Source organism: Lepidochelys kempii, chromosome 10 (genome assembly GCF_965140265.1).
Source record: "Lepidochelys kempii isolate rLepKem1 chromosome 10, rLepKem1.hap2, whole genome shotgun sequence".
Lineage (NCBI taxonomy): Eukaryota > Metazoa > Chordata > Testudines > Cheloniidae > Lepidochelys > Lepidochelys kempii.
In genome coordinates, this window is record NC_133265.1 from 70,034,609 (window position 1) to 70,274,456 (window position 239,848).

General features: G+C 47.9%; 2 protein-coding genes, 2 long non-coding RNA genes and 1 other non-coding gene across 10 annotated transcripts; 1 reads left to right on the forward strand and 4 right to left on the reverse strand.

The window, feature by feature from the left end:
• Positions 1-2,946: 2,946 nt before the first annotated feature.
• Positions 2,947-75,736, reverse strand: LOC140895032 (uncharacterized). The gene is made up of 2 exons (XR_012154045.1): positions 75,489-75,736; positions 2,947-4,177 (listed from the first exon to the last, which is right to left on the reverse strand). It is a non-coding gene; the product is annotated as an uncharacterized lncRNA (long non-coding RNA).
• A 3,625-nt stretch (positions 75,737-79,361) lies between these two features.
• LOC140895033 (uncharacterized) lies at positions 79,362-146,500 on the reverse strand. The gene is made up of 5 exons (XR_012154046.1): positions 146,409-146,500; positions 134,935-135,239; positions 122,674-122,743; positions 116,037-116,382; positions 79,362-80,229 (listed from the first exon to the last, which is right to left on the reverse strand). It is a non-coding gene; the product is annotated as an uncharacterized lncRNA (long non-coding RNA).
• A 23,425-nt stretch (positions 146,501-169,925) lies between these two features.
• Positions 169,926-169,998, reverse strand: TRNAR-UCG (transfer RNA arginine (anticodon UCG)). The gene has a single exon. It is a non-coding gene; the product is annotated as a tRNA-Arg (tRNA).
• Positions 169,999-170,157: 159 nt separating this feature from the next.
• Positions 170,158-192,950, forward strand: POLG (DNA polymerase gamma, catalytic subunit). Its single transcript, XM_073304155.1, has 23 exons — positions 170,158-170,355; positions 171,564-172,218; positions 172,662-172,857; positions 174,113-174,280; positions 175,243-175,389; positions 175,932-176,011; positions 176,644-176,826; positions 177,421-177,572; positions 177,904-178,027; positions 179,097-179,321; positions 179,866-179,986; positions 181,186-181,263; positions 181,577-181,696; positions 182,338-182,498; positions 183,997-184,050; positions 184,458-184,575; positions 185,184-185,319; positions 185,477-185,723; positions 186,194-186,316; positions 187,059-187,227; positions 188,721-188,929; positions 190,701-190,861; positions 192,341-192,950. Exons 2-23 carry the CDS (start codon positions 171,626-171,628, stop codon positions 192,403-192,405), a joined length of 3,630 nt encoding a protein of 1,209 aa, XP_073160256.1. The 5' UTR covers positions 170,158-170,355; positions 171,564-171,625; the 3' UTR covers positions 192,406-192,950.
• FANCI (FA complementation group I) lies at positions 188,264-232,790 on the reverse strand. 6 transcript variants are annotated; one of them, XM_073304151.1, is made up of 41 exons: positions 232,637-232,790; positions 232,086-232,246; positions 230,747-230,895; positions 229,842-229,898; positions 224,702-224,835; positions 223,246-223,318; positions 222,715-222,845; positions 222,095-222,251; positions 219,647-219,704; positions 219,009-219,050; positions 217,675-217,798; positions 216,614-216,699; positions 216,317-216,449; positions 215,910-216,002; positions 215,128-215,264; positions 214,257-214,434; positions 213,774-213,861; positions 212,883-213,013; positions 212,135-212,205; positions 210,960-211,074; positions 210,628-210,750; positions 209,321-209,389; positions 208,010-208,111; positions 206,731-206,916; positions 206,511-206,632; positions 205,891-206,055; positions 204,934-205,113; positions 203,357-203,520; positions 202,854-202,933; positions 202,160-202,276; positions 200,979-201,030; positions 200,027-200,154; positions 199,793-199,861; positions 199,555-199,645; positions 198,772-198,956; positions 197,414-197,470; positions 197,273-197,332; positions 196,376-196,459; positions 194,791-194,886; positions 193,940-194,065; positions 191,849-192,905 (listed from the first exon to the last, which is right to left on the reverse strand). In XM_073304151.1, exons 5-41 carry the CDS (start codon positions 224,783-224,785, stop codon positions 192,840-192,842), a joined length of 4,023 nt encoding a protein of 1,340 aa, XP_073160252.1. In that variant the 5' UTR covers positions 224,786-224,835; positions 229,842-229,898; positions 230,747-230,895; positions 232,086-232,246; positions 232,637-232,790; the 3' UTR covers positions 191,849-192,839. The 6 variants fall into 6 exon arrangements, with proteins under 6 accessions (XP_073160253.1, XP_073160252.1, XP_073160251.1 ...); XM_073304150.1 differs by lacking the exons at positions 229,842-229,898; positions 230,747-230,895; positions 232,086-232,246; positions 232,637-232,790 and adding exons at positions 225,666-225,715; positions 226,428-226,486; XM_073304152.1 differs by lacking the exons at positions 191,849-192,905; positions 229,842-229,898; positions 230,747-230,895; positions 232,086-232,246; positions 232,637-232,790 and adding exons at positions 188,264-188,349; positions 226,428-226,505.
• Between the last annotated feature and the right edge of the window lie 7,058 nt (positions 232,791-239,848).

The following is a 239,848-nucleotide window of genomic DNA, read 5'->3' on the forward strand; positions in this document are numbered from 1 at the left end:
TGAATCTTGCTAAATTCTTAGAGAGAGAAACCTGTGTAATTTCTTCAGTGCCAGCTCTGCTACGTCCTTATTATCTGGCCAGCTTACATAGGTGTCTCTGGCCCCTTCAGAATAGTCTGTGAATTCTCCTCTGAGCGCTCCTCTCCCTTTTCAATGTGTTTGTCTTCAGAAAGCTACTCCTGGGTATATACAGATTTTCTCTGACATTGAGTCGTTGAGATCCTCCTCTCGCTATTGTTCTGGCTACTTCTGCTTCTCCTTTCCGATAATATCCCTGTTACGAGGAGGTGACCCGCTCTGTGCACACAATTCTAGGTGTGGCCCAGGGCCATTTCCTCTGAACTGGCTCCCGGGCTGCGCTGATCAGACTGCCCTCGCTCTGCCCAACTTGCCTGAAAGTGTTTGTTCGGTTGTCTCTGTGTGTTCTGGGGTTCAGTCCTCTCTAACTGTACTCGGTGTTCTCTCCCCAGCGGAGCCCAAATTCCTCTTCTCCTGCTCAGGGGCCATACGCCACAAAACACTGAAGATATTTCCCACTCTCTTTGGTTCTGAGTCTTATTTCTTTCTCTCTCTCCTCACTGACTCGTGTAGTTCATCTGTCTGTCCCGTGCTCTGCCTCTGTCCGGATAATACAGAATTGCATCTCCTATTCCATTTCTGTGTCATATGTAAACTTCATGATGGAGCCAATGAATTTCTGCTTTTTCTAGGTCACTGGTATAGAGGGTGGACAACATTTGTTCTAGCTTTGATCTCTGTGGCAGTGTCCCAGCTCCCTCCCTCCATCCCCCCAGCTTTCATTCTCCAGTTACCTCTGCCTTGGTGCTAATAGCAGCGGTAAATATTTATATTATGGTGGAACCCAAAAACCCCAAATGGGGTTGGTGCCCCATTGTACTGGATGCAAAATACTGTAAACAGGGACAGTCCCTGCCCAGGGCAAATTACAATCCAAAGCCTACAATCACCAGTCTCTATCACTTCAGGTACAATAGTTCTTCCCCTGTCCCCTAGTTGTGGGTCCTGTTCCTTGCCTGGTGTTTATATCAAAAACTTCAACTAAACTTAAGGTAGAAGTTTTCTCCAGCAGCACGTCCTTGACACCCTTATATAACTCTTGGGGGCGGGGAGAGGGCCTCCTCTGTTCTGACTAGTACTTCCTGTACCTTCCCCTCTGCTGATGTCATGCTTACAGGTCTGGAGGGCTCCTAAATCTCCTCTACGGCCCATAAGTCTGGTTGTGTCATTAAGTGCTCTCAGCTGATCGGTGTCTCCTTTTCACTCGATGTACTGATGGCTCTTTGTTTTTCTGTCTCATCTGTCAGAATTCTAGGGCAGATCCCGCCTGGGCCTGCAGCAGCTCTGATTTCCTGGTCCAGGGCAATCCCAATTTCCTTTGTCCTCTCCGGGGAAATGTGTGCTTGGGTTTGATATCTCTTCCCTGCCCTCCTTTGCAAATACTAACTGAGGAAGGAATGTATTGAATTTTTAGCAGCGTGCTCCTTGTGTCAATAATTCCCCCCTCTTGCCTTCTCAAAGGCAGCACCGCTATCTGCTTTGCTGATCTCCTGTTCCTTATTTATTGTTATACAGTTTTCCTTTCATTCTCGTCTCTTCTCTCTTTTATCATTCCCTTTCCTGCTTCTCTCCTGCACCTGAAATTTTTCATCTCTCAGAAGCTGCTTTCTTCTCTGCAGTTACTTTCTGGATGTTGGCCTCTTGCTAGCTTGTGATGTTACTCATAGTACAGCTCTCACTGAAGAGACATTCATTTTATTCTTGGACCCTTTCCATTTTTCCTTTCAGTTCTTTTCCCATCCATTGTTTTAATCAACTCCATTTTCACCCAGCTTTTTGTGTCCTCTTCCAAAAGGCTCCCCTCCTGTCAACTGAAATCCAGATTTGCCCCACTTGGGTTTACAGAGGGTCCATTTACAAATATTAGTCTCTCATGGTCAGCGTTACTGTACTAGCAGCTCCCCAGTTCTGTCTCCCCAGTTTCTGTGCCATCCGCAGTTCTCTAGCTCAGTCCTAGATTGTTCTCGTTCCAACTCCCTCCCGCCACACGATCTTTAGACTCTCCTCCCGCCATGAGCTGCTTTCTCCCTGGCATTGTTAGGGTTGCTGAAATGGCTTCTCTTCAGGCTCTGGGCTCCAGGTTTCTTCTGAATTTCTCAGATTCAGCTGCAGGCCAGGCTTACGTCTGCGTATGTCTGTGCTTCCAATGTGGACTCAGGGCTTATCTCCACTTACCAGGCAATCGATGTGCAGCGATTGATCCACCAGGGTCGATTTAGCGGGTCTAGTGAAGACCCGCTAAATCGACTGCCGATCACTCTCCCATTGAGTCCGGTACTCCACCGGAACGAGAAGCATAAGGTAAGTTGATGGGGGAGTGTCTCCCGTCAACCCAGCACAGTGTAGGCACCGCAATAAGTCAACTTAAGCTACGTCAACTCCAACTACGTTATGCATGTAGCTGGAGTTGAGTAACTTCGGTCAATTTAGCCCCGTAGTGTAAACCTGCCCCCAGATTACTGACTTCTGTTGTCTTCAACCCTAGCACCCGGGCGACAGTAAACCAGATGTGTCTGTCAAGCTGTCTCAGGTGACTCAAGAGTGTGAGTACCAACCTCAGAGCAGACTGTTCAGAAGAAGGGCACAAGCCCAAATTGGTTGTGAGTTATATGCTTAGATTTCACCAACCAATTATCAAGTGTAAACTCCTCAGGCACTGTAACAGCCTTCACATGGAGTCACAGACAGACCCTTTGGGTACTCTGTTCTATCTTGCCCCCCAGGTGAGCCTGCCTTTATGATAGATGATTCCTTACACCAAAAATCACAACAGTATTCAAGTTACTCCTAGTCCCAAAGGACCATTCACTTACCCCAGGTCAATTGTACCTTAGATCTCACACCAAACACAACACTTGTAGCCAGTCCTATAATAAACTATCTAAAGATTTATTAAGTAGGAAAAGGAAATGGGAGTTATTTACAGGGTTAAAGCAGGTAAACATATATACACACAAATGAGTTCCAATCTTAAGTTTCAAAAAGTAATAGAAGCTTCTATGATAAGCAAGCTCTCTGTGTCCTTTAGGGCTAACTCAGGGGGATCTTTTGGTTATGCTTAGTAATCTTTGCCCCTCAGACTCCAAGCAGCATAAAACTACAGTTCCTCCTTGTGAAGGGTTTTTATTCCTTCCCCCCCTTCTGCTTCGAGTTGCAAACTCTGCTAATGGGAGGCATTCACTTGCACCTTTCCTCTTCCTGAGGTGTGGGGGAAAGCAACCAACAAACCCTTTTGTCCACTGATGTTCTGCAATAGTTCGTCTGCTGTTGATGGGCCTTTTTTGTCAGGCAGGACATAACACCTGTTGGAGACTAGTATTTTACACTAGATAATGCTTCGCTCCTGTCTGGTGATTTCCACAGTCACAGAGGCTTGCAATGCAAACACTCAAATATTACCGGGAGACAGATGTTATAAGTGAGATTAATGCAAGCAGCAATTTACAAGCATTCCATGAAGTCTATACCCTCAGGACATTTTTTTTATCATTCTAATCCCTGTTTTAACAGTAAGCCAGGCTGATTCCAGCTCTGTGTTTGTCAGGATCCAAGTGAGGCATGGGGACCTTGGTATAGGCTGGCACCTGGTTTGCCAGCATCACAGAGTCTCGGACATGTGACTGCACACCAGACTCTAACACTTCTGCCTAGTGTGCCCCCCCACTCTCATGTGACTAATTCTCTTTCCGTGGCTAGGGTGAGGGGTGTGCTACAGGGCTTCTCGGTGCAGGCTCCACACACTACATGCTTGTCCCACATCCTCACAGACAGTCTGGCTGCTAGGTTTGCCTTCTCTCTTAGATGGCTGCATTTACAACAGCTTCTGTTGGTTGCTCCCTCTTCCGTCCCATGCACTGGGGTAGTGGTCATCTCTCTAAAAGTGTCCAATCTTCTACATGCTCTGCCTGGCACTTCTGAAGGTCAGCGCTGTGCTTAGTGTGGTGCTTGACCCATCATCAGCACCTATGGCAGGTGCCACTGGGTATCTTTCTTTAGGTAGTATCTGATCCTGGACTAGTTCTCTGTTCCAGGGTTCCCCTCCACATTGCAGGTCTTGTCCCTCTAGCATGTGGCTCCTTAGAAACTGGAGAGAACAGAGCTGAAAGGGAAGAAGAGAGAACGGATAAGAGTCACTGTAATGTCTCCTGTAACTTGCCTCAGATAGTCCACGTCGGATGCCGATGCCACCAGTAGGTGCTTCCCTTTGGGGATCTCAGCATACACACCCACCACCAGCAGAAAGGCAAACTGTGAATAACCTGGTGCACAATCCATACCACCACTGAAGTTCAACATTCTGGCCCAGCCCTTGGTGTGAATCCCCAAACCAGCACAGATGGAGAGCTGCTGGTTCTAAAGTCTGATTCCTTGCCTTGACTCTGGGCCCTAAAAAACCATTGCCCTTGGCCCAGTCTCCATTAGTTCGACTCTATCATCCCACAAGGGGCAGAGTGCCTCCTTCTCCCACTGGAGTGGGATGATCACCGAGGTCCAATCCTGGGTACCTGGGCCCTGCAGCCAGGATCATTCTGATGTGCCGCACTCAAGCATTTCTAAGAATGAATTCTAAGTGCCTGAATCCCTACCGGACTGAGCCAGGGAGCCCTTCTCTGCTGGCTCCCTCTCTATGCTAGAAGCCCCATTTTCTGTTGCCTCTAGAAGATCATCGCATGGAAGGCTTGTGGTCTGTTAGAGCTGAGCTGCAGCAACATGAAAGGAAGGCTCTGGCATGCCTGTTTGTGAGAAACATGCCACACCCTGTTCATTTTGTGGGGGGGTTGTTGTGTTGTTTATTTATCCGTTGCATTAAGGAGAGGTTCTGAAAAGGGATACAGCAAGCTCTGCATATTGCACCACAAGCCTGATCATCAGGCACATTAAAATTCCAAGACAGCTCCTGACAAAGTCTCTCTGTGCTGTGAAAGGTGGCTTGGAAATGCTGGGGAGCTGTGACAGGCAGGCGCACAGGCAGACAAAGAACTCACTGTGTCAGTCTCTGTCTGCTCCAGGAGGAGAAAAAACACATGCTCCCCCACACCGATGCACATCCCACTAACCGTCACGCGCACACACGCAGGCCTTCGCACGCGCACACCCGCACAACATCATGAGAAGAGCTTGCTAACACAGCCTGGAAATGTAAGGCCCCAGGAGAAAGGGAGAACAGGCACACACCGCAGTAAACATTGTCATGCAAGTATGCATGCGCACACTCATGCACACACAACTTGGAGCCCAGCCGGCTTTCTTTTCATGGGAAGGAGCACAGCCAATGACCACTGAAAAAGCAAATTCCTCTCCAACCATGTGTAGGAGAGCAGTGTGTGTGTTCTAAGAAGGATTCTCTGTCTGGGCTTTACCACTAGGACTGAATCAAAGCCCGCTGCACGCCTGCAGGGTGGGTAGTCTAATCACCATTTTACCAATGGGGAGGCTGAGGCCTTAGGGCCCCATCGAAGGTCACCTGGTGAGTCAAGTGCAGAATCAGGAATGGAACCCCAGCGTCTCATTCTAACCAATGGATGGACTTCCTCTCGAGTGACTGTCTGACTCAAAGTTAGGGGTGTGGGTGTGTGCGGAAGGGTGGGATCTACGGGAATATGCCATCAGGCTAATGCAAAGCCAAATGCTGATATTCCCTTCCATTCCTACAGGGCCCTTCATCCCAGACACCTGCGTTAGCAGGTGAATTACAGAGCTCTCTTGCCCTGCTGCTCTGTGGGGGCGGGGAAGCAGCTATCCTGCACCAATGAGCCACACAGGAGCAGGGTTTTTTTAGAAGGGCAGGGGAAGTCTCCAATTCAGACTCTGGGGGATTTTGTGGTAGGAAAAGAAAGCTCAGTAGAACAGGAATGTGATCATTTCTCCATAGTTGTGCGGAGCTGGTGGATCCACATTTGCCCGTATAATGGGGCTACATACTGTGTGTGGCCCTATAATGGGGCCACATGCTGTCCCCTCTCAGGGTTATACAGTCCTCAAAGGCCTCCTTTTTTCCCTTCTGAAGCCTAAAGAAGCTGCAGTTATGGTGTTTCACCACTAGGTGCCGCTGTGGCAAAGCCGTAAAAAGCAGGTCAGGCCTGTTCTGACCTGTTTGGCGGCTGCTAACATTGCAGGTGTCTCCTTGTACGTTTTATTTATTTCTATTTTTCTTATTTTGTCTGAAATCCTCCCAAACTGAAAAAGCTGGTCTGAATATTAAACTGTGCTCCGAGATTAGACTGTGCATGCGGTGGGGTGGGCATGTCACACGAGATCAAGTGGGGGCTTGAGCCTGGGCAGACAAGGGGATGGCTGGGCGGGTTGGGGGAGGGAATCACACATGCTTCCCCTTCCAGCACAGGGCTCAGAGAATCCAACCTGGCTTCTTATTCTTCTCCCCTATCCCCAAAGGAAATGGATTAGAGTTCTCTAGACTGGGGTCTGTGCGCCCCTGTAATTGAAAGGCAGGTAGATGCCCTTCAGCAAATGTGTCCCCTACCAGAGATCCCAGCCACCCAGTCACTGGCTGCCCTGCAGGAAGGGGCAAGGATGAGAGGCTAACATGCTGATGATGCTTAGCTCTGGGTCTCCTTTCCTTTGGGGCTGGTGCTGTTTCCTTGCTCCCCTAATGTCTGGCACAAGGTGGATGGGTCCTGGTGAAGGCCAGCAGTTTTAGATGCCATCAAGAGAAGGCGGAGGAGTTGCTGATTGCCATGGGGAGGCATTCGGAGGGCCTGGCAAAGTCTGTATCTGCTCTCTTGGTCGAGGGAGGCTGTGGTTCAGGATCTCGCCCACAGCTGCGATGGCTAGAAATTCCCCCATCAACGGATGACTGGCCAAGAGAGCCTCCCTTCCTCTCGAAAGTAGGCCTTAGGCCTGTCACTCACCTCTTGTGCTGCAGCGTACTCCATCCGTCCTCAAAGGCCACTCGGAAGCCTTTGAGGAGGGAAGACTGGTGTGAGCAAAGGATCAGGCAGACACTACCGTGCATGGGTCTTTTGTAAATACCTACATAGACATGAGCTGGTCTCCATTCTCTGCACCATCTGCCTGTTCAGTGCTCAGTTGAATTCCGTGGTGAGTAGCTCTGGTTGACAATGCCCTTAAGTGGACTTGTCCTCTCTGCCCTGCCTGCTGCGTTTCCCTTTGTGTTGCCTTAAGGATACTGTTCATGGAAGACAAGGCTGGAACCAACAGGCCCCAAGTACAGCCATCAGTGCTTGTGGACAGGGATGGACTTAGGGACAAGTGACTGCCAGGGGTGCTTTGGGTTTTTTGGGAGGGTGCCGGGCTTAGGGTGCTGTTTTTGTTGTTTGCAACATTTGAAGTAAAATGTTTCAGGTATTCTGTATTGTGGATTCATTTCTCACTAAGAGAATTTAAAAGTTTCTGTAAGCATAGAGGAAGCTAATTTTTTGTATTTGCTTATATACGGCATGAATAAATACAGATTTACAGATCCTAGTGTGCAAATTTATCATCTTATAGAACAGGGATAAATCATGCATGCAAATCGTGCATCCAAGTCGTGAAGTGAGCTACAAATGCAATAAAAAATAAGATATTCTAAAGTTCAGTGGCACCATTTGGTCTAGGGCCAGCCCTGCCTCTGGATCCCTGAGAGATAGGACTCTAGGGGATTTACTAGGGTGCCAGGGCCATCCACAGAGAAGCTAATGGTGCTGCATAGTGCATCTGTCTGATGGGGCTTTGGTGGGTCCAGGGTAGGGTGGGATTCTGCTGTGGAGGTGAGCAATTCCCCTATATACTAGGTAGCATGCCGGGGAATAAACCCTTCCTTCCTACCCTCCCCCAAGTAGTGACTTCATGATTTGACCCAGATGGCATTTTGCTTTTCCATTGTGTAAATTGGATGTTGCTCTGATTGTTAGTTTGGAAAAATGGGCGATTTCCTGGTATTTGCAGAGTAAAATTGACCCCTTCTGGGTCTGCCTGAGTCCTCATAGAGGACAGGCTGTGGTCTGGAGATTAACGCTGTTGCTGGCCCAGGTTCCATGATCCAGTCTAATCCTAAAGCAGTCTGACCCATGTCCAGCACTCCCTGCTGCCTTCATGGCTCAGCTCCATCCCCAGCAAACAGCTCGTTCTCTCTCTAGGCTAGATCCTGCTCACTATACTGCGTGTGCAGCAGGGGTGGCAGGCCTGTCGCTGGGAGCAGAATCGTCTTCCCGGTCTCGGTGTCACTTTGTCTCTACACACTGGTGAGGGGAGGACACCAACTCAGCCCACTCTTGCATCCCTGAGGCCTTTCCCCCCCCCCATATTGTATGCCTCTTCCTGTCCCCTCAGCCTCCTATTTACCTGCCAAATCCTCAGCACAGATCCTCAGCACAAACGCCAAAGGAGGCCCTCAGCTCCTAAAAGAGTCACATAGCCGAGCCCTGTGGAGACTGTGCTCTCCAGCTCAGGAAGGCTTCACTTCTGCCCTTTCCTCAGTGCCACACCAAGCAACAGCAACGCTGCCTCGCCTGCATTGCTGAAGGGAAACCACCACATCTCCTTCCGTATGCACGTCCCTTTGGCTCTTGCCCCCTACGTCAAACTGACAGCAGTCACAACGCACCCAAATCATCCCCCCACTTCACCTCTTCTGCAGAACTGAGCCCACTAAAAGCCCCATTCCAGATTGATGCTCACTACGTCCAGTCCCTGATTCTGCACACACCCGTGTGGCATTACTCACGTGCGTAGCTCTATTAAACTCAGAAGAGGAAAGTTGCACCCATGTTGGAAGGATCAGGTCCTAAATCTGGGATCCTTTGGGATGACAAGCATTCTAAAACTGTAGGGCAACAGGATTCTTTTGAAACCCCTCAGTACTAAGTTCTTGGCGGGCTAAGATAAAAGAGGAAGATTCTCGTCTTTCCTTGCTAATAAAGTCTGGCTGGAATGACACAGTATAATCAGTGTTTACCTGGGAGTTTACATACAGTTTATTGTAATTATAGTTTCAATTCCTGCTTTTGCTTTTTTTTAAAACCTCTATTTTTCAATCAGTAAAAGTAAATACTATTTTCAGCCCAATGCAATTCTTCCACTCCCGTGGCCACACACAGCAAGGAGAGAGATTCCATTTGTGAGCTGTGCAATTGAGCATAGACAGAGCCTGATGACTGCAGGGTGTTAGCAAAGTGAGAGCAGCCTCAGAAAGCTGAGGGCCTGATTCTCCCCTGGCATGTCTCAATGTAAATCGTGAGGGATTGCACTGGAAGCAGCGAGGCTACCGGTGTAAGTGAAATGAGCATCAGCCTCAGAAACTGCTTTCCCATCATGCCTGCTTCTTTTAAAAAACATTGGGCTTTTTCATTGGAGACATTAGGGAACAGAGAAAAGCCTTTGAGGTCTCACATAGACTCTTTCCTGGATGGTAAAGGATTGTTCCTTACTGTATGTTAACTTGGGACCAAAAAACAGGTTTGTGGTTCAAAAGACTGAATTTTTTCCTTCTCCTAAAGGTGTATTTTATTTGGAATAAAGGGTCTTCGGCCTGTCATCCCTTCTCCCCACTGGAGCTCTGTGTCACATACATACTCCGTCAGTCATTTTTATAGGACAAACTATGCCCGTTAATTCACACTGACCCAGATGCATATCCAAAATGTTGGGGTCACTTTTAAGCCAAACTTGGCTACTAAACTGACATGCTGAATTTCCTGTTTTATGTCTTATTATTAGTGCACAGATCCTTCCAAAGGGGATGGGAACTCTGACCTGAGAATGAAACTGATCAGCATGCCACAGGGAGGTACAAAACACCTTCATGCCTAAAACACAAAGAATAACATTTGGAAGTTTTGTGTGTAGCCCAGGGCAAGGGAGGGAGGTACAAAAAGCAAACTCTTCTTCCTTACAGGCCTTAAAAGCCTTCCTCCACTCCACAGAAATATTATCTATCTGAGGGTTTTCTATACTGCTGATCACCATCGTATCTAAGCACTAAGCATTTAATTACTCAGGCAAAGATTCAAGAAAACCAAAACCATTACAAAAAACAACCCTGTACAGCAATGCTTTACTCAGCTCAGTGCTGCTTACCTTCCCCAGCCTTTGCTATATATTACCTGTTTAGGATCGCAATCCCGCACACATTACTTCTGTGAGTACACCTTGTGTGCGAGTAGTCTCATGGACTTCAACGAGGCAACTCGTCCAAAACAGGGCTTGTGGAATATGTCCGTAGGAAGTAAGTTGTTGTCCTCTTTGGTTGCAACCTTTGATTGCTCACTGTCAGTGCTATAGAAATCATAAATCTATAGTTTTACTTCTACATGTTTGGCTGTTTTTCACTATACCAGAAAAAAGGCAACTTTCCTAGCAGGTGAAAATAGGCAAAATTTTGCCAGGGCAGAAATGTCTGAAAAAAATAGATGATTTATTCAGAGTTTAAAAACAAAAACAAAAACGATGTGTGTCAGGGAGGAAAAAAATATATACCCATTGCCCAAACTTGCAAATTCTTGTGACAAATCTTAGAGCAAAACCAGATCAGGCTGTTCTCAGTTTTAGCAGGTAATATCGCACCTTTCCGGTGTCCCTCATTTCAAAAGACAGCAGTTGTTTTAGTCCCAGAATTTCCTGTGTTCCATACAGATTTGATGCCCCGATTCTTATTGTTGAAAATGTATTGACATCAGAAATAAAGAATCATGACGTGGAGTTCAGAAAGGAGAGTAACTTACACTAAAGGCTCTCTGAGCTTTTTAAGTTTCCTGCATGAATAATGTTTTGTGTGTGTCCTCCTTATTTGGATCTTTTTCACTCATTGTGTTCCATATGCGGCTTTTGCCAGGCTGAAAGGTATGGACGATATAGTCCTGTGATTTTCAGTACAGCAGAAAACAGGAAGAGGAGGATATCAATGATAGATGATCCTTTTCACAATGTCTTCTGATTCCATATAGATTTCTGACCATACCAAGGAGAAAGAAAATTGCAGCTCCTCTCTTTAAGCATTTTAAAAATATGCTATTTCCTTTTTTTCTTTTCTTGGACAACTATGCTCTTCTTATTGTCCTTGTGTGTCTTAACAGACCCTCTCAAAAGAGCCTATCCAGCTCAGCTTGTTTCCCCTTTTTTAAGAATTAGATGTTTAAAACAATCACACAAAATATTTATCATTTGGAACAAAGACATTATTTTTTTTTTTCAGTTTGGTTTAAATTCTGTTTTCCAGGCTTTTATCTTTTCACTCCAAATTTCAGTGACAATAATCAGATTTTGATTGACATTAAAATTTATTGTCACACTGTAGCTGTTTAATAAATCATGTCTGCTTTTTAGTTGTATAAATGCTCCATCGTTAGCTACCCTGTTGCTTATTTCAAGGGAAAGAGTCCTTTGTGAAGGCCAACTTCAACATGCTTAGCATGAGACAGGACCGTCTTTTGTGCAGAGAGAGGGCTGAGAGCTAGTTGCATGTTTGTACTGATTTACACAAATTGACAAGATCCGATTTGTTTTAAAATTTACCCTATCTTATTTGAAGGCATATAAAGTACTTGTGAGCGCCTACAAGAGAGAGAGGTTAGTCTCTATTCAGCCATCAGAGAACCACTTGCTTGCCAGATTTACTATTTTATTTTTTTAAATCGGGAAAGCAGTTTGGGTTAACTTTGTTTCATCATTCAGGCCAAACCCACTTGAAAGGGGCAGAATGGGGGAATGCCTCAAATGTGGATCACAAAGTCTGGAGAGGTTAATTTGAGGGGTTGTTTTTAATTTTGCTTGCATTAAATTTGAATTAATTTTGCTCCTTCTTTATCTTAGACTCCTGGAAAATGAAAGAAATATCGACTTATTTTACTGAGCTTTAAAAAACACCTCCCTCCTCAAAATAAATATTAACAAACTGGCCAGAGTGGATTTCCGAATCTCTTACGGCAACGTGTGTGTGTTCTCGTCATTGTCTGATTGGAATGCGGTTTCATCGGCGTCCTTACTCCTTTGGAGCTGGGGTTGGAAGCAGTGCGTTATTTAGTGACATGGTGCTGTGGCCAAAATTCTGAAGAGCCCAGCATCCTCAGCCAGGCCCCGATCTTCCAAAGAGCTCTGCCCATTTGGGCGCTTGGCCCTTTTGAAAAATGTATCTCAGTGAGAGCTGCTGAGTATGGGGCACGGTGTCTCATTATGGGCCTGATCCAAAGTCTTTTCAAGTCAATAGAAAGACTCCCATTGACCGCAGTGGACCTTCCATCAGGCCCTGTGAGCACAAGTGGAGAGAATTCGAACCGACCAGAGAGATGAGGCTGCTGCAGGCACAGTACTGGGCCGTGCGTCGTTCACAGGAGGGCGGTACTGCTCATGCCATTCAAAGAAGGGCTGATCTTGCTCCTGTTGAAGTCAGTGGTTTAAGTGAAGGTAGAATTTGGCCTGTGCTGCTCAAACCCGGGGAAGAGTGATTTCTTCTGGGGGATGTGAATTCTCCAGATAACGGAGAGTACAATGAGTACCTGAACCTGGAGAGTACAATGCTCCACAGCATGGCCCTGCTGTCCCATCACCTGGGCTGTGCTCAAGGGGGTTGTACATTGGGGAGCAGGATCGGGCCCCTCAGCTCTGCCATTCTGCTCTCCCTATGTGCATGAAGTGTCTGGCATGTACAACAAGAGTGGAATATTGGCGTGGATAATGGAGCTAGACGACACAATGGGCCCTCTGTGCAGCCGGTCCCTCTCTTCCTTACAGCAGGAAGGCTGGAGGAAAGGACAAAGTAAAATAAAAACAATGTACTATACCTGCTCCCCGCTCTCTGGGGCAGGAGGCATTTCAAGCTACTTCCCCTACTCTTGCACCACAAGATCAGCCGTGATTTTGTCTGGGAGGGTGGAATTTCACTATATTGGAGGCAAAGAAAATGCACTCACCCAGGGGAGAAATAAATTTACAAACCTACTTCAGACTCGTGCCTATTTCATTGAGAATTTGCTCTGCTCAAACTATGCCAGCTTTAGAGACCCATGAGTTATCTGGGCCAACACACCACTCCCAGCCTGGCCCTAGGTAAGTAGGCATTTGGGCCATGGCAAGAAAACATCTTTGCCCCTCCCGTAAGATAGCTGTCTGATTCCCATGGTCTGGTTCTGATGCACAATCCAAAGAGACACCTGACTTAGAGTGGACAGTATCCACTGGAGCTTAGGACACTGTGCAGCAAATAATTTATCTGAATATAGTGCTTTATTTTTCTTATTTAAAAACCACCTGCAAACAGATGTCTTTTGACTATCATTATATGTCCTTGTTCAGACTTGTTTCAGCTACTAGCTTGGACCATCTGTAGCTATCTGATGTTATCAGGGGCATATGATCTTGTTTCAGCTCCGGAATTGGAGGTCTGGAACTTTATACATTGGGCAAGCATTTCCAGCATGCAGAGCAAATAGCCCATAGTGACGCCCAGTTCCCTTTGTTCGTGGTTAGAGGTGTTGCACAGACAGCAGCTGTTCCCCCAACATTTGTGTGAACAAAGATCCATTTGCATGGGTGTTCAGAGAAAAAAGTGAAACATGCGTGTGAATGTGGACAAGATGGAAGAGCGATTGAGAGTTGATGCAATGTGTTTGAATAATTTCCCCTGCTATTCACCCATCACCCGAGGCCTCCTGGGCTAGAAATAGCTACAATTCACTCCTTGGAAAATCCATCCCTCGCCATACTAGATAAGATTATCTGCTGCTTCTCCGAGTGCCAGGCAGCAGCAAAGGCTATGGTGGCAGGATTTGTTTACAGGCAGCACTTGTATTAAAATGGTTCATTATTTTCCTGACTGGCAGGTTTCCAGAGTCCGTGCTGGTTAATAATTGCAGCCAATTAAATGTTCCCAAAATATGCATCAGGAGGGGGAAAAAGAATTTCTTACAAGGCATCACCAGGCTCAAGTCAGGTAGCTAATGACTCTGGGCCTGGCTTATGCTGGGTCAGGTAAGAAGGAGAAGACGTGGAGGGAGGGGTTCTTCCCCCTGCTCCAAGCCCTGTGTGCTGCTCTGGCAGGGTATACGAGCTGTAAACAGTCAGCCAGGGGCTGGGGGAGAATGCCCCCGAAACAGGCCCTGTGTTGCCCCCCTCCCACATGTAGAGTGTGTGCCGGGGACGGGAGGGGGTGGTACAATAGCACACACTGTCGTGTGCATTCTGGCTTGTGTCTCAATCCATAGGCAGCACTAGGGAAACTGTTACAATCTCCCCACACTGCCTAAATTACAGCAGGGCCATTTACGCCCTTGCAGCAATCCGCAATCAGGAGGCTGCAAAGGTGGCTTAAAGCTACCTTAGCCCTACATAGCACCGAATTTGATCCAGAGGCTTGGGGCTTGTCTTCATTGGTTTTGCCTGGTGTCGCTGCCCTAGCGTGAACCACTACTGATGTGCTGCACTGGTATAAAAAGAACAACTTGCACTCGTGTGGTTTACCCCAATCTCAAGCCCTTGTGGGGGAAATCAGAGGCAGTATGCACCATGGTGAGCAGAGGGGCAGAAAGGCAGCTTTGCAGGGAGTCTGGGCTCAGGATTTACCCTTTGAAAATAAGGACCTATTGTAGAAGTGGGTGGAGTCTTGTGGGAATCCAGATCTGCAAGACTGACCCATTTGAAAGCTGTGGATAAATATTGTGTGGGTGTTGGGGGGGGGGGAAAGGGGGAGGTAACAGCACTATGTAATCTTGACTCTCTCTCTTTCTGCTCCACCAAAATCTCCTCATAAAATAATGACGATTATGAATTATACTAGCAGTGATTTTTAAGAGTCAATTTTTGCTGACTAGGTTTTTTTTATTAACTGCAGTATGATGTCCCTCCAATACCCCAGTACTGGGCTTCCTACAGTACCCCAACCCCAAACAGCAGCTGCCCCTGCAATTCCAGTCCTGGGGCTAACCTGAGTAGAAAACACTTCATTGTGCCAAAATTAAATCGGACTCTGGGGTGGGTCAAAAAAAAAAGTTTTTTTCAGTAATATGGACAAACATCATTAGGCTGATATCCCCACCCCCAGCCCCACGCTCATTTCACATGTGGCCTCAGGTACTTTGTTAGGCCATACATACCATTTATTTACAGTATCTTGAAAACCAGCCAAAGGGAATGAATAAAGATGCATTATTTAGTTAACGTTTGTACGGTTCTTTGAAGATGTAAAGCTCCATAGAAACAGTAAGTGTTAATGCTTAGTGTTGGGCTATTGGAGAGTTTTATAGATATATATAGAGAGAAAGATGATGAAATCCCTGTAAGAAGAGGGGGGTGGGAGGATGGGGGTATCTGCCTCTGCTAATGGGGAAATGCTGCCTTTTGGAAAGGCAAATAAGCGCAGTCTAGGTTAGGTCTTCTGTCGAGAGAATAATTGTGCTTCTAAAGGGCCTGATATGCAGAGCAGTGCTGCTTTGAAATAGAAATAAATACATAAATAAATCAGGGACCTTGCACTGATGAAGGCGAGTGCTTCCCTTGCTTTCTCATTCCCCATTGGGGCCTGGTTCCCAGAGCCAATTACATATTTAAAAAGTTTCTCTCTGAAAAGGACTCCAACTCTCAAATAAAGTTTCTTTTGTGGTTGCCTAATGAACTGTGAGGGCTGGGGCAGTTTACAGCTTGCTGACTGGTTTTCAATTGCTCTGGCTCCTGCTTGTAACATCTTTATGGAGTGACCACAATGACAGTGACCTCGCAGCCGCTGGGTGCGGGGTCACAGTGTGACCGGGTGGCGACTGGTCAAGGGCTCATTGTGTGAGGGGTGAGCTGCTCAGCCCTCCTCCCTTGTCGTCTGCCCCTCCTAGTCCTGCCCGGCCGGTCAGCTCCTGAAAGGGACCCCTGTTGCTTTGGCATGCTGCGGCTAAGTGGACTCTCATTCAGGCTGAAGCAGAGCCGTAACCCTAGAGTGTGTCTCCATCAAGGGCCGAGAAACGTTCTGGGTAGGAAAGTACCCAGGAGAGAGAAGTGGCCTTTTCTGTCCCCCTGCCCTCTCCCCAAACCTGGGGAGAAGCTGAAGGAATCCAGTCCCCCACTTAGCTCTTGTGCTGCTGTGTGGTGATGTTGTTCACTGAGTCTCAGGCTAACTGCTCCTTGGTGCTCCAGCTCCTTGTGAGTGAGAATCCCCCAGGCTGGAGGAGGTCTGGGTCTGGCTCGCCACCCGTGCGGCTCTCTTCCCATTGGGCTCATTGTGAAAAGCCCCCCTGTGCACTACTCGTAACCCTGACCTGTTGCAGCTTCAGCACTGGGAAAACTGGGAACTACGACATGCAAGGCGCTGCCCCTACCACCGGCATAACCATGTGTGTGTAACCGGTCTGGGACACTATCACCTGACCCGGTTACACCACCCACAGCAGCTTCCCTCAGAACCCAGCTGTGTTTTGTGTGTCTCGGCCAAGGATTTCTGCCTGCCCGTGTGTATCTGTGTTCTGGGGAAATCTAGGCAGCTCTCCCATATTTATAGACTGCCATAAATGTTGAGGACACCCTATACACAAATAAAAGCCACCAGGCCCTGTCCCAAAGACCTTATAACCTAAGGGTCTGATTAGGCAAGCAATGCCATCAAAATCAATGGGTATCTCATGCGAAAGAAATATTTGTGTGAGTAAAGCATTGCAGGATCAGACCCAAAAGATAGGGCATGTCTGAATCGGTGACCGATAAACACAGGGCAGGGAGGGGATTTGGAGGACAAAGAGTAACAGTGGTTAGAAGCCATGCTAGCTTTAACTGACGGTGCCTGAATCAGAGAGATGCAGAGTATTTTCCCCTTAAATAATCACAACATTTTACCACATTGATGTCTTACTGACAGATTTCCAAATGAAACTGACAACCAAGGAAAAAAGGGTTCCGATGTTAAGGGCCATATTTGTAACTTAATCGGTGGACAGATGCCTCTGCATGCCTCATATCCTACATTTGTTTCAATGTCCCCTCTCTGTAAATTTGGATGATTAGCAATGGAAATTATTTTGATTGGGTTTTGGGTGCAGTGCGGTCAGAAATGGATGATTGTTGACAGTTATCAATTAAAATTGGATCCTTCCAAGCCCCAGACTCTTCTTAGGTTTAAAGAATGTGTAATTATATATATATATATATATATATATATATATATATTGTGTGTGTGTGTGTGTGTGTGTACATGGTAATGAGAGGAAAACAAGCAAGTAACCCTACATCCCAGAGCTAAATTTAAATCTCATGGAAAGCTAGAAATGGATATCCAATCCACAAATGACACAAGCCGTTATCTGCACCAATAACGTTTCACTCTCTCTGTCTATAACAAAGTGGAATGTTAAGAATTGTGCAGTCTGGATTAATGTTTACTGACTTCTCCTTGCCCATAGATAAATATGCCCCACTGGATGGGTGTGTGTGTGTATTTAGATACCCATATAGATACACAGAGACCCAATGTCAAACTTTATGTAGTACTTTAAACATCATATTAGTTTTACAGCTCACTAAATTATTCAACACAAGTAATTTATTTGATGCAGTTTTGCTATTTTTCATTTAATAAATTATTTGTGAATTTGTCACTATTATCTGATCATCTCTACTAGTTTTACAGAGTACTAGGGAACAAACTTACCCTGGCAGGGAGATGACCTAATGGGATCTTTCTCCATCTGACTTCTATGATTCTATGAATATTTTAATAGATTTTAGATTTCAGCCCATGTGTCGTGAATGTCTGTACGACAGAAAAACAAAGTAAAGATCTATAGGAAATTGAGGTGATTTGTCAGAGCTGCGTGGGGATCGAGGACTGAAAAAGTTGGGAGGTTGTGGGTGAGGATCGAGGGCTATTGGCAGAGCTGCGTATGGCAAACCCAGTACTATAATAGCCGAGGATTCTGTGGTCCAGGACTGACGAGCATTGGCAGAGCTGTATGTAGGTGGATGGGGTGATGCAATTCAGCACTGAAATAACAGGGGGTGCTGCAGGCCCAGATTGGAGGGCATTGGCATTGCCATGGGAGAAGCTCGCACATTGCCTCTCAGCTCTAGCCAGTACTATCAGTCCATCACTTCCTTGAGCAAGAAACAGCAAGAGTCCATGGACTGGCACTAAACTCAGCAATGAGAGCATTGACCCTCAGAGCTCTTCGGACCATGGCTTCATTCTCTCCACTGGAAACACAACTCAGGCATTGGATGGGGTTTAAGATAGAGTTTAGGAGATTGCAGTCCTGCTTTAGTTCCCATCGCCTGGGAATTGCCTGGCCTTTTTATTACCACAGGAGGCTGGGTGGGGGGATGGACGCATGTGGGACTTCTGTTGTCCTGTGTGCCTTAGTAACTCCTCTGTGTCTCTTGCCATAACTCCCTAGTTAAGTAAGCAAATATAGCTTACAGCTCTGGGACAGGTGTCCCTGTGAAATAAAACTTTCCTGGGGGAGCTGGAATCATTAACTCTAAGCTACCTGCAGGAACCTTCCTGATGTGGCTGGTAACTTCTGGGCAACCTCGCCTCCTCTTGTAATGTCCCCTCCCCTATTGGGGGTGGGGGCGGGGAACGACCCAATCACCAGAGTTCCACCTGAGCCAGTGAATGGCAGGAGGGAAAGCCCATGGTTCTCTGAGTGAGGGAGGAGAGACTGGGGACGGTGCCCACAGACCAGGGTTATAGACCACTGGACCTTTAGTCCTTCAGAACTTCAGTTCAGCTTGCTGTGGCCTACACAGGGCCTGGAATATACAATATGTGCTTTGGGGCAAGCGCTACCTTTCTATGCTGTGCTTGTGCGCCACCTATCACAATGGGGTTCTGCTTTGTCATGGAGCTCCTGGCCAGTACCCCATACAAATAATACTATATGAAGTCAGAGTGATGGCGGAGGAGGAAACCCAGTCAATCCATTCAGCACCCAGAGGGTTGTTTATTTACTGGGCTTGCAAAATCCCCACTCCCCCATCCCCCTCTCTCCCACTTCCTTCCCTTTTCGCCATCACTTTCTTCTTCCCTCGCTCTGAACAGCCTAAACCAGAAGGGGCAGAGCCCCCGCCGGTGGGTCAGATCTCACCCACTCAACATCCCGAGAGGCCCCACCTGATCACAGCTGCCAGGGTATCTGTTGGGGAAATCAAAATGATGGTACTTCTCTGAGCACCTCCCCTGGAGCACAGGAAGGGAGAGAGCACATTGTGCCTCTTTATTACATCTGAGTTACTCGCACTAGTGCCCGGTAAATGGCTGAATTTCCTCCGAGAAAGGGATATTCCATCTGTCAAGTTGTCCTTTGCTGTCAGGAGAAGAATTACAGCTGGAGCTGCTCTTGGGGCAGGGTGGGGGAGGGGCACAGAGTGGGGGGAGCCTGGAGCAGGTAGGAGTTGGAGGGAGACCGCATCCTACTCCAGCACAGGGTCGGGCAGACCAGCTTCCAGAACATTACAGTGATGGTTCCACCATTAATTGATCAGTCACTGGATGACAGTTAATTAAGTAGAAAATAAAGCTGCTCGGCCCAGCCTGGTGTTAGCAGGCAGCGATGTTAAAATTTCTGGATTAAAACAACAAAAAAAGCCACAACTGTTGGACTTAAATAGCGCCAGACATCCCCTAAGCCTCTGCCTCAGAGCCCAGGGAGAGAAATGCTGCATGCCATCAGATCACAAGCCCAGGGTCCCTTTAACCAAACTGAAGGTGGATTTTCTGGCTCTAAGGACCGAGGTAAATTTTATTAAGATGATGTTGAAGTAAAAAGAAAACAGTACAGAGTTTAAGCATAGAAGTTTCTAGTTATCAGGGAATAAGGTACAGATTATCAAGGGGTGCGAAATTCGGTTTAGGAACGGGTGGCATAAGGAATACATAATCTGCAATCTTCCCGATTGGGGATAAAAGTTTAATGGCTCAAAGTACAGACATTGAGATATGGGGGTATGTTGTTCATGTAATGGCTATGTTCAGGTGTGGAGTATAGCCCCTTTCCCTGTAGGTTCCTTCCCCACTCTGAAGTCTAGGGTATAGATGTGGGGACCTGCATGAAAACCTCCTAAGCTTACTTTTACCAGCCTAGGTTAAAACTTCCCCAAGGTACAAACTATTTTACCTTTTGCCCTTGTACTTTATTGCTGCCACCACCAAACGTCTAACAGGTATATAATGGGGAAAGAGCCCATTTGGGAACGTCTTTCCCCCCAAAATCCTCCCAAACCTTACACCCCCTTTCCTGGGGAAGGTTTGATAAAAATCCTCACCAATTTGCATAGATGAACACAGACCCAAACCCTTGGATCTTAAGAACAATGAAAAAGCATTCAGATTCTTAAAAGAAGAATTTTAAAAGAAGAAAAAGTAAAAAGCATCATCTCTGTAAAATCAGGATGGTAAATACCTTACAGGGTAATCAGATTCAAAACATAGAGAATCCCTCTAGGCAAAACCTTAAGCTACAAAAAAGACACAAAAACAGGAATCTACATTCCATTCAGCACAGCTTATTTTCTCAGCCATTTATAGAAATCAGAATCTAATGCATATCTAGCTAGATTACTTACTAAGTTCTAAGACTCCATTCCTGTTCTGTCCCCGGCAAAAGCATCACACAGACAGAGAGAGCGCCTTTGTTTCTCCCGCCTTCCAGCTTTTGAAAGTATCTTGTCTCCTCATTGGTTATTTTGGTCAGGTGCCAGCGAGGTTATCCTAGCTTCTTAACCCTTTACAGGTGAAAGGGTTTTTCCTCTGGCCAGGAGGGATTTTAAAGGTGCTTACCCTTCCCTTTATATTTATGACACGTGTTTTGTCCTTTTGAAGGGGGGAAAAGTGAATCTCACTGTCTGCTTCGGCTCTTCATTTCCTCTCCTCTCCTATCTGCTCCATTTCTCACAGCTGGAAACCCGTAGGGGGTGGTAAACCTTGTGGGGCCGGGACTGTCTTTGTTATAGGGAGGCACAATGCCAGCTGCAGTGGGGCCCTGGCCTTTAGGTGCTAGTACAATACAAAACTCATTAGTGATCAGCATCCTGGGCCCAGCCAATTTTCCGTGGGCCACCAGAAAATGCTGCACAGCTCACCATGGCCCATGAATCCCAACTTAGTAGGGAGTTCCCTTACACACCTCTCCATGCACCCACAAACACACATGCTTGTTTGCTCCAGCTCGAACCTTTGGGCTGCCCTGGTTAGGCCTGCCCCTTGCTGCCTCTCCCACATTGGAGAATGTTGCGCTTGCCTTGTCCCACCCTAGAAATGCTTCCCTGCCACACCTCCCGATCACAACAGCCACTGTGCAGCAGCGTCAGTCATGACCGAGGTCCAGTCTGAAGGACCCAAAGCCAAACCTGGCCTGGACCTGAGGAATGTTCTTTCCTTTCATTTCCACTTTCCCTCTTTCTTTCAGCACCCCCATGAAATGCCCATGAAACCCCCATGAAATTTCAGGTTGGTGTGTTTACCATGGGGTGGCAAACCAAGTGAGGGGGAGAAAAAGAGAATGTTTATAAAAATGTGCCAGGAATTGTCTTGATTTAAAAAAAATAATGTTTTTTTGTTAACACTATTCCTAATGAGGCGTCCTTCCGATCCTTAAGTGTTGCCAAGGCGATGACCCCAGCCAGCCATCTTTAATTAACTTAGAATAGATCTCTTGAAATGAGTTCCTCTGGTAAATTGTTCACCAAGCCTCTTGGGCACGAAGCAGTGTTTGCCAAGCCCACTCACTCCAGCATTCGCTGACTGTTATTGTAAAAGGTCTGGAGATGGCTGGCTACCTCCTCTCCATCTTCTCCATCCTCTGTGCTCTCACGGGTGCTACAGCGCCTGAAAAACAAGCCATTAGGCCTCTGGCATGGGAAGTTGGTGAGCTTTGTGCAGTGATCTCCCTGATGCAGCAGTGCCTGAAAAATAAGCCTTTTTTTTTTTTTTTTTTTTGCTGGTTTTGGATTGGGATAATTGAGGGAAAAATGGGTGAGACTCAGACATTCAAAGCCCTGGAGAATATTATGGGGATCAATCCAGGAATATGACTGAATGGGGCTTTCCCATGTCCAGAGTCCATGTTTCATTTGGAATATCTGTTTCTCCAGAATGAGGGAGGCTGGCTTTGCAGCAGCAAGGTATATTCTGGACCCATTCTGCTCTGACGCTCACATTGGGTAGCGTGCGGGTGACACCAGCCGATGTGATACAAGGCACTCCGCAGCTGGGCTATTCTCCAAATAAGCGGGGAGAAAATCACATTTCCTGTATGATAGATAATGGCGGTCAAGAGAATGCCAGGACAATTCTGGAAAATGCCATAATTGTCTTAATCTGATCGCAGATAAAAGATAATGATGCTAACAATATTTAAACGTAATTATAGTTTCCTGCTGCTATTGGTCTCTCTGAATGCTCTCCATTCAAAGGGCTTTGTTTATAAGGAGCCTCGATCTAATTCAGGATGCTCTATGACTGGTGCATTTTGTATCTTTATTACAATTTCCACCAGCATCATCATCAAATCAATAGGGATGGGAGGTCTGCAGTGAGGCCCTGTCCTCCCAGATTAGGGGATGCCAGTGCTAACATCACAGCAGTAAACACTTTGGTGTCTGGGATGGTACCTTATGTGGTTGAATTTCTTTTTGTTAAGATGAATGACCATGTGGTGCTTTGCTACCCCTCCAGCTTTCCCACTTTTGGATAGCTTGTTTTTTGATTTCTTCCTCTTGCAATTTGATGCATGTTTTGTGAAACTTTCCAAGAATGCAAAAGGTGACTAGAGGAGAATAAAACTAACCATAATTCATATTGCTTCAACACCTGTAAAGCAGGGCTTCATTTTCCAAGACACTGTACAAACATATAGTCAGAGACAATCCCTGTCCTGAAGAGCTTACAGTCCAAGTAGACAAGACGAGGGATAAGGAAAAAAGAGGTGCAGAGAGATTAAGTGACTTGCCCAAGCTCGTATAGTTGGGCAGAGGCAGGAATAGACCGCACAGTCTCCTGAGTCCTAATCCAGTGCCCTAGACCATGCTGCTTTCTCGAATAGAAGAGAAATGACTGCTCAAGATGAGGGACAGCTGCATGTATCCATAAAGGAAGGAAGTAAATGACAAGAGCAAAGGGAGGAACTGGTCCACATGAGCAGGTTGTAAACATTGGGCTCTGTTTCCAGATATAAGGTCCTTACTAAACTGTCTGAATCCTCCGCTGGAGGCTCAGGTCGGCCCTTAGGAATATAGTGTGGCCATTTATGTGCTTAAAAGCTGATCTGCATTTCCCCATATGACATTCCTGACTCCTGTTAAGGTTCCCAGCCAAATTCTTCACTGACCAAAGTGGGTGAAACCCAATTAACTTCAGTGGCATTGGAAATTGGGTTTCCTTTCTCTCCAGATGAGTTGGACCAAATTCTCTTGTTTAAACTGCTGCAACAATATTAATGTCCGTGAAGTAGCCTGGGTGCAAGTGAGGGTAGGTTATGAGGGGGTAGGTCATGCTCTTGGTCCATGGACACTTACTCAATAGATATCTTAAGGCTTATTGGCCTTGGCTCTCTTGCAAGGGGGTTATTTGCACATTGCTAAATGGCTCTCATATCATTTCTGCAATGACAGGCCCAAGCAAGATAGTTTTTGCGTCATCCCACAATCGGATCTTGTCTTTCCCTCTTTCTTACCCTCACATACCCAGTTGCATATGACCTATGTGCTGTACCTCAGCGTGATAATGTGGACAGAATATAATGCTACATTTCCACCCCTTTGGGGCTCCACAGCCAAAGAAGAACTAGTAGTGATTATTGATCGTCCCCACATCTAGACCCATGGCATTTGCCATACTCCCTGCCTTTGGCCTCTCTGCGTCTGGCTCAGAGCTAAGCCCTGCCTGGAGCTAGGAATTACGGCCTCACCCCCATCACCAGCACATCACTCCCCAGGATCAGTCTGGAGCCTGGCCACCTCCACTGAATTCCCTAGAGCCATTCCCCCAGCTGCCCCTCCCCCAGCTCCATCACTTCTTCTAGGTGCGCCCTGCCATCCACCTCCTGGCACCTCTGCTCCCCTCCAGGAGAAAGCACCAGCATGATGCTAGCTCTGCAGGCCAATGTACTTGAGCACATACAAAGTTACTGGCCCTTCTCTAGGCCCTGCCAAAGCGCCTTGTGGACATTCATACCAGGAGCCCCACCGCCCCCTATGGGACTGGTGAGTGTCACTCTGACGTACCAGGCCCACGTGGCGGACTGAGTGTGTGTAAAACAGGCCAAAGCCAACCAGAGAATGTCTTGCCTACAGAGAAGGAAAGAAGGGGCATCCTGGCCTTCTTGTGCTCAGTCCATCTGTCCAGATGGAATTCAGTGTCAGATCAAACATAGGACAAGCACCTGCCAGAAGGGGAATGGAGAGCTCAGCGGAGAGGCTATGTTGGCAAATGTAGCCAGTGGCAGAACTGTCCCAGGGCCAAATGATATGCCTTCAAGTGAACAAGGCGGTGTCAGGGCGAGTGGGGGAAAGCCTCTCTCCTGCCATTCCACCTAGTTAGTTTGCCAGAGGGCTACTTGCTAAAGCTAGGGGAGTCACAGTCCTTCTGCCCTTCTGGTTCCTAGTTGGTGATTTGAGCCTTCCCACCCTGTCTGCTTCCCCAGGTCAAGCACCTGCTCCTTGTACCCAGAGAGCTGACCAGATTCCTCTTTGGAGTGTCCTACAATAAATATTTGTGGTACCATCACTATTTACATTCAAAATAAAGAACATTAAAGTCAGCTGGAGTGGGGCTTTAAGCAGGACCCAATGGCTCAGGTCTTCCCCCATTATCCGCAGCATAACATTAATATCCCTGGCTTTCTCCAATGCAAACAGGCACTCCACCACTTGTATCTTCTCCATAAGCCATAGGTGTTCCCACCACTCCTAAACACACTGAGCCAAAGCAAGACCAGAATGGCTCTAGCGCACAAGTTCGGTAGATCCGACTGCGCCACTCAGTTCTCCAGGGTTTTCTACCAACCAGTTTAAAACGGAAACAAACCAAAGAAAGAAGCAGCTGCATGACCTGGTATAACCCCGATCCTTGAGAGAAGCGAACAGTAATCAAGTATCTGCTCAGGTTCTTCCCAGCTCTTTTTAAATTCAAAGAAAGCCTAGTTTTTCTTCAGACATACTTCTCAGCAATCACACCGGGCTTCCTCCCACCCAAAGCGATGTTGACCAAGTTTTGAGCATATGAAATGAGTGTCTGGAAACTGACCTTAACTTTCTCAGGGCTGGAGGAAAGAGATTCTCTATCGAGCATTTGGGTTCTGGTGTTTCTTGCCATTTCAGCACCAAATGATCGGACAGCGACCTTTTCACCTTCAGGGAAATGCAAACAAGGAAAGTTCCTTCCATCGACCTCCTAGCCAGTAAAGCCTCGATATTGAGTGGGGGGAGGTAACTTCATTATCTAACGTGTTTATATGGTAGACAAACACACTGATATTGCATCAGTTAGTATGTTTCTAAACGGACCTAACTGGCTGTATAGATATAGTTTAATTACCATATGGTAACACCTTTCCCCCCTATTTCTGAACGTCACTTTTTAACAGAGTTAACCTTCCTTTCTTTTAATCGGAGAGTCTTTCGTTCCCTTTCAATGAGATATATTGCCCCAATGCCACACGCAAGATTTAATAACTATTCGATTTCATTTTAAACGCGAATTTGTATGTTGCTCGTTCTAGTGGGTTTTTTTAAAAAACATGTTACATTAATTATTTTTGGTTAGTGTATTTAACTTATTTTTAAGTGAAAGGTGCATCAGAAAACCCCCTACCTTTACTATGAATCGAAATCTCTGCCTTACACATGAGTCATTTCTTATATTCTTTTTCACTAAGTTGTTCTATGTTTAAAAATGGTTTATTACGGCTGTGCTAATTTTTCCGGTCGGTCTTTTTAATAGAAATCCGGTTGTAGTTTATGAGCGGGTCTTTTCCTGAATGTTTAGGACCGAATTCAAAGCTTTTAAAAATATTCCTCCAGCAATATTAAAATATCTCACGATTTTCCCCTCACTTAGAAGTGACTCTTTGACACACAATATTGGAAAAATAAACGGAGGGTGCGATTTTTGCGCAATATACAGCGACTCGAGTGGTGAGAGACAATCCGAGCAGTCAGTTCGGCCATCCGTTTTCTTTGCTTATCCTAGGAACTCTTGATGGGGATTTGGTTAAAATTCATCTACCTTTGAAAACTTTACTCCTGTCCCAATTAAATGATTTCATGTTACGTTTATTAAAATAACTACCGGGACTATCCTAAAGATCTTTGTTTCTCGGAGGAAAGGGAATGCGTCGCAATAATGAAGCGGGGACCCTACGAAATAAATTAAAGTACAGCCCAGAAGTGTGTGTCTAGCTCTTAGTTTGTAACAAATATGCAGCCTCGGTTGGGTCCTTTCTGGATTCAGGGATCCATTTTTGCAGAGGAATTCAACCTAGGAACACGAACTCCTTTCAGGGGGTGGCATTTCGGATTTGGGCATCCGGCTCTGCCGCCTAATTTCCGCCTGGAACGAATTTAACATCTTCTCGAGACGCTGCTGCCTATTGCGGATCTGGGCTGCGAGCCTCTGGGCAGAGGAAGGACAGTTGAATAAAGGCTCATCCCCTGGGTCCTGCCCACAGCCGGGGAAGGGATAGAATTTGGGGGCGGGGGGTCGGGGTCAGACGGATAGGTCTTTAATGTGGGTGCCGGCACGGCGCTTTTAGGAAATAATTATACCTTTTGGAACGGCTGGGAGACTGGGGGCTGGGGGGGGGGTATATTAGGATCATTATTTATCATGGCGCCTTTGCTGCAGATCAGCACAGCTGAGCTTTGCTTTCTTATCCAACTCCGGAGGAAATCTATTTTGAAGCTCTAGAGAATGAATCTTTTCTAGCCCTCCTTTCTCACTCAACATAATTCTCCCCAGTGCATGGAGCTCGCGTTGCCCCTGTTTCTCAGAGGAAAGAGGAGCAAGCCGGGAACAACTGTGTAGACAGGAAAAATAAAACGAGCTCCGGGAGTAATTTATCCCGTGCAAAGTCCTTTGCTACCTTTGGGGCAGCTGGAAAGAAAGTTTAGGAGGAAGACAGTGGCTCGTGGATCTCTTTGGGTTTGGCTTTCCTCTGTCACTGGTGTCTCTTGCTTGTGACTAACGTTTTTGTGGCGCACCTGTGTGCTGTGTACCTGGATACCCTACACAGCCTCCATCATTGTTACTTGATAATTATAGTATTGCTAGCAGGATAAGCAATGCAATTCCGAACGTGTATTTTATTGGTGCCCAGGTCAGTTTGCCCGTTTATAAACAGGAAGAAGGCAGGAAATGCCAACGCTCGCTCCAAGCGCCCTTAATCCAGCCACCGCGCGCGGCGGGCATGCCCGGGAATGCCCTTCACTTCGGATCAGTCCTCAAAACGCCCCCAGATGTATCACCTGGGCCAGGGGCGGCTGCGGCGCGTCCCCTCGGGCCCTTCTGCGACCTTTGCCACTGCAGCCCCGTGGAGCAGTAAAGGCAGAAAGGGGAGAGAAAAGCCACGCTGTGGGGTGGTGGGTTTGCACAACTCAGCCTTGGCTCTCCCCTCCGGAGTCTGAAATTGCTCCACTCCGTAGAGATGGCAGAGACGAACCCGGGTAATTGCTCATTTCCCTGGACGGCGGGCAGTAAAGGGACTGAATAACCCTAATCGGAACGGCTTACGGGGGTGACATTTTAATGGTGCCGTTACTTCGTTTCCCCAAGAAGTGATCGGGCCAGTGTCTCCTCGCGGGACAGCTCAGCTTGGCCCAGTTGGAGCCGGGTAGATTGGAGTTATTTGCGCCTCTGAGAGCCCTTCTTTGGTTTGAAAAAGCCTGCGGCCAAAGAGAGATGTCCCTGCTCCCCTACCAAAGTGAAATGACTTAGAAATTGAAGGGGGTTTGCTGGCACTGCGCGTCTGGGGCACGGACAGTCTGGACACAAAGCAGGGTGTGAGGGGGAAGCTAATTCCGGGGATGGAACTGAGAAAGCGAAGTTGTTAGATACAAAATCTTTTGCTCAGCAAGTTGCCATTCACCGGCGGAGCATCGCTCCCCTCGCGGCTGCATTAGTCAAGCATCTCCCTCTTGCTATCTTCTGAAGTGTCGCCAGTCCCCGGGGTGCACCTCTTCCCCTCTTCAGGGAGATGAGGGCTGGGCTCCTCTATCTTTTCTTGGGAGCCTGCTGACAGTGTTCACTGGACCCGCATTTTGCTCACACTGTCTCTCTCTCATAGACTTCAAAGCTCCTTCTTCGCTCTGCCAGCTCCGGTCTGCGCTCCAGAGGCGAAGCAGAAGCCAGCGTGGGCGGTGGATGTATTTTCATACAGTGGGAGACTGACTAGCCCCGACGAGATGGGGAAATAGTACCCCTGTAGATCCCCTGGCGAGCATGACAGAGGGGTGGGAGATGCGCCTTCTTTCTAAAAATGTCCCACGAGGCGGTCCTGCCGCAAAGATCCCACCGCTAAGACCAGATCCTGCAACGATTTCCGCGCTGTGCTTAATGCGGCGCGCCCGGCCATCGTTGAACTGGGTCGAATTACGCCGGGTAGTGAAGCTGAGCACGTCTGTGCAGGACCGGGGCCTCAGCAAAGGCTGGAACGATTGAATTGTAATAAGCAGCTCTCTGCCCTGTGCCTGGCCCCAGCCCCGGCTCGGAGGCATCAGGCTCGGAGCTGGGCTGGAGCGGGGAGGACGGGGAGGCAGGAGAAGCCAGCGGGGGTCCTTAGACAGCAGCCCATTCCCGGGCAGGTCAAGCCCGCCCTGCCCGGTGTGTCATTCCCGAGCTGTCCCGCCTCTCCCGCCAGGCACCTGCGGATAGTGCGGGCACCTGCGGATCACAGAGTGGCGGGGAGACTTTTTTCATAATTACGAGGAACAAACTTTGTAGCTGCCTCTGGCTGTGATTAAATCCCGGGCCCCCTGAGGCGTGTCCCGTCCCCCCCCGCGCCCACCCCCAGGCGGGGCCTGGTCATTAGCCCTTGTCCCCGCTGGGAACAGGCCCCCGTTGCAGGGGGAGCGCTGCCAGCAAAGGCTGCCCGCGGCCACCGCGCCAAAGTAGCCAGCGCACTGGGCGGCCTTGGGAGCGCAGGTGCTGAGCCAGGGCCTCCAGCCTCCCTGCTGCGCTCCACCCTGGCACAGCAAAACAGGGCTCTGCGCTGTTCTGAGAGCGCAAGCGGAGGAAGGGGCGGAGATGGGGGGCGAGCAGAGCAGGGGAAGAGCAGGAACAAGAGAGGCCCAGAGAGAACCCCAGGCGCCAGGGAACCCCAGGCGGGAGCGGCTGGCAGCAGGCGTCTCTCCCCACCCCAGCCGCAGAGCTGCGCATTCCCGGAGCGCTCTTGGTGACCAGGGAGCCTCTCTCCTTTCCGGGGAGTCTGTCAAGAGCCGCCTGCCCTGGTGCCAAACGCTGCAGCAAAGCCCAGGCTGGGAAAGGCGGGGAAGGGGGCAGGGGAAGGTCCTGACACTCGTTAGCAGGAATCACTGGGCTCCCTGCAGCAGGCCTTGCCCCCCAGCAGGGTGATAAAACGCGTCGCGGATTTTGACCTTCAAACCACAAAAGGGGGAAGCTTTGGAAGGCGGACGGCAGGGATCGGCTTTAGCTAATCCACCGTGTAAACCCGGCTCCTTTGTGCGCGTTACAGGAGCTGCCAGCGCTGCCGCTTTCTGCCTCCCGCTCCGCTTCCCGGGTCCTGCCCACACAACATTCACCTGCTTAGGTAGCTCCCGCAGTGACACCGTCAGCCGGGGCCCGCACAGGCACAGCGCACACGCACGCACCGCGCCATGCATGTCTACACGCGCAGACACGCCCGTGTGCGGACACGTCGGTCGGGCGAGGTTCCTGCCCCACTCACTCAGACCTCTCCAGTACGCCAACATATGTAGCCTCTCGCACGCCCAGGTGTGGAGTCATCGACACCTGGAGCAGGCTGGCGCCCCCGGGCTCTCACACGGGCGCGCGCCCTTTTGCAGGCGTTGCGGGGCTGCTTGCCCAGCTCTGATGGGGACTCTCCCTGGAGAGCGAGGGTCAGATCCCTGGCAGCAGTTGGCAGGGGGGAGAGCGGGCAGGGCTGGACGTGTCTGATTCCAGAGGCTGGATTAGCTCACCCCAGAGCCTGAAATCCGGCTTTGATCCGTTTTAAAGCGCCTTCCCCACACACCTGGTTGTCCACTTGTCCATCTAATTCCTCACCCTCCCCGACTCTGCGAAGCACCAAAGCCCCCTCTTCACCTTTTTGACCTTCCCGTTGAAATAGCAACGGCCAGCTAACCCCAGCCCTCTGCAGAGTCTCCTCGCCCCTGCCCACGGGGCGCCATGGCTGCAGGACCCCTGCATGGAGCGGAGCTTTTATTAGAGAGCCAAGTGCGTTCCAGCCCCACCGCGGCTCGGGGAAGTAGCCTTCCTGACTAAAGCTGCCTCGACAAATGGGCAGCCCCGCACCCGTGTGTACCGGGGCCACACCTTGAAAATAACCTCCCCGAGCCCCATGTAAGCTCCGGTCTATACAAAGTGCAATGACATATATAAACAAAATGCTAATTTCAAGAAAGGCAGGGCTGCCCGTCCACGCAGAAAATTAAAGCTGACATCGAGTTTAATTAAACAAAACAACCAGACTCAGAGTTGAATCTGAAAGTTAGATTATAGCAGTTGGGAGAGCAGGAATCAGCAAAGCCTTGGGTACTATCTGATCATAAATCTTCAGTGCCCGCTCCCTTATCTGCAGGAACAATCAGCTGGAACAGGGCGGCCTTCTGGCCAGCCTTGCCCTCTGTAGTAAGTGCCGCGGCCAGCCAATGGCTTCAGATAGTCACGGTGCCCGTATGACAATATGTTGGTGTGAATTCCAAACAGCAACAGCCTCTGACTAAATAAACCGTGAGTAAAACCCCAGCTCTGGCCCTTTTGAAACAGAACAACGCCAGTAGGTTGTCTTCAGGTGAGACTCCCGACGCACCGTGTCCACACTCCCGCAGCCGGTCGAAGGCGAAGTGGGGGGCTCTGTATTTACATAGACCGATATAAGGTTGGTGTGCAATTAGCGAGGTATTCGGATTATAGGGAATTGCTGAATTCCATCTATTTTGCATGATGGGTGAAAAAGAATTCGGCTGAATAACCCTCAAGAAGTAAGCCACACACACTCGTGTTTGTGTGAACACTGTCACACACGCGGGGACACGCGCGCGCACGCACACACATATGCGCGCGCGTGTGTATTTTTGCATGTTACAAATAATTCGACTGAATATCCCATGGAAAATAAACTACAGATTTCTGTGTTTGCTAGGGCTCTGCGTCTGTGTGTATGCACACCGCTAGATGATATGCCTGTGACAGTGTACACAGACACAAAGTCCTGGCACATACGCTATGTTGCGACTCACTTGCCAGGGCATATGCAGGTGAATTCTTTTTAACATATCATACAAAAATGTCCATACAAGCACGCACACACATTATACCTCTCTCACACTAGGATTAACGAATACAAAATTAGGTAGTTTACATTCCAGGGATTATTCGGCTGCTTTCTTTTAAATCGATCATGCAAAATATCTCTCTGCACTTACCAATATTTTGTAAGCGCATATTTTGCATGACCTTTCAAAGAATTCAACTCCCCGACATCTCCTGGGTACACAGAGACACCCTAATAATTCCTGCATTGGAGGAATGGTGGATAAGAAACTCTCGTAGTTTTCTCTCCCTCTCTTTCTCTGAACACAAAGCATGAAGCACCAAACAGACTGGAGTGAAGAGCCCGGCATTTCCCTGACTCTTCTTCGCTGTGTCAAAGTGAGAGTGAGAGGTAGGAAAGGGGCAGCCCTTTTCCCCCCGCATCGCTATGTGCGTTTTCCTTTCCTATTTCTGCTCACAGAGCTGGGAGTACTACAGAGGACTGGAAAGCCTTTCTGCGTCACAGCCACCTACCACGGGGCATCGGTTTTCCCGCTACAAGGACTAAACGTTATTTTTAAATGCCCTGCCCTCTTTGCAAGGCCTGTGAAGGGAAGCAGAGACCAAGTCCGGCCGTCACTGGCTTCCTTGGGATTTCTTTCACCCTTCCTCAAAAAAGAGATGGGACAATGGGCTCGATCTTGCACTGTCCACGTGTCCCAGTGAAGCCCGTAGCACTTCTCTGGCTCACGAGCAGAGAAATCTGATTCGGTGGAAGGGGGCAGGCGAAAGGATCAGGAGCCCCAGCTGATTTCTGTAGGAGTGTTGCCTGATGAAAGGAGGACAGGTCTGAGCCCTTTAACCTGCCGGGACTTCCCAGCGGCAGCGACTTGCTTTTTAACGGGGGCTAATCCAGGGTGAGCCTCGAGTTTCCTTCATTTTACTCCTTTGGAAACTCCCCCGGGGCTGTCAAATTGCCCGGGTTACCTATGAAGCGAATTCGAGGGGGGGCATGGTCAGATTTCTAAGGGGTGTGTGTGTTCAGTGTGTACTCCAGTGTCCTCTACTTTCTTGCACTCAGGCATACCCGTCTGCGCCCTCGGATCAGTACGAACTCGCTCTGAACCGCGTTTGGAGCATGCCGAGAGGAGCAAGCCAGCAGTACAGGAGGAAATGTCCCTTCTCCCGGTGTTCTCCCGCGCACGATGTAGGGAGCCCGGCGCAGGGCTGAGGGCGGGCTGGCTTGTTTGGAGTAAGTCCCTCCCTGTTGCTCCTTTCAGGGCAACTTGATCTCTCTACCTGCCGCCAACAGCGATCCGGACTCACTCCGAATGCTCCTGCTCGCCCGAAGATTTAAACCAGCCGTTGAATATAATAGTCCCTGCATGGCTGCCAAAACAAAAACCTAAGAGGGTTCCTGCCCACTTTTGTTGGGAACCCAATTCCCAGGGAGACTCTAAAAGAACAGGATTTCAATTTTTAAAAATCAAGGGGATTTAAAAACACTGCCACGCTGAGTTGCCAGGGAGTCATTTGCAGTCCAGCTTTCTGGGGCTTTATCCCTGACATTTAAATAACCGAATCACTAAGGTCTCATCAGCAGTAAGGATATTTGGATATTTCAGGTCTCATCAGCAGTTTGGATATTTAAGGTTTCACTCCGGTCTGCACTTGGATGAGAATAAACGTGAGGGTGGAAGTCAGGGACTGGGGTATCCCAAAGATGCAGCCCCTCGGAGCTGTGAGCCCCTCGGAATCCTCCCCCAGTTCCTTTCTCGAAGGGATCAAAATAACCAGGAACTGCGAGGTTGCCAAAATGTGCGAAAGTCAAAGCAGAGTTCCCCACTTCCAGCATCTGGAAGCCATAAGTGAAAGTGGGTTGGAGCGAATGTTTTCAACTCACATGTAAGATGCTGCCCCCTCCCCTCAAAGGGCAGGGGAGCGAATTTCTTATTTCACCTGTTAATGATTTGTCACGTAGAAATGGATAGAGACTCTGCAGAGAGGCTGCAATTGCTGAATTGGGAGTTTTATCCACCAGTTGGATGAACGTGTATTGTCCGCTGTGTGTTTATTTTATCCTGAGTGGTCAGATCCTGTCAAACTTCTGGAAGCGCCTCTAAATGTTATTCCTCAATAATCCACAACAGCCGCTTTATCCCTCCCTGCTTTCAGATCAGAGAACAGCACTCCTCGGATGAGGCAAAAACAATACCCGCTCCAGGAACAAAAACAAACACACACACAGAAACAAAACCCAGGAAAAAACAAAGGAACACAAGACGGTGTGAGGATGTAAACAGAAGAGAGAGATTTTTTTGTCCAGAGACGCAACGATTTGTCAGATGTTGGTGGACAGAGAAAACAATCATTGCACGTATTAAAGAAAATAAGAAATATTATCCTGATCCTTCCATCCTCAGTGGTGTGAAGTAATCCTTGCTGGGGTGATTCGTCCCATTGATTTAAACAGAAATATTAGCGTGCGTAAGGACTGCGCACAGGAAAGGTGCAAGTTCAAGTGTTAAATGGTTCACATGATGGCATTTTAATAGAGATTTGGGGCATGGAAGGGTATCGTTTTTGCATCGAGCTGGCTTTAGGGCCCTGCACAGAGCTTGTGTGTGCCGGCGCATTCTGCATCGCAGGGGTTCTATCTTATTCTCTTGGAAATTCTATATACACTTTTCTAAAATAATACCATGCATCAAACCGCGAGAGATGAAATTCTTAAGATGATAAGAGGGTTTCCATTTGTACATTTCGGGGGCACACAACACATTCGAATATGAGAAACCAAATGGTGATCATACAAAAATGATATTGACAGGGCAGCCAACAGAAATCCAAGCTGTAGCTTGCTTAATATTAAATCTTGGGTGACATTGATTTACCTTCCCCCCCTCCCCCCAACGGCAGATCGCAAACCGTGATTTAGACTTTTTTCTTCTTCTGAGTGTTTATATAGATACATAAAGTTGCACTGAGGTTTGATGTGGCAGAGATCGCTTCTATCGCCCACTTTATCCACTGCAGCAGGCTGTAAATCTCACCGGGCCTTAGAATGGCAGGGGGAATGTTAGTAGAAGGGGGGTTTCCCCTTCATGCTTTTCTGTCGTTTGATTTGGGGTGCAGTCTTTTTGGCCAGCGGTCCGCAGAGGTGTGACTCCTTTCCACACTGACAGGTAGATAGGGTGTCGGCTGATCGGGGGAGGAAAGTGAGACAGTGAGCTCATGAAACGTCGTCTTTGAAGGATATTTGTAATAACATAACCAGCAAAATGAATGTCATATTTTTGCTCCAATGAATTGGATTTCCTGAAATATTGTCTCGGTAATGATGCCTCTAGGCTCCTCTGGATGAGATAGCTCTCCAACCACATCAAGAAGGCTAATTATCCCCAAACCACTTTCCCACATTTTCGCATCTTTTTATTTTATGCTTCTGAAATCTTTGCCCAGCGCTCGCTCGCTCTCCCCGCCCCCCGCCCCTTAGATGGTTTCCCTGCTTTTCAGGCTGTTTTTAGTAGCAGGCTCCGACTGTTCTGTGAACCACACGGCGCAGGTGTGAGGGTGCGGCGGGGAGGCTGGACGCTGGGCCCCAATCTCTAGGAAAACCTCCGAGACCTTAGGGCAAATGGGTCGGGAAGTAAGGGAGCGCTCCTGCAATGCTGACAAGGGGGGATTCGACACCCGGGGTGTTGTGTTGTGTAGTGACGGGGCCTCTCTCACAGTGCCTTACCCCTTGCGGGGTTGCCCGGTTTGGGTATCAAAAGCTGGCTCCTCCTCAGCCTCCGTCTGAGCTTTGCTCATCAGCAGATTCCCCTGGTGCTACAGTCAGAGATGCCCTGACCCCGCTGGCGAGGCGTGGTCACCCATCACCGTGGTATCTGAGCGCCATTCCTACAACGGGGCAGAAACCCGAGCTGTCTCAGTCTAGTTTCCTTCCCCGTGGGCTGGAAGGTGAGCCAGGCACGTTACCCTGGCTGGGGCCTAATCCCTCTGCTATCCAACGGGTCCCTCCCGTTTCGCCGAGAGCTGGTCCGCGCAGGGCTCTCCCTGCAGTTCTCCTAGTGTGTTCCTGGCCGGGCAGGAGCCAGGTTTGAAAGGACCCCAGAGAGGAGGCCTTCTCTGGAGCCCTGGGGTTGCCTCGTGTAAACTGAAGGTGCAGGAGGAGCACCGGGGAACGTAGTGCTGGTGAAAAGAGCCAGAAGGAGAGTCCTGAAGTTCCCAGTTCAGAGCAGATGGGACCCGCCAAGCTCCCTCCACCCCTACCAATGTGCTACGCGGCGCATTTGGGCCCGGATCCGGATCACTGGTTCACCGCTTGGCTTTATTCTCCTGACTAGTCCGTTTGACTTCAATGGGACTAGTGGTGTAGGGTAGAGCTGAACGCGGAAGTAAGTGTTTGCAGGACTGGGACCTAGACAGGACCCCCTTCTAGGGCTCAGAGGGGAGGTCAGTCTCCATCGCCGCTTCTTAGCCCCTAAACTCCGATTGCCCAGGAGGGTGCCAGCTGTGGGACTGGTTTTGTAACATGAACACCTCCCTAGTTTATATCCCCTTTTCAGGTGGTCTGTGATAGCCCTTTCGGTCTGTAGGTTCCGCCTCAGACAACTCCTATTCTGAGGGTGAGGACACCCCAACCGCAGAGCTACTGCATTAGCGCCTTCGAAAGACCCCTGTATAATGCAACTCCGATAAGATGATTTTTCCTGTAACCCACCTGAGGTTCGTCACATCTCCCGCAAGCGCCCTGCAAGAAATATCAAACAGGGACGGGGAAACCACGCTTTTCCAACCCTGAAACAGGTCCGAACTGCAAAGTAAGGGATAAGGACCTGTCGAGGTTTACACTGGACTGCTAAAAGCGTGTAACTGTGCAGGCCAATGCAAGGGATTCAGCCCGCCATGCCCCTCACAGCCCGGCAAACGACTGATGAATCTGACGGTTGAGTTTGGTTCCCCTGCACTGTTCTTTTGCCTGCTAGTTACCACGTGTGTGGTTCTGCTAAGGGACCTATGGGGCGCCATAGGGAACTATTTCATTGGCATCTTAGCATGACAGGAGGCCGTAGAGGGAGTCCAGGCTAACGCAGTAGTGACTAGCCCCGACAGAGGGTGTCATGGAGAGCGCCTGGCTCCCCTGCAGTTGCGTTGCCCGTGTTGGGACTTGCTAGCCAGGCTGGTTCCTGCTTTGTGACCCCAGCTCCCTGGCACCCGCGCGGGCGCAAGCCCGTGCCGAGTACCTGGGGGGTCGGGGAGCAGAGCACCTAGGCCGGGTCTCGCCGATCGCACGCTGCCGGCGCGCTCTCGACAGGAACATGAGCCCCGACGGGCGCTGCTTTCCCAGGATCGGGGCCCGCTGGAGCCGGAGCCACGCGCCTCTCCTACTGGGCTCCCCGCCGCCCCCTGCCCCTGCCCGTGGGACTCGCTGGCAGGCTCTCAGCAATGCCAACTCCCCCGGCCAAGCGGCTCTAGGGCAGGCGCGCAGAGCCCCTCCTCCTGCCAGCCTGGGAGCCAGGCCGGGCTTGTCTGCTCGCTCCTGGGCGAGGGCGAGATCCAGCCTCGCCTGTGCGCTCAGCCAGCGCCCCGGCCGGCCCCGGCTGCCTCGGGCGTCCGCTGGCCCATCCACTGCGGCACGGACGGGGCAGGGCCCTGGCTGGGGAGTGGGCGAAGGGGGGTCTGCTCGCCCTCCCGGGTCAGCTCCCTTTGGGCCTCTAGAGGGCGGTGTACGGACAGTTATGGAGAAATGCCGGGTTTACGCTGTCCCCAGCGCGGCGCGCAGCCTGGGGCAGCTCCTCTGTGCGGAGCTCGGCCCCGGGTGCTACCTGAGAGCCCTGAAAGCTCCCAAACCGGGGAGGTGGGACCGTGACAGGTCCCCGCCAGGATAGCACGTGCCCTCGTCCTCCCCCCACCGCTGTGGGCCGGCCCCCAGGGAACGGCGAAGGCCCTGAAAAACCAGAGCAGAGCTGGCTCCGCTGGGGGTATGGCCGGGCAAGGAGGGCACCTAATGGGGAGGGAGCAGCAGTGCTGGGACGGAGCCTGGCATCTTAGCCAGCCCTTCCCCCTCCCCCTCCCCTGCCAGGCCTCCACCGCTGCCCTCTGTGATCTGATCCGGGGAGGGCTGGTTTTACCGCCGAGGGAGGGGAGGAATCCAGGCACTCCCCTCCTTCAGTCACTAGGTTCCCCCTTCCCTCCTCCGGGCCTGCGAGCAGCTTAGCAGAGAGTGGGGGTGGGTGGAGAGAGTCTCCTTCTACCAGCCGACACAGAGGCCAGGGCACCCTCCCCGCCACGGTGCAGCACACACGGGGCCCTGTATTGCCTCTCAGGCTGTTCTAGTGGAACAGGCCTTGAGCCGGGGCAGGAAGCTGGCGGGGGGGGGGGGGGCTGATTCTGTAGCCCGGTGGTCAGGGCGACTCCCTGGGAGTGGGGAGACCCACGGCCTGACACCAACCACTTTTTCTGTGTTTCGCTGCAGCAGAACCGCTTCAGCTGGAGAGAGGGAGGGAGCCCCCCAGCAGAACTTCCAATCAAGGCTCCAAAGCGGTGGGAGACCCCCGTTCAGATCCTCCCTTCCCCTCTGGCTGAAGGGGGAATTGAACCTCTCTATCCTTGCTCTAACCAAGGGGGGTGCTTGGGTGCAGTAAGGCAGCCTAACTCATTCCCGCAAGAACCGCCTTAGGCCCCTAAACTGCCTGACTGCGGGCAACAGGTTGGGGCTGGAGATCGCCAGCAGAGATCGGTGCCTCCCTGCAGGCTGCAGCTTGGCCTTGGGTGCTGTTCCTGAGAGAGGGGAGGGGCCCAGCACCCACGTCTCCCGCTGGCTAGCTTAGGGGGCTGCTGGCTTTGTGCACCACGTTCTTAAGCACCTCTCTCCCCATTCATTGTCTAGGCGCCTAACTCTCTGCATCCCAGTGTAGTTCCGGTGATTTTGCTAGGCGCCTAAAAGTTAGGCCTTGTTGACTCTCAGCAGCATGGCCATGCCTATGTAACTTCATGGATCCCACGCAAGGTCTTGTGCTTTCCCGGGCCTGAGAGGCCCACACCCAGATACGAGGCGCTGAAAAGTAAAGGAGCATTCCCTTCGGAGAGGCTGTGTGGCCTAACAGGCAGGGCACTAGAGTAGGATTCAAGTCACCTGAGTCCTCTCTCCCCCACCTCCACCACTGACCTGCTTCCTGCTCTTGGGCAAGTCACTTTATCTCTGGTTCGCTATCCCTGTGTTAAAGGTGGGGATACTTACCACATCCACGGAAAGGAGCTTTGAGATCTAGGGCGGATAAGAGCGATGGACGATTGTTGGCTGAGCAACTCCTAAAAGTTCTGAGCTCCCTTGACTTGAATGGGAAATTAGGGTGCTCAGCACTGTTTAAAATACATGGTGTGTGTGTGTGGGGGGGAGCTTTGGGACAACACTCCAAGGAAAAGTGTTGTACAGAACCAAGGCATCTTTCTGACTGTTTTTCAAGGCTTCATCTGCAGCAGGGAGCAGAGCCATTAGCTTGTGACGTTACAAAGCCCAGAATGATTTTGTGAAGGGGGCACCGGATCTTCCTTAGGAGGTAACCAAGAAAGGCAGCATCAAAACGGAGCACATGCCAGTCAATTGGCAGGGCAGAGAATCCTGCTGTCTCCCCGCACTATCTGCTCCGACCAGGCAGCTGCCGTTCTGCTGCCAGCTGGAGATCATACAAACCCCCACGGTCCTGCCAAGGGGTTCGCGAAACTCTGTCATCAGAGGTGTGAATGGGAACCTCCCCAGAGGCCCTCCAGCCCCCTCAACCCTTGCTGCTATTCCGGATCTGCTGCCATCTATCCGAGGTGCCAAGCCTGGGGAATCCAGGGGCCGACCCAAACCCCCTTGAGGTCTTTCCTTGGACTTCAGTGGGGTTTGGAGAAAAGAATCCTAAGGCTAGCCGCTCATCAGCAGCACCCCGGTCATTGCTGAGCCCCGTTGCTCCTTGGGTCTAAACGGCTTTGGGGAGCGTTTTAAAAACGCTCGGTGCGTCGATCGTTGTTGTTTCGCCTATTTAGAGAGACGCGCTGGCTCGCTCGCTCTCTTCTTGTCTACATTACAAAAGTCGTGAGGCGTGAGAGCGCCGCCCGCTTTGTCTGCAGCTGGGCTTTGTGGCTCTTGGCCAGCCTGCGCTCTTCTTTTCCCCTTTTGCAGGCTGCCCTGAAAGGTCCCTTTATGCAGATGCATTAAAGAAAAAGAAAAAAAAAAAAGAGAGGAGAGAATCCGTCTAGGCCTGTCTGTGGGGATGCACCGCGCATACTAGTTTGTTGGCCAGTGTCTTTCACGCCCCAGCAGAACATAAATCACGGCAGCCAAGCCGCTGCAGCTGGCAACCGCAGCCTTCCCCCGGCGACTTTCAGCGGCAGCTTCCCACGTGCGAGGAAACCCCCCACGAGGGCCCTATTAGTAACTCACAAACTGAAGGCCCTGTTTGGGAGTGCACGTAGGCGGGATGCTCCCGGTAGGAATAATGACATGGGAGCCCAAGGGGAGGCGCCGGAGAATTCCCACGTTGTCCGCCCGCCTCGGCCTGTGAAACGCAGGACCGCGCGGAAGAACGGGAAGGATACAGTGCAGTGGGGAGCCGCCTTGATGCTCCTTGGCCGCAGCCCCTGAACCAGCGCTCGGGTCTGGGGTGGGGCGGGGGCCAGGTCGTGTTGCTGGAGCACGGTGCTGGAAGGCAATTCTCAGCTCGTGTGCTCTTATGGGGTTACCAATCCCATACCGCCGCGTCTCCAGTGCAGTAGAAGGCAGTAACGGAGCCCGCCTCCGCTACTCCGAGGAACCTACGCACTGGTAGCCAGTTCCTCCTTCCCCACTAACCCCCTTCTCCTCCCAAGACCAGTAAAGGACTCTCGGTTGGTGGGCTCTTGGGGCAGGGGCTGTTTTACAGGATGCGTCTGTAGAGAGTTTAGCAGCGAGGCCCCATTTTAGCTACGCTATTTAGGCCCTCCTGTAATCGAAATCAGTCTTAATAATAACAAACTAATACTAGCAACAGTGTTTGTGGAAGCCGGATTTGAAATGGGCTGTCACCCTCCTCCAATCCGGAGACTGAAACCAATATGATCGGCGGTACCTGTCCAATGAGGACTAAACGGCACCGCTCTAATCTGGAATACCGGCAGCCAATCCTTGGAATAAAAACATAAAAGGACAATATATTTGTCAAATAAACCCGCATAAAATTAAATCCAAGCGAACTGCTTCCTGCGGGCCGATATTTCGTAAAGAGACTAGAGGAGACGCATTAATTGTATCTACTAATTGTGAATTATTCACTCAGTTATACAGAGAGCCAGGTCTGGGGGGCACTTCACTGCGGACTGTCCATGTAAACTAGAGTCAAAAATCTGCCGCAGCTCTGCCGTCAGCGGGGATGTAATGGGGGGGGGGGCTGAATTTGACCGTGGAAATTATTAATGGAATTGGAAGTTTCCGTCCTAATCCTGCAGCTTCTTCACAGAACAGAAATGTCCATTTGGTCTTTTAAAGCTCATTTTAGAAGATGATAATCTTGGAATTAAGGTTAATAGAGAATTAGTATTAATATAAATAATATGCGTGTGTATTTGCGCACCCCCAGACTCGCTTACTATTCCTAAACTCTCTAACATAGCTATAGGTTCCCCTGCACGTAGAGAAATGTACACTTATATCCCACATACATACACTGCCTCTTTTGCTCAAACACACACTCCGTCCGCTTGTGCTGTATTACTTAGCTTTTGCAAACTACATCTAATCGATCCATTTGTCTGTCATCAGTACATGTCACACTAGAGGTGTGGAGAGATGGGAATGGACCTGTTAAATGTTAGTCTGACAGCACATGTCCAGGTTAACCGTTGGAGCTGAACAGATACTTGCGGTGAAATCTCTGAATATTCGTTTGAACTTCGAAAGAGAATTTTGATCCAACGGTGTTTGTGATCCTTTTGCGTTCACTTTCTGGAACTATTGCCGTGCTGGAGTTTAGTAGCAGGATTCCTCTAGGAAAGCGGGTTTTAAATGTGAATGGGCAAATTATTGCAGAAGGCGATTTTTAAATGGTGGATTCGATTGTGACATTTGAAATTCACCCTGTGCTGGTTAATTACATGGGTCACCCAATCCCCGAACTGAATCCATACATTTGACTAGGCAACTGACCGACATAGACACAGTGTGGAAGTTTGATTTCTGAATATGCGCAATGAATGAGCTATGAATGCACTATTCACAGCAGAAACCCTTTTACAGAAATATTCACAAGCGATGAATAAATCTGAGACTTTCACTGACATTTTGGAAACAGAAAAATAAATAAAAGTTTACAGATCAGTTATTTGCTCGGTTCTAGTTAAACTCATTACTTTCTCCTTGCGGATTCTGCTCAATGGGGCAGGATATTTGAGGGTTTTATTTTCGATTTTTTTGTCTTTGCCATAAATCTTTAAATTCTGCTAGTCTGTGAGGAAATTTGATCTCTCCATGTGATATGTGTTGCCAGCGAATAGCAATTTTCTCGCATGGTACCACTTACAGACAGAGGGGTAAAGAAAAGAGGATCTGGAAAAAGGAGGGGGAAAAAACCCAGGTCGGAACAAATGGGATAGGGGCTGGAACAGACTTGAAAAGATAAAAATGACTCCGAGCTAATTGCAAGTCGGAGTCAATTTTTGCAATAAGTATTCTTTATTAAAAACCTGACTGGGTTAAAAGTGGGTCTATTCCACTTTTAATTAATAGGCACACAGACCCGATTCAGCCATACAAACCTGTCTCTGACACACCAGGTCCTACGGTGATGAGCAATATAGATATTGTAACACAGTAAATCATATTACTACACAGTAAAATAATACACATAAGATTCAATTAACGGTTTGCTAGGGACAGGTCTGTGTGCCTAGCTAAGGTCTGTGTTTCTGCCTGTCTAATCTGCCTCTGAGAACTGAGAAATCCCAACTAGATCACCCGCCCCCCTGCAAATACTAGGGGCCTATTCCCCAAAGCACAGTGCCATCACATCTGAGTGCTGCTTAGTCAAAGTGAAAAGTTCGTACAACCTCCTCAGGCCTCATATAATCCACATTCAGAGTTTGCGCCTTTTTAGTTGTTTTGTTATGCGATTTTCTCCCTATTTTCAAAAATAAATTCCCTGCGCTGGTGGGGAGGGGGCGGGGGAAAGTGCGCACTCCCCCCCCCACCCCAGCCAGGGCTGCCTAGAGGTCCATCTCTGCAGGGGAGTGGGGAGGTCACTTACTCCATCAATGTAAAGGGATCCTCCTTTTGTGCCACCTTCTGACTAGAATCATCTCCAGTAGCCCAAGCGCTCTTCCTCGCAGTTTAGCTAGGCTAGGGTCAAATGTAATTTTTCATTGCGTGAGTGTGTGTGAAATGGACAGACCTGTACCGCTTTAAATCCGAATAAAGCCATTTGCCTTCTAAAATATTTTCTCCCCCTTCCATTTAGTCAAACATCGACGAGCATTTTTGAAAAATGCCATCCGATCCCCATGCCCCCTCAAAATACGAGTTTGGGGCGATCCGGTTGGAATGATGTCTTTTAATAAACAATAGCATATGGGGGGGGGGGTTGTGCATGTTAAAATATATAATAATAAATCAAGTGTGCAGGAGTTATGGGAAGGCAGGCGTATGGAGCAAGTTACAGCTTTAGTAGGGGTTAATGTGGTGGATTTTTAAAAAAACCCACATATTCGCATGTGCCTATTAGCCCCCCAAGTCTATCCGATCTCCTCTCCTAGGGGCAAGGGGAACTGGTCCTCCCACTTTTTGCCGAGGCTGAGAAGGTTCCTGAAGTCAGTGAATCGCTGAGGGTCACAGTTTGAGAGGAAGAATTTGCCCTTCGAGTAACAGGCTAATTAACCCCCCACAGTTGCCGGACTCCTGGTGGGTTGGTCAATCCCAAAGTACCCGAGGACCCTAGTTAGAAAGCTGGGGGCGGTGCAGGTGCTGGATCTCCCAACCTAGGTGTGTGTCGAGTAGCGTCCGCACCTAGGCCTTCACCCAGCCTGGCATGGGCAGCCTGGATCCCTGACTCTGTGCCCTAATTGTTTGGCTTGTGTTTCTGTATTTACCTTCCTGCGTGTCCCTCTCTGTGCCAGGCCCCTTCAACTACATGCTACAGATCCTCCCTGGGCTGAGCCGCGCAGGGGGGCTGGCCTTTCTCCCTCTCCTCTCCCACTTAGGCGTTTGAAAATAGATCACACCCCGGTGGGCAGCTTTCACTTTAAGGCTTCTCTGAGGAGGCGGCACCCGTCAGTTCCTGCTAAAGTGGAACCGCAGCACATGGGGGGGGGGGGGCTCAGGGACTCGCTGTTGGAAGGGCTTAATGCCATGCTGCCCACATGGCCTCTTTAGTTGTGAAGCCTCCTTCACAGCTGGGGCAGTAGCTCGTTTACCAGGCTCAGCCTTTGCTGTGCTAAGCAACCTTCCACCTTGCCTTCACTCCTCACAGCTGCAGACCCCAGTTCTCTGGTGCAAACCTAGACCGAGGTGAATATAAAGACCAGACCAGGCGGCCTAGCAGCACCGGTTTGGGACCTAGGCGTTGGGAACTGATCCAACCCAAACCCTCTGACCAAAAGGCACATTTAGCTCCGCTGTTAGTTAAATAGATTTGCCCATGGGCACTGCAGTGAAGAAAATCGGGATAGATTCGTGTGTGCAGGTGCTGGGTGCATCCTCTATGAGGATTCGAATTGCAAACGGCCCAAGAGCTACCAATGGGACTAGCCCGTGGCTGGTAAGTGCTGTGTACTTGTCAATATAGTATCCGGGGATTGGAGTGAAATGTTCTTAAAGCACCCCACCCTCTACCACCATCTATGTTGCTTGCAAAAATCCCCCCAAGTCCTGTGGTCTCTTCTTAGCAGTAAGTCTTTCAGCTAGAAACAGTATTGGAATCTACATCATCCTGTTTCCCAATAGCCCTCTGCTGTCTCTTTAGGAGCTATGTACCTCTCTGCCCTGCAATGTGTGAGTTGTGTCCCCCTTTAGTCCACACGGAGAGGGCTTGGCCATAGAGAGGGTAGCAGCCCACTAGTATGATTGATTATGCATTTAGCTCAGGTGGTAAAGAGAGCTCAGAGCTGTGGATCCTGCAGTCCAGTGTGTGTGTGTAATTTGATAGACCTATAATGCTGATCTCTGGGGATAGGGGTCAGTATAGTTGCACATGATGCAATTTACTTTTTTCTGCTTTCTTTTTAAAAACCCAAGGAAGTGACATACCGAAGGAAGTTAAAGTTGCAAAGTCATGCACTCAAAAGATAAGAAAGGAGGCCCATGACCTTAACATGGTGCATATTTGCATTATGTGTCCATTTTTAACTACATGATCATACACTATTTGTTCTTTATGCCCCTGCTTCACTCAGTGCATGGGATGGTTTGTGCAGAGGGTAGAGGCCTGTAAGAAGAAAAAGGATGCAAATCACAGACTTCCTACATGATGTCAGGCAAGACTCTATCCTAATGCATCCTTACAAGGAAGGTGAATTAAGGTTGCATGGACAATTTTAATCCTGGCATTTCCTAACCTTTCAGTGCTTGATTTTGCTGTAATAGTGTTTTTTTAACCTAGTGTTTTGGCTGTGATTATATTAATTTTGTGAAAATGTGAGTTGCAGATGACCACAACTGTTCTAAGGATAGGCGACTACATGGACCACATATAAAGGGCCAAAGAGAGGGCACTCAGATACTAAGGAGGCCACTCACTTATAGGTGACCTCTCCTGTTTCTCCAGAATTGGTCAAACGCTGCTAAATATGAAAATGTTCCTGATTTCTGTTCGATATGCACCAACTCATCTCTATAGGCACTCAGGGAAGCTATGCTAAGCAGTTGTTTCCTGTGTGTGTGTTTTGTAGACAGATCCAAATGTCCACCAATTCGCTCACACATGCACATGTGCACACATGACTCTGTATGGGCCCTACTCTCAGTGGTGCTGGAACACTTTTAATAGTTGGGGTGCTGAAAGCCAGCCCTCTTACCCTGTCTGCTCCCCCCACACCCCAAGCTAGGGCTGGGAGCAGAGCTGTGTCTCCGGGAGGGGTAAGGGGACCGAGGCTGGGGCCACAGCTGGGGATGAGTGTGGGGGCAGGAGCGGAGCCCCCGGGAGCGGGGGAGTCAGCTGGGACCCCACTTGGGGGGGCCAGAAGCAGAGCCACAGGCATGGGGGCCAGCAGCGGAGTCCTATGTAAAACCTGGGGGTGCTGCAGCACGCCCCAGATCCCTAGTCCCCATGCCTATGCCTACTCTGACACACAGGCACTGCAGAGGCCTTGCTCTCACAGAGCTCTGCTCTGACACACAAACACACAGCTAAAACTCTAGTCCAGGCTCCATTATCTCACATCTGGATAACTACAATATCCTTTTCTCTGGATGTGGCAAATATTATCTTCCGTTGCTCCTAACCACTCAGAATGCTGATGCAAAGATGTTTTCCTAGCCTGTCGCGTTGACCCTCTCTGTGCCTGCCTCCACTGGCTCCCATGCTCTGTCATAGCAAATATAAGCTACTTGTCTTCACTTTCAAGGGCCTTTATAACTTATCATCGCCCTACCTATCATCCCTCATTCACTATCAAGATGTTGACTCCTGCCTCTGATTGGCCTATGATGCCAGCCTCCGTCACCCACTCATTAAATTTTCACACAAGCAGCTTTGTGCTTTCCCCCATGCTTCCCCTCAAATTTGGCAGGTGCTCCCTGTAAGCAGCCACAAGTCAACTGCCTCTTCCTCCTCCAAATCCCACCCTGAAACTCTCCTTTGCCATGATGCCCACAAAAATACATGACAGTGATTAGGCTGCTGGTGTGCAGAGACCACTGCCTATCATGCTGACAGTATCATCTCATTGTTTCCTTTACTCCCCCTGGGCCTGTCTATCTGCATCTATCTGTTGTCTTTTGGTCTTATTCTTAGATTGGGACAGAGACTGTCATCTGATTCTGTTTGTACAGCACCTAGCACAATGGGGCCTAGTGCAAGACTAGGGCTCCTAGGCTCTACAGTAATATCAATAATGAATAACCAGAATAGTCAAGCTCTCTGAGGTGACTCAAGAGCATGAGTACCAATCTCAGGGCAGACTGTTAAGATCCAGGGCACACACCCCACATTGGTTGTGAGTTCTGTACTTAGATTTCACCAACCAATTATCAAGTATAAGCTCCTCAGATACTATAACAGCCTGAACATGGAGTCACAGACAGTTCCCTTGGGTACTCCAGTCTGTCTTGACACCCAACTAAGCCTAACTTTGTGAGAAATGGTCCCTTACACCACAAATCACAGCAATGTTCAGGTTATTTCCAGTCCCGAAGGACCAGTCACTTACCCCAGGTCAGTTGCACCTTAGATCTCACAACAAAGACAATGCTTGTAGCCAATCTTATAATAAACTATATACAGATTTATTAACAGGAAAAGGAAATAAGAGAGTTATTTACAAGTTTATAGCAGGTAAACATATAAGCACACAAATGAGTTCCAATCTTAAAGTAAAAAAAGTTCCTATAGTAAGCAATCTCTGTATGTCCTTTCTGGCTAACCCACTCTAAGCACTGGGGATCTTTTGCTTATGCCTCGTAATCCTTTCCCCTCAGAGTCCAAGGAGTATAAAGATACTGTTCCTCCTTGTTTTTATTCCCTTCCCCCACTCTGCTTGGAACTACAAACTCCGTTGATTGGAGGAATCCACTTGCAAGATTCCTCTTCATGGTGTGGGTAGAGTAAACAAGTTATTTTTAACTTTCCACTTTAGTCTGTCTTGTGTGGATGGGCCTTCCTCATTGGCCAGCAAGTGACACCTTCTTTTGGAGATCAACACTTTACGTTAGTTAATGTCCCTTTCCTGTCTGGTGATTTACTCAGTTACAGAAGCTTACAATGCAAACACTCAAATATTACCTTATAAGATGGGATACAAATGCGGAACTGAGATTAATGCAGGCAGAAACGTACAACCATTCTATATAGTCTAAACACTAAACACATTCTTATAATTCTAATCCCTATTTTACCAACACTAACACAGGTGAGCCAGCCTGATTCCAGCCATGTATTTGTCAGTGTTCCATTGAGGCCTGGAGATCTTGGCATGAGCTGGCCCATCACAACCCAATGGAAAAATGGTGTAGGAAGGAGTGTCACCAGTGCTCCTGAATATGCCCCAGAGCACCGTATTCTTAACAAAACATCTGCCACTACAGTTCCTTTTTCCTTGATATGGACTATTTCCATGTCATACTCCTGTAGAGCTAGGCCCCAATGTAAGAGTCTCAAATTGTCCCTTTGGCCTTGTGCAGCCATATTATCGGGGAGTGGTCCATTAGAACCTTGCATTTTTTATTATATAGATAAAGTTTAAGTTGCTTAATAGCCCAGTGACAGCTTACTTCTGTTCAGCAGCGGTTAGTTTTTCACTCAAGAAGGCAACGGATGCCTCTTGTCCCCTACCCCAGCTTGCATTATCACTGCGCCTAGCCCAGTACTAGAAGCCTCCATGCACAGCACAAAGGGTTTGCCCGAATCAGGGCTAGTTAAAACTGGCTCTTTAGACAAAGCTTCTTTTATGATCTTGAAGCCTTCCTCACAGGTCTCAGTCCATCTCCCCCAGTCTGGCTTTCCCTTTTTAGTAAGGTCTGTTATGGGGGCCACAACGTTGCTAAACCCCTTCACAAACCTCCAGTAATAATTGGCCAGACCAATAAGGATTGAACCTGCTTCTTGGTCTGTGGGGCAGGCCAATTCTGAATGGCTTCTATTTTTAAAGGAGCAGGGCAAACAAAGCCCCTGACCACCCTGTGTCATAAATAAGGCAACACTATGGCTACCATCTTGCATTTGGACACTTTGACAGTGAGGTTGGCTGCTCCAGGCCTCTGCAATACAATTCCCACAAGGTTCAAGTGGCCTTGCGAGGAGTCACTGAACATAGCCAAGTCACCTACATAGGTCCTGGCAAAGGTCTGTAAACTTTGCAGCACCTCATTGACAAGCCTCTGAAATGTAGGCCTTGCATAAATTAATCCAAAATCCTTAAACTCATATAGGCCACATTCCACTATGAAAGCTGACTTTTCCTGGGCATCAGCATCTGAGGGAATTTGCCAATATCCAGGAGTACATATGAATTTTGCACCCCTCTCAACAGATCCAATAGGTTCTGTATCTGGAGTGTGGGGTAAGGATGAGGTTAGGTGATGGTGTTTACCCTTCTGAAATCCACACTAAAGCTCATGGTTTTATCCCTCTTTGGTACCATCACAATAAGAGACACCCAGGGGCTTTTTGATTTAGTAATCACCCCCATTCCCAGCATGCTTTCCATCTCATCCCGAATCTGTCTTTGCATTTCTCTGCTGTGCTCTGCTATGGGCAGGGCATGTCTCTGTTCCTGGCAGGTTGGAAAATACCTGCCTGTAGTATTTGAAGACTGCCAGCATCGAGTCCTGCTTTTGGGTTGCAATCAAATCCTCCCAAACCTCAATGCTCTCTAGAGAAGTCTGTTCCTTACTTTTCCTGACCAAATGAATTCCAGGGGCCATAAATGTTTCCTCATTGCACATCATATTCACCACCATCTCTCTGTCGTGGTAAGCTTGCAATATATTGACATGTAATTTTTGCACTGCTCCCCTGCCATGGGGTTTCCTTACATCAGAAGTGACCTAATTCATTCTATCACTTCAAAAGGTTCCTCCCAACAATACTGCATCTGGTTCTTCCTCACTGGAATACACAATAACACCAAGTCACTTATATCACAAAATCTTTCTCCAGCAGGCCTGTCATACCAAGCTTTCCGAGATGCCTGACTCCTTTCAAGGTTCTGGTGCACTAAGTCCACCATGCCCTTTAAATTATCTTTAAAACAAGTGATATATTCCCCTACAGGCTGTCTTGACTCTTCTATACTACCCTCCGAAGAGCCTTACATTAAATCTAGGGGTCCCCTCCCTTGTCTCCTGTAAAGGAGATCAAAGGGGGCAAACCCCTAGATGCTTGGGGCATACTCTTGTCAGTGAATAACAAATTGTTACTTTCTGCTGACAGAGGACTGAGGTCATTTCTCTCCCCCTCGCAACCCTCTCTGCTGTCCACAGACAAGTCAGGCAGGGTAGAGCTATCCTCTTCCTGGCTGTGAGTTATGATATTAACCTGCGTAGACATGGCTAAAATATCATTACCTATTAGATTCCTCATGCCCACAATAATATCTCCTTTAAAATCTTCAAACACATGGCAGACCTGGGCCAGTGGTACATTTACAGGGAATTCAGCCAAAGCTAATATAGTTAAACTCTTACCAGGAAGTCTGCCTTCCTCTCGCCAAACTTTCCTTCACCGAAGTGACTTGGGACACAGTGTCCCTCCAGCCCTATGCCTCTTACCTTAGCATACGTTCTTCACTACCCTCTCTTGGCTCACTCCTAATATAGTTCACTACAATTTCCTCCTGCTTTACTGCTGCTTCTGGGGTAATGGTCGTGGCATTCACTGTGGCAGGTTGGGGTGTGGATTGTGGGTTTACCTTACATTTTGGGCAATTTGGTTTCATAAAGCTGGGAGCCCCACAATGATGGCAGGCTGCTTGCCTTCCCTTTTGGTAGGGGGATTTAAACCTGGGCTCCTGTGAGCTTTTTTTAAAATCAAAGTTGGGGTTAGGTTTGTTTCCAATTCCCTTTTAACCTGGGTGACATGGGGATTTTCCTTCCCCTGGGATTTGTACCCCATGGACCCTTTATTCAACATGTTCATCAGCAATTTCTGCAGTCTCTCAAACTGGGGCTGTTTTTTTGTCACAGATGGCTGTCTTCACCTCATCCATAACTACCCATAACAATTGCTCCTGGGCCATCAGATCAAACAGTTTCCCATAATCACCTTCAGCCCCCACCCCCATTATCCATTTTCTTATAAAATTACACATTTTATGCATGAGTGCTATTGTCAAACATTTTGAGGTTTCCATCCTTCAGTGGATAGGTCTCAGCAATAATCTTAACTCTTTCCAATACATTTTCTTTAAGTTTTTTGATAGGTTTCAGAGTAGCAGCCGTGTTAGTCTGTATTCACAAAAAGAAAAGGAGGACTTGTGGCACCTTAGAGACTAACCAATTTATTTGAGCATAAGCTTTCGTGAGCTACAGCTCACTTCATCGGATGGACTGAATGCATCTGATGAAGTGAGCTGTAGCTCACGAAAGCTTATGCTCAAATAAATTTGTTAGTCTCTAAGGTGTCACAAGTACTCCTGTTCTTTTTAAGTTTTTTATACACCTTAGCATCCTCCTCCTCCTCTATATCATTAAAAACTTACCCAGCTTTCCCAGTTAAGCTGGTTAAGAGGATTGGCAACTGTTTATCGCTGGGATATTGTGCATCCCACATAGTCTCTCAAACGTGGACAGGAACTCTTCTGTACAGTTTCTTCATAAACTGTGCAGACATTCTCCCACTCCCTTGTGTTGTCTGTGTGTGTGGGGACGGGGGGGGGGAGGGGACTGTGGGGAAGCCCCTTTTGCTGCTCCAGTAATTTGAGCTGCCATGTTTGAACATCCATCTGCCTCCAGTGTGCCCTCTCCTCAGCATGTTCGTTGTCTTTGACTACTGGTTTGTTCCATGCACCTTTGGTGGGATTTCTCCCCAGCTGCCTAAGTCACTTCAGTCTCCCTGAGCTGCAATTCTCAGTCTCTTGTACTTGCAGCCCTTGTACTTGTACTCTGTCTCTTGTCCTTGCAGCACCGGAGAGCCTCTCAGGTGCTGCAATCAGGCCAGTTCCACTGTAATGTTCTCCTCTGCGGTGACTGGAGGGTTCTTTGGCTTCACCACCTCTTCTTTACCTGCCCCCTGGTTAAAAATTATGGGCAATGCTCAGCTCCTGAACTTGGACTTTCTTTGGGTAGCATATTTCCCTCTGCAAACATAACTGTTCAAGTTCTTTTCTCACAAGACCCTCATATGACTGTGGTTCTCATTGCGTCTATTCTTTAAACTTTAAAACTCTCACTATCAAGTTTAAAATCTTAACAGCGCTGGGATTCTGATCTATAACCTTAACTGACCTGTGGTATGTGAATCCTGCCAGCTGCACCAGTGTCAAGCTGTCCTGCAGTGACTCAAGAGCATGAGTACCAACCTCAGGGCAGACTGTTAAGATCCAGGGCACACACCCCACATTGGTTGTGGGCTCTGTCCTTAGATTTCACCAACCAATTATCAACTCCTCAATTATCAACTAACAGTCTGAACAGGGAATCAAAAAAAGTCCCATTGGGTACTCCAATCCTTCTTGCCGCCCAGGTATGCCTGTCTTTGTGATAGATGGTCCCTTCACCATGAATCACAGCATTATTCAGGTTTCAGAGTAACAGCTGTGTTAGTCTGTATTCGCAAAAAGAAAAGGAGGACTTGTGGCACCTTAGAGACTAACAAATGTATTTGAGCGTAAGCTTTCGTGAGCTACAGCTCACTTCATCGGATGCATGCAGTGGAAAATACAGTGGGGAGATTTATATACATAGAGAACATGAAACAATGGGTGTTACCATTCAGACTGTAAGGAGAGTGATCACTTAAGGTGAGCTATTACCAGCAGGAGAGTGGTGGGGGGGGAGGGGAAAAACCTTTTGTAGTGATAATCAAGGTGGGCCACTTCCAGCAGTTGACAAGAACGTCTGAGGAACAGCGCGGGTGGGGGAAATAAATATAGGGAAATAAAAAGAAAAGGAGTACTTGTGGCACCTTAGAGACTAACATATTTATGTGAGCATAAGCTTTCGTGAGCTACAGCTCACTTCATTGGATGCATCCGATGAAGTGAGCTGTAGCTCAAGAAAGCTTATGCTCAAATAAATTGGTTAGTCTCTAAGTTGACACAAGTCCTCCTTTTCTTTTTGCGAATACAGACTAACACGGCTGCTACTCTGAAACATGGGGAAATAGTTTTATTTTGTGTAATGACCCATCCACTCCCGGTCTTTATTCAAGCCTAAGTTAATTGTATCCAGTTTGCAAATTAATTCCAATTCAGCAGTCTCTCGTTGGAGTCCATTTTTGAAGTTTTTTTCTTGAAGAATTGCAACTTTTAGGTCTGTAATCGAGTGACCAAAGAGATTTAAGTGTTCTCCAACTGGTTTTTGGATGTTATAATTCTTGACTTCTGATTTGTGTCCATTTATTCTTTTGCGTAGAGACTGTTTGGTTTGGCCAATGTACATGGCAGAGGGGCATTGCTGGCACATGATGGCATATATCACATTGGTGGATGTGCAGGTGAATGAGTCTCTGATAGTGTGGCTGATGTGATTAGGCCATATGATGGTGTCCCCTGAATAGATATGTGGACACAGCTGGCAACGGGCTTTGTTGCAAGGATAGGTTCCTGGGTTAGTGGTTCTGTTGTGTGGTGTGTGGTTGCTGGTCAGTATTTGCTTCAGGTTGCGGGGTTGTCTGTAAGCAAGGACTGGCCTGTCTCCCAAGATTTGTGAGAGTGATGGGTTGTCCTTCAGGATAGGTTGTAGATCCTTCATGATGCGTTGGAGAGGTTTTAGTTGGGGGCTGAAGGTGATGGTTAGTGGTGTTCTGTTATTTTCTTTGTTGGTCCTGTCCTGTAGTAGGTGACTTCTGGGTACTCTTCTGGCTCTGTCAATCTGTTTCTTCACTTCAGCAGGTGGGTATTGTAGATGTAAGAATGCTTGAGATCTTGTAGTTACTTCCAGTGCCAAAGGACCAGTCACTTACCCCAGATCAATTGCATCTTAGATCTCACACCAAAGATAATGCTTGTAAGCTAATCTTATAATAAACTATATACAGATTTAATAGGAAAAGGAAATAAGAGAGTTATTTACAAGTTTATAGCAGGTAAACATATATACACACAAATGAGTTCCAATCTTAAGAATCAAAAAGTAAAAAAGCTCCTATAGTAAGCAAGTCCTATATGTCCTTTAGGGCTAACCCTGGCTAAGCACTGGGGATCTTTTGCTTATGCTTAGTAATCCTTGCCCCTCACTGAGTCCAATCAGCACAAAGATACTGTTCCTCCTTGTTTTTATTCCCTTCCCCCGCTCTGCTTGGAGCTGCAAACTCCGTTGATGGGAGGAATTAACTTCCAAGATTCCTCCTCATGGTTTGGGGAGAGTATACAACAAAGTATTTTGTCCTCTTTAATGTTCCATTCTAGTCCATCTGGTGTTGATGGGCCTTCCTCATTGGCCAGGACATATCAACTTCTGTCAGAGATCAGCACTTTTCACTAGTTAATGTCCCTTTCCTGTCTGGTGATTTACACAGTCACAGAGGCTTACAATGCAAACACTCAAATATTACCTTATAAGATGGGATACGGATGTTATAAGTGAGATCAATGCATGTAGCAACTTACAAGCATTCCATAAAGTCTTAACACAATCTTATAATTTAAATGCCTATTTTAACAATACTAACCCACAGGTGAGCCAGCCTAATTTCAGCTGTGTATTTGTCAGTTTTCCACTGAGGCCTGGGGACCTTGGCATGAGCTGGCACCTGGTCTGCCAGTGTCACAATAATTGCCCAAAGGACTGTACAATGGTTTCAATGGCTCCTGCACATGAGGGCTTACAGGATTGGCTCTCGATGTAATTTGCTTAGGAAATATAAGAGGGTGGGTAGAAGTGGCAAAATAGTCTAACTGGCATGTGGATTGGTTGCAAAATGAGTGTGATTGAAGTGACTCCTGTTATCCAGAGGAAAGAAATGGACTTCAGGTACATTGGGGTGGGGTTAAAGCAGGGAGTGCTGCTTTGTATTGCACCTATCTATTCATTGATTTTTCTGGTAGACCCCTTTCACCCTGTGGTGGCTCAGTTTTTTCCCCACTTCTTTCTCATAGTCTAGGGATATGCTGAGGAACTTCAGGTGGACTTTTAGTTATCCTGCAGGGGAAAATAGGGTTGTTATTATTAACACATAAACTGCGCTTATTTGGCCAAATCCTGTCAATGGGGGTTTAATATTCCCATCACAGGATACCAATACCTCAATGAGAGTTCAATGGGATTGTTCCCCCTCCACAGGATACAAACAGGGTTGCAGAAATTTTGCCTTTGACTTCAATGGCGCAAAGATTGGCACAAGTCTCACAGGCACACAACACCAGATCACTGCAAGATAGGAACATAGGAAATGCCATATTGGATCAGACCCAAGGTCCACTTAGTCCAGTATTTTGTCTCTGGCATTGGCTAGCACCAGATGCTGTAGAGGAAGAGGTAAGAACTCTGAAGTACGGAGAGGTGGAAAAATCTGTCCTCTTCATCCTGATGCCTAAACATTAGAGATTGACTTTAGCCTGAAGCATGAGGTTTAATAGACTTGAGCCTCATGCAGGAAGTTCCAAAAGTTGTCATCATTCATTATGAAAAACTCTCGATAGTCTTGATATCCAGGTAAATATCCAATTCCTTTTTGAGTCTTGTTAAGTTATTGGCCTCAACAACTTCCTGTGGTAATGAGTTCCGCAGCTTAATCACATGTTGTTTGAAAAAACATTTCCTTAGATGGTTCTGAATGTCCCACCTTTTAGTTTAACTGATTATCCCATTGTGCTTGTGTTATGAGACAGGGAGAATGGAAGTTCTTGATCTACCTTCTCTATACCACTCGTTACTTTATATATTTGTGTCATGTTCCATCTTATTCATCTCCTTTATAAGGTAAACAAGCCCAATCTTTGCAATCTCTCTTCATATCAGAGTTTTTCTAGGCCCTTGATCATTCCCATTAGCCTTTTCTTAACCCCTGCTAGTTCTTCACTATATTTTTGAAGTGGGGTGACCACTAGTGCACCCACTATTCCAGAGGAGGGTGCACCATTGATTTATATAAAGGCATTGTAATATTCTTTGTATTATTCACATCCCATTCCTTCTGCATTCAAGTTACTCTGCCTTACTGCTTACACCTGTTTCCTGACCAACTTCCATTCATCCTACCACTTACATTGACATGGCTGCTGAATTTCTCCTGGAGAACTGCCATGAGGAGTTGCACCCGCTTTCTCCGGGCCCTGAGTCTGGGAGCTCTGCACATGCAGGGAGAATGGGGTCTCAGTGTTGAGATATACAAGGGGCGCCTGGGAGTAAAACATTGATCTTTGTGTGCAAAAGAGCGCGTATAATTCAGAAGGGCCGCACTTTTGCTCGTTTGAGCCAGGTCATTAGAATGAACATAACACTGAGTTATAAAATGCAATGCCTTTTCTCCCCTACAGTAGTGGTTAAAGTGGAAAGAGGAAAACAGTCAGGATTTTTTTTTAAATGCAGAATGCCCATTACTAACCCCAGTGCATAAGGCCCCATAAAAAGGTCTCCTGGACCATCTAGTCTGACACCCTATATTGTGCAGGACATTTCCTTACATTCATCCCTCTAGTGCTTTATCTGATCTCTTCTCCAGCCTCCTTGTCGTGAGGTTCCTTGACTTCTTCCCTGGGGACCCTATTTCAAGGCCTAATTGCTCTTGCAGTTAAGAAATATCTTTCTTGTCTAGTCAGAACATTTCCATTTTTAGCTTCAGGCCAATACCCTGTGTCTTATGATTTCCAGACCATGTGAATAATTCCTTCCTTTCCTAAAAGGAATTCAGATGGTGCAGTGCTACCCTCTTCCAACCAGACCCCTCCTCCCCATCTGCTTTATTCCAGTCTCCCCTCTTTCTGCCTGCCCTTGGGAGGACGCCTATCTAATCATGCAGAAAAGGGTGCAGAGCAGGGGCTGCAGAGACAGGGGATGAGGAATGGTCCCCTCCCCCTCTCCGTCTGCCTTCCTTGGTGCCCTTTGACTGCAGGCCCTCTGCTGCAAGGGCCTGTTATCTGGTGCTGATCTGTCCCTGTACAGCACAGGGTACACACAGAGCTATCTACATCATTTATCAGTATCCCTCTCCCATTGGAAGGATCCCAGGGCACAGCTGCAGCCAAGGAGCCAGCGGCAGCCCATGCTGCAGTGGTGGAAGGAGTCGAGGGCAGTCGGAGGAAGTGAGTGCAGTGTGGTATATCCCAGCCATTTCTGCTCTTTTGGCCTCGCCCCTAGAGCCTACATGGCACCACGACCAGGAGGCAGGGTCTGCAGAGGAGAATGCAGCCCACAGGTGGCTTCAGGGGGCTTTCTGATCAATGAGTCCCTTTTCATGTTTGACACACGGCCAGAGGTCAGTGTCCCATATAAACAGGGCCCCGGCTGACCAAACTCTGCAGAGTAGTTATTGAGTGGGCCTTGGGTGATACCAGGGCACCTTTTTTAGCTGGCATCTGCCATGTTGCCAGAATTCGTCATCACCATAACTTGTTTTTATGAGCTTGGGCTAGGTGCTTTTTATGAGATAGATACAAATGGAGGGAAAGAAAATAAACACGACTCATAATGGCAAAAATGCCAGTAAATGGGAAATCTCTTGTCAGTGTCCAAGAGCCTGAAGATTCCTGGGACTTAGGGTCATGGAGAGCACATGCAGCCCTGTGAGAGGAGTATTGCTATAGAGGTGTCGGTACTTTCACTCTTCCTGAAGTCAGTGGAGTTTGATATCTATTTTGTATAATGCCTATAATGTACCGGTTGTTGTTATTGTAACTTATTAATCTGTTGAGTCCAGTGTGCTTGGCGCTGCACAGAACAAGGAGACAGCTTTGGTATTTAGACAGTGCCCACCACCACGGGTCCCTGAGTGGGACCTCTAGGCGCTACTGGTCCAAATGTGTAAGCGTTCTTGGGAGAAGTGCCTCAGACTCAGCTCTTTCTCTGGCTGTCTCCTGTGAAGCCTGGCAGATTCGTGTGTTGTCCCGTATTTCAGGAGATACTCGGTTACGTCTTTTTAACTGTCATTCATTATCAAGTTATTCCTCCCCAATTTTTGATCTATCTTAAAAAGTTGCTATGGTCTATTTGAAAGAGTCCCCGGCTCTGAACCTCTGTATTCTGTCCAAACTGAGTGACTAATCAACCCCTCCTAGGCTCCAGCGACAAGAAAGAGACTAGCTAAATATGCCAAAAGTTTTTGCAGGACCTACCACAATACAATATTTTGTGCTCCCCCTGCTGGATGCTCAGCAGAAGCACACACCCAGACCCCATTCCCGAAGCCGCAGATATGAAACACTGCTGAGGTGGATGCACAAACCACACTGGCTGTGGCAGGACAAGACCTATTGTAAAGTGAAGTTGTCTGACAAAGAATCTTCAGCATTTCATAGTAGGGGAGAGAAAAGGGCAGAACTTGAAAGGAAAGAAATGGGATTTTCCAGCTTCCATTAAGTTTCACAAACAATAGATATTATAAAAATACTTATTTAAATATTGCTGGAGAATCTCCTTTTAATTTTTAATCTCCGCACATAGAACTCTCACTGGCCGAGTGGATTAAATGGCTATTCTCTAAGTAAAAATTTAAGTCTTGTGCAGTTGAAAGATAGGACGTATTCCTCTCTTTCTCTTTCTAGTGTATGTGTGTGTGCGTGTAAGAGAGAGAGAGAGAGACCGTGTATTATGTGTGCGTGCGTGTGAGAGAGCTTGTGTTTGTTTCAGACATGAGCACCGAGGGTGTGTGTGTGTAATTTATATGACTGTGTGAGGAGGAATCTGTATGTTTCAGTGTGCATATAATATGCGAGTTTGTATAATAGATGTCTTTGTGGATGTGTGTGTAGATGTCTGTGTACATGATGTGTGAGTGTGTATTATAGATGTATCTGTGTGTGTGATCTGTGTGCATGTGTGTATACCTCTGTGTGCATGATTTGTGTATATGCGTCCGTGAGTATGATGTGAGTATCTCTGTGTGAGTGTGTATATGTCTGTGTGTATGATGTGAGGGTGTGTATAATATATGTGTGTATGGTGTCTGTGTGTGTAATAATATAGGTGTGTATGATGTGTATATATGTATATGATATGTGTGTGTATATGTGTCTGTATACGATGTGAGTGTATGTGAGGTGTGTATGATGTGTGTGTGTGTGTATAATGTGTGTATGTGTGTGTGTATATGTCTGTGTGTATGATGTGTGTATACGTCTGTGTGTGAGATGTGTATATGTGTCTGTGTGTACGATGTGTGAGTGTGTGTACAGTATGTCTCTGATGTGTGAGTCTCTCTCGCTCTCTTTGTATATTTTAAACAAGCCCAGTGCAAAGCCAGTTCCTTTTTAGCCCCTCAGTCTGGGTTTTGCAGCTTGCTAGCCCAGCACTGCCAAGGCCTCCTTTAAACTCCAGGCTATTTGCTTTGGATGTGGAGTTTATAGTTTGGGATTATTCGTCCCCTGCAAGTTTTTTGTTAAGCAGCCCTGAAAGGACTCAATGGCTGGGAATACCATTCTAATTACAGGGAAGCACAGCTTATTTAGAAGATAAAAAGAGACTTGTAGTCTCATAGCAGCTCCTTACATCCCTCAAATAAGGAGCTCTAATGATGGGGTGAGAGCCAGTGAATGCCTAAAACAAACTAAAAAAGGAGCGAAAATAAAGCAGCTAGGGGCTTAAGATATATTAAATTACCCTGGTTAGGAATTTAGGCATGGCTCAAGTCTGCTGGAGAGGCTGGGGGGGACGGAAAGTGCTGCTATTCATTTCTGTGGAGAAGGGTCAGGAGGTCGGAGGAGTTCACAGGGCCTGGCTCTATTCTTATGCTAACAGAGAATACAAGCGCTGGCCTGGAAAATAGAAATGAATTTGCAATAATCCGAGCCCCTCTGTTTGCAAGGCGAGCGGCTCTATAGCTAATTGCCGTCCTGCCCCCCTACTCCTCAATGAGTGCAGTTATAACGATGCCCGGGAGATTAGACCCGCGGAGTCGCGCCCCCCCCCAGCCCCGCCCCTCCTAGTGAAATATTCTGAGACAGACGCTGCTGTTTGGGCTGGGCTGGGCTGCAAGGATCAGGCCAGCCAACTTCTTGAACTTTTCCAAAGTTAGCAGGGGATGGTCGGAAACTTTTTTTTTTTTTTTTGTAGGCCACCACTTTGCCATTGCCCACACAGCATCTCTAGCCCATCTCACACCCAGGGAGCGCCCCAGCCCGGTGCCCAGGGACGGGGGACAGGACACACCCTGCCGCAATACGGATACAGCTGAAACAAACGACACGGGGGGGGGGGGAAGCTCATACACGGCTCAGAGAGCAAACACAACAGGGGGACACAGACAGCAGCACACAGGCCCCAGCACACACACACACACACACACACACACACACACAGCACAAGAGTCACATCACCAACACACCGGTGGGACGCGCACACAGACCCCGCTCCTTGTCCGGCTCTCGGTTCATTCTCCGCTGGGAGTCAGCGCCGGGGTGAGGAAGCGGCCTAAGGAGCGCTGCCAAACCACGCGTACACACTGCTGCGCCCAGCTCCCGCTCCGGAGCGTTTCCTCCGCCCAGAGCTCGTTTAAACCACCCCATCCCTTGACACATATTTCCTGCCATGGCTCCCTCCCCCACGCGCCTCGATCTAGGCATTTACTGTTGGGGGTTTTTTTGCTCTTGTGGAGGGGGGGGGGGTTTGTTGGCGGGGAATGTGACTGCTCCCGCACGGCCCCAGCCGCTTTCAAAACAAAGAGCCCCCCGCCCCCAGCCCCAGCGCTGCAGGCGAAGTCCCACCTTCCTGAGAAAGCAGTCCGGCTAAGGCCTGCTGGAGGTGGCGGAAGCGGGGGGAGGTGGGGGAAGAGACTAGTGTAGACAGACAACCATTTCTGCAGAGCCGGGGCCAGGCAGAAAACCAGGGCAGAACACGCGCGTTCAAACAAGCCATCCACTCGGCTCACGTGCCCCGACACGGGCAATCAGGGGCCGGCAGCCACAGCCGGCCTGTTTACACGAGCTGCTCGCTCCCACCGCCCGGAGCCTCCGTCCCCTCCTCCCGCGCTCTCTCCCTCGCATCCCTGCAGAAAGGAAGGGCCGATGCCCGGGCCCCATCCTCGCTTCGCTCCCTCCTCTGCGGAGGGACGGGCTGAGCTGCTCGGACCGCCGGACGTTTGGGGCCGTTGGCTGTAAATAGCCCTTGGACGCCAGTGAGAGAGCGGATTCGAGCTAGTCAATGGCTTAGTTATTGGCGTGGCCATAATATAGTGCGCAAGGGTGGTCTCCCCTCTCCCCCCGCGCGCTATGAGCATGCAAAGGAGCTGGTAGAATCGATGTCTGCAGGCTGTCCCAGGGCTAGCATGCCTTGTGGGCTTTAAGGATCTACTCTGGGACAGCAGACCTGGAAAATGATCTGACACACCAGTCCTGGAAATCATCTTACATCCACGGGCAGGTCAGGGGCAGAATCACCCTTTCTCTCGAGTTACATGGTGTTGTCAGGAGAATTTGGGGGTGCCGAAAAGAACCCGGCTGCCCGGGACGCGAACAGCTCTGTCTAGAAATGCTAGTTTAGAAGGGGTTGCAAGAAGGACGTCATTGAAGCTGCAGGGGGGTAGCTGGTTCAAGTGCAGGGCCAAACGAAAACCATATAAAAGGCAGATACAGGTGAGGTTAGAAGGTCATCCACTGAGGTCTCCGTGCACATAAAATGACATATGGAGGGTGTGCGGGACAGAGGCAGAAGGCGCAATAGCTACAGTGATGTTATCTGTGTTGGGAAGCACTCTTACATATCACGATCCCTAGCTTCTTACCCTGAGCTTTTATTTAATTCCCATGTTAATTCATTACTTGAATCTACATGTGAGTCATCCCATCCAGCAGGACTCAGTGCCTATGATTACGTATAGAAGGGTCATAGTTTTGGTTACCATTGCACACTATTGTATCTCAGAGGCCAGTGGTCCTCTTTCAAAATCCCTCCTCGAGGCTCCATTTGGCTGAAAGATGACTGCGGACGTCCTAGTCTCTCAGCTAATTTTTGAGGGAATATTTGGTGCCTTTTTTGTAGTTTGAGGGTGAGAGAACGCGAAGTCTGTGCGAGGATCTGGCACCTCCCTAAAGATAGTTGAGCTCCTCGGATGCTAGTGGATGGATGATAGTTAAAAGCTGTTAAAACACCGACTGTCAAACCTACACATTAGGAACATTGTAATAAAGTGGGTAGAATTGCAATTAGCTTCCCCAGTTAGTTAAGAACCCTGGTAGATGGGAAATCGTGTAGCTGTATTCAAGCCACTTGAATGATTTTGGTTAATTTAATGTATATTCCGGTTTGAAAATTATATCTAACCCAGCCGGTCAGTTAGGAGAACCTGCGAATGATCTGAACTATGAATTCAAGGGCAATAAGGAGTAAAAAAGATTCCCAGCGGTGGCCCTGATATCTAAATAACTCTGATATAGTTGGCGTGCTCCCGAAACTTACAAGAGCAACTTTTGAGGGTAACCTTAGTGTTGCTGGACTGTGTGTCGCTGTGTCCATTTGCTCCTTGCACCAGCGCTAGCCTGAGATAGCTAGGAAGCGAAGGACACATGGGCTGAGAATAATCGTGGCATTTCCCCTGACGCCTTTTGAAACCCTCCTTCCCCTTGTTTCGTCTCTGATGGTGATTCCGCTCGCCCTTCTGGTTTTGACAAGACACACGAAAGGTGCGAGGTGCCCCGTTCCCGCCAGTAATTCTACCTGCCTAAGAAGCACACACCTCAAACCGTCTCTCCCCCGACCACTGAAATATCCTTTGGTGGGGGGGGGACCTCCCTTTCAGGAAATGCACATGTTTCTGGGAAGGTGTGAAAGCGACCGGTTTCGGTGCAAACAGGCCCCAAGCCGGCTGCAGAGCAATAGATGTAAAAGAGCCACCCCCTGAAACTGTGCTCCTTCCCCTGCCCTCAGCTAGTTCTGTTGTTCAGCACATGCAAGTCTCCTTGCCAAGCTGACCTCCTCCGCCCTACAAGTCTAATGTTGAATTCCCTGACAATGACCTTTATATATATCAAAATCTGGGGGAATCTCCTCTGCCGGCTTGCAGCCTTCCCAAATTCTCTCGTGTGCAGTTATTAGCACTGATAATATTTTAGACTTCAACAAACCCAGTCTTTAAAACAAAAGCTACCCAGCAGAGCCAGGCCCTGCTTTCCCAGGCAGTGTGGAGAAAGGAAAGCGCTCTTACAAAGAAGCCTGAAGAAGGATTTTGTCCCCTGACCTTACAGTGTTACTGAGACATCAGTGTGAGTACCAGGCTTGTCTGGTGTGTCTTAATTAAATCAATCTTCTTCTTGTACAGCCTTGTCACTCAATCGCCTCCTTTATGAAGGACAAGGTATGAATTCTGGGCCTCTTAGAACACTAGACACCCACGGAGACGGGCAGAGGGACAGTTCGCGTGTGCGCGCGCAGAGACCCCTATTTCAGCACCCTGGACAGGAAGGGAAGCAGCTCCTTCCTTTCAGAGAATCATCGACTATCAGGGTTGGAAGGGACCTCAGGAGGTCATCTAGTCCAACCCCCTGCTCAGAGCAGGACCCATCCCCAACTAAATCACTTTCCCCAGTGTTAGAGTGGGATCCCCTCTCTGTACGTTAAAACTCAGTACACAAGGAAGGGGAAGAGCGGGGATCCGGTGGGGTTATCGTCTTCGCTCCCGCACTGGGGTAGCACCCCCACCCCGAGAGGGAAACAGGGCCGAGGGAGGTTCCAGGCAGAGACGCCCAGCGGTGTCTGCGCAGGGGCTGGGGCCGCTGCCAGGGCTGACTGGGCACAGGGGAGCTGGGTGGATCACACCCTCTCGTCGCCCCTCCAGACTTCCTCTGCTCAGCTGCAGCCACTGAGAAGCCGAAGATTCCCACCCTCCGCGGGGAGCTGCAGAGCCCGGGCTGAAGGGAGAAGGCAGCAACATTAGCATTCAGGTCCCGTTCCCCGAGGCTGGACCCTCCTGGCTTGACATAGCTCTGGCAGGAGGGAGCTAGAGTCGGGGAGGACAGAGAACCCTTGGAGCGGCAGAGACACCAAAGGCAAAGGCTGGAGCTTGGCCAGGCAGAGCTAAGGGCCTGGCAGTATTTCCGGCTCCCAGCCACGGGCCCGACAGGGTGCAGCAAGGGAAGGAGCCGGGGGAAGGTTATGTTGTGGGGGCTACTCTGGCAGCAAAGGGCAGGCTAGTAGCGTGAAGTCTATTGCCCCGTTTTCCTGGGGATGTTTTCTTCCTTAGAAACACACATCTGAGATTCAAGTCAGGACCATCAATTGGTTATTTAGCCTCACTTCTCACAGCTAGGAGCCTGGTCCTCACTCAGATACAAACTTTCTTTCTTTCTTTCTTTCTTTCTTTCTTTCTTTCTTTCTTTCTTTCTTTCTTTCTTTCTTTCTTTCTTTCTTTCTCTCTTTCTTTCTTTCTTTCCCTCCCATAACTCCATGCAATTTACTATCGTGCCCTGCTGTTTTCCTCAAGGTTACTTCACTCCTAAAAGCCCACCCAGCCCAGCGCGCTGGGCAGCCCGTCCACTTCCATCACAGGCCTCCATTTTCCTCTCTCCCTACGGGGACTTGCAGAAGAGACAAAAACTTCCCAGCAAGTGACACGAGCAGCTGTTTTAATGGGCTGTTTAGGAGACCCTCTGTATTTGTCTTCACTGCTTTCCCCGGCTACAAAACTCTCTGCTGAGGAGCAAATCAAAATATTGTGTTTGGGGAGGGAGGGGGGGAGAAGAAAAGGCGCTTGTATTCGGCGCGGGTGAATGGTAGAGGCACAATGTGCTGTGTATCCCGGAGTGGGGGGATGCGGAGCCGTAGCCCGCTCCTTACGCCCTCCAGTTAGACAGTGAAGGGACGGGTAGCGGTTTTTCCCTGTTCATCACAGCCAGGTATGCAGGCAGGCGGCATAGGGAGGGGACTCATGTTCTGCCTTTACAACAGGTGGGGGGACCCTGATCCCTGGCCCTTGAGCCTGGTGCTGGCTAGAGCAAGCGAAACCCACAGGCTTTTCGGGAGAGAGACTTCCTAATCTCCAATATTTCCAGTAGACTGGTAATCAAATGCCTGTCCAGTACACAGCATTACAAAGACATGATTTTTTTTAACTAGAGCTCTAATAAAAGAAAGAAAGAAAGAAAGAAAGAAAGACTTCGACTTTTAATTACATCTCACTCAGACTATATATTTCTGCATCTCGCTTGAGCCGGATCTGCTTGAGAAATACTTACGAGCGCTGCGTTAACCTTCCTACCTGCCCTTTAGTCTGTAACCTAACTCAGGAACAAAACTTCAGTACTTTACCCCAAGGCATTTTGATAGCCGATTGCTCCGAAAAGTGCCGAGGGGATTGGTCCCTGAGATCCTTTTCGTTAAAATCCTAGTAGAGGCTTTTCGGATCAGAGGCTCTTAGGAATGGCTGGAGAGATGGATTTGGGGGAGTTGGGGTTTGAGGACTTTCGTCTTGCAGTGTAATGCAGATAGATGGACAGTGTGTATGGAAACATGATGTCTGCAGAATTACAGGCGTGGTATTTCCAGTAATAAATGCAAAACTCTTAAAACGCAGGTAGTAGGCAGTCAGCCCGAAGGAATTTTACTCTAGAAAAATCCGGTCTCAAGTTATATTAGGGGTGTATTTATAAATCGTTTATAAAGGGTTAACATGTGATTAGCAGGTGTTGTAGTAAATGGTTAAGCACTTGCTGTAGTGTCCACGAGATCGCTTTAAACCATCTATAACAGATTCGACCGGTCTGCATACAACCATCTGTAACGTGCCACTGGTGTAGGCATGTAATTGTTATCAGCTATTTATAAACGGGCATTTAATGTAAAGTGCTACCAACCCCCTCCCCGAATATTACACATCATGAGACGATTATATCTTATCAATAAGATCTGGATTATTTTTTGAAAGAAGGGTTGCTGCAGATACAAGCTGATGTTCTCTATAAATCCGTGACTGGTGTGAACTCTCAGCCATGACAAAGTAGTAACGTCCTGGTTTGGGGGAACTGAAAGCATCTTGGGATGGGTCTGAGACTCTGTGAATCTGGATCCTTTAAAGATACCCTGCTTTCTCATTACTCTCTACTGCGTCCTGTCCCGGCCCGCCTACTCGAGAACTGTGTCTCTGTTATCTCTATAATCATTGTGTCTCTATTGTTAACCTGATAAGAAAGTTTAGTGGGCGACAGGAATAGGTTAGTGGGCTACAAAGACTAGGCTACCTGCCTAAGCAGAAACCTTAGTGAGGCAGGAGCTATCCAACACTTCAATCAATCATTCAGTTCAGTTAATAAAGAGCATCCTCGCTTTATTAATTCGGAGGCGACTGGGTATCTGAACCTCGCAAAATTAGGAGGAAAGCGAGTCCGATGAGAACAGCTGATGGGAATGAAGGAAAATCGATAGCACCGAATTGTGGTCTCAGAGTTGAACCAAAATCCCAAATAAGCAGGGCTTTGAAAGAGATCGGGCGCCAGCTTAATGAACTGAATCTTATTACTACACGTATACCCCCCACACTCCCTTCTTTGTAATATTGTTTTAATAACAATTGTTTGAGACCTTGAAAATTTAGTTTATCCCCAAATCCAGGGATGTGTTTCCCTGTGGATATTGGTCCCGATCTTGGTTTCATTGCAGCTGAATCAGTCAAATGCAGAAATCAGTGGGAGTTTTGCATGAATAAGGAGAGCAGGATCTGTCCTATTGTGTGTCTGGAGGCGGACTGCGCCGTTCACACGTGTGTCTCTTTTGCTGTGTGTTTGTTTGTGTCTAACTCTCTATCCATGTGTTACTGTGCATTTGTCTACAGGTCGGTGTGTCCGGATCCCTTTTGCTGCCTGTCTGGTATTTACCGAATTTTCTCACAGGATTTAATTTTTAAAAAAATAAACAATCTTATTCCCATAACCTGCATATTACTGAACGTTTCCACACTGAAACTCTGCATTGTCCCTTAATGGATGCTTCGTTTGGAGGTTTAACCTAATAGTTTGTCTGTTACAAAGACAGAAGCCCGGGTTATTACGCAGCTGGCTGTTCTGAAGCGCTTTCTGATCGTCTGAAAATTATATTTCAGTTACATTTAAAAATCCATGTGCCTATTTTCCAGTTGTCTGTTGATTTGCTGAGGAGGAGATCCTATTCTTACTAGTTATAATAGTAATAATAATCTATTCACTCTTTCTGGAAAGTATTTTCGGTTGCAAGAATTCATTATGGAAGTTGCTTCATGTATTTCAGACACCTGGACAAAATACGGAAAAGGATGTGGACACGGGAGGGTTGGTTTTTTTAAAAAATTGTTTTAAAAACACAAATAATTCGCCTACTGAATCTTTTCTTTTCTGGAACGCATAAAAGGGCTTGTACAATTGTATTTCTTAGTGGAAGCCAGGACAGACTGTATTTTCAGTGGAAACACGTGACACCCAAACTAAATATGTTTCTAAAGGAAAGCTACAAAAGTCTAGGGGAAAGAAATGCAAGGATAAATATATATTTCGGTATATTGTATACACCTAATATACTATATATCCTTCTCACCTTATTAAGGACAGTACGTCTATTGACTACGTGTGTGTATACTGCCCATAATAGTCTATGTATAATAACAACATCATCTTACACAACAAAGGGTTGACATTTACATGCAATATATAATTGTCAATTGCAAATCCATCCTCAGAAAAGTATAAAGTCCCCGGTTTATAACGTCCTGCAGATCTCTACATACTGTTGTTCCTTGTTTACAGAACTCCTGCTTTTACGTTTTACGTTACGCTTTCACCCCCACTGTACTTTTGAAGCCCACTCTTCCAGCCGGCAAAGCAAGAGAAATTGGGAATTAAAGGCTCCGTCGAAAGCCTCGGTGATTCAGAAACCGAATCTGAGGCTGAAGGGGGCAGCTGAATTATTGCAAACGAGCGAGGCTGCCCAGTGTAACTGGGACCGGGTAACAGGACTGGACCACTTTGTGTGGGAACCTGCAAAGTTTCCAGCTAAAGCGGGAGATAAAGATACACAGGTACACATGCTTCTGCCAGGCAGAGAGCAGGAGCAGACAGACGGGTATATAGGAAAAGCCACGGACAAGCTCTGGACAGACAGCGAGAAGAGGGGATCTTTTTGTTGCAGACCTTATAACGTAGGGTGGCTGCTTTAATAACATTCCGATAAATAAATAGCCACCATTGAACTGCTGCCCTTTATGCCTCTCCTATTACAGCAGTTAAAGACGCCACTACATGAAGAAAAACGGGTTTATTTTACAACAAGCCTCTACAGTGTGTGTGTACACGGAGACCTGCTGCTTTTTTGATATCTGGAACAGGGGAATCTTGTGGATTGGTTCGGAGGGACTTTAAGAAAAGGGCCAGTTTCCCAGCACAATGGGCGCTAAGTACCGTCTAAATGGAGGCTGGTGTTTATTCATGAGCAGGTACTTCGGCGATTGCTGTTAAAATAGCCTGTGTCCTCTGCCTGCAAAGGTACTTAAGCCTGAGCCGGTGCAGCCGAGAGGGAGCACAAAGAATGCAGCCGTGTAGAAGGGAGAGTGTTGATGGAAGGTTAGGGCTGGGAACACACAGAGGCATCAGCGCTTTGTTCTTCCTTAGGGGCCACTTCCCCTTAACTGGAGGTCTTAGCCCAGAAAAGCGGTTCCTGTTCATTAGGAAGAAATTCGAAACGCCCCACGCCCAATCGGCACCTATTCACAATGTGGCGGAGAAAGCCCCGAGTGGGCAAGGGAGTTAAAGACCCTTTTCTCCATTTTCGAGGAGAACTGGGATTGGAGAAAACGGTGGGGAGAAAAAAGAGGGCCTATGGGCGTTTGGGTAGATTTCCAGTGGGGTGAGATTTCCAGTGGGCTTTTGCCGCCGGACCCTTTAAGGAACTTTCTTTTGCCTCTCCCTTCCCCGTGTTGCGTTCTTTATATGTATGTGTAGGGGTCCCCCATGTAAGCCACAATATCTGACTGCATTTGAGGGGGATCCTCCACCCCCAACCCACTGCACGGGAGGCGTTGGAAGACAGGAGCTCGTGCTCTAAGCACCTGAGGCAGGGGGACCTTCCCCTTCCAGGCACAAATTGTATTTTCTGCTCTAGCTCCCCGCGTACTTGTGGGTTCGTGTGCGCCGCACACCTATAGGTCGCGTGTGCACGCGTCATTTTGTGGGTCCAGCGTTTGTGCTGCGAGGGCGGCGCGCTTGCGTGTCGGCGCCCTAGTTGCGAGGTGAGTGTGTGACCTGGGGTTGAGGGCGCTTAGTGTACAACACCTGAGTGTGCTTGTGTACCGAACGTGTGCTCCAGTTGTGTGTGCAATGGAGCCGCGCGTGCATCCTTCCTGCAGGGTGACGTGGACTGAACAGTGCCCAGTGTTCTGCTAATAAGGGGGTTTAATCAATTAGTAGTCCTGCCTCTGAACCAGAAGATGACTTTTAAACCTTCACCCGTGCTCTCTCCCTATCATCTTAGCAGGGCTTCTCGGCTTCCTGTTCCCCACGGCTGCTTTCCCACGTTTTAATCCCTTTGAACTCCCTGCATGCGGTTATTGTCACCTCCAGAAGAGCCTGAACTAGGGGGGTTATGGTAGGACAAGCGAGATTACAAATCGTGGTGAATGAACGCTTCTCTCCAATAATTCCCCGGGAAGGAGTCGTGTCAATTAGAAGCTTTCTTCCCGTGATTGACATCGGAGCCAGGGTGTTTAAATGGCCTATCAAGCTAAATCTTTAATTGTGCAATTAATGCACATTACGGCTTATTACTGAAAGATGCAGCACTTCAATCAATAACACAAATAAGGGTGAGAATGAAAGGAAACCCCTCGTTGTGTTTACGGAGTGAAGCAAGGTCCCTCTGAGTGCCCTGGCTGGGAAAAGCTACAGCTACCCTGCAGCCAGTGGCAAGTAAAGGGAAGCCTGGCCTGAAAAACAGTGTGACACTCTTTAAGAACGGCCATCCTGAGTCAGACCAAAGGTCCGTCTAGCCCAGTGGCCTGTCTTCCGACAGTGGCCAAGGCCAGGTGCCCCGGAGGGAATGAACAGAACAGGAAAATCATCCAGTGATCCATCCCCTGACATCCACTCCCAGTTTCTGGCAAACAATGGCTTTAAAAGCCAGTGCCTCGCTAAAGGGTCGTTAGGAAGGCGCAGATCGCAGGGTGCTGGTGAACTGGGTGGCTTTGGGGTGTGTAGAGGCGTGGTTGGCTGTCTAAGGGGTGCTATGTACATGCTCGTTAGGGAGGATTTAATCCTCTGCAGATCCAATTGTGCCTGCGTGTGTGGATGGACGGATGGATGGAGAAGGATTTGAACCAGTTTCCCCAGCCTGGAGTTTCCCAGCACTGGGTTCTGGCCTTGTCTGCAGGGTGCAGGACCTGAGTACTAGGGTCTCGCGGTAATGTCATGTCAGTCACGTTTGCCTCCAACTAAGCTTTGAAAGGAAGGGATTTTTTTACAAGAAATATGGATCTAAATACATAGGAAAATAGGAAAGCGATGCAGGAACTTGTAGGCGCCGCTTGCAATCTCCTTTAGCAATGGCTGGTGTTTGTGTTTTGCATTAACACATGCTGCACTGCGCACCCAGGCAACCCCCTCCCCCCATCTGCCTGTATGTTAATAGCATGCAAATCGCCTCATTTGCATGTTTATCTCTGTCAATGGGAGAGGGAAGCGGGCGAGGTAATATATTTCCCACCGAAAGGAGCCCCCCACTGTAAGCGACTGGGAAGGAGGCAAGGCTCGAACAGCTGGATGGAGGTGGGGGGACGGACGACAGAGCTGCCTTGCGCGTGTTCTGATTCGGCAGCCCCTCCTGAGCAGCCCTGTGCCTGGCATAGCAGCAGGCACCTGCTACAAAATGGCTGCCTGGGAGGGGAAAGGGCTCTGCTCGCCCCTGGACAGGATGCGATTGGGGGGCATCGCACAGCTGAAGGAGAGGGGAGGCGTGTGCACGTCCCCACGGGAAGGGAGCATCCCATCGCCGAGCCTCGGCCTTCGTCTGCTAAGAGAAATCCCTGATCTGACTGGAAGGAGCTGGTTGTCTACAAGGTGCAGCTCCCTCCCACGAAAACCCAGCACAGGATTTTGTATGAAAGCAGCCAATCAGGGCTTCTCTCCGTCCCCCCCCCCCCCCCCCACGAATCCCTGCCAGAGAAGGGAGTTCAGGCTGATTTGTAGTTGCTACTGGAGTCTCTCCCACCCTCACCCCACCTTGGGCATGGGGCAGATGGGGGAGCGCTGAGAACGGAGGAATTCGTGACCAGTGTTTCCCTGAGTTGGATGAAGTTCAGTCTTTTCTCCTTTTCCATCGTGGTGGTCTCAAAGTGGCGCATTCCTTTATTTTCGAAACCGTTTGTTTCAAGTGTTTGGCGTCTAGATTCTCTGTATTTTGACGACTGTTTTAAATGCAGGCGTGCCAGGAAAATAAATAAACCTTAGAAACTCCTAATTCCTTTCTCCTGCGGTGGTCACCATGGAAAAGACCTGCGATCGCATAAGTAAATTACAGGCCTGTCCTTAACATCCCTGAATAAAGAGGTCAGAAGTTTGGGGACGCTTCTACCGGGGATTTGTTTGTTTTTAAAGAGCAAAATAGATGCTGAACTTTTAGAAGGAAACCCTTCGAAAATAGCCCCATCACTTTGATCATTCAATACTTAAGAGGGTGTCAGGAGGAAGTAAAGATCCCAGGAATGCCATCGCTTGTTGTTTTTCAGGATGAGGGTTTTATAAAGACAGAAGGGGGGGGGGGGGGGAGATGCTCTTTGCTATGTTTAGGAAGCGCCAACACTACAGTGCCCTTCTGCTGAGATTTCAATCCTTAGTCACAGCTCAGAGTGCAACAAAAGACGACTGCGTTTGAAATGTATAGACCACAACAGCCATGCCTCTGGGAATACAGAGGAATGGATCCATCTATCTAGGGAGAGGGCTAATAAACGCACCGGAGCTGTAAATGGCACCTCGTTTAATCGATTGGGTTGAGACATTACACTGAATTCCTGTCTCTCCATTTCAAGTGACCCGTCCCTATGGCACGAAGACGGGAAAGGACTTTTCCGGTAGAGCTGGGGGAGAGGGAGGAATTCTGGTGCGGTGGCCGACAGTCCAGCCCCCCACTGTAATTGGAACAGGCTGTAATTAATATCCCAGGCTCTGGGCGCTAGAGGACGGGTGCCATGCTGACCTACGCGCGCCCCACTCATTCATCGCTTCGGGAACATTTTTAAAAAAACAGTCACCGCTAAAGAGGAACATGCATAGACAACACATGCCAAGCCCTTCGCTTACAGCAGATGTGTGCCGAGTCCGTCATATATAACACTCCCCCCGAAGCGTTGGTATAAGTATACAACCCCACCCCCAGAAATGGGGATGTATTCTACCCATCAACCCCTCCCCCCATTTCCCTCTCTGAAGTGTGTGAATAGGGTACCTGAAACCTCTGTCCAGAACTGCAGGGCTGGCTGTCCAATCTCTACAGACCGATCCTTCTAGAAATGTGGGCACACTCTACAGAATAACCCATACACCTAGAAATGTGCGACTCGTGCATTTAGAAATCCCGAGAATTGTGGCTAGTTGGCACAGACTACTCCACTCCAGAAATATGGGACTACAACCCGTGTACCTTCCCCCGCCCCCCAGAAATGTGGGAACATTGTACAATAGAATTCCTGAAATATGAATGGACTGTGCAGATGAATTCCCACTGCAAAGGTGGGAATACTGTCCATAATAATATCCCAGAAATGTGGGGACATCGTACAACATAATTCCGCAGAAATGTGAGTGTACTCCAGTATAATGCCTCTCCTGAAATAGTCCACCTAAAAAGGTCACTATATTGCACACACAATGCCACGGAAATATGCGGATATCTGTTTAAATCGCCCAGAACTCGTGTTATACTTGTTTTAACAACATACTGCCATCCAGAGGTCATCGATACACCCCAGATGAGTGACTAGGGTACTGTAAAGCTTGATCGCCCCCGGAAATGTGGCTGTAACCTCCTACTCTAGGTGTGGGTATTTCTCCATGGCCCCCAGAAGGGCGAACAGCTCCACTTTTCTTCCATTGTGGGGTTTGCTCTTAGCAAATGGATACAAATTACCCCAACTTTAATTTTTTAGGTTCGGTATTTAAGGAAACAGACCACTTTTAAAACAGATTACAATTGATTTTTATTCCCAGTCTGGGGTTATTTTGCAGTCTGTAATTCTCTGGAAGCCAGTAATTCAAGTCCTGCAGCTTCCTCATGATCTGGCTCCTCTTCCTCGGCCCCACGCAGTTCTTTTTGCTTTATTTTTAACAGCTGCTCCTATTTACTGGTTTATCTTTATTTACAGTGTTTTTGTGACTTCCTTTCCTTTTCTCCATTTTGATGGCTCGGGCTATGAGCCAGGACGATACAATGTCCTGGTCCTTTCCTGAAGCGTCTCTCTCTTTTTTTTTAAGCTCCTAGAATATTAGGGAGGCGAATGGGGGGAAAATCCAGCTGTATTGATCGGTCTGTAGGATTTTTACTGATCAGGTTGTTTTAGTGCTCACCAGACATCATCCGTGCCAGCCAATCAAATGCCACCTCTCATAAAGCCCACCTTAGGTTGTTTTTGTGTTGAAGGTGCTCATTGGGATTTTCAAAACAAATACATGACAGGAAGGAAAGGAGCTAGAAAGAAACTAGAGCCGCAGAGCCGAAGTGTAAGGTTCGATGGAGGTAACCGGGGGTAGCATTGCAGAAGGCTGCGGTTCCGTTCCTGCAGGGTTTCTAGTAGCTTTAGCCACCCACCAGAACCCCATCTTGCCTGTTTGCTATTTAGCATGAGAATTAGTGGGTTTGCAAATGCACCTGTTCTTTCTCCCTATTCCATGGACCCCCCCCCCCCGCCCCAAAGTCCATTCTAGTAGCAAATAGTCTCATCTCAAGAGAGAGAAGCTCTTGGTGAGTGTTCAAGGGTCTCTGGACAGCGGGGCGGCTGTTAGTCCGGTGTACCCTGATAGACTGGAGTAGCGAAATGTCATCTCTAGCTCGATGTCAGCGTGTTGGTGTCCGCGTCTGTGTCTATGTAAGTGTAGCTGCGAGTGTGTATTTGCCTGGGTAGATGTCTCTGGTGTGTCTGTGGGTATATGTTTGTGTGTACGTGTATAGGCGTTTCCCTCCCCAGTGCTATGGCCCGAGCTTATGCAGGGCGCTCTTTACATTAACCCTGCTGTGCTGTGCCCGCCAGCCGCAGCAGCCGCAAGCCGAAGCCAGCTTTTGCAGGGCGTTTTCAGCAACGCCACGGCAAGGTCCAGGTTTACTTCCCAGCTCTCAGCAGCCCGGCTGATCTCACGGGCATCGCCACCAGGCACCAATACAGAACGAGCAGGGCCCTGGCGTTTCTTCTTGTCAGCAGGAAGGGGTGGGGGGACTCCAGAGGAGGGGAGGGCAAAACATTGGGCTGATCGGGGGGGGGCCCTCTGCTCCCCAGTGTTTGCAGGTGACAGTCACATGACTACTGCGCACCCCTTACTGCGCTGGACCCAGCTGGACTCCCGGCGGTCAGAGCTTCTGTCCCATGCGGGTGTCAGCAGGAATCTCACAGCCCTGAACTGTCTCCTCCGTCCGGGAGCAGCCATCTGACTTCCGTGGGACAGGGGAAGGGGGCTGCCGCACAGACAGGGGGCTAAAGAGCCACAGGAGCGGCCCTGCCTTTAGCTTCCAATATTCGGCCTGGGGTTGGTCTGCTTCTGACATGCTGCTGCTGTCTTGTGGGCAACCATTGCATGAAAAGGACGTCTCCGCTCTAGAGCAATAAGCAAACCGTCTACGGTGTGTGCGCCGCGGTGTCACGCACCGACAACGATCTACCATCACTCGCCAGGACTGTCTAGCCCTCCAAACAACCATGTGCAAACATTTAACCCAAACAAGCAGCTTCTGGCTGCAGAGGCGCTGCTTGCACAGAAAAGGCAAGTGCGCTTTGACCTCTAGTGCGCTCCGGGGTCCTGCCCCCCGATGTGTGTCACGGTTCGGTTCTCTGGTCGGTCTGGAGGCCCCCTGCGCGGCTGCGGTTGAAACTGAAGCCCGTTTATTCCGCTCCCGACTTTGACAAGGGTCTGCAAAGCCACCCGCTTGTTTGCGGTGGAGGCGGAGGAGGGCGCGCGGAACCTCCGCAGATCGCCTTATCCCTGCATCTCTCCCCGGCTCGGGTGGCTCAGCAAAGGGGTTTTAGAGAACGCCACTCGCTAACACGCCCAGTGGGGCTTGTACCAAGGCTAAGGCTGCGCTGCCCCCCCCCCGCCTCCCCCGGGTAACCCCGCCGCCTTGCAGCGGGCACCGGTCTTTGCTTTAAGGAGCTCAGTTCTCTCTCTCCCCTCACTGGCTGCGCGTATCTGTCCCCGGGACAGTCCTGACCGCTGTGACTGCTGCAGGGGGTGGTCACCTCCTAACCAGGGGGGCTTCTGAAGGGGAGGCAGAAGTAGCCGCAAGTCTCTGTTTGAGCTCCCAGCTTTAAGTAGCAGGGGGAGGGCGGAGAGCCGGAGAGCACCAAGCGCCCTGGGAACCTGGGATCGCCACGTGTACTTACTACCGAGCGCTCCGAATTGCAACCACCCGGCTACAGTTTGCAGCCAGAGGCTTCGTGCGCCCTAACTTGTGTCCCGCCTGCTCCCCTGTCCCGCTCCCCCTTCCCCTGGAAGCAGCCAGAGGAAGTGGCTAGCTGACCCGGACCCGTCAGGAGTGGCGCGGTGACACCAGCCCCTTGTAAGGCGACTGGCTGAACCCAAGGGGTGAGAACTTTTTTTGTAGACGCGGCCATTGTGTCACCAAGACACTTCATTATTAGAGCATCAGCTCGCGAGCCCCGGCTCCGTGAGTTGGTCCCGGGTCAAAGTGTGACACTTAACCAAATAGCAACCGCCAGTGACTTTTGATTTATGCAAAACGGGTGTATTGCCTGCCGCTTAAGGGGGGAGGGGAACCCCCAGAAATAGGCCTGAGACCGTAAAGTGCAAACCTGTCATCGCTAAGCCAGTCTGCAGCTCAGAAAGTGTGGCATCAAAGAAAAAAAGAAAAAGAAAAAGAAAAAAACACGACAAGTAAATGCAAAGTTCTTCTTACCTGAGCGCAGTCCCGCGTCTGCCTTGGCTTTGGGAAGCCCCAGAGAGAAGAGCTGCTGAATCTTTCAGGCTTATTCTCTCCTCCTGCTAGCACAGTGTCTTACAGACTTTAGCAGCAAGTTGTCTCTAGGGGCTTTGGAAGCTTAACTTTGAGAGCAAGCCCCTGAGTTCCCGTGTAAAGGGACTCTGGGTCATGCACTAGGGGACTGGCATGACACCCCTGAGCCCTTGTAGCAGGGAGACGCGCACTCCCCGGGAAATGTATATATGTAGAAAGAAGGGTAATTTGAGTGCTTTTACCAAGAACCAGGGTTGTTAAGTTTGCAGTCAGGCTGCTAAACGGTGCCAAGTACAGAAGGGAGGGAGGGCGGGCGGGGGCGAGGGGGGGAATAAAGAGCAATTGTCAGAGGCGAACAAAAGGCGGGGATGGAAAGGAGCTGAGAATCCCATGGCAAAGCCCGTCAGCGCGGACTTGAACTTGGGACTTTGTCTGAGAAGCCGGGGAAGCGCTCTGAGCCTGAGAACCTGGCTGGGATCAGGGCACCTGGGGGTGCTCTGTCTGCCTGTGCTGGAGGTCGGGGGCGAGGGTCATGCTGGGTCACAGCCCCGTGGCAGCGTGTAAGGCTAAAGCATTGAGAGACACTCACCCCAAAGTCAGGGTGTGGGGAACACGGACCCTTCTCCCACAGCAGGTTCTACTGGGGGGCTGGGGGGGGGGAGAGACCTCCACCACCACCCGGGACGATTTCCACACTCTTCTCTCCCCACCCCTCCCATCTCCACCTGATTCATCTACTGGCTGCTGTGAAAAGTGGGGTGAACTCAGCAGGGCCGAGCCCTCCAGCGCAGCTAGACCCATTGCCTCTCTCCAAGGCGCCTCTCCCGGGGAGTGGGGGCACTCTGGCCCCCTCTCAGGCTCACACCCAGCCTTGGGGTGCTGGCTTCTGAACCTGGGCAGAAGCGATTGTTTGGAGGTGTCACAGGACACAGAATTTTAGCCCATAGGTTTGCTAAGACAGCCAGGCATATGCCTGGCCTCTGGGGGGCTAAGGCCAGGCGAGACTTGGTTCTTGGGGGGGGGGGGGAGCTGTAAAAAGCTGCCGGGGCTGAGCTGGCCTCTGGTTCTCACAGGCTGGGTCCCAGGCTGGATTCTCTTCACGTCCCAGTCTGCTCACCCATTGCCGCTATTCAGCCCCTAATTGAACGTTAATGGCAGCTGCGGATGAGGTCATTGGAGCCGGCTTTTCTCACACATTTTTCATGCAAATCCGCGAAACTCTAAACAAATTTGAATAAAACCCCCCTTTGTGCGGGCCCTGTATGGGCCGCGCCGCGTGTTTTTCCCTGGGCCCGTCGCGCCGGTCTCAACAGAGCCCGGCCAACTTTATCTGGGGAGCCGGAGCAGGTCACCGCGGAGTGTTGCGTATCCTCTTTCTTTCCCCGGAGAAAAGGGATGTCTGGAGCCGGCTGCAAACGGCCCTTCGCGAGGAGCCGCACAATGGGGCTAGCGGGGGGTTGTTCCGTTTGGGCTATAAATAGTGGAAGGGGCTTGAATCCCTGCCATGGGCCTCGTTAGGATCCTTCAGAGGAAACAAGCCACCGAGCAGGAAACACGTCCAACCGCGGCGGGGTTTGTTTGGCAGCTGGGTGATGCGTGTGATGGGAGGCGCGGGGCTGTCTGAGTGTCAGGGGTTCATAGATCATAGGATATCAGGGTTGGAAGGAAGGGACCTCACGAGGTCATCTAATCCAACCCCCTGCTCAAAGCAGGACCAATCCCCAATTTCTGCCCCAGAGCCCCTAAATGGCCCCCTCAAGGATTGAACTCACAACCCTGGGTTTAGCACTGAGCTATCCCTCCCCCTCTCTTGACGCCCCCGAAGCCTAAACTCCACGTGGGAACCTCAGGCGGGCTCCACCCGCCCTGGCCCTGGGCGAGCCTTCGGCTCAGCCTCCGAAATATCCGCTCAGCAATACAGCCAGACGCGGGCCAGATTCCCCAAGCCCCCGTGAGCCGGCCCTGCGGGACTGAAAGAGGGGAGAACATTCGCCAGGGCTGGCCCTGACTCTCCCTGTCCCCTAGGCACCCCGCGCCCGTCTCCTGCTGGGGACACGGCGTGTTTCTGGTGGTCTTATCGCGGGGATGAAACACCTCTGGGGCCGGATCCTGCAGCCAGGCCCGGAATGGGGGTGTTAACCACGGCCTGCCCTAGCCGGACCAGCAAGCCTGTAGCAGGGAACTGAGACCTGCCGTGTTTATCAGGCCCCCGCACAGCCCTCCCCAGAGAAGCGGGCCCCAGCGTGAGTTGGCAGCGGGCGCTGATGTTAAAGGCACTGGGGGGGGGGGGCATTCCTTCCCCCCCCATGCATTGCCACTGCCCAAGAGTAGGGGGACGCCAGAGCGGTGCCCTGGCCGGTTTGCCCGAGCAAAGACTGCAGGGCTTGGTCTCTGCTGAGCGCCCTGTTCGCGCAGCCCGGGGAGCTGCCCAGGTGAGATGCTCGGTTCTGCCCGCCCTCGTTCACCCCAGTTGAGTCCCGGACAAACCGACCAGGTGACTGCGCTGGGGAGCCCCGGCAGACCTGGGGAAAGGCTCGGTAAAAAGCAAGGCAAATGGAGCCATGTGCCAGGTACCAAGGCGGGGGGACTCCCGCCCTTAGGGCCCCCTTGGGTCAACTCCCATGTGGCCACATCTTCATCGCCTCCCTGAGCGGCCTCTGACCGCTACCCCCATACCCCCTCCCCCGCCATGCCAGGCCCAGTGCCAAGGACCCCTGGTGAGGCTCTGCACCCCAGCGTGGAGGCCTTCAGGGGTGGCGCAGGCCCTGCACAATCCGGCTTTCCAAGGGGCAGCGCTGCCGCCAAAGGGCTCAATTCGGGTCTGGCGATTCCTAGATCCCCAAGTGCACTTGAGGGCCGCTCTCCCCGGCCTCTAGGGCCACTGAAGGCAGGGGTGGGGGGGGCGGGTAGCACGCCCGACCCTCCTCCCTGCAGGCAGGCTTCATCCTCCTCCGTATTTGGCTTGGTCTTTCGCTTCAGAAGCCAGGCTCAGGACCCACCCCGGCTCACAAGCGTGCGTGGCTGCAGGGCACCCCCCGCCCCCCGCCGGGAGAAGGCCAGGAGTGACCAACGGGGGGTTAAAAATACAGAGAAACCGTGTTAGCTAGAAATCACCTTCCTCCTGAAAGGGGGAGGGATAAGAAGCCCCCTGGATGCGGGTCATCTCCCCCCCCCCCCCAGTTCCTCTTCCACGTGCTGTTCGGGAAACACAGTTGAGGGGCTGCTGGGATCGTGCAGAATAATCCCAGGAGTGTTTTGCAGGCTCGGCTCCTCCGCCAGGCCCCAGCACAACGCAGATTAGCCTGTCTTCGACCCCCGCCCCCAACCCAGCCTTGAACTTGGCCTTGCTGGGCTCTGCGCCCCTTCTGCGTGTGCTGGCTGGAGGCAACGCGGGTGTGGGCCCGACGTTTTGGTTTTGGGGTTTCATCTGGGAAATCTGTCACCCCGGGCAGGGCGGAGAGAACGTGCCTGGAATCGGCACCACTGGGGAAACCCGCCTCTGTAGGCAGAAGGGCTTCAAATCATTTTAAAGACATATTCATTATAGTCTTTCCTGGGGACTGTTTGCACTGGGTTTAACAGCTGTTTCCCAGCCATCTAAAAGGGGTCCAGACCAAACACTGATCATTTAGCAGCCAGGAATTCGTTCGTTCTTGGGGACGGGGTTACTTTTGTGTGTGGGATCGTGTGGGGGTTGGGGGGAGGGCTTGGAGTCGGATAGTGCATTCACTGCGCTTCTGTGGCTGGATTTATTTTTTTGGGGGGAACCCAAGTTATATTCTTCCCGTTGCTAGACTGGATGAAAACACACGAATCATCTTAACAAGTGAATTGTTTATTTTAACCATCTTTGTTTAAACAAGTGAGGGAGGGAGCGGATGTGTCTTTTACAAGAATAAAGACATCTGAAACACATCCAAGGGATCTGTACAGCCACAGTTGGGCATGTTTGCACCGTAAGAATAAGTCTGCGTTGAAGAATCAGTATCTATTCAAAAACAAACAAAAAGAGGGATAAAATAAGCTGGGGAGGGGCACGCGTCCCCCAGGCCACAGTGAAAATACAGCCCTACATGTCCAGTTTATTCTGTAATGACAGGGAATCTGTCAAGGTTTCAAAAACACAGAGGAGGTACAGTTGTCTCGGGCATTCACTAACAATGCAGTGCCGTTCTCAGTGCAACAAAGCAAAATCAATCAGCCCAAACTTTTCCACACTGAGTCCAGGGGTGCTTTCTCAGGACTTCACACGCCTACAGTCAGACATGCAAGAGATCTGGTCTTTTCCCCAGTCCAGGCATTTGCTTCCCGGGCTCTCCCTGGATAGGCAAGGCAGTTTGAACAGGAGAGCGAAGAGGTCTGCGATATCTGGGGGTCACAGAGCAGCAAAGGTGACCACAAAATATTCACCAGTGATGCATTCATTGTACACGGTACAGCAAATCAAAGTTTCCGCCTGCTCCACACACCTCACCCTCTTCAGCTGCAACCCTGAAAGCCCTCGAGGTCCAGCGGCCAAAGCAGCCTCTTCGCTGGGCCAGTTGCGAACAGCTGGCCGGGACACGGGTCGATGGGTAGTTAGTTGTATGTGACGCGAAAAGTCCCCGGCGGTTTTCATCTGTGGTGAAGTTTGACGAAGAACCCAAAGGCGTCCAGCCGCTTGCCATTCGCCGGTCACAGGAATCTACAACAAAGCAAACACCAGCCCCAAACATTAGGTCCCAGGCCAATAAAACAATCACACCCGCAAGGCAGTAATTCCGGGAGCCTCTCAGCCATGGATGGAGCCAATGCCAACGCACACTCCCCCGTGCCAAGGAACACCTTTGACACCCACTCCCCAGTAATGTTTGCCATGGCCAGAGGTTACACTTTCAGCCCAGTTCTGCTGCTTCAAGCCTTTTGCTTTATAGACTGTAGGGCGAGCGACAAGGCCCCTGTGCTGCTGAAATGCTGGCATCCCCTCACTCCCTATGGCTGTCTCTTTCTCACTGGTAATACTTTCCTGGGAAATCTCCCCACCCCTCTCGGTGAGGGGCTGAGGAGTTCTGAGCTCAGAGGTCCTGCATGTGGCCAGTCAGTGGGAGGGGTCACTGTATGTCCTACCTCCTAAGGCTTTGGGGCATGGGATTACTCTGCATGTCAGAGCCTCTAAAGAACCACCCTCTGTTGTTTTAATCCTCATGTTCACTTTCCAGGGTCTCAAAGCCCTTGTCTTTGGCAGGCCCTTCTGTAAAGCGATATAGAACGATTTAGGCTGGATCAAAAGCCATTATGGTCAGGAAACAGCTAATCTGAGCTATTTTTCCTGTTCTTTCTTATTCGTCTCAGTACTTCTTTCCCCTTGTTTTCTCCTGGTTGTTGTTAGTTTCTGCCACTGGCAAGCCCCTACCTACTGGGACTGCATGCAGATCCAGTTCCTTTCCTTTGCCAATTTCTCTTGCTAGGCCACATCCACTGGTGATGTAACCGGTGGTAGTCAACCCAGGTTAGGAACAACGCTGCGTCAATAATTAACAAAGAACCATCATTCAGCTAGTTTCAGCTCATTTTTTCACCAGCTCACAATTTCCTAAAATATTCAGAATTGCCCACAAACTAATTTTTGTGAATAATTCTTGCTATGTGTCTCTTTTGTGAGTTACCTGAGAGAATTCAATGTTTGATTGGACATCTAGAGAACATTTTTGTTCCTTGATTGGATGAGTGAGTGTAATTGTTTGAATCATGTGAATACCCAACATTTATGAAGCCAGAGTCTGATTTCCAGGGACCTTCACTTGAAAATCACTCTCTCCAGGAACATCCCTGCTCCTAAACATCTTTGCTAGAATATTCATTATGAACGAGAACCAAAGCTCATTGACATCAATGGAAAGACTCCTCTTTGCTTTAATGGGCTTTGGGTCAGGCCCATAAAACAAAGCGGAAAGGGATACATCCAATTCTAGGTGAATCCATTCTATATTAAAACCTGAAGGTCTTCCTACTGGTGGAAAGTCTTCTGTACTGGCCTAACTCTGCTCAGAAGTAGAGTGGTCATAAAACAGGTGCAAGCAATGCAGTGTAACTCACACCCATCTGACATGCAAATCCCCTTGAAGTCACTGGACAGAACCTACTTACTTCATTCTGCACTGGACCCACTGTCTCTCACTCCAAGTCCAAATAGGGGCTTGATTCAGAGCCCACTAAAATCAATGGGAGTCTTTTCACTGACTGCAAAGGACTATGGATGGGGTCCTAGGTCTCAGTTCAGCTGGTGGTCCCTGATCCCCTTCCTTGCTCCTCCCAGTGGGCATCTGTGTGTGGACATGACTTCATACTGATTTAAGTTTGGATTGTGCTCCATTTCCCATCTAGTTTCATTAAGCTCTTAGTAAGCAGAGAAAGCAGCCTCGTTTACTCTCCCACCTGTTTAAAATTCCACGCTTGCTGCACACCCAGGGCAGCTGGGGATTTCCACTGAAACTGAATAACTCACTAAAGAGGTCACTATCAAAAGAAAAAGAAGAGAAGTCTGCACATTAGTGGCCAGCTGGGAAGAATTTAGGCAGGCCAGCCTGAAGATTCCACTCTCCACCATCACTCTGCTCCCCCTGCAGTTGAAGCAGGCGGGAGCAAACACAGGACTGATGTTCCATGCTCCCTTGCCCCTCCACCCTGGCAGTCTGTCTCAGTCTGCTGCAGCCTGAGGGGCTCCTCTATTGTGCAAATAGAGGAGGCACTTACTGGTAGGGGATAGAAACCAACTCCTGAAAGCAGCAATGCCGTCTGCTGCTATCTGCCATCCTGAGAAATGTGTACCTTTGTGCATCTAATATGTGTGTGTGTGGGCGGGGAGATTGGACAGACTCCTCTGATTTCAACACCCACCTCTGCCAGGGGGCTTTAGAAAAGCTGAGGTCTATTGCAAATACGCTGTCCCTACACATTGTTCAGTGCCATGAACCTTTGTCTATCTGTATCAAGAAAACACGCAGAAAAACTCTGTGGTATATTTCCAGTACAGGCCTGGGACCATTACTAACCAGCGCTGGGAAACACAAAACCTCAATAGGGACCTGATCCCAAGCCAGCCAGGTTTTTCCACTCACTTCGGTGGGTTTTGGATCAGGCAGTAGGTGAGGGTTGAAAAATAGCTTTGTTTTCCCATAAAAATTCACAATTACTGTTCCACTCCCTGTGTTAGCCTGGGCCTGTGGGAGACAGCCAGGGACCTTCTTCTGTTACTTTCTATTGTTGTTATAAATCAGCTGAATGTTCTGCTAAGGTTTGCGGTTCTTTTCTTTTTTTTCTTTTTTAAAAAGCACCTTCTCCACTGATGAGGCCCCCTGCAGAAACAGCATTGCTGGAAACATTGCAGGGCACAAACCCCAAACTAACAACAACTAAAATGCAGGGCTTACCTGCCTAATCAGGTTTTTTTTTCCTTTGCCAATTTCCTACTCATGCCCTTTGGAAGGATGGACTCTGCCCCTCCCCTTCGCCTCACCCCATCGCCCAATTCATAGACTCACAGGGAGAAACTTTCTGGACAATTTAATCTCGCCGGGGTGTTACTTAGCAAAACCCTTTTCACTGTCAATTTTTTTCACTCTACTCCCCCTTCCCCTTATTTTCCTTCCAACCTCGATTGAATTTTGAAAGCCCCTGATATCTTTCTTTTTGTACAGACACATGCTGCGTATGCAAATAAGAGTCTTTCATACTGGCTCCCTGGCTCAAGACCTCTGACTTGAATGTGACCAAAAGCTGTGTTCTCCCCTGCTAACTCCTTAGCACAATTACACCTCCATTCTGCTCCGGGGGCTTGGGGAGGGAGAAACCATTTGAAACTAATAACACGTGCTGTTTGCCTTGGATAATTACAAGGGAGCTTCAGCTTCTAAGAGCTAGGAAATATTCCATTCAATGGGGTAAGAAGGGAGGCTGCGAGTGTTATGGCTACACAGCTTGTTTTATCTTGTGCACTAAAGACGTGTGTGTGCAAAAAGACATTCCCTGGCTTGCTAACTTGTCCTGTGCTCACGCGCCTAGGCAATCATTTATATTTTATAAGAAGGAACTTTTCTGCACTTTGTTTGCGCTGTTTGAGTCAGAGAAATGCAGCTGACATTTTCTTATCTCAAATTACAATTTCCTGCAAATATCAAGATAATAAGAGTATCAGTGCTCTGAAATCCAAGCCAAATGAGAGCAGGGTGTCTCTCTCTCTCTCTCTCTCAAACACACACACGGACCAGGGAACAGAGTCTGGGCTAGCTAGAAATGTTGGGGAAGAAGGACCCAGCAAGGGACCCAGCCAGCAAACACCAAGTGATCCAGCCAGTCTGACTGGGCCTCTGGTTTGAATAGACATCCTGCAGTCATTGTTCCTCTCCCTGCCTGGTCTCCTGGGGAAGTTTATGCAGAGGCAAGGAGGCGGAGGGGAGCTTTCACCAAAGGCACCCAGGAATGTGTCAAAAGAGGGATAGAAAAAAGAAGAAGAAGAAGGGAGACAGAGAGTGGGAACGTCAAGGACCCCTGACTAATGAATAGCAAGTTTGCCCTTGAACCTCACTGGGCTTTGCCATTCCCAGGCTCCAAACAAGGGCTGAGGCATGCCTGAGCCCAGCTGCAGGGGGACTGGGCTATGGTTCATCTCAGACACTTTGACAGGCCAGGCCTTTTCCCTGCATAGCTCAGACTTGTCTAACTGCTCCCCTGGCAACAGCTCAGTGCAGGAACCTAGGCAGAGGCCCTGTCTGCTGCATACAGAAGCAAAGAAGAGGAGGGGAGCTGGCTTGCAGAAATTAACTGGGGATCGTGTTAACCCATCACATGCTGGGCACCCTTCATCATAAACCTAAGTGTCCTCCCTCTCGATATGAGAGTATATTTATTTCCGCCACACAAGGCTTAGTGGCTGCGCTTTATTGGAATCAGGGCTGCCAGTTTAGCAGGGTACTAGGAAAGGAAGGAGATGGGCTCGCTGATAACAGGAGACCATGGCATTAACCCAGACCTGTGGGGAGAAGGATTGCCCCTACTGCTTAATGGCTTGGTGCTAGCTGAAAGCACGTTAGCTATTTGGGTGTCAAGTAGATCAGTCTAAAGTTGAATCTTCTCACACTGTTGTAGCCACAGTTCTACAAAGCAGCCAGTGGCCACTCTCCCCTTAACTAGTGATGTAGGGACGTAGAGGCGATAGATGCCATGTGCTGCTCCACAAGCCAGACTACTTAAGTCAAAATGACACTTGGCGGTCTGGATCTGGGCACCTGTGCAGGCCACCCCTTCATATTAGAGACAGGAGCAGCTGAGAAGTGCTTCCTGCCGTGCAGACTAGATGCATCCCTCAGATTCCTGGCCAAGCTCTTGGTTGGTCAAAATTTGGGTGCCTGCCTCTGCCCTTACCCTAGTTCGGATGCACAGCAGATACTTAGCTCTGGTATCTGCCACGTGGCGCTGAGAGAGGGAGTTCTTTCACTAGTAGAAAGGAAGAATCAAGCTGGGTAAGAGACGTTTTGACTTGCCAAGACCATAAATTCAGGAAAAGAGACTTAGATCAAAGAAAGGGAAAGTGGAAATGTTCGCCTCAGAGATCCGAACTCAATCTCAGAGCGCGAGCAGTGGTAAATGTCCAAAGACTCCAAAGTAGAACCTCAACAACCACTCTAGTAATCATCCCATTCAGGCCACTGGTAAGTCAATGACATGGGGGGAAAAGGCTTGGTAATGTTCCATATTTTATGGAGTGTCTTTCCTATGCAGACCCAGAGCAATGCTTTGCAGAGTTAGTTACAGAGACTGATACAGGCAGAAAGGGTGAAGGACTGCATGAGGTGGAGAAAAAAGGAAGAGGATGCTGAAAATGGGAAACTATGCAAATAAGTATCAAACAGAGTAGTTCCAGGGGTGCGATGGGAGGAGACAGCAAAGAGAGGGAGGGAAAAGGCAGTGCTGGGGAAGGTGAGTGTGGGCGAGTGTCACAGAGAGGAGGGATGCAAGGAGGCCAAACACAATGGGATTCCAGTCTCAGCTGTGGCCTCTAGGCACTACTCAGATATTAATAGTAAAGAAAGAGAAAGGTTTTAAGTTGAGAGGATTCATACTTTAGCACTCAGGTGACTAAGATCCATGGCCTCTCCCCTCAGTGACTCTCATTACTGCTTCTTCAGTTTGGTTAGGCAGGGTCTCCCTTTCCTGTATCCAGGTGAACTTCTCCATCTGATCCTGCTTTGCAGCCCTGCTTAGCATTTCCTATCTAAGCCCACTAATGAAGTCACGTTTGCCTATGGCTAGTATGAGGATGCATCCGTTCCTCTCAGATTAGCTGCTTGTTGCCTCTATGGTTGAGGAACAGGCTTTTCCTGGGGCTAACCCTGCAAACCCCGCTGAAGTTTCATGTCGCACAGAATGCAGGATCCCAGAACAAAAGTAGGCCGTCGAGAGCATGTCACACCTCGGCTAAACTCTGGGGGCTGGTTAACCCCTGGGTGAAATTCCAGGTGATGGTGACTATCTACAAAGCCCTAAATGGCTTCGGGACCAGCTATTTTAAAGTCCAGCTCTTCCTGTCTGATCCGCAGCATCTGTGCTGGTCCAGAACATTTAATCCACCTGCCCCAAGGCTGAACCTCAAGGGAGATGGGTGAGGCCTTTCTTGGGAGAAGGCCCTTCTGTATGAAATTTATTCCCACTAGAAATAATTTGGACCCTGAGCCGGGCTCTATTAGAAAGCATTGCAAGAGGCAGCTATTTGTCCAGGATTTTTGTGACGTGTGACAGAATCTGCAGCAGCCGGAGTATTGAGTATGTCTCCTCCAGTTCTGTGGTGTGTTTGAAAAGAAGGATGGTCTTGGGGCTAAGACGCTGGAGTGGGATTCAGGAGGTGTGCTCACTTCTCAGCTTTGCTACAGACCATTTGTGTTATCTTTGTGCCTCAGTCCCTTTTCTGTGAAATGGGGACAATGGCACTTTGCTACTTCACAGGGAACTCAGATCCTATGGTGATAAGGGTCAGATAAACAGACATGTTTTTGTCAAGGTTTTTGCTTTTAATCAATGAAAAATGGACTCGCATACCGTGGAGAAGGGGGCCTTATAATAAATGTTTGTAATAACAATTGCTAGTCTTCTGAATGATCTCGAAATCCCTTCAATATGAATGGTACATCAGCCTTCCCTAGTCCATCAGTACGGCTTTGGTCCACAGCCATCCTTCCTTGGGCTGTGACTTGAAACTGAGCAGAATCAGTACGTGTATGAGCCCCAAAGTAAAACTCAGGGTGCTGCAGGAACAGGCAGGATTGACTGAGTAGGTGTTCCAGCTGAGTCAGAACTGACCTCATACCCAAGTACAGTGTGGGGTGCTAGGCTGGCTTTCAGCAATGGATCATGAAGGCTGTAGTCACTTGTGGTGATTAAATGGGTGTTAATCCCTGGCCACATTCCAGTCTGGGAGATTACATTCTACCCACTTAAACTCCATCCTGTTGTTTCAACTGGAGATGTCAGTTTTCACTTTTCATCCTGAGAAGCTGCTGTGTCATGCTGCTGGTGGAGAATGGCTGCTGCTTCCACTCCAGAGCTGGCTGCATTTCCACAATGGGTGATCAACCCTCCACACTGAAATGTGTGGAAGTGAGCTGTAGCTCACGAAAGCTCATGCTCAAATAAATTGGTTAGTCTCTAAGGTGCCACAAGTACTCCTGTTCTATATATGCAGAGTTATTTTCCAAGAGGTTTTGAATACATCTTCTATAAACTCTTCATATCTTTGCCTCTTCCTTCATAATCTTGGGTGGATCCTATCTGGACCTGCTCTTTCTTCTGCTGTGATCCTGATTCCTTCAGGGTGTCTTCTTCTTCCACTAAAAAATCTTGCATCAGTTCCTGGCCTGAGGACTCTACGCACCTCCTGAAACCGAGCTAACCATTTCATTGATTTAGGCATTGCCTTCCCCTCCATCTCTGAAAGTCTTCCCTTCACTCTTTCTAGGAAAACATTCACCAATTTCTTGTTTATGTATCAATCAATAATACATATTGATTATCTTCCTTGCTCATTCAATTTTCCCTTTCAGATCCCTTCTCTGTCTGATGGATTGGACCTCATCTATAACTCTACCTGTCCCCTGAATTCCCTTCGGCAATCATCCATTTATCTTTTGAAGAATTCGAGTGTTCAGTGCTTCTTGCTGGATGGCCTTCAGGACCCTCACTGGAGAGATGATTGTTCATCTTTGTCCTCTCTGTCCTCTCACTCAGTTGTTTTAACCAACTCAGTTTCACCCAGCCCTCTCTGCAGTCTTCCAAAATACCCTTGCCTGAAATGCAGCATCTTTATTTCACCCTTATTTGGTGTCATCCAAGTCCCAAATACAAACATTGTTCTGGTTGGCCATGCCTGAGCTGCTTCCCCATGTCTGTGCCTTTGGAGAACATGTCCTCTCAGCACTCTCCAAACTGAAGCAGCTCAGTTACCCTTCTAGCTCCCCCTTCTGTATGTCATGTCAGGAAACCATCCTCTACCAGGTCACCAAATGGATCACTCAGTTAATCCCTTCCCCTCCATTTTCCTGTCTTTACTATAACCCAGGGAGGTGAGAAGAAGCTTTCCATATAGTTAGAATCTCATAGTCATTGCTTCGCATGCTCATTCTGATCAGGCATGGCAGAGTAAACCACCATCTACACCCTGACTTTTAGTGATAATTTCAAACCATGAGCCGGAGCCTCTTGTCTCTCCAGTTAATTCCACCAGAGTCTCTTTCCTCAGGTAATGTGGACAATAAAACCCTTTGCACTGATGTAATGACTTTAATACAAGAAATTTAAGGCACTTTACAAAGGGCAGGTTTATGTCACACGTGGAGAAACTGAGTCCCAGAGCACTGCGAGGGATTGGCCCAAGGTCACAGGTCGGCGCAAATGAGCCAAATGCTAGTCACCTTCATAAAGTTGCAGCCACTTACATTAGGGCTGAATTTGGCCCAATGTATCATAGAATATCAGAGTTGGAAGGGACCTCAGGAGCTCATCTAGTCCAACCCCCTGCTCAAAGCAGGATCAATCCCCAGTTTTTTCCCCAGATCCCTAACTGGCCCCCTCAAGGATTGAACTTACAACCCTGGGTTTAGCAGGCCAATGCTCAAACCACTGGGCTATCAGTGGAAGAGGTAAGACTAGAATGCAGCAGCTCTAACTCCTTGTCCCCTGGTCTAACTAGGAGTACTCACTGACTTCCTCTTTACTTTAATTTACCACAAAAACTCCTGCTACATGCCCTGAAATTAATAGGAACAACATCTTTTACTTGCAACTCAAACTTTAACCCTTTCTCTAGGAGCTCACACCAGTTTTAAGAGATTTCTAAGAACAGACAGGTTTCAGAGTAGCAGCCGTGTATCCGCAAAAAGACACACCCCCCCACACTGTTCCTCACACGTTCTTGTCAACTGCTGGAAATGGCCCACCTTGATTATCACTACAAAAGGTTTCCCCTCCCCCCCGCCCCTGCTCTCCTGCTGGTAATAGCTCACCTTAGTGTGTATGGTAACACCCATTGTTTTATGTTCTCTGTGTATATAAAATCTCCCCACTGTATTTTCCACTACATGCATCCGATGAAGTGGGCTGTAGCTCACGAAAGCTTATGCTCAAATAAATTTGTTAGTCTGTAAGGTGCCACGAGTCCTCCTTTTCTTCTTTCTAAGAACAGACAATGACCTCTCCTACCCGTTTCCTCCACTCCCCCGCCCATGTTCATATACAGAGATTAATACATCCACACCAATGCATGAATACACACAGTGATGTTTAACTATGTAGGCAAATATACATACACGACCATTACACACATACACAAATACAAATACACACATGGCTATGTCTGCATTCTCTTTCTCATGGATCCAGGATTGCACAAGTCTCCAGAGAAATATATCGTTGTCCCCTGTTGCATTTTGTGGCTCAGTTCCTTCAGAACATGTAACATGGCTAGATCAGCCTTAATTGTAGATCAATAATAGAGTTTAATGTTTTGCAAGTCACTTGCCCATTGGCTAGGCTTCAAGGATATATACAAATCTTTCAGACTTGGCACAGGCAATCTAAATAAGGGAGGAATAGCAGCTTAGCTCAGCAATTTGGCTGACCTAGCAGATAAAGAGTGGGTAACATTTCATAGAAGGGGGACCTCAGACAAATTTGAAAAGATTTTTAGTAACCTTTGATTAATTCTCAGGGGATGTAAACAGACATGTCACGGTCTTTTTCCCTCTCTGCACCTCTTCCTTCCCTTCCCTTCTCATCCCTGTTCTTTACTTTTTGCTCTTTTGTCTTTTTTTCCAGTCTCCACTTATTTTTTGTTAAAAAAAATCAATAATATTATATTTATATGGGCAGATCATTTTATATATAAAGAACATGCAGCATGGCAGCTGCACTGAATCCAAAACTTTTGTCCAGAATTTCAGAGTCACTAGGAGAAAATGTGGTCCTGTGTCTACCTTATTGTTCCTCATGCAATACACTGGAGCAAGGCTACACATTGTGGCCACGTCCTCACCAAAGCAGTGTAGCGTGCCATAGGCATGAAAAGGAGGGCTCAGGCAAGCAATTTACCAATTTAGCTAGCAAGATAGAAACACTCTGGGGTGCAGTGGGGAAAACAGACCTTTCATCCCTATAAGGACTGGTTGCATGCCACTCCATAAACATGCAAAGGCAGTGTGGGTAATAATTAAGAGCTTGCTTTTCAGAATTACGCATTTGCAACTCCATACCTAATTTGCTTATTTAGTCCCCAGGATTATATGCACCAACTGGATACTCATCCATGCAAATAATATATGTGCCCAAACATGGGAGTCGCGTGCAAAAATCAGGCATACAATTGCACACGCAAACATTCATATGCAGTTGCAAACACACAGTTTGAAAACAGCTCCTAGCAGTCTCTACTGGTGGAAGCCAGTTGAGCTGACGCTATAGATCATGGGGCAAAACCCTCATGAGGGGACCCACATTCCAATTCTCCCACCTCTTCCCTGGCCATCTGACATATGAATTGCCTCTGATGCACAGAAGGTTGATTTAAGGATGCACAACAGCCTTGCCAGCCTGAGGTGTTTCTGCGGTGTAGAGGAAAGGAAATGTCACCGGATCACCATGCTGGGAAACCAATGCATCTCTACAAGCTGTCCCAGCTGAGTGACCTGCTGAGTTTTCACTGCAAATTTCCATCAGATAAAACTAGAGATAGGCCAAAAGTAGATCCCTGAATCCAACCTTCTTTGAATTCTGGCTGGGTTCAGGTTCAACTTCCCAGACTGGAAACTGCCCCAACAATTTTCATTCCAGGTTGGGTCCCAAACTGGGAAGGGCTATTTCCCATTTCAGTGAGGATACAGCCAGAATTTCATGAGAACTGCTAACAAGGTGGCAGCTATCAAAGCTGCTCCCTAGTTCTGATCTGATCTGAACCCAAACTCCAGTCCCTGTCTTGACCCTAATCCTGATCCATTCACCTTCTCCTTGGCCCATCTCTCTCAAAAAACCACCGTAAACCCAACAAAAGCAAAGGAATCCCCATTGCAGAGATAAACCTTTCAAGTAAAGGCCTCTCTGTGTGGCCGTCTGACTTTGTGGAAGAAGATCTTCTATGACCACCCCCACATATTTAATAGAAGTGCTAAGTCCCCCAGCTACATAAGACACCAGTATGCTATTGTATTATCCATCCTATATAAATACTAAGTATTACTACATTTCCACCATTACTTCCTATCCTCACTTGCCCCACTTCCAGCAACCCATCCTCTGGACAGGGATGAATGGATGTGGCTCCTTTAGAAGCCAGTCAGAACTGCCCTGAGCACTGGAGAGTGATGTGCTTCCTCTCCCCCAGGGGCTGAATGTGCTGCTCCTACAGTGTTTGCCCAGGGAGCAAGCTTGAAACTTGAACTTGTGCCACAAGTTTGCCTAGAACGTTTTATTGGGAATTGGTTCCACAGAGGCCAATCATCTAGTTGTCCCAACACCGTGACCCATGGGAGGGGGCGTGCAGAGCACGTGCACAAAGCCCAGAAATGGAAATCTACCAACCCCAATTTTGTGGCTACCCAATCTTATTTCTAATGCACTGCCACCACTATTGCTAATGCGCCAGATCCCATCATTCTGGCCACGCCAGGAGTCTGTCTAGTAACTCGGCAGCTCACTCGGTCACCCTAATGTTTGGCCCGTCTCACTCCTAATAATGCCACGTGATAATGCCGCTGGTTGCGGCCCAGGCTCGACAAGTATTGAACTGCATCAACCTGGCATCATCACCGGTCAGAGGAGAGGATTCAAGATTTCAGGTCCTGATCTGGAGTGGTGCTCGGGCAGAGAGAGGTGCTCTGCAGAATCAGCTGACAAAGAAAAATCTTTTTTGGATTTGTATTTCAGAGCCCCCTCTGAGTCTTTAGTCCAGTTATGGATACTTCAAATTAAAACACATTCCTGCTGGAGTTACCAGAGACAAGCATGGCCATGGCCCATCTTAACCAAATGTTTCCCATGTGGATGGGTTAAGCTGGATAATTGTTTGGCCGCCCTGTAGAAGTCAGGTACAGAGAGCACCTACCACTGTGTCTGCAGCCCTTTCTCATCATTACAGTGTGCTAGGCACTGTGCAAACATAAACAAAAGCATGGCCCTGGCCTCTCCCTACTCCTTGCTCAGTGACCTGTACATCATACCCACAATCTATCGGGTGAGACCTGCGGGTGCAGTACCCCAGGAGAGGGCAGGTCATTTTCAATTATTCTATTGGAAGGAGGAAACTTTGGCATCAGCTCATTAGCTCTTTACTCAGCCAGGCACTGTGCTGCCCTAGCAGTTCACTCAGAATGAAATGCTGGCCTCACTGAAGTCAACAGCAAAACTCCCCTTGACTTCAATGGAACCAAGAGTTCAACCTCAATCTTATAATGCAGGGACAAAGTAGAAACATTTCTAGCAGGAGCACGCCATAGAAGCTTGTTTGTTCAGGGATGTCACTGGTTTCCTTGGATATGGGAAAGGGGCCTTGTAGTGGGGCAGCTGCCCCACTCCCATAGAACGGGGGTTAAAAACAGCCCTGGAGAGGGCTGCGGCTGGGAAATGGAGTGAGAACCGCTGGGGGAAGCCGTGGGGAAGCAGCCACAGCTGTGGCCAGCTCAATTAGGGCCCAGCTGGCCCTTATAAGAGGGCTGTGGGCCAGAAGCTGAGGAGTCCCACTCTAGCCCTGGAGTGGGAAGGGTGAGCTGCCTGGGAACAGGGTGCCTGAGCAGAGCAGTGTTGGGGAAGGGAAAAGGGAGCTGGGGAGCTCCAGCCTGATAAACCCTCAGGCTGCAGGCCTTGGTGAAGGCCTACAGAGGCCCTGGGGCTGCAGAGGGGCAGCCTGAGGATAGGCAAAGGCAGCAGATCCTAACCCCTTGCCAATAATGAGTGACCATTACACTGCAGTCTGCCCCAGTGAACAGGGGCTAGATGATAGCTGGCAGTAGCCACTGAGGCAAGGTGGGCTTAGAGGGTTGGGATTCCCCTGGGAGGGGAGACCCAGAGTGGGGGTCCCACTGGGGCAGAACCCCAGGCAAAAAGGCACCGGGGTCCGGGAGGGACATGGGGCCAGTGGCAGGTGAGACACCAGTGAGCAGAGGGCGCTCCAGTGCTGGTGAAGAGCTAATTCCCTGGACGACCAGCAGGAGGCGCTGCACCAGTGAGTCTCGACCCCGCTACAGGCATTCTTTGAAAAGGGAAACATGTGCCTAGATTCTCCAGCACCCCTCTCTGAAGTGCACCCTCCGCCCTGGGTTAGCACGCCATCGGGGACATGTCTTTTTTCTGGGAGACTGGTGGAATTACTGGCATCACTTCACTGCTCCCCCACAACACATCTAATGACCCCTTCACCCCATCAAGCCAGCAGACCACGTTCACACGAAGCGGAAATAGAGGACCTGAGCCTTCACTCCATCTTAGCTGCCCACCTGTTGAAAGACATCATCTGACGGCCTGATCCTGCAGCCCCAGTGATTTCATTGCAGGACCAGGCCTAAAAGGCAGCCCTGGCATTATGCAGCTCTCACAATGGGGGAGCAGCGGGGACATTCAGGCTGAACGAATGAGTCTCAGAAGTGCAAGGAAAAGCCCCATTGCCACTTGTAAAGACAGATCAAATGAAAAGGAAGTGGGGCTCCATCTTAGCGACTGAACCACCCTCCTGCCAATGATCAAGTCCCATTGGCTGTGGCATGGATCATTCCACCCGAGACAGGTAGCAATAACGGCAGCCTAGCCCCAAACCAATCCTTAAGGCCCTACAGCCTGCAGAGTTTGGCTCCCAATTTTTTAAGGGCACTCTCTGCTTCCAGTGAAGCATGCTGGCTTCCCCACCCTGGAGGCTGAAGGCCTCTCTCCACAGACGTACAACATGGGCAATGGCAGTGCAAGCTTCCCGAATGCACTGCCCTCTACCACTGTGCCACGGTCCAACGCTGGCCTCCGACTTTGGCCTCTCCATTGAGCCTTTCAGTAGGGTCAGTTAGTACGAGAGGCAGCAGTGGTGGGTTTTGCAACGTGGATACTTGGCCTGCTAAGAGCCTGGCCTGCATAAGATGAGTCCAGTGCTCAGACGCTTGGCCTAACAGATGTCACCAATAACAGCACTGAGTCGCTACTAACTTGGGCTGCATTCAGGCTAATGATCCAGAAGGGGAAAGTTCCAGATCTCCCTGTCAATCGCCTTCCAGAACAATAACTTTGCCTTCACGTGGTTTCCGGGCAATGGGTTTCATTTTGTTGGAAGACAGAGGAATTGCGGCCTCTAAACAACTCATTTGCAATGAAGTGAAATATCAGCAGAGCTGGCGAGATGCAAGGAACCAAATTCAGCCACAGTGTGAGCATAGGGAAGTCAATGAGAGTCTGAGCCCCTTAGATCAGGGCTCACACCTCTTTATTCAATGCCACTGTCTGCAACTCCGCTGTGGGTTGTGAAATGGGCTAGTGAATCTGGATTTTTTTTCCCCCTCCTTTTCCGCACCATAAGCAAAGTCCTAATAAAGCTCCCATCCCTGCACCATGCTTCCAGCAGAAAAGAGATGCAAAGCCACGCTTGGAATCTGATTCCCCGGCTTTAAACGCTGCTCTGCCAGCAAAGTGCGACTTGAAAGCTCCCCTGTCACAGTTACAAAGCTCAGAACAGCCCTTCTTCGGATAATCACGCTTATCTCCAGATTAAGAAAGAGAGAGCTGCAGCTGAGGCTGGTCACATGGGCTGGGATGTAGGCAAATCTCTTTTAAACAATCCCCATATAGCTGTGACCTCCACCACAGCCAAAATATACAGCCCCACATTCCCACTTGAATATCCAGCTCTGGAGACATGAAAGAGTGAGTGTGAGGGAGGCGTGTGCAGGGCAATGGGATGGGGGGAGGGGACAACACAGGGGAGCAGGGGAGAGACAGAGAGCGAGAGAGGAAGGAGAATAAGAGGGTAAAGAAAGAGATGGAGAACCAGACTAAGTAAGGGGAATATTGGGGTTAGGGGGAGGCAGAGAGAGAGGGGTGGAGAAATGGATAGAAGGGGATGAGGAAGATGCAAAAAGGTGTCTGTGTGTGCCTGGGCCGGGGGGCTAGATGAGAATGAAGGGAAAGAGAGAGAACTGTGTTATGCTTCGTGCACATGGATTAGTGGCCCCCAGTTTAACTCTTCCTGCGCTGTCCCTTGCTGGCACACTAGTCCGGTTACGTGACTTGAGCTGTGCCAAGCAGCCTTGGCAAGGAGAGCGTGTTACCCACTTTGCTGCCACGGATTCATTAAGAGGCTTTGCTCGGATAGCAATATTTCTCCCAACAGACCCACTCTTCTGCAGATCAACCCGGCAAAGAATTTTGACAAAGCAAATTTGTGTTTCGCTGTGAGGGAGCGAGGGGCTGGAATTAACCAGAGACTGGATGGGTGAGCGAGGCAGCAAAAGAGGAAAGGTGGGGCAGGCAGGAGGAGAGGGCTTTGTTGGGACAGGTCTCCAGAGGGGTATCTGCTCTGAGGCTAGGCACAGGCAGCGGAAGGAGGTTACCAGGTCTTTGCAGGACACTTTTCCACTATCAGTCCAAGTTCTTCCATGCAATCAGAGCTGAAGCATTAATGGGTAAATTCAGCCCCTGGCCATTCCAGAGGGCAAGGCAAACACTATAGCCACCATTTTAAGTCAGATACAGCTTGGTCTTTAGCTGCACCCTGGCTCTGAGAACAACACAGAGTATCAGTTTTTCCTACTCACTATTAGGTGTCACCAGACTCTACTGGAGCTTGGAATTAGGGGTCTCTTCACCTTGGGCATTAAAAAGACCAAGTGTCAAGGCATCCAAAACCCATCAGCAGCTGGTGCAGAGTTCCTGTATAGGGGGTACCAGGGCTAAGTGTGACTGGACCCAAAAGCCACGTTCCTGCAGCAGGTACCCCTCACCATATTTGAGCTTTTCATTATGAATTTTTGTGTTGGCCACCTGAGAGGAAGAACTGAGTAGGCTTAATTGGTATTTCTCTGGCTTGGCTGTGGACCACAGCCACCGGAAAGAGCTTGCCTGGCTTCCAAAGGCATAGCAATCTGCTGCTGAGCGGTGGACACAGCCAGTGAGAATGGAAGCCAGGCTGGGGCCAAGTTCCTTTCTCTGTGCCCAGGGATGAAACTGAAGTACAGAGACATTCACAGAATCCTTTGTTGGACTCATGTAACCCAGCACCCTCCTCTCCTGCCCTGGCCTTGACTTCTTCTCCCTGAGACAGCATGGGCATCTGATCCAAATTCTACCTTAGCTCAGTCATGGCCCACATTAATGGTGCCTTAGCATGTGCTGCTGATCATTATCATGGCTGTATTCTGATACTCCCAAGAAACAGCTGGCTTTTTTGTAGCTCTGAGTTTCAGCTCTGACCTGAGAACTGGCCAAGATCATGCAAGTCAATGGCAAGCTAGGCATGACCCTGCTGGCATGGGTCAATGCTAGCTGGTTGCTGGAGAAGGCAGAACCTGGGAATGCGGGGTGGGTGGGTATCACTGTTCTGTTTGCTGAGACAGTTCTCGTTGGAAGATTCCCTGAGGCCACTGCTTGCAGGCATTGGGGCAGCTTGTGTCTGCATGGCCCTCAGTAAAGTTCAGAAGCCAATTTCTTTGAGTTCTGCTCTCACATGTTGCCCTCAGCTTGCCAGGATGACCTAGGCAGCTGGGCTGGAGGTGGGGAAAAGGTTCTGACCTAAAAGAAAAGATATACTCAATATGCCAGTTTAGAATAAGATACGAATCGGTCCTTTAAATCACATTGCCTGTCACCTGGAAATAAAGAGTAATAATAACCTGTCCCTTCCCTAGCACCTTGCATCCAAAGACCTCAAGGCAATTGACAAACACCAGACCAAGGCCTTGACTCCCTCCTCAGGCAAAGCTCTCACTGACTTTGTCTGGGAAAGGGGGGAGTTAAGACTGACAGCCTGATTCACCCCTTGTATAAGCTAGCTGAACTTGGCAAGGGGTTAGTTTGAGTCAGGGCAGAATGCGGCCTGGGTGAGGACATCTGGATTTGTCTTATGAGTGAATTAAGATTCACAACTAGGGCTAGGTGAATGAGTCACTTGGAACCATGTAGCTGATTGATTTTAACTTTTTTCGTTCCATTTGCAAATTATCTTCAAACAGCTTGTAACTTGCAAATTTGGTCAGTATCCCAGTGTTGCCATTGCTTAAGATTTTATCACAAGCCTTGTGATATTTGGTGTCTTCCTTTAAGCCCCAGATCCTGGAATCCTGTGATTAAAGGAGAATCTTAGCTTTCACTTTATAAGGTGGTTGTGGAGAAAGGATTGAAAACGTGACCCAAGTGCCTCTAAAGGCACAGAAGACCAAAGACAAACAAAAAGAATACCACAGTTAGTATTTTTTTTAAAAAATCTCATGATTTTTAGCCAATCTCATATCTTTTGGGGCCTGACTCATGATTTTTGAGCCCTTGGGATTGAAGTACTGATATTCACCAGACAGTTTGCTTGCACATGTGCTAGACTATGCTGGTTCATTATTCATACCATATGATTGGTCACCTACCAGTAAGTCACATGGTATTGGCCTAACTGGCTAAGCGGCAGCGCTGCAGAAAAGGACCTGGGGATTACAGTGGACAAGAAGCTGGATATGAGTCAGCCGTGTGCCCTTGTTGCCAAGAAGTCTAACGGCATATTGGGCTGCATTCGTAGGAGCACTGCCAGCAGATTGAGGGAAGTGATTATTCCCCTCTATTCGGCACTGGTGAGGCCCCGTCTGGAGTACTGCGTCCACTTTTGGGGCCCTCACTACAGAAGGGATGTGGACAAATTGGAGAGAATCCAGCAGAGGACAACGAAAATGATTAGGGGCTGGGGCACATGACTTATGAGGAGAGGCTGAGGGAACTGGGGTTATTTAGTCTGCAGAGAAGAAGAGTGAGGAGGGATTTGATAGCAGCCTTCAACTACCTGAAGGGGGGTTCCAAAGAGGATGGAGCTAGGCTGTTCTCAATGGTGGCAGATGACAGAACAAGGAGGAATGGTCTCAAGTTGCAGTGGGGGAGGTCTACGTTGGACAAATTAGGAAAAACTATTTCACTAGGAGGGTGGTGAAGCACTGGAATGCGTTACCTAGGGAGGTGATGGAATCTCCTTCCTTAGAGGTTTTTAAGGGCTGGCTTGACAAAGCCCTGGCTGGGATGATTTAGTTGGGATTGGTCCTGCTTTGAGCAGGGGGGGTGGACTAGATGACCTCCTGAGGTCCCTTCCAACCCTAATCTTCTATGATTCCGTGATTGCTTTTGTCCTCTGATTGGATGACCCATGCTTTCTAAACAGGAGGCATCCCCTTTTCTGATCACAAATTATCCACAGACTTTCATGGTTGTGCAGTGAGTCTAGTGAGCACACAGCGGAGAGAGTTTTGAAAAGAACTTTTCACAATGACCATGAGAGAGAAAATGTGCACATGCTCTATGCATTCACATGCAGAGATGCAGCTAGTGGCTCATACACACCTGCTACCAAACTGCCACTGGCTCACACACTCATGACCGCGTGCACTCACAACCACTCTCAGTGACTTTTCTAAATGCACAATAAAGCTCCCAATCCCTGCAGTCATTGCCTGCATTGCTAGGAATAGCTCAGCTCTCTTTCTCCCATCCCCTTGCATTACAGGTGACTGTGCTGCCTGGAGGATTTCCCTGATTGCCTGGTTGCTCTAATAGAGTCTCATTATTTCATGGGAGGCACAACTTCCAACCAAAACTCTGAGACCCTTGTTACAATAGAAGGGGACAAATAAAATCACCGGCTAAACACAAAAGCATTCATGTAAAAAGATTATTTGAGTATCCGAGGTGACTTAGAAACATACGCTATCAAGTACAGCCCCACAGTATAGAAGAGGCTGCCCTTTGATTCTTAGCAATCTAAATGCCTGGACCCAGGGTACTACAAGGGTTAAACATAGGAGGAGGGAAGCTGCTGTTTGTGTATAGGCAATAAAGAATTCAAAGGAACTCCCAGAGAACTTTGCATGGAGTGCAGAGGAGAGGCTAGAGAAAAGCCCCCACGGGTGGGCCTGTGTGTTTAGGTGGCTCTGTCTTTAACTCTATTCTTGGCTGGTAGTCCAAGATGTCTGCCTGCTGCTGCTGAACGATCTGTGAGTTTCAGAGAGGGATGGGACAGGTGAGTGACAGAGGAACCAGGTTCTGGCAAATACAGGACAAATTCCCTTTGCATGTAAACACACGCACTGCATACACAGGCTCATGCTACATGCCAGCACAGAGAGTGAGATCCTTGCGGGCCTGCTATACAGAGGTGCTGGAACAATTCTTATAGTGGGGGTGTTGGAAGCAGAAACCAGGGATTTGGTTGTTATTACTACTTCTAGCTGGGGGGTGCTGCCGCATGTCCAGCACCCCTAGTTCGAGCACCCCTGCTTCGTTACACATCCGTTGCTGCTACACCTGGCAGCAGGGATACAGGAAACACCATTCGGAGCACAGCACACACAGAGCGATAAAGTCAGCTCAGTCTTAGCCTGCCAACCTCCTCTGGACAAGCACACAATATTTCAGTGGAAATTGACCTCAGTGGGCTTTGGATCAGCCCCTCAGTCCAGCACTGCCTCTCCTTCTGTATTACCAAAATCCACCTTTCCTCTTTCCCCACTGCTGAAACCTGGGCCATCTCTTGCCTTGATCACTGCAACCTTCTCCCGTCATCTACCTCAGACTGATGAAAGGAGTCACCTCCCTCTCTTGCCACTGTAGTCACATCACTCACCCGCCTCCAACCCCATCATCGTCTTTCTGTCCATCACTGCACCAAGCTTCCCATCTTCACCCTAAAGGGTCTGCAGCATCTTAGCCCCGCTTCTCCACCGCCCCTTCTTGTCCCCTGCCTTGCTGATCCATTCATCTCCTTCTCCATCTCTCAGCTTTATCCTTTCTATCATGCTGCTCCCTTACCTGGAACAATCTCCGAGTCAGAGCCAGGATTCAGTGAGTGCGAAGAGATTTAGAGAGAAAGAGGCAAAACACCCAGGAACAAGAGCTGAAATCCTGGCCCCATTGAACAAAACTCCCATCAACTTCCAGAGGGTCAGGGTTTCAGCTCAGGAGTCTAACCTATGCTGCAGCAGGACATCTCAGGAACACCTTCAGCTCCACACCTGACATTTGATCAGTCATTGTCCAGCCATGCAAGTCCCTTCTCTCTAGATCATTAAAGAGGGGGAGTCTTTTAAATGTACTCATTAAAGAAGTTTGTACAGTTGTACTCAGGGTGCTAAGGGTGCTTGACACTATAGGTGGAGGGATGCAAAAGTTAGATTATGAGCAATAAACATATGTATATAACTCTCCAACAGTTCCTAAAGTGCTAAATATTATTAAGTCTGTGTCATATACAGCCTAAATGCTTGGGCGGCAGAAAGGGCACTGGTGCTTAATGAGACTATCCCAAACAAATGCCAATAAAACCTTTTGACCACACCAACTATTCTCTCTATTTTCCTGCTTCTCTATTTTCTCTGCTACCCTCTCCCCCAGCCACATGGCTCATCGCCTGTAAACTATGCTCATTATTGCCAGTGGATTTTTCACACCTCTCTTCCGTGTATTAGGCTGGGTGTTTGTTGCTGTTAAGGCTTTGTGTGTGTATAAAAGTGTGTTAAAATCCACTGGAAATAAACAGCTTTTAAAGGAGTTGTGGGATATATGTGGGGCAGCGAGGAAGAAAGACTGCCAGACAAGCAGGCCGAGAAACAGAAAAGATGTAGAGCGAAGGAGACCTAGCAAATAAAAATGGCTGCAATTTTTTTTAACCCCTCCTGAATTAGCAACTCATATGTCAGATCACATTTCCACAAATCATAAGTCCTAAGATGCAACCTACATGCCCCCTCTGAGAGCTAAGGAGTCACCTTAAACCTCACCCCTTCTTTTTGTGGCTGCTAATTATCCAAGTCTGCCAGGCTGCATCCAGCACACAGCCACGCTCCACCTCCAACGTTCCCCTCCCCCTCCCCCACCATTAAAACAGCTTTTGCCAGTGGAAGGAGGACAAACGTAGTCACTGGCACCTTATCAGACATGCATGCAAAACTAATTACCATAGGGAGACATGCAAGCTGCCACCCAGCCACACAAGGCCATGCCCGCGCGCACACACAAGGCAGGCCTTGTCTGCCGGGGACATTCAAAAGGCTTTGTCGCTAATTTAGGCATCTGTCTCAGTCTGGTCTGGTCCTCCTGCCTGGGCAAGGGTTGTGGGGGTTTTTTTCCCACCCTCCCCACCCCCCCGTTTGACAATGCTGGGAACATGCCCAGAGACCCCCCTCATTCAAATCGTCCCTTGACAATGGTCTCATTGTGTGAGCATCTAGACAAGGGAGAGGATGGGGCGGGGGGGGGAGAAGACAGGGATGTGGAGGGGGAATTAAAATGTGAACCCAAGAGAGTGTTTACTAACACAACCCTGCAGCTGCCCCATCTCTCTCCCTCCCCGCAGTCTTAACAGACAGAGAATCAGAGAGAGGGGCTGGGGAGGTGGGGTGATCAGAGGCTCATGACGATGTGGAGATTACATGCTTGTGGGGGTTGAGACAGGGTGTTGATAAGCACAGAGGTGTTATAGGCTCCAGAAGGGAGGATGGAGGTTAGGGGCCTATGGGAGGTGGGGAACTTGGTGCTCCAGAGGAGAGAACTAGAGCGATCTGATGGGCTCAGAAAGGATGGGCTGAGGGTGGTTATAAGTTCGGAGAGGAGAGTACAGCGTTGAGGAAGCAATAGGCGCAGCCAAGCTGGTATTCTGCAGATAAAATAACATTTGCTTAAACCTGGCCTTGTGGATCAATGTCACAGCAACAAATCAGACACTCAGCGTTGGGATTTTTTGTAATCACTGCTTCTGGTTAATGCAGAGTGGGAGCAGGCAGGAAGGGAAAATCAGAGAAGGCCTCTGTGGCTCTTGTAGGGCTGCGCTAGGGAACAGGCTTCAGAGGTTTGTTTTCTTCCTCTTTTCAGCTAATCAGGTATGGGAGAAATTGTTAGAAAAATGCCCCATTTCCCTATGGAGGAGCCACATCCGTGACTGTTGAGTAGACAGGGCTTAGCAAGGCGACCTTATTACACCTGGCTGGAAGGGCAGCGTGTGCAGATACTGTTCACTGGAAAATACCCAGAGCTCTGCAGAGCCAAGGAAAAAGGTGGGGAGGGGAGGGCGTAAAGTTTTCCGAATATGCAAATACGCACAGAGAGAACCAGAAAAAGAGACCTCCATGGAGGGAAGGCGCCAGACAGACACACACCCACCCACCCACATGGGCTGTGCATTCTAGTTCTCCTAGAACCCACACAGAGCCAAATATCTCATGACTTGTAAGTATGTTTACACTTTTAATTGCTCCAGGGAACTACTTATGAAGCCTGCATAGCACAAGATTTGGACCTTTGAACTTCCGCCATCCAGAACTTGAAATACCATCAGCCTAGATCTTGCATGATATTAGCCCAACAGGGATATTAAACAAATCCAGCAAAACCCGTAAACACAAACATCCATACACAAACAAAAATACCCCTACTACATAAGTGTGCTCACATTAGAAGTGAGCAAGCTATTCTTGTAGAGTGCTTTTTCCAATTAATCAGTCCCTGTTTTTCAATTCTCCATGAAGAGACCTTGATTGGTTATTCATGGCATGTGATTGGGCACTTGTATCACATGATATTATTTCTGCACCTGGATCCTGAAACTTTTATAAAGAGGAGGTAAATCAAAGAGCTTTCAAGATGGCTACTTGAATAGGCCAGGGGCAAATCTTCACACAAATGAATGAATGTGCATGAGAATTTGTGAGACTTGTTTCCCATGAACAAAAAAGGGGAGGAAAAATCACATGCACAAAATGTTTGTGGAATACAAATTAAAAGGGAAGCTAATGCCAAGGAAGCATGTCTGTAATATTCATGAATGGGTTTATTGACATATTTCCTCAGTTCTAACCCAGAGATAAACACACAGACATACACTGACAGACACACACACGGGAACAAAGCTAGATTAGTAATTAATGCAACACAGGCACGGCATTAAACCTATAGAGATCAGCTCAGGATAACAACACAAGGACCCAAGAAAAATAAAATAATTCAATACTAAAGCAAGACAATTACAGCCATAATTATATAGGACAACATTCTGCTCCCATTTCCATGGGTGTACATTACAACAAGTCTATTGAGGTCAATAGAGTGATATAGGATTTAAACTGGAGCAGGTGAGAACAGAATTTGGTCCATTTGGGTCCCAATCCTGAACTCCTCCTCACGTGAGTAGTCCTACTGAGCCGAGCGGGAGCCGGGCAGACATGAAACGCAGCATACTTTTATTTAGCTGCCTGACTATGGTTTTAGGTGCCTAAATTTAGGCATGCAGGTTTGAAAATGTTAGTCACAGTATCCGCAGCCCAGATTCTCAAAGGTATTGAAAAGCCTAATGCCTATTGAGTTCAATGGGAATTAGGTGCCTAACTACCTTTAAGGGCCTGGGTCTACAAATATAGACTGACAGGCAGAGAAAGCCCAGATCTCCCAGCAATTTACACTGCAGTAATTTACAATTTACCGGTGCAATTGCAAATTGCAATTTACCGGTGCAGCTTCCACCGGCTTCATCGAGAGAAGAATTGGGCCCTGTGTTACTAAAATGATCTCACTCCTAAGCAGACATGGCCATTTCAGAGTCCTTTCCATTCAGTTTTCTGTTATTCTCTCCTGAGACAGAAGATTCACTGTCCGGCCTCCTCCTTCCCCCAGACCCTCGGTTACCCAGGAAAGTCAGTGCCAATCTTTCTGTGAGCCAGTCACGGTTTAACATGCCTATTGCAAGCATGGAGCAGGCACGCCATTTCTCCCAAACACCAAAAGAATCACAGTTCTAAAGCTGAGTTTATGCACTCCTGAAATACTTGAAAAAAAAAATTAGTTACTCTTTTCAAAATGCTGTTTAGGATCCCACCTTAGTCGTATACCATTTAGACAATTTTAAAGCTGCACCTGATTTTAAGGCAAAGTTTTTGAAAGTCTATTTTAATGATCAGCAAAGAACCAAGTTCAGATTCTAGGTTTCCGAGGCAACACATAGGAAAATCCTAGCTTACTTGCGCCATTTTAGGCAAGAGTGAGGTCATCAGCTGCTGCAGGAAACAAATGGAGAATCCTGAATTCAGGCCTAGCAAGCTCAAAGCTCTTCTGGTCCCCTTAAAAAGTAATATATATTTCTGTCCTTCTAAGACCTTGCCCTATAGAAATCTCAACATCTGCATTATTCTAGCCCTTCAAATCATGTAAAATAAATGTGCATTATAGAATAAAATTTCCAATGGCTTCTATAATTGAGCATACGATTTTGTGTTTGGGCATGACTTGCGTTTATTTCTAGACAGTTAGATGTCTCGCTTCCTTACTGGAGCATACAAATGTTGTTTAGCTGCACAAACGCAGGAAAAATTTTAAAGGATGGGTTCAGACTATTTGGATAAGGCATCACTAAGTGTATATCTGTACATGCTAATACAGGGATCGGCAATCTTTGGCCCGCAGCCCACCAGGGAAAGCTCCTGGCAGGCCAGGCCGGTTTGTTTACCTGCAGGGTCCTCAGGTTCAGCCGATTGTAGCTCCCACTGGCCGCGGTTCACTACCCCAGGCCAATGGGGGCTGCAGGAAAGGCAGCCAGCACATCCCTTTGCCCATGCCGCTTCCCACAGCCCTCATTGGCCTGGAACGGCAAACTGCAGCCAGTGGGAACTGCGATCGGCCGAACCTGCGGATGCGGCAGGTAAACAAACCGGCCTGGGCCACCAGGGGCTTTCCCTGACTGGCTGCGTGCCAAAGGTTGCTGATCCCTGTGCTAATAAATAGACTCCGTAGACTGTAAACTCTTCAGGGCAGAACTAAGTTTTGCTGTGTTGGAACAGTGCTTAATACATTGTGTGTTAGCACCTGTTTGTGTGTATACACATGCTTGAGAGTACACTTCATTCACCACTCTGAGTACAGTTTAACACCATTCTGATTCCACTGATTTTAGTGTAATTCAGCGGTTCTCAAACTGTGGGTGGGGAGATGGAATTATGGAGAAATCAATCCATTTCCCCCCCCCCCCCGGCTGCTATGGTAGTTGCTGTCTAAGAACTTGGAAGTGGATGTGCTTTCCCATCCTCAGACATGAGCTATGGACTCTCTCGGAGTGAGTGTGAAAAGTAAAGCCTAGCAGCTGTTCATTGCCCCAGACCTGCCATCAGACTGGTGCCATTAATCCAGTGCAAACCCATTAGGTGCCACAAGTACTCCTGTTCTTTTTGCTGATACAGACTAACATGGCTGCTACTCTGAAACCAGCCAAAATAAGTGTCAATCCAGCAGCAACGTTTTCAGCAACAAGGCTCAGCCCTGGCTGTCAGGCCTTCAGGACCTGGCTTTTGCTTTAGGCATGCAGCGTAAACAGAAGCCCACATTTACCAGGGAATTACCACTGGCAGGTCTTTCATGTTCTCTAGTAATCAAGGCAGCTGCTTTCCTCACTGCCCACTGCCATGGTTTGGTTTGGCATCTGATCACATCTGACATGACTAGAAGCCCATGTGGATTCTCCTTTTGATCCCTGACAGAAATGTGTCACCAACAGCAAAAGAAGAAAACAGTAAAGGCTACAGGCCAGATCCTCGGGTGCGGGCAAGATGCAGAAAGCGTAAGTTAGGCTGTCATGCAGCCTCTGTCTTCTCCTGACTAGAGTGGCAATGTGAATGTTCATCAATGGAGACTTCCCTTCTCCCTGTCCTGAGAGGCCTCACGAACCATTGCCCAGTGTCTAAACCCCCTTTTCGAAGCAAAGCTGATGAAAAAGTGGCAATAAAGAGGTTCTAGTCCCACCTGCCAGTATCCTGGATCCCTCCCCCAGCTTCAAGACAGAGACAGCACTTGTTGCTCTGGTCAACAACCTGTTCCTCTCCATAGATAATGGGAGTATGTCCGTCCTTATGCCACTGGGCCGGTCTGTGGCATTTAATGCTGTTGATCAGGTCCCACCTCCAGAGACTGCTGGTGTTAGCAATAATGTCAGCTCCTTTCTCTCAGATTGAGCTCAGGGAGTTATCATGGGCAACAGCTCCTCTGCTTCCAAAATCCTTCACCTCTCCAGTCCCACAAGGCTCCGTTCTCCCATATCTATGTGAAGCCATTGGGAGAGCTACTGAAATGACACAGGCTTAAACATCAGCAGTGTACAGACACCACACCGCTCCCTGACCCCTTGGCATGGAACACAAACCGCACCATCGCCCATTCTTCTCTAGGAGTTGGCCAAAATCAGCAGCTGGGTGGAGAGCAACTGGCTCACACTGAACCCAGGCAAGACTGGGGTGATGCTGGCAGGAAAAGATTCACACTTTGAGGAATTTGCCTTCTCTATAACACCACCTCCCCCGCCATCGAATTAAATCTGTCTAGGGCTTGTGGGGTTCCTCCAACTTCCTCAGTGCTGTTGGGAGCCCGAAGGGCGGTGGTGGCAAAAATCCCACTTGCATCTCTGATGACCAGATGATCGCATCCCATCCTATCAGACACAGAAGCAGCCAGCTTGGGGACGGACTCTCATGTTCCATTCTGTCCAGGAATGAACCCTCTCACGCCTTGAAAGCTCCAGCTACTACAAAATGCACAGTCGCCCAGGACACACATCACCCCAGTGCTCCGCTCCCTGCACTTGCTCCCCACTGAGTACAGAGCCTTAGTCAAGGTCTCTATCCTGATACTCAAAGCCCACCATGGACCTGGCTCCTGTTAGGCATAATCGCCTTACCCTCCATGACTGTGACCTTCTGCAACAACTAAATTGCACTGGATTAATGTGGACCAGAATGGGGAGGCTTGTAAGTTCAGGGATGGAACTAGACCTTGGAACTCACTCCCACAAGAAAGAAGAATGAGCACAAACCTCCCCACATTCAGAACTGAAAGCAAAACTCCTTTCTTCATCTTAGCTCTAGCTCAACAAGTCATTGACACATGGGCTTTGAGGGCACAACAGATCCATGACCACGGGTCCATCTGGAGAAACAAAGAATTTAAAGGAGAATCTCAGCTTTCATTTTTTAAGAAAGCAAACTTCCGTCCCTTTTCCTTGCAAAGATGGCCTTGAAAATGCAAGCCAGTCCTGGAGTTCAAAAGCTTGTCCCTGATTTTCCTTAAAAACACAAGTTACTGATAGCGCATTACAACCACTTAAGACTGACCTTTGAGAGCTCTTGCTAGATATAGGCCCACTGAGCTGGGATCTTCCCAAACAGCAATCTTCCCAAACAGCAATGCCACCCGGGGGCTGTCGATGAGCTAGTACCTTCCCTGTCGACTGCCTGTGGCCAGACCTGCATCTCTGCTAAGCAGCTAATGTGACCCTTGACCACAAGGATGGGTGGCTCGATAGGATGGTCTCAATGAGAGGCAGCATGGTCTGGTGGACAGAGAAAGAGACTAATCCCAGTTTCAACTCCGACTCCCTTTGCTTGGCCACATAGACAAAAGTACCCCAAGTTAGAGATCTAAGGCTTGAGGTGCAGATTCAGGTAATTAACAGTATATACCCATGTTTTTAAATTGGAGCCTCTGTGCCAGTTTCCACTTCTATAAACTGGGGCTACCAATGCTTCCCTACCTCTCAGAGTCATTGTGACAATTAGGGAATTGAGCTGTGTCACATGTATAGGGTCCCAAAATTCACGTGAATGTCCATAAAGCCTTCCAGTGGCTGGGGACCCTAGCAGCTCCCAGCTTATGTGGACAACTATCCCTGGCGCATTTTCTCTAAATGTTGGCAGCTACCCACGGACCCCAAAACAAGCAGCTGGACTGGGAGGCTCTTGGAGGAGCTCGGGAAGTGGAGGGGGGAAAGACCTCAAGAGCCCATGACACACAATGTGCATCAGTTATAAATGATGTTGGAGAAATATTACAGTAGTACCTGCAATATGCTAAGCACTGCCCAGGCATAAAATAAAACGTCACCTCCCTTGTCTAACAACAAGCATTAAATGGGGTTGAGGAGAGGGAGGAAACATACGGTCAGCATTTTTTGTTTCTGTTTTTCCCGATCACTATCAGCTCCCTCCAACTTGGTTAATTTCTTGCAGGTAACAAGACAGAAATGGATCTTGAGGATGTGTTCGAAGAAGGGGAGGGCAGAGACTGTAGATCAGCTCAGGGAGGGTGCTCCACATGGGAAAGGTGATGTGAAAGAAAGCACAGACAGCAGTGTGAGAAGAGCACAAACAAGGGGTCCAGGCTGGCAGCACTGAGGAGTGGAAGGGTGTGGGTGCGAATGCAGTAAGATCCAAGAATGGATAAGCAGGGAGGGCAGGATTAAATTTGGGCTCTATGCCAGAGAGTGATGGGGCCCAACTCTTCCCCATCTCCTCTGGCCAGCCCTGCCCGTAGGGGTGCAGGTATAGTGGGCAAGTGTCCTTTACACTTGGAGGAGGATGCGGGGCGTGGAAACTGTTTCACATACTGATTTAAAAAATGCTGAGGCTGGCTCTGGTGTGGGTAGATCAAGAAATACTTACAGATAAAATAAATGGCCCTTCTGGTTTTGACGACTAGAAAAACCAGCTCCTCAAACTTACACTTGGTTGCCTATGGCCAAGGCTGTTCTGGGAGCCAGGGATAGCCAGAGCATAGAGATGATCTAGTCACCTCCCTTTCCTCCAGCCATGCATCTCATACCGTCTGCTACGTGGGGGGATGAAGTCCCTTCACCTGCTCTAGTCCAGTTTCCCACAATGCCAGCTCTGTTCACACACCCATAAAGTAACACAAAAGCAAAAGGCCTTTTGAATTATCAAGTTATTTCTCCTGCCAGCGAGCAGGGAAAGAGATGGTTCATTCTATTTTCAAATGCTTGGGGGGTGCTCAGATGCCATGTGATGGGGGTTATATAGGTGCCTACACAGACAGTTACTTTATTCCCCAGTCACATTGTATGCTGCAGAATAGTGAACACTGACCAGCCATTTCCCATAGCTTTCCAAGTCCAGGCAGCTAAACAAAGCTAAATAAAGCTGCATTGTAACATTTGAGAATGGAAGGAGGCTCAGGCAATCCACCTAGTTCTGAAAGCCAGATGTAACCTACAGATACACAGGGAAGGGTACTGAGGTACAGGGAGACTTATTTCCCCTTTCTCTTCTTTGCAAACAGACTGGAAAAGGGCATTTTTGGAAGATATTCCCACCCCAACCACATGAAATATCAGTCTCCTCCCAATATATTTAGCTTTCTATGCATGGGCACCCAATCAATTTGATCACAAGTGAGATGAGTTTGATGGGTCTCAGCCTAGTACCTAGTCGATAGCTGTCCATCTCACATGACGTACAAACACGGCTTGGGGAAGGCACAGGACTGGACTAGCTGGGGCTGCTTGGAGTGAAGACAGAGATTCACTGGCAGAGCTGTGTGGGATAGAGCAGCTCTGGATTGGAACAGCCAGGGGTGCTGCCAGTCAGGATTGGGATGCAATGGCAGAGATGGGGGAGGGATGAAGTTTGCACAAGGCCTGACTCTAGTGTGTGCTATTAGCCCTTCATTTTCATGAGATACAAATTCACTTCACTACAAATGATTTAAAAACACAGTAAAAGCAGTGGCCAATAGGGGCAATGGTAAGCCGCACACAATGGATCAAGGAGATGCAGACAGGGAACAGATAAAAGAACCCTCAGGTAGCGTATTGGGGATTTGGGGGGTGAAAGAGCCCAACAGACATGCCAGCCTGACACACAGTTGTATTAGCTGAGGAGAATTCCTCCCCAATACCTTGAGGGTAACACTGTCTTTGTTCAGCGATTGCGTCTCCGCACCTGTCTCTCACACAGATCCTACTCCTAGCTCTGCACAGGCTATCCTCATCCACTGCTCTGAGCATAACACCTCACAGCCAAAGCAGGGCCCATGTAAAACAAGAAAGCAGAGGTCTGTCTTCTGGGTCCTGGCAATAGGGCACCTGGCCCCATGCTCGGGTGCCATGACCTTGCAGGGCCTCTACTGCCCCAGCTCAGGAGACTGCGAAGAGTGGTGGCAAAAGCTGATCCAAAAACAGGCCAGCGTGAAAGATGAGTGCACATGTGGAAGTGCTCGGAGACACGTGTGCACTCACACCCCCGTGAATTCATGCATGCACCCGCACCCGCACATTCCCCCCTGCTTGTTCTCTTACAAAGGGGAGTCCCAGCAACCAACAGCAAGAACCACTCTGCTAAAAAAAGAAAGTGAACACAAAAGCCACCCCACTCCCCACAACCCTTTGCCTGCAAGTTTCAGAGGAATACCCCCAGAGAAGCTGAAACTTTCAAGCAAAGGGTTGTGGAGAGGGGGTGGCTTTTGTGTTAATAATTTAGAGAGTGTGTGTGTGTGTACAGGGGTGGGGTGGGGGTATAATAAGCAGCACTTCTTGTGAGTAAATACAGCAATTCCTTCCCTTAGGGGCCAACCCATGCCACTTGCCCTAAGCTCCTATTTACCCAGAGAACTATCTATGGTATTGGCCTTCCCAAGAACACAACCCTGGGCTTCTCCCCCACTGTGCTGGGAAGTGGGTTGCTGGGAGTGGCGGGTTCAGGGACTAGTAAAAACACAAGGTGCAGCATCGTGGCATCAGTTGGCTGCCATAGTCTCCTTCCCTCTCTGCTAAAGAAAGGGAAGGGAGCCCTGGCTTCTAATTCTTCTGTCCCCTCTCTACTGCCTCCTATCTCCCCAAAAAACTACAAGGACAGCTCCAAGGGGTGTTTGCCACAGAGTTCCTGGTGCTGGTGATTTCTTTTGCACCAGATCATGCAGCTAGTAAAATCTCAGCCTCTCCCCAAACTCCCCTGAAGCCAGTAAGCTAGACACACACACATGCATACACTGTAATTTGGGGAGGCCTCCCACCCAACACAGGCCAAGTTACCTAGTAACCACCTTGTGATTGTATCACAGCAGATATTCACAACCCTCCACTTCATCTCTGTAGACAGCTGCACGAGATGCTCATGGGAATCATGAGCATGTCTGAGTGACAGGGAGAGGAGACATGTGCGCCCACCACCTCCTGCCCCACATATATTTGGACACTCACTTGACTTGAACATGTTCTGCACATCCATTGTATAACCGAAAGCCAACCCACTGCTGTTACTTCTCAGGAGCAAAGAGGCTGCATGAATGGCTGGCATTGACTATTGTTAACTTCTTTGTCTTGGCCACATTCGGAGTTGGATACATTTGATTCTACCTCCCTAAACTCCAGGTGTGGTTTGATTGGCTGCAGGATTCTCCTTTCCTCCCTGTTCCAAACAGTTACACAGCGTTCAATGTGGCCAACCTCAAGCTTTCAAAAATCAGAAGTCAGGCCACAAAAAATTATGAGATTTTTTTTAAATGATATATTTGGGTTTTGTTTTTGTTTTAAAATTTTCTTCCTAGTGCCTGAGGCTTTATTGTACGTTCACTTTGTGTTTGCAAGCTTTTCTCTGCAACTGTGGTGGCTGGACCCTTAAAAAAAAGGATGCAATTGCTTGTTTCCAGGGGCTGGGGCTTGAAGAAATACACCTAAAATGACGACACTTGTGATAAAAAAAAACGAGGGTTGCCTGCATGGAGCATTGCCGGGTGCTTGGGAGCTCCTGCGTTTCATCCTAAAGGTGTCTGCAGATCAGTGTTGGCTGGAGGGATGCCTGTTTGTGCGTGTCCCATCTAGAGATGTATATACCCAGAATGGAAGGTGATCTGCACGTGCGGGTGTGAACAGGAGAACAAAGTGTTTCCAGAATTTACGAACAGCCACCCCGCTGTGGAACAGCCAACGAGTGGTGAAATTTCATCTAAGCACATCTGTCTCTCTCCTGATTGGGCCAGGTATTCCTCACTCATTCACCTAATGTGATCTGCCTATAATTAGCAACACAGCCTCTAAAAGAGATAACGGATATGCCCCTGCTGTGTAAGCTATACCAAGTGGAGGTTTTACACTAAGCAGGGGTGGACAGGACTATACTACATAGTTCCCATGGGGAAGCACTTTGACTTGGCCCTGAGTGGAGAACTGACAGGGGCTAAAGAAAATGATGAGCATTGTCTTAGGCCTGACTCTCCCAAGTCCCGCTTCCATTCCCCTCTCTCCCAAAGGAAAGTCCCTGGCAGGCAAATATCCCTAGTAAGTGAGTTTAGGTCCAGAGACAGGTTCTGACAGACAGCTGTGGAGAGGACAGTCCTTAATTTAACCCAGAATTAGCAAGCAGTGCAAGCTGCTCCCCGCAAACACACGAATCAATGTGCCGCCACCGAAGGGCATGAGGGGAGTTCTGTGACTATGGTTCATTCAATCCTGAAAATGATTGTCCATAAGGGAGGCCCAGCCAGTTGTGATGGTATTCGTCATGACCTGGACATCTGCCCACTAGAAATGGGACTTTGGACACCCATCTCTTTGGTGCAGTTTTGCTGTACAAACTCCCTGGCTCTTTAAAAAGGCACCATCCTTAGCAGACCCCAAGGGAAGGTTCCCTCCGTTCCGCAGTCCCCAACAATGACAGCAAGCAGGAAATATTAGACACAGAGCAAAGTGAACACCAATGCCTGCAACATGTGAGCAAACTCAGGTTGAGATGCACTGGCACCTGTCATATGTATGTTCCCACATGCACAGCCCTCGCACATGAACCTGCTCGGGGTGCACACCCAACACTTATCACAAAACACGACACACATGCACGTTCACATGCATGCAACAGAGCTACCCACAAAATCCATGCCAAATGATTCCAAGAAAAATACTCTCCTTTAAAACTATAACCTAAATCCTAAATAATGGATTGCTGGGCATGCATTAGAAATATTAGACAATGAAGACTGTGAAGCTGGGCCTGGCAGCAAGCCAGCTAGGCTCCTGCCCCTGGGAGCCTAGTATGTTTCCTATTTAGTTCGTTTTCACCCTGCTAGAGAGACAGCCAAAGCCTTCGTAACCCAGAACCTAGGCACACATGCTCGCCCATATGATTCGAGTATCCGGGAACCACCATGACACAGACTGTGGATGTATAGGGAGGAATGAAGGGGGTGATTATTATTCATCATACACAGAGCCTCATCTCTCTCACAAGAGCATTACTCGCTCTTTAATTGGTTCCATTCATGGCAGTCCTTCAATGCCTTCCATAAGTGTAATTATGCCAGGTTCTCTCCATCTGGCTGGAATCAGGAATAGCAGTTGTTTCTAGTGTTTATATTTTGAATCGGTATTTCTGTAGCTAGATTTATTATTAATTATTATTATTATTATTATTATTGCTGGACTGTTTTGAGCTCTCAGGCATGAATTCTCCCCTCACTGATACCCACTGCAACTCCCATTGACTTTAATGGGAGCTGAATTCCCATAATGAGAGTAGGATTTGGCCTTGTCTCTCTCCTGTCAGGGATCTCCCTGGCATTGTTCATAGGAAGAGCCCAATACTTTATCAGTCACTCTTGACAGCTGCCTCCACCAAACTCACTGACACCTGTGTAGGCAGGTTTCTTCACAGGCATATGAGAGACATCTGAGAGGACAGAAAATAGAGAGGTGCTTCAAACCCCCCCTCCACCCTGCAAATTGCAAAACCAAGGTAACATCAGAATCATCTTTAAAAGCACAGGCTTTTGAATTGCACCCAGATGGAGTCTCTATGGTGGGGGAATGCAAGTTCAGATGGGTTGAGGCCCAGCTTCATGTGAGGGCACAATTTGTACCTACAAAACTCAGGCCCAAAGTTGTGTACCCGCAGACTAGGGTGACCAGATGTCCCGATTTTATCGGCTCCTATTACCCCCCACCCCCATCCCGATTTTTCACACTTACTATCTGGTCACCCTACCACAAACATAAATTGAGGGAACAAATCTAAGTCCATGCATCAACAGATCTGAACCCTCCGTTGGGCAACCAGAGGCCCAGACACTTATGTCTGCATCTCACATTGCCACAGTGAAGTCCTGCCTTCTGAAAATGTTTCCCTTGCACAGTAAGTTATCTGAGTTCACTATGTTTTTCTTAGAGAGATGAGGTAGATCTTGGTGAACCCTAACACTAAGGTGTTTGCTGGCTTTCAGAGAGGAGGAACCCACAAACAGGAATGCTGGGCAACTAAGCACCATCTGGTCAATGACGGCTCCTGACACAATGGCTCGTGTTGGCATGTTTATGATGCAGACCAGAGGCATATTCTCATTATCCCCATTAAATACTGTTATGTGGGATTCAGCACAAGGCACCACAAGAAGCAGATGGGGAGGCAGGGAAGAAAAGAAAACGGGTGAGACAGACTGACAGATTTATCTGAAGCTTAAGTCTATACCCATAAACATGGGCTGATAAGTAAATAGCCACGTAAGTATGAAACTAAATGGTGGGAGCCCACAGTATCCAATAATCATTCTTGTACATTTTCTGCTCCTTTACGGTTCATCATCAGCATTTTTAAATGAAATATTTCTACCAATACGTTACACATCTGTATATTGTAATTCTAGCAATCCTGGTTAAAATCTGAATGACTTGCCCAAATGATTTGTTTTTATCGTTATCTTTTGGATTCCTAGCTTTTGTGGAATGCTGATTCTCTGTATTGGGTAGTATGTGCCTGAGATGTATTTACAATGCATAGCATTTGTATTCTGCGTTACATACTTAGGTCATGGCTTTCAGTTTTCCTCCATATAAAAAATAGCACAATATTTGGAAGCCCCAAACTCTAGAACCCATAATAACATTATTGCTGCATTTTCAGTGTATTACGGCAAAATACTGTCGCATTTTTTAACATAAAGCACAGAAAAGCCATCATCATGGATATGTGGCCCCATTAAGTAGGAAAGGCGGGGGGGGGGGGGAAATGTACTTTGTATGACAGCAAATGAAAAAAAAATTGTTTTCTAAAATAGTAAATACAAATATAATGTGGTTTAAACAAAGAGAGAAGATGAGGAGGGCGGTTCTCTTCCTGGTTTGATTGCTCTTTAGCAAATGGACAAATATTTTTAGAAATAAAAAGCGTGGCCTACTTTCCGGGTGCAGAGCTCAGCGCTTTCGATTTAATGATATGTATTTAAGTTCCTTTTAGGGGAAAGCCTTCTGAAATCACTGGGGGGGGGGGGGGGAGAAGAAGAAATAAACAATAAATTGGTTTTAAAGGCTTTTGTCCTTGTTGCGTGTGAGTCTAATGGAGGGGCTCTCTCTGTCACCGAGGCGCTGGCTGGGCTGTCGGAGACAACTTAGACAGTGAAAAATCACATGCGGCCTGTTAAGAGGAGCACAAAACTGCAGAATATTGGTGGGTCTCGCCCCCTCCCTCAGCCCAAAAATAAATAACTAAATAAGTGAACACAAGGAAAATGGATATTTTAATCTGCCAATAAAACAGCAGCAGAGACGGTTTATCTCAGTGTATTGCAAGGTCTGTGTGCCAAATCCCTGATGGGTTGTTGTTCCACCCACCCCACCCCTTTTATGTGTCATTAAGGATTTTTCGCATGCAGCCGAATGGGCAAATGGAAATAAAGCGTTTGTTCCTGTCCTACCAGCTGGATGAGCACAACAAGGAGGATGGGAGCAGGCACACAAAAAACACAGGGCAAATTAGGAAGTATGTTAATTCAATTAATATCGCAGAGGGGCTGGAGGGAGGGTGTACGTGCAGATTTTCCGCCTGAGGAAGGAGGTGGCAGAGAAAGAACTGGGGCATGCCAGCTCGAGTTATTGTTCTGCCTTCATTGGAAATTAGCAAGATAACAAGGAGACGGGCGTGAGGAAGGTAGCATGGTAAAGATTTAGGCAGCTCTGCAACCTACCTCGTGCCAATGCGGCCATCTTACAAACAGCACTTGATTCCATCAAAATGGCTTCCGGGCACCTAGCAGCCTACAAACTGCAGCAAAAATGGCCCGGTGTGGCAGAGTATGTCTTCACAGAGGCTGCCCTTCTCCCTCTCGCTGCCTCTTTTTTTGTCCTCCTCCTCCAGCTCTTGCTTGTCGAGGGCCCCACGCGGAGTTGATGGTCTCAGGGAGAGGGGAGAATACCAGAGGGGACTGGGAAGGGGAGGTTAACCGGGGAGGAGCGACTTTCCACCTTTCTCTCCTGTGCTGCTTGTGCCGAATGGGAAGTTTCTTATCTTTGCTGCAGAACGTTGCACAGGCTCTATGCAGGAGAGAATAAGGCACAGCCATTACTCACCGAGACCTGTACATGGGCATAATGCCATGGTTACACACAGAAAGGAGAAAACAGATAATCCCGGTTAACTGATTGATCACTGTATTGCACCCCATGGCTGCAGCCCTTCAGCATATGAGACTGGGGCAAAAGCGTAGCCCATTTGTGACCGGCTCGTCCTTCCCCCCAATGCTCTTCTCTAAGGCAGAAATGCAGGGCGTTTCCCTTGTTTTACTTAGACTCAAGGATGAATGAGACTCCTAAGCACCTGTTTATCCAGCTGTTTATCTCCGGGCACATGACTCCACCAAAGACCTGGCACTTGGGGTATTTACAACTAGACTGGACAAAGCATGAAGAAATGTCCTGTATGGAACAATCCTGCCGTGGCCATTGAGGAGGGAATACGTAACCTGGGCGCCTCCCATTGCTAAGGCCTCGGCGACAGCCTACTGAAGGTCTAGAGATGCAGACGTCTCTTGCGACATGCAATACATTGAAGTGCTTGTTGAGCCTGAAGACCCAGGCAGGCCCCGTGGGAAGTACCACACGCTATGCCCTTACTGCAAGAATTAGTGTTGGGCTCTGTCCCTCTGACATACAAAAAGAAAGTTTAAAATAGAGACATAGGACCTGAACTTGCAGTTCTTGTGCAGTCAAAACTCCCACTGCAGTCCATGCATAAAGAATGCAGGATAAGGCCTATACTGCATGTGTGTGGCATAAACACTGTAACATAGACCCAGACATGCCTAATGCTATTCTGCACAGTACCATCTCCCTAAATACAGTACTTTTATACAGTAGGAAGTCCGACTATAGGGGAAAGAGGTAGAGCTGAGAGCTGTCCAGCAGGTCATTACAATATTTCCTGGGCAAGGTTGTGGTCAGAAGAAAGAGGAGTTCACATTTCTATTATTTTTGGAATGTAAAACTCTGGCCCCTATGATTTCAAGGCTAGGCTTACAGAAATGATGGCTCATTATGTCAGCGTAACTCTCTTCTAGGGTCAAATCCCATAATCCTTTGTTTTGACTCAGTCCTTACCCAGGTACAACTCCTGCTGACACCCAAAGATTTAGCTCACAGTGAAATTAGGTTTTTCAATGCACACTTTCACTCTGAGTAAAATTCACCCCACTGCCAAGGGTCCTTAAACCCCATGTAAGTTCTTAGCATGTCTTGGAGGTGGTGTGAAATGCCTTGCACAAACTCTTTGATACGCAATGAATTTTACCCTCTCCCTAAAATTTTCACTGCATCTGGAGTCACAGTTCAGTATAAGTGGGAGCAGGATGAGCTCCCTACTTATGCATATGGGTCAGCATTTTCAGCATGCTGTAGAATTTGTGAAGACATTTAGCATGGGTAATGACAAGTCCCACATCCTGCTTGTGCATGCATTTACTGGTTTTACAATCTCAGGTGTGGGATTTTCACATATAGAAGGATGCACCTACACATTTACAAATTTAGCTGATCCATGTTTAGAGACCAGAAAAGAATATGAGCACTGCTCTGTGGATGGATTTAATATTATTAAGTATATGCAAATTCTCTCTCTCTCTTTTCCTTTAAAAACCAAGCAAATTAAATAAAATCCACCCCCAGACCTATGTTATTGCAATGCTAGAGTCAAAACAAAATAAGTCAGCAAATGCAAACATTAAGGTTACACCAGCAACACTGACTCAGCCACCTTGCACTTTCTGGAGATTTGATGATGCAGTCAGGTGTTCCTAAACTTTGAGGGGGGGGGCGGGTGGCGCGCGGGAGGGCAGGTTTTAAATAACACAGACTTTATTTAAAGAAAGAGTGTCTCTTAAACACCTCCCCTCCCATTCAAGATTGTATACCATCCCTGAGACAATTTACAACAATCGCTTACATGAAAGGCGACATTAGAGAAGTGTTTAATGTATTTTTAGCTTCAGCAGGACATCTGATGTGTGGATAGTTAGGCACATGCTTATGCATCTTCCTGAATTAGGGTCTTAATATGTGCACAGCTGATAGTTCTGTAAGGGGGTGGGGATAGACACACAGACATAGGGAGTTCTGTGCTGTATACACACCTTTGTTAGGCAGTTAAACAAAAGGGACAGATGGCTAGCTCCTAAACCCTCTCGCCTACACAGGAGTTTAAACTGCTATAATTATACCAATATAGTTAAACTGCTAGAACTCTGGGTGGACACTCTTATTCCAGAATAAGAATAGCTTTTTCTGGTTTAGCTTAAACCGCTTCTAAAAGCAACATGAGCTAAACCAGAAATAGGCCCTCATCTACTGGAATAAGTGTCCACATGGGGAGTCCTATCAGTGTAACTATAACCTTTTAAATTCATATCTGACCTTATACCCGTGGAACTGCCCATGTAGGCTTGCTTTCTGAGTCACCTTCCTATACTTAATATAACTCTGGCCCTTTCACTGTGCCGAGAAACACTGACACCCTCTGCTTTCTCTTGATGCTAGTCAGAGAGGGTCTACCAACCAAAAGGAGTATGTAGACAATGGCTTGGCATTTTGATTACACAATGATCTGTTTGAACCTTCTTTTAAAAACTGGTTTGCTGTGTGTGCAAATTTTGTGGGGATGTGGGGGAATCTTCATATTTCAGAATGAAAATGTAGGCTAAAATGTTGAAATATTCCTAATGTTGTAATTGATCTCTAAATGTAGACAGGGGAGGGGACATACTGCACCTCCTAGAAGAGTCATAACAGGCCTGCTGAACTAAGGACAAGTATGTCACTGAACTGGGAATGCAATGGTGGCTCCATGTCTCTCCAAATTTGTGTGAGCATGTGTTCGCACATGTATTTGTGTATATGCATGCTCACATACATAAGTGGCATATACCTCACATTTATGCAAACATCAGCATTCATATGCAAATGAAAATACAGCCCTTTTCCGTTCCAGGCTGTCCCAGCCCCTGACATTTGGAGATTTCTGAGTAGTACAACTAGACCTCAGATCAAACATTAGCCCTAAGGGGTTGCCTTTCGGGGAAGGAGCAGCTGCATGACAGGTCTCTTTCCCCTGTTCCACCCGTGTATCCAAGCCCAGCATCACACTGGTTTTGTGATCAAGCAGACAAAGCACACACACAAACACAAAAATCTTCTTCCCAGGCAGCTTTGGGAACGGAGCTCAATTTCTTTCCCATTCTAAATCAATTGTCATACAATATATTTGATTTTTAACAAAGCAAGAGAAGACAAATCTGCTCACAGCCCTTCCCTCTCTCTTGGCCCCCTTCCTTTATCAATACCAAGCTGTCATGTGTCTTCAGATGCTTGGAGTATGGGGTGAGGACAGCAGGGGTTTGGAGAAGTAGGTCCTGAGAATGTTACTTCCTAATGCTGCTGCCCTTCTCGTATCTTTCTGGCATGGCCTGTCACTGGTCCATCTTCCCGAGCACTTTTGCAATCCTCTTTCCTACTTTTTCTTTTTATTAAGCTGTTATTTTTTGGGAACAGAAATACAATGGGATGAATGGCATTGCTGGTTGGTAGGGAGCTCTAGGCTCCAGCATGCTGTAGTCACCTTGCTCAGGGCACCCCAGGACAGTGCGAGCTCCCCAGTCCCCCCCAGCAACCATACCCCTCAACTGTCCCTCATAGCATACACCCACATTTTGCCTCCAGAAACACAACCCTGGGCTTCTCTCACTAACAGAGACAGAGGATATAGACAGAGAGGGTATCAGAAATGCAGTACCAGAAAGCTGAAGGCCAGTGTGACTCATGTTACAGATATTAAGCCATGTTATTGAAACTGTTCCTGCTGCTGAAGTTGTGTTCACCCGTTTTTTGGGCCATCCAGACGACTAGGCACATTCATGCCCTTCAGATGAAATGGTCTCTTCCCCTCCCTGGCCCAGCCATGCAGTGACACTCAGTGGTGCCACACTGGTGAAGGACTCGAATGATCATGAGGAATTTATGTATGAAGCCCAAAAGCGGGTCACTGGAAGAAGAGCAGGTACAGAGCGAGACACTGGGTCAGACGGCAGGCAAAGGAGGATGAAGAAGGTGGAAAAAATGGGCCTCAAGATGAAGGCTCGCAAAGGGCTGGTTTCATTAATAAAGCATTCCCACCCTGTCTCCTTCTTATTTTGGTGACAGAGTTAAACCTGTGTGGGCAATGTTCTTTTCTGAAGAGGGCAACTGTATCCATCTTTGCTCCGTCACTGTGCATGTCTTGCACACTTTGATCAGCTCTCTTAAACCCTTTCCAAAGCATTCTCTCAACTTCCCAGCATCTGCCTGAATTCTGCTCAGATGAGGAGATCCATCCCACCCCCACCTGCTACAAGAAAGATCAGACTGAGCGAAAGCAGACTTAGTGAAAAGGCTCTTTCAATATAGATCACCCCCCCCCCAACACACACACACACACCCTGAAAGATTAAAAAAAAACCACAACAAACTCTGATAACCTCCAAGGCTCACTGACTTATACCCTAAATTTTCCATTCTAGGCCTCCCACTTAGAGAGAGATCATCCGGGTAGCAAGATGTATTTTTTCCTCAATTCCTTATCTAAAGGTTTAAGAAACACTAAATTCTGTGACCTATTTGAATCGACAGCCCCTTACTCCTTCCAGAGGTGCGTTTTATTGAGGGAAATCTCTTCCAAAAAGGAGGAGGGAAATACTACACACAAATGAACTACCTAGAGGGTTGCCATGGGCTGGAGTAGTCGTTTGCACACATAAGAGGACGTAACTCAAAAACACTCCAGGTTTTGCCTCCTGTGAGTTATAGCTCTACCCTTCAAGAGCAGAAAAATGCTTTATCCCATTGCTCCCTGCAGTGTATTCCAGATGCCCTTCAAGAGCAGAAAAAATGCTTTATCCCATTGCTCCCTGCAGTGTATTCTACCTAGATGGACTGATTCCACCTATTGTTCTTAATAAATCCTGGTGCATGAAAAAACCCATTGCATGGTCATCTTTCCTTTCCTGTTCTACCTTGCAGAAGTCATAACAATGATTAGAACTGTGGGGGAAGGGCAATACAGAATGTGGTGCTTTCCTGGATTTAGTGAGCATCGAATAGGATTGAGAGTCATGGTCTGGCTGGATCCCAATCAATTTATCCTCTCAGGCTATGTCTAAACTGGTGAAAATGGGACCCATCTTTTGCTACAAAAGCCACTGTGTATTTCCACCCAGTAGCAGCAGTAGTATAGACAGGGCTCAGGTATTTTTATCATGTCGCCTAACTCTGCTCTAAACAGGCGCAAAGAACACCTGAGTCCTATCTACACCTCAGCTGCCATCGTTGCTACCACATGTGGAGCTGTCCCAAAAGAACCAGTGGTCCTTCTTTTGACAGGGCAGACAGGGCCTCGCTCGCTACAAAATCATAGAATATCAGGGTTGGAAGGGACCTCAGGAGGCCACCTGGTCCAAGCCCCTGCTCAAAGCAGGACCGATCCCCAATTTTTGCCCCAAATGGCCCTCTTAAGGATTGAGCTCACAACCCTGGGTTTAGCAGGCCAATGCTCAAACCAGTGAGCTATCCCTCCCCCAAATGGCTGGTCCCATCTGACATCTGCCCAGTGGCCTATGGGAAATGAGTTGGTGATCTCTGCCCACTGCTTAGCAGGCAGATGCCGAAATTTCAAAAACTAGCATTAAGCAGCCCCTTTGTCTTTTCTGCTGAGCACGTCCACAGAGATCAGCTGGACCTGCCGTTCCCTCTCCTGGTTGGGAGTGCTGACTCCAGGTCAGAGGCGAGGCATGTTGCTGGGGAGATATGAGAAAACTTGCTCTGCAGATGCCCATATCACACAAACCAGTGAATAAACAGAGCAATTCAGACTCCACGGCTTGGAATAACTCAATAAAAACAACAACATTTCAAATCTTCAGGTTTTGTTAATCAGAATTTAAAAGGAGGGTCTGCCTCCCCACGTGCGTTTTCTTTGTGTGCAGATTACAATCATTTTCTTTTAGAAAATACAAAAATTCTACAAGCTTCTTTTCTTCCCAGTTCACAAGAAAGTAAGAGATGCACGGCTATGCTTCAGAAGGCAGATGACTGCATTCTGACCTGCCTTGGATTCCCACCTCCCATTCTACTTAGGGTATTGGAATTACTGCTTCCTGTCTTACATAGCAGCAGCAAACATCAGCTGGCCCAATTTCAAAAGACTAGCCAGGGAGGTTTGGCTGGCTGGGGTGTGTGTACGTGTGTGAGGATCTGGCCTCCAGAGCTAAGTTCAATTTAGTCCTCTAACTAGATTCATTGACTCACCTCTCCTTGCTCACCCAGAGATGTCCTGTCTCTTCCCATTGCATCCCACTCCATGAACTTTCAGTCACGTCTGATTAAAGAAGAGAGAATTCATCTCAATTAGAAGGATGCTCCCACACACTTATGGACGGATGTCAAGTAATTACTGAATGTCGTCCCCCCCCCCAGAGAAATGGCTGTAAAACAGCTCTCATATTTGGGACCACACACAAACACACATTTATATTATATATACCTACATGTGCACACACATAATTGTGTGTATATTACATGCATGCTTCATAGCACACCTCATGCAAATGTTTTTGGATACCGGTCCCTAGTTGAAACACATGCAGCCATGTACAAGACAGCAAGACACTATCATTTTCACTAATAAGGAAATAAAGCAAAGTGGATCTGTGTAGCCAGAGCCCAGAAAGCAACACTGTCTCTTTAATTTTCTCTCTGGCTAGCTCATCCTTTGCACGAATCCTTTCCTCCCCATGGCTTCTTCCAGCCTGGTGGGCAAAGTGGAAAAACATCATTAGGGAGGAAAAATAATTTAGTTTGTTAATCAGTATCCAATGGTGGGAAACTAGAGGCAGAGAGCAGGGCTGGCAGTTGGAGCTCAGGAAAGGCCAGCACAAAGCCACCATTCATGACGTGCGGGGCTGGGGTTCTCATTGAATTAAACAGACACAAAGAGCAGAGGCATTTCATGCTCTCTCCACAAGAATTATCATATCTTCCTGGCACTAAGAAACCTTCAGCATGAGAGAGAGAGAGAGAGAATCAGGCAGGCTGGATAGAAAGATGGTCCAAGGTACAAAATACTTTGTTCTAGGGTTGGATTTATGGATGGGGTGCAGCAGAGGGCTTTGCTGGGGGTGACTGGCCTTTGTGCACCGGATTTAATAAGACTCAGCTAATGTGAAACAGGGGGCCCAGTGTACCACGTAGCAGGGAAACCCCGCTCTGAAAACAAACAGCATAACTTTGCATTTCACAGCTGTGGAAGGGTTCTGAGGCCAGTGCAAAATGTGTCCTCTCTGTGTGTACACCTGCACACATGTCCACATGTGTGTTTTGGGGGAAGAAAAGGGAGGGTGCAGAAAAAAGACGAGGCAACATAGTTCAGTCATGAAAGTTAATCAGCTAATGTGCAAACCCCGGCTGCCTCTGCCTGCTGCCCTGCAAGTGTCCCAACCAAGCTACACTGTCTATGGACTGGAACTGCAAATAGCAGGAGCAAATTAAGACAGGCTCCTTGGGATCCAGGCCTGGCAATGTGAAGGGGCATGGCACAGCAGTGAGAAACCAAGAGTCCATGCATAAGGCATGAGAAGGTAAGATCAAAGATATGGGTCAGGGAGGAGTCCAGGGTACAGGCTATGAGGAAGTCTCTATCCAGAAGTGTGCAGGGAAGGGGTGTATATTTATTGCAAGCCCAGATGTTTTGCTGGGTCTCAGCCCTGTCTAGTTTTAATCAGCTTCCAGTGGGCAGTGACAGACATACAGAGAACCAGGAAGCCTACACTTTTTTACACAGTAAGCTCTCTGGGGCAGGAGCTGTCATTCCCCAGATGTTTGCACAGCACCTTGCAGGGTAGAGGCCTGACCTAGTTGGCCTCTAGGTGCTATCAGAATAAGAATGTTCAATAACCGTTCAGTAACTGAGAACCATGGTCTGGGCAGGTGTCTTCCTCATGCCAACACTGTCCACACCACACTGAGCCCTCACTCCCACGCCCTGCTTATAAAACAATACCACAGCATCAGTGTTACTGCGGGGTTGCTACTGCAGAACACAGCAGTGTTTGATGCAAGAGGGTTATACCCTCTCCACTGCAGGCTGCAAGAAGCTCCTGGGTCTCAAATACCTTTGCTCCAGGGATAACTGCTCTCTGGAAGACCCTCAAACAATGTGATGCTGGGGGCCATATAAGCATCTAGAAAACAGACACGAAGGGGAACGAGCAAAAGGAGGAAACAAGCAGGTGCATTGGTGTCTCTGGAACCATTCAATCTAGACGTGCCCTGTTGACCAGAAATGAATGTTTGCTAACATTGATCATGGATAGGAGACTGTCTCTGCCCTTATAAGGTACCTATCACCATGGTATCTGATCTTGCTATAGTACCCAGCAGAGGGAGGTCACTTTTGCTATGGGTGGCCTTGTGAGACATAGGATCAGTACAGAAATTACTGAGAGTGTGAAGATGGTGAGAAGAGAGAAGTGATACCTGAAGAACACTGTATGAACCCAACGGGAGGGGAGGAATGACTTGGGAAATAAATGATGCCTTTACTTATTCACTAATGGATTTACCTGTGTGAAGAGAAACATACTGAAAACAAAGGGAGCTGGGTTGGAGATCTTGGTGCACATGTAGGTAAAAGTTGAAAAGGAAGCACTAATTAGCGCTAGGTCCATCATGTTCCATTAATAGCTTGTCACTGTTTCCTTGATGTTGCCGAAGGCAGAAAAGTTGGTATGTGTGATGCTTACCTGTCTCTATCTCATTAACAGAAGGCTGGGTGAGAACAGACGTTTTTTTGCCTGCATCACAGATAGAGACAGGTTCCTTTTGCTCAGTCTAATTATTGGATCGACTTTTGTGGAGGTAAAGAGGGGGGAGATATTTAAAACATGCACAACATGTATACACATACACAATGGACACACAAACATTCTGTACACACACACACCATGAGACACTGATGTCAGGGTTTAGAAATCCCTTGGGGGAAAATATGGTTTCAACAGACCACAGATATTTTTATCCACACCAAATACACTGCAGGCCATAGAAAACTCTTTTGGATCAGAAAAGCACATGCAACAGGGGCCAGAATTGAGGGGTGGGGGAGAAGGTAAAAAAATTGTATTGTCCAATGAGTAACAGAAATATCAGCTACTTCCCTTCACATTAACACAAACAAAAACTAACTAAATAAAAAAAATTGCTCAACCAGAGTCCAGTTGGGGATAATCTGATTATCGGTTCACTGACATCAGAACCCAAAGTATGGAACTTCCCCGTAAAGAAAGAAAGAAAAAAGCCATTCCAAGCACAGATAAATCTGCATTGTGTCTTATCATTTCCAAAAAAAAAAAAGATATGGGCAATTCTTCCAGCAGTTAAAAAAGATTAGATCTCCTGTTTAATATACAAAGGCCTCCCTTCTCCTCTCAACACGTGGAACAGCCTCCATTAGTGACAGTGGAAAGAACAAGCATGCAAATCAAGGAAAGAATGCAAGGGCAGCAAATATTTGTGAGTGTGCAATGAGTATCTGTATGGCATGATTAGAGGTGAGTGTGTGTGTGTGGGCTGTGCATGCACACAGCACATGCATCCCCATGGGCATCTATTTCTTCATGAGTGTGCGCAGTCAATAAACAAGCTGAAGATTCCTCAAGATAAGAAGCCAAAATGTCCATCTGAAACAAGAACTGTGCAGAACTGAAGGCAAAGAAAACAATAAGCTTATTTCTCTGGGAACAAAGAAATTTCCCCTTCAGCATGCCTATGACTTCTTGCTTTTTGGCTAAGATCAAGTGTAGCATCAGTTTAAATTCGGGATATTTACTGAGGGGCAACCTATCCTAAATCTCAATTACTGAGGGACAATCTATACTCATTGCTATATTTGCTTTCCACAACCTACTCCTAGTATAACCTTTTCTGAGTGATGTACCCGGAAAATTTGGATGTTAATATTTTAACTGTATCGCTGAATTTACTAACTTTAATTTGGGATATTGCAGATTATGTACTATATGCATTTTATGAATTTTTAACCAAACTTTGTACTTTTGGACAATGTAAGCATTATACCCAGATGTATAGATACTCTTTCCTTAACACATGTATAAGATAGTTTTAACATTAGCTTTAATAACAAAAATTTAAATCTGTTCTTATCATTTTATTCTCCCCATCTGGACAATTGCTGGTTTGTATTTTTTTCTCTTCTTTTGTTATTCTTTTTTGGTGTACATGAACCAATATGTCTTGGGTATTTGTAATATGCATTCAACAATTTATGTGTTTTATAATTTTAAATATTTTCTAATACAAGTTTTAATCAATTTACTCTTCCCATCCATCCAAGGAAACACATTCAATAATCTAGTAAGTCATTTTCTACCTCTAGCTTCTATGTTCCTATATTTGCTACTACCTGACAATGTAGATTATATTCCATGCAAAAATACTGCATTAAAAGAACATTTTTAGATTGCAAAATCAAGCACTTGCAAGCTAGGAAATGCAAGATTTAAGGCTGCCCATGCAACCTGAATTCAGCGCCTTGTATGTCCATCCTTTGCTCTGAACCAAGCTTAGAATATGTGATCATGTCATTAAAGACTGGATCATAATGCATATGCACAACAAGGCCGACATAAGATTACACAGACAATCTTAGACCTGGCATTTCCTAACTTTGAATGCTTGATTTTGCAACCTAAATAATGTATATTATATCTCTCTCTCTATATATATATATATATATTATTTCCTATATTTTTAAAAAGAAGGTTAAAACAAATTATATTTTGTGCAATTGTAACAACCCCGCTTCCCCTTACCCCCCACCCCCCCACACATCCTACATTGCGAGCAGAGTTTCAAACCTGAAACTTCAGCACAGACTTCTACCTCTTGAACTATGGGATTAACATTAGCTGACAGCAGGAGAAGGCTGATATCCTGGGGAATGTGCATGCAGAGGGGAAGAGAAATTGGCCACAGGGTCCACATGCTGAGGAGGGGTGGGGGGAAGTAGCCAGAATCTACCCTCACAGTTCCCTCACCTGCTACAACTCTTCCAGGAGCTCCCAGGCATTCCCAGTGCAATGTCTGATAATGATATAAACCCAGCTCTTTGGAATGTTTGTGGTTAGTTATTATTTTGGCAGGATGTCAGATTTTTCCTGAGGTATACAAGCAACAGAAGGGTGATTTGTAATGCTTTATAACTCAGCTAAACCTGAATGGAATTTCACGGGACAAAGGAAAGGCATTTTTCTAGCCCCGGAGCTTCCCTCTACTGAATTTCAAGGGCCTGTACAAACAATGGCAGTGTCAGAGTATCTCCAAAAAAAAACATAAAAAGAGGTTACAAGACTCTTATTATAAAAAGGTGTTAGGCAACCCACACAGAGTGGTCACTACCCGCTCTTCTACAATAAATGATACGAATAAATTTCTCTATTAGGCATTTAATGCAGTATCTAGGCTCAGTGCTAACTACACTTCTCTCCCATATTCTGAACATAAGAAAAACCTGTAATCTGTTAATTATAACAGAGATGTGGAGTGTAAAGAGACCCTGGATAAGTAATTCCTTTATTTCTCATACCCTACAGGCTGTGTTCATTTCTGTCAAGGTCTCCAAAAATGTGTCCTAAAAGGGATAGTATCAAGAAACTATGCTCCCATAAGTTGTCCATGCTTCCAGGCCATGCTTTGCAGCTCCGCAATGAAGTAACTTTTACTGATACAGGAGAGAAAAAGGTCACAGAGCTATTGGACACAATTCCATCAAAATTCAACATAGAAAAGAAAAGAAAAGAAAAGAAAAGAAAAGAAAAGAAAAGAATTCAGAGTTATTGGGCCCAGTTCTGCTTTCACACCAGTTGTACAGCAGTGTAATTCTGGTCTCTCCTGATTTGCACTCGTATCTTCAAGATATCTTGTGTGGAAAAATAAATAAATAAATGAATAAATGAATAAATAAATAAAAATACAGTTGTGCTAATCAGGTAAGGCCTTTCCTCACAGCCTGTGGAGGCAGAACATCTGGGAATTAAGCTTTTAAAGGCTGTGGTCAGACACTAACTCAGCCCAAAGCAGGTGGGTTTCTGTGTCATTACTTGGGTTCACCTACTAAGCCATCTTGTTCCACTCTTCCCCACCCTGTACCCCCCACCATTCCCTTGAAGAGCCAGGATCTGGCGTGGGAAAGACATCTTTGGGCTTTTCACAAATCCAGTATCCCCTTGAACCAAAACCAATTAGCCCAGCCCAAGGTCCTGCCATTGAAGGACTGTCCCTGCTTTTCAAACCCCCGCAGTCTCAATTGCTCTAAGAAGCCTGGATGTGAATGAGCAGAGCCCACTTAAAGTGGTGCTTAAGCCAGGACCAGGGTGAAGGGAAAGAGAAAATCTCTATAGGAACAGCAATCGGGGTTTCTAAGAGACAACTGACCAAGACTGTGTTCAAATCTTTTTTTTTTCTCCCCTTGAGTTTTGAGACAGACGCCCCTAACAAAACCTGAACTAGTGAATAAACACAGCCAGCAACACCTGGAATTGTGATTCCTCTTAAAGAGATCTAGAGCCAGATCCTCAGCTGTTGTAAACTGCTCTAGCTTCATTGAAATCAGTGGCACTATGCAGATTTACACCACCACAGGATCTGGTCCATAATATTCAAATTAGGGTCACAGGCCCAGCTACAGCTAACATTGTGCTAAACAGTTTGAATAAACATTTCTGCTGCCTAGATCCTTGGACAGCAAATACTCTCAAGGTAATTTGTCTCAGAAAAGCATATAAGAGAAGACAAGGACAAGAAATACCCAAAGCTACAAACAAGCCTGTAAACAGTGACTCCATTAAGCCACATGGTGCAGAGAGAGCCAGCAAAGGCAGCCATCTTACATATTCTATACACAGCAACCACACACCTGCATGGACCTCATGGAGGTTCAGGGCAATAAAAAGGACATTTTACCGGAATTTTGTGAGGCCCCCAGAAGATGAAAATAGGGTACTGGGGCCCAGTCTCTACTCAGCTCCCATTTATGCATCTGCTGAGCTATACATACGTACCCGCACCATCACTTGGTGCAAACACGTGAGCTCACACTTTAATCATTCTCACACTCGCATGTGTGCAAGGCTTACAACCTGCAACCACAGAGGCACTGTTCCCAGGGGGATCTAGAAAGGCAAATTCTAACATGCGCACACACAAAGGTGTGTTTGCACTTGTGGAGGCCAGAGGCTGAAGATTTACCCCATTATGTCAAACAATGCCTCGTTGCTTGAGCATTTAAAACTACATTAGACAAATTACTGGAAAATGCAAGATAGAGAACACTCCTGCACTGGCCACCAACAGGTGGGTGAGTGGGACCCAACAGCCCTTTTCCCATCTCTAATGTCTATGATTTTATGGACAAAGCTAGACAAGAGAGGTAATAGTACGGAGGGCAAACTAGGTCACGTGGCATCATGAGCCCAGGAAGGGGACAAATAAAAGTAAAACAAATCCTGGGCACTGCTAACAATCTTGATTCCCATCAGCTTTCGGACCAAAGCTTACAGTGATTTCACAGAAGTGCCCAATGGTGGAATTTCACTCGCTCATAACACAATGTTAGGGCTCAGGCAGCTTGTTTAAATACGTCCAGTTATGGGTACATATAGCTTGTTTAAACAGCAGGAAGCAAACAAACAATCTCTGATCCACCCTGGGGGGGCCTCTGTGTTTTGGCTAGCCCTACAGCCTGAAGCAAGCCTTGATCTAGACTGAATGGAGGATGGAAAGGTCAGAATATCAGGAAGAAAGAAAAGAGATTGGGACCAGAGCATGGCAGTACAAGCACTCCAGCTGCGGGTGAAGGTATGAGTGATGGTTCGCTCTCCTTCCCACCCACCCCCACCATAAATTTTTTTTCCAGATCATCTTTTCTGCACGTTTTCAGCTAGTATATGCCTCCCTGCCTTTACCTGCCCACTCCAAGCACTGCCTGAAGGGCAAAGACATAGAAGCCTTGGCTAGAGCTTTATGGAAAATCTCATATCCCAATTGCCTATGCTGAATATTAAAGAAGATCCACCAGGTGTGGAAAGGAACTAAAGCATCCCACAGAGGAGAGAAAACAAAGGGATAATCTAGTAAATGCCCAGCCTATTGTCTTGTTCTGATCTATTCTTTTCAGCTTCCTATATCACTTCCATCACTGTGGTATCTGATCACTATGCCGGCATCCAACCCATATAGGACAAGGAGCACTCACAGATTTTAAAAGACTAGGACATGCCCTTCCTTGTAGGTTTTAGCCCAGATGTGCCACACAGGATCTCATTGAAGCCAACAAGAATTTGGTAAAAATAAAGAGCTGAGGACTGGACCTTGGATGGACTTTTGTGGGCCTGGGAATTCTCGCAAACACGTTGCAGCTTGCCACACTCTGTGTCCTGATCGAGGACAGATCCTACAAGATGCTGATGCAGGCATCTCATTTTAGGAAATGTCGCAAGAAGCGATGCAGTGAATACAACTGACCTACAGCTTTTGGATAAGCTGAATGGTAACCCTGTGATGGGGATGTCACTTCTGTGAATTGTGCAAACAACCAGCAACAGCTGCAGAGGGAGAGAAGAGTGAAGAGCTAGAGGACTTTGAGCATTATTTCTCTCTCCGCCAAATGGAGTGTCATTCCATCTGTGGAGAGATTTTGACAAATAGCATTGCAGAGAAAAGCCTCTCCTTTTGTTTTCTTCTGGGAAATGACAAATTAACAAAAGATTTGTAAAATATGTCCCACAAGGCATGAAAATTGGGAGCTATGTGGTGAAGTGTTTAGCCCCTTTGTCCAGATTTGCATCTCCAATTTTGCATGTGAAACTGACCACACCTATCCACTTGGGCAGGCATCCGTTTTGGGGATGCAAACAAACACTTGCATGCAAAAACCAGATAGCTGAGCATCCACCCACTTGATCAAAATGTGTACAGAATTTTCCATGTGCATCTGCCAAGCTGCCTGTACAAATGCAGAGTCCAGTTGAAAACATGGCTCCAAATATTAGATCTGGACAAAAGCCTTATGAACCTAGAAATTTTAAAAACTGGCCGGATATCAATATGAAAATACTTTATGTGCATTAGATTCTTTCTACGAGTTTCACATGTGGACACCAATTTCTGCACTCTATTTTTTATTCAGTAATGTTATAAATTTGATTTTGTGTGTGTGTTTGTCCACACACACACACACACACACACACACAGAGAGTTCATCTCTTTAAACTGCCACCTTCATCCAATTATAGAAGTTAGAGATGGAAGAGATCAGCTAGCTAATCTCCCTGGCAGTGCAGAATTGTTCCCAACAGAATACATATTCTCCAGCTCAGCTGGTAGAATAATTCTTTGTGAATAATATTTGTTGTGAATTTTGGCATTTTCAATCAAATGAATCCAGTGTTTGTTAGCAGTGCAGTTCTGTTCTCCATTGCTTTGTTCAGTCCTGTTTTAAAGCATCTCATATTATGTAGTTTCCATCAGGATCGATTTTATTATTTAAAAAAGTGCCATTGTCCATTAGCATGGACTCAGCACTGGAAAATTATTTCTTAATAATAAAATAAAAAAAGGAGGGAAACTGCTAAATTCTATTCTCCCTACCTCCACTCTCTTCCAAATTTTCTGGGATTGCATCAAGAACACGTATTTCAGATGGCTTGGAGAGAAGAAAGTTGGACTCTTAACAACACTTTTTTTGCTGTGTTTGAAATGAACGATTCATCCTGACCTTGGCCAGACTTTGTGCCACCGTTGAGTTCCATTTCTAGAAAATCCGTTTCTTTAATTCTGGCTCTGCGTGTGGGACCCAGCAAATCATGGAATTACTGCTGTAACTTCGGATTAGTAACGCTTTCTAAATGATAGTCTAATTCCAGGCCTTCATGCTTTTCAGCGTTCAAACTCACACAGCCTTTTCCCTGGGAGGCCTCCTGTGGAATTAGTGCAGGCATCTTCTTCTTCCTCTGCCCTTTTTAATTTCTCCAGTGACTTCTCATTAGAATATAAAATAATGAGAACTCCTCCAAACTTTTTTCTTGCTGTATAGTCACAGATTTACTCTAGTTCCTCCTCCCCTTATTATTAATTATTATTATTACAGGTTTTTTCACCCTCAGTTGCTAGATTGGGGCGCACGTTGCTATAGCTTGGGAAATATGTGGCTTCTGCCACAAATGTAAGGTGGAATGGAAGTTCAAAATGGCCACAACAAAAGATCTCCAGGGTTTCCCAACTCTCCCTGTCCTTTTCAGCCTGTTGATGTAAACTAAAAGCTCACACCAAGCAAAGCCCTTCTCTCTTGGGACTTTGGCATAGCATGAGTTTGCCCACACACACACACACATACGTGCATGCTCTAAAGAAGATTTGGGGTGGAAGAACTGTCAGTGAAGAGGTTGGCGCTGTCTGAGAAATAAAGAAGAGTTCTTGCTCCCAGAGTGATCTACTTACTTAATATTCAGGCCAAGAGTTTTAAATTACTAGTGTAGCCAGACACAGAAAACAATGCCTCTCCTAGAGTTAAAGCCAACACTTCTCCACACTGAACTACCCGCAGCAGAATCTGCAGAGCCCACATTGCCCAGGCAAGCAGAGCATTATATAATCAAGAAAGGTACAGGAGCTAGAGGCAAGGAGGGCAGAGAAAGGAAGTTTGAAGAACAGCAAAGGCCCCACGAAAGCTAATAAACACACTGGGCCAAATCTCCACAGTCCTTACTCAAGCCAAACTGCTATTGAAGTCAATGGGAGAGTTTGCATTGGGCAAGGAACAAAGAAAGGCCCCATGATGGGGCACCAAACCAAACACCCCAGAGAAAGAGAAGACAAGAACAGCCTGTTGCATCCTGAGCCCTAATGCGCTCCAGGGAGCTGGTAACATGCTATGCTTCCCCAAGAGCAAACAAACACACACACACACACACACACAAAAATTAAAAAAAAATCCGGCTGTAAAATTGGGAAAGGGAACAAGAAGACAAAGACTGCTCTTGTAAACCTTATTGGAGCTCTCAGTGTCAGGTGCCTTCAGAGAACTTCCAGCAGCATGGGTAAAATCTCCATAGTACTGCAGGTAAGGATGGCAAGAAGGCCATCTGGGATGAGATACCCTGCTGTGTAGGGCCTGGGATCTGGGCACAGTGGGTTGCTAATTGTTCATACCCCCCACACAGCTACATTCAAAGTACACCACGCTGGAGCTGTCCGATGAAGAACTGTGTGTGTCACAGAAACAGCCCTGTCTGGGCAGGAGGGAGGGCCCCTGTTTGCAGCTACAGCCGGCCATCGCTTTCCAGCTCTCAGGCAAGCCCCAGAGCCAGCAGGGTGCACCCGCTAGGCTGCTGGCATCGAGCTGAACCACAAGGATATTCCTGCTGCTCAGGAAAACGAATCTAACCGAAGCCTTCTCCCCTTTTAAGGAAACGCAGCACAGTACAACACTGCCCCGCCCCCAAATGGAAGCCCTTCCACTCCCTGCTGAGCACCCACAGGCACCCGGGGAAATGGGTGTAATTTTGCAGCTGGGAGCGGAGCCCCTCAGATTGGCATCCTCGCCCTTCATTCCTGCTCGCTGGTTGGGGTTGGCTTCAGCCAAGTAAGGCAAAGAAGCCGGTTTGCCTCAAATCGGCTGCCAAAATGTGCCAGAAGAGACTTAGCCGGGTGCACGGTGCTTTGTGTTACCATGGGAACGGAATGCAGATTTCCCAATTGCTTTTTTATTTGCTAGACAGTGTAATATATATTATCTTTCAACTTCTCGGGTTTGCGGTGGAGGTAAAGAATCCTTTCTGAATGTTAACCATTCAGGCGACTTGGCGAGAGAAAGTCCCAACAGTTAAAGCAGGTAGTTTGTATGCAGGCAGAGTCTCAATGTTAAGGTCTGCCCCTAGGATCCAGCCCCCTTCCTATTGAGAATACCTCCCTCTTCATTTCTGCTCCAGTTCACTCTGCACAGAGACCCCCAACTACACACAAAAGCAGCTGCCAAGGCGCATGAAAAGTGATCAAATTATCAAGAACTTGACCTCTCGGAGGGGCAAAGCTTGGGAGACTTGAATCAAACCCAGACCAAAAAAATCCGAATGCTAATGCGCGCTTCGGGGTTTGACTCGCCGAATAAATTTGATCAAGGGCCATTGTTCCAAGGAGTTGAGTCTAAGGCACCCCATCCCCTCCTCCCCTTTCGACTGTCTCACACGAGAGCCGATTTCCATCCCCTAATCCAGGAGCGAATTCCATGGCACGTTTACCAGATTGGGGCGAAACGATGCATTGGGCAGTAAAAACATTGGTTTCGCAGCTCACCTTTCCTGACCGCTTCCTGCCCCCTCTCATCCTGCTCCCTAGGCTGGGGCAATACTCCTGCCACTCAGCTGCCCGGAAGGAAAAAGGCAAAACATCCCCTAGGGCGTTTCTGAGAGCTCCACAACAGAGACTGCAGAAACTTACCTGGCTCTGGAAGGACTCCGGCGAATCCTTGGCAGAAGGTCGGAGATGATCTGGGATTAACCTTGCTCTGCTCCAAGGTCCATGGCGCGTCTGGCTCCACGTCCCTCCTTGCCCATTGGCTTCCCAGCTCCAGGAAGGGTTGGAAGTCATTTCTACTTTCGGTTATCTAGCTTTATGATGGCTTAATAACACTCATACAGCTAGATAACCAAAGACAGAAACAGCCCTCCTTCTCAAGGGCCGCCAAAGGCTGGAGAGCTCTCGGGGTGGGTAAGGACCGGGGCCCGGCTGCGGCGTTCTTCTGTCTGCCACCAGAGGAGAAGAAGGGGAGAGAGAAAGAGAGAGAGAAACCTATGAACGCAATTCATTCAATGGAAAGACAGGGGCATGCTCTGCTCTGCTCTGCAGGCTCTCGCTGGGATGGAGCTGCTGCTGCAGGGGCCCTCAGCACCTCTGGAGCCCATCCATCGCTTCGTAGAGGTGAGACACGCTAGGGGAAGTAGCTGGATTGCATGGCAGTCATGCACTGAGGGCTGAGATGCCGGACAAGGAGAGAGCTTCTCTCTCACTCACTGCTGACCAACTTCGACTCTTTTCTAATGTTAATCACCCCTCTGGGAAGTGACATCACCACGGGCAGAGCCAATGAGAGGCCTTGCATTCAAATCAGAGCTCCTTCCCGCTCTTTTTTCCCTCCCAACAATTAAACCCCAACAATATTTCAGCTAAACTTTTTTAAACTGCAAGTTCTCAGCCACATCAACAAACCTTTCCACCCTTCCCACCAAAGAGATGCTCAGCGTCTAGACCAGTGCATCCGTTCCGGACTGGGAGGTTAGGTCCCTCTCAAGGAAGTGGGGAAAGTCGTAGGAGAAACTACAAGTAATATCCCTGCACCAGTTTGGCACAGGGAATGGGGAAAGTTCAGGGCATTCCCCACCTCCCTAGCTATGGCCTGGATTTGGCCAGCCTTGTCTAGTAATGTATATCATTGTGATGAGGGTGGCGGGTGGGACTGGAAGGTAGCGGAAATTTAGTGCGAAGATCTCAACGTGACCTGTCCATTTGTCTTTGCTGGAGGGAGCCCTTGCAAAGCCCGGTACAAGGGGAAAACAGCGACTGGTTCAGGTGGACTAGAATGGGTTGTGGCTATAAGGTTTTTTTTTTTTTAGTTTGGGATCTAATCAAGTCATTCTTTTCCAATCTTGCCATTTCACCCAGAGCGCCGATTTATGTAGTGTGAAGGCGGGGGTGTTACTGGCCACGGAACATTTTCAGTGGGGGGGAAATAACATCACCCACGCGTATCCTGCGAGGCACCCAACACACTCACACGTGCACGCGCTCCCTTCCCCCCCCCCAAAAAAAGAACGGGCAATCGGACGGAGGAACTTAGCTTCACGAGCCCCACCGCCCAGTGTGAATCGCATCCCAGGACTAACTGGGACTCTGCTACACCACTTCTAATAGAACTATCATCCGACATGGAAAATGACTCTAAAGCGACGTCTTTACCAACATGCAATTCCCTTTCTTCTCTGCTACTTCACATCCTCATCTCTCTGCGTTCCGAACACGGGCTTTTAACGCGGCATGTATGTAGCGGCATGTAATGCACATGTGAGGAATACACGAGGTAAATGTGATTATCTTGGGTCATCTGACCTAAACGCAACATCAACAACAAATACGTAATCTCCCTCCATTTCTAGCGAGTGCTTCCTTAGATCTGATGGGGAGGGGAAATGTGACCTTCTGCAAAACAGAGAATATGTAAAATGCGCAGATTAGAGAGATAAAAGGCACCGGCTAAGCACAAACATCCAGATTCCCTGCAATTCTAGGCTGATAGTTTCATTCTCTCTCTCTCTCTCTCTCTCTCTCTCTCTCTCTCTCTCTCTCTCTCCCTCCCTCCCTCCCAACGCTTCAGAAATTAACTGGAAACTCAATCAGGTTAAAAGCTAAAAGATCAACTCTATCAGCTCATATTTAGAGACAACTGTATAAAACCCTGGAATAATGAAAGCTCCGCGCTGGGTTTTGGCACTTCCCCAATGAATGAATTCGGTGTCTTTAAGCACGCGTTTTACAATACGCCAGTTATTTCTCTCTTTCTTGTGCAATAGTCAATCAGATTTTCCCTCGTTCAAATTTCTAAAGGGAGCACATTTCTATTACCTGTTAATTCAGTCCGTATACAGCTATGTATTTTAAAGCCGTCTTTGTTTATTCTCCCGTCTCTGGGCTCCTTCGCACAGCCCCGAAGAGACCAAATGTTTTTAATCTTCCTGAGCAATGAAATCTGCATCAACCCAAACCCCTCACATGTTTTCTTTTCATATTTCTAGCCCGAGATTTTTAGCTGCAAGCCTGAGAGGCATTTGGTGACAGACAGCTTTGACGAGTCTCTTCACCTGGACGCATACGGCACAAGCCGGCACATTGGGACTAAAGAATATAGATTTAGGGCTAGCACCTCCCTCGCTTTCTTGATATGTTCTGTGCAATCCAGCCACTCAGTGATATAGGCACGCCAAAGAAAAACTCTCCCACTATCTGCATTTGTGTACCCAGGCATTCTGTGTGTCATTGTGTGCATTTGGTAGCACGCAAGCAGCAGTTGCCTAGTTCACTACACATAGGACTAGGAACTGCCTTAGAGCTAATTCCACCCTGCCACCGACTCGTTGTGTAGCCTGGGGCAAATCCCTTAACTCCCTTGCCTCAGTTTTCCTACCTGGAATTTTGGGGTTACACTATTTACTTACCTTAATGCTCATTCTGTACTCAAAAAGTCGGGTGCTAATGACGGGCTATTAGCTAATAACACCTGAACGAAATATACAATCATTTAAAAAAATACATTTTCTTGGCCTCATTGCACCGAGGAAGAACATTTGGATTGTAGCACACCGTTAAATACTAAAAGCCAAAACCCAAAAAACAGGCAGGACTAGACAGTGCGAGGGCGCTTGGTCTCACTTTGACCGGGTAACGAATAAAGCTTTCGATTGCTCTCTCTAATGTAGACATTACATAGAACAATGAGGAGAGCGGGCCTCTTTCTAACTCTCCTACCCGGGGTGTCTATTCTGCATGAGGGATAGGAATTGTTTTTGGGATGACCAGATACATTGAGGGGGGATCCTCATGGCCTCTGTTATTTCACCTCCGGCAAGAAAAGCGGATCATATTTCCAAGTAATTTTTACTGCATTGTGTTTGGTTTTTTAGTAAAATACCCAGCTCTTCTGTACAGTGGCAGGATGTGTATTACCAGGGCACACCTCCATCCTACTGCTATGGACAGGGGGAGGCATCCTACCTGAGAGAAAGTGGCTCTTTTGGTGCAATTTAAGCAGGATGCTCACAAAATGGCTTCTTGGTATACTGCAAATAACTAACAAGCAGGCTGGGGGACGCAGCCAGGCCAATGGCAGGGTTCGATTGCTCTGTTTGTCAAGGATTTCACTGTGGGCAAAGGAAGGGGAAACCCCCCAGTATGAGCGTAGCTCTCTGGGACTCGCCTCCCACAGGCCGCTATTCCTGGGTGGAAGGCAAGTCAAAGCCTTTGTAGATCCGGTCCCCGGGGCAGCTAAAAGAGGCATCTGAAGAAACCAGATCAAGTTGGAACACTGGACTCAAACTCATTCCTGCTTGTAGCTGACATTACAAAACCAGCCCAGCCGCCGGCTCGCTCGGCCTCCGCTCATCCCAGCGCCTGGCGCCGGGGAACCCAGGGACCGGATTCGACCCCCACATCAGGGAGCAGGCCTTTCCCGAGACCGATGGAAATGTTGGGAAACGGGATTTAGGAGGTTAATCCCTGTTTGCGGCTTTCTTCTCTATATTTAAATGCTCATTAAATTAATCCGGCGGGGATGTCCCAGAGTTGGAACGACACCGGGATACATTTTTTACTTATCGGCGCCTTTGTTTCTCTTTCCCTTTTCTCGCCGAGAGATGTCAGAGCCTCAATGGGGCTATTTTAATCGCCCCAAACAATATTGTATTTATATGTAAATATAGAGAGATAGCCATAGATTTTAAACATATATACACAGAGAGAGCTAGAGACATACCCATAACTATGATAGATAGATAGATAGATAGATAGATAGATAGATAGATAGATAGATAGATAGATAGATAGATAGATAGATAGATAGATAGATAGATAGATAGATAGATAGATAGATAGATAGATAGATCAGATGCAGAGGGAGAATTCACTTTTAAAATCTGAATAACTAGAACATCAACTATTAAAACAACCCTCGCACAGCTCTCCCATCACTTCCTGCAGAGCCACCGTTAGTCATTGGTCACGTACGAATAAAATGGACCCATACAAACACCACTTTTGCCTGATTTAAAAAAAAATGACCCCTATTTTAAAACAAGCCGTATCCATCTCAGCTGCCCCCCGAGTTCCCAAACTTGGCAGCTGGCAGTTTCTCAATAGGCAGCAATGCCTCTGCCCACAGAAGAGGGCATCTCACTCCGAGACCTGGTTACACGGCTGCCGTTGGTTTAATCCAGTTCATGGTGGAATGAATCCACGGACGGAATGTGGACGCGGGGACATTCTAGAATTAACCCTCGGGCAGGAAAAGGAGCCGAGGCGCCTGTGAATGAAGCGACCCGGGGCCCCTTTTCATTTGTGTGCCATCAGGCCAGCTGCCTCGCCCCAGCCCTCTATTCCGAGAGGATGCGGAGCGAGCCGCCCCGGCGCTGACATACATCGCGTGGCTCCATTCTGTCAGGCTGCCTTGGAGCCAGGAAACAAGCCCAGACTCCTTCCGCCCGGGCCGGGCACAGAGCTACCGCCGCCGAGCAGTGGCCCTGACCATGGTGCTGCAAGCCTGCTGCCAGCCCCCCGGCGCCGCTGTTCCCTAGCAGGGCTTCGAGTAGCCCCCTCCAGCGCCAGCTCCATCCCGAGCCTGCAACAAAACCCGCCGCGGACTGTCCCCCGATCCAGATATTCTCCAGAGATCCCAGCCCAAGCCAGGCCCCCTCCGGCGCACCGGAGGGGTTCTCTCCCGGGGGTGGGCTGGGGAGACACTGCAGCCCGGCAAGCCTTAGGCAATGGGGGTTGAACCCACCTGATCAGGGGGCTCCTGCTACCTAACTAATCCATCAGGCCTGAATGAAATCCAGTGCCGCGCAGCAGAGGCCAGATAGACCGCGCGGCTCGGCCACACGCTCCCCATTCCTGTGTGTTGGATGTGGGAGAGGCCCTGCTACAAGGGCACGCGTCTGTGGTTCCTCCAGGTTCCAATCAAGCAGGCTCTCTGCTCCGGATAATGCGCTCCACAGCCCCATCTCCCTGACGGCCCGGTCCGATCCAGCAGAAATACCGGTTTGCTGTGGCTGGGTGTGCAGAGACGTAACTGGAAATGAACGAGCAGCTTTCACTGGCAAACACATAGCCATCGCCAGGGCGCTGTGCGTGCCGGTCTCTGGGTATCTATATTTAGAGATGTAGAGGGAGCTATGGATAAAGGGGATGCATGTCTGTGTGTGTGTGTGTGTGTGTGTGTGTGTGTGTGTGTGTGTGTGTGTGCAGAAATATGTTCCTGCCTGCATAACAACAGCGCCCCGTCTCCGTGTGCTCGGGAGCATGTATACGTGCCCGCGGGCGGCACATATACACTGCCCTGTGAAATTAACAAATCTGTGTATGTTGCGACTCTGGGGGTGCAGAGAGCTGGCGAAAGATACAGATGCTCAGTGTGTTCTAGTGTGTATTTCGCACCCAGGAATCAATGGAGCATCACATGCCCACAATCCGAGCCTCTGAAATGTCCCCCGTGCCAGCCTAGTTGTGAAGCAGCCAGCATAAAGAAACGCTGCTTCTCCACTCCTTGAAATCCTCGTGTAATAATCAGGCCGCTCCTGAATCATTTAATTTGATATCCTGTAAAGAGCCCCCTGCCTTTCCCCTTTCTACGTCCTGCACGTCTGACGTCACTTTTCTTTAATTAGGAGAAGTTATTTTTAGCCAACCTAGAGTAACCCCAGTTCCTTGAAGTCTCGAGTGCATCTCGTCTTAATTGTTTTTCTTTGCCTCTCTCAATCGGGGCTTTGCCAACTTTATACTGAAGCTGCAGCTCCCGGTGGGCATTTAGGAAACGTGTTGCTTTATTTAGTAATTAAGAGCCATATCAATGCAAGCCATGCACTTGAGAAACAGAGCAACAATGGCACAAGGGGTATCGCTCTCTTCATATCGTCAGGGATTTGAAATCGATACATAAACTATGAAATTTTCCCTGGGGTGACCTGCTCTTTTGCGGGCTGTCTGAGTATACAAAATCCATACAGTTGTGAGTGTGTGTGATTTTAGGCCGCAGCCTATAATGTGTATACCCATACACACATTCTGCTACATACAACCGTATGCATGCTTGAGGCTGTGGCCTAAAATGGTTCTATTTGTTCCATTCATTTGAAACCCGAGCTTAAGAAGTTAAAACAAAAAAAATTGGAGAATGGGGTAATATGAACCATCCCGAAAAGCTGTAGGAAAAAAATAAAGAAAAGAAAAAGGGAAAAGAGGGAGGAAAGTGAGGAGAGATTTCTAGCAAAAGAAGTGCATTCAATGGTCACTTTGGTTTCCAATATAACCATTCATTGGGATTCAGTCCCTAAATGGAACAACTCAAAGGGCAGTATACATGTGACAGTGAATATCTGGGAAGTTAAACACTGTCCTCGACATTTTTTCTAATGCAAAATTGCAGGGATCCACTTTAATAATTTCTGAAATTCAGCGACTGTAATCATTCAAGCAAAGTGCATGTAACCGCAAACCTCTCTTCTGTCTGACACCCAGTTCGCAAGACAGGCCACTTCGCAGAAGGTGAAACTTCCCTTTTTGTTATTTTATTTAACTCTAGGCCCGGAAGATGGAATCACGGGCCCTCAGTACTAAATTTTTTTCCCCTTTCCGTTTATTTTAAAGGTTCGGTAAAATTTTAATTCACCTTAATATTAACCCGTCTCTAAAAATATCTATTGAGATCTATTGATATTTCAGAGCCATAGCCAATCCTTTTCTATTCTGTATTACACACAGAGAGAGAAACACACACACACACTTAGATATGGGTCAGTATAAGCTTAGAACCCGCTTTGTTTGTTCTGAACACTGTAATAAAATGGACACTACATAACAGACACACATTCGCACCACGCCTGTTAAGATTGTTTAAATCACAGCTGGATTAGTCTAGAGTTTAATGGAGACACCTTCCAAAAGCCGATGACAAAAGCTCTGATTGTAAATTACCAACTTCTCGGGCATCCGATCAGCTGAAAACCTTGGAAGCAGACTCTGACCCCAGCTCATCCAATGGGTCTCAGAGAAACAAAAATTCCAAAAGGAATAGGAGTTGATCTATTTCCCAAATTACATATTCTAAGGCATCCCTACAAATTATCCCTTTTACAACAAAGGTCCCTTTTCTCGCCCTGGGTTGTTTCCTATGACCTTTCCCTGGGGGAAGAGGGAGCGAGAGATGCTACCCCAATAGATACACAGTCGCCTACTGGAATTATATTTTTGCCCTCAATTTCTGCTTAGCCTCCTTCTCTAAAGCATCCATAATCGTGCATTGGACCCAGAGCCGCCCGATTCCTGTTTGGCCCCGGATCATGCCTCTTCTCCCCCCCCCCCCCCAACACACAGCGTATGGACTTGGCCGTGGGATTGAAGAAGGAAGAAGAAAGAGTTTCCATTGACCACGGCCTTGTCACGCTTCACTGTGCCAACCGGTCAAGCCTACAGCCCCGTCCCCAAACACACACCTCGCCTGGCACACAGAGCGACAGCTCCATCCCTCTGCCCTTCGCTTGTTTAAACGGCACGTCCAAGAGCAGGGCGGAATCGCCCCTTCCCAAGTGAGTCCCCCAAGAGCCGAGCTCCCCCGGCCTCAAGCCAGCCCCACTGGAAGCCGGGGGGGGTCATTGTACCAAATCCCCTCACGCTGCCCCCCTGCTGCCCCCAAAGTAAGTCTCCCTTCCTCCTCCGAGGAGCGACCCCACGCCAGCCGCGCCGGGGAGGCGGAGAGGCAGCGGCCAGGGGCGAGCGCACACTTACACTCCGCGGCCAGGCGTGGACGAAGGGGAGGGAAGGAAGGAAGCAGGCGGCAGCGATCCCTGGGAAGGCGAGCGAGGCGGAGGCCGTGGCAATCCCCAGCCAGGCGGGCGCTGATCCCCGCTAGCGGCTCCTCCTGCCGGGGCTCGGCCTCTACCCGGACCTCTCTGGCGGCGAGGCGCGGGCAAGAGAGGAAGGAGCCCTGGCTGGGCTCCGTGCGTCTTCCCAGCTTCTCTTAGCTCCAGGCTCTGGTTCCTCTCCACGAGCCTCCGCTGCTGGCAGGCTGAGCCCGCAGTGACGTCAGCCCAGCAGCGTTTTACTCACTCCAACCATGGCAGAGGGGAGGAGGGAAGCTGGGGGGGGGGAGAAGAAAGGCTGTGGGGGGGGGCGCCTGCAGTCTCCACCAAACGGGAAGCGCAGCCCCCTGATCTTACCCTTTAATTAAGGCTCCGAAGGCGTTCCAATTAAACCCTGGCAATTCTTAATCTGATAGGCTGCTCGGGAAGCCTTTTAAAAGTCCAGCTCTCCAGTGAACCCCTCAAACCTCCCTGGTTAGCCGCTAAACTGAAAGGCAGAGATTTGATTTCTGGGAAGGTAAATGCTTCGCTCTAGTTTTCTTGGGGTGGGGAGTCGGAGGGGTGGAGTTAGGGGAGTGCATGCCAGCCCCAAACCCACCCGAGCTAACTGGGGTTTGGATTGCGATTGCATTTCTCCTAGATTTCAGCATATCTCATGACCAGGCTTGGGTCATAAATGCCTCTCGGAATAGCTTATTGTATAGGGTTTGCATTTGATTCTGCATTTCAATCCTAATAATATTATTAGGATCCCAATATCTATAGCTCCTGAAGGGTATTTACATCCCATTGTACATGTGCCTCTCTGCATGTTCACAGTAATATCGTCAGCCACATCACACAGAAAATACCGAGAGGGAGATGGGCGAGATAGCAAGACACCCGCCTCCCTCTCTACCTCACCCCCCTGCCATAGGCAGTGAGAAAACAATGCTCCTCTCTCTGCGTTTAGGAGCAAGAAATTCTAATCACCCCAACTGCAACATCGCCTTCCCCAGTCAACCAGATCGCCGCTTCTCCCCTGCCCCTTCCAGCCGATTGGGGTGTTTTGTTAATTCCCCCCTTCAGAACATTGCCACTAATTCTACTCCATTGTGACAACACAAGACAATTTCCCTGGGTCAATGTCATTTCTTCCCTGGAAATGTTGCGGCTCCCCCGGTTCGCTTTCCTATCCGCTGTCCAAATGCTGAAAATTAACTCAGATTAACAAAGTACAAAGCTCTCGGGCCAGCCTGGAAGCTCTGCAATGGCCCGACGCACAGTGGCTGTGGCATGAGGCTATTATAGTCCCAGCCTTCCTCAACAGCAGGTGGATCGGCGGGATTTTCAGGGCTGCATAAAGCGCAGGGATGGGGAACTTTTGGGGGGGGGGGTAAGGGCGCCGCTTTCCCATTCGGCAGCATGCAGAGAGCAAAAGTGGGTGCTGGGTGTCAGGGCGCAGGGCTGCAGCTCTGAGCCGCTTTCCTGGCTTTCCAGTCCGCTGGAGCAGCAGGGGAGGTCCCGCCGGCTGAACTTGTCAGCGGGGTCTACCCATCCATCAAAATCCAGACAGACAGACAGGCCAAGTTCATGAGCAATCAAGTTAACCCATTGCAGTCCGCTTCCCTGCCATCCAATGGCAGACACGTATAATTAGAAATGTCCAGGCTTCCACTAGCTTTTTATTCTTGGGGCATAGAAAAAGGAGCTTTAATTTCTCCTTCGCTGTTTCCCTCTTCATTTCCCTTTCTCCCTCCTCTTTTCCTTTTCTTCTCTTCCTTCTCTCCTATTTCTCTTTCTTTCATTCTCTCCCTCCTTTAATTTTGTCATGCAACCTTCTTTTTTAAAAAAAAACCCGCTATCCTTTAAAAACCTTTCCCTCTCTGCATTTTCTTGCCTTCTTTCTCTAGATTTCCTGCATTACAGATTGCTTTAATTTTTATTTAAAAATCTTTCCAGCCCAGTTTCCCATTCCCTATTTGTGTTGCCTCCTAGCTCTTTCCTAGCCTTGAAACAATTATTTTAAACCCCGTGGAGATACCATACGCTGTATTATTTTGTTTGATATCATATTAAATAAACAGGCTATCTAAAGCAACATAACTCCTCACCCGGATTGCTTTTAGATTTTTGCATCTGAAAGTTGCCATAAGAAATCAGGCAAAAGACGTGGCGAATAGAAATCAAAGCTCTCTGGATTTGACAGTATTTTATTCTAAATCAGTTGTTCGATTATTTATCCATACATCTTTCCTGGAATCGCCAGAAATCCCTTTGCTCGGTCTAGGTCGAAATCGCATTGCATTGTCATTAAACATTAAAATAACAATAAATCGCACCCCTTTATGCTAAAGCCGCCCCCCCTTCAAAGTTTATTTGCCCTAATAATTAATTCACAAGAGCTTAACTTTGTTGTAACCCTGGCGGTCTTTTCATTAAAAAATCCCCCCGTTTCCTATTGAATTAGCTCTGCTCCATTGCCGCTGAAATGAAGACGCCAAACCAACTTTTACCCTGAGCATTTTCTCACCAGCCCAAAGAAAAGTCTCCCTCCTTTCCTTTTCTCCTTTTAAAAAAAAAATTCAAGCACCCAGGCAGCGGACGTGTCCTGCAATTTAACTACTTTCAAATTCTTTGTTCAGGTCACACTGGGGCTCTATTGTCCCCCTATTGAGAGAGCTTATTGCCAAGCCAAGCTTGAATGAATTTAGGCAGGCACACACCGAAATTAGTGCTAGGCTGGGGAGCAGGGCTTATTTGCTGCGTATCCCAGTTCTTTCTGGAGGGAATGAACAGTTACTACCCACGGCATATGTAACATAGATTATATATACACGCGCCCGCAGAGCTTCGATTTCCAGTGCACCAGGAGAAACAGATCCCGGACCAAAACAAACATGGACAAAGGTGTCTGCAGAGTGTGAGCGCCTTTGCAAAAGGAGAGCGGGGATAACCCGAACTTCATCACCAGGGGAAAGACAATCAGCAGCCTTAAAAGACTTTAAACACACGCACGCGCTTCTGGGTTTTTGTTTGTTTGCTTGTTTTTAGCTGGCAAACAAACCCATCCTAAACCCAGGACCTGCCGCGGAAGGAAGGGTTCTAGGGGGGCTGCGGTACTTAATTTCAGGACCCGGAGGAACCAGTGGGGCTGTTGGGCATTTCCCCTCCCTCCTTCCCTTTTAATCCAACTCAGTTAAAGAGCCGTGCACACGGTGTCACAGAAGGCACCGAGTTTGCAGGGCATTAGCCGAGGACATTAATAGCTGCCGCCTCCGCTTTAAAAAACGCATCCAAATGTGAGGGGTGACTTACCTTGGGGAGTCCACCTGCTGTCCAGCCTCTCGCCTCGCCGTCTGGCTTGCTCGGCTAGCCCTGAGCCCCAAAAGGGAGGGTCCCCCCCCACACATCTAGTCTGAGCTTCCTCCCCTCCCGCTCTCTCTCCACTTCTGGAGCTCTGGGGCTTGTCTCCTGAGCAGAAGAAGGGGGCTGCTTTTTCAGACTGAAGGGCGGGGGGGGAGGTGAGAACTTCAGGGAGATGTCATTTCAGGAGAAAAAGCCTATAAGATGTGGCACTTGGGCACAGGCTTCCCACGTAGGCCCATACGTCACCTATAAAATACGTTGGCAGCTCCAGCTCTCCTATGCCTCTGCCCCTGAAAAAAAGGGAGAGAAAGAAAGAAAAGAAATTCTATAAACTCTTCCCCTTGGCTCCTCCTGTGATGGGGAGAGACAGGCGGGCGGGGGGGGGCGTGTGAAATTATTTTTAAAAGGCGGGGGGAGAAGCGAATGGCTGCGGTGCCCACCTGGTTTAAAGTTTGCTCTTGGAAAGAGAGGAAGATGGGGGCGAACCGCACGCAGGAGAGAGCCATTGGCAGCCCGGGCAGAGCGAGCTGGGTGCCTGGCGTGCGGGCTCTCTCTCGCCTAGGAAACTTTCCCCGAGCCTAGTGGTTCTTTTCTGAGGCACATTGAATGAAAGGCAGAGATGGGACAGGGCCGGGGGGAGAGGACGAAAACTGGTAGCCGGGCTGAATTCTATGGGCGCTCTGTGGTGAGATCCAGGGGACAACCTGGAAATCCCACCCTGTTACTAACAGCCCGGCCTGTGGCTCTGGACTCGGCTGGGAACCGGTGCCAGTTCGCGGGAGATGGAAAGGGGAAGGGGACGCGGATGTACCCGGACAAGCAGCATTTGCAGAACCTAGAAAGACCGATCGCCAGGCGGAATTGCCTCCTCCAGGGTTTGTTTCCAAACAAGCCGCTGTCCCTTCAGCCAGGGAGTTGTGGGAGCCTGCCCGGCCATCAGCCCTGCTAAGCGATGGACCAGCCCGGGCTCAGGACTCTGCCCAGCGCTGCGACGGGAGCACGGCGGATTGCTGGGGCTAAGGGATCCACACTCTCTCTGCTAGTGGCGGAGCCACAAACGCCTGGGCAGCTGGGCGACAAACGGGGGATCCCTCGGGTCCAACCCCCCGTTGTCCGATGCGGCATTTTTCAGTTTCTCGGCCCTCCAGTAAGAGGCACGGCTCAGGACGCTGCTCGGCCCCGCATCCCCTGGACACCCAGGCACCTGCTCACGCCGTTCTGACTTCCCCGGGCGCTGCCGCTTCCCTCCCTGAGCTCCGATTCCCAGGGCACTTTCCCTTGCAGAGGCGGCGAATATTCTCCAGGCGCCGGCCCTGGAAAGCCTCTTCTTGCCTGGCGTTTATTCCCTTTCGCTGGGCAGCAGCAGGCTCGAGGCAGTGTCATTTCCTTAGCCTGGTAAGCAAAGGAGAGCTGGGGAGGACACAGACATTTCTATGGCCCTGGTCAGAGTTTAGGCCGTGCCGAGAATCTTTCTACAACACGTCTCTCTTTCCCGGGTGTGTGACACACACACTGTGTTACCAGGTTCTCCCCCTACGGCTGTCTAGTTACACACCCGTTAATCTGCATGCCCGCGGTTAATATATCTAGCCGTTCAGGGTGTAACTATATTACCCACCAGTCCATCCATTTTGCAAATGCCCGTATGGTGCTTATTTAATAAAGGATTTGCTCGGTGTATTCATATCTTACAGTCCACATTGAAGGGATCCCTACAATATTTCCTTTCAAAATGGTATGTTGGATACTACACAGCCGCCTGCGGGATAAATAAAACAACCCGATAAACCAACAAAAAGATTCCCATTATGTGGTGCCATCAGCCCCAGGAAAAGTACATTTTAAAATGTCCCCCCCCTCCCCATCCATTTTACAGGTAATTCTCTCCTAGACAGATTCCGTTTTCTATCGCTAACCCATTCAATACATGTGGGTATTTTTGCTTACCCTTACAAGTATACTAGAAGGAGACAAGTTGAAATTCAAACCTTGCCCACCCTTTATAATAGTACGGGGGCCTTCCTCAGCCTTCCTCCTTTGTTTTGAAATCAAAAGGCTCCGTGGCATGATCAGTTGCCCTTTGACGTGCAGTAGGCATGGTGATATTCGAGCACATGTATACACAGAGAAAATGCATAATGTTACCATGCTGTTATAGAGCGGGGTGCAAGCTGCGTGTGGCTCTGTCGAGCTCTGGGTATCTAGCTTCGGATCCAGCGAGAGATCGGATGTATTTGCTCACAGGCACCCTTATTTCAAGTAAAGGAATCCACGGGAGCCCTTCTGTGCCACCAGGCGACCTCTTTATGATCCCCTGAGTGAAAAGGGCAGAGAAATAAACGAAAGAAGAATGGGAAAGTCCTTGACCCCTGACCTTTAGATTTTGTTCTTTTCCCTCTGAAGCACGATGCTAACAATGCGGGTCTGGTCTATCTCAATGAAGAAGGACATGCGAGGTTAAGCAAAGTCCCCGTGTCCCCATTGTCTGGCTTGTTTATTGCGATCATGTTAAGGTAACATGCTTGTTTACTTCTTCCAAAAAGAGGGGAGAAAAGGAAGAGCTTGGACAGTTGTTGACAGCACTAGGGGTTATGGCTTCAAACGGCAGCTGCTGTGGAGAGGCACAGACCCGATGAATCCCCCCTTCCTTTAAAAATATGTTTAGATTTCAAAGGGGCATTTAATTTGGGGAATAAACCGTTGTGGGGGTTTTTTTTCGTTCCCGGTGTAACACTGAATGTGATGTTCTGGAAGGGCTGGCATTAGAATGGCTTTAATTTTGACTTGACAAAAAGCCCAGTTTTGATTTTCGAACTGAGTTGTGCTCGAGACAGTTTTTTTTTAAAACATTCAATGATACTGTAATATGCTCTGTGGTAAATTAAAGACAACAGTTTAATCCAAAATCGTGCGCATTGATATTGTATAAGGAATGCGTTATTTTTAATGGACAAACTCCGCCAAGTAGAATGGCTCACGTTTTGCAATGTTCAGATGGATTTTGCAATGAACAAATAAATCTGTCTCCCTTTCTTTCAACGCACGATAATTTCCATTAACGAACAAAATGGAGGGGGGAAGAATACATTGACCCCCCCCCCTGCATGTAAAAATATCAGAAAAGAAAAAAATAATTATGTAAATTTCAATTTCCGGGAATATCAAAACAAAGACCACATTATTAAAAAGAAAATAAAAGAAACCAGCCAACGATAAAAAAGTTGTTTTATGTAACTGTAGAGCTGAGAATTTGACACACTTTGGGACTATGCTAAAAGTGCTGAAGAAGAAAAACGTCTTTTTTGTTTGTTTAACTAATCTATCAAGTTCACGCTCCACTTCTTATATAAAATGTATTACACCAGTCTACAGATATAGAACTAAACGTGAAAAACATTACACACGACATCTTTGTGTTTGTATCATACACAATACCCACTAGAGATTTATATACCGGGTGTGAGACATGATGGAAAATATTTATATCTATATTACATACACAAACACGTGTCAAATATAGGAGACTTTGTCACTGCTAGGATGTTTATGACACAAAATTCATTTGTTTCCCTTTTATACTTTAAATCGGTCTCCGATGAGAGTCTGATGCTATTGGAAAATTAAAACATCAAGCCCTGATAAAAAAAAAATAAAACGTGAAGAAATATTACAGAGTTTGTTAAATGTGTGTGTCGCAAATAGAAGTAAATATCTGGATAATGTGACGATTATTTTTGTGTTGTTTTTTAAAGAGTGGGAGCGAGGGCTGCATTTGACGCTGAAGCCCAATTGAAACCTATTTCGCGTTGAGTGGAGCTGGCAGAGCTGCTGTGGACAACAGCGACACTTAGTGACTCATTTTGGAGCTGAACTGTATGTGCGACCAGGAGTAAGAGCTGCAATGTGCAGAACTGTTTAATTCCAATCTTATTTTTCAAATCTATCGTGTTAACATTCCCTCTTTGAGATGGTTCGAGCTTGTTACATTAAAACTTATTGTCATAATTAATAATAAATAATAATAATAATAATATTGTTACTGAAAACACAGGTTTGGAGTCTGGGCTTGTCTGCTGTTTAGCATTTGCTGCTTTTGGTTTAAACCGCAGACAGCTTGTCAATGAATTAAATGTTTCCTCCTCACCATGAATTAACACATAAATTAAATGCTGCTGCCCTTGTATCATCGGGATGATTTTATTTGTTGCTATAGGGTTTGACTGAAGGAATGTTCATTGGACTGAGGTTGGGGGATGTTTTTACCAATTTAATGACACTAACAAAATATTTTTTGTGTGTGTGTATAGTTATATAGATATATATTAATGTGCAGGTATTTTACAGTTGTGAATTTCTTTTTTTCTTTAATCCCAGCACTAGAAATAGGAAGAACTTGATTCTCAGATGGACAGAGGATAGAGATGCTCCTGAAAACATCTTACAAATTAATTTAAGATGAAAATGGACATCATTTCTCTTTAGTGCAAGTTTTACATTTTTATCTGCTTAATTCGTTCAGTTTTAGTGTAGGAGACCGGATACTGGAAAAAATTATTTCATCCTACCTGACACAACTTTTCCAAGTTCTCAGATAATCGAAATCTTGGAGTCTATAAGGTTTATACCAGTCTAGAGGTAGCTTAGAGGTGAAGCACATTTATGGGAGGGCCTCTGGTTCCTATCTCACATACAGAACAGAGAATATTGCCAGGTATGTTAATTAAAATGTATCGTTTTTAATTAAGTAGAAATGGCAGACAGTTGGGTGATTTAAGGGGATATATGGAGTAGGAAGTATAAACAAAATATGACTACTGCTTGCTGTTAAAATGTAATTTAAGATCAAATATTGTCCACAAAAATCGATTGTTGCCAGTTTGCTGCTAGCAAAACAGTACATGACATTAAAAAAACCAAACAGGAAATATTACAGAAAAGTTTCTGATCAATCTAACCATCACAAAGGATCTGGATTGTGTCTTTAATCCTCAATGAGAGAGTTGATAGACCTCGGGAGCGCCCTTCCCCTGCCTGAAGAAAACACAATCCCAATACATGTTGTAGCACCGGATAGGTAGAAAATCTGTATTTTCTCAGGCACCGTGAGAATTCACAGCAGGCTTTGTATGTTCATCTTGCACCTGCTATAGGAAACCTAGTATAAACTAAATGGCGGGGGGGGGGGGGAGAGGGGACCTCAGCAAAGCCCTGATGCTCTGCGATTTAATTCCAAGTTCTTTGGGAACACACGCAAAATTAAAACAAGGAAGAAGTCAAATCCCACAGGCGCACAATCACAGCCTCTCCATATTGTGCCTGAGAGGGGACTGGCTGATAGGGGTCACTTTTACTGGGAGAGATGCGGTGGGGGTGACAGGGAATCCTCTGAACTTCAAGGCCTCATTGGAGGGCTGAGCCAGGACTAGAGCTACCTTCGCTCCTCCATCTGCGAGGGAAGGAGGAAAACCACCTGCACAACGTGGCTGGAACAAGATCTACCCCCGTGCAAAGGCCGAAACGTTCCAGGCAAGTTAGATCTGCCCCAAGTGCTCTTCTGTGAAGACAGGCACAAATCCCGCCTAGTTTCCTCCGCCCCAGAGATTCACTCTCCAGAGCTGGCTCACCGCTTGGCTTTTGGGGTCTATAACTCCCCGAGAGCAGCCTCCTGGCCCCGAGATTGAGCAGCCCTGGTGGATGCCTAGCAAAGCCTGCCTCTGACCCGGGAGCAGCAGCCCCTCTCCCAGCCCCTTGCACAGCCCTCAGAGGAAGAAGGCGGCGTGAGCTCCCCTAGCGATTCAGCATGGCCAGCTTGTTGCTGATCTCCCCAGCCTCTTCCAGCAGGAACCAGCCCAGGGATCGCTATTCCCGTCCGGGTTGAGTGTGCGAGTGACCCCAGCCCTTTGGCAACGCTCCTAGGTCATCGCCGGGCCCTTTCCAGCGAGTGCAACGAAGCTCAGCTGCCGAGGAAGGGCGGGGAAGCGTACAGAGCACGGGCTAGAGAAAAGGCCGAGTAGGGACCAGCCTGGACTTAGTCCCTGATACCGACGCCAACTGCATCTCCCCGACCCCATCCATACACACAAGGTCCGGCTTCCCCTCCCCAATGCTTCAGTGATGGCCCACAGGCAGCAATCTGGATCCTAAGGGGCGCAGGGGCTCACGCTCTGGCCTCCGGGGCTGGAGCCCTGCCCTTCCCGTTCACAGATGCACTGAGCGGGGAAGGGCTCCGCCGCAGCTAGCCGAGGCCCCCGCGGGAGCGATGGAAGAGAAGTTGGCCGCAGAGGGAGCTCAGAGCAGAGGCTGCCCCCAGCTGTCCCACAAGCAGGCGGACACTGCAGTGGGAGCTGCCAAAGGGGGCTACCCCGTCTCCTGCTGCTGACCCTGACCAGGGCTCCAAGGGGCATGGGGTGGAGGAGGTCATGGGGCGCAGGGCAGCTGCCCTGGGGCGAGGCATCTGGAGCAGAGCGCACGAGAGCAAAGCGCACGGAGCAGAGCCGGCAAACAGGCGGCGCCAGTCTGGCCCTGGCTCCGACGCCGCCGGGCCCGGGCGCACCGCGGGGCTACAGGGCCGCTTGGAAGCAGCTGGGCAGGAAGGAGCCAAGGGAAGGGGGCTGCACGGCCTGGCCCCTAGGCGCCCTTGCCAGCCGCACCCCCGGCCCTGAAATCTCCAGCCCCCCTCGGCTTCTCCAGCAGAGACCCCCGGCGTGAGCAACCCCCGCCGCGGGCTGGCGGGGCAATCAAGGGGGACCCAGACCATTGCGCTCCGTTCCCAGTTGGCGCTGCCCGCCAGGGCCCCTCGCCCATGCATTGGCTAAGCAGTCCGCGCCTTGTGCGCCTCGGAACCGGAGCGGGACGCGCCAGGACTGGCCAGCCCAGGGCAGGCGGTGGAGAGAGCGGGACAGAGACTTGACCTGCCTGTTCCTCCAGCGCCCGAGCCCTGGGGCTTGTGGCCGCAGACGCTGTACCTCGGGGTTTCTAGCCAGCGGCCCCAAGGGAGACCAGCTCACCCTTCCCCGCTCCCTGCAGCGCCTCACGCCCCACCCAGCCCTTCCCAGCCAGGGTCCCTGCCCAGCTGTGACACAGCGCGCTGGATGGGGCATCACATGTGTAAACGCTGGCGGAGACGCCCATGCCCCGCAGCGCGGTTTGCCCGGAATATCAGCACCTCCTGTAAGGAAGGCAAGAGCCCCCGACTCGAAGAACCTGCCCTTCCCCGAGCTCTGCACCATCGAGTTAAGGAAACCCATCCCGGCCGGTGCGACGCTGCAGCCCTTGCTTGCTAGCCCAGAGCCACGCTGGGCATTGCCGGGGGCAGCTGAAGGGTATTTCCAGGCCCAGAGTTGTTGCTGGAATACAGAGCCCGGTCTATTGTTTGAGGTGTTTGCGTCTTGCCTGGGGAACCGTTATCTCCCTCGGGCGGGCGAATGCCAGCATAGGACGTGTGGCAATAAGAGACCTACAAGGTAGAGCTGCCTCGCAGAGTCAGTATCTCGGGCAGCGGGAGTCAGGCCTCTTCTCGCTGTTACTTATTCTTAAAACACCCCAGACGACAGAATACCACGTGCATCGTCCAGTAGCCGCCTTTCTTCCAACAGACTGTCTCCAGCGTGCAACGCCCAGCCACCACTGCCCGGCAGGGAGCTACAGCGCCCCCCAAGAAACATACCGCTCCTAGACCCACGCCCTCCCACTTACATCGTAGGAGGGGTGGGGATGAGGAGGTCGGGTAGCACAGGGGAAAGGGAGAACTTCCGCCAGGAATTTTAGAAACATCAGTTATATCCACCCTTAGGCCAGCCAGAGCCACCTCCCCCCCCCCCCCCATTGCTTTCTCTCTCTCTCTCCTAGACACACATTTAAGGTATGTATGGTCATCTAGTTCAATAAAGAATCAGCACAGGCAAACTGGTGTGTTTTAAGCACAGAAAGGGCTTGCAGTATTACACATGGCAAGACTGCCACAGCAGCTTCGAAACCAGCCCTGAAGCAGCGCTCAGAGTAGCTCCAACACTTGTCTCTCCCGCCAGCAGAAGTTGGGGCAATAGAAGCTATGACCTCGCCCACCTTGTCTCTCTAATATCCTGGGGCCAACAAGGCTACAACAACACCGCATAACACTCGGCGTTGTCATCAGGCTCCTTGCAGACAAGACTCAGCTTCCCCACCTATGTCTCCCCAGAGCGTAGTTTTTCCCTGGCTGTCTCTACCCAATAGCCAGGTGATTCCTCTCTGCCCCCCTTAAAACCTAATCAAAGTCTTCAGTTGTTTCTGAGTTTGGAGAGAAATCTACCTCCCAGCGCCGCCAGGGGGCGCACCGTGGCAAACGCAGGCCTGCCTGGAAGAAAGTTAGCCGGAGTGTTTCCTGTTTAAGCTCTTTAGGAAGCAGTATGTGTTTCTAGGGAGATTTCAGAGTAGCAGCCCTGTTAATCTGTAGCCGCAAAAAGAAAAGGAGTATTTGTGGCACCTTAGAGACTAACAAATTTATAGGCTTTGAACCCGTTTCTTTTTGCTCTGTGTTTCTATCCCCCCTCCCCCCGCTGTTCTTCTGTCCCTCCAGATACTTCCCCCATGGCCAGTGATTCTCCAGGGCCTGCTTTTCTTCTCCCCTTGGCAGGCTACTCTACTTTATTCACTTCTCCACTTTCACATCCCACACCATTGCCTCTTTCCCTGGGCATTCCTCTCCTGGCTGCAACTGGCAGCTCCTGGGGAACTGGGGAGGTCCTCCCTCTCCCCGCCCCCCACCAATTTGTAATGGAGACTCAACCCTCCCCTGTGCTCCCAGGCTCCCAGCGTATCCCCAGGCCCTTTCAGTCCAGTCTGAGGCTGTTCTTTTAAAGAGCTTCTAGCCTCATTCATGTAAGAGAGAGTTAGTGATTGCTGCTTAGCTTGTGAGCTCCTTTCCCCAGCCACTGCATACAGCAAGCCCACAGGGCAGAAGAGAAGGGCAAAGTATACCGGGACAAGCCAGATGACTCCACTGTGGGGTGTGCTAGGCCTTGCCTCCAACTTATTTTGAGTGGCCCATTTGGGGAGGAGGGAGAAAGAGTGAATTGGACTTGAAAACCTATGCATTGAGTTCAGTACCACGTATTGGGGCTCCATTTCTCCAGCCTGAGAAGGCTGGTGGCAGGACAGAACTGAAAGTATTACTTAGTTTTTTGGGTGGGGGGAAATATACCCATTGCCCTCCTCTCCTCAACCCTCCTTCCCCACACTTCAGGCTGGTTGCAGAGAGATTATAGGAAGTGCCAGAAGGGAAGCTTTCAAGTCCAATCATGAAAAATTTCACACAAGTACTAATTATTTTTAAAAAATCAATCTGACTCCATTTTCATTGATAGGGACAATACAAGTTAAGATATAATACAGAAGTGCGCAACTTAAAGGACACGAGCATAGATCTTGGAGGTGCTGGTCTATATACAGATTTAAACACCCAGAAGCCAAAGTCAGGAGATAAATATACAGTTAGTCATTGTTTGCTCCCAGTAAACGGGTTAGATGTTGGAGATTCTGACCCTTAGTTCTTGCATTCTGCAAACTGCCTGTGTGCCTCTGAGAAAACAATCCAAGCCAGTGTTCCAGCTGTCTTTTCCATATATAGCAGGAATGTCTTACAAACATTGGCCAAAGGACCCCATCACATTTGATATTCAGGGGATTCCCCTCCACACACACAGCAACATTGTGTTCTATGTTAACGCCGGGATCTTTCCTGCTCTCCAACACATCATGGAGTCATGCCTAAGAATCATGTTTTCCAAGATCATTGACAAGACCACGTTGGCAAAGAGGAGAAAGTAGTTTGTGCCACACTGATTGATGCCAAATCATGCACTTAATGTTTCTATGGAGAAATTGTGTCTGGCATAATCTGTGGCTTCACTGGAACTCTAGAGCACCAAGCTCTACCATCAGTGCTTCAGGGCATTTATTGGTCCCCACGGTGACACTGGTGTTATTTCTGTAAATACTGAAGTGCAATTCAGAACTCCGGCACTGAAAGAGAAAGGCAAGAGTCAAAGTTCACTTGTTGACAACTCAGGAGTCTGAGACTTCCCCCGGTAGCTTTGCTTTGGTGAAGTTGGCTTTGGCTTGAGAGCCAGCTGTTTAAGCTGTCTAGAGCACCAAATTTACAGTCAGTATCCAAAGAACAGCCTCCCATCCCAACAATATTTCACTGGCAGATTTGAGAGCAGCTTTTACTCCTTGACACCAAGGCAGAGCATCACATGTCAGAGTCTGCCTGGTGGGGACACCTCTGCCATCTCATTGGCAGGAATAAGTGATGATTAGTGTAGAAACATCGTAGGCATTCAGTGTTACACACATCTCAAGACTGGACCTTTTGGGTTAAGGATGGTAGCTTTCATGGTGCTTAATGTTATGTAGTTAAGGTTACAGCTTCACTTCAAGGAATCGCCCAGTTTCCCTTTTGCAAAGTTTGGGGAAGCCCATTCAGCAGTCTCCGTAGTGGAAGTGAAGTGTCACATTTTCAGGAGTACCATGGATAGTCAACAGGACAGATGCTTTTGCAGATCTCATATTCCATTGCTTAGTAATCAACACTACAGTTAAAAATAACCCTGAACTCGGCATGTGGCTAATCCTCAACAAGGAGAAGTTTATATTATATTAGTGCATGTAAGTATTTAAGACTCGCTATTGAGCTTGCTCACATCGCCGTAACACAATGTGGATAAAAGCCTGCTCAGTAGGGAGCTTCTAGAGATTTTAGTATTCTAGATAGTCCACTCCATCCCCATGGTGGCAACATGTCCTTCACTCCACACAGGGCTGCTGGGAAGAACCATTCATAACCCTGCCCAGCTTGAAGGTTATGGGCTTGGATGTCAGAGGGGCTTAATTCCTGCCTCCCCTCTGGAACAAGCTGGTGCTCCATTCCAGCCATTCAAGGGCCCTTTCTCCTGCTGATGCCATTTCATGACACCCTACCCCACCCATGTGTTGCTTATAGAGAAGTGAGATCCCAGCCTGTCCTACTCAGACATGGGTTACATAGACACCCAACACCCCCAAACAAACCAAAGGGGAACATTTTGCAATTGTGATGAATCTGAATGGATGGAGAAGATGAGAAGAGCTAAGTTTACATGTTTAAAAGCCAGAATCAACACTACTAGATATTTATTGCAATGCTTAACTCACAGCGGGGCCAGACATGTTGGCTGAATCAGTGTTGTTAAGAATATTTCAACTTTTGCTTGACTTGCCAGCAATGCATTTGTGACCAACGCTGCAGTAGCAGAGGCACTTGGTGGCATTCCATGGTTCACAGCCATGGAATTTAGGTCAAGTTTACAAGTTACAAGGTTATTTTTCCTTGTTGCCAACCCTGTAGACTCAGCCTGGAATTTGGGAAGCGAAGTCCGCTTCTTTCTGGCTTGGGCATCAGCATCAGTAAGACTCGGAAAGCCAGCTTCTGCCAGCAGCTCCACCACCTCTGTAAACCCATCTCACAGCCCCAGCCTAGGGTCAAATTTGCTTCCACAACTGGCATTTAACAATTGATGGTACATGAACCAGAATGAACTCCAGGTCCGTTTAGGAGGGCAGTGTTTGTTGTGAGAGTCTGACAGAAGTAATTATTTGTTACTGAAGTCTGAACTATGATGAGCCCAGCCCCACCGGGATTCAGCCTGGTGACTGAAGTGGTACAATATGTAGTCACTTTTTGACTCCAGCAGCTCTTTAATGTTGAATTAACATAGGGTTTGTAGCCACTTATTTTACCTACATTGGCCATGACAGAGGAGCCATCTCGATCACATGTTATGTGTGTTTTCAGTACAGTTTCCCTGGTCACAGATTTAACACACCCCCACCAAAACCCACCCCAATATTCTCAAGTGCCAGAGGTCACAGACACAGAGCCTGCCCTTCAGTACTTATTTTAAAAACTAAAGAGTAGTCTAGACTGCCACCTGGTGGGTAGCAGGCAAAGTAGTTCAGTTTTGCGCTGAGGAAGAGTTTTGGTGAATGCATCTGTGAAGCTACTTGGAAAGCACACTGGAATTCTGTAGGGGTGTTCCATTGCTCTGCAGTGCGCACACATCCACTATGTCTTTGCCACTAACGCAAATGCCAGGCATCTGTGGGAAATAAGCATGCAAAAATGGAGGGCAGTCTTGCCGAATGTGTATGGGCATTGCAACCAAGGAATCCATTGCATACATTTAAGACAAGTTAGATGGCACAATGGTTGTTTTCTCATTCTACAATCACTTTGCTGGCCACTCAGTCACCTGAAGACTAAATTAGGTAAAAGAGTTAAGATCCCACGGCTCAAGCCTCTTGCAAGAGTCGAGCTCAGAAGGCAGAGACTGAGAGGCAATAGTTTGGTCTGTCCCATCACCCTAAGGATAGCTGGAAATGTTTCCTTTCACTTTTGCTGCAAGAGAAAATTCAAGTGACTTTTTGCTAAGTGGCAAATCACCCTGTTGGGAATCTATTTCCGAAACGCTACAAGAGCCAGGATGTGGAACCAGATGAAGCAGGTTGTGATGTGAAGGGGGAGGCCAAAGATAGTTAGTCTGTTCCTCATTCTACTTTTTCCACAAAGTGCCCTCCTCCCATACATAGGCTGGAGTCTGGCCACACCACCTAGCTATGCACAAGGTGCAGCTGAGTCTAACACAACCTTAGCCATTTTCAATTCAACATGCAGATTTATGTAGTCTGTTCCTGTATTTTAGCCCTAGGAAATCTCCAGGGTCTATGTCCAGCACCAGCACTGCATTCCCCAAAACGGGACAGGGATCATGCTCCTTTTCTAAGGAGTTTATACAAAGGTTAGGGGAGTTAAAATATATATAAAAAATGCATACGTTGTACACTTAACTAGGGCATGTAGATTATGCTAGAATTACTACTAACTCAGTACTTGCACAAACCTCTGATCAGTTTTCATTGGTCCTTGTCTCAGACTCCAGTGGCCAGGTGATCCTATGATCTAGCTTGTAACCTGATTCTGACCTAACCCAACAGACAGGACAAGCAGCTATTTAGCCAGGTAGCCAGAGGGGTCACCTTACTGTTCCACACTGTCACTTGCTTTCTCAGCCCTGGTCTACACTATGAGTTTAGGTCGAATTTAGCAGCATTAGACTGATTTAACCCTGCACCTATCCACACAACAAAGCCATTTTTGTCAACTTAATGGGTTCTGAAAATCAATTTCTGTACTCCTCCCCGACGAGGGGATTAGTGCTGAAATCGACATTGCTGGGTTGAATTTGGGTAGTGTGGACGCAATTCAACAGTATTGGCCTCTGGGAGCAATCCCACAGTGCTCCACTGTGACCGCTCTGGACAACATTCTCAACTCGGATGCACTGGCCAGGTACACAGGAAAAGCCCCGCAAACTTTTGAATTTCATTTCCTGTTTGGCCACCGTGGCGTGACCACGCAGAGCTCATCAGCAGAGATGACCATGGAGTCCCAGAATCGCAAAAGAACTCCAGCATGGACTGAACGGGAGGTACTGGATCTGATCGCTATATGGCGAGATGAATCCGTGCTATCAGAACTCCATTTCAAAAGACAAAATGCCAAAATATTTGAAAAAATCCCCAAGGGCATGAAGGACAGAGGCTATCACAGGGACCTGTAGCAGTGCTGCCTGAAACTTAAGGAGCTCAGGCAAGCCTACCAAAAAGCCCAAGAGGCAAACACCCGCTCAGGGTCAGAGCCCCAGACATGCCGCTTCTATGATGAGCTGCATGCAATTCTAGGGAGTGCTCCTACAACTACCCCACACCTGTACGTGGACTCCTGCAAAGGAGTCTCACGCAACAGGGATGAGGATTTTGGGGATGAGGAAGATGATGAGCAGGGGGAGGTTGAAGATAGCACACACCAGGCAAGTGGAGAAACTGTTCTCCCCGATAGCCAGGAACTGTTTATCACCCTGGAGCCAATATCCTTCCAACCCAGGCTCCCGGACCTTGAAGGCAGAAAAGGTGAAATATACCTTTGTAAATATAATACACGGTTTAAAATCAAGCCTGTTTAATGATTAATTTGCCCTGAAGACTTGGGATGCATTCATGGCCAGTACAGCTACTGGAAAAGTCTGTTAACGTGTCTACGGATGGGACAGAAATCCTCCAGGGACATCTCAATGAAGCTGTCCTGGAGGTACTCCCAAAGCCTTTGCAAAAGGTTTCTGGGGAGGGCAGCCTTATTGCGTCCTCCATGGTAGGACACTTTACCACGGCAGGCCAGTAGCACATAGTCTGGACTCACTGCATAAGAAAGCATGGCAGCGTGTGGTCCTGGTGTTTGCTGGCATTCAAGCAACATCCGTTTTTTATCTCTGTGTTATCCTCAGGAGAGTGATATCGTTCATGGTCACCTGGTTGAAATAGGAGAATTTTATTAAGAGGACATCAGAGGTGGCCATTCCTGCTGGGCTGTTTACCTGTGGCTGAAAAGAAATCATCCTTGCTGTTAACAATGCAGTGGGGGGAGGGGTTAAGCGATCATCCCAGAGAATTGGGTGTGTGGAGGGGTTTAGTTGGGTTTATGCTGCACATTAACCCAAAACATCAGCCCCTCCTTTTAAATGGCTAATGTGTCTTTTTCCATTTTAATCTCCCTTTTTTCCCTCCCACAGCTGCAAATTTTTCAACACTGCGACTAGCATCTCCGTCCCAGAGGCTAGCGCAGATAAGAAGGTGAAAAAAAAGCATTTGTGATTAAATGTGCTCTGAGCTCATGCAGTCCACCCAAACTGAAAGAGTCCAGCAGAATGCATGGAGGCAGACAATGGAAGACTCCAGGAAAGCACAAAATGAATGTGAGGACAGGAGGGATGCACGAGAGGATAGATGGCTGGAGCAACAGGAGAGGTGGCGGGATCAAGAGGAAAGATGGGGGCAGCATGATGAAAGGAGGCAGGATGCAATGCTGAGGCTACTGGAGGATCAAACTGATATGCTCCAGCGTATGGTTGAGGTGCAGGAAAGGCAGAGACTGCCACTGCAGCCCCTGTGTCACCAACTGTCCTCCTCCCCAAGTTCCATAGCCTCCTCACCCAGACGCCCAAGAACGTCGGGGGCGGGGCCTCCGGGCACCCAACCACTCCACCCCAGAGGACTGCCTGAGCAACAGAAGGCTGGCATTCAATAAGTTTTGAAGTGCAGTGTGGCCTTTTCCTTCCCTCCTCCCCTCATCGGGTGATTCCCTCTTCCCCCACCCCTCCCGGGCTACCGTGGCAGTTATCCCCCTATTTGTGTGACGAATTAATAAAGAATGCATGAATTTGAAACAACAATGACTTTATTGCCTCTGCAAGTGGTGATCAAAGTGGGGAGGGGAGGGCGGTTGGCTTACAAGGAAGTAGAGGGAACCAAGGGGGCGGGTTTTCATCAAGGAGAAACAAACAGAACTGTCACACCGTAGCCTGGTCAGCCATGAAACTGGTTTTCAAAGTTTCTCTGATGTGCAGTGCACCCTGCTGTGCTCTTATAACTGCCCTGGTGTCTGGCTGCGCGTAATCAGTGGCCAGGCGATTTGCCTCAACTTCCCACTCTGCCATAAACGTCTCCCCCTTACTCTCACAGAGATTGTGGAGCACACAGCAAGCAGTAATAACAATGGGAATATTGGTTTCGCTGAGGTCTAACTGAGTCAGTAAACTGCACCAGCATGCTTTTAAACGTCCAAATGCACATTCTACCACCATTCTGCACTTGCTCAGCCTATAGTTGAACAGCTCCTGACTACTGTCCAGGGTGCCTCTGTATGGCTTCATAAGTCATGGCATTAAGGGGTAGGCTGGGTCCCCAAGGATAACTATAGGCATTTCAACATCCCCAATGGTTATTTTCTGGTCTGGAAAGTAAGTTCCTTGCTGCAGCTGTTCATACAGACCAGAGTTCCTGAAGATGCGAGCGTCATGTACCTTTCCCAGCCATCCCACGTTGATGCTGGTGAAATGTCTCTTGTGATCCACCAGTGCTTGCAGCACCATTGAAAAGTACCCCTTGCGGTTTATTTACTGGCTGCCTTGGTAGTCCCGTCCCAAGACTGGGTTATGCGTTCCGTCTATAGCCCCACCACAGTTAGGGAATCCCATTGCAGCAAAGCCATCCACTAGGACCTACACGTTTCCCAGAGTCACTACCCTTGATAGCAGCAGCTCAGTGATCGCACTGGCTACTTGGATCACAGCAGCCCCCACAGTAGATTTGCCCACTCCAAATTGATTCCTGGCTGACCGGTAGCTGTCTGGCGTTGCAAGCTTCCAGAGGGCTATCGCCACTTGCTTGTAAACTGTGAAGGCTGCTCTCATCTTGGTATTCTTGTGCTTCAGGGCAGGGGAAAGCAAGTCACAAAGTTCCATGAAAGTGCCCTTATGCATGCGAAAGTCTCGCAGCCATTGGTAATCATCCCAGACCTGCAACACTATGCGGTCCCACCAGTCTGTGCTTGTTTCCCAGGCCCAGAATCAGCATTCCACAGCATGAGCCTGCCCCATTGCCACCAGGATGGCCAAATTGCCAGGGCCCATGCTTTGAGAGAAATCTGTGTCCATGTCCTCATCACTCTTGTCACCGCGCTGCCATCGCCTCCTCGCCTGTTTTTGCAGGTTCTGGTTCTGCACTTACTGCATGATAATGTGCAAGGTGTTTACAAAGCTCATAACTGCTGTGGTGATCTGAGTGGGCTCCATGCTTGCTGTGGTATGGCGTCTGCAGGAGAGCAGAGTGGCAGCAGAAGCAATCGTTCAGTGACGACAATGGTTTGCAGACCTACTGCACCGTCTGCTGCCAGGACACAACAGCTGAGCAGGCTGCATGCTTGCCGTGGTAAGGCAAGACAAGAGCAGCCGAGCAGACCTGCGAGACCACCAGGAGAGCAGAGTGCCAGCGGAAGCAGTGGATGACGATGACGACGGTTAGCAGTCCTCCTGCACTGTCTGCTGAAAGCAGCATGGCGCCCACACGGAAAAAAGGAGCGAAAAGATTGTCTGCCATTGCTTTCACGGAGGGAGGGGCGACTGACGACATGTACCCAAAACCACCTGCGACAATGATTTTGCCCCATCAGGCATTGGGAGCTGAACCCAGAATTCCAATGGGCGGCAGAGGCGGCGGGAACTGTGGGATAGCTACCCACAATGCACTGCTCCAAAAGTCGATGCTAGCCCTGGTACTGTGGACGCACTCCACCGACTTAATGCACTTCGTGCATTAGTGTGGGGACACACACAATAGACTGTATAAAATCGCTTTCTAAAAAATCAACTTCTATAAATTCGACCTAATTTCATAGTGTAGACCTCAGTGGCTGAAACCAGCCAATGTGCCCACTTTGCATGGCTGCAGTGGAAACTGGTGTGACGCTGGCAGACCAGGTGCCGACTCATGCCAAGACACACGCACCCCCCACATCTCAAACGAACATGGACAAATACATAGCTGGAGCCAGTCTGACTACTCTGTGTTAGTATGGTTAGAATTTGAATCCCTATTTTGGGAATGTGCTCAGTGTTTAGATTTTATTTAATGCTTGTACATTTCTGCATGCATTAGTCTCCCTTATATCATCTGTATCCCATCTTATAAGGTAATATTTGAGCATTTGCATTGTATGCTTCTGTAACTGTAAGTCACCAGACAGGGGAGAGACATTAGTGTGAAATGGTGGCCTCCAACAGAAAGTGTTATATTCTGCCCCACCACGAAGGTCCATCAACATCAGATCAATTAGTGTGGAACATCAAAAAAGATGAAAGACTTCACCGATTGCTTCCCCCCACCCCCATTGAGAAGAGACATACAAGTGAATTCCTCTCAACAGCTGAGTTTCCAACTAGAAGCAGGGGAGAGGAGGGAGGGTAAAATTCCTTGACTCTGAGGGGAAAGGATTACTTAGCAAAAGATCCCCAGTGCTTAGCCTGGGTTAGCCCTAAAAGGACATACAAAGCTTGATTATAGAAGCTTTTATTATTTTTTTTAAAACTTAAGACTGGAAGTAATTTGTGTGTATATGCTTACCTTCTTTAACCTTGTAAATAACTCTCTGGTTTCCTTTTCCTATATAAGGAATCTTCAGATAATTTATTATAGGGTCGGCTACAAGGATAGTCTTTGGTGTGAGATCTAAGATGAAATTGACCTAGAGTAAGCAACCGGAATATTGCTGTGATCTTTGGTGTAAGGGACCATCTATCAAAACAGCAGGCTCACCTGTGTAGCAAGACAGATCAGAGTACCCCATGGGACTATCTGTGACTCCATGTTTAGGCTGTTACAGTGCCTGAGGAGGGTACACTTGATAACTGGTTGGTGAAATCTAAGTGTAGCGCTAAGTATAGAACCAATCTGGGGTTTGTGGCCTGTTCCTAACAGTCTTCCCTGCGGTTGGTACCCACATTCTTGAGCCACTGCAAGAACATGTGACAAGTTGATCAATCCGTTTATTAAGTGTAGTGCCAGAGTCTAAGAAAAAAGAAAAGGAGGACTTGTGGCACCTTAGAGATTAACACATTTATTTGAGCATAAGCTTTTGTGAGCTACAGCTCACTTCACGAAAGTTTATGCTCAAATAAATTTGTTAGTCTCTAAGGTGCCACAAGTTCTCCTTTTTTTTTGCGAATACAGACTAACACGCCTGCTACTCTAGAGTCTGGGAAGTAAGCCAAGATGTGCCACCCAGGAGCATGACCCAGCAATGCAGCAGCATCAGGAGCCTTTGAAATGTAAAAGGGAACAATTCATGCAGACTTGCAGCTACTGCAGACTCCAGAGCACATAAACCAGACATTGGAGACACAGGAAGGCCCAGAACCTCCTGCAGATCACTAGCAGAGTTTCCTCACTGGTTGAGTACCTTGCTGGAGATTTCTTTGTTCTAGATTTGCATGTGCCCTCCTTTTGATACAGGAAAAGTAGGAAGCTTTAAGTAAAAGGCAGAGAGAAAGGATTTGTTCCCCAGAAGAATTCATATACCACAAAGCCACCTATCTCCTGCTAGAGGACTCCAGACCTATTTTCATTAACTGTACAGATTTTGGTGGTAAAGGGAAGGGCCACTTTAAACATATTTTAATCACTACCTTCATTCCTGTGCTAGCACATGGTTATCAAACCCAAGACTGTGTCAGAGGTCAGGTCTCACTTGTTTCCACCATTACAAGCTTCCCTTTTGCTTGGCCAGCCTAGTCAGTTTCTGGCTCTGATGCCCTCGCACAGGGTGTCCTGCGTACCATTGAAGGGGATGTTTAATACCAATTTTATGCAAGACTGGCTGAGTTTAGAGAGACATTAGCAAAATCAGCCCCATTTAAGCCCAAATTACTTGATCCTGTCCCTTTGTGAGTTTATTTAACTCAGAGGTGGCAGTCACATACTGGAGCCTGACAGGTGAATTGTCAATAATTAATAATACACCCTTCAGGGGATGTGAACTGATTATTTTCACAAATAACAGTCGGGCAGCCTATGTCAACACAGTCTATGCTAAACCTGCCTGGGAAGTGGGGAGTTTTAAGATGTGTTTCATAAGGTTTCCCCATTGTAGTCTGAATGCAATAGAAACCTTGTTTAGACAGCTGCATAGTTCAAACCTTGTTCATAGTACAGCCCAAGTGCACCAAGTTCGTTGTTGGCCAGGTGAGGGGAGATCTAACACTCTGTTGGTCTGTAACACACTAACTTTGGAACACTGCCGCAAGTCTAGAGAGGGAAGGGGATGAATTGGGGAGTGAAAGAACGCAAGGAGTCCCTGGGGGTGGGGGTGCAATGTGCTCCACCGACAGAAGCCACAAAGCATATGACCCATTAGTGTAAGCTACACTTTGTGTGGCTACACTTTCACCTCAGCAAAGTGAATGTTGACATTTCCTAATGGCAGTCCTGTTGGGTCACCCCATGTGCTGGCTAGATAAATAAGCAACATGTTGACCAGTTACTATCTACTCCAGTACCCTTCAGTTTCCTCCTGAGAGCTAGATTCTAGAGACTAGATAATCAAGAGAGCTCAAGGCTTTTACTTCTGGGTGCTCAGCACTGGGGCCAACCCTGACCCCACACTTACCTAACTGCACAACTAGGGCTAACTAAATAAAGACCAGGCTGTCAAGAGCATTCAGCAGCTCCCACTGTGACACTTATGGCCAGATTTTAAACCTAAAAAGAAGCCAGGCTCTTTTGGTACTTACAGTCAAATTAGGGAGAGCTATTACTCTGAGGCATCTCACCCCCCACCCCTCCTCCAGCAACTTCCAGGGGGGTTGGTTGTGCTTCAGAACCATGATTTGTTTTAAAGGGAGTCCGAACAAGAGACACAGCTCTCACCTGATTTTTATTGCCAGCCATCCCCCTTTTCACACTCAGGAAATATACATCCAGCCTGCACAAGCCTCATAATCTCTACTTCTAGCTTTGGAAAAGGTTTGTGGCATGAGTACTGACTCGTCTATGTTCAAGCACCACCACATTGCGCAATAGATGCACTAATATTCAGGTACCTCTTGTTTGGCTCATGTAAGCAGCACCACTCCATAAACACTCAGACCCCCAGATACTATATTATCTAAGCAAACAGGATCATGTCTCTCTTGTGAAAAATTCTCTCTGGTATTTTAATAATACTTGTTACCTTAATACAGGGGTTCTCAAACTTCATTGCACCACGACCCCCTTCTGACAACAAAAATTACTACATGACCCCAGAAGGGGGGACCGAAACCTGAGCCCCACCGCCCCAGGCAAGCGGAAGGGGTGCCAAAGCCCAAGGTCTTCAGCCCCAGGCAGTGGGCCTGTAACACAGCCCTGCTGCCCAGGGTTAAATCCCTTAGGCTTTTGCCCCAGGAGGTTGGGCTCAGGCTTCAGCTTTGACTCTAGGCCCCAGCAACTCTAAGTTAGTCCTAGCAACCCTATTAAAATGGGGTCATGACCCCTTTGGGGTCCCAATCCCCTCTTTGAGAACCACTGCCTTAATAGATAAGCACCATAACATTTAAGACTACTCTGTGTACATATTTGCTTTCACAGGCAGCACAAGTGAAATTAGCATTAAAGTGATTTACCACTTCTCTAAAACACTGCTTTTCATAGGCTAGGCCAGCCCTGCTCACATCATTTCCCTTGCCAGGCTTCCTGAGGATAGCATGCACCTCTTCCCCCGCAATGTAGCCTTTATAAGGGAACAAACTGACCTAAGGGGCAGGAAAGAGCTGGCAGGCTAGGAGCAGTATTACTCTGTTAGTCAATTAGTTGCTCTATTTCCCCCTTATAGAAACTGTTAGTTTCCACTGCTTCTGTGTTTTACTATGTGGGTGATTAATTCAGGCTAATTGCATGCCGGTGTGTGGTTCTTACTTTATGAGCTAGGCATTAGGTGATGCTTGAGTCAGGCTATAATCTGAGAGAATTTAGGCTCCAGTCCTGAAAGCTACTCCACAAAGGTGGTCCTGTGCATGTTTAGTGTTTCCCTCAACATCAGTGGAGTTCTGAGTGGGCACGAGGGTCTGTCTGTACAGAACAGCTTGCAGGATCAGGGCATCAGGCCTAAAATCTCAAACATGTTTAGGTTTCTAGTTTATGGGAGTTAGGTGCCTAGATACTTTTGAGGACCTGACCCTTAGTGTGTGAGATTTCTGGGGGCAGGAATGCTGATCTTTGTTGAACACCTTGGCCATGCTGTAAATATTTGTACACATGATTAAGAATAACAACACATAATGAAAGCCCAAGATTTCAACCGGTAAATATCAGGGTTCCATAGGAGAGCAGATGTTTGAGGACAGCCTGAAGAGAGTGGGTTAAAGTAGAGTGCCTAATATCTGGAATGGTTTTTTAGCACCAGGAGCAGCCATCATTTTAGATTTTCCCAACTATTACTTTGTAATTGCCTGTTAACAAGTTATGTGTTTTAAAAATCTGCATCCTGGAGTCTAGTGATTTACATGTGAGCCTCCACTATCTCTACTGTCAGGGTCTTTGTCCCATATTTTTGGGCTTTAGCAGGTTGAGATGTATGTGTTTAAAAATACTGTCCTATGGTTGGACGTGATGGATAAGGAGCAGCTGGACTGGTTTATAATTTTTTCCTTGATACTGGATCATTTTGCATCCAAGCTGGAGACAAGTAACTGTCTGTAGATCTTTAGATAATCAAATATGATCATCCTCAAACATCTCCTCTTCAAAAGACTACTAAGAAAAAATAATGCATGCACTGGCAAATACCTAGACATGCTTGAGGTGGTTGCAGGACACAGGATGGAGAATGAAAAACCAAGAATGTTGTATTCAGCGTGGGTGTGAGTGAAATACTGTACCCTGATAGAAATGGGTGAAGAATGAATTGCAAAGAGGGTGGACAAGAATGGAACATGTGGTGATACTGTGTTTCTCCTGAATATTCACACATACATTTAACAATGATATACAATATTTTATATGCATTCATGCATTGCAGTAGGGGGTATCTGGAATACCCAGTATGGTGGTGTTGACTTTGGAACAGATGCTCATACATCCCCATTCGGCATGGTCTGGAATGTACAGTCATAAACCCAGACCTGCAACACTTTCAAGCATGGTTAATTTTATTACTGTGAGTAATCTCATTGAAATCAATGGGGCTTCTCTGGGCAGTAAAGTTAAGTATATGAATAACTGTTTGCAGGATCAAAGCCCTATATTTTCAACAGGCCTTGTTCTGGGATATTCTCCCACTCATGCATGGAGTCAGGATCTGCTGTGGCATCACTCTGGGATATTCTTCTGTGTTTTGGGATACACTCTCCAGGATCTTATTAGCTACAATTATTAATTCATTATTACTATTATTGCAATTTCACCCAGATGGTTCAAAAATAATCTGAAACTTTTTGAAAACAAATACATATACAATTACAGCTCTTTAATATGAAATAAAAATAAATATAAACATTCATTAAATTATTTCAGCTGTTGCATCAGGACTGAGTTCGTGCTTGCTTCTCCATTCTGGGATTTGCCCTATGGCCATTGCTCTGGGATTCTTTCCTTTTTCTGAGTAGCAGCCCTGTGAGTCTGTATCCGCAAAAAGAAAAGGAGGACTTGTGGCACCTTAGAGACTAACACATTTATTTGAGCATAAGCTTTTGTGAGCTACAGCTCACTTCATTGGATGCATGCAGTGGAAAATACAGTAGGGAGATTTTATATACACAGAGAACATGAAACAATGGGTGTTACCATACAGACTGTAACAAGAGTGATCAGATAAGGTGAGACCTAATCACTCTTGTTACAGTTTGTATGGTAACACCCATTGCTTCATGTTCTCTGTGTACATAAAATCTCCCCTTATGCTCAAATAAATGTGTTAGTCTCTAAGGTGCCACAAGTCCTCCTTTTCTTTTTCCCTTTTCAGCTATTTTAAAATCGATGTTTTATAAATAAAGTTTTTAAAAAGCTACTTTTTCAAGCCAATTCCTGCGACCGCGGCAGGACTCGAACCTGCAATCTTCTGATCCGAAGTCAGACGCCTTATCCATTAGGCCACGCGGCCGCTCTGCATTAGAGCACTAACGACAGCCATAGGAAGCTGAGAATGCGGCCTGGTCGCTGTGGATGATTCCATCCACGCCGAGGACAGGGGGAAGAGAGAGAGCCGGACACCCGGAAAGAGCGCCCGGCGGTCTGGGTTGGTCCATTCGGGCACCGCCCCCTGCTTGGCCAGGCTGATCTGAGCTCGGTTGCAGCCTCGAGACCTGGCTCGCAACGCGGCCAGCGGCAACTGCCCCGCCGCTGCGCCACCCCTGCGGGCCGGGCCGAGCAGCCCCGAGCGGCGGAGCCAGCGGGTGGGGGGAGCCACCCCCGCAGGCTGAGAACTATGCGGGGTCCGGGGGAGGGTGGCTGAGACCCGGTGAGGGGAATGGGGGGGATGAGACCCAGGGGGAGGCGGTGAGGGGGATGGGGGGGAGGCTGAGACCCATGGGGGGGTGAGACCAATGGGGGAGTGAGGGGAATGGGGGGGATGAGACCCAGGGGGAGGCGGTAAGCGGAATGGGGGGGGGAGGCTGAGACCCATAGGGGGGGTGAGACCCATAGGGGGGGTGAGGGGAATGCAGGGGATGAGACCCAGAGGGAGGCGGTGACGGGAATGGGGGGGGGAGGCTGAGACCCATAGGGGGGGTGAGACCCATAGGGGGAGTGAGGGGAATGGGGGGGATGAGACCCAGAGGGAGGCGGTGAGGGGAATGGGGGGGAGGCTGAGACCCATGGGGGGGTGAGACCAATGGGGGAGTGAGGGGAATGGGGGGGATGAGACCCAGGGGGAGGCGGTAAGGGGAATGGGGGGGGGAGGCTGAGACCCATAGGGGGGGTGAGACCCATAGGGGGGGTGAGGGGAATGCAGGGGATGAGACCCAGAGGGAGGCGGTGAGGGGAATGGGCGGGGAGGCTGAGACCCATGGGGGGGATGAGGGGAATGGGGGGGATGAGGGGAATGGGGGGGGAGGCTGAGACCCATGGGGGGGGTGAGACCAATGGGGGAGTGAGGGGAATGGGGGGGGATGAGACCCGGGGGGGGAGGCTGAGACCCATGGGGGGGGTGAGACCCATAGGGAGGCTGGGTGAGGGGAATAGCAGGAGGCTGGGGGGGGGTGAGGCTGAGACTATAGGGAATTGGGGGGGGAGACCCTGGGGGATGAAGGGAGTTCCCCTTTGCAGAAGGGGAGGCTGAGACATGTAAGGGCAGGTTTGAGGGGAAGCTGAGACCCGTTGTGGTTCTGGGAGAGGAGATTGGCAGAGAGATCCCTGCAGGGTAGGGACGGTCCCATGGATGGTAGGGAAAAGCCAAAGGGGAGGAGCTTTGTGATGAGATACATGGGGTTTCATTGACTCAGGGTAGGGTGGAGTGAGCTTCTGGAATGGGATAAGCCAGGTAGTTGCAGTATCACGTTATAGCCTTGTCTACACTGGAGGGTTTTTTCTTAAACGGCCCGTGCTGGTTCTGCTCCAGTGTCGCTCGTGGTGGCTCCAAGTGCTCAGGTTCTTTGGGAGGGAGAGGAGAGGGGAGCCTCAAATGAATTCTGCTAAATTTCAGTCCTTCTGTTGGGCTTCTCTTTGCAGACCTATCCCACCAAAAAGGGCAGACTCTTGCCCGTTCTCCATGTTACTAAAGTTTTTTGAAGATGACACATTTGCTCTGGAGGAAGTCAATAGCACGTCTGTTTCCATCACTGAGAGCCAGGCAGCGGAGATGTGCCTCAGGTTCTTCTGCCAGTCGCCCGGTGCAAGAGGAGGTTATGCAAGATTCTGGTACCAGTCAACGGCGAATGAACCCACTAAACATCCAGATGCTGTCCAAGGTTCTTCATGAGCAGATTTTTCGGGGTGCTCAGGTGCAGTACTCAGATGCTGACATCAAGAGGAGTGTGGAACATCTGCAGAAGCATGACCTGTGGGGCAAAGAGACAGCCACGCTCCCTGATGTAGAGCTGCAGCTGCCCCGCATGTATGGGAGCGATCTTGATGAGCACTTCCGAATTCTGGCGCAGAAGCAGAGCCTTCCTTATTTGGAAACTGCTAATCAGCTGCTCCACTGTGAGGTGCCCCCCATGCCCTCACAGTGGGCTTGGGAAGTTGGTTGGACACAGTATGGACCCAATGGTGAGAGGAAGGCTGTAGACTTCCCTGAAGAACGAGCCTTGGTGTTTGATGTTGAAGTGTGCATGGCAGAAGGCCGTTGCCCAACACTGGCAGTTGCTGTTTCTCCAAGTGCCTGGTAAGATGTGATAACTGTAATATACAAGAGAAGCCACAATACTAACTGTTACCACAGTGGACATGGATGGAGGAGCAGCAGAGCTGAGCTTCTCCGTTGTGCTAAATACTTGGTTTGATAGGGAGTAAATGGTCCCATGGAGCTGTAGCTATTGGACATAGGCCAGTTCTAAAGCCTATGTGAAATTCCAGTTCGATTTAGTTAGTGAATTCAGTGCTGGTTTCACAGCCTTGGTGCATGAACAGGTAAAACTTGGGCAGCAGCTGTGCAAACTTCCCTACGCTGCTTCCTGCCAGTGTAGCTCAGCCCTGCTTGAAAAGTCAAATTCTGGGGCGGAAGAGGAATTTGGCTCATCCCTCCTTAGTCCTTCTACTAAGACTAGCAGAGGGGAATCAGTCTTCACAATTTGAAGTAATCCAGAATATAATGTGGTTCCTTTCCAGGTACTCCTGGTGCAGTAAGCGGCTGCTAGAAGAACGCTATACCTGGTCCAGCCAACTGACTCTGGCTGACTTTATCCCACTAGAAACTGCTCTGAACTCAAGCTGTCTCACCAAACAGGACTGGACAGAGAGATTGGTGGTGGGTCACAACGTCGCCTTTGATCGAGCACACATTAAAGAGCAATACTTGATCCAAGTAAGTACTTTCCTAATTTATGTCCATTTCATCCACCTGCTTTCTCCTTGGCTCTGTGCATGGGTTTGAGGAAAGCCACTTAGGACCTGATTTTCAAAATTGAGTGTATACAATAAATTAGTTAAATGTATAATTTATTTTACAAAGTTAATTTGCTAGGGCAGTTACTGCTAGCTACATTTAACCAGCCACTTGCATGTACGCTCACCTGATCTGCATCTGCAGTTGTAATTATACACAAATTACGCATGCTTTTGTAAGTATAATTGCACTCACCTAATTTTGAAGGTCAGGTTTTGTGCCTTAGTTAACTGTAAGATAGGAATAACATCACTTCCACACCTCATGGGAGGGATTGTGAGCTTTGTTCCATTAAGGGTTGTGAATTGCTTTGAGATTCTCAACTGTAAAGTGTTACAGAGGCAGCAGTCTGCCTCTTGGTGCTTTTCAGTTTCCTTTTCCTGTGAGCCAAAGTATAAGACATTGTGCTTAGCATCAGGAAAGTCATGAAGACCAGAGCTGGCAGATGACATGGACTTCAGTAGTCCAAGATCTGCGACAAAAATAGCTTGTAAGTAGTGGAACAAAGCAAGACATTTTGGTAGCATCTTGGTTTACTGCCATAGTACAGGCCTGGATTCTTTCATTTCTGACCCGAGGAGCCTTTAGAACACAGAAGGAACAAGCACTCCCATTGCTGCCAGAGTTGTACAAGGGCTTGGATCTGTGTGATTGATTTCAGGGCAAGATGTCCAATCTGGGTGTCAGATTTTGTCAGTTCAGCATGAAGAAGAGCAAGATGTTGAGTCTTAAAGTCAAGTTCCAGTTGATTGCCTGTGTGCACAGAACACTAGCAGCTCAGTCACTGGACTGCCTCCCCACCATCCACCTAGCTCCATTCTTGAGAAGCCTGAGTCCATGAATTGTGAAAAAGGCAGTGGCTCCTTGACTGCCTGTTCTCAAACCCAGCAGTTCTCAAACTGTGGGCCAGCCAGAGCTGAAGCCAAAGCCCCAGCGCCCAGGGCCAAAGCCCCAGGGCCAAAGCTGAAGCCCAAAGGCTTCAACCCTGTGTGGCAGGGCTCAGGTTACGCCTGGGGCTGAAGCCCTTGGGCTTTGGTTTTGGCCCCTCCCCACCCAGGGCAGTGGGGCTCAGGCTTTGGTCCCCTCCTCCTCGGGTTGTGTAGTAACTTTTGTTGTCAGAAGTGGGTCACAGTGAAAAGAACTTTGAGAACCCCTAACTTGCTGTGCATTTTAGGGCTCCCGAATGCGTTTCCTGGACACCATGAGCATGCACATGGCCATCTCAGGGCTGACGGGATTTCAGCGTAGCCTCTGGATGGCTGCTAAGCATGGCAAGAGGAAGGGATTGCAGCAGGTCAAACAGCACATGAAGAAAACGCGCAGCAAAACTGAAGGGCCTGCTGTGAGTAGGAGAATCACTGAGGAAATTTGTGCATCGCTAACTAGTGCTATAGAGCTTAACTCTTCACTTTGTTTTCTTCACTAACATAGAGCCTTCACTTTGTTTCCTTAGCATTTAAAAGCCTCCCCCTTCCTTCCCCTCCACAATGGACCTAGCTCTGGCCTTCCCAAAGGAATGGTTTAATGGATGGCTCCATTACATTGTCTGAAGGAAAAGAGTCTGTAATAAATGTTTTATATTGTGCTGTTACTGGCCATCTCTGTAAACTCCAGTTGGGGTCTAAAAACTGAGCTAGGCTCTTTATTACATGTGATGATATAGGAGGTAGAAAGGGACTGCAGTCAGAACTCTGCTGGTGACCTAGTGCATAAGGCACAGTGGAGCCATCTTACACTCCTGTAGCTTCAAAGGAGTAGGAAGTGGTTGGTGACAATAAAGCCAGTAGCTCTGACTTGCAAACACAGGAGGAGCAAGTCTGTGGAATAAGGGAGTGTCCTTTTACCTTGACAAAAACAATCTTGCTCCACTGATATATGTTCGGAATACTGCTGCAAAGATTATTGTCCTCGCCTGTCACTGTGACCATATTATCCCTCCATTGGATCCCCCTTCTCTATTGCCTTTGTGTCTTCTCCCATGCTACCCCTTATTGCTCAGAAGGAGCTACCTGTAAACATTTGCAAAGCTACCTCATTATCCTCCTCCAAATCCCCTTCCAAAACTCTCCTTTGCCATGATGCCTACAAAAACCTTAGATTATACAGAGACTATCTGTTGTGAGTTTGCACAGTGCCTAGCACTGTGAGATCCTGGTACATGACTAGGGTTCCTAGACACTATAGTAATACAAATAATAATTTGTATATAGTCTGTTTTCTTATCATAACTGTACTTTAGATATATTATTTAGCTGCCAGTTCTTTTCCTGCCCTGAGCTGGCCTGCTGGCTTGTCTCTTTACAGATTGGCTCATGGGACTGGGTGAACATCAGCAGTATTAACAACCTTGCAGACGTGCATGACCTGTACGTTGGGGGTGAGCCGCTGGAGAAAGAGGCCCGTGAGCTGTTTGTCAAGGGGAGCATGAGTGACATCAGACAGAACTTCCAGGTAAGGGTGAGCAGCTTCTGGGAGAGGCCAGGGGAGGAGCCAGGCCTGGGGGATTTCTTTAATTATAAAAACAAAACTCTCAGCAGGAATAACATTTGCTAGCAGCATGTTTTCCATTTCCTTGTAGTGGCTTTTGGATACATACAAAGCATCCCCAGGAAAGATGGAGCACTTTGTGCTACTGTTAGTATGGAGATGCTGCCTGTGGAGACTACTAATGATCAGGGCAGTTACAATTGGGTCCTTTTTCTTGCTAAGTTGGTGCACGTTTCTGTCTCCCAGCACATTGCCAATATGGCCATTGGTTGACTAAGATTTGCATGCCTCTGACCCAGACTACTGAGATTTCTTTCCCAGGGAGAGACCTGAGGGGAAGTTTGTGAGGAAGGGGTAGAAAACTGTGTTGTGGAGGTATTTAGTATAACTGGATGACAGTCACAATGACACTAAGTTATTGCACCCCTGGGCTCGACCAGTTCATTGCACTATGCTCTATACACACAGTCTAATCTTCCTACTTGTTGCCTGTTTCTGCCCCAAAGGAACTGATGAAGTACTGTGCCCTTGATGTCCAAGCCACTCATGAAGTGTTCCAGAAGCAGCTGCCACTCTTCATGGAGAGGTGAGGAGGAGTTTGACCTCAGCCAACACAAAAATTAACTGTTGCAAGGAGCCATGAAAATCTGGCCACAGATACAGGGAATTTGGCACAGTTGCTGCAGTCTTATGCAGTCATGCTGAGGACCTGAGTTTGATCCTCTTGGAGATGTGGGGTAAACTCATTTCCAGCTTGGCGATCAGCATCCAAGTTCTTTATGTTGTGGAAAGTTGCAATGGCAGATGGGTGCCAAAACTCTGGGGCTGCACAGAGCCCCATTGCGTGGGGACCCTGATCCCTCTCTCCTGGCTAGAAGGAATAAGCATCATAATTTCACACTCAGATAAAATGGGCAGCTCTTAATGAGAGGGATCCTGTAATGAAGCTCTCGTGGATGGGACTGAGGGATCTTGTTGGTGAAATCGACTTTCTTTGCTTACCCTACATACATATTCATATTAAGGCCTTCAGTAATTGCCGGTGTTGGAGGGCAAAAGCCATAGACCGTTCCGGGCAGTAGCGTGAGGTTGGGAAACTCCTAAGTGGAAATAGAGCTGAAGTTACAGATTTTGTATCTTTAGTTGTAGAATAGCCTAGTGCTTACAGGCCAAATGCCTTCTGGGTTGTGCTTAATACCATATGTATTTGTGCTGTAGATGCCCACATCCTGTGACCTTTGCAGGGATGCTGGAAATGGGCGTTTCTTACCTGCCTGTCAATCAGAACTGGGAGAGGTACTTGGATGAGACTCAGGACACCTATGAGGAGCTGCAGAAAGAGATGAAGAAATCCCTGATGAACCTGGCCAATGATGCCTGTCAGCTGCTTTATGAAGAGAGGTACCAGCTGGGTCAGCATCATGGCAGGGGGAAATGCAAAGGAGGAAAGGGCTTAGATCCTGGCACTTAGTGCAGGGAGAGAAAGCATTTTTCATTTTAAAACAGCAAAGGAATTTACTTAGCATTGATACGACAATAGTGTGTTTAGATGGCTAAGGAGATTGTTGATCACCAAATCTGTCCCCATATTCATAAGGGCTGGCCCTCAATCCAATCCCTAGCAGACAAGTGTTCACAGCTCAGAAACTATCTTTAGAATTGGCACCAGCTTGTTAGCAGCCTCTGTAGAGGCTGAAGATTCAATGGAGACTGGATTTCTGAGTGTTCAGTCTGGGCGAGGCATGTTGGCAAAGGGTAGTATGCGGGAAGCTGGCATTGCTGTGGTCCACTGCTTTTATTCTGTTCATAACTCTCAAGTTAATGCTTCATAGGGAAAATAGTCAAAAATTAGGTCTGTGTGTATCCCTCCTCGTCCCTGGTAAAGTAAACTGGAACCAGGTGTCAGAATTCAGGACGTCGGCGGAGTCTAGATCAGGCAGAATGTAGAAACGCAAAGCCAAAACAAGTTACATGTAATGTTGTTCTGCCATGCAGATATAAGGATGACCCGTGGCTATGGGACCTGGAGTGGGACCTACAGGAATTTAAGCAGAAGAAGAAGAAAACAGTAAGGAAGAAAAATGAAGATGTAAACAGCGAGCCAGCCAAAGTGGTGGAAAAACCGTCTGCCCTAGAGTGGCAGGAAGGTAGTGCTCTTGGTGCATGCACATGGTGGGGAGGTGAGGGTGGAAAATGGGTTTAATACCAACTATCTCTAAGCTCTAATGAGGTTGCAGGAAAGACATGTAGCACAGAGTCTAAGCAGTGGCAAATCTGAACCATGGGAAAGTCCAGCTGTCAAGTAGAGGCATAGTCAGTGTAACTTTCTAGAAAAGGAGGAACAGAAACAACTGAGCAAACATTGAATCATGTATTAGAGTGCGCTGTCGGAAAGGGCACTGTTTCTCATCATGCTGCATTCTCAAGTGGGTGCAGAGAGAACATCTCTTGCTGAGGTTATGTTTATTACAAAATCAGATCCTGGTCCCCCCAGTGAAGAGGAAGAGCTGAGAGTCCCTGAGAGATGGGCCTTCCTGGAGCATCTGAAGGAGACTATCAGTTTGCTACCAAAGAGAACCCAGCACCTGCCAGGCCACCCGGGGTGAGTCATTCAAAAGGGATTTGCATAACTCACCACCTAATGGTGACTTCGGTTTGTAGATGGAAACATTTCCAGCTGCTATTACAAATCTATGGATGTGTTATCTGAGCTCCTCTTCCTGCCCATGGGGCCAGGGTATTCCAGCTGTCCAGTCCTTTCTAAATGCCTTTGTTGTTGAGCATTAAATGTCTAACAGGTGGTAGAAGGGTAGATGAAGTGGAGAGCCTGGAAACTGAGTGGATGAAGTATGTACCTTTTGCTTCAGAGGCCAGGGTTACACTCTGGCTGTTGTGAGATTAGTGGGTCCCAGTTTAGCTTTCCGTAGACAGGAGATCATCTCTGGAAGCCGCCACTAAGAATTGGGCACATTTAAGTGTTCCACTCAAAGTGGCCTGTGCTGAGCCAATGTGGAAATTTAAATTGCCTTCCACTTCTAGAGAAGATGGACCCTCCTGCATGTTGGAAGCATTGCAGCTACCCCACGGCCCTGCTATCTGGGGTTGAAGGTATACTCAACATATACATTGTTCTATGCCCAAAGAAAATCTGAAACTGCCTCTCAAGGCTGGCAGTTCTTGAGAATGGGTTCCTGAGCTGGAGCATGTGCTCTTCCCAGAAGAGAAAGAGAAATCCCCATACTCCCAAGATTTCTCATACTCCACTTCAATCCTTTGTCCCAAAGAGACACAAAATATTCAAGCTTCTCCAGACAAATGGCAAAATCATTCCCCTGTCCCTTAGACATGCAGCACTTGGAAAGTGTGTGCTTGAACATGTAGGTAGGAGACAGCCACTTAATGTTTCCTTTTGATGGGAGAGTTCCACTCAGATGGTCTCGCATTTGCTGATGGTCCCATTGATCATTCACTGGATGTTGATCAACTAAGTGAGCCCGACAGATGTGCTGTCCTAGGCTAAAAGATGAAATAGGATGGACCACCTCGAAACATTAATAGTGAAGGGAATTTCTCATGTTGTCTTGTTAACCAGGAAATAAATGGGGAGGAAACTTTGAACTGCTCTTGAAGCTTTTCTCCCCAACCTAATTGTTACTGTCTTGGGTCTCTAGATGGTACCGTAAACTCTGCCCACGCCTGAATGATCCAGATTGGGTGCCAGGTCCCAGTCTCATGAGCCTTCAGATGAGAGTGACACCAAAGCTAATGAGACTAACCTGGGATGGTTTCCCACTGCATTACTCTGAGAAGCATGGCTGGGGCTATTTGGTGCCAGGGAGGAAGGACAATTTGCCAAAGAATCTCTCAGAGACAGAAGAGCCATCCTGCCCACACAGGTAGGAGAGAGAGAGATGGGATGCGCTATCTAAGGAGATGTCAGCAGTAAAGCTACTGTATTCACCAAGCTGGAAGAGAGTCCCATGTTGCTAAGACTTCTGATCTTTAGTGGTTATTTGCTGAACAGGTTTGGGGAGTGAGGTTCTGGGAAGAAGGTCAGCAAATTAATCCAGAGCTCCAAAGTCTCAAACTGCTTGTCAATCAAACAGGGCAGTAACCTGAGGGCATTAAAGATGCATCTATTCCTCCCTGAACAGAAGCCTGTGCTTTTCTCCCTTCCTATTAGAGAAAAAACCTTGCTGGCTAAGCAGTGTTTGGCTGGGAATCTTGGCCTCTCCTTCTGAGGGATGCTGGGGGGTACGTTGCCCTTATTTTCATCTTTTTATCTGAACAAATGTCCTTGTGGAGCCTGGTAACTGTCCTAGGGCGCTGCTTGTGGCGGTAATAAATTCCACTTCAGATGCTCAATATGAAACCTGTCTCTGCTCCCAAAGACACAGGTTCCTGAGTACCATTCATCTCTCGTTTGCCTTCTCCCTCTAGGGTTATTGAGGATCTGTATAAGGAGCATTGTAAGGAGAGAGGGAATGAGCAGCCTGGCTCACTGAACACCTGCCTTGAAGAGGAGCTCATGTTAACAGATAACAGCACTATCTGGCAACAGGTAAAGCTGGGTTTGCTGGAACTGAGGGACGAAGGGAGTAGAGGCTCAGAAAACTTGTCCAAGGCACCTGTTCCCCCTGGAAAAGCGTGACGGACGTCCACCTGTTTGAGTGAGAAGAGAGGGCCCAACTGCCTTTGGCTCCTGCCCTGCAAATGAACCGGCACCTTCAAACAAACCAATTATCCCCCTGGGTTCCTCAATCATTTTCCCTGTGGCTGGCTTTCTCGATTAGCCTTGACTGATTCACACGGGGGTTGCTTTCAATGGTCATTTCCCTGAAAGGAATCTTGATTTTTATTATTTTTTCTAATATATGAACAGAACATTAAAAAATACCGAGTTCAGTTCAACTCCACTGAACCAACATCTGACCTCTTCACTCCCATAGTCCCTCTGGTTTTCAGCTACTAAAAGTCTGGCCAGGTGGCTACCCTTCTCAGAGATTTGTTAATGCCAAATCTTAGCAGCCTGTGACTTGGAGCAACTGAGAAGTCATTTCAGAGAGGGTTGAGGGAAAGAAGGGAGGGTCTGAAGTAGTGAGAAGCAAGAGAATTTCTTGTAGCCTGGAACAGAGAATCCCATTTTGGAGCCCAGAGGCCCTCTTCTCACAGACATTCACTAAACCCCCATCCTGTTCTGCACAGCTGCTTTCTTGCTGGTTAAACACTTTTTTGTGCTTATATCCAATTAAAGTGATGTAAGAAAGGGGACTGGCCGGCTTGGATGGGAATGGGGTAGAGAGCCTCTTTCATCCCTGCTGCTGATTCAAATCCAGCACAGTGATAAGTGACAGAGTTCTTGTCCTCTGATGGCTCTTCAGCAGCCTGTGTGAAAAGAACTGGCCTCCTTGCTGAGAGTCTCGGCAGAGAGGCCAGAGACTAATAGCTATGGAGCCTGAATTCCCCATTTGCCCCAGGGTGGTCTCTCCAGGTCATTACTGCACATTATTGCCCTGCTGCTTCCTAGTCTGTACCTGTTTCAAGGATAAACAGATGCCTAAAGTCTTCTTAGATATCAAGCTGACACCTTTCACCAACACACAACTCACTTTAAAAATGAGGAAGCTGGAGAGCTGTGGGCGCAACAATGGTGCTGGAGAACAGCAGCCCCATACTATAAGAGGTTCCTGGAAGAGCTGTCTGGGAAGCCAAAGAACATACTAAGAAGCTCTCTGATCCTTTTGTCCCCTTTGTTTCCAGGTGGAGGTGCTGAGCCAGGTGGAGATGGATACTGATCTGGAAGCTGAATCAGACAGAACAGCTAAAGGGCCCAGACAGGTAAGTGGAACGTGGGAGTGTGTCAGTTAACTGGGATTCACTGAACAGGTGCTTCTCCAGGCAGAACAAGAGGACCCAAGCTCCTGCATGGCTGACGAGGAGCAGTTACCTCCATAGCAAGGTCCCTTTAGGATGCTGCTCTCAGGAGTCCAATGGATGTCTCCATTGTAGTGTGTGAGGAGTCAGGCTTTTATTTCCCGGTGCTTGTGTAGTTGAGTTGGCACTATCATTAACTAGGTGCTTCCCCCACCCCTGAGGCTTTTCCTTCTTCTGGCTCTAAGTTTAGCAAGTGTCTCATTCTGGATGGTTTCAGGGAGAGACTGCTTACCTGGAACTGGAGTGTGCGGAGAGCCAGCCTATATATCACCATGGCAATGGCCCTTACAATGATATCAACATCCCTGGCTGCTGGTTCTTCAGGCTGCCTCATAAGGTGAGTGGAGTCCATAGAATGCTTCTTGTTTGTTGCTGAGCCCTCCGTGGAGTGCAGGGCCTGGCGTTTGAGACCCATGGCTGGCTCCAAAGGGGGAGCGAGTGACATATCTGGAGACCATTCCCCCTGCACTGACCCAGCTATGCTCTTGCTGTCCTCACTGGGGTGTACTGAACAGTTCCCCACTGAAATGCACATCAAGTACATACCTCACGTTTCAGATGAGACTGTACTCAGCCTCCCTAAAGCCCTTTACTGGCCTAACTGGACCAAGTCCCAGCTCCTCACTTTCTCCTTCAAGGCTTTGCACGGTCTCTTCTTCTTCATCCTCTCTGCTCTCCTCTCCCCTCCTCCCTCTATGGCTCCTCACTTTCCCTCCTCCCACTCAGGATTGTGTACCTTCAGCTGGATTAGCCTCCCAGTTCCTGTCTGCTGAATGCACTTGCGCTCCTTCTTCAGCCTCCACTTCTTTGATGTAGCCACCTGCCCTGGTCAGCAGCTCATGGCAGGGCTGGTGTTAAGGACGTGCTTGTACAGATGTGGAATGGGGCAGGGAAGTGACCAGGTCTTCATTTCTAGTTAATAATAATAACTGCCCAATGCACGGAGCCAAGCCAACTTCCTTTCTTTTGCTGTTAAAGGATGGGAATGACAACAATGTTGGAAGCCCTTTTGCCAAGGATTTTTTGCCCAGGATGGAGGATGGCACCCTACGGGCCGGCACTGGGGGCACTGATGGGACGAGGGCCCTTGAAATTAACAAAATGATCTCGTTCTGGAGGAATGCTCACAAGCGAATCAGGTGAGATAGACACTAATTCCTCTCCTCCCCCAGTTAAACTGCGAAGTCCCCACCCATGGGGGATCTGCTGCGGAGTGACCAATGATAGCGGGATTTGCACAGGAACTGTGGCGTAGTGCACCTCTGTACGCTGAGGCATTGGAGGAGCATTAGAGCTGATAAGGGAAAGAGCCCTGAAGGCCTCTAAAGAGGCTGATCCATGGCACAAACTTTGCATGCCTAAGAAAAAAAGGGATTAGGCAAAGAGCCCAAATGAAACTCTAATGGGTGAGACCAGGAAGGGAGCTTAAACAATGAGCAAGCAGACTGGGTCAAGAATCCTAGTGCTGTGGATCTGGGGCTGGAGGGGCAAGTGTCTTCAACTCCCAAGAAATGCAATGGCAGTTCAACAGGTGCTCCTATGGGTAAGGGTCAGGGGAATGTCAAGGCCCAGCTATATCTAATATGGACAAACTCTCCACTAGGATTCCTAGGGACTGGGGTGGGAGGATTAGACATTTAGTGCTGCAGAAGGACTGTAGATTTGTAATAGTCTGAGAGTACATTTGCCCCCACTGTTAGCACTTCCTGACAGGAGTCAGGCAGGTAAATGCACACGTTGGGGGGTCTGGTAGATTTGCTACTAACTCCTCGTAGCAGAGTACAGTAACTTCAAAATTGTAACATGCCCCTTGACCACTGCTGTTTTTTAGACAGGGCGCTCCTCCCATGTTAAATATCACTGTCTGTTTCCTTACAGTTTGCTGTGTGGGGTTGTATCTGCCTGACCACATTACAGGGGGCTAATCTGAACTGTGGTACTGGAGATGCAGGATCTGAGGGAGGAAAGCAGGTCCGAGGGATGAAGCCCCATCTCTTATCACAGCCTCAATGTCCTATCCTGTGAATGAATGATTTTGCCCCATGGTCTGGATTAAGCTGAAGTTTTCATCCCTCCGTTTAAAGCATTTTTTCCATGTAGCATTCAGTTAGAGGTGGGAAAACAGCAAATGTCTGAGTGGCTCCTGATCACTCTGCCCATTGGTGACACCTTTTTACTCCTCCATAGTGAGCAGCAGCCATTGTTAATGGGAATGGGTACTAACTGGGCTGTAGGAGTGTGGGCAGTGCCAGAATGTGCTGCTTCAACCCAAGCAAGAGGACAGATCTCCCACAAACTAAATCTTTTGGCAGTCAAAAGTACCCAAAACCCGCTTAACTGATCATTAAAATTGCCTTGCCCTCGGCACATGCTGGCATGGCAAGGGCTAGAAGCACCGTGGAGACAGTATGCTCAGCTCTAGTGTGTGGGCCTTGAGCAGCTGAAGGAAAGAACCTGAGAAAGGGGATGCAAACTTGGGGGTGGGGGAGAGAGACTGGGTTCCCCAAATAGAATTGAAGATCCAGGGTGAGATCTTCCCTTGAGGGGTTTTCCTGGCTCAGCTGCTGCTGTTCATGGCCTTTCTCTTCACAGTCTGTCTCACTGGGGCCCTGCCCTCATGTGTTCTTGTTTCGACAGCTCCCAAATGGTTGTGTGGCTGAAGAAAGGGGAGCTGCCTCGATCAGTAACTAGGTATGTGAGGAAATGCCATACAGGTCAGTGGCCTCTGTTCAGTTAAATCTGACCTTTGACTACTGGACCTTTCTTTTTCTGAGGCTATGGGAACCTGAATCCTTAAGGGGGTCAGAATTGGGGCAGTACAAAGGGAATAGTCTCTTTCCTAGTTCCCCTACTTCCTCCCATCAGTCTCAACTCTCTGGCCTGTGTTGACCCTGGAACTAGCTCAGCAATCAGACTCCAAGAGGGGATTATAAAAGGACTTTAGAAATGCAGTCCCATGTGATGGATCTTTCTTGGCTACAGCCACTGGGAAGTCCCTTTCAGTTACTGATTCTCAGTGTGGGAAAAGCCAGAGCCAGGCCGCCTTCATTCCTGCTGCTCTCCAGCGGGCAGGCAGTGACACTCCGCTTCTATTCCAGACATCCGGACTATGACGAGGAGAGTAATTATGGAGCCATCCTGCCGCAGGTGATAACAGCAGGGACCATCACTCGTCGGGCTGTGGAACCCACCTGGCTGACTGCCAGCAATGCCCGGGTACAAAACTAGCTCTTTTTGTGTTCTGGAGAGGGATTATTTGTGGAGCACAGTGGTGTGGGATTTCTCCTGCCATACAGGGCAGGATATCTCAAGCTAGCGACAATTGTCCTGGATTAGAAATCAGACTTGGGGGAGCGGGGGTATGTCTTGGGTTGGGTGTGAACTTTGTAGATCTCAGAGGCTGGTTCTATAATTCTTTGCCCTCTTGCCTCGCTGACATGAGTTGGCCTAGTAACCTAGGGCTGATGAGATCCAGAAGCTCAAGGGCTGAGAGCAAGACCTCAATGAAAAGGGAGTTAGAATCAGTGGAGACCTTCTAGACTCCATCTGGGATGCAGAGGCCCTTGCAAAGGAATGCGGGTAAGAGTGGAGCAAGGCAGTAGCTGGTCTCCTTGCCTGGATTCCCCTTGTCAGGAGTGTCTCTGGCTGACATTTCTGTACTGGAAGAGCTGTGTGCTGTTAACACCACATGATACGATCTTCCAGGAAAGCAGGATGCAAAGGCCAGACAGCCACTGGAGAAAAGTTGTGTTTAGCCTGGCAATGGTATGGGGAAGGGAGGTGTAGGAGGACGTGCTCAAAGTGGCATCAATCTATGTCCGCAGGCTGACCGGGTAGGCAGCGAGCTTAAAGCCATGGTCCAGGTCCCTCCGGGCTACTACCTTGTTGGAGCAGATGTGGATTCCCAGGAGCTCTGGATAGCTGCTGTCCTCGGGGAGGCTCATTTTGCTGGCATGCATGGTGAGAGGTTCAGCTGGAGCAGCACCGCCCTGCGATCATGTGATGTGGACTGCAGTTAAGATGCTGGGCCAGGATGTAGCATTGCCATGGTGATGCTGTGAGGTCTGACTCAGACCCCTTTCCTGTTTGCATTAACCTCCTCTCTCCTGCACCCCAGGCTGTACTGCATTTGGCTGGATGACTCTGCAGGGGAAGAAGAGCAACGCCACAGACCTGCACAGCAAGACGGCCTCTACGGTGGGGATCAGCCGGGAGCATGCCAAAGTCTTCAACTACGGGCGCATCTATGGGGCAGGCCAGCCCTTCGCAGAGCGCCTGCTTATGCAGTTTAACCACCGGCTGACGCAGCAGCAGGCAGCTGAGAAGGCTCGGCAGATGTATGCAGTCACCAAGGGGATCCGGCGGTGAGTGCTGCCTTGTGGTTTAACTTAGCAAAGCTTTGATGTAGAAAGCTGTGGGGAGTGTGATCTGTCAGTGGCATTGTTGCGTCCACTGTTGAAGGAGTTGGCCAGAAACTTGCCACGCTGTTAGCTCAGTCTGTCTCCAGCTGGGTCATTCCTCCTGGGATCTGGACCAGAAGAGTCCTTTGGTAGGTTGGCTGCCCCTATGGAGCTGCCTGAGATGAAACTGTCTGTCTCTGACATAGACAAATCCCTCGTAATGAGGTGAAGGTAGAGCACATTGCAGGCTGCTGGGCTCTCTTAGAGTCCTGGCCTAAGTGTCCTGAATCTGGAGCTCATGCTTTTTGCCAATCAAGAGTTAATTAATTTGAAGCCTCTGAGCTGGCTTGCTCAGTTCTATAACCATGAATCTTGTTCCTGAAACTCCAGGATATCTCAGATGCCGTTTATCCCTACTGGTTCCTATTTTCCAGGTATCACCTTTCTGAGGAAGGGGAGTGGCTAGTGAGAGAGCTGGGCTTACCAGTGGAGAGGGCAGAGGACGGTTCTGTGTCTTGGCAGGACGTGCGAAGGATACGGAGAGAAACCACGAAGAGGTGAGGGAGCAAAGCTCGAGAAGAGCCTCCGTTTGTGTGAAAGGGAGTGGGGGTGGGAAATGGGATGCGCAAGCCCTCGGATGTGTGCTGTGCCAGTAACAAGGGGAAAGGAGAGCTGGTATACACAGGAGTCCTATGTCCAGAAAGAGGATGCTGGTGAAAGAGGCAAGTCAACAGCAAAGGCGGTAAACCATTTTCATCAGTAATGTCTAGAGAATCGGGCAAGTCAGTAGCTCTCTCAATCAAATGAAATTGGAGGCCAAGGGCAATTTTAGCTTTTGTGCAAGGAAAGAGACAGCCATGAAATAGTCAGGCTTTGGTCAGATTTCCCCACCAGCCTCCGCCAATGCACTTTAAGCCTAATCTGCAACATTCCCTGCTATTGCAATCCTGATCTTTCCTCCTCCCGTCTGTCCCCACAACTCAGCAATGCACCTTGTCCTGACCTGCAGCATCCCTGGTTTTCCAGCTCAGAACCTCCATGTAGCTCTGCTGACACGTTTCTTCCACAGAATCTCCTGCTCCTTTAGTTAGCGGCTTCCCTTCCTGCCAGTCTGCTGATGTGAAAAGCTAACCTAAGTCATAACCCTAAGTCTGCAGAAGTGAAAAGCTAGTGCAGCTGAGCCCCTTATTATCCATAGTGACTTTCATGACAGCTCTGACCTCAATGCCTCTGCAGAGACTGTTCTGTGACAGGTTCCTGGGGGAAGATGTAGTGACACTTCTATTCCCCACACCGCAGGTCGCACAGGAAAAAGTGGGATGTGGTATGCCAGCGTGTGTGGGCTGGAGGGACTGAGTCAGAAATGTTCAACAAGCTGGAAAGCATTGCTATGTCTGCCTCACCGAGAACCCCTGTGCTGGGCTGCTGCATCAGCAGAGCCCTGGAGCCACCTGCGGTCAAGGGTGAGGTAAGAGCAAACCCTAGCCTGACCCCCAGCTCTGACTTGGCCCTGCAGAACTCTTGCTTTCGGTGATTGTCAGTTTGAATGAGATGGCCTTGGCACTCCCAGCTAGCCACACTCCATGTTGCCGTGCTGGGAACTGGAGTCCGGACAGGCTAACTTTGTAGGAGTTAAGTCACTGCATCCTGCTCTATTCTGTTCAAAGTACGAGTGGCCATGGGACTGCTGGCTGGTTACCAATACTGCCCTGGATTGGGAACAGTTTGGATCATCCTGTGGAACCACAAGTTTATTGGTGCTCAACCCGTATACGTTTTGGTGCTGCTGTAGTTCTCAGTAGTGCTGCCCTGGGGCAGACAGTGATGCACAGCAGCTTTGCTTGAAAGTTTTGTGCTACAGCAAAGAAAACATTTAACTTTTAGGACACACACGCACCACTCCCCACCCCCCGTACTCAGCATATGCTCTTGAATCAATGGTCAGAAGCTGAGTTACAGACTGAATCAAAGCTAGGTTCTTACAGTGCCTGTCATACCCCAGGTGTCTCTGCAGCTATGGGGTAGACAAGGGGGTCTAACCTGCCTTCACTTGCACCACTGATGTCAAGGAAGTCACACAGGTGTGTAGGCAGAATTGGGCCCTAGTAATTTAGGGCCTCTGTAGTCAAATGCAACAGCGGCAGATCACAGAGTCTGCAACATTGCAGCCACTTCCCTTGCGGGAAGGAATATGGTCAAGACAATGGGATTAGCCCCAGTGCTTTCTAGAAACGGCCACAGGCATTTTCATTTCCCCCCAGAACAGCCTGTAAAGGGGTAGGTTTAAGTCTCATGTGAAGGATGGCATCTTCAAAAGTGCAACGTGCACCCAGTCCTGGTGAAACAACTAAACCCCAGGGCCTTGTGAGTGGGAGTAGTGCCTGCTGAACCCATTGACACCATAGAGGCCTGTGAGAATGTGTCATATCCTCAGGAATAAGAGAGAACATAACAGGAGTTCAGCATACTCACCAGCAAGTAGATAGCTGCAGTAACTAGTTGTAAATGGCTCCTTCAGGGGTGAGGCTGCTTGCTTCTGCTAGATTTAAAGGGTCAACGCCCCCACGAAAAGCATGCTGGGAACATGCTCCTATAAAAGGGTAATTGTATAATGAGGGTTGGTTAGTGTCTAGGAAATAACAAAAGTTGTTGCTGTTGTATCCTATCATTCTATTACAGTGCCCTTCTGTAATTATGTTCAACTGGTATATAGATATCTTGCACAGATTCTGCCAGCAAAGTTCTGTTTCTCTCCAGTGGGTGTGCTTGGGGTTTTGGGTTTGTTTTTTTAATGGGATTTTGTATAGTCAAACACTGCCCCAGCAACACAACCCTTTCAGTCTTGTTATCACCAACTGTTCCTATCGTGTGACCCCACGAGAACAGACTTCCCCAGGGAATGTGCCTGCTCTAGGAATCTGTTTTGGAACCCTTCTAGCTTCTGGTTTGTGTTTCCTCCAGTTTGTAACCAGCAGAGTGAATTGGGTGGTGCAGAGCTCAGCTGTAGATTACTTGCACCTAATGCTGGTGTCCATGAAATGGCTCTTTGAAGAATTCAACATTGATGGGCGCTTTTGCATCAGCATTCATGATGAGGTGCGCTACCTGGTCCAGGGTGAAGATCGCTACCGGGCAGCCCTAGCCCTGCAGATCACCAATCTCCTAACACGGTAAAGTCTCTAAAAAACTCAGCAGCATTCCAACCATGCTGTTTCATAGGGGCAAAACTGCAGGGCATGTGCTTCCTGATGGGACAGAATAGGCGGAAAGCGGTGGTATGGTAGGAAAGTTAAGAGATGTTTTGTTAGTGAATGTGGAGTTGGCCGAAAGAGTCAAGTTAGCAGCACCAGAGACTGAGTTCCTTTTCATTCACCATCCAGGCTACCACAGGCAATTACAGATAAAGCTTCCCCCTTCTTGTGGGCCTCACTCCTGATCTAAACAGAGATCTATAAAGTGCATCCGATGAAGTGAGCTGTAGCTCACGAAAGCTTATGCTCAAATAAATTGGTTAGTCTCTAAGGTGCCACAAGTCCTCCTTTTCTTTTTGTGAATACAGACTAACACGGCTGCTACTCTGAAACCTGTTATAAAGTGAGAGGGGCAATCAGGCTCTGTAGCAGTCAGTCCTTAACCACTCTGCTAACAGAGGCAAATTGGGGTACTAGAGTTTGATGTGAATACCCCCCCCCACACACACCCCAATTTCACACAGGCCCAACAGCCCTTGGGTGGGAATTGAACTAGAACCTAATTGCTTTTAAAGTTCCAAATCTTGAAGGCTTGTGTGTGTCAAAAATCTTCCCTTATATAACTGAATGCAGAGCAGTTCAGCTTCATGGCTCTCCTAGCAGGGGCAGGAATGTATGTCAGTACCTGCAACACTGCTGTGCCAGAAAATGCTCCTATGCTGCTCCTGGCACGCGTGCACGTTAAAGCCCTGTACTGCCACAGCAGAAGTGACTCCTTCCTGGTACCTGGGTCCTGCTACTAGTAGCTTTCCATTATGTGGCTGCACCGTGGTCACAGCAGTGAGGCAGCTCTAGTGATTCAAACCCACATGGTTTTTAATTTGTAGTTTAAAAATTAGTTTTGAGATAACTTTACATGAGTCCCCTTATCAGCACATCCCAGCACTGTTACAGTGAAATAGACTAAAGCAGAGCTGCTTGCTCTTGCATCTAGTTAAGTATGCCAGTAAACAGAGCATCTCTGTGCCCATGTGGTGCTCATGCCTTGGCAGCAGTGGACTTCACACTGGGAAAATTTCACACACACACACACACTCTCTCTCTCTCTCTCTCGCGGAGGATTAACTGGAGTTAAGTGTCTGGATTCTTCCTTTCTTAGAAGGGAAACTGAACATACCTTAGCTCTCTTCCTCCCACCTCCTCTTCAGCAATACCAAAATCCTGTTACTGTGTAGTTATAAAGCACTTTACATCTTCAAAGTGCTGTGCAAATAGGATGCAAAATAATCTTTAACAACCCACTAACGTTCTTTGAAGCTATTATTACTGCAGGCAGGGCTAGGCTTGATTAAAGCAGAAGTTCTCCTCCCTCTGTTAGAGGGTAACAAGCTTGTTGCTAACTGTGAAGTCAAGGTCCTTACTACCTTTTAAAGCCTGATAGAACCAGCTCTACAGCCACTGGGAGTGTCAGCACTGAAGGAAAGCTCTTGGCAAACCAGCTGTACCACCCAGCAGTTGCCTTATGGTGGTTGCTAGTAGAATAAGTCTGCCTTGATGAGTCTCCCACCTGCCAGAGCAATCTGAGGATCTCAGAGTAGTGGTGGATATAGTGAAGAGCTGTGACAAAGCACTAATTGGCCCACTTGCAGGTCTGAGGGTAGCTCCTGCAACAGAGCTCGAATCAGCTGCCCACCATGAGAAGGGAAAGACTCTCCTAAGTATTTACATGCAGTGACTCTTACTCTTTCAGGTGCATGTTTGCCTACAAGCTAGGCCTACAGGATCTGCCCCAGTCAGTGGCTTTTTTCAGCGCTGTGGATATTGACCTGTGTTTAAGGAAGGAGGTGACCATGGATTGTGTAACTCCATCAAATCCAAGTGGTCTGGAGAGGAGATATGGCATCCCACTAGGTAAGTATCATCTCACACAAGCTAGGCATGAGAAGCAGATTATAGCTTATTGAAGCATGAACAGCTAATCTCCCATATGTAAGTAGCAGCACTTGCTTCTAAATGCTGTCACAGAGCTGTGTTCAGCTAGGAGCTTTGGTTGAGCATTGCTCTGTCACAGTCACCTGATAGGTACAAACTACTTACTGTAAAAACAAAGCACAAATTCCCATAAGGCAGTTGCCTGGCTCTGTACAAAGACCATGCACGCTGAAAATGACCACATATTTTCTTGTACCATCTGTTAGAACGTTCCTTTCTCAGCACCAAGGCCAGCCTGCATTTCCAATCCAATGGCACGATGTGGAATTCCCAGCTAAAGCCTGTTCTGTGTGTAAATTCTGGGGCAAGTCCTAGAGGACTGCCACCTCCCTGCTGGGTGATCAGTTTGCACACGTTACTGCAAACCCCTCTCGCTTGCTGTCCCTTTGTCACCCCTACATGTATGTCCACATTGGAGCTGGAGATGTAGATTCTAGGTTGAGTAGACATACCCATGCTATCTCTGATCAAGCTAGCATGCTAGAAATGGAGCCACGGCACCATAAGAGGCTAGCCAATCAAGTACATACCTTTGGTCTCATGACTATATTCAGTGTGACTAGCTCATCCTGCTACCTGCACCCTCATTTCTATTTTTAGTGCTCTAGCTTGTGAGCTAGTGTGGGGGGGTATGTACACTTGACCTGAAAATTACACCTCCAGCTCCAGTGTAAACACCTCCTAAGACTCTAGTGCTTCCGTCTCTCTCCCATTGACTGTTCTTAGCACAGCACAGCCTTGTTGAGAAAGCTGCAGACAATTCAAGCTGAAGTCATACTAGTACCCACCAATTCAGGATAAAGTGATGATTACTCATCACTTGACAAACATCTTAATTGATGCAAATAACTTAAGTAGCAGCTATTTAAATACCTCCTGAAATGTGAGACTGTTCTTTCAGGAACCAACTGCCTAACTCTAGAAGCATAGATGAGCAGGCAATTAGAAAAGTGAATGGTTCAATGCATTGCTTTTAAATAAGCCATGCAATACCTCTTTAAACAACCTTTATTGGTAAAGCTTAAGCCAAAGTGCATTTTAGGAAAGACGCAACAAGTGACAAGTCCTAGTGGTAGGAACCTCTGACTTCTCTCCAGGACCATGGACCAAAGCAGCCAAGTGTATTACAGCTAAAGTCAGCAGAAACAAGAGAACACTATAGTCCAACCACAGGAATATTAATAAACTTCTCCTTTTTTTTCACTGTACCACCATAGTTGGCTTCTCTTTACATCCTACAGCTGCAGGGATCTTGTATTCACAGAGGGAGCATTAGGGCCTTTAAAGCAACAAAACAGTGGAAAACATGGTGTTGGCAGGGGTCTCTCACTTTTATGCTGTGGGCTTTCAGAAAGTGCCCAAGTGGAAATAATTTAACAGCTTACAACTGTCTTTCAGGTGAAGCTCTGGATATATATCAGCTTATTGAAATAACCAAAGGCTCACTGGAGAAAAGAAAATAGAGCTGGAGATAACCAGACTGTAAGACTCTCAAACAATTAACTTATTGGCAGGGAGTGCCAATGCTTGTGGTCCTTGCAAGGACAGGGCTCCTGGTAGTAAACCAGCCCAGTTGACAAATCCTTGTCTTGCTCTAAGAAGAAGGGACTTGGCTGAGGGAGAGGACTCCATTGAAGCAGCACATTCTAATGGCAAAGGCAGCTCCCAGAACAGTGTCCAAACAGCCTACCCAAAGCTGAACTTTTAGCTATAAAATACAAGGTCTTGCACAGATTGTGCATCATGGGCCAGCATAGCTCAGGCAGCCGAGGGAGAGTACTTGTTTTCCATTGCCAGAACAATTTCTTTATAGGTACAGTTGTCCAGGGAATTGCTGACAGTCTGCAACAGAAAAGCTGTGCTGGGTGAGTGTTACTCTGACAAGAAGGCAGAAGCTCTATTTTTTTCGTCGTCTTTTCTTTTTGGGTTCCTGGCTCTCAGCTGGCTGTTCTGCTGCAACAGTCTGGGGGGGGATATCAATAAAAGCATGAGTTATGCTACTGAAAAACAGGCTTATGTGGTTCTAACTTAACAGTTTATCTACTTCAAGAAACCACTCACACGGAATGAGAACTAGCTCTGTTCTTTCCACATCATGGCCAGTGTTCCTCACACAGATACTGCTAGCAGCCCCATTAATGCACGCTTGTTTTATCTGGAAATCAGACTGAGTATAAGACCTGAGGCAGGAGCCTCCTTATTTTGTTTGTAGTGTCTACCCCAAAAGGGCCCTGACCACTGTTGTGTTACAGTAGATCCCTAAGGGAACAAACCGATTAAGCCTCTCGGAGGCAGGACATTCTAGCACTCTCACAAATGCATCAGTCAGAGGGGAACAGATTCCTTTCCTGTGGAATTTAAAGAAGGCTAATATGCTACTCTGCCTTCAGCACTGGAAAGCAAGATAAGGCAGTGCTTCTCTTGAGGTTTTTGTTATAAGTTTATTTTATCCTAGACACACACTCCCCCATCTTGGATACAAGTCTGTTAGGCCAAGAGCAGTCTGTAAAATGCAGCATGAGTGCCATTGAGTTAAGAGACATCTGTAAACACTGATAGTCCTAGAGCCAAGAAGCACTAAGAGTTTAAAAGCACAAGTCATACCGTGCAAACCTGATTTTTTTTCCACCCACCCTAGAAAATCAATAGTTAAGGGGAACACAGCAGAATTAAACTGTGGGCTTTTCTAAAGTACTGCTATAATGTCTCTGTTTTATTTTAAACTGATTCATTTGAATTGGTACTGGCATATTGAGTGAAAACTAGCTCAGGGCAAAGTGTTGGGCTAAGCAACACAGTGTCACGTTACAGGGATGGCAGAGTTGGGTCTCTACCATTTCACTCATTAAATGGGCAGATAGTAAATTAGGGATTCCCCTTTAAAGATGGAACTAGGGCAGGCTCATTTTACACTGATTTCACACACATGGAAAGCCCAGCCTCAGCTGGATCTCAGAGAGAGTGAGCCCTGGCACTTGCTCTTGTGAGAGTTCTGACCTGGTCATTGTCTGGTTCGTTCTCAGCATCTTCAGTGTTCTTCTCCTGCAGCGCACTCTCTAGTGTGGATGCATTGATGCGGAAGTCCCGGGAGGTGCTCAGCTTCATGTACTGCATCAAGTTCACCTACCGTAACCAAAAGACAATGAGTATTTCAAGGCTGATCGCTAGGAGAGAATGCTACAGCATTAATACCTGTTGTAGTGCAGCTTTCTACCACTGCCTGCTCCTCCCGCCTAGTGCCAGGGCAGAGTCCCTGGTCACCTTCCCGCCAATAACAGTGTGTGACTGTGGCAGTCCAGGTGATGTTTTCACACTCCCTTTCTTCCATCCTGGGTGTGTTCAACATCCCCTGCCTCCACTTTCAAATGGGCAAAGCCACCTACCTTATGGGTTTTTTAAGGGGGTGGGAGTAGGCAGGAACCCTAAATGTGTATATTACCCTGATGTCATCTCAGCTGAGAGCCTTGGCTAGGGATGTTTCTTTCACTGCAGTTGAGATGAATGAGCAGAGCAATGGCATTAACCTTTTCAGTTTCTACTCAACAAGAAAATACAAAATGGCTAAGTCCTCAGAAAGCGTATGCTTCTCCAAGTGCCTGCATTGATGCCAGCTGCCTGAATGTAACATCAATTTAGAATAGAAAGTCAGGCCAGGATTTGTGAGAAAGTTGCCATGATGGTGAATTCCTTCTGTGACCAGTTGCATTGATAACAGCTGTAGTAACATTCATTTAGAAAACCAAGAAGAGGTACAGCAGCCTTTCACAGTGATGTTGCTTTGCTGTATGTATGTCATCTGTCCTTCAGCCACGCAGAGCCACAGACTGCTGCAGAGGAGGGCAGATTACCTTTGACTTTTTGGAGAGGTGGATAAGAAATTTCTCATACTGCTCTATAGCAAAAATCAGGTTTGGGATTGGCTTGGTCTCCCGAAGCACCTTGGCCTGTAATACAAAAAAAAAAAAAAAAAAAGAGGTTGGACATGAACACTGAAGGCTCCCATAGTAAACTTAATGCAGTGTGAGCAGCCCAGGTATGTAACAATGCACACATTCATCTGATCTTCATCAATCCATCAGTCTGGATTTCCATAACCAAATGGAAGAGATTTTAAAACCTATTTACCACAGTTGCCAATTGCTTAAAGGCATTATACAGAACTCCACTTTCTCATGTCAAGGGACATAGTCATAGAAATGGAAGGGACCTCGAGAGATCATCAAATCCAGCTCCTTAGGCTGAGGCAGGGCCAAGTAAACCTAGACCATCCCTGACAAGGGTTTGTCCACCTCCCCTGGAATTAGAAAGTTCTTCCTAATAGCTAATCTAAATTTCCCTTCCTGCAGATTACATCCATTACTTCTCATCCTGCCTTCAGTGAACATGATGCATCATTACTGTAATTCTAGCCCATCTCTGGTTCAGACAACCCCAGATTGTCAGTGAACGACTTCAGTACTACACCACTGACACCATCCCTTCCTCTGTACCAAGTATCAACTCCATACCAAACCTTGCCAGTTTAGGTTCAGGATTGTTTTTAAACCAACTGGATCAGTACCACCTTTGGAGCAGGTATTCCATGGTACTTCTCCATGGCTTTGAACTCTTCTGACCATTCCCGAGCTGGGTTTTTCCGTTTGACAGCACCCATTTCCAACTCACTGCATTTCTGCTCCATTTATTTTCTGTTATGACCTTCACTTCTAATAATCAACCAGGAGGCAGCATCCAGCTCCAGGTAAATCTGCTGTCCTTAGCAGCATCACTTTACCTTCAGGGAGCAGTGAGGAAGTCATTGTCTTTGCTGTCCTCACTACTTTTTACCAGCAAAGCACTGGTTCACTTGAATGGCACAGGAGTGTCTGACATTTGACCAGCTGGTAAACATAACAGTGGATAGCAAAATGCTTTGATGAATATGAAGGGTCACACACCTTTAACCAGTGTAACTAACCCTCCAGTTCCCATTCACACTTTTCCAACTCAGTCACTTGCAATTGCAATTATTGACCTCATTTAGTCAAACGAAGTGCTCCATCTTTCTCAGGAAACTCCAGCAGCACAGAGAGCCCATCAGCACATTGAAACGGAAATGTGCCGGTATTGCCAACCCCAAATGTTCAAAGAAAGAGTCAAGCACCAAAAAGTCATGAGATTAAAAAGCTGCTTTTGTTGTTTGCCTTGTTTTTTGAGCCTTTAGGGTGGCACTGGGGTCATATTTTCCAACTTTTCTCCACAGCCAGGAGGGCTACAAACTTTGTTTTTACTTAAATGAAAGGTGAGTTTGTGGTGTATTTACCTGCCTTCCAGAGACAGAGCTTTAAGAAAACACCAATCATCACAAGCTCCATGATAAAATCTTAAGAATCGACAACATTGCTATTTCCGCTGCATGCAACCAGATTCTAACAGGGAGTGAATCAAGCTCACCATGACTGTAGCAATTGCAGCAGTTTCATCCTCTCTCTTCTTTTTCTTCTCCCCTGCAAAGCTCAGGCTTTCACTGTGGATGTTCTGAAGGAAGAAAGCACAGGGCACAGCATCACAGGGCTAGCAAGAACAGCCCGTAGCCAAATCATGGCAGACAAATGTCTTCTCCACGTGGCTAGTTCAATGTTTACAGCTCACTGAGGGATTTGGAAGTTTACAGAAGTGAGAAGCTAACAATACTGCCAGAGCCAGGGATAGGTGTTTATGCCAGCTTCCCCCCATTCCTCCCCCAGCTCTGCCAACATAGCTTAACCCCGAGCTCCAGCTCCCCCTGTAATTCCAGCTCTGGTCTCCCCTACATGGCTCTGGCAATGCCCCTTGGTCCTGACCTGAAGCGCCCCTTGCTCAACCATACATAGACGTATCTGTCAAAGTACCTTAATCCTGACCCATGCCATCACCTTGAGCAGAGATTGCCAATTATATTAATGTATATGGTGTGTGGCTGTGTTGTATTTGGAGTCTCTCTTCCATTTGCTGTTAATACTAATACCAAACTTACCCAAAGAAGCCACATGTCAGTATCCACACGTGCATAGAGATAGAAAGTGATCTAATACATGGCTTAAAGACCAGCACACAGCCACTTCCCTCCCTTTCCCAAGCTGAAATCAATATTCTTGCTCTGTCTGCGCAGAAGTTTAATCCCTTCATTACTGAAGAAGAATGTGTCTCTTGCCATGCTTATATGGCATAAGCTGAAGCTTGGAATGATCGCAGCCTCAAGCCACACCATGGAGGGTTCAGAAATACAGGCAGTGCTGATCTTCTCATTGTTCCTGCTACTCCCCTTTAGTGCTGAAGCATGTGTTTCCACAGGAAACTTAGCCCACTTACCTGTACATATGTGATGAAGGCGTAACACTGTGGAGTCAAATGGGAACCGGAGAGCTTCACCTATGAAGGAGCAGAGATACCAGTGTTATTCCTGAAACAAGTCAGTGCGCTTATCCCTCAGCATAATAAGGTGGCACTCACCAGCTTTTCCAGCCTCCCTGAAATTGTGCCCAGGCCACTGCGGCAAACTTGGAGATACTGCAAGAAATACACGAGAGTGAGCTTCCTTCAGACACCTCCATTCATCCCCTGAAGCTTGTCTTTCCAGGCAAGGGCTGGAAGCAATTCACTCTGTGATATTCCTTGTCCCACTGAGCACATGGGAGAGGGAATTCAGATGAAAGCAACATGAAAGGCTCCCTCTACTCAGAGGACTAATTGCTTCCCCACTTAGGGGGCAAGGGGTTATCCTTCTCTGATGCAGTCACACCTTACTTGGACTTGGCAAAGTGAAGTTCCTGTCCTGTACAAATGTTAGGCGGCAAAGGAGGGACTGTGAGCAAGGGGAATGTTCACTGCAGTGCAGGCTAGATCAGTGTTTCTCAACCTTTCCAGACTACTGTGTCCCTTTCAGGAATCTGATTTGTCTTGTGTACACCCAAGTTTCACCTCACTTAAAAACTACTTGCTTACAAAAATCAGACAAATATACAAAAGCGTCACAAGCACACTATTACTGAAAAATTGCTGACTCTCTCATTTTGTCTGTATGAAATTTTAGTTTGTGCTAACTTTACTAGTGCTTTTTATGTAGCCTGTTGTAAAACTAGGCAAATATCTAGATGAGTTTATGTACCTTCTGGAAGACCTCTGCGTACCCCCAAGCGTACAGGTACTCCTGGTTGAGAACCACTGGGCTAGATGTTTCTGAGGTTGCCTTTGGAACAACCAAACTGCACTGCATGAGTGCTTATAGGAAGAAGCTCTGCAGCCCACACTAGTTAGGATGGAAGTTACAGGAACTATCAGGGTGTAAGCTGGTCACCGGTGGGACAGAGGAAGCATTCCCCACACATCATGCACGTCACTACTGCTTAGGGGCATAGGGAATTCTTTGCCTTCCTCCAAAGCATCATCTCAGACTAAATAGGCCATTGGTCAGTCCTTATGTGCTAATTTCTACATCGTAGGTGTCAAGCCATGGATGGGATGTGGGAGGCGGGGAAGTTGCATAGTGTGAATGACACATGGTTCTCCAGTGAGGGGCCTGAAAGATTACAAAGCATGCAAGAGCCGCTCCCAGCCAAGGGCAGCATAGCTCTGCCCTTACCTACTAAGCAGGAGAGAGGCACCCTTTGTCTTTGCTAGAGGCCGCCACCACCTAGAGGCTAGGAAACTCATATGCATGTTGCCACTGGAGGAGGGTGAGGACTGGCATGACTACACATCACGTTGACAGTCCCAAGCTGCAGATGAGCTGCTGCCACTGTTAGCTTGTTGTGGGGAAAGGGCAGAGATGTTTAAATCTCATCCTGCCAGTTCAGCACAAGAGCACTCACGTGTTTGATGAGGGAGGTGAGAATAGTGTAAGTCTTGCTCAGGCTTCTCAGCAGAGTATCCACACAGCTCCCAGCAGGAAGGGCTGTTTGCACCAGCTCATGGTAAGCTGTCAGCAGCGTTCCCAGCTGCAGGATTATAGCCTTCTCCAGAGACTGGATCTGGCTTGATGCCTGAGAGGAGTCTTCTAAAAAGAGAAGAGATAGGTACATCCACAGCACATACACACTGATGCTTTGGGGGAAGTGAAGTAAAAACCAGCACAAATTTTGCTAAAAGTGGTGCTAAAAAAGCCCCCACTTCTGCCCTTCTCAGAACTAAAATGTAATCTGCTCTGGTCAGTGAGCTAGCAGTAGCCCCTTGTGCCCTACCATTGGACATATAGGTTCAGTCCAGTGACCCTTCCTGCTCCTCCCCACCACAATTAGACAAGCAGCTTTCTCCTGAAGTCACATGCAGCCTGCAAATATTTATCCCAAAACCCAGTTCCCAGCAATCAACACAATACTAAGATGGCAAAATACAAATGTCCATCTTCATGTGAGAGGAGGGCGGGGGGAGAGAGGGAGGGAGAGTATGTGTGTGGGATGAATCCGTGTAACGATTGACAACTCTTACATTTCCCTCCTGGGACCAGCACAAGGGAGGCGCCTTCACCATCTATGTCAAGAAGCCATCTTAGTAAGTTGGCTGTTCAAAACTGTGAGGTGTTTCCTTGATATCTATCTCTGTCTTTCTTTTGTGGAGCTCTAAGGCCATTGCAGAGCAGAGGGCCATCTCATTACCTGGTGTCTCCAATACCAAGTGGTTCTTAAGCTTCTTGATCAGCCAATCAACCTCATCAAGGACCTTCTCTGCTTGAGCCAGGACCAGCAGCTAAGGAAAAAAGAGAAAGCAAAACAGGTTTTTGAACATAGTTTAGCACATTAGGAGTTCTGCAACCCACATGTACCAAGGTGAGTCTTGGCACCAGCTGCATAGTAGTAGCAGAGACTAGGTCTTACATATACTGTTCCAACTCACACAGGCAGTAGGGGCTGCTGTCTTGATGTTCACGATAGCAAAATGTGATGGATTCTCCACCTCCATATCCTGTGGGGAAAGAGACTCTCTGATAATCAAATCTTTGGATTCAGTCACATGCTGCATGTATTTGGGGCTTCTTCCAGGGATGGAGTGCTCAGACACACTCCACCTCGGCCTTCGCAGCACAGGCGATGCTAAGCTTACACAGAGAGCTGGGGTTCTGGCCCGCACCTGATCTATGTCTCCAAGGTGAGCGTGGATATCCTGGGCGAGCTCACGCAGCAGGCCGACAGGGCTTTTGTAGAGAACATGGAGATTGAAGAGCAGGGTCAGCAAACCCTTACAGCAAGGGGAATCCTCTGCAAGAAAGGAGAGGAAATGACAGTCACCAGCCATGACACTCCACTGGCTTTTCAACGACTGTCAGTCATCCTGCTAGGATGAGATCAAGCATGCATTTTACTATAGCCTACATTTCAGGAGAGAGAGACACAGACAGCTTAGGCGGTACAGAGACATACTGCATTCAACCCTTGTTAAAACACTGTAGTTACAAAAGAGGAGCTTGGAAGTCAGGCAATTTAAAGTTAAGGTTCCACAAACAGCCTTAGCTCTGACCCTACATCCCTGCCCAGTACCCTTAGCTTATGATTAGATCAGGAAGTTAGAGACATGAGGTATTTCAAATAATATATACTTCAAGGGGGAATGAGGTAGATTGGACCCTTCAGCTCATAGGGGAATGGTGACTAGGAAGCAAATGCTATTGCACTGCAAGTTAAAGGGGGAGATGTTGGAATTTCTAGTCATCAGCAAGCAGTTGAGTGACCATAAGCTGGGACACCAAGTCCGAGAACAGTGGCTATCTTTACAAAACAAAATCCAGTCCTAGACAGCTGAAGAGGGGAGGGAGGTGAAATGAAAGATACCCACCCAACATTCAGCCGGCTAGCGCCACAGAAGACAACTCTGAAGTGGCCCTAGCACATCCCGTACTATTATCTGCAAATCCATTGCATTTGTCAGTAAAACAAGGCTTTGAGCTTGAACCCATCAAAAGGATGAATGGAAGAGGAACTCGGAGCACAGTATCAGAGGCCCAAATTCAGATCTAGTGTGAGCAGATGCAACTCCATTGACATTAGTACCTCAAGTCTGAATTTACTCCAAAAATCTTACTCACCCAGACTGGTTTCCTTGCAAATCTTGACTGTCCAAGAGAACAGCTGTATGAACTACACAAGGGAAAAAGGGTTTTACATGAATGCAGTCACAAAGACAATGCTAAACTGAAGAAAATCAGTTTGATTTCAAGAAATACGCTCAGCACAACAGTAACCAACCATCCATGGAAACCAACAGAGGCACCTCTAGCAGAAAGATGCCCAGACAGGGTCTGTGGAGTTCTACACCTAGTGAAGAGTGGTAGATGCTTGTTTCAAGACAATGCATTGCACGTGAGGGTCTGTGGTCTCCCCTGGACACAGCCTCTTACTGAAGAGAAGAGTAACTACAGTCTACTCCATTTACTCCAAAGTAGGCAAGGCCTTCATGTTCCTGGCAAATTTTCAATTTCGCCGTTGGCTGGGTAAAATTTGGTCTCCCTTACTATAGCCCTTTAAATGTTGTATGTATGTGTAAGAGGGGTTAAGCCCTCAACCATTCTTCCTTGAAGAGATGGGGCTAGAGGGGCCCCCCAGTGGATCTGTACCCATATAGAAGAAACACCACAGTTTGGCATGATTAGTAGCTACTAGTCAGGAGGCCAGGTAGCAGGGATACTGTAGTCCAGGCTTGAGGTGTGTGTAGGAAGGGGCCAGGACTTCTGCAGAAAGGCAGGGATTGCTGCAGGTCAGGATCAAGGTGCACTGTCAGAGCTGCGCAAGGGGTCTGGACTGGCATAGCAGGAGGATGGCGATCAGGATGGGGGGGAGGGGGCTGTCTCTCTGTCACAACTGGATAGCACCCAGCACAATAGGGGTAGGGGCTCTAGGTGGTAGCGCAATACAAATAATAAAGGACAATTAGTAGAGGTATCACAGGGAAGCATGTACAGCATCTGCCCACATTATGGCTCCAGCCAGTGCTACTGCTCCCTCATTAATTTAGCCTTCCTAAAACGTGTCATTCCTGAAGACATTCAGTATTGTAGGCTAAAGTTTGGCTGCCAGTTATCCTGGCAGCGTTTGGTCTGCTTGCAAGCACACAGGGGAATGAACATTTCAAAAAACTTCCCGTCACCATCTGGGGGTCTGCAATCAAACCAAGCTGACTACCTTTTCCCCGTGTATCATGGATGTTCAGACCCCACTGCTGCCAGCACCACACACATTCTCACCAATCATTAACAGCTCTGCTAAGTACCTGTGAAGAGGAGGGCTCCAGTAGCTTGGACAAAGTGGAGATAATGGTCACAAGTGATAGGGCTTCCTTGCTGTTGAAGTCATCGCCAGCACTGCTGAGCTGGTTCACCAGAGACCTCTGATCATGGGGAGGAAGGACAGAATCCAGTACATATGCATGCCTGGGCCATTTTAGGAGGCAAGTAACCAAAAGCCTCTGAGACTGGGGCATGTAAAGAAATCAGCAGCCCGCCCCAGCATAGGCAGCACCAACACTGAAGGAAAGCAAAATTTCTTACAGAGATAATCCAGATGCTTTTAGAACATATCCGTGAGCATCTGATTTTGTTACAAGCTGTTAAACAACAGCTAATTTCTACTTTAGTAAGGCTCTTACAATATTCACTGAGGTGTGGATTGTACCTTTGGTCCGTAGAGTTGCTTTCTTATGCACTGTACAGACCACATTAAGGGAGGGATGCAGCTCCTTATACGCACCCCGCTCAGTCCCTATATGCACTAAGTCTTACTGAGCTTCCTAACAGGTGTGAAACTCTTCTGAAGGTGCCAGTGAATCACTCAGTGGGTCAGTCACAGGACATTTTCTTTTCAGTTGGTAGCAGGCTAATAGCCTAGGCAAAACATCCAAAGGTACCCCCAAATTAGCTCATGCTTTGAGACCACTCGCTACCCACAGTGACATTTCTGTTATTTACCTGAAACTGTCGGATCTGAAAGGCAGCTTTCTCGGTGACGTTAGTATCTTCCTCTTCCTCTGCATCATCATTAGCCATATCTGAGAGAGAGAGGTGATGAGTTAAGTGCTGAGTCCAGCATACAGGATTTAGTACAGACACAAGCATGCACGCACATTCTCCTTTGCGGTGGTGGTAAAGGCCACAAGTCTGAGGAAAACATACTGGAGAATTGTGGAGGGCAAAAAGGATGGTTCAAGGCAGGATTTCAAACAGGAAGACCTCCAGTCATGCTCTGCCAACAGAGACTATTTGCTTGCTTCTATTGAGCCCTCACATCTCTGGGACTGGCCTGAGGCAAGGAAAGCCAGCTGGAGCTCAGTGACCAGCATCACTTCTGAATGACATGAGGTCAACTTTCTCCTTATCCAGGGGTCCTGTGCAAAGCCTCCACAGCACATCTAGCCCCATTAGTGAGAGTCTAGGACTGAGCAGACCTGTTCTGTCACAGCCAAAGTGCCTACCCAATGCCCGTAGAAACTGTGGGGTCTTGGACTTGTAGAGCTGTTGCACTGTGTTAAATATCTTCAGCAAGCCCTCCAAGCACAGCAGTGAGATGCTCTTGCCCTTCTTCTTCCCAGACTCTTCGACTGCAGTTGGAATTGAAGTGTATCTCCATAACAGGACCCTGTAAGAGGTGGGTGGGGAGTTAGTTCACATGTTCTAGCATAGTTGGTTGCACAGCACAAGAACTGGAATAGAATCAGTTCTGGACTCTACAGGCTGGATCTTCTTTCAGTACAATTGAATGGGAAGAGAGTCATTTTAAAGGCAAAATTAGTTTTGATACAAGCTTCACAGCCATTGTTTTCTATGCATTCTTCCTGTTTGACCCATCTGATAATTTTATTCTTCCTTCCCCCCATGTGCCTATTGACTTCCTGCTCCTACTTCAAATCCCTCTTTAAAAACTCACTCCCTTTCACATGGCCTTCCCTCCCTCACTGGCTCAGTGTGCCCCCTCCCCATGTCTGAACCTTTATCACTGGTGTCATATTTGTCAATTAGACTTACGCAACTTACCACAAGGACTTTGTCTCCCTACAGTTTGTGTTTTTGATGGGCCAGATATCTGTATTGGGCTCTATGTAAATAAGATGGTGAATGTACAGAAAAGAGAAACTAAATAGAGAAGTCTTGAAGAATGAGAAGTGTTTGGTCTGAGGGGGACCTGTAATGTAAAAGTCTTCCTGTTCTCAACCACCAAGAATCTTCTTTCCCCTTCTTCCAGCCATTTCTCTCTCCACACAATCCTTTACCTGCCATGATGACCCTTCTCTGGTTTATCTTACAGCCTGATCATGAAAACTCCTTTATTCAGATGGATAGTTCTTAGCTAACATGTGTAATTCCATTGGCTTCAATACAACTATTGACATGGGTAAGGATTATTTGCACAAGGAGGAGTTTGCACGATCAGACAGAGACTATAGGTTCTTTAGAACTGAATGCGTTTCTTTCTTGATGTTTGTGTAGCATGTAAATTTATATTACACAAAAGTGACTTCTAATCAGAGTGGTACTATATTGTCATCTACTTTCTACCACCATCAGAGGAATGAGGAAGATACAGGACTAAGGCTTTAAACTCAAAGGGAAACAGCCAATGTTTGGCTAAAAGTGAACTCCTCTTTCACATATAACTATTTCAAACTGTAACTGGAGCGGGGTTCAAACTAAATGAATGGAGGCCCCTCCCAAAGGCCTGAGAAGCCTGGTCTATAGCCATTCTAGTTTCCTACTGTGAGTAACAAATTAACTACCAGAAGTTAGCTCGGTTTTACAGAGAATGGCTCTTCCATCTCTCTCATTATCTCACTTGGTTTATCACTCACTTTGATGGAGAAATCAAGGTGTCTGCTGCTCAGATGTCTCAGGAACACAGGAGGCAATTTTGTTATAATTTGGTGCTAATTACAGTTTCAAACAATTGCCACTGACTATTGCCCTTTCAGACTTTTACATGAGAGTTTCAGGTGTTCAAAAAAACCAACATATTTGCAGTCCAGCATTCAAGTCTCCAAGCTACATAGAAACTCACCGAGTAATTTTGCAGAGGGTTTGGAATATCTTCTCTGGATTCTGGCCATCAGGTCCATCTGTTTGACCCGTCTCCTCCAGCTGTTGCACCTTCTGCAGTGCTACACTGACAGCGTAACGCATGAATTCACTGCTGGAGCGCAGAACAGCCAAGCTCTCCTCATGGCTTTGGGCACTATCCCTGAAGAGTCATATGAACATTTTAAAAACACCTCTGAGTCTAGGGACACACCTTAATGTAATGCAGAGGGCTAGCCTATAAGCATTTCATCTTGGCACACCAGAGCGCACCGTTGGTGGGTCACACAGGGCCCTGTGTGGAATGTAACTGTGTATCTACGTAACTGTTGTTTTTTAATTTGCCACATAAATGTGCTTCAGAATCTGAACTTTCATTTAAAAGAAATAAATTGAGTCTCCAGCCCAACAGCAAAATCCTCTCCAGGGAGGAAGCAACATAGTCCCGTTCTTCATTTAAGCCACTTGGAGCAAATATCCAAAACCAGAATTTTAACAGCCTCTTCAACCTCACTCATATCCCCAGTTGAGTACAAGTGGCAGTCTGCTCAGTAGAGGCCAAGAGCCAGAACAGCATGGGACGCTGCATGTCAGGACTGAGGGTCACTGGTTTTCTGAGGGTAGGGGATGGCCTAGGACTGGAACATCAGAGGCCCTCCAGGGCAGCATTAAGGGGCACTGATACAGCTGAAGTGTGACCCAGGAAAGGAGTAGCAGGAGGAACTACAGATCAGGACTGAGGGTCATGAGGCGGCCACTCTGCACAGCTCCAGGCTGGTCGGGAGAGTGCTCCAAGTGTACTGTGTGCAGAAGTGACATGCTGCACCCCCTGTGTGTGTGCAGTATGTACTGCTCAAAAAGGTAGGCAACCTACAAACACCACAGAAGTGAGTTTAAGGTAATATACAAGTCAGAGATAAACAGGCTGTGACAGTTTCACCTGAACAAAGCTGTGAGTAGAGTGGATATGAAGCTCATGGAAAGGAAGCTTCGGGCTGTTTTATTGGCCAAGGATAACTTGTTCTTCCCAGCTTTTTCCTTCAGGATCTCAGAGAGTTTGCTGTAACACTTAAACAGGCCTAGAACATCCTCAAACTTGTTCTTGCTGCAACATCACAAGAAGGTGGTAAAAAACACTGATAATAGAGACCAAAATGCTACAATTTCTTCATGGGAACTTTTATTAATCCAGTTAGAGAAGATACTTTCCAGATGACGTATGAAGCTCCCTATCCTTCCAATACACAGTTCAGGTCCCACCCAGTCCATACTGGCTTGGCCACTTCCCTTGTTTCAAAATCCTAGTGAACTGTGATAATGACAAGTACAGTGATGTTCAAAACAAAAACTCTCCATAAGGTTAGGTGTAGATTTGCACCACGATGTGCAGGGAATGAGCTATGAGAAGTCATTCACTGTTCCCCTGTTACAGTTGGTGGCGCTGTGCTATACTTGCAAGGTACACTGAAGACATTGTCCCAGACATACTGAATAGCTAATGAATTCCTCTTAACTTCACCAGTGGGTGAGTGTTCTGAAGGATAGGACTTGACACCTTACCTGAAATTCCCTATGTTAAAGTTATACTCAATCAGGACCTCACAAACTCCCATTACCAAGATGGCATAGATATTGTTCTTCACGCCAACGCCAGAAGACAGAGAAAAGTCTGCTGATTTATCCTAAGAGGCAAAATGAAGAAGTGAAAAACCCTTCTAAAACCCCATAAGAATCAAGAATCTCCCTGTTCACCTGGCCTTGCTGAGAAAATCTGAATTACCAGTTCAAAGTCCTCCAGTTCACTCTTGATCATTCGCCGTGTGATAGAGTCCAGCATCTCTTCAAGGTCTTGTTGGAATCCCACATAGTCGTCATCCTCGTCCTCTTCTTCCTCAGCTTCGTGGCGCAGCTGCATGGTGCTCTTGTACCAGGCTAGGCAGTGCTGGATACAGCTGAGCAGATGGGCCTGAAGAAAGCAGTCACACAGGATATTACAATTCACTGTGCTAACAAGGGCTTAGCCAGTGGGATCATTCCAAACCTTCTAGCTGGACAGAGGGAGACTGGTGCAATGGAACAGGATTCTCCACAGCAGCAGGCTGGACCACTATAGCCAGAGGTGGAAAAGCCACAACAACGTGCTTCAGAAGTTCATAACCTATGGGAACGAGCATTTCTTACTCACAGCTGAGGTTTTAAAACAGAAGTGCTGTGGTCCTGTAACCTCACATATGAACTTCAAACAATGCAATATACTCTGAATTCCAACAGAGGATCCCTCAGTGCATGTTTTCAGCTCACCTACCTCATTACCTGAAGTCCTACATCATAGCTGCCACCCACTGTCACGTGGCTTGCTGTTCAACCTATATCTGAATTATTTAAGGAATATTAGATAAGAGTGTGGACAATAGATTTCAAAGGGGTTTCTTCACCATTTCTGAGGCTTCTGGTCTCTTTCCAGTCACACCTCCCTCAGCATGGAATGGAAGATTCTTCAGGAAAAAAAGCTAAGGGCTGGATTTGAATTTGGCCCCTTTGAAACCCTGTGAATTTTTGAAGATCTCCAGTCTGTCCTCAGATTAGGAAGGGAGGGAAATGCATGCTGAGGGAGCGAGATCAGAAGAGAAGAGACAGACTCCTTTCCTGTGCTTCTGTACTAGTTGGTGCTAAGCTGCAGGAGACAAGAATGGGACTGGCTCAGTAGAGGATAACAGCAGCAAAACCACATTATTGCTATGGCTCCTTCCATCCAGGGCTATCAAAGCACTTTAGAAACAGTAATGAAGTAAGCACCATAACATCATGGATATTATTTCCATTTTATTGATGGGAAAGCTTTGGCAGAAGAAGTGACGTCACCTGCCCAAGTTCACTGCAGAAGAACTGGATTCAGTTTCCAGTCCTGGTCTCCAACTCTCCAAGCCTGCAGGGGCTGAGCTTAATGAGAAAGAGGGAGTGATGAGAAAGAGGGAGTGACTTGAGTCAGTCAACTGCAAACCTAAAAGCCAATGGAATGAGTGAGCTTTAAAGAGTGGAATACCCTGTATATCTCTTACCAGTGGTTCCTGCAGAAATATTTGGTCTCCTTGAGCCACGATACATCCCTCAAGTTTCAGTGGGGGAAGCAGGTCTGGTTCGGGCTCATAGTATCGCTTGATCTGCCACAAAAAACAAGGAATAAAAAAAAATAGCTAGTCACTTAGTCTCTGTGCCTCTCAGTTCCCCATCTGTAAAATTAAGTACAAATATTTCCATACCTCACATTAAAGACTGTGAGGGACTGAAGACCATGTAAGTAATTGAGCCATTAGCATAACATGCACCTGCCATACCATTCATTAGAGTGAATGAACCCTCCTCGGCAGCTCATACATCCCTGAACTAGAAGCGAACTTTAATCCTCTAAGAGCAAGGACCACAAATGGGGTTGATCTATGTAGTCTTGTTGCAGCTATGTTTAAGGGCGCTCACTGTTCCCTTGGTTACCTACATGCAGCAACACTAGCATTTTACCTCTTCAAAGCTGACAGTTAATGACTAGAGAGGTTTGCAACATCACCCCCCACTCCTGCATCAGTGGATGTAAATAATTGCCCCTGTAATTCTGCACCTACAGTGAACTACAGGCACAGTCAATCACACATCTGGGGTGGTGCACAAGGGTAGTTAGTTATTTAAGTGCTAACGGTAGTGTCCACAATTAATTACAAGTGAGATATTGAGCCTGAAAAATGAGAGGCCATAGCTGAAAATCCAGCCTAATAAGTTTAGATTGCTTTGCACACTGCAAGGGAACAGGCAAGCTAGGAGCAGTGCTGAAGTCAGAGGGGAGAGGGACAGAGGTGTGCCCCTGGGAGGCGATACACCAGGGCAAAAGAAAAGTCTGTAGCATCAGGCTCCCATTGACAGGCCCCTACTGCCTTGCAGCTGCCCAGCTTCAATTCTGGGTCTAGTCTCAAATCGGTGTACTGGCAGGGTTGGGAGTGGTGGAAATAGTCAGCCGTGGCCTCTCCAGATCATGAAAGAGAAGACATGTTGACATGTCTCAGAGAAACCACCACCTGCCCAATTGGTGGGGAAGATGTGACCATGACATGTGTGACAGAGTTGAGAAGAGTTAATCCATCCTACAATGGCACGGAGAGCCCTCCTCCAAGGGAGGACAGCAATGACTATTATTATGTAAGTAGGTCTCTGTGGACAGTTATTGGAGAGCAATCATTGTGCAGTCCATAGGATCAGGACCAGGCAAGATACATTTTCCTGAGGAATTTGCATCTCACACTTTGCTACGTACAGTCTTGGAATTCCTGGAGCCCACATTTCCTCCCCTGCCATCTTTCTATTGCTCTGTGAATGTACTTTACCTGAGACAGCAGTGTTTCCATTATGGAGTTACTCAGCTGAGAGTTCCTGCGGAGGACATCATAAAAACCCTGAAGGTAGGGGAGAGAGACAAATTTGCCAAGATTATCAAGAGGAGGAAACAATCCACAAACATAATTTTGAGCTGCAAGGCAACAGTGAACTTAACCCTTTCGCACTGGAAGTAATCGGGAGCTAATAAAGTTGTGTTGGGAATGCTGGAAATACTGGCAAAGTGAGACAGCACAGGAAGAAGATACAGATGTTTTACATGGAGTCCACACCCAGATGGTATCCCCTTAGTACGGGTAGCATCAAGCCCCAAGTCTGACTTTCAGTGTTGGAGCATTAAGTGGCACGATCTTAAAATTTCAACCTGTCTCTGGAGCAGATTTCACAAATACAACATATTCCAGAGGGCAATCCATAGGAGCAGTAATTCTTTAGACCTTGAAACCTCAATGGAAGAGCAAAGTATCTGCATGTCCTGTAGCATACAAACACATTCCAATACGCACACCAACTCGCCAAAAATCAGTCGGCCCAAACCCAGGGAAGAGAAGCAAGAATGCTCATTCTGATCTAGAGACAGTTTCCCAGGAGCCCCTTTCCCCAAACCCGATACATCATAGGTGCCTCTGAAGTCAGACTTGCACCTGAAAACAGCTCTTCATACTAGACCCATCACACACACAGCTTGGTCAGCCCCAAAAGGGCTACAAGGCAGAGACAAATAAATGGTTGCCTCTCACCCAGAGAAAGCACAGACATAGAGGGAACGGATGGTAGAATCCTCAGGACCCCTGAGGAGATTCCCCATACACCCTCCTGCCAAGGCTCTCATTAGAGCCTGTCAAAGTTGCTGCGTAATCAGATCAAGGCATCATTGTGAGGCCCCACCAGGAGCCAAGCAAGCCGTCCCTTCAGTTTACCAAGCCCTCCTCAGAGCGAGAGAGACTGGAAATCTAACCCAGGTCCCCGACATGGCAAGCAGAGCACTGGCCAGGCCAGCCACATTACATTTTACCACCAAGATATACATCAAGGACAGGTGATAATCAAAAGCCTTTGGGAGGCTTATATAGATTTAAAATAATGAGAAACAAAAGGGTTAAAACAAATTAGAGTCCCTAGAATGTCAACATCCCAGGAGGAACTCAGCTAGAACCTGGAATCCATTTCCCACAGGCGCCCAAAGATCCAGCTGGTGGCGACAACATTCAGTCATCATTGACCTGGGCTGGATTAGAACCAGCTACTTAGCAGCAAAACTGGTGATTTATGAAGACATTGCAGAAAGCCAGTTTACCTCGTATAGCATAAGTCGGACGTCAGCCTGCTGACTCAAGCATCGCCTCAGGCTGCCCAGGATTTCAAGGCAAAAGGCCTCATTAGCTGCAGAGTTGTAGCAGGCGTGAATGTCTGCCTGGACCTGAAAGAGAGCACATTAGTGAAGGCACATGGGTTATGCTTCCCATTTATCACTATGCAAGAACTGGATCAAAAAGGGAGACAAACCTGTCCTTTCAGCCAAGAAAATTCAGACCAAACATTTAACATCCAGCCTCACTCCCAAACAGAAAATCATCCACATATTATTGGGTTTTCTGTACCATTTTCAAGGGGGTAACCCACACTCACCTGACTAGCACCGATGGCCTGGCTGCACTGGGAAAAAGTCAAGCTGCCCAGAACCTTAAAATTCTTTAACAGCAGCAAAAAGCCAGCAACTGCAGCTTTCCGAGCATCTAGCTGCCTATGAGTTGGGGAAAGAATAGAGAAGCATGAAGAGGGGTAGAAGGAGTTAAGAAATTCAGAGACCAGCTCAGCTACAAGATTGTTCTGAGCAGTTCATGCAATTTTCTGACACACACCGAGGGCCTAAAAGTGGTAAAAAAGAAAAAGCAATGCCGCATTCCCCAAAGGAACATCTGATGCCCCAAGGAATTAACAGCTTGGCAATTCAGTTAGTTTCTCCTACGTTCTCCAGTCTTACGACACTGACTTCTCCTTTCTGTCCCACTGATGTATATAGCAAGGGAGAATGCTGGGCTCAGACCTGCTACTTAAACGGCTGTGGAAACTGGAATGAGAGCAAGGCAGCAAAGAAAGCTGCATGTTTGCAGTGGAGATAGAGGGGAGGTTTTCTCACATCTCTCACCTCTTCTCTTTCCCTCTGGCAGGGCTGTAGTTTTCTATGCTGGGTGAGTCCCATGGAAAGCAGGATCTTTGCTCTACACAAATCTAGGTGATACCCCAGGTCTTTCATCAGCATCAGGCTGCTTGCTTTAAACAACAAGTGGACTTTTGCATCTGTAACTAAACAGACACTACCAAGCGACTCCACAGAGACTCCTAATGTACTGGAGACAGCAAGGCAAATCATCCAGAACTTTGCACTGAGCAGATCTTTCTACAATCTCAAAAAAGGACCAGCCATACTATGGCAGCTTGAAGTTTCTAGTAATCCGTTCACTTTGCGCTCCCCATGGCAAAGGTGTGCTCAGGTGTGTGGTTATGCAGACACCTAATAGTGGAGTTTCTTTTAATTTGATGTCCTTACCTTGAGTTTCCATCTGGTTTTCTGAATTTACAGGCTCAGGGTCAAGGCTCCTCTAGATAGAACTGTGGAGTTCTCAATCCAGAGGATGGTGGTGTGACTGTATTACAGTACTGGGGCCAGGGTGGGGATGGGATGGTGGGGTCTCCATAAGTAAAAGGTGATTGTTAAACCAAGAAGAAAAAGAACCCACTTCCAATCCAGAGCTCAACAATAACTTAAACACCTTTTCAAAAGAACACTGATCCCATCTTACCTGGAAAAGATGGCTTTTCGGAGAACAAGTATGAGGGAGTCCCTCACTGACATGCTGACTTTGAGCAGCGGCTGGAAGGGAAGGGATCTATTAGGCAGAGCAATAATAAGGCAAACCAAGCTGTGTGTGAGAGCACACAGGCACGTGCGCTCCTATCTTATGCTAGGTTTCCACACTTTCATCATTACAAAAGGACACCCAATGAGAGTTTTGAAACAGGAAAGAAAAGAGATGGACCGGCAACAGCAAGACATCTTGGCCTGCTGTTGAGAATGGAGCATGAGGACTGGGGGAGAAATCTGTGGCCCTCAGAATGGAGTACTGGCGGCTAAGCCGGTGACAGTTCTACCACTAAGACAATACCCCAGCACAGAAAAACATAATATTAGAATAGAATTGGGAAGAAGGTAACTCTATGGGCCATTCACAGCTGTTTCTATTCTGTTCTGGTATCTGGGCACCTTCCATCTTCCAGATGAAAGGTCCTAGCAGGGAGAGTCCTTGACTGTGCTTTCAACTAAGGGGCACTAACGTTCAAGAGGGGAGCTTTCAACTAAGGGGCACTAACGTTCAAGAGAGGCACCATGCTACCCTGAATAGCCTGCCAGCTATAGCAGAGGACTAGAGACACTTTAACAAATATATGTGCAGATGAGGAAGGTTACTGGGTCCCCCCTATAATTGTGGCATGAAGCTATGGCTGGAGCCAAGCTCTAACATTCATTCGTAGGGAAATGCAAAGCTTTACCTGTACGGCCTTGAGTAGCCCTTGCACCATATCAAGAGGCAGAAAGGACAAATTGTCAAAGGCCTCAGTGACTTTGGAGGACGAATTCTGAAGGATGAGTGGAGCAGACACAACGATATTAGACAGCAAATCTGAAAAACAAGATTGTAAGAGGAGCAGCTGCTGCCAAGGGCAAAAGCAGGGGCCACATTAAAGAGTAGGGTATGGGAGAGAGGGATTCTGTTTCTTTCTATGGGGTCAATGAGTCAAAGAGAAAATCCACAGCCTCCTCATTACCTGGAAAGGTTCCATTTGGGATGATCATATTGTTAATCCAGTCTCCTATCAGGATACAGGGTGCCATATGCACACAGCCCAGGTACAGGGGCCAACTTATCAGGGTGTACCCAGGAGCGCCTTCTCAGTAGTAAGCCCAGGGCTCCGGGGCATCTTCCCAATGGAGATCAGATGAAAACTAATTATTGCCAGTTTCAGGTCACACTGCAAGACTCGCCTATTCACTAAAGCATTCCCCAAAGAATCAAAGCAGAAGAAAACCTGACAGTGTGTCCAAAGACAGATACCAATAATGAAATCAAAGAGGAAGGCAGAGAACTAATGGTCCCTTCTGGACTGGTCCCTACATAGTGGTTAGGTACTATAGCGATAGGGGATTAACGTACATGCTGTATAGGATATTTGCATTTCTATAAGGATGGACAACCACGGCTCTGGGATGAACTATCCCATTACAGTGTTCTTCCTCTGTAGTGAGGTGTGTGTTGAATTGCATGGACTTAAGACACCTAATACTGTTGACCCTCAGGTCACCTGATCAGGAATTTCCTCTATAAAAAAAAATTAATATGACTTCTGAGAGCCACATACACTTCTCTCTCTCATTTTTATTACCTATGAAGTGGTTGATGGGAGAAAAGGCCTTTGTGATTACTCTATTCAAGACCTGCTCCAGAATTGCACTTCTGATTGGCTCATGGACCTAAAAGGGGAAAGGACAAAAGAAAAAACATAAAATTGAGATTTTCATGTGATTTCAGGTGCTTGGTCATTGTCCATTAATGTCCAGGTTTGAAGGGTAATATTTGACCAGTCCCTAGAAGTTACCTTTGGCTAGCTGAATAGAGACTGAACCAGGATGGAATCTGGATCAATTAAAAGAAAATGTAGGAGTTGAGGTTAAAGGCTAGAGGTTAAAGCAAAGATCTGAGAGGCTTAGGTTCTATTCCCATCTCTGTCATTGATTTTCCCCATCTTCCCTTCAGTTCCCCTGATAATGGAGACGAACAAAATCTCATAAAAAGTTGACAAGAGAGCAGGGGCATGAACAGAGTTTCCCCAGGAGAACATATGATGTTATCCTAAACCTCATCCTACCTTAAAGGTTTCCAGCAGGATATTAGCTCCCAGCCTGCATGCCTGCTGGGCTGGCATCTTGGAAAGGCCATAACTGGTTTCAGCAGCTTTTCCTAAGGCCTTTTTTGGCTCGTATGATTCCATTAAGGTGAAACCAAGATCCACCAGCCCTTGAGTAACATGGTCCCAGCCAAAAGCACTGGAAGAAAATGTTAAACAGAGCAGGAAAAAAAGCAACTTAATAAAGGGAAAGGCTCAAGCTGCAACATTCAGATTAATAAACTCTTCCATGGTCACTCAGGGGCCCAATGCAGGTTGGCAGTTGTGTGAAACACGCATGCTCAGCTCTCAGGGTAGGGAATGCCCGCACAAGACTCTTCAGTCCCAGGTCCCCCAACCAGCAAAGGAGAGACAGAAAAGCTATAATTCCTGCGGGAACTTTCAGTATTTTAAACAATGCTGTCCATACCAGATTCAGAAATGGTGCTGACTGATGGCCGGTTTTGGAGTCATATATGAGATGTTTAAAGCGGTAATGGGGGTGGGGTGGGAGGCTAACAGAGGATCCATCCCTCATTCACTAACCAGAAAGCATTCACACTACAGCAGATAGCATTACTGTAAATGGTCAGCTACCATTCCCAGCAGGAAGTTGGTGGTTAGCGGTTTATAATTCAGCTACTCTGCATCACACAGATGGCTGAAACTTAGGAGACATCTGTGCAACTGTATATTTTTTCAAAGGTCTCTTATATAAAGCTATGAAATAAAGTTTGAGGTTTGAAATCAGTTTTCAGTAATAGTTAGCATCCCATCACATTTCTATCTAGGCCAAGACCCCGCTCTCTCCCAAAAGCTCTTGAGCCCTGGGTAGTGTACTCCAAAAGCAAACCTGTTTTCCACCACTTCCAGGATTATGGACGCTATATCATACTGCTGAGGAAACAAATCCTGCAGGAATTTTGAGCCCTGGAGGAACTGCAGGTCCTTGCAGCTTCTCACAATGGACATTTTCAGAAAGTCAAACACCTGAAACATAAAAATGGTCTGAGTGAGGAGGAGTCTGTCCAGAGCCATTTCCACGGGTAACCACCAAGTCAGAGAACCATCTAGAGCAGGCAGTGTCGGAAGCATCAGTGCCAGCTGCTCACACAGCTCCCCCGACGTATCTCAATACATTCCTTCTCCAGGATGGTTGTTCCCCACCTTACTCACAGATGCAGCCAAGATGCATGAGCCAGGAGGGTAGCATACAGTCGCCCAGCACCTACATTTGGACATATTCATTTTGGTTTTCGGAAGGCTAAGTTGCTGTCATCCTCACTCCATTGCACTCCTTTCATGTCATGTAGTAACTATATTATTAGGTGAGAGGTCTCTCTGGAGGCTGTGTCATAACAGGTTTCAATGGTCTACAGGCGAGGCACAAGAATAGGAGGATAAACCCCGCTCATTGATGACAAGGATGCTCCCATGCTCAGGAGCCAGGAAGCATGACTCCCAATCCATTCAACAGTATTTGTTTCTTTTGTTATTACCCAGAGTTCATTTCTGAACCTATACTGAAAAGGGAGCATAATATGAACATCCCCTCTCCCCCGCCATGAGCACAACGCACGGACAAGGAAGCTTTATGCAAAAAGAATCCTTAGGTTACACATAAGTAAAACATACCTGCTCTTCAAATCTGTGTTTTATTGCCACTGAGAGCACAAGAGCCACACTGAAAGGACACAGGGTCTTGCCAGGGTCCCTTTGCTGTTCAGCCTAGGAAACATCAAGAGACAGGACAATCAAAGAGCTTGTTATTTATGATTTAATTAAGCTTCTTGCAACACCAAGGAAGCCATCATTGCTAATTTAGGCCAGATTGGTGTTATGCTACCGCAGAATTGACCTAGGTTGTGGGGGAATGTCTTACCCCAAACACACTGAATCACTATAGATGTTTTTGATGGCCATAGTGGTATTAACAATTTCAAATCCTGCATAAAGATAACCTGCTAAACCTACCCTCTAGTTTAAAGACCCCTCTCTCGTTCCCCAAAAAGCCCTAACGGTGTGCTCTACATTTGCTGTACCTTTAGTAGTTTGATTAGTTCCCTGCCAAGACCCTGGTCCAGGTTGATAACAGAGATAATATGAAGAATGATCGTGCCTTCCACATGACGGAGTTGGTCTAGGGGCACCGTGGCAGCTTCAAGGTCCACTGACCTGGAAGACATAGTAGAAAACCCTAGGTTTCAATTCCTGTTGTAATTGATGCACACCATCTCAAAAGCACCGAACAGGACTCATACAAAAGGAGTGTCAGGTAAGGCAGGGAGGGTTACAAATACCCAGGCAACAAAGGAAGACAATTATAGGAAAGGACTTACTCTGGAATCCTCTGCTCTTCTTTTTGCCTTTTATCTAACTGGTTGAAAAAAGTGATGATTCCTTCCAAAACAGTCTTCTTACTGCCCTGAAAGGCAGGACATAGCAAAGCAGCATAAACTATATTAATCTATTGCACATTCTGTAATACCACAGCCCCCAGGGAATTGCAGTCTGCTTCCCTGATTTCCCCTTGCAATGCTAGTTTCATAATATTTTTAATTTCCCATGTTAAGTCATTGTGTGGGGCTCCTGGGGTAGAGTAATTGATCACTGTATTGTTTGTATATTCCTTTGTACAGCACTTATAAATAAAAGGTTTTTCATTAGAATGGTTTCTTTAAGTGACAAGTCCATTCAAAGCGGCTAGAAAGCCCTAAAACAGTAACTGAGGCTCTAGACTTGAGCTAGTGAATCAAAACAGCCTCCCACAATACAGGTAGAGACTATCTCTGGATGGATCATTCTTTTATTGAGTCATTCATGGAATAATAGTAACAAATGTGGGAGTGGAACAGCCACCCCGTCCCAACTAAATGGCAGGTACCTCACTGGCAGCAGCTGCTTGGAACAGGGGCACAGAAATGAGACCTTTAAGATTGATCCAGACCACAACCCAGAGGCAGGTCACACTATGTGAGCCATGAACATACTAGAACAGGCAACCCCCTGAGCAGAGAGATGGATTCCATGTCTAGGAAGACTAATAGGGACCTTGCCTATTATCTTTTGGAACTGTACCCACTGCTTTCTTCTCCAAAGACGCCATGTCACAGCCATCCTCCTTTTAGTTGAGGAGGAGTGGGCATAACTCTCTTAGTGAGACGCATATAAGGCTTTCCACCATCTCCCTATCCCCCACGGCAGAGCCTGCTCCCACCTTCCATCAGCCATGGGAGTGAGCTGTCCAGCTGCGAGCTGAATTTTGATCCCCTGCATGATCCAATCCATAGCTCACTCTGTGTATTTTCTCTCTCATATGTACATGCAGCACACATCTCCTATAGTGGTTAGGTGCAAGTTCTGTCTTGGAGAGCTTCAGCAGCTCTCTTTGTGGTTTTACCTTTGCAGAGAGTAGCAGCAGCTGATAAACCAGAGGAGGAATTTCTTGGAGGTCTAACTTGGAGAATATCCTCAGGACCTTTTCCACGACAAACTGCAGCTCTTCTGCACTTAGTGGGATGTCCCTGAAGAATCAAAGGTGCAGACCAGTCAATGCCATTCAGTTCCCAACCCTGCTTCCTTTAGAATACCATAGCAGGTTCAGTCTTTGAACTAGCCAGTAGTACTCTAGCATTCCCAAAGGCCCACCAGAGGGACCAAAAAAAAAAGCTACTTGAAGTCCTGGATAGACGTTATTGCCATAGACCCCTCAGCTCCCTACAACTGTCTCAGAAATTCAGGTTCACATTCTGAACTCCAACACAAATTGCATATCACAAAGCCTCCCTCACATTGTGCTTGCCCATGAATGGACAGTGCCAACTTTTCAAGATACACAGAATCAGAGCCATGACCCAGCCCAGAGTCCCCCGCACTCAAGGAGAGAGGGCTGAATAGCCAGGCATATACATGGAATTGGCAAAATACACATTATGAATAAGGCTAAGATTTTGTCATGCATATTTTTAGTAAAAATCATGGACAGGTCACGGGCAATAAAGAGAAAATTCACGGAAGCCCGTGACCTATCCATGACTTTTACTAAAAATATGCATGTCAAAATGGGGCCCCGCAGTTCCCAGCCACCACAGGCAATGGAGGGACCCTGCAGCTCCCAGGCACTGTGGGCTCAAGTCACGGAGGTCTCTGGAAGTCACAGATTCCGTGACAGAACCATAGCCCTCACTACTAACACAATTGATGTTCCCTGTTAAATGATGAATTTAACTACCCACTTGGTGTGCCCTAAGATACTAACTAAGGAAGTAAGAGTGGTGGGTGGGGAAAAGAATCCTATCTATTTTCCAAATGGCTCCTCCATAACCCACATTGAGCATTAGAGTCTCTAACCTTCCCTTGAAGCACATGCCTAACTCCCCCTAAGGCCAAGGAAAGGTATCTGCAAACACCAAGGGGGGACAGACCCTGGTTTCGCACATATTTATACTTGTGATGTGAACAAAGGAAGACATATCAAGGGTCCCTATTCCTCAACAGCAAGCAGCAGATATCGAGCCAAGCGAGACTCTGGGAGAAATGGCACAGCCAGTGCTGTCCCTGGGGCATTTTTAGCAAGCTGCGTGCAGTCCCCAAACACACCCAATGGATATACTCAGCACCCACGTGATACCGAGGGTATAACTGCCAGGTTATTAACGCAGTCCCCAAGCTGCTTGTGAAACAGGAGGCAGAAATAGATGCAAAATAAGAAAACACTGAGGTGGGGGAATTTACCTGAACATGTTGGTGAGATGAATGACACACTGATGATCCCACCTGGTCAAACAAAAGAACAGAGAGCCTGAGAAAGGGCAGAATTGCTGCTTGTTCTCCTCGCACCCCCAAATTTAGTTAATGTCTACAGTTCTTCTGTTGCTCTCTCAAAGTAAGAACAGAAGCCTGATTTGCACTAAAATTCACCACTGTTACCAGCTACTCATCGATAATTGGAATGGCTCTGTTTGGCTGCTCTTCTCCTAGTGACAACAAACAGGAAAACCAAAGGAAAAGACCTAAGCACCCTGTGAGGCCAATTCATGCAGCAGTGTTGCAGGTGGCTCACCTGCCCTCCCAGCTGGAGAAATTGCCACACTGCCAGCTCTCAGAGGAGGTAAGATTTAAAGGAAGTAGAACAGGGCAAAGTGGAGGAGATTCTCCAACCCAGGGAACTCTGCAAAGCACAACGTAAAGGGCATTATTTGGCTGCAGACTCTTCCTAGAATTGCAGAAGCAGCTGGGGTTTTAGACTGAGGCTAGTGTGTCATTTTATAGCAGATGGGTATTAGATAGATTTTTTGTAAAGAGCCCAGATGCTGATAGGTGTGTAACAATTCTTAAATTAACAAATAGAAATGAAGAGGAGATGTACACACCTGCTGGAGCAGAGGGTATTGATCAACTGCTTCTTAAACTCTTCTCCACTCAGCTCACCTGGAGAAGCAAGAGGTATTTAGGAGCAGATTCCAGTGAAACGAAAGTATAGGAGAGAGACCTTAATATTGATGCAAAAATTATATTAATACAATTATAACTATTTTATTAGGTCATTACAAGCTTGTTTGCTTCTTTACTGAATATTAAGGTATAGCTACAAGTATGTTACAGCCAGAATGCTTGGAAATACCACAATACATGTATTTAGCTAGTTAAGTTACAAAATGTTAAAGCTAATCAAAGACGTTCCAGAAGGTTTCTACTTCTATCTCCCATGGATAACAAACATCAAGAGAAACTGCGTAAAACATCTATGTTTTAGGCAAAGGCCTAATTGTAAAAAGGAATGTAGAGCCATAAGTCTAAGGAAGTGTCCATACCAACCCCTTTTATTTAAAAAGAAAAATCTCTGCTTGTATTTTTGAAACTCCAGGAAAAACATGTACAGTTGGAAATGTGTTCAAATTTTGGTTATATCTTAAAAGTTGAAATAACAAACCCTTTGTGAAAGGCATACATTTACAAATATGTTAGCTAAATGCAAAGCTCCTAATATCACTACTATGTAAATAGTAAAATGCTTTATGTACCAACATGGAATCGAATTACCTTGCTAGACAAGTGTAACAAGCCATTTAAATATAGAATATTTATATTAATAGGGAATTAATTAATTGCTGGCAGTGCACAAGCAAACCCTCACCCAACTCAAAAAGGCAAGAAAAATCATCCTCCAAAAATTGTCATGTAGAATTAATAACTTAAGCTAAAGAATTTCTAAAAGTTATTTAACTTTAAAAGGCTGTTTTGAGAACAAAACCTTTTTATAGAAAGAACAGGTTTGCACTTTTGAAAACAGAATTTCAATTTCCTGTCAAACTCTAATAAAACTGAAAGAATATCTCAGAGAACGGACTGAATAAAAAGAAAAAGTTAAAGCTAGCTTTGAAAGTTATCTGATGCTTTCCTGACAGAAAAACAGAGACAATTAAAGAAATGTTGCATATTCATTAATAAACTGCATATTCATAAAATGAAGGGGCTCCTAAGGATTACCCAGGAAGGCATGGAGCCAATGAAAGAGTGACAGCAACCCACTTGAAGCTAAACAAGCCCAAAATGGGTGTGTTTTCCTATAGTGTCATGAAAATAGGAAGGAGAAGGGTATAAAAGTCTCTGAAGTGAGCACACCATACACATACCCTGGGCTAGTTTGTTTAGACAGAAAGCACTCCACAAGTCATAGACAGCTAAGAAAAACAGAGAAAACTCAAGAATAAACCAACCCCTGGGGAAAACATCCCCAAAAACTTCATCAAAGATTGATGAGAGAAAGTTAACTAAAATACTGTCAAGGGGTTAGATTTAAACTCTTGTACTGACATTTTTGGGATAGGAAAATGCTGCTGTCACTTAAATGACTAACGGTTTCTCTGTTAATCACCAGATGGTTAGACCATGTATTCGTGGAGAGGAGATGGGGGCTAATCCCTGGTAAACGGAAAAATAGTGGAACTTAGTTGGATTTAAGATTCTTTGGGCAGGTCTTCACTACCCGCCGGATCAGGTAGTGATCCCCGAACGCACTCCCCATCGACTCCGGAACTCCAGCTCGTGAGAGGCAGCTGAAGTCAGCATATCTTAGGTTGACACCCCCTTCCCCCCCAGTGTAGACCAGAGCTTAATATTAATAATTGACCTGTTTTAAGACAGCCCCTTAAAAGGCTTCTTCTACCTAACTAGTTTAAATATTTTGTTTTATTTCAAAAGATTTAGTTAAGATTGCTTTCTTTGTCTAATTATAAACTGTTAAGGTTATTATTAACAACACAGGCTTCTTACCAGACCTTAAATTATTTTGCCCTACATAAACAGTTGTAAATATCTAATAAGATATAAAACTGAATTCACAATAGTTTGGGGAAATAATATACTTTGGTGATACATTACCAACAGAAGAGTGACCCACCAAAGGAGGGGTTCACTCTCAAAGGTGTAATCTGTTAAAAGCTCTCTCCAGAGACATACAGAAAAGATTATAACAAAAATAACCAGATTATCATTTGTGTTGTTTTGTTTAATATTTTTTCTTTTTCTAATAAAAAAATAGCCCTGGTTAATAATTTTTGTGATTATTTTGCTTAGTCTTGATCATGGTATCCGCTAAGGTATGCAAAAGAATCCCTATGACTAAAAGTAGTGGGAGTCACATCCCTGCGCTGGCAGTAAGAGAAACAATTAGTAAGAGCTGGCCTACCATTTCATGTTTCTTTAAATATTTATAGTAATTTTTAAAATGAAATTACTTAGAATCCAACAATTTAAAACTACCCCTCCCTTTCCACCACACAAAGGATTGGGCAGTGAGTGGGAAGTGAAGGGATTACCTTTCCCATAAACCAGGCTTTCTTTAGAGGTAGCCAGTGCAGTAAGAACTGTAGAAAACAACTCTAAGGACTTCCCATTAGACAGGCTTCCTCCTTTAATAACATCAACAAACAGAGTGGCCAGTTCAGCCAATGCAGCGCCTGGTAATCGACGAGCCTGATAAAAGATTTTTTTTAAAAAAGAGTATGAGGAGATGCACTAGAAGACTCCAGACATAAATACAAGTGATTAAAAGAAAGCAAGTATACTCTCAAGAAGCCAATGAGAACCACATTAGAGACTGCTGGTGCAGCCCAATATTGTTTAGTAGAGGAAGTCACCCTGAAACACAGTATGCACACTGGCCGTTAGAAATGGAGATAAGTCATGTTGACTAAGTCAAGGGATTGGACAGTCTGAACTACTTCCAGGTACAAACATCCAACTATGATAATCACACAGATAACACTTTCCAAACATTAACTAACCTCATCTTAGGTGAGACTCATGCAGGTGACCCACTCATTTTTCCTAGTGGCCTAATTAATAATTGGAATCCACATCTCACAGGTAAAAGGGCACTTCCCCTCCCACCTAGATCCAATAGGCCCCATATAAGCCACTCCAAATGAGCACCTACCTCCAGCATCAGCAGCCCTATGATCTCTGACACGATGTCCAACTGCAGGTCCCCCGACTCCACCAGCTGGATACAATGTTTGTAAACCTGGAGTCTCCTGAGAACACCATTCTGCTGAGAGCAAGGGGAACCTTATTGTCGGGGGGGGGGGAGCGGGGGAGACAAAGGGGAAAGGAAAAAAAATACTCTTAAAGAACTTAGCTAATTCCTGAGTGCATCTGTGGTATCTGAGAAAAGTTAGGTTAGACCTATTTCCCCTTCCCCAATACATGTGTAACATTGCCACATTCAATTGATCCCAAGGTCAGGAAGCCTGACCGCTTGTATTTAGATAGAATCACAGAGAGAGATGATCAACATTTTACCTGAAAACCTACTTCTTCCACGATATCTACAAGACCTAGTTCAGTTGCCCACTTACCTACTTCAACTAGATATTTCTTGAGCAAACAGTTAATCTATATGGGCAAGTCAAGAGCCTTCTGAAAGTAAGTTATCCAGAGGTCAATGAAACCCAAGTTGTCCCATTACCTTTGAAGATTCCCCTCAGCAGTACGGCAGTCTCCTTTCCCTTCACAGCCTGCCTCATAATAAGGTCACCAAGCTGCAACCAGAAGGAAACAGCTGTAAGATACCAGTTGCTTATTTTCATACTTCCAACATTTACATTTGCAGGTTCACCCCCACCCCCTTCTAGGAAAAGCATTGCCTGTCCAGGAACTAATTCCTCAACAAAACGGCTGGGACTCACATACCTATTATCCTTCACCTGAACACCTTGCCATATTGTTATATTGCACCATGATTGACAGCAATGTCAGACATTTCTCCATCCCTGTAGAGTGGATAAACCTAACTACAACCCTCCTAATAGCATTACATGGATCTGTAGCCTATCAGAGACCATACCAAGGCACAAGGCAGTCCTAAATAAGTTCCCAATCTGGGTACACCATAGAACAGGGGTGGGCAAACTTTTTGGGCCGAGGGCCATATCTGGGTGGGGAAACTGTATGCAGGGCCATGAATGTAGGGCTGAGGCAGGGGGTTCGAGTGGGGGAGGGAGTGTGGTGTGTAGGAAGGGTCTCAGGGCAAGGGGTTGGGGTGCAGGAGGGGCCTCAGGGCAGGGGGATAGAGTCCAGGAGGGGGTGCGGAGTGCAGGAGGGGGCTCAGGGAAGGGGGTTGGGGTGTAGGAGGGGTGCAGCAGGGGGCTCAAGGCAGCGGGTTAGGGGGTCTCAGGACAGGGGGTTAGGGTGAGGGGTGCAGACTCCGGCCCGCTTACCTGGAGCAACTCAGGAGTGGCAGTGGTGCGCAGCAGGGCTAAGGCAGACTCCCTGCCTGCCCTGGCCCCGCGCTGCTCCCAGAAGTGGCCAGCATGTCTGGCAGTGGCTCCTGGGGGTGGGGTGGGGTAGCCAGGTCCACCCGGCCTGCCCTCGCCTGTGGGTACCACCCCCAAAGCTCCCATTGGCCACGGTTCCCTGTTCCTGGCCAATGGGAGCTGCGGGGGGCAGTGCCTGCAGGTGAGGGCAGCACACAGAGCCTTCTGCCCCCCTATCCACCAGTGGCTGCAGGAACGTGGTGCCAGCCGATTCCAGGAGCGGCATGGGGCCAGGGTAGGTAGGGAGCCTGCCTTAGCCCCACTCTCCCACAGGGCTGGCAATCCCACAGGCCGGAGCGAAAGCCCTGACGGGCCGGATCCTGCCTCCGGGCCGTAGTTTGCCCTCCTCTGTCATAGAACGTACACCACAGCTCTAATCTATTCCAAGTTCTTCTTTAGCCTTTGGAAATTTAGCATACAGCTAGAACTATTCATTCAGAGTACCATCTTACAGGTTTTTTTTTTCACCTCAAATGTCCAGTGAATTGGTATGGGCACACTTTTACAACATCTTCAAATGAAGGAAAATTCTAGCCGCCATTCTCTCCTACTACAGCCCATGCATAGAATCCAAGAAAAGCCTCAAATGTTCAAAAATATGCAACTCACTTCATTTTCCTTCAGGTTTTGCAGACATTCCTGAAGTCTGTCTAGTGCTTCTTCTGCTGCTAGAGATAAGATTTTCTGGTCCATTGTAGCTCGTGTCAGTAGACTTTACAGCACTGTCACGCATTGAATGTGTTCTGGAAAATGACAGGGGAATTAGCACTTGGAGAATAATACAGGAAACCACCTAGTCCTTCCCCACAAGAAAACTGTGCAGATAGCCATTGGAGAAAATTATTATTCAAGAGGATTTTCAAGGAATAACTCCCCCCATTCATCAGTTCTCCACTACAACACAATTTGATTTTACGTGTCTTTTACAGAAATGTCTCCCAATGTACAAGTTAAAACAACGGAAACATCACAGTAATGGCACGTGAGAGAAAGAATGGGAATCATAACTAGGAAAGGGCACTGGTCTACAGCTAACCATCAGTAGCAGGGGTTCTCAAACTGGGGGTCGGGACCCCTCAGTGGGTCACAAGATTATTACATGGGGGGTTACGAGCTGTCAGCCTCCACTCCAAACCCCACTTTTCCTCCAGCATTTATAATGGTGTTAAATATATAAAACTGTGTTTTTAATTTACAAGGGGGGTTGCACTCAGAGGCTTGCTAATGTGAAAGGGGTCATCAGTACAAAAGTTTGAGAACCACAGGGCAGCACCAAAGAGGTACGGGGAGAAATCACTGAAGCAAAATTGTAACTAGTGTAACCAGAATGTTAGTGTAGTACCAACCACGCGTCCCGTTAACATAAGTCATTCATAGTACAGCAGCATTCTCGGTAAGGACAGTCTGACTGGGATAGGGGATTCTAGTGGAGTTTCAGCCCTTAACATTCTGTTTTTTAATTGGCTGGCCATCACATCTCTGGCCTGAAAGTTCGAAAGGAGGTGGAATGACAAACAATGGAACAGAAAAGAAACAGAAAAGACAACACAGAGGAGCACAGGACTGGCCTCACAAAAATGTAGAGATTTCAAAGCTTTATTCCAGATAGAGCTGTCATCACCTCTGAAACAACCAGAAGATTCGCATTAGGAAGCACTCAGCACAAAGGGGGAAGAGAGGGCTTTCACTGTAATTATTTTTAAATTATAATTATCAGGAGGGATATTTGCATGAGAACATGATCTTTGCTCCCTAAGAACCCAGCTGCCCAATCTCTGAGAAACATCTGCAATGTCAGCGAAGAATGACATTTCAGGTGCAGAATTAGCAGCTGGATTTTTATTATGAATATACATATTATCTTGCACAGTTCTCTGCTGACAATAAAACACGACACAGCCCCGATGGTGAAAGGTGCAAAAACCCGTCTGCCCAGGCAAACATTCCCAGGGATAATAAAGGACAAAGCAACACAGAGACTTGTGGGCAGACCTCTCATTCCCCCGTGACACCAGACAAATAACACACCCAACCCCAGTTCAGGGAGACAAGTGGGGGGAGCGGAGGAAGGCACCTGAGTCGGGGTTTTTCAGACGTTTTCAAGAGTTTTTTGTAAACCACCCCACATTGAGCTCTAGGCACCTTCGCCACAACTCAAAATGCCAGCCCCCCCCCCTCCTCCTCCTCCTCTTCCTCTCTAACCCCCCCGCTGGCAGCCCCACAAGCCCTCACAGCCAGCAGCCACCGCCTCTCACCCTGCCCTGCCCTCGCCCCAGGCACTTCCCCTCCCCGGCCCCGCGCTCGCTGCCGCCCCCGCTCCCCAAGCCGTGCTCACCCGCAAGCCGCTCCCGCCTCGTGCCCGCTCGGGCCCCGGCTCCGAAACTCCCGCCGAGCACTCCGCATCCGTTACCCCTGGCAACAGATCCCGCCTCCCCGTGCTCACTTCCGCTGCCCGTGCCAACAGAGCCCGCCCTCAAGCCCCGCCCATCGGAGAGGGCCGGGACCCGGGGCGAGCGGGCTGTAGAACTCTCCGCGGGAGTTGGTCCGCGGGTTCGAATCGCCCCTTGTCCGCGGCGCGAGGCAGCTGCGGCGGAAGTTGGCGTGAGGAGGGCGCCGCTCAGCGCCCACAGCCCCGGGACTCCGGTCCTCTGAATCCAGCATGGGCTGGCGGCGGCTGCGTCTCGTTTACCCCGGGCCCCCCTCGGACTCGAGGGCCAGCTACAGCGGTCACCCCCTTTGTCTGGGGCGCGCTGCTGCCGGCCAGGTCTTCACGGGAGCACCAGGGCAGCCCCTTGGTGGGGGGAGCGGGGGGCTCTCGGACCAGCCCCGGGCGGCGGCGGCTAGCTCCCTGCGGTGTCCCATTTGGGAAATGTGGCCACCCAGGGCCAGCCTTAGGGGGTGGGTCACCTGGGCGACCACCCCTGGGGCAGCGTGGTCAAGGGGGCGCCCTGTGGCAAGTCACAAGTTGCTCCTGGCTGGCAGGGGAGTGCCACGTGGGTGGGGTGGGGTGGGGGGCCCAGATTTCTCCCTGCTTCCTCCTGGTGAAGGACCATTGTGCGAGGGAGGTGAGCGGTTCCCTACAGATACTGCTCCTCACTTCCCCAACGGTCCCCTGCCCCCCCCCAGGGGGCTGTAGGGGGGCATCAGGGCTCCCTGCATCCAGGTCACTGCCCCCACCTGGGCAGTGCTGTGAGGGGGGCATCAGGAGCTGCTGCTCCCCTGTCCTCCCCTTATGCAGCCCACGTGGGGACAGTGACCTGGATGCAGGGAGCCCTGACTTGGCTCCTCACTCCTCCCCCCCCCCAGCCACCTAGGGGGACACAGAGGAGCAGTGTTCAAGGGGGGGGGGAAGCAATAAAGCCAGCTGCTCCGTGCACCTAGATCAGTTTCCCCACATGGGTGCAGGAGGGGGTTGCAGGAGTTAGGGGCACGGGGGGCACCATTCAGAGGCTAGAGGTGTGCGGGGGTGGGGAGGCCATGAGGGCCAGAGGCAATGGGAGGGGACACCATGCCGCTGGGGGCCAGGAGCACCAAAATAAACTTTGCCCAGGGTGCCATTTTCCCTAAGGCTGGCTCTGTGGTCACCCTATGCAAAACCCTCTCAGCAGAGAGGCCAAGGACTGAAGGGGCCATAAAGGCCGAGCTAAGGAGTGACTTGGCAGTGGAAGGGGGTGCCATCCCTGGTCAGTGGGTCTATAGAGGACTCTTTTTTTAGGGCCCTAAAGTTGGCACCTTTCGCCAGCATGGAATTCAACAAAAAAATCTCCCAGATGAACTTTCAATAACAAAACAGGGGAGGCTATTTCAGTGCTTCCTTACACATACCCCAAACCCTCTTCACTCTTGGGGGGAGAGGGGGGTGACAGGAGTCACACACATGTCCGCCTCTCTGGATACATTATGGCGCCCCATGTCTTAATAAGAATTAAACAATCCTGCTCTCAGAGTCACCCCAGTCAGTAACAGCTCCCTGGCTTCCACTTATTGCTCTGTTTCTGCTTTGAGGCTTTCCTAGCAGGGCCTGAAATGCTCATCCTCTGTAAGTCAGGATCCCAAAAGCTTGCTTTTCATGCATTTTCCCCACCTCCACCACATCTACATGCATTTCAACATCTGCTCTCAATTGGGCTTTCTTAGAACAGACACTGTCAAATAAACCCCCTCTTTTACCCTCAGGGGGCAATGGAGCACACAAATTTCAGGAACATAGAACCACTCTGAATCCAGTTAGATTTGAAATGTGCTAGGATTTTCATCTTGAGATTTCTTGGAACCATTAACTCATTTCACATTCTTCAGTGCTTACTAGATTGAAGAAGTGATGAAATTACTGGCTGGAGTTCTATGTAATGTTGTCGTAGCCGAGTTGGTCCCAGGATAATAGAGAAACAGGGTGGGTGAGGTAATATGTTTTAGTGGACCAACTTCTATTAGTTAGAGAGACAAGCTTCTCCTTGAATGGTCTCTTAGAATAGGTGCTAACTCAGGGACTGGCAATCTTTGACATGCGGCCCATCAGGGTACCCCCCTGGTGGGCCGGGGCAGTTAGTTTACCTGCAGTGTCCGCAGATTAGGCCGATCGTGGCTCCCGCTGGTTGCAGTTCGCCACTCCAGGCCAATGGGGGCTGCAGGAAGGGTGCCGCTTCCCACAGCCCCCATTGGCCTGGAGCCACGATTGGCTGAACCTGCGGATTCTGCAGGTAAACAAACCGCCCCAGCCCGCTGGGGCTTACCCTGATGGGCTGCTTGCCAAAGGTTGCCGATCCCTGGCCTACTACTTTTGCTAAACCGTTTGATCTTGTATTTAGTTGTGACATTCTAAGTACTTTCCCCAGACCTCAAGAAGAGCTCCATGTAGGTCAAAAGCTTGTCTCTCACCAACAGAAGATGGTCCAATAAAATATTTTACCTCACCCACCTTGTCTCTCTCTAATATCCTGGAATGGACACAGCTACAACAACATTGCTAAAATTAGACTTACTCTAAGTTGCAGTTCACAGTAGTACCAAAGCAGTAACAACAACTATAAAGTGTAGGGGGCTGGTACTGTCAAATACTGTATTGTTTTTGATGAGGCTATTTCTGGAAGTGCTGTCAGCATGCACAAGGAAACGTGTTTCCTACCGCATCCTTATGGAGCTTTTGGAAGCACATCATGAATCACTAAGCAGGCAGAAATGCCTTTTACAGACCTCTCTGTGGAGTCCATGAGATAAGAAGAGGGAAGAAGAGGATATGGTCTGGAGGGGGAAAGTAATGACTAGGAAATGCATCCCACACAAAGGAGTCATGAATGTTTCCAGCTGCTCCTGCAACTGGCAGCAAGGATAAGAGGTGAAAGAATCAGGAAACTGGCCAAAATGGGGTCTGAGTGGTTGAAAGAGTACAAGGCTATGCTACCAAAGAAAAACTCAGGCGACGGACAGTCCCAGGGAAGATGTTTCTCAGTGGAAGCTGCGTACCTTACAGTTCAACAGGGGTTCTGTTTGGTCTTCCATATGGGCCCATTCAATCTCACACACACACACACACCATACCATATATTTCTGCTGAAAAGCCCACAGGAGGCTTGTGTGTCAGGTAATTTCTAACTCTTTGTATTTTCTCAAGCCCTTTTATCCCTGGGGCGCATCAACACTTTCTCTTCCCAGAAAAATTGTTAAATACAAACTTAAAGTATCATTCTCCTCTTGCCTTTTTGCTGGGCATGGTCCTAATACCAGCTGAGACCTGGTGTGTGCAACTCACCTCCAGCCTTGCATGTCATTGCGGGATCTGCAGGTGACAGGGCATCACGAGCAGGTTCTGAAAACAGCGGAGAGCCTTTAATGAGCTGCTGGCCCTGCTGAACCCTCCTTGTCTAGTGAGGTGGCAGCCTGCAGGATGCAGTGGGTTTCTACTCAGGACAGGGAAGCTATGTACATTTTTCTTTTTGGTAACTTCTGCTTTTGTGCCTTAAGATTCAGCAGGAGTTTTTTCTGCTTTGTCAGGTCACCTCCTGGAGGGAACACTGGCAGGGCACTGACACTTCTATTATGACAACCAAGACACTAGTGTCATTCCTTCCAGGGAAGAATAGGTTGCCTCAATGTCCTGTGGAGAAGATGCAGCACATGCTGTTCCTTGGCAGGGCATTAGCAATTATTGTGGCCCCACATATTTGGCACCTTTCATAAATGGTTCCATTTCTAGCTAATGGGCTCCTGTCACAGGTGCACAGGCTCAGTGCTCTGGTACAGCTCTGAATCAAACCCAGGCAGGACCCTCAGTATGACACCTCTGGGCACACTGTCACTAGGATAAACCTCCTGGGATTGACCTCAGAGCCTTCATCTACCCTGTTCCATGCCAGGAGCCTCCTGCAGTGAGTCTACCTGAATAGGACACCTGGGGAAGCCTTACACATCCCCAAAGGAGCCATGCCCCCCAACTTCTGCAGTCAACAGTGACTCTCGGCCAGCGTGGTGAAACAGAAGTGTTTATTAGTTGTCTGGAATACAGCGTAGGAAAGTTCTTTGTTCTCACAGAAACCAGAAAATTATATCTAAGTCCATCTTGGTCAGACCCAGAGCCCTGGCTCTTCCCTCCCCCCCCCCCCCCCCGACACCTTCCAAGACCCAAACCAGTAGAGTGTCCTGTTTCTAACAGCCCACCTTCAGTCACATCCTATTGCTTCTCCTCCATCCTCTACTGTGTTTCCCCAAGCAAAACTGGTCACCTGGCCTCCACTTCTCTCTTTGTTCTCCAACTCGTCGTTGCCAACTGGCTTCTTGCAGAAGGTGGGTTCCCCGGCCATCGGTTGCTAATTTACGAAATATCCAGTCATTGTCTGGACCCAGGAAGCTAGACAACAGACACATCTAGTCCCCTAGGGTTCACTGTAAAGATCAAGCACCATTGTCCCACCACCTAGTTAATCGTGCAACATATAGGGAAAACTGAGGCACGCACAGTATTCACACAAAACATTAAGAAAATCCCCCCACTTCATAGAATCATAGAAGATTAGGGTTGGAAGAGACCTCAGGAGGTCATCTAGTCCAACCCCTCTGGTCAAAGCAGGACCAACACCAACTAAATCATCATCACACTTCTTAGCTCTGTTTTGTTCTGAAACAGATTTCTCAAGCTGGGAGATACTAACAATGAGAAACCACATGCTCTGCATTATCATTTCTTTGCAGTGAATTGCTAGGCAACCTTTCCAATTTACTTTAAACATTATAGGGTGGCAAAAGCCATTGTACCTCTATGATCTCTATGCCACAGGAAAAATAAGTCATCACAAAGGAGTTTGTTGCTGACCTGTAACTTTCTTTTATGTGTCTTGAAATCTATTACAGTTCCAAACTAAACAACACTGCTCATAATGTAGGCCCTACAGATAAACAAAGTTGTAGTGATGTGTGCATTCTGATTCAGATTTAATAAGAGTAATTTGAATAAATGTGACATGCATTAATGGTCAGGATGTCACAGAGATGAAAACTGTATGTTGGGTCATCCTGAAGAGTCTATCAATCCCTGTTCAGGCTGAATAGAAGTGCAGATGCCTTCTAATCCGCTCCTTTCCCCAGCAGTCCCAAGCTGGCTGCCACATATACATATATGCCACAACATGCATTACTTGGTGCTAACAGTGTGTCATTGTGTCCTCATGCAACATCCCAGTGCAACATCCAACCTACACTAATTGTGAAGACTCTGTAAAGATCCCACAAGCTGGTTTCTCAAGCTGAGAGAGGGACCCTGGAGGACCAGGACAGTCCCCTGATCTTTGGGCCAGAGAACCAAATTGCATAAGCCTGACTAATAACGTTAGGTTCACACTGGTACCCAAAGTGGCTGCAGTCCTGCTGTGCAGAAGTGATCTGGGACCTGTTCCCTTAATGAGAGGGATTTGTGTCAGGTAACAAATTGTTACAGTGCAGTGGATCCCACAGGCAGATTCCTTCTCCAAAGTGACTCCTGTATAACTCAGGTAGTTCTCACCTCTAAAAATGAGCAGATCTGGGGTCAGGAAGGAACTGTACCGATGACACTGTAGGATCTTAAGGTGGGCATGGTGGTGAGGCAGCAGGTCCTTTTTCTCTGTGCTTTGAGCTGGGACCCTCCGTCAGGATCAGGTGGATGTATCCATCACAATCATTTTCCTGCAATACAAAGTACTGGGATTGATTCCTTTGAATGGAGGGGAAGCGGAGGTGAGAAGCCTGGACTTGGTGAAAAACAAGCCACAAAAGCTTTTCTTTTCTCTCTGTCCAGGCTTTCCTGCCTCTGCTCCTCTCAGCTGTTTCATGGCAGCTGCAGCCGGCAGAGGGCACTCTAGCACTGAGCTACTTTTCTGAAACAATGGAGCTCTTAAAGAGAAGGCTGATAAAAGCCAACTGAGTTGCAGTGATGCCAGGGCTTCTGCCTTTCCCTGACTCAATCTGCCAGCGACCCCCACCTCCCGCATGAGCCCTAAGCCAGGGAAGGTATCATTGTAGGCAGGTAGTGTATTTAACCCTCATCTCCCAAGATACTGTATATATGCTACTCACCCTCCCCAAAACACCAGTGTTTGCAGTGCCTCTGAGGTCCATCCCACATTCTGTGGACACCGATCAAACATTCGAGGGTCTTTCCTTAGTTACCCTGGGCAGGGCATCACCTTTCCCAGGCATTGCCTTTCTCCCTGATGAGCTCTGAGTCTGCTTGGGTTGGGCTGCAAAACAGATCCTGGTGTGAATAAGGGGAGGGGAAGGTAGCCCAAACCCTCCTTCGTCCTGCCCCAGTGCAAACAGGTCCCAATTGGGCATAGGCTGGTAATTACTGTCAGGAATCCCTCTGGGCCATAAAATATTGTAAGGATGGGCTCTAGTGACCGGTGTGAGGGAGCACAGCACCTCTGTCCCCTACACACCCCCATGCTGTAGGAACAGAGCACTCCAGGCTTGGGTGATGGGCCTGGCTGAACCTGGACCATAGGGACCTGTTAGTTCTACAGACCCACAGGTGTGTGTTGCATGGCAAAACCAGGTCCCCAAAAGCAGTCAGCAGTGTGGTTTTAGTCAGCAAGGGCTTGATTCTGCCATATCTTGCTGCCTGTGTCACCGTTCACACTGTGCAAAGCAAGGGCCCAGAGGGTGTAATGCACTCTCAGTGGAGCGATCAAGGAGAGGATCCTGACTCAGGAGCATTTGACCCCCCATTTGGCACAGGTCTAAATGGTGACACCAGGGGGAGAAGCAGGCCCAAGTCCCCATCACCGATTTTATACATCTGCCTGAAAACAAGGAAGGGAAGGGCAGTGAAGCTTTGGCTGCTCCAGGAGAGGTTCACATGGATTTTGTACCATCAGAAGGCAGCAAACGTTGGCTAAAATAAAAATCTCAGTTCAGCCTCCTGTGATTAGATATTTATTACTCTAATACTTTACCCACATGGGACGTGAATGAGCAATTGGCATCTCTTCACCAGCATTAACAGCCAGGTGACAAAAACCACCCATTATTCTTTCATATTAACTGAAAGACTCATGGTCGAGTCATTTAAGTTCAAATGTGACTGGCTTTAAAATGGTTCTTATCCAATGGGAAATCCTCTCTAGTTTCTGGGGATCACAGAGAAATCAAAAAGCTGTTGTTCTTGTAGGGCCTACACCTGGGATTGGCAACCTTTGGCACGCGGCCCACCAGGGTAAGCCCCCTGGCGGGCCAGGCCAGTTTGTTTACCTGCCGTGTCCCTCAGCCTGCGCCGCTTCCCGCAGCCCCCATTGACCTGGAGCGGTGAATCATGGCCAGTGGGAGCCGCAATCGGCCGAACCTGAGGATGCCAGACTTTGTGCTCCTCTTTGTGGGTCCTACTGGTCATGTGCTGACATTGGGCCTGATCCTGTACTGCTGAAATCCATCAGTAGTTACCATCAACATCAGTGAGCACAGGATCAAGCCTGTTGGTACTGATACTGATTCACAAAACTATCAGCAAACAGATGGAGTTGTGTCCATTCCATGAAGCCCAGGTGAGAGGCAGATTACCACAGAAGGGGAAGGGAGTTTTATTAGCCAAGAGGAAAACTAAAAATAGGCAGGGAAAGGAACCTTATCTCTATAGAATCATGGGGCTAGACTGTGACTCAGACCATGCACCAACACAAGGGAGTAAGAACTCCCCCTTAAGGGAATCCTGGTGGGCTTTCTCCCTAACCAGACATTGCAGGGAATCCCAGGGGCTCTGCCTATTAGGAACTCATTTCTAAAGCCTGCTCCCCAACAGGAAGCCAGAGATAAATTCTCCAGGGGAGGAGAACCTCCTGCAAAGAGCAGAGTCCCAGCTGGGGACAGCAAGCCACACAAACACTGGATATTGTCTGTATAGCACAGTAAATATAAAGTGTGACTATACGGGGCCACTCACACTGCTATGGAAACTCCCTGTGTGGATCAGCTACGGGCCTGACTGTCACCAGCTATGGGTGGGCACACAAGCCACCTGCAAGAAGGTGCTTTGAAGTGCCTGGGCAGGTCCCACATTGCCCAGAGGTCTCCTCTGGAGAAAGAAGTGCCCCTAGATTGTCCTCTGTGAGTATCATACAGGAGCCTTCTGCTACGGTTGAATGGAGGGTGCAGACACATGGAGAGGCCAGAGTAAGGAAGTATGGAGCTGAGGGGCTGACCCTGCACAAAGTTCCCATTCATGATTCTGGGACTTCTGGAAGCCCTCCCTGGCCCCCGCTGCTCTGCACCAGCTGCACTTTCTCTTCTGAGTCTCCCCTCACGTGTGGCTGGGATCAGTCTGTGTAAACTCCTTAAGCAAAAGGAGACAAGGGGCAGCTTTTGTTGCGTGAGGGAGTTTAACCTGTGTTTAAGTAGCCAGGATTTAGTGGAATGATCGGTACACAGAGCAAACATAGAGTTAGGGCTTTTGTAAGCCCTGTGTTAATCAGGGACAGGAGCCACTGAAAAGAGCAACATTGAATGGGGGTTGACTTCTCACCAGCCCACATACTTCAGGGGTCCTCAGCAGGCAGGGATCCAGATGGGTAGCACTCAGGACTCCTGGCAGAGTCTGCTTCACACAACATGCCGCCTGCCCCGTTATCCCCAAAGGATTCCAGGCACGATGCAGCTGAGAGCACTCGACAGTTGCCCTCTGGGTCTGACAGCACCCCAACACCCCTTCCTTCGAGGTTCTTTCTCTGGGGATGGCGGAGGGAACTATCTCTGTTCTTGGGAGCTCAGCAGCACCCTAGTAGTGTCACTGAGGGTCCAGACAAGGATTTTAAATGATATGCATTAAATATACTGCAACACCTGGGATTTCCTGGCTGTCCTTGTGCTTCACTATGACTGTAGAGATAGCATCCAGATTTTCCCCCTGCCACTTGAACTAAAGGAGAATCTCCATTACTTGTTAGCATTATTAGCATCTATGACACACAGCACAGCTCTGACTCCATCCAGGAGCAGGCAGGGGTGCAACATACACACCAGGCCACATGTTACAATGGATTCCAAATCTCTAGCACCTTTCATCTGAAGATCACACTGTGTTTTAGAAGCTTTTATTAAAACCTCAGTCTTGACCCTGGAGAGGTGGGTATGTGTTACTGTCTCCATTTCACATATGGGGAAACTGAGGCACAGAACATGGACATGACTTGTCCAAGATCACACTGCAAATCACTGGCAGAGCCAGGAGGAGAATCTATGAATGTGAGACTCCTAGTACCCCAGCACTGATTACTACAGAACACACCCTCTCCTGTGAAAAACTTCATAGCATCCCCACCATCCACATTCTCTCTCTCCATAACAAAATATGCACATGCACTTTCTAAAGATTGTTTTGGGTCAAATCTGGGTCACAAAGAGACGCTCCTTTCCCTGACACATGGACAGCAACTGGCCGGAGGTGTTCATGTTCCCTGCACGCATGGATGAGGTGGAGGGGCCATTTGTTAACAGAGCTGCTTTGGGGCTCCAGGAAGGTTCATTTAAAACAATCCTTTTCCTTGAGACAAGCCTTGAAAATGCAACTATCAATAAACTGACAGCTTTGAGCGACTGGAACTCGCAGCCTGGCTCCATGCTACAGCAGAGGCTGAGGGACTCACCGGTCCACGCGCCAATGCACTTCTCAGGGGAAATGAGCCGTGAAATCTGAGGCGCATCCCAGAGGATCTTCTCCCTGTCCCTCCCCACAATTCTCCACCCAGCCCTGTGATCATCGTGGGCAGAAACTGGTTCTGTTTGGAGGCAGGCAAATAAACATTGTTTCTAACCAGCCCCAGCATGCCTTGGCCGGCTATGTTCAGGTTCAGAGCGCTGCAAGGGGAACTCCTCTCTTGTACCCCCATTTGTGTCAATAGCTCACATGGGTGAGGCACCCTCCTAGTCCTTACTGCCCAGGAGCAGGAGAGGAGAGGGGCCCAGCTGCTGCTGCCCTGAGCAGGAGTCCTGTATTGACTGCAGCCCAGCCTCAGCCCAGAATCGATAGAGCTTGTACTGGCAGGGAACCTGGAGTCCTGTTCCTCTACCCACCAGGCAGGGGACACTCACTCCCCAACACAGCTACAGAAGTGCTGCAGCAGCCAGGAGAGACCTGCCTCAAGGACCATCCATTAGGACCACTTGGTCTCTCTTGTCTGCTATTCCAGGGAGACCTTGGCCCTTCCCGCCATTTCCCTCTACATCCAGTGGTAGATTGTCTTTTCTTTCCCTCCTCACTTCTCCCACTGCTCTGTGCTTCCACTCAGTACAGCCTCAAACCCCTTAGGAACCACAGCCTCCCGGCATCTCCGAGAGGAAGGAAGGTTGTGTGGGAGTGAGGAGATTTGGGGCCAATTGCCACAGTGTCACTGAGTGACCATGGGCAAGTCACATGATCTCACTGGGCCTCAGCTCCCAGAGCGGGATCCCGACCCAACTCCCAACGTGCATGAGGCTCAGGTACTATAGCGACAATCGCCACAGAAGAGCCAATAAATACAAGACCTATGCAGTGCTAGGGGTCCTGTGGCCCCCTCCTTTCTGCTGTGTCTCGGGGATTCCCAGAGAGAGAGAAGGCTTTCCAGCCACCCCAGCTGCAGGAAGGAGCCCGGTGTTCCCTCATGCAGCCCCTGGTGATACTTGTACTTGCTGCCAGACAGAACAATGCTCATTTTATCATCATCAGCTTCTCCACTCTGACAACCTGCTTGTGAGGGGCTCTGACTGATTCACAGACAAAGCAGCCGCTGGCACCATCGATTGCAAACGGATCACCCAACCGACCACCGTGTACTGGAAATGGACACCGCTCAGTGGGCAGGATGGTGAAACTGGAAGGTGCTTTTCACAGGTCCTGTTAAAGTCAAGAGGGAAACACTCGCCCTTTGAAGCAGGAGAGACTCCCAGGGATCCGGAACCTTCCCAGCCAGTCTCTCTTGTGACTGGATCTGGGGAGCCAACACCTTAGGGAACCCTCCCTGAAGAGCCTCACACATGCACATCCTTGGCTGGGCTTCCCAGAGCAGATATCGTTCCCAGCACTGGCAATATCCCTTAGCATCAGGCATCTTCCTGCTAGCTGGGCTGAGCTGCGGGTGAGAAAGGAGTAGGGGATGCTCCAGACATTTTAGTGTGGGCAAGGTGTAGCATTAGAGCCTACAATGGGAACTGTGCACCCGCAGATGCTAGAGTTTCAAATCCCTGGCTGGTGGAATATCAAACTGTAGTGATTTTGGCAGAAGCCCATTCCTCCCCCACCTCTCCCCAGGCCTGCCCCCATCCCGAGTCATGTGTCTCCTTCCTTCCTCCTTCCCAGCAGGGTTTCAATTCCGTTTGCAGTGCAACGATATGGAATTCAAATCCTTAAATCCCAGCAGTGTTACAAAACATGCCTTGTGTAAAACCCTTCATTCCTGCACCGGCCACTTTCCCAGAGCTCCCCTCAGAAACCTCCTTCAGAATAAGAGCCTGGTTAAGAGTGAGTGGTTCTCAATGGGCCCTTGTATTCACTTACCTTGTTCCCAAGGATGAAGTGTCCTTCAAGGGGAAGTTAGACCCTCCTCTTATTAAAGGGAGAAGAGATTTTTGTCCACAGCAGCACTAGCTGTGAAAGGACCTCAAGATATGGAAAGATGCAGAGTCCTTAGCACGAATTAATACAAAGTTGGCTAGCAACCCAAGGAGAGGGCTTCCAACTGCGTTGCCACTCACCCACTTGCTCACAGAACCCTCTGACTGGGTGCCAGGGCTCTGAGTTCAGAGTTCAAGTGGGACCATCATACCCTTCCCCTCGCCCCCAGCTGACATGAGAAAAGCCTGAGGTATGCCCAGTGATCACGGAAATCAAGTTCTCCATTCAAAAGGCTGATTTGGCAAGAGTCCTCACATTCAGCTCTGAGAATTATTTGGGAAAGAGAGGTCAGGTGGGAGATCTCTGGGCTCCATTGGAATTTCATCCTCAGAGATCTCCTGGCTAGGGAGCAGAGACCGAGGAACTGCCAATAGGACATGCCCATAGACGGCTGGAATTCAGTCAGCTCCAGAATGCACCCTACTGCTTTTGACATGGGCCAGAAACATTATGGGCATGTTAATGAACTGTCCCAAGGGGCAGCCATTTGGGAGTGAGGGTCAAACCAGAATCGGCCTCATTTTACAGCAAGATCTTGGTGGGTCTTGGAGTTCTTGGTCAATGTAGCTGGTTGGGGAGTCTGACAACACAAGGAAAAGGAGGGCCCACCCCATCACAGCTAAAAACTGAAGCTTGGTGCATGGGAGAGGGAACCCACTGCAGCCCAAGTACATGAGAAACCAGGAGGCCCTTTTAGAAGTGAACAAGTCAGAGAGGGTTACCTTTGTCCAACTGAACAAAGCGGATGAAGAGGCACCATTATCCAGCCTACCCTGGGCCCAAAGCCTCCCTGAAGTCAGCTGAGTTACCCAAGCCCGGAATCTGGGCCTGTCCCCTCTTCATATGTCTACACATTTGGAAGAGGTTCCAAAGTCCTTTTTTAGTGGATTGATTTCAGGTTCCAAAGGTTACTACTAAGAGCCTTCACCTGAGATCCCCAGGTACAAGCTGGCCCCAGGGCAGAGTGTATTTACCTTGGTGATCTCTCTTTGTTCAGTTGCAGTTAGATTGCCTCCTGTGAGCAATGTTACTGTCTTGCCTTTGGCAATGAACATCATTAAAGGCTGCCTCTGTTCCAAGTCTATAGTTGTACCCCAGAGGCACTGTGCACCAAGGCTGGGATATTTGGTAATTACTAACTCGGTGCCTGCACTGTAATGCTCCACAGCGAGAGGGAAGGGTTGCATCCACAGTTCACTCTCTCTGCATTTGCACCAGGGTAATTTACAAATTCTAACCACATTTTAATTTAAAAAAAGAAACGAACACCACAGAGCAGCTGTGCATTGCTCATCCTCGCTGGCAGACACACTTGGCCCAGCCAAGGCCTCAGGATGGGATAGCGGTGGAGTGGGGGTGCTGTAGGTGAGGTGCATTGGTAGAGCTGTGCATGTGGGAACCTGTGCTGGACCAGCAAGGGGTGTGCAGGTTGGGGTGGAGGAGCTGCAGAGCTGTGTGGGGCAGGCTGCCCAGCACCTCCATGCACTCTGCTAGTTCTGTTCCCTGGGGCCAGCTCCTCATGCTTTCCTGACCAAATTCCCTTGCAAATTCTAACAGCTAATGCATCTGTGAGCCCAAGGGCAGGGCTTGGGAGCAACCTGGTGATTGCCTTTATCCCTGGGCACCTGGGTGGGAGTAGGGATGAGCCA

What these genes read in the sequence shown, in the direction of transcription:
- POLG (XM_073304155.1), top strand. Translation starts at nt 171,626, where the DNA reads ATGACACATTTGCTCTGGAGGAAGTCAATAGCACGTCTGTTTCCATCA. An exon ending in GCTGTTTCTCCAAGTGCCTG is followed by an intron (nt 172,219 to 172,661) that starts GTAAGATGTGAT and finishes GTTCCTTTCCAG; the next exon opens with GTACTCCTGGTGCAGTAAGC. An exon ending in GCAAAACTGAAGGGCCTGCT is followed by an intron (nt 174,281 to 175,242) that starts GTGAGTAGGAGA and finishes GTCTCTTTACAG; the next exon opens with ATTGGCTCATGGGACTGGGT.
- FANCI (XM_073304151.1), bottom strand. Translation starts at nt 224,785, where the DNA reads ATGGACCAGAAAATCTTATCTCTAGCAGCAGAAGAAGCACTAGACAGA. An exon ending in GCTGAGGGGAATCTTCAAAG is followed by an intron (nt 222,846 to 223,245) that starts GTAATGGGACAA and finishes CCCGACAATAAG; the next exon opens with GTTCCCCTTGCTCTCAGCAG. An exon ending in TCCGACTTATGCTATACGAG is followed by an intron (nt 209,390 to 210,627) that starts GTAAACTGGCTT and finishes CCCTACCTTCAG; the next exon opens with GGTTTTTATGATGTCCTCCG.